The sequence below is a fragment of the Equus caballus genome, chromosome 15, assembly GCF_041296265.1.
Source record: "Equus caballus isolate H_3958 breed thoroughbred chromosome 15, TB-T2T, whole genome shotgun sequence".
NCBI lineage: Eukaryota > Metazoa > Chordata > Mammalia > Perissodactyla > Equidae > Equus > Equus caballus.
This window is the reverse complement of record NC_091698.1, coordinates 47,086,690-47,346,050: the sequence shown is the minus strand read 5'-3', so window position 1 is coordinate 47,346,050 and position 259,361 is coordinate 47,086,690. Positions and strand designations below refer to the sequence as shown.

At 40.8% G+C, this 259,361-nt stretch overlaps 5 protein-coding genes, 2 long non-coding RNA genes and 1 pseudogene across 27 annotated transcripts; 4 read left to right on the top strand and 4 right to left on the bottom strand.

Moving 5' to 3' along the window:
- Window positions 1-10,269: 10,269 nt before the first annotated feature.
- On the top strand, window positions 10,270-17,247 carry ANKRD53 (ankyrin repeat domain 53). The gene is made up of 5 exons (XM_005599907.4): window positions 10,270-11,207; window positions 11,533-11,732; window positions 12,911-13,075; window positions 13,516-13,636; window positions 15,867-17,247. Exons 1-5 carry the CDS (start codon window positions 10,677-10,679, stop codon window positions 16,584-16,586), a joined length of 1,737 nt encoding a protein of 578 aa, XP_005599964.2. The 5' UTR covers window positions 10,270-10,676; the 3' UTR covers window positions 16,587-17,247.
- On the bottom strand, window positions 17,233-25,350 carry TEX261 (testis expressed 261). Its single transcript, XM_001492476.6, has 6 exons — window positions 25,170-25,350; window positions 24,178-24,257; window positions 22,854-23,007; window positions 20,998-21,065; window positions 20,160-20,262; window positions 17,233-19,990 (listed from the first exon to the last, which is right to left on the bottom strand). The coding sequence occupies exons 1-6, from the start codon at window positions 25,237-25,239 to the stop codon at window positions 19,875-19,877; spliced, it is 591 nt and encodes a 196-aa protein (XP_001492526.2). The 5' UTR covers window positions 25,240-25,350; the 3' UTR covers window positions 17,233-19,874.
- Window positions 25,351-44,162: 18,812 nt separating this feature from the next.
- On the top strand, window positions 44,163-55,293 carry NAGK (N-acetylglucosamine kinase). Of its 6 annotated transcripts, XM_070236258.1 has the most exons (11): window positions 44,352-44,795; window positions 45,585-45,738; window positions 47,202-47,286; window positions 47,431-47,529; window positions 48,391-48,532; window positions 49,330-49,440; window positions 50,151-50,263; window positions 52,588-52,675; window positions 53,618-53,715; window positions 54,218-54,296; window positions 54,965-55,293. In XM_070236258.1, the coding sequence occupies exons 4-11, from the start codon at window positions 47,470-47,472 to the stop codon at window positions 55,153-55,155; spliced, it is 882 nt and encodes a 293-aa protein (XP_070092359.1). In that variant the 5' UTR covers window positions 44,352-44,795; window positions 45,585-45,738; window positions 47,202-47,286; window positions 47,431-47,469; the 3' UTR covers window positions 55,156-55,293. The 6 variants fall into 6 exon arrangements, with proteins under 6 accessions (XP_023474701.2, XP_070092359.1, XP_070092360.1 ...); XM_023618933.2 differs by lacking the exon at window positions 45,585-45,738 and having other exon boundaries at window positions 44,163-44,436; XM_070236259.1 differs by lacking the exon at window positions 45,585-45,738 and having other exon boundaries at window positions 44,362-44,795.
- A 3,239-nt stretch (window positions 55,294-58,532) lies between these two features.
- Window positions 58,533-90,594, bottom strand: PAIP2B (poly(A) binding protein interacting protein 2B). Of its 14 annotated transcripts, none has more exons than XR_011426381.1 (8): window positions 90,009-90,247; window positions 67,563-67,711; window positions 65,128-65,304; window positions 64,269-64,476; window positions 63,589-64,182; window positions 62,891-63,041; window positions 60,597-60,783; window positions 58,533-59,345 (listed from the first exon to the last, which is right to left on the bottom strand). XR_011426381.1 is itself a non-coding variant. In XM_070236261.1 (4 exons), the coding sequence occupies exons 2-4, from the start codon at window positions 67,701-67,703 to the stop codon at window positions 64,126-64,128; spliced, it is 375 nt and encodes a 124-aa protein (XP_070092362.1). In that variant the 5' UTR covers window positions 67,704-67,711; window positions 90,009-90,247; the 3' UTR covers window positions 58,533-64,125. The 14 variants fall into 14 exon arrangements, 1 of the variants encoding a protein (XP_070092362.1); XR_011426377.1 differs by having other exon boundaries at window positions 58,533-59,342; XR_011426382.1 differs by having other exon boundaries at window positions 60,723-60,783.
- Window positions 90,595-117,441: 26,847 nt separating this feature from the next.
- On the bottom strand, window positions 117,442-121,696 carry LOC138917839 (uncharacterized). The gene is made up of 3 exons (XR_011426375.1): window positions 121,560-121,696; window positions 119,971-120,069; window positions 117,442-118,290 (listed from the first exon to the last, which is right to left on the bottom strand). It is a non-coding gene; the product is annotated as an uncharacterized lncRNA (long non-coding RNA).
- ZNF638 (zinc finger protein 638) lies at window positions 120,328-259,135 on the top strand. Of its 3 annotated transcripts, none has more exons than XM_070236254.1 (28): window positions 120,328-120,539; window positions 199,020-200,535; window positions 204,912-204,973; window positions 208,770-208,808; window positions 209,752-210,044; window positions 211,137-211,414; window positions 212,906-213,052; window positions 214,234-214,356; window positions 219,405-219,463; window positions 219,685-219,737; window positions 227,817-227,867; window positions 229,758-229,829; window positions 230,909-230,995; window positions 231,513-231,581; window positions 231,970-232,010; window positions 233,408-233,539; window positions 235,439-235,567; window positions 236,868-236,909; window positions 237,390-237,530; window positions 239,136-239,261; window positions 243,809-243,846; window positions 248,122-249,346; window positions 249,938-250,003; window positions 251,674-252,628; window positions 253,446-253,550; window positions 256,276-256,377; window positions 257,137-257,255; window positions 258,816-259,135. In XM_070236254.1, the coding sequence occupies exons 1-28, from the start codon at window positions 120,424-120,426 to the stop codon at window positions 258,879-258,881; spliced, it is 6,252 nt and encodes a 2,083-aa protein (XP_070092355.1). In that variant the 5' UTR covers window positions 120,328-120,423; the 3' UTR covers window positions 258,882-259,135. The 3 variants fall into 3 exon arrangements, with proteins under 3 accessions (XP_070092355.1, XP_070092356.1, XP_023474696.1); XM_070236255.1 differs by lacking the exon at window positions 120,328-120,539 and adding an exon at window positions 180,506-180,670; XM_023618928.2 differs by lacking the exon at window positions 120,328-120,539 and adding an exon at window positions 180,511-180,660.
- On the top strand, window positions 169,104-170,753 carry LOC111768066 (ATP synthase F(0) complex subunit C3, mitochondrial-like; annotated as a pseudogene).
- On the bottom strand, window positions 233,240-238,709 carry LOC138917840 (uncharacterized). Its single transcript, XR_011426376.1, has 2 exons — window positions 238,549-238,709; window positions 233,240-238,465 (listed from the first exon to the last, which is right to left on the bottom strand). It is a non-coding gene; the product is annotated as an uncharacterized lncRNA (long non-coding RNA).
- Window positions 259,136-259,361: the final 226 nt, after the last annotated feature.

Here is a 259,361-nt window from a genome sequence, read left to right as displayed (position 1 = left end):
CATTTTTGTTATGGTATGAAGCGGGGTCCAAATTCATTCTTTTGCATGTGGACATTCAGTTGTCCCAGTACCATTTGTTGAAAAGACTGTTCTCTCCCACACTGAATTATCTTAGTACTGTTGTCAAAAATTCTAATGTGAGGGGCTTTTTTTCTGGATTCCAAATCTATCCCATGGATCTATATGTCTACCCTTATGCCAGTACCACACTTTCTTAATTATTCTAGCTTTGTAGTAACTTTTGAATTTGAGAAGTAGGAGTCCTCCCACATTTTCAAGGTTGTTTTAGTTATTCTAGATCCCTTGAATTTCTATATAAATTTTAGGATCAGTTTGTCAATTTCTGCAAAAACGACAGCTTGAATTATGATGAAGATTGCATTAAATCTGTAGATCAATTTGGGACTTATTAGTATCTTAACAATCTTAAGTCTTTTGATCCATGCACATGGAATATCTTTCTATTTATTTAGGTCCTTAATTTCTTTTCAAGTTTTTTACTTTTCAGAGAATAAGGTTTGCACTTCTTTTGTTAAGTTTATTTCTAGATATTTTATTCTTTTTGATACCATTATAAATGGAATTGTTTTCTTAATTTCATTTTCTGATTATTCTTTGCTAATCTATAGAAATACAATTGACTTTTGTATATTGATCTTGTGTTCTGCAGCCTTGCTGAACTCATTTATTAGTTCTAATAGGTTTTTAGTGGATTCCTTAAGATTTTCAATATACGTGAGCATGTCATCTGTAGAGATAGCTTGACTTCTTTCTGTCAAATCTGGATGCCTTTCATTTCATTTTCTTGCCTCATTTCCCTCGCTAGAGCCTTCAGTACAATGTTGAACAGAAGTGGCAAGAGTGAACATCCTTGTCTGTTCCTGATTTTAAAGGGAAATCACTCAGTCTTTCACCATTAAGTATGATGTTAGCTGTGGATTTTTCATAACTACCTCTTATCAAATTGAGGAAGTTCATTCTCTTCCAAATTTGTTTGCTTTCAAGTTTTGTTTGTTTATTTTTTTCCAAGTTTGACTGCTTATCATAAAGAGGTGCAGGATTTTGTCAAATGCTCTTTCTGTGTCTATTAAGATGATAATGGGTTTTTGTTCTTTAGTCTATTGATATGGTGTTTTATATTAATTGACTTTCAGATGTTAACTCAATCTTGCATTCCTAGGATAAATTCCACTTTGTCATAGTGTACAATCTTTTTATATTGTCAATCGATTATGAAGTAAACTCTGGTAAAACTTAAAACAAAAGGAAGTTTATTCGGGGTTTGTTAGGACTACAGCCTGGGAAGCACAGATTCAAGTAGCCCTTGAATTGTGTTCTGGCCATTGGAGGGGGAAGGAAGGTTTTATAGTCATGGCTAACAAAGGCAAAGAAAATAAAGGAGGAAGGTATGTCTTTTATCAGATTCCAGGCACAAGGTAATCATCAGAGTGAGAGTCAGTGGAAACAAGCCAGTAAACTTAGGAATGTGGGAGGTGACTCTGACAGGAACAGTCTCTGCCCCGATAATCTCATCTTCTTTGAGAAGACTTGCAGACTCATTTCAGGCAGTTAATGAGCTCAAAAGTTCATCCTGAAGGAGAAATTTGTTCCTCTCCTCTTCATGTCTGCTTGGCTCCATTTTGGTGCCTTAACATGAGAGACTCCATCTTTTTTCAATTCCACAATATGTTACTGGATTCTGTTTGGTAGTGTTTTGTCAAAGATTTTTGCCTCTAAATTCACAAGAGATATTGGTCCATAGGATTTTTTTCCCCTTGCAATGTCTCTGTCTGATTTGGGTATCAGGGTAATACTAGCCTCATAAAATAAGTTGGAATCGTTCATTCTTCTATTTTTTTGGGTGGGTGGTGGGAGTAGGGAGAGAAGAGTCTGTATATAATTGGTACTGATTCTTCTTTAAATATTTGATAGAATTCATCAAACATCTAGGCCTGGGCTTTTCTTTGTGAGTAGATTGGGATTTTTATTTCAGTTATTATTACTAATTGAATTTCTTTGTTATAGATCTATCCATATTTTCTATTTACTTCAGAGTCCATTTTAGTAATTTGTTTCCTTCTAAGAATTTGTCTATTTTACCTAAATTATGTAAATTTTTGGAAAAGAATTGATCATAGTATTCCCCTATAATCTTTTTATTTCTGTAAGGTCTGTAGTAATGTCCCCTCTTTAATTAATGTTTTAGTAATTTGAATCTTCTCTCTTTTTTCCTTGGTCAGTCTAGTTAAAGATTTGCCAATTTTGTTGACCTCTTCCAAGAACCAATTTTTACTTTTGTTAATTTTCTCTATTGTTTTTCTATTTTCTATCATTAATTTTCACTCTAATCTTTATTATTTCCTTCCTTCTACTTGCTTTGGGTTTAGTTTGCTCTTCTTTTTCCATTGTGAGGGTAGAATTTTAGGTTATTTATCTGAGACTTTTCTTCTTTTTCAACATGGCATTTATAGCTATAAATAGTCCTCTAGGTACTGCTTTAGCCACCCCCAATAAATTTTGGTATGTTGTGGCTTTGTTTTCATTCATCTCAAAGTATTTTCTAATTGCCCTTGTGATTTCTTCTTTGACTCATTTGTTATTTAGGAGTGTGTTGCTTAATTTCCATATATTTGTGAATTTCCCAAGTTTCTTTCTGTTATTGATTTCTAATTTCACTCCAATGTAATCAGAGAATATACTTTGTGTGATTTCTATTCTTTTAACTTTAGCGAGGCTTCTTTTATGGGCTTTGCTTTTTGTCTATATTGCAGAATGTTCCATGTACACTTGAGAAGAATGTGTATTTGCTGTTGTTGGGTGGAGAGTACTATAGATGTCTGTTAGGTGGAGTTGATTTACAGTGTTGTTCAAATCTTCTTTTTCCTTGATGTACTTCCGCCTAGTTGTTATATCCATTATTGAATGTGGGGTATTGAATTCTCCAATTATTATTGTTGTCTGCTTCTTCTTTCAATTCTGTCAGTTTTTGCTTCCTATATTTTGGGGCTCTGTTGTTAGTACATGTCTGTTTATAATTGCTATATTTTTCTGATGGATTGACCCTGTTGTTATTACAAAATGTCACACTTTACCTCTAGTTACAGTTTTTTGTGTTAAAGTCTATCTGTCTGATGGTATAAGCACTCCAGCCGTCTTACGTTTGCTATTTGCAAAATATAGCTTTTCCCATTCTTTAACTTTCAACCTATTTGTACCTTTGAATCTAAAGTATATCTCCTGTAGATAGCATGTAGTTGGATCTTGATTTGTATCCAGTTTGGCCATCTCTGCCTTTTGATTGGAGTGTTAAATCCATTCACATTGAATGTTATTATTGATATGGTAAGATGCACATCTGCCATTTTCCTTTTCATTTGCTGTATGTGGCATGTCTTCTTTTGTTCCTCTATCCCTCCTTTAAGACTTTCTTTTGCATCAAGTGAATCTTTTGTAGTGTAACATATTAATTCCTTTAACAATGTTTTTCACTCTAGGTTTGAATTATTTTCTTCGTGGGTCCTCTAGGGCTTACCATATACATCTTACCTTAGCAGAATCTATTTCAGATTTATACAAACTTAACTCCAGGGAGATAGATACAGAAACATTACTCCTATATATCTCTATTCTCTCTTCCAGTTTTTTTTTTTTTTTGTGCTAGTGTTATACTACTACATCTGTATATGTAACCTATAAAACAACACTTTGTTATAATTATTGTTTTATGTAATCTTCTATCCTTTAGAGAAGTTGAGAAGGAAAAGAAGTATATGTTTATGGATTTTGTTATACTAATCTTCTGATTTATCATTTCTGGTTCTTTACGTTTGTTCCTGTGGATTCAAGTTACCATCTGGTGTTATTTTCTTACTCCAATACAGCTTTGCTCCCACCCACTTCCTTTGTGTTGTTATTGTCAAATATGTTATATTTCTATATGTTATAGGCCCAATAATACACTTATATGCATTTTGTTTTATATAATTTCTTTTTAAATCAGTTAAGAGAGGAAAAGAGAAGGAATATACATTTGTATTATCTTTTATAATTACACAATTACCTTTACCAGTGCTCTTTGAGATTTTTCTTTCTTTTGTTTCTGTTTTGCAAGGATTCAATTATGGCATAGGGTCACTTGCTTTTAGCCTCAGGATCTCAATTTAGTAATTCTTGTAAGGCAGGGCTGTAAGCAACAAATTCTCTCAGTTTTTGTTTGTCAGGCAATGTCTTTATTTTGTCTTCACTTTTGAAAGATAGTTTTACTGGATACAAGATTCTTGGTTGATTGTTTTTTTCTTTCAGCATTTGGATATGTCATCCCACTGCGTTATAGCCTTATTATTTCTGATGAGAAGTCAGCTGTTAGTCTTATTGGGGTTCCCTGGTATGTGATGAGTCATTTTTCTCTTGCTACTTTCAAAATTTTTTCATAGTCTTCAGCATTTTTAGTATGATTTCTTGGGTGTGGATCTGTTTGTCTTTTCCTACTTTGAGTTTGTTGAGCTTCTTAGACATGTAGATTAATCTTTTTCAGCCATTACTTCAAGTATTTTTTCTGCTCCTTTCTCTTACTTCTCCTTCTGGTACTCCCATTTTGTGTATGTTGGTGTGCCTAATGATGTCCCATATATTTTTTTGAGGCTCTGTTCTTTTTTCTCCATTCTTTTTTACCTCTGTTCTTTGCATTGTAGAATCTCTAGTGACCTATCTTAAAGTTTGCTGATTCTGTCATCTGAAAGTTCAAATCTACTGTTGAGAATTTCTAGTGAATTTTTTCTTTCAGTTATTGTATTTTTCAATTCCAGAATTTTGACTTGGTTCTTTTTAAAAAAATAATTTCTCTTTATTAACATTCTTTATTTCATGAGACATTGTCATACCTTCTTTTACTTCTTTTTAGCATGGTTTCCTTTAGTTCCTTGAACATATTTATAATGGTTGCTTTGAAGTCTTGGTTTGTTAAATCTGATATCCAGGCCCTTTCACAGACAGTTTCTATTGCCTGCTTTTTTTCCTGCTTATGGGTCACACTTTTCTGTTTCTTTGTATGACTCTCAATTTTTTTGTTGTTGAAAACTGGACTTTTTAGGTAATATAGCAACTGTGGATACTGATTTCTTCACCCCTTCTCCAGGGTTTTGTTGTTGTTTGCTTACTTATTTGTTTCGTGATTTGGGTGGACTATTTTAGTGAAGTCTTTTCCTCCCTCAATGTGAAGGCTCTGCCATGATTGCTTAGAGGATGCAGCCCTGGGCATGTGCATGGTCACTCTGGGATGATAGAATTAGCAGGACTCTCTTAGACTGTCTCTTTTCCTGATCTCTCTGTGAAACTGCATACCTCTGCTCGTATCATACCCAACTTTTAGGCTCTACTAATTGAGCTTACTGCTCTATTTTCAACAATGCCCTAGGGCATAAATTGTTCCAGGGTCTGATGCAATTAAATTTGGATCCCTTGTGGAAGTAGTCTTGAAGTCAGTCTTTGAGATTTGTTCTGACCCAAAGAGGGCTCTTCTAAGCTCTTTTTCCCTGTTTCTCTCTGGTAAACTGGCTGGCCTACAGTTTAGCTTGTTGTTTTTAATTTCTTATCACCAAAATTGCCTCTTAAGATTGAATGTCCCCACATTCTGTTCCAAATAAAGTCAGTTCCTCTGGTGCGAGCTTCGGAGCTCTCAGTCTATAGACTGACTGGGAATAATCTCTGAGTATCTATTGTGGAGCTGAGGGCAGGGACTATGGCTCACATCTCTCAGAGTGACATCCTGCTTTATGTGCAGGTGTGGGGCAGGCGTGGTACCCTCTGGTCCACTCAGTTTGCCTCTCCTAACGTGGAACCTGTACCATGAGCAAGTAAGTTGGGACAAGGGTGATCAGACCTCCAATATTCTCAGGCTGCCATGCTTCTACTCTATGAGTGGGGGCAGGGTAGAAGAAGGGAGTCCCCAGACTCTTGGGTGCATTCACCAGGAATTCAGCCTCTACAAGTTGGAGCTGAGGGGGAAGTGATGATTAGAAATGCTGGCAGCCTGCTGCTCCCAGTGAGATACTAGATCTCTTGACCATGAGCTAAGGGGAAAGGGAACACCATTTTCTTGGCCACACCCACCTGGATCAGAACTTCAGTCATTGCTCTGAGATGGGGAGGGAGGCAGTGGGTTGTGGCTTAAGTGCCACAGACTCTCACTCTTCTTACTGAGATTTAGTAGATGTTCTTGAATAAATGTTTCTTCATTTGCTATATGCCCTTAGGAAAATTTCCGGAGATCTGAACAGTTGGTTTGTAAAATAATTTTTACCAGTTATGGCTGTTTCCTGGGGAGCAGGTCTGCAGAGCTCCTCATGCCACCATTCCAGAAGTGGAAGTTGGGCATAGTGATTTGAGACAAACTTATTCCAGGTCTCACAGTCCAAGAGACATTGGAATTTCATTTTAGATCCCTTTTGGGATCACCTGAATTAAGCATGATACTCAGATGCTAGTCTGATTAAATAATCTCCTTGGAACTGAGAGCCTCATGGTAGCTGCCAATCTGTGAGACACTCGGTAGACAGGAGCAGACATCAGCCCAGCTAGCATTCTACTGGTCCTTTGGGATTGCTCTGAGGCTGAAGAAAAGGACCCATCCAGATTTGGCACACTCATTGAGAGTCCTGGGGGGAGCAGAAGGAAATTCCCACATAACTTGGAAGTCTGGTATAAGAGATATGACTTGTTCTCTGCGGTTCCTCTCCTATGCAGACTCCATCTGCACCCCCACAATGTGGTGGAACCCAGAAACTGTCTTTCTCCAAACCTGGTCTCAAGAGGCGGGTATTCTCTCTCCCACCTGTTGGGACCTGCCTTTCAAGCTTCCTTTCTCCTCCAGATGAGAGGGTCTACCCCATCCAGGTAGCATTATTCCTCCCCCTACAACTACAAATGGACACCCCAGGATCCTAACATAAAAGTCAGTCATTCTTATTTCCTACTCCCTTACTACCATGGCCAGAACCCAGACCTGCCACTCAAGGATTTCAGCTGCTTGCAGCTAAGATCCCCTGTCCTGCTACCATCCTCAGGAGACATGCTAGGCCCTGCCAGACCACAGTGTCAGCCTCCCCCGACCCTAGTCCATGTGAGGGTGTGCCCCTAGTCAAACAAACTGGTCCCAGCACTCAAAGCATAATTCTTTAGTTTCACTTACCTGGCCATTTTCCTGGGGGTGCACACCAACCCATGGAAGGACAGCTCAGGAACAGGTTCCAGCATCCCCAGGGGCTTCAGGGTGCCCTGGACCACAAAGTTCCTTTCAGGGACCACCTCACTGGTCCCAATTATTTGTTCCTACAGAGGATTTAACCTCAGGAGCTTTTAACTAGCCAGGTTTTAGTTGAAAGTGATGGAAACTCAATCCAAAAGAGCTTAACTTCAAAAGGATCTTGAGGTGGTTAGAGAACAGGGATGAGGAGCTGGAGTGTGGACACAGGCTCTGAGGTCCTGCCTCCACTGCTCTCTGGGTGTGCCTCCTCTCTTGCCTGGGGGCAGTAGAAACCAATTGCTCAGGAGCCATATCCTTGCCATCCCTTTCCAAAGAGGACATTAACTCTTTCTCTGGGCATTTTCTGCTGTCTGCCCTCCCCATGGTCTCGCTTCCGTTGTTCCACCAGGCACTCTCTGTCTGCTGAGCTGCATGGCTCTGGCTCCGGCCAAGGGGTCTTTAGGGAGAGGCATCCTCTCTTCCCAAGGACTCTGCTCTGTTCCTGTATCCTGCCTCACTCTAGTGACGCCCCTTCCTCAGGATCACCTGCAGCCTCTTGCCTCCCCGGGAAGAGGACTGAGGCAGGAATGACTGCACATGAGAATCACCCAGTGAACTTTACGAAATGCCAATGGCCAGGCTCCAAACCAGATCAGTTCATCTGAATCCGTAGGCATAAGTCCCCTGCATTGGTGTTTTTCCCCCAAGTGATTCTAATATAGTACAGCCAGCGTTGCAGCCACTAGTATAGAGACCTCGAGATAACCCAGGTGAAGATAATGAGGGTGAACTTGAAGAGGTCCTGAGACCCACTCTCCAACCCCAACACACACATAGAGTCTTATCGTTAGGCTTCTAATAATACCCTAGAAGCAACAGCCCACAGAATCCTGCAGCTGCCAGGAAATCCTCAAACTTTGTCCTTGAAAAGCATGATCACTTTATCTTAATTTGAAGCCAGTTGCTAAGGCCACACCTGGGGCACAGAGCCAGTAGGCTTTGCTGGTTTTTAAGGTGCTTGGGAGGGGTGCTGACTTCCACTGGGGGTGGGAGGCAAGTGCGCTGCAGAGGAGGCTCCCTTGGAAATGGGGAGAGGTGCCTCTGGGTGGAGAATCTGCACTTCTGTCCCTCTCTGCAGGTCACAGTGGTCTTAAGAGACCCTCCCCCTCCTTCTTAGATTTTCCCAGGGGAAATGCCTGGAATGTTGGGGCTCAGTGGGGAGAAGGTGGTTAGAAGTAGGCGGTGTGGTCAGTCATGCCTGGGGCCTCAGTAGCCCTCTGATAAGTTGGAGGGCATTCCCCCTGAGAAGGGGTGAGACGTGGATGGTTCAGTAACACTGATTCAAGCAATGTTACCGCTTGGCTACTGTATACTACAAAAGTTAAAAGGCCAACTGAGGAAAATATGGACAACAAATATACATAAAGGTTACTATGTTAATAAGTTTTACAAGTCAATAAGAAACACATTAAGACCCTCAAAGAACAATGAATAAATAGATAATTCCCAGAAAAGAAAAACACTGATAATTGTTTTGCTAGTAATCAAAGAGTCAAATTAGAACACCATTTCTACTACCGAAGTAGCAAATATTTATTTAAAATCATAATATCCAGTGCCGGTGAGGGTTCGAATAGTTCCTCTTTTAATAATTGCAAATTTGTAGATAGCACTTACTCATGTTACTCAGCCCGGTCCCACTGCTCACATCCCTTCCCTCCTTGTGAAATGTGAGAATAAAGGAAAACCTCCTTTAGAATGGAGTCAGGAAGCCCTAAAGGGGGCGCACTCACGCATGTGCCACTCGTTGCAGCCTGCAGAACCCGCAGGAAGAAGGAAGAAACAGGATCTGTTTGTATGGGTTTGTATAAAATTCTCTCCGTCTCCACTTCTTATCCGTGATGATGGGAATGTTACTTTTCTTCTAGTGCAAGGGAGGACCTTTCTCACGTGGGAATTTGATCTGCTTTTAAGAAAAGGAAGGAAGATCCCTCTCTGTCGTAGCAACACTCACTAACCTCCACTCGCAACCAATAAGACGCTGCCACAACCTCGAACTCTTGTTCTTCTCCAGTGAACTTTTATTCAAAACTACCCTCCCCATGGGCGACCCCGGGGCGGAGTGGTTAAGTTGGCGTGCTCTGCTTCGGTGGCCCGGGGTTCCCTGGCTCAGATCCTGGACGCGGACATGGCACCGCTCATCAAGCCATATTGTGGTGGCATCCCACGTAGAAGAACTAGAATGACCTACAACTGGGATATACAACTATGTCTTGGGGCTTTGGGGAGAAAAAGAGAGAGAGTGAGAGGAAGATTGGCAACAGATGTTAGCTCAGGGCCAATCTTCCTCACCAAGAAGAAAGAAAGAAGAGGGGGGGAGAAAGAGAGAGAGAGGGAGAAAGAAAGAGAGAGAGGGGGGGAGAAAGAGAGAGAGAAAGAAAGAAAAAAAGAAAGAAAGAAAAAGAAAAAAGTATACTTAAAAAAAAAAACTACCCTCCCCATTTTGCGCCTAAAACCTAAACCTAAGAAAACCTTCCCTTTGTCTCTTAGGACTTGCACGTGGTTCACCATAGTTTGCTTGTCCTAAATTTCAATTTCTCTGCTGTTCCGGAATAAACGCATTCTTTTTTGGAGCTTGCCTCACTTTACCTAAGTTGACAGAAGTACTATAATCCCCATTTTGCAGATGTTCCTTGACACAGGTCAAGGAACTCGCCCGAGTCGCACGGCTGATGTGCTGTTCCGCGTCGCTGCAGATGGAAGTGTAAGTGGTATAAAACCCCGCTGGAGGGCAGTTTGGAAACATATCTAGAGCTTAAAAATGTTCATTCCCTTTCCCCCGTAATTCTACTCACAAGAATCCATCCCAAGAGAACACCCAGCGATGAGCCATTGTTTTCCGCGGCGCGTGTGGAATGACAGCGCGTCTGGTAGATGTGGGGCTGCGGGTGCGTCACAATGTACCTTTAGAACTTGTGGAATGCGGATGGAAGCTGGCTCATAATACGACGCTAAATGAAAAGAGGTCCAAAATGTATATATGATACGTACATCGTAATAGACCTTGATTTCTGTGGGTGATGGGACTGTGATTTTTAATCTCCTCGTTGTCCTTTTCTCTGTTTTTTTACTATCAGCGCTTATGAATTTTATAATCAGAAACAAAAGCTAGGTGTCTTTCGGCTTGTTGTGTGTGTGTTTGATGCCGAGTTTCCAGGACAGGAGGGCCCAGGAGGTTGGGGTGGCGGTGTTGGCAGCGGCAGGGCCCCTGGAGGCGCCGGCTCTGCCCCTCGAGTGAGGCGGGCGCCCCGCCCCCGGCGGTCTGGAAGCGCGATCAAGCCTCGGCCGGCGGGCCCCTGCGGGCGCGTGGGTGCCTCTCGGTGGGCGGGGAGGGCAGCCGGGGAAGCACAGCCCCGGCCAACAACACGGAGTCCCCATGCAGCCGGCGGAGAAGGTCTCGAAGGTCTCCCGGAGTGACTCGGAATCAAGGCAGCCGAGGTGGGCCGGGATTAGGTGGCCCGGCTGCGGGGCGGGAGAAACCCGCTCAGCGCCTCCCGGGAGCGCAGGGCCTGGAGCGGCCCGAGGAGCCCAGGGATCCCGGCTGGGGCCGGGCTCGCCTCCTGAGAGGTGCCCGGGGCCCTCGACGATGGTCGCCTCCTCGTCGCCCCGCCAACCAGGCGGCCTTGCCTCGGTCTCCACGAACGCCCCGGGGCGCGAGTGCCGCCCTCGCCCACACGGCGCCCCTTCACAGGCCGCCCAGCCGGGACCAGCCTCTTCCTCGTCCAGTTCCCCGCATCCTTCCCCGCTTCCCTCCCCACTACCCCACAGCGACTCTAGTCCCGTCGATGAGCGGGACCAGAGGGCGATTGGGAGAGACTCCGAGCTGTTCGCGGCCGCGCTGGGCAACCTGGAATGGTTGCGGTTCTGTCTGAATCGGGACCGTGGAGAAATCCTGGCCAATGACAAGGTAAGGCCTTGGGGTGCCGGGGCAAGAACTGAAGTCTTCTCCAGCCCACACGTAGTGGTTACCTGGCGCAGATCTGACTATGGAGCATCCAGAGATGTCCTTTCCTGGGTAGATGGTCCTAAAGCACCTTCTGATTGTGGGAGGGCCATTTTAGGGGCACCAGAAAGGGTGAGCACATACTGGAGTGGGAAAAGGGTGTGCGCGACTCCTGAGGCACAGGGAAGAGGGGAAGGGTAACTCCAAGAAATTGCTATCTGGGTTAGGTTGTGCATCCTGGGGCCCCAATCTTGCTCAGCCTCCTCCTGTCCTCCTCTGGCCCCCACAGGGTTTCACTGCCATCCACTTTGCAGCCCAGAGCTGCAAGCTGGCATGCCTGCAGGTCTTGGTAGAGGAGTACAAGTTTCCAGTAAACCTGCCCACCAACAATGGCCAGACCCCTCTGCACCTCGTCATGCACAGGGACAACAAGACCATGGCCCTCCCCTGCATTCACTACCTGCTTAAGCAAGGCGCGGCCCTCAACACGTGAGTCCAGCCTGCCTCAGGAGAGTGGCCTGGAGGCTGGGCAGATAGGAACCGTTCCCCTTTCCAGGCAGCCAGGTCCATGCAGGACAGGTGGAGGGGCTGTGGGGTGACGGGGATTGGGTCCCCACAAAGCAGTCAGGGAGCCCACGTGGTGTAGTAAAGAGATCGGGCTTTGGGAGAGGACAGACCTAGTCCATGTCCCAGCTTTGCCACCTGCTAGCAAACAGTGAAACCTCAGGCAAGTCACTCAGCCCTAAGCCTCAGGTTCCCACACCTGTCAGTACATTGGAATCACCCGGGGAGTTTCAAAAATACCAGTGCCAAAAATACCTTATTCAAAAATAAGACTATTGTGATAATCAAAAAATGCATAGAAAGTACATGGATGGCATATGGGAGGCTGCATTCATTCAAAATATTTATGGAGCATTCACTATGTGCTCAGCACTCTGCCAGAGTTGAGGAATATGGCCATGAACACACAGAAATGGTCCCTGCCATTGTGAAGCTGCTATACTAGTGCAGGAGCAGACAGTGCATCAGCAAACTAATAAATGAACAAAATGACAGAAGGTAGTAAGCGGTTATGAAGGAAATCAAACGGAGTGATGGGGTGGTGAGTAGGTACTCTGGAGAGGAGAGGATCTATTTTGGAAAAGGCAGTCGCCCCTACAGAGTGACGTTTAAATTGGAACCTGCAAAGAGTGAGCTAGCCATGCAAAGAGCCAGGAAGAAGTGTTCCAGCAGAGGGAACAGCATGTGCAAAAGCCATGTGTTGGGAGAGAGTGGGGCAAAGTTGGAAGATGGGGTTGAGGAGGAGGCAGGGCCCAGGTCCTGCAGGCCCTGTGGGCCATGGCCAGCCTCCGGGAAGGGGCAGGAGGGCTGGTTGACTTAAGAGTGGGTGAGGGTAGTGGTCTCTGACCTCCAGCCAACCCAGCTCTCCTTCCAGCAGTTCCTAAGTGTCTTATGTCACCAGAATCAGACTTCTGTTCATTTTGTCCAAACCCCCCTTCTACAGTTGAGGAAATTGAGGTACAGAGAGGAGAAGGGACATGCCAGGATCACTCAGTGGGCTGGTGGCAGAGCAGGGCTGGAAGCTGGTTTGGGCACATATCTGACAGGCAGATGCCCTTTGTCGTTCCTTTCTGCCCTCTTCCACCTGGTGGGGCCCTCCACAGTCGGACGTGCAATGGCTCCACGCCCCTGCACCTGGCAGCCCGTGAAGGCCTGCTGAACTGTGTGGAGGTCCTAGTGCAAAATGGCGCCAATGTCCATGCCCAGGATGCCATGGGCTGCAAGCCCATCGACTATTGCAAAGTATGGAACCACCGCATCTGTGCCCGGTGAGGGTGAGAACCACCCACAGCCTGCCATCCCTTCCCTCCTCCCAGCCCTTCCCCCAGGGCCCTCACCCAGGGCTGAGCCTTTCAGAGAAGGGTCTAGGAAGCCAGACGGCTAGGGGGAGAAGTCTGCTGAGGAGGCCCCTTCCCAGGATATTATTCCCAGGGCTTTCCACAGGGCCCGGCCCCTTCGGATTCAGCATTGCCCTTCTTCCTTGCCCCGAGACCGTGGCTCCTCAGCAGGAGGGTGGTGATCAGACCATCAGACACTTTCCTCTCACCTCAAAAGAAGTACTTAGCCAGAGGGGCCCTGAACAGCAGGAACTGTGACTCTGGCAGCTCCCCACCCCCACCCCCATCCAGGCCCTCAGTGGCAGCCAGTCTTCCCAGCCCAGGTTGAAGCTTGGTCACTGGGAGATGACATGCCCCCACCTTGGCACCAGCTTCTTGAAGGATGCCATGTGGAAATGGGACAAGAAGAACTTTGCTCGTGAGATGGGGAAACTGAAGAGGCTCAAGGACCAGCTGGCCCTCATGGAGCAGGACTACCTGACTGACTATCAAGTAAGGGGTAGGGCGGGCAGGGGCGCCAGGCACCAGCTGCTATCCAGGCACATGAGTAGAGGAGGCAGTGACACCCACGTGGTTAGAAGGGTGGCCAGAAGCAGTCCCAACCAGAAAGAGCCTCCCTCTGCCCCTCCTCTGGCTGAAATCCCACCCATATAAGCCACTCTTTTAGGTCAAAAGTCTCGTCTTGTGTTAGAAAGCAAATACAGCTTAAATTAGCAAATATTTAGAGAGCCCCTCCTAGTGCACTGCCTCCTTCTGGATGAGGAGAATCTCTAATGAGCCCAGGCCCTGCCTATATCAGGACACACACTGGTTAACAGGATCCATCCTTCCAGCAGACACTGAGCTCTCACTCTGCTGGGCACCTGCTAGACCCTGAGGCTCCAAAGACAAATGAGCTGTGGTCCCTTCATTCAAGGAATTTAGAGTCTAGTAGGGGAAATGGGTATATTCCCATAGAGGAGGAAGGGGTTCAGGGTGTGCCAGAGGGATAATGCTTGAGATGAGTCTTTATTTTTTTTTTATTTTAATTTTAATTTTTCTTTTTGAGGAAGATTAGCCCTGAGCTAACTGCTACCAATCTCCCTCTTTTTGCTGAGGAAGGCTGGCCATGAGCTAACATCCATGCCCATCTTCCTCTACCTTATATGTGGGACGCCTGCCACAGCATGGCTTGCCACGTGGTGCCATGTCTGCACCTGGGATCCCAACCGGCAAACCCCGGGCCACCAAAGCAGAATGTGTGCACTTAACCGCTGTGCCACCGGGCCGGCCCCTTAAGATGAGTCTTTAAAGATGGGCAGGAGTGGGCCATATGAAGGAGGAAAGGGCTGACCAGGCATAGAGAGGCATGAGGCACATGGGAGAGTGGTGTATGCTGAGAAGTGCAAATTTCAGTACAGCCAGGGGGTCAGATGTGAGTTGGAGATTGACAAGCTAGAGATTTGGTGGGGGCCCAGATCAATGACAGACCTTGGCTGGGGAAGGAGGAGGGGAGCAACTAAAGGATTTTAAGCAGATATAATTACATAGGATGCAAGAACCAGAAAACCCAGAAAGAAGATGCTAGGAATCCTAAGTGGATCCAGAAGTAGGGAGGGCTTTGGGGCTGGCAAAATCTAGTACTCCAACTCTGTTCCAGCTGCATTTCTTGCCAGTTTTCTCAGCCCTACCCTCCTCTGCTGCTGGTGTCACCCAGTCCTCAAAGTCACACGTGTCCAGAGGAGGCAAAGCCCATCTGTTCCTGTGGCTCTAAACTTTCCCAGAAGCCCCTTGCAGATCTCTCCTCACCTCTCATTGGCCTCAGTTGGATCACATGTGTCGTTCTTGTTCCAAACCCTAGAGCTAAAGGAAAGCCAGCTGAATGTGCTGACTGACCTGGGTCTAAGGTAAGGCTGACGGAATTATTATGATTGGCTTAGCCTAATCAGAGCCTACATCTGGAGCTGGGTCAATCTCTAAACCACTTGAGACTGCTTAGCAACAGCCTGCGAAGCGAGGCACTGAGACAAGGGGGTTAGAATGGGGCCGTTCAGCTCTAGGGGAGGCTCAACTTGAAGTTGAAGGTTGAAGATTCAACTCTAGGGGAGGCAAGAACAGAGAGACAGACCAAGTCATTACCATCCAGCCTGGAGCGCTAGCCATCTGTATCCTCCCTACATGACTGCTCAAGGCTGACCATTTACAGGAAGCCTGCCTGGATTTGCTCCACTCAGTTCCAGGCCTTTCTGGTTTCTCCTTCCAGGGTCCAGGATGCAGTTTGCACTTCTCACTTGCTCCCCCACCACCCATCAAACCAGAGACTCTCTTAGGGCAGGACATGCCTCCACTATCAGACTGGGGACTCCTTTAGTGGGGTGGAGACTTGTTTCCCCCGTAAGCCTCGAGGTTTCTGTAGGGCAGGAACTGTGTCTCTGCCCCAAAGTTGGAGGCCTCACCTGGGAAGGAGGCTGTATCTCCATAAGACTGGAGAAGCCCCCTACAGGAAAGGTTCTGTCTGCCCCTTCAGCCCAGGCTCCCTTCGAGCAGTCCTTATCTATCCATCAGAACATGGGCTGCCATAAGGCAGGAGTTTCCCCCATCAGACTCAGGGCTCCCCTGGGGCATGACTGAATATGGCCAATCAGACCTGAGGTTTCCAAGGGCTCTAGTCTCAGGGCCTCCTTCCACAGAAGCACAGCAGGCGCAGCCCTCCACAACTATCCTGTGCCCTCTGACATTGCAGAAAGAGCACAAAAGTCTGAGAGAGGCTGATTTCAAGAAGTGGCTTCATGGCAAGCGGCTGCCCGGAGGCCAATCCCTGATGGGCAACTCTGAGCAAGAGCCTTGTGCCCCACCCCAGGCCGTTGCCGTCTCCAAGACGCCCAGGCACAGGGGATTGTGGCCTCCCAAAAGCTTCCACCCCTCGCCGGAGGCGCGCCTGCAACAGACTCTGCAGCTCAAGCCGCCGCCCTTGGTGATGCCCAAGCCCATCTACATGCGGCCCATGGTCAGGAGGCCCAAGTTGTGGAACCTTAGCAACAACCCCGCCAGATCCCCCACCATCCAGATCGGCTACCCACAGGGCATCCGCCTGGGAGTGCATCCAGACCCCTGGCCAGAGCACGACTTCAGCAGCTTCCTCAGGGTGAGGTCCAACGGGCACGGTGGTGTGAGCCTATGCACAGTGACCGGCAAGCTGGTGTCGCCTGTGCCCCGGCTGCCTTTTGAGGTGATAGTCCGCGGGCTGTACCCTTCGGTGCAGCCATACAGGATGAAGGTGCCCCAGGACCTTTACTCCGTCAGCATGAGGGACGTGCCCAGGAAGCGGCACTTGGGCGACGACACCTTCTGGACTGATAGTCTGGCCATGAACCTGCGTGAGACGTTTGATGAAGCCTTCCTGGCAGCTGTGCGAGCCCATCAAGGGCTCCTCACTCTGTCCTCCCCTAAAACCCACCCATAAACTTATTTTGGTAGCCTCTCGGCCTGAGGCAGCCCAATGAAGGCTGAGGCATGGCAATTTGTGTTGTGGATGGGGAGGAAATGGGGGGAGTGCCCACTCTCAAGCTCAAGGATTGGAGCCCCCTCCCCCCAACAAAAGCCCAGACTCCAGGTTTCCCTTCTCTCCACAAAGAAATCTCTTGGATCTTCCAAGAGATCCAAGTTAGGGCAATGGCCCAAGGCTCAGTCTCTATCCTGGGCCCCAGCATCATAAGAGTAACACCTTGGTGTCCCCTTTGGCCCCCACCCCAACCCAACAGCCCACCAAGGACAAGGCTTCTAGGATGAGGGACCACTGGGAAATTCGGCCTCTTGTTCAGATTAAGTCTTTCCTGCTGCAGGCTCTAAGCCTCACTCTTCATCTCCAGATCCAGAATGGGAGGGGAAACAGCTAATGTGTCACGCTGCCAAGGGCTTCCCTGCCACTTGGGGCTGCCACCCTTCATTCCTAGCTGCCACTGGGGCTCTGCAGTTCAGGGAGGCAGAGGCGGCATATCTGGGGGAGGGGCCTCCTACGGCTTCAGTTTGAGACTATGACAGCACTTGTACCTCCTCCAGGAAGCTATCCCGGATCCCCTGCTCTCCCCCATACACATCACTATAAACCATTCATTAAACAAACATTTATTTAGTGCTTTCTATGTGCCAGGCACCAAGCCAGGCACAGCTGATACAAAAACTGAAGGACAGTCCCTGCCCTCAAGGAGCTTACAGTCTAGTGGGGAGGTAGACGGGTAAGCCGGCAAGTAAGCCCAGGGTGATCCGTGTGGCGTGCTGGGGGGAGAGGGGACACTCAAAACTCCTGGGAGGAAGTGAAATCTAAGTGGAGAATTGACAGAGAAGGTATCCAGGCACCTTCAGAGCAGAAGAAAGGGGAATCAGAATGGCATCTCTGGATAGAGGAGGCTGGGACCCAGAGTGCAAGGTGGCAAGTGATGAGGTCAGAGAGGCGAGCAGGAACCAGGACACAAGAGTCTCACGAGCCATGCTAAGGGGTCTGGACTTTATTCTGAGGGCAGTGGGGAGCCATGGAAGGTTGTAGGCCAGGGAGTGCCTTGATCAACTATGCATTTTAGAAAAAGACAACTCTGGCGGTGGGTTAGAGAAGCAGGAAGCTGTCACAATAATCCACGTGAAAGTTGATGGCAGTGGGAGTGGTTCAAATTAAGAGATGTTAAGAAGGTAAACTTGACAGTTTTGAGAGATTGGATGTTGCAGGCAAAAAGAGAAAGCAGGGATAGAAAGCAGGTTTCTGATCTGGCTCCTGAGTGATCTTGGGGCCACGTCAGGTACCCAAAAAAGGCAGGTTTGCAGAGGACAGCAACACGTGTCATCTGGACCAGGAGAGTTGTCTGTGCATCCAAAGGCAGCAGAACTGTGGTTCACAAGACCAGGAGAGATGCTGGGGCTGGAGGTCAACTCTCAATTCCTCGGCAGAGTCCTTGAAGCCATCAGCATGGATGAGCTCCTCCAGGGAGCCCACGACAGAACCCTGAGAAACCCCACTGTGCATGGGGTGAGTGGAGAAGCCGGCAGAGGACACTCAAAGGAGCAGCCAGAGAGGTAGGAGGAGAACCAGCTACAGAAGTGCCAGGGACCTGCGATTCAAGAGGCTGGGGGGCATCAGCCCTGTCCGGTGCTGCAGAGATCCAGGAGGAGAGCAAAAGGGCCGGCTGGATTTAGCACAAGGCCACCGGCCACCCCTGGGAGAGCATGGCAGTGGAGTGAAGGGAGGGGGCGAAGCCACATTGTTGGGGCAAGGATCAAAGATGTGGACAGCAAGGTAGAGCAGGGCCAGCTGCTGGCCCCAGTGTCCTCTACCCTGTCCTCCCTTGTCTGCATAGGATAAAAGGGCCTGGCAATCTCATTCCCACCGAGAGAAGGTGAAAATGTGTGGCTCCTCCCAGCGAAAGGGAAGGCTGCTATTTTTAAGAGGATGGGAAATGCTAAAGCCAAGGAAATGAAGGGCTACGGTGGGACCTGAGGCAGGAAGCAAAGATTTTCAAGCATAGGGGTCCTCCCAGTGGCTTAAAGGTACCACATGAGTGCAGTCCATCTCTGCACCTGCCAGCCTCGCTTTGAGGTGTAGGACATGGCCAGTAATGGCTCTCCTGGGGACTGCATTCCAGTCTACACTGTTGAGTACTTGCAAGGCACTGGAGTTGGGGTGCAAGGTCAACCATGCTGGTCTGTGCTGCGACCTGGCCAGGCTTCTTGGAAGACTGAGTCATCTCTCGAGGAGCCAAGAGCACACAGGAGACAGGGCCAGCCCTGTGTGCTCTTCGAGTGACAAACAGCTCCTCCTGCCAGTCCTGTTTCCTACAAAACAGGCTGTAGCCCAGGCTGCCTGGAAGCCATTTTTATTTTGTTTTGTTTCTCCTTGAGCCTGAGATAGAACTCAGCCAGAAACCACTGCTTTTTCCTCAGGGGAAAACTTATAAATAGGATACTGTAGATGTTCTTCTGAAAATCTAACCCAGTCCTAAACTGTCCCCTCTCTGCCCCAAGCTTGACAGTCACAGAGCCTTGGGGAAAGAAGAGATGGAAGAAGAGGGAGAGGCATAAGACAGGCGGCCTCCACCCCCAGCCCCACCCCCGGACCAGACTCAGCTGTTCATCTCTGTCCCTTCGGAAGGGCAGAACCCAAACCCAGAAAAGGAGCCACTGGAGCAGAAAGGCCAGTCCAGGGCAGGAGATGAGCAGGGAGAAAGGAAGATGAACTTTCAGGGCATTAAGGCAAACAGTGCCACCTAGAATCTTTATTCAAATGGGAATCAGCACTTGGACAGAAATCACAGTTCAACAGCAAAAACTATTTCTCTTGGAAGTGCCAAGCCACGGCCCCTCCCCATGGCCATCTGCCCAGAGAACTTATCACTGTCTGCTCTCCAGCTTCACGGCTCCTGCCCTGGCTATCCCGGCTGAGCCAGAACCTCGAGACCCACCATGGAAGTGGGCAAGGAGGGCCATAGGGAGCTCAGCTGTCACACAACCAGGTGGACCACAGCCTCCTGCTAAGCAGGCTCTGCCACCCTCCCTGGTGCCCTCTGAGGTCACAGCCTCTAGCAGCATCAGAACTGAGCCAAGCTGAGCCTCCTGAGGAAGGTGGGGATGGGGGCTTCAGGGAGAGTTGAGGGAAGTAGGGCCAGGGCTGGGGGAAGGTGCCTCCCAGGCTCCCAGCCCTGACCTAGTGCAGAGGCCCAGGGCCCGACTCTCCTGATCTTGCCCCTGCATCCCCTCCCCCAGGGGGTCAGTATATCTTCTGACGACTGGGTAGAATGGCCTCTTTGATGAAAGAGAAGACAACCAGGATCCCTAAGCGTTTGCCCCGCTTGCCTTTGGTGAAGTAATTGGAGACCACGTCATCTGTAGAGACACAGGCAGGGAGATGAGTGTGTGCGTGTCTGAATGTGAACACAGCTCTCCCCACCTGGAGCCCAAGTGTCTCCACCACAAGGCTGGGCTCTGGCTCCCTGAGCCAACTCAGGCCTTGCTGGCATCCTCCCACCAGGACCCCTCACAAACCCCTTCTCACCTCCTGGCTGCATGGTGGAGGGCAGGACGTTCTCCCCAGCCGACAGTGACACAAAGAATGCAAACGGGATTATCCAGAGACAGAAAGTGAAATAGGCCAGGACCTGGCAACGACAGACAGAGAAGAGGGTGCCCCTGGAGGTGCCAAGAGTGGGCTGGGCCTGGTCACTGGGCACCTCAGAGAGGTGGTCAAGGGTGCACAGAAGACCGCACACCTGACCTCTGAAGGGAGCCAGGGCCCAGGAAGCAGAGATAGGACATCCTCAGACATGGAGATAACTCAGTGGGGAAAGGTCATCTCAGTGGCTGAAGATGACCGAGTGTGGCCACAATCCCCAAATCTAGGTCACCAGGACAAGAAACTCCTCTGAAGTGAAGGAGATAGATCGAGGGCAAAACCATGACCGACCCATACTCCCCAAAGAAGTGACCTGTTCTTCCCCAGGGCTTCAAACTGGAGCAGCAGGGTGTGGAGAGGAGAGAACCCTGGTAGGCCACTGGGAAGAGCTGGGGTTCAAGGCTGCAGCTTACCCCAGCCCTCGAGGTCTGCATCAGACAAGACCACCCTGGGGCCATGTCCTGACCTCAGGGTGTTAGGCTGGGACCCGGGGAAACCCAAAGGACTCACTGTGAGGAGCAGTGTCCTCTCCACCTTAGCCAAAGGGATCCCTGCTCCTCGTCCACACTGCTCTCTAAAATCGCCTATACTGCGTGTTTTTGAAACATGTTATCCCTGAAAACACTCAGTTTCAAACCATAGCTGAGTTCACCGAGCAAATCATGCAAGTCCCCTGTGCTCCCCACCCTGTTAAGAGCTTGATGTACTGAGTGCTTCTTACCTCTGAGAAAGGATAATATTCCTCCGCAAAAAACTGAAATGCTAGGTAATGATTCACCACCACTAGCCCTGTCGAGGGAACGAAGAGGACGTCAGTTCGGAGGGAAGAACATCAAGTTCGACTTCAACCCTCAAAAGGCCCCTGGGAGCTGGGAGCTGGGAGCCCTGAGTCTTAGTCTCGACTCTACACCTGACTCAGAGTATGGCTCTGGGCCCACAAACCACTCTCCAGAACTCAGCTTCTCGTCTGTTCAAAGAATGAGCCCCACCTGCCTGCTGCACAGGGCACTTATGAGTAAAACTAGAAGAAAGCTCTTTGAATGTTAGAGAGAGACTTCAGTGTTACAGAATCCAAAGCACCGTGACAAGTGACCCGGTTTTCAGTGGCCATGCGTACTGAAGAGCGCTCCCTCCTGGACGATGTGGGGGCGGGGAGAGGGGTGTGCAGACCCCACACGCCCGGGAGGTTCTACTCCAAACCTGGCAGAGGGAGTGGCTGCCTCGCGGAAGGAGGCTCACCCCCCTCAGGAATGAAAGGGCACAGCCTGTAGACACTTTGGAGTGCAGTCTTAGGGTGCCTCAGAATTCTGGGGGAGGAGTCCTTCCTTGTCCTGCCCCAGGGTAAGGCACACTGGGCAGAACTGGGACGTTCTGGACCCACACCAGCCTCCTCAGTGTGTAGCCGAATTTATGGGAGAGAGCGAGCAAGCAGATCCTGGGAACAGGCTGCTCAGAGACAGGCACCTGCCTGTTCCCATGGTGAGGGGAAGGGCAGCCACCAGAAGAAGGCTGCCCCCAAACTGAACACCCCTCACATATACCTCACAGCCAACTGGCATGTCCATTCCCCTTTCTCGCCTCTCCTTCTAAGGCAGGGACCGCAGCTCTTCCATGCCTACCCACACTCTAGTGCTAGGGGACACTGGAAGATAGGGTGATCTTTCAGAAGAACCCTCTCGGGCAGGTCAGGGGAGCCCACTGCTTTGGGGGGCTCTCCCCGCTGGGAAGATGCAGAAGGGGCCTGGTCTCCAAGGAAGGGCTCCCCACGCCAACCCCAGCTGAAGAAATCCTTTGGTGCACTCACACCAAGGCCCTCAGGGCAGAGCCGAGTCCTAGCTTTAACAGTGCGCCCTCCTTGTGGATAATATTCTCTTTCCAGGTTCTGCCACAGAAATAGAAAAGTAGCTCTTAAAAACCCCAATTCCACCTGATACCCTGACCCAAAGGCTAAGATGACCAGTGATGACTAATGGGAGAAAAGGCAATCCTGGTAACCAGATATTCTCCAGAACCTTCTCCACGAGTATCTATAAATATCTCTAAGCACCTACTATGGGCCAGCTGAGCCTCCCAAACATCATCTCTGAACAGATGGAGAAGCCAAGGCCCAGGGAGGGGAAATGCCTCCCCAGGGTCAGAGTGGTGGCAGGACCATGGCAGGAGGGCCAGAGGCCTCCAGATAGGTTCGTCAACCCCAAGGCAGCAGCTGTCTGCAGCGGGGCCCATGCTTGTCTTGATCATGACATTGGGCCAGAGACTGGATGGGGAGCTGCCCGCTTGCCAGGGAAGGGCTCTTCCTGGCCAAGTGGTTTCTTAGGGGCTACAACTACTCAGCCAACCCACCTCCTCTCCTCCCAAACCCCTCTGCACACTTACCTCCCTGGGAAAGCCCTCTGTGTCTGAGCATCCGCCTGCCCCCACCCCACCCAATTCCAGTCACTAGAGCCAAGGTGGGCTCTCGGCTCCCGATGTGTGAGAACCCCATCTCCCCAGTCAGCCTGGGCTCCTGGAGGACCTAAGTGGTTTGCCTCTTGTCTCTATGCCACCCCAGCTGCCTCCCCAACTCTGCCCGCTCACCGCACGACAGGATGAAGTTCGGCGAGGTCAGCATGATGAAGGGGAAGGTCTGCAGGAGGCCAAAGTAAACGAGGTTGGTGAAGAGGCCCACGCCAATCATGCCGGAGGGGAAGCGCTCAAACACATAGAGGCCAATCAGCACCGCCGTGGAGAACTGAAACAGCCAAAGGCACACAGTGCAGGGAGCCTCTTCCAGGCAGCCTTCCTGGACTCACTAACCCCCAGCCCACTCAGGGCAACACTAGGTTCATGCTTCAATCTCTCCTCGTTGCCCAGTCACAGGTCTGACCTCCTCAACTAGTCTCTTAGCTCCCAAAGGGCAGCATCTTTTAATGCCATGTCTCAAAGCTTTTAGACAGCAACCCATAGTACAAAAAACAGTTTACACTGTAACCCCAACACATACATATATATGATCAAAGTTCAAATTTCAATTCTAGTCTTTTCTATTCCATTTTTTTAAAAAAACACTAATCATGACCTACTGAATCAATTACACAGCCCAATAATGAATTACACCTGCAGTCTGAAAAAATACTGTTCTGAAGGACTTATAGTTGTCACTGCTTAACAAACAGCAGTTGATTGAATGAAGGTCTAATTCCTGTACCAACACCCATGAGCCAGGCCTCTGAACCCAGAGCTGAGAGCTACGGTCTTGTTTCCGCCACTGACTCCCCACCCCAGGCCATGCCCAGCATGGAAGAGGTGGCTGACACCACATGACTTGAGAAGCACTGGGCTCCTCCTGTCCAAATGTGCCCCTACCCCCACCCCCAGCCTTTCCTGCAGCGGGCAGAAACCTATCCACCAGCAGGCACTCCTGTGGCCTTGACATCCGCGGCAAGGATTGTGTCTTCAGGAAGAGAAGCCTTCCATGAGACCTGGGGAGGGTAAGGCTGGGCCAGGGAAGTTGTCTCCCTCTTAAGACAAGTCACATGATCCAATTAGAAAGAGGCCAATGAACAAGTGCTCAGAACTGTCCTAAAGGTTCCTCTCAGTTATAAATGCTGTAAGCAGCACCAGGGCCTAGAGACAATGGAAGACAGCCGAGCAAGGGCCAAGCCATGGTCCTATCAACAGAGAATGTGCACTCAGCTGTCACCTAAGGAACCGAGAACAGGATCTGCAGTGAAGTGATACCACTTGGGGAAAGCGGCCAGGAAAGACCTGCCCCCAGGAGAGCAGACCCAGAAGATAAGGTCCATGGCAGAGCGGTGGGGTGGTACCTCCAGGAAACAGCACGGAGAGAGATGGCTCCTCATTTCCACCTTTGGAGGCAGGGCAAGAGTGAGGCGCAATCCTGGGGAAAGCTGCCACTTACCCAGATCATGTATTTTATGATCCTGCTGGTGGCCACTGTGTATTCTTCTATCAGTTCTGCCAGGTAATACAGTCCGGCCGCTGCGGGGATGGCAAGAGGGACAAGCAGGGAGAACATTAGCCAGGGTCACTCCCACCATCCTGGTCATCCCTCTCTCTGCAGTTGGGTCCCCATCAACCCTTCACAGACTCCAGAAGGTAAGAAACAAACCAAACAACCCATGTGTGGCCCTCCCCAGTCTGCAGAAGTAGAATTTTGTCAGGGCAACTAAGGAGAGATTTCATAAAAGTAAACAGAAACCTGTATTTGACGCCTGGGCACCATGTTAACCTCCGGCCCATAAAGGGGAATTTCATTCACTCATTCAATGAATATCTGTAGGGCGCTTAGTATGGGCCAGTGCCGGGCTGAGGGTTGAGAATACAAGTACCACAAGACAGGCAAGGTCCCTTCCCTGACCCAGCTTGCGGGGTGGCGGGGGAATAGGGAGGGGAGTCAGACGATCCCAGTGTGACAAGTGCGACTTTAGGGAAAGTACAGGGCACTGCTGGACCATCAAACCCCATAAGGAGGGCTTCCCGGAGAAGGTGAGATCTCAGCTGAGATCAAGAGTAGGAGCTAGCCAGAAGCGGGAACCGTGTCAAAGAGAGCAGGAAGTACGAAGGGATGGAGGCGAAAGGGCGGCTGGAGGCGTCGGGTAAAAGGTCGGCGAGGTTGGCCCGCGAGGATGGCCGCGGGCAAGGAGCACCTGAGTCCGCCTCAACCGGGCACCGCTGGGGTGGACTTTGGGACACCTGGAAGGACCCGCGGTCAGGCTAGACTGCTGGGGTCAGCAAGAGGGGCAGGACTGGGCGGGACAGGAGAGGGGATTCGAAGGCCGGGAACACCGGGCAGGGGTCTCCCGGGTCGCTCCGGCGCCCTCGTGATGAGACCCCCGGCGAGCACAGATGCCAGGGCGGGAGCCCGCGTGGGCCGGGGTCGCGCACTCTCACCGACGGCCAGCGTGATGAAGGCCACTTGGATGAAGAGCGACAGCCAGCTCAGCACGTACATGAACCACATGGCGCCCGCGCCCCGCCCGCCCCGCGACCGCCGGGACGGGCCTGCGCGCTCGGGCTCCGGCGACACGGAGCCGCCGCACCGCCGCCGCGTCCCCGCCCCGCGGGCCGCCGTGCGCCGCCGCCGAGAGGAGCCTGGCCCGAGCGCCGCCTCGGGCCGGGTCCGGACTAGCGCCGCCTGCCGGCGCGGAGGGCCAACCGCTGCTGCCGCGGGCGGCGCGCTCGCCGGCCGACCGCCAGGCTCCAGAGGCTGCACGCAGGGGACGGTTGGTGACGCATCCTGGGGGAAGCGGCACGGTCCCGAGGGACGGGGACGCAGCGCCTGTGCAGGGGCTCTGAAGGCAGCCTCCGGCCTCTCCTGTGCGCTCCCGCCCCAGCCTGGAGGGGGGTCCAGGGCAGGGGAGGGCCGCCTGACCCCTCCCCCGCAACTTCCCTCCCGCCAGAAGCCTCTACAGAGCTGTACAGGGCTTTCCCTTGCTACCTCTGGTAACACAGACAAAATTGTTGAGTGCCTGATGTGTGCCAGGCACTGTGCTAAAAGGGTTGGTGGTCTGTTCATGATGGAAATCGACCCGATGATGGAGATCACTTTATGGATGGGGAAGTTGAGGCTAAGAAAGGGTACTTGACTCAGGTTATCCTTCTCGGGAGCGGCACTGGCAGGAGTTGGGACGCCTTTGATCAGTCATCCTCAAGCCTAATTCTCCCTCTGGGCTGAGTTCCTCTGGGGGTATATTCTGCATCTTTGTATCGCCTGCAACTCGCCCAGTGCTGGTACGCAAGGCGCCTACTAGGCGCTGAGTGCATTTGCTCCACCTCTGGGAGAGTGGGCTGAAGGAGCGCAAGAAGCAGGGCAGCTCTTGTCAAGAAGTCTTCCATCTAGTGGCCGAGACAGGCATGCGAAAATAAAGTATGTACGACGGCAGTCGTGTGCTTCTCACTTCAGAATTACTCTTCATGCGTAAAATAAATACACATTCCTCAAAAATTTAAACATAGAATTATCATGTGGTCCAGAAATTCCACTCCTGAGGATATACCGTAACGTATTGAAAGCAGGGACTCGAACAGATATTTGTACATCATAGCAGCACTATTCACAATAGTTAAAAGGTGCAGACAACTCAAATGTCCATCAACAGATGAATGGATAAACAAAATATGGCGTACACATAATGAAACATTATTCAGCCTTAAAAAGCTGTGAAATTCGGACACCTGCTACCACATGGATGAACCCTGAAGACAGTATGCTAAGTGAAATAATCCAGACACAAAAGGACAAATATTGCATGATTCAACTTATCTGAGGTATCTAGAATAGTCAAATTCGTAGAAACAGGAAGTAGAATGGTGGTTGTGGCAGGGGGGCAGAGGGTAATGGAGAGTGACTGTTTAATGGGTACAGAGTTTCGGTTTGGGAAGATGAAAAAGTTCTGGAGACAGATGGTAGTGATGGTTGCACAACACTGTGAATGTACTTAGTGCCACCAAACTGTACACTTAAAATGGTTAAAATGGTAAATTTTATGTTATGTATAATTTACCATGATTAAAAGATGAGATTACAAAGCAATTATATCAAAATATAGATATGAAAATATTTTTTACAAAACTAAATATGTGATATAATATATGTGCTTCTTTCTTATTGCATAACATAACCAGATCTAATGGCATAATAAAAAATATATATATATTTGGTCTCTGCCCCTAGTTCCTGACACAGAGCTCCTAAAACTCTCGTAATTTCCTGAGTGATGGAGGTGATAGGAGTGCCTCCTGCGCCAGTCCTAAATCCCTTGGAATTTCCTGGAGCATCTTTTGTTCTAATGAGGCAACCCTTGGTGGGCACCTGGATAGCTTCAGGATGGGGGCTGGTCACCAGAAGGACCAAGCCCTAATTAGAAGCTTGGAACTTTCATTCCTACCCCACATCCTCCAGGGAGGGGAGAGGGGCTGGAGATTGAGTTAATAATCAACCATGCCTACATAAGGAAGCCTCCATAAAAATCCCTAAACTATGGGGTTCGAAGAGCTTCCAGGTTGATCAATGCATCCACATGCTGGGAGGGTGGTGCACTTCAACCCCAAGCCGAGAGACAGAAGCTCCCCATCTCAGGACCCTTCCCGACCTCACCCTAATTTGCCTCTTCACATGGCTATTCCCATATGTCCTTTATAGTATCTTTTATGATAAATTGGTAAACATAAGTAAGCATTTCTGAGTTTTGTGAGCCATTTTACGAAATTATCAAACCTTACAGGGGGAGTCTTGGAACCCCCAACTTTGTAGCCAAGTTGGACAGAAGCGTGGGTACCCCAGGGACTCATGACTGGGACTGGCATCTGAAGTGAAGGCAGTTTATGGGACTGAGCCCTCAAACTTGTGTGTGAGGCTAACTCCAGGTAGTGTTAGAATTGAATAAAATTATAGGATATCCAGTTTGTGTCCAGAGAGTTGGAAAGTTGGTTGATGTGGGGAAAAAACCCCACACATTTGGTGTCAGAAGTGTTGTGAGTAAAGAAACAGTTTTCCTTTACAACCACAATGACAAAGTAGGGATGAGCGTAAAAATTTCGAAATATCTCCAATCACATAAGATGAGAAAGTCACAGACACTGCTAACCACGGTGGGCTTGTTGCCTGCGTTCATAATGGACGGAAATGTTACATTTCAGATAGAAGTCAGTGCAAATAAAGATGGAAATTTTTTCCCTTCCATCTGTCCTGGGTCCTTGAGTTTGTCTCTCTGAATTCTATATCTGCTGACTTCTAAGGGTCCTCAAACCCGTGGTTAAGAATTCCTTAGAGATATGTATAAGGAGCAGTGGGACCTCAAGTGACTGTGTTTATTTACAAGGCTCTTCACTGCAGCTGTGGGAGAGACTGAAAGCAGCCTAAATGTTCACTGATGGGAAACTGGACCAGTACATTTTGGTACATCACAAAGCTGAGCCATAAAAACAATTGAGGATGTTTTTATGTACCCATGTAGGAGGATTCCCTCTTGCAAAAAGCAAAAGGACGGGGGGTAGGGGTGGCGAAGAATCTACATAGCTATCTCTTTATACAGAATATCTCTGGAAGGATCCGTTAGAAATGGTAACATTGCTTACTTCCCGGGAAGAGAAAGGGTGGGGTTCTAGAGTAGGAGACAGTGTTTCCACTGTATGTCTTTTTATGTCCTTAAAATATTGACCTATATAAATATTTGTAAATGTGTTACCTATTTATAAATTAAGTTTAAAATTAAAATGTTTGTAGTATGCTGGATCTGCTGGGATGCCTCCAATTTCCTGCGGGTCCCCAGCCCCTTTGTGAGAAAAGCCACCGTGTAGTGCCTTCCAGGGAAGTTGGTGACCCTTGGATCACGTGCCCTGGTCGCCCCCATGAGCCCATGAGGGGAGCTTCATGCTCAGGTCTTTTCTGCTGGGGACGTAGTATTTGAGACACAGAAGCCTCAGTGAGCAGAGGCACGATAAAAATCTCAGTGTTTTTCCTAAACAGTGTCCTCCCAGGGAGCGAGGAGATATAAAATCTCCCTCACCCCTCCCCTGAACTGTAGATACGGGAAACTCAAGGCCCAAAGAGGCTAAGAGCATTCACCTATGACTAAGCCAGTATTGTGATTCCAGGGCTGCGCACTTTCACTTCCCCACTGTCTTAGAGCCAAAACTGGCCCCAGGAACCAAGCCTGAGGATTGGCACTTCCTCCGACAGCAGAAAGGGGAAGCCATGGTTTCCTGAGGGCCGGGAGAAGCAAACCGGAGGCGCTGGCTCCCATCTGCCCCGCTGACCCAATAAGGCAGGGCAGGGCTCCGGGGCGGCTCTTTGGGAGCCCTGCTTAGGCAGGAGGTTACAAGGAGGGGCAAACCCAGCCTCCCTTGTAAGAGGGATGGGAGGGAGCAGGAGGGCCCCCACACTCGATTTAAAGGACTTAAGAATAAAAGGGTTTGTAGATTCAAGTTTGTTGATTTACATATCCACAGATCTCAGTAACTACATACACTTATTCCAATGTTACACATACTCCTTTAACTTTTGCTAATTCACACATTCATATGTTACCATTTGATGCCCATGTGTATGGGGACCAATTCCTGTATGTCTCATGAAGATGTTCTAGGGGAAACGAGCCCTTTCGATATCATATGGATCTCTTCCTCAGAAAACAGTAACTGCTAGCGTTTATAGTGCTCTTACTGTGTGCTATACACTGTTCTAAGTTATTTGTATGTATTAACCCATTTAAGCTCACATCTAGAGTAGGAGATAGTGCTATTATTGTCTCTGTTTCACAGATAAGAAATCGAGGCACAGAGAGGTTCAATACCTTGTCTTAGGTCACACAGCTAGTACCTGGAGGAACTTGGGTTTGAGTCTCGGCAGTTTGACTCCAGAGCCACATGGTTTTCTCTGGGCTCTTAAAGTCACCTGCCTTTGCTGAAGTGTGATTCTGCCAGCCTAGTCAGTGCCATTTGGCCAGTGGTCTGGCTCCTGCTTTATCTCCCTGCAGCCTGCCTGGTCCCCTGGCTCTTCCTTTTCCACCTCCGCCCTTATCCTTACGGGAGCTAATGAGTACACCTCAGGGTTCTGGCCTTGGCCAACTGTGGTCACCTCTGGTCCCCTCCAGCATCTTCACTCACTCACCTTCTCACACCCTCTGACTCGTACCTTCACTGTGCCCAAGGCCAGGGACAGGCATTTACTTGGTTCTGTGGTCCCAGTGGTCCATGAGGCTGGGGCCTGTGCATCCCTAGGGGCTGTGCAGGGCAGGGAAGTGTGGAATGAAAGGGCTGGGGGCAGTGGGAGTCTGCAGCAGGAGGTTCCAGAGGCCTGGCTGTGTTGACTGCTGCCCTCTAGCGGCGGCCAGAGAAGCTGGAGGGGACCAAAGCCAGGGGTGGTTCAAGGCCTAGTAACGGAGTTGGGAGAGACAATTGGGGGCCCCACTGCCAGTCTTAGAGTGAGGACCAGGAGGGCAGGCCTGAGAGCGCACGCACACATTACACACAGTTGGAGTCAGGGTCCACATCAGCACCTGGGCCTCTGCTGCCCCTGCCTGGCCTGGCTACTGACAAATTGAAATGGCAAGCAATAAGATATATTGGAGTATGTGAGGAAGCCATTTGGTATAAACCTAATTCGGCCTGACTTTGTTTTTTCCAAAAGGGCCTGACTGTGGCCGTTGAGCACAGCATTGTATATCTGCTTTAAAACATTTACTATGGCAAGAACAAATGGCCTTAAGATAAAGGTGCAGCTTCCCCCCACATTGGCATTTCCTTAGGGATAAGCATCTTTCCTTAGGCTAGGAACTGACTGCTGTGCTCTCCTTTGACCACCCAGCTCACCTGTGACCAGTCAGCTCCAGACAACAGACCTGCCACCCTGCTGTGTCCACCGAGACAGCAGACCTACCAGCTGTTTCCATCAATCGCTGGGCCGACAGAGCAGTCTCGCGACTATTGTAAAAGGGACATTTCAATCCTATGTGAAACATCCTGTTTGGGGGTATATAACCACTCTGTGCACCCCACTTCTTTGGTGCCCTTTCTTCCTTCGGGAAGAAAGGTCCTGGGCCATGGTCCTCAGATTTCAGCTCAGAATAAACTCACCCAAATGTTCATTTATAGATTGATTATGGATTATTTTCGTCGACACTACAAACAGCAGTGGTTGTGTGAGAGACGCCATGAAGGCGGAGACAGGCAGAAAGCCGGGCTCCTCTTCCCTCCTCATCCTCTCCTCCCCCTGCATAGATCTCTTCTCTTTCCCTGCCAGCTCCCCAGCCCCAACAGAAGCACAGTGCCGGGGCAGGAAGATTTAAGGACGTTTTACCCCCCACCCCACTCCACCCCTAACACAGACCCACCGCGTGATGTCCCCTCTGTAAGGCGCCCACACCCGAGGGGGAGTTTTTCCCGCGATGGTCCATGCAGGCAGCAGGTTTATTGTTTGGCATCTCAGGTCTTGGTTCTGCAGCAGGTCAGCCAGAGCAAAATTCTAGTGAGAGACAAACCATAAATGTTGAAAAACAAGGACCACTGCTGTGTCCACACAATGTATCTGTTCTGGTAATCTAGGCCTCCCGACCCTGTTTCTCCCCTCTGCCTCTGCCCCGACCCAAGCAGCTGCCTGGAGCTCCTGGCACCCCTCCCCCATCCTTGTCACATGCCTGGGGCCCCAGCTCAGGTGGCTGAGTTAAAGAGCTTTCTAGTGGCAACTCCTCAGAGGGCTCTGTTAAGTGCCTCAGCATTGTCTTGAGCTAAGCTACTAGGCCTGGCGAGACCGTGGTCAGGGCAAGGGGCTGGGGAATGACAGCAAAGAACAGGGAGGGGGACGGGAAGCAGTCTGGGACCTTGCATACATCACATGAGACCCTTGAAGATCCCTCCCTCCCTCTGTCTCTCTCTCTCTGTCTCTCTCTCTCTTTCACCACCCACCCCCCGACACGCACATGCACAGCATAGCCCCTGAGCAGGGTTGTAGGCAGGCAGCCGGCTGATGGCAGTCCAGCCAAGGCTTGGAGCTCCTCTCCAAGGAGAGGAGGCAGCCCCATTAGCCAGGACAGCAGAGAGCCATCACGTTCGCTTCTGTCTTTGGCATAACTCGGATCAGTGGAGTCACGACTGGAGTATCTCCTGTCTTTATTCAAACAGCCCTGGTGGTCTACCATGATAGGAATCCCGATTAGAAGAAAAGGGACAGCTCTCTCTGTCAAGCTAGCTCTCCTCCTTAGGGAACAAAAGAGGAGGGTAAGATGAATATGTGAGAGGACTAAGAAATGTCAAGGCCCAGAGGAAGCTAATTCTATCTTCCACTTCCCAAAGCAGGCCCAGTGTCATCCTGTATTTGAACACCTTGGCAACTCACTACCCCATGAGCTGTGAGGAAATCTTTCCTTATACTGAGCAGATTGGCCCAGTTTTCCTTCTTGGGACTACTCAGAAAAAGCCTATATATCTGATGTAATATAGTTATTAATGGGTAATATTTGTTGAATGCGTCTTTGCACACTAAGTCCTTTGTACAAACTCTCTCATTTAATCCTCACAAAGATTCTATAAAGTAGGTATTATTTTTATATCCATTATACAGAGGAGGAACCTGAGGCACAGAGAGGTTAGGTAACTTAATCAAGTTCACACAGCTAGTAGGTCCCAGGCTAGGTGACCAACTGTGCTCATATACCCAGGACACAGGACTTCCAGGAAAGTCACAAGCAAACTGAGAGGAGTTGGTCAACCCAGTCCCTGGTCTTTCTGGCACTGGCACCCCCATGCTTAACCACAGAGATACTATCGAGCCACATACCATGCTGCAGGAACCAAGGCCAGGAACGGACTGCAGCTCCATGGAGGAGAGCCAAGGTCATCACAGCACCAGCCACCAAGACTACGAGAGCAAACACTGTGCCCATTGCGTCTTGGTGTTGGAGTCACCAAGAAAGACACAACACAGTCCAGCACCGGATGGAACGACGCTTCGCTCACACAGAGAAGAGACAGAGCAAGACCAGCGTCAGCAGTGGGCGTCGGTCCCTCATGGCCAGTGGGTGCCCGACGGCGGGTGCGGCTGACGCAGGGCTCTTGGTCTGTGCACACACCTCTTGCGCCACAGCAAGGAGGACCCTGACCCCTCCTCTGTGGGGTCTGAAATACAGAAAGCTCAGGGCGTGCCTGAGGGCCATTGAGGTACAGGCTAAGCAGAACAAAGGAGCACACAGTGAACTTGAAACAGGGACAGACATTCCCACGCGGGGTGATAAGGCCAGCACAGGCTGTGTAGGCTCTTAATCTCTCAATGAGGAAGTGTTTCAGGCCCAAGGCCTGTGCTCACATGGCCCAGTGAGGGTAGAAAGACTGTGCGTGTGAGAATGCCTCTCCCAACAGGTACACCGCCTTAGAATATCCTCTCTGCAGATATTTCACACACCCACACACTCCCCCCAAGTCCTCTCCTTCATCATTCCTCACAGGGAACGCTCTCACATCCCTTTGCCAGCCTCCTCCGCTTTTGCACACTTTTCACGGGAGCACACCCCTCTCCTCCCTGTGCTCCCGGGGGGCAGAGTCAGGCGCTCACAGTTGAGGGGAACGAGCAGGTGTAGGCTGAGGGGCTGCCGCTGGATCTCCTCTTTTCCTTTTTCCTTCCTAACAGACACTCTATTTTGTTTAGAGCAGCAATGGACCCCGCTTTTCAAAACAAAACAAAACTCTTTTATCAGCCTCAGCCCACCCACTGGAGGAGCGGGCGGTGGCAGAAGGAGGAGGAAGTAGGTGCATATGAAATTCAAACCACACGTGGGCACGGTGCCCACGGGGGAGCCCTCCTTGCCTGGGCGTTCTCTCTGTCTGTTCACACAGAGGCAAGGAAGCTTGGAAGTTCCTCCTCTTTCTGTGGTGTTCTTGCCTCAGACACAGATTCCTCAGCCTCGCCCATTACACCTTGCCCCATTTTCCACCTGGCAGCCTCCTATTCATTCTTCAAGACCCAGCTCATAGATCTCCTGAGAAGGCTGTGAGAGCATGCTCATTTCTGTATCCCCAGTGCCCAACCCAGGCCCTGGCATGAAGAAGTGCTATGGTTGGCAAGAACCATCCCACCTAGAAAGCTGGCCTCTATGCCAGATTTCTCCCAGGTCACACTCCACCCTTGGAGAGGTAGATCCTTGGCTCAAGCTAGCCAAACAGATTCCCTTTCCCAGAACTGGAAAGTGGGCCTGAGACAGAGTTGGATCAGCCTGTGTATAGTGTGTGCCACTTAGCCATTGAGATGCTAACTTGAAGCCTGCCATGTGGATGACAAAGAAGGAAGCCAGGCTGAGGTGCGAGGGCCTGGGCTGATGTGTGAGTAGGATACAGTCGGGGAGGTGTGGCCTGGGCCTTCCAGATCCCAGTTCTAGGCCCTTCCCATCCCCGCTGCCTTTCCTCCCATGGATTCTATGAGGCACCACTGAGTTTCTGTTTCTTGCAACTCAAGAGTCCTAACTGCCCCCGGGAGGAGGCTCCCAGGGCCCAATAGATACTGACTCAAGGTTTGGGCCCCACCTCTCCTACTGCTGACCGTGTCGACTCTCCCATCATTGTCCAGCCCTGAGTCAGGTGGTTCTCTGTCCTGGCTGCACAACGTAATGACCTCAGACCAATGGAATCAGACTCTCTGGGCTGCCACCCAGGCAGCAGTGGTTTTTCAAGTCCCTCATTTGCACAGGGCTTCCACAGGGCAGCCAGGATAGGAACCATTGCCCTAGGGAGAAGCAGAACATAGGAGGCCATGGGGTCACCAGAGCCCTGGGTACCACACCCACCGCCCCCTCTCAGGTAGAGCTATGGAGACATTGGCAGTGGAGGGGCCTGTGTGTGTGGCCATCCCTGTCAAGCCTGCCTTTCCTCTTCCTCCTCTTCCTTCCAGCCCTTACCCAGCAAAGGGCAGCCCCCTTCCTTCCCAGCCCTACCGGCCATCCCCATGCAAGACACTATGAGTCATGGCTCTGGAACCCTAAAGAATCCTGCTCATCCTGGCCGCTGCTCTGCTCAGACCCTCCTTGACCCCACCCCTGCTTCACTCACCATGCTCTTCCTGCCCCTTTTCTCTGCCTGTCCAGTTCCTGCCAATTTCTCAAGACCCGCTTAACATCCCTCCTCCAGGAAGACTTCCTGAATGCTCCAGCCCATCAAACCCCTTCTTCTCTGGCCTCCTGTTTGCATCCAGAGTCCATGGTCTTCACTGGACTCATTTAATAAGTCCAATAAGCCTTCTTGTGACTTCTGGGCTTATTGGACTCTCTAGGAGTTGACACGTTGTCTCCCCAGCCAGTCTGTGAGACCCATGTCTGCCCACCCCCAGCCTGACCAAACCCCAGGCGAGGCACGTGGAGATGCTCAGAAGCCCGTGCCCAGGTTGCTGCTCCCAGGCCCTCTCCGTCACCTCCCCCCTCCAGAGTTTCAGTGAGGGGCCCTTCCTTAGGAGGGTCCTGAGAGAGTCAGGTTAGATGGGAGCAGGCTTTCTCTCTCATGCAAAGATGCAACTGTGGCCACTGGAATGCATGAGTCGGGGAGGGGGGTCTAGATTACCTCTTAATTTCCTCCCAAACCTGAAATCTCTGAGCCCAGCACACTGGATGAACTGACTGTCCCAGGCCCCTGCCTGCCCTTCCTCACCACCACCCTCCACGCCCCCTCAGGGAGGGCAGCAGCAGTGACGAGAGTCTGAAACCACAGCCAGAAGTCAGGAAGAGGCCAGAATGAGCACGTGACTGGTTTTAGGGCCACTGGTCTGGCTGGCTGTACAGCAGCGGGGGTTGTGGGGGACAAGGGAGGTGGATAGTGATGGCCAAGGCAAAGCTGAGAGCAAATCTGTGCCCACCAACAGCAGCAGAATTGAATCTCCTAGGAGCTGCTTGAGTCTCCTCGCCAACCCCGTCTGCAGCCTTGATGAGAGTTGAACAGGCAGCTTGTCCCCCGACAGCCTCAGGGTCAGGCTAGGGAACAGGGTGTTACAGACCTCAGAGGCTGGCAGGAGACAAACCTTAAGACCCCTGGTGCACTCACACCCAGAAAGGTACGTTCACAGGGAGGCCCCCACACAGCCAGCACGTGCAGGGGCTACAGAGGGGCCTGGAGGCAGACATATAAGTGCAGGGGCCCCTAGGGACTCACTCATAGATACGTAAACAATCAGGAAGGTACCAGACTGACCTAGACACAAAATACACACATGTACAAGCAGACCAACAGACGCAGGCTCTCAGCAAGACACACGGACACAGGCTTCACACCTGATTCATCCTGAGACACCCAAATCAATCTTCCCCCAGTCGGTGGAAGACTGGCTGGTTTGGCGTGGTGACAAGACTTTTTCCCACCCATCTGCTACCCTTTTCTTTCATCCACCAACCTCTCCTGGAGGCCATCTGAGGCAGGGCCAGCCTTCGAGGCTCTCTGCCCAAGGGCCGTGGGGTTTGGGAAATGGAAGACAAAGTCTAAAGCCAGATGTTGGCACCTTTGCTGGGGTCTGGACCCTGTCCCTTCCATGGAGAGGAGGTGGGTGGGGCAGTGAAGGCAGGCGAGGCTTCCAGCTTTCCCAAGGCCCAGCCCTGGTTGCTGCAGCAGGCCAGGCCTCTCAAGGGGAAGTCTGGGAGGAGAGACCATGGTCCAAGGTCTCCAGTGTCCCCCTCCAGCCTCTCAGTAGTCCCATCGCACCATCTGCCAGCAGGTCCCATGCATCAGGGCATTCACAGGTAGTCATGCTTCTGGCCACTAGGACACAGCTTCCCGGCCAGTTTTGGGCTCTGGGCCCATGGTCCAGCCTGGCTGTGAGAGCCCTGTTCTCTCTCCCCGGGCAGTAGCCTCTCTTGTGGCTGGCTGCCATATGGACACGGATTGGCAGAGCTGAGGGGCCCACCTGGGGACGGTCCCCAGCCCAGCACAAGCAGGGAAGGCCTCTGTGTACTGGAAAGTAGGATTGGATTTGGGGAGGGGTCAGAGCTGCCCCTCAGAGCCGAGCTGGGCAAGTAGATTCTTACTGAGGGCCATCCCCCTGTCTGGGCTGTCACATGTCACCCCAATTATGGCATCTCCCTCTTCCTCCTGTCCACACCACACACACTGGCAGCACACAGTTCCAGTTCCTCTCACTCTGGCCCTTTGTCTATAGCCCTCCTCCTCCCCATATTCAACAGCCTGCCTCCTTCTCATTTAGGTCAAGGTCACCTCCTCAGAGGGGCCCTCCCTGATCACACTCTAAAATAGCACCCCTCATCCCATTTCTTGTTTCACCTTTCCTCATAGCACTATCAACTACATGTCAATATAGCAGTTTATTTGGGTTTTTTTGTTTATTTGTTTCTTTTCTGTCTCTCCCACTAGAATGTAAGCCTCATGAGGGACTTTGGTCTGTTTGGTCCTAGAATTCCCAGCTCTTACAAAGTAGGCATGAAGTAGACACAAAGTATGCACTAACCATGCTGAGTGAACATGAGCAGGTGTGCACATGCATATGACACACGAGTCCTAAATGATGGCCTTGAGCATGAGCACATCCACCACACACACGTACACACACACACACACACACACACACACACGAGCTTGCACGCAGAGGCTTGCATGCTCTCGTGTCTTACTTGGCCCAGCTCCCCAGATCCCAGGGGGAAGCATTATCACCCACGTTCCCCCATCCAGGCAGCCTCCAGCCGGACTCCACTCAGCACTCCTGGTGCTAACTCGGCCTGACACACCAATCGCACGAGGGGCTTCCCGTGGAAGCGGCGGCAAAGACACCACAGTTGTGGCGGCTGCTAATTGGCTCTGTGTTGGGCCTTGGGTCACCGCTCGGTCAGCCACGGCTGATACCTTCTTCCCACTTGTCTCAGGAAAGGCTCTGCTGTCCCCTCTGCTTAGGGCTCAGCAGGCCACTGAACCGCACATGCCTGGCCACGTGGGACCGGCTGGGCTAGCAAGACCCTCTGATGGTACCCCCACCCCACTCACTCTCGGGAGAGAGCAGAGATAGCTCAGTAAACAGGACTGGCCTTGGGGTGGGCGTTTGCTCAAAGGGTGTGGTGCGCTAACAAGGGTATGCAGAAGGCCCCAAGCCCAAATAGCTAAGCACAACCTGTTACAGTGCCTGAAATGCCACCATTGGAAGGACAGTCCTCTAGGCCAATCTTTGCTCTCCATTAGGGTTTCTCTTAAAATGCACATCCTGTAACTGTGGGGGGGTGGGGAGGGGGAGGGAATGGGAAGAGGAAACACCACTAATTGGAATATTACAACCAATTGATCCTTGCTCATATCCATCTATCAGGCCTCTAAGCTTGATCTTGTTATGCCTCAGACACCCTGTTTCCAGGGATTTTCCATGGATTGCTTTCAGAGTAGGGACAGATGCCCCAGCTTGTCACCATCACACACCATCTCTGAGTTATTAGGGTTCTGGGGAAGGTGAAGTGGCTTTTCCTCAGCCAAGGCAGGGATCCTCAATGGGCGGCAGTCTATCTGACTTTCCTTTCAGTGGGTCTTAGGGGTGGAGAGTGGGGCAGTGCCCGGGCCACAAGAAAGCTCAAGACCTGGCTTTCTTTTTCCTATATAGGGGTGCCCACCTCACTCCCCATTTTCATGCCTCCAGAGCCCAACTGGTACCCTTTCACAGTTTTGCCAGAGCCCAAGCTTCCTCCCAGTTCGGGACTAGACTAGCTCTCACTCTCCATGCCATCTTCAAATCTTGCCTCCTCCAGGAAGGCTCCCCTACTGCTCCTCTGGCCAGTCTCATCTATAAGGGATATAGAATCTTCAAGCAGTTATACAGGGCTAGTGGGCTACAGAGGAGGGCATCAGGGATGTTGACCCCCAGGTGTTGCAGACTGGGAGTCACCACACTAGACCTTTCAGCTGCCATTGATGATTGATAACAGAATAGACTCTCTGTCCAGGGGTCATTACATTCCTAAGGAACTCAAAAGAACAAAGTTATCACCTTATAGCAGGTGGGAGGTATGTATGCAAGTAGGGGCCATAAAATCTATAGAGCATATATACCTCCTAGAGGGTGCATATCCAGCTGGGTTAGCTAATCAGAAGTGATTCAAAGTTACAATATGGCTTCCTTTCTATAATATGGCTTCCCTTATGTCAACCTTGTGTTGAGCTGGTATCAACTTGAGAGATCCTTGTGCAGATGGAACTGTTCTGTCTCACAACTGAAGTGGTGGATACACGAACCTACACGTGTGATACAACTGTACAGACACAGACACACCAACACACTTGTGAACATGGGTACTGGGGAAATCGGAAAGATTGATGGGTTGTACCTGTCACTCTCTGGATTGTAATATTGTACTATAGTTGTGCAAGATGTTACCATTGGAGGAAAATGGGATCTCTCTGTACTAGTATTTCTTACAACTGCATATGAACCTATAATTGTCTCAGTAAAAACTATGATTTTTTTTTAAAGAAATGTAATGTTATAAAAGGGGACTATGAGTTCCCCACATTTGCCAAGGGGCAAGGCAGGAGGCTGGGAGAGAGGAGGCTCCCCCTTTACCCCCTGCCCACCCCACCCTTGCAGTAGGAACTTCCAGGGACCTCTTCCAGAGGAGGCCTGTTCTGGGAGAATCTGACCTCAGGTCTGGGCTGCATAACCCACCCTACTTCGAGTCCTTTGCCCCTTTCTCCTGGGACATAGAATGTTGGCTGTTCAGAAAGTTCTGTGTCCAGGGCTTCAGCTAGGCACCAAAGAACAAATCCTGATGAAGGAGTGGGACAGGCCACGGGGTGAAAGTCAGTGAAACGTATCCCACTGGCTTTGCATGTCCCAGACTTCCTACAGGAGGTTCAGCCTCACCGCCCTCCCTCCATACTTATCTCTGCATTTCCTGCTGTACCACAGTGTCAGGAGAGCTAACCGGGTGGGGTCAGATGACAGAATTGGAAATTCTATGATTATTTGAGCACCAGTGGCCTAACCCATCATGACCCAAAGCAAGTACCAAGTGCCCCTAATCCACGGAGTAATGGGGCGGTCTGGTAGAGCAGAAAAGGCTTTAGAGTCAGAGAGAACTGGGCTCAAACCCCAGTTTGGCCCTCTTTGAGGCCCCTCACCTCTGAGAACTTCAGCCTCTCTAAAATGGGCATACAGTTTATCTTAAAGGGTGGTGTACAGTTAGGTGACATGAAGCTCCTTCTCTTCTTTCTGATTCCTTGAGACAGCAGGATGAAGGGAGAGCCCTGGAGCCCAGGAGGAAGGAACACAAACCTCCTTGACATCTGCCAAGGGGACAGTTTCCAAAAATAGCTATGTGGGCTGGGCAACTGGAGGCTTCATGGGGCCTGGAATCTCAGGAGATGTCAGAAGACTGGGCGCAAAAGAGCAGAAGCCCTGATGGGAAAACTGCACGTCTCAGCAGACGCCCTGGGCTGCCCCTCCTTACTGCCCCTGCAGCCTTGTTTAACCCGGCCCTCAGATGCAAACGAGAGGAGCTAAGAGGAGGATGACTCTTCAGTCTTAGTTAAAACCTGAAATGACTGAATTCACCTGTAAGTGATTAGATTAAGAGTGGAGAATTGAGACAGAAATCAAATTTGATTGTAAGAAAATCATTGCATTTTTGCACCCCTGAGTTTGTGGTCTATAAAAATCGGACCCGCTACACAGGCGCACATTTTCATATATGTACTTCTAAACTGATATACACAGACCATGGATGTTTCACACACGTACAACATCCATCCACTGTGCTGGTAAATGGTTAACAGTAGCTTTCTGGAAAACAATAACAACCACCTGATTTGTAGCGGTTGCTGATTTCCGTGTTGTAAATACTTACACCATGGCAATTTTGAGCCACCAACATGATATCACCGAATGGAAGTTAGAAAGACATACACAATTAGCTCTTTGAGAGCTAGGCAAGCCAGCTCCAGCACAACGCTGCAAAGTTACCTTTCTACATCTATGCCTCTGCTCAAAGGTGCCTAGATACGCAGGATTGCTTAGGTTCCTTTAAGAATCGAAATTCTAATTCTGTACATATCCTAGTACAGAAAAATGCATAATTTTTATATCTCAAATACATGCAATGTAGACACATTAGTCACTTAGAAACATATACAAAGACAAGTTCACATTGCCCTGGTATGAGTATTCATAACACAGAAACACAAATAAACATGTGTACATTTACAGACAGATTGATACAAGCCAAAACATGCATATAAACGCAGACATAGACACCCACATGCTCAGGAAAAGGGAATAAACCAACCTGATTTTCTGGGTTTGCTGCCCTGGCCTAAGGCCCCACGCTTCTCAGAACCAGATCTGATCAAGGCAGATAACGTGCCTCTTTTCCTTCCCCTCCCTCAGGTGGCTAAGAAGACTAGAAGGGCAGACTGTTTACTGTGATTCTCCTACAACTGCTTCTGCACTCTGGGGCCTCCGTGCTCCCCGCCCGGCCACTCCTGCCCCTTCTGGGTTGTTCCTGGCGGTCCTGCAGGTCTGGAAGAGCCCTTCCCTTGCTTTATAGCTATCAGCGTCTGAGTCCCACCCCCACCCTTAGTAAGGCAGCCCCTCACACTCTCTCTTTCATTGTAGGAAAGCCAACTCCAGTCTCTGTCTCGGCCTTCATCCCACATCAACAGAGGGGAAGGTCAGCATGACCCCCCACTTGGATCCCTCCCCATGACTTCTGCTCTGCCCTGTCTGTTATCACAGACTGGCAAAATTAATTTTAATAATATGTAATTTTAACTATCTCCAAAATATTATCATTTCAATATGTAATTCATATAAAAATTATTGGAGATAGTTTTACATTCTGTTTTGGTATTATATCTTCCTTGTCCATCTCCTGCCTGGGCTATGGCCCCAGCCTTCTGGATGTCTCCCTCCTCCAGGCTCTTCCCTCCCATTTGTTCTGCTATAAGGAACCTGAAAGATTAATCACCCTAAAGCACAAGGCTGAGGTCACACACGTACTGATAACTTCCCAATGCAGGACAGATTAGGGCAAGATCCTTTTGAGGCCCCTTGACCACTTGCGCAACTCCCGCTTCCCCATTTCACAATTTCTCTTCTGTTTTCTCCAAACATCTTTCTCTATCCAATCTTTTCTGCAAATTGTCTCTGCCACAGAATCTGCTTGCTCTCTTCTTTAATTCACAGTGGAGCATTTACTACCTCTCATGTTTGTGATACAGTGCTTTATCATTTATAAGCCCTCTCAAAACTATTTATGGACCTCCTATGATCTGCCTGGGACTGAGGTTAGCCTTGGAAATACAGTGGTGAGTAAAAACAGATGCGGTGTGTTTTCATGAACCAAGTCAACAAAACCTCTTGAGGACCTTAGGCCCCAAAGTCCTCTGCCCAAAATCATAAGTGGATTTGGAAGGGAAGATATTTTTCCACTGTCCTTTTTATCTTCCCTAACCCCTCATGGAAGTACGGCCTCCCTGGAGTCTTGGGGACAAAGTGGAGAAGACAGAGAACAAGAATGCTGCTTGCAGATTCTTAGAGGATTTTACCAACCTCTGAGCATGCAGCTGCTGGGATGTTGCAATTCCAGCACAAAGGCGCAATACACTTTCACAAGACCAGACAGAGGTTAACACTTGTCTGCACTGTAACATCTTTCTTTCTTTCCCATTACAGTAACTGCCCACACCTCTAACAAGCAACATCTATCATTTGTGCGAGCCTAGGCTCATTACTTTGATTTCAGATCCTCAGTTTCCTGACTTATAATATGTGGTTAGAAATCTCTGATATTTTCATGGGGTTGTTAGAATGACCAAACAAGATAAAGATACATAAAAGAGCTTTGTAGAACTATAACATACAACACAAATGTATAGTAGTAGTATTAATCTTTTATTCAATGACGTTTTCTTCTTTAAATCAATCATGTGCCATTATTTATTCATAAACACTTAGTGACTTTGAAATATTCTGGTCTGGATGAATAGGAGACAAGACATAGAACAGTACTGTACAATAGAAATACGTGAGCCACAAATATGAGCCACATGTGTAATTTAAAATTTCCTAGGAGCTACATTAAACAAGATGAAAACAGATTGGCAAAATCAATGTTAATGATATGTAGTTTTAACCCACTATCTCCAAAATATCATCATTTCAATATGTAATTTATATAAAAATTATTGGAGATATTTCTATATTCTGTTTTGGTACTACATCTTTGAAATCCTGGGTGTATTTTACACTTACAGCACATCTCATTTTGGACTAGCCACATTTCAAGCGCTTAGTGGTCACTGTGTTGGACAGCACATGCTAAGAAGTAATGTGAATAAAAATTAGTTATGATCTGTGTAGTACTTTATGGTTTCCCGAACTCTTTTAATATTTAAATCTCGTGTTAGCCTCAGTAGGTGGCTGTTTATCATCTCCATTTTGTGGATCAGCAAAAGCAGTAGCAATTATGTGTAATTCATCCAAAATTATCAGCTAGTAAATGGTGAACTCAATCCTTGTCTTCAAACCCGGGCACTTTCTCTTGTGCTCCCTTTTCTAAACAAGCAATACAAAGGGAAACGTGAATTTTATCTTACATATAAGTTCCAAGGCTCCTTGCACTAGCACATGAAAAGCCACATTCTCAAAAGCTTCCAAAAATCTCCTCTCCTCCAAAAATTCTGCCGAGTTTAATCTCACTAGAATCAGCACCATTATTGTAAAAATATGTGTCTGTTGGATTAAGCATCTTCCAGCTCTGATTGTTATGGATGTAAATGATACAGGTGAATGTGAAAGACGACAGGAGTGGAACCATATTAAAACAGGGCCGGGGCAGCTATTCCAGAGGAATTGCCTTGCACGTCTTCTTTTCTTTAACTTCCAAACTGGACCAAACAACCAACATTCCAAAGAAGCCAGTAAGGACAAAAACATCCTGTTTGTGAAGACTAGTGGAACTGGAATTTATTCACGTCCTGATCGCTAACCAATAAAGGAAGCACAAGTCCAGCTTTTTGCCTGATGATCGAACCTCAAACCAGTCTATGAGGCATAAAACTAGCCTGACCTCATCTAGCACCACTGAACTCTTCTTTAATACAACTCACCTCATCCTTCCTTTTCCCCGTAAAAACCCTAAGCCCCCTCTCCTGTAATCGGGACACTATTTGGGTTTCTACCTGAATCTGTGCTCTTGGAACTGAGATTCTTTGATCCCAAATCAACGCTTTGCCTCTTAAACTGCTTCTGTTTTTGTAGGTTGACGGGAGGATAAAAAAAAGCCTATCCCTCTCTCTGATTCACTATCACGTAGTGATTCACTTTTTAATTACTCTTACAGGTTACATTGTAGTGTTTCAGCGTCCCAAATGGGTAAGAAATAAGGTAAAGACTCCTCTCTTCTAGTTTCAAAAGCACACATACGCCAAATGTTCATACCGAAGCATAACCAGTCAGGGAAAGAAGCTCCTAGCGCAGGATTTCCCTATAAGAAGAAGGCAGGCAAGCAGGGGGCATGGGGATGGGAACGGGGGACAGGCCAGCTTGAGGACTGCCCTGCGAACGACTTGTCCCCAGGCTGATGTTCCCGAAGAGATGCCAAGGGCAGCTGACCGCCTCCTGGCCCGCGAAGCTGCCCCTCGCGGGCCCAGACACGCCCGGAAGAGCCCGCGGACGCCCGCAGGAGCCCCAGCTCGACTCCCAGACCTGGCCAGTGTTTTCCCGCTTCGCGCTCCCTTTCCTTTTTCCGACCCTGTTGTAAGGAAGGGGAGCGGGGTGGTGGCTGGAGGGCAACAACCGGCTTGTAAAACCGTATCTGCTAGTTTGCCGGGTAGTCTATGCCCCGCAAACACCCTGCAACGAGGAGCTGCAACGGGCCGGTGGTACAAGCTGGGCTGCCAGGACAGCCTGGAAGGCTTTCGCCCTTCCCCAGGCAGCCTCTAGTTACTCCCGGGTACACGGTCACACGAGTACAGAGGGAAGCCTGCGTCGGTGTTTGTGTGTGCACGTGCAACTCCCGCCACCGCCGGGCAGGTGTTGGATTGAACATTAGGGTTCACAGCTTAAGGGTAGGCCTAACGACCCCGAGACTTGCTTGCGCCGCTCCCCTGAGCCCACCCCGCCACCCGGTAGGGGGTCTTGCCCTGCGTGCGTCACTGTGTGCGTCACGGACAGCCTACGTGGCTCACAGCAGTGCGCATGCGCCAGGCTGGGCTGCCAGCAACTTCCGGGTGGTGAAGAATGGGCAGGGCGGTGACGTGTCCAGCGGGTCCCACACGGACACCCCTTTCTGGCTCCTCCGTTTGGGCTCTGGTGTCCATCTCCGGAAGTAGGGTCCCGGGGGTGGGGAAGGGCTGGCCGGGTCCGAAGGCGCCGCTGAGGCCCGCACTCGCTCAGCCCGAGGACTTGCCGGGGCGGGGCCAGCCTGTGGTTCGCGGCGCCACGCCCCGCGCACGCGTCCTCGAAGTCAGCTGGACCGCGCTGGCCTTCACGTGACGCGGGGCGGTGCCGAGCGGGCGGGAGGGAGGGAGGGAAGCGCCGGCCGGAGGGAAGCAAACGGCGGGAGCGACGGCGGGAGCGGCGGCGGCGGCTGGAGCGGTAGCATGGCCGCTCTCTACGGGGGTGTGGAGGGGTGAGTGCGGCCGGGCAGAGGGAGTCCGGGTGGGCGGCCTGCAAGCGGCCTGGGCCACAGTAGGTCCGGGGGCGGGACCGAGGGAAGGCTGTGGCCCGGCCCGCAGGCTGGTGGTCCCCCGCATCAGGGTCTGGCCACTTTGTGCTTTTGGGCTGCGTGGCCTTGCGGACGAGGGGTGTGTGCACGCGCGGCGATGCCCTTCAGCGCGCGGGCATGTGCCTTGCAGGGACTGCGTGTACCACGACCACACCCCGGGGGGGTCCTTTGTGTTTCACGGCGGAACCACGCCCCTTTCTCCCACGAAAGACCTGCTTCAACGACCCCCGCTGGAGAAGTTCCTTTTACCCGTTCCCGACCCCGCAGAGAGTTTTGCAGAACAGGTGTCAGGTGTAAAGTTGCTGGTCTGGGGGGTGAGGAGTGGGAGTGTGGTGGCAGCTGTGACAAAGATCTTTGCCGGAGGGTATCTGGGAGCTGGAGCAACTCCGAGCCAGAGTGCTGGCCTATCCTGATGCCTGAAACCTCTCCATTGTTGTCGGCACTCCAGGCTCCTCACGATAGATCCAACCGTCTGTTATTCTTGCGTTTTTCCTGCTCAGAAGCTTCTCTACTGGGCTTTTCGTAATAGCTCTTGCCCCTCGATTTGAATATGGGCAAGACTTTTGCCCTGTCTGGGCTTCAGTTACCCCATATGTATAGGGAGAGTGATGAAGGAGATGATCGCCAGATCCCCTGACGGTGACAACGTTCTGTGAATCGGGGTGTGTCAAATCAGGGCATAACAGGGGGTGGTTGTTGTCTCAGCCAGGGCACTTCCTTTTGAATCTGAGATTGGATCACTTCTTTGGCAGCCACATCTCGCTGTTGACTCAGAGACCCCAAGGTCTTTTTTTCACATGCATCATTAAGGTTAATCTCCCCCATCCTTAATCTATTGCACTTTTTAAAAGAGACTAAGTACAGGAGTTTGCATTGATCCTTGTTATATGCCTTTGTAAGATGTGACCCACTTTTTCAGTTTGTCAAGAGATTCTTTTGGACGTTCAGTCTGCCACCTCGTGCATTAACTGTCCCTTGAAACTTCTTGTCGTCTTTGAGTTCGGTCAGCAGGTCTTCACTGTCCTCTTCCGATAGTCCTAAAAGTACTGATGAATAACGAAACATACATCACTCCCCCGCAGACCTCCCTCCAAACTCCCACTTCCCTCAGTAATAAGCATTTGACCATTTAGTTGCTTAAGTAGGTATAAACTCTCCCTGCCATCTGGTCAGGATTTCTCACAAGGGTGTCTTGAAGACCTTGCAGCTGGTGCTGAGTCTTGAAAGGCAGCCTTTAGCTATTGTGAGAGAAGCAGAGAGATGTGCCATTCTCTTTAGTCACATTTACTGAGTACTGCCTCTGCCAGGCCCTGTGCTAGGCGTGAGACTAGATAAACGATCTAGAGCCTAACCTAATGGAGCTTGTAGTCTAGCAGGAAGCAGGCAAGAAAACTACTAATCACACTGGATACAGAGGAATTTTTGAGAGTTATGGGGACACTGACATGGCTTAACTAATGGAGCCAGGTGGGGAGGGCCACACTTCAGGGGTTTCAAGGATTAGGTGATATATAAGTAGGGTCTTGCAGGATAAGTAGGACATCCCCAAGGGAAGCTGAGCAGGAACTATGTTTCAGTCCAAGAACACAGCAGACACCAAACCACAGAGGTGGATTTGGGAATGGTGATTGGGTTTGCTAAAGCGGTCACCATTGCCCTGGACTCTGTCTGTGACAAGTACTACACAAGCTTAGCTGAACCTGCAGGTTTTTCTGAGCAAGACTGAGTGCCCCCTTGTGTTCTGTAGGGGAGGCACACGGTCCAAGGTCCTTTTACTCTCAGAAGATGGGCAGATCCTGGCAGAAGTGGATGGACTCAGCACAAACCACTGGGTAAAGGCCACACTGAAGGGATGAGCGGGCTTGGTTGTGGTTTTGTTCTCTGTAACTCCTGTTAAGGTGGTGGCTGGGGGCTCGTACAGCAGCCTGTAGGTCATGCAAGCCTTCGTAACTCCTCCTTCCCTTGATTGGGGCCAGCTGATCGGGACAGACAAGTGTGTGGAGAGGATCAACGAGATGGTGAACAGGGCCAAACGGAAAGCAGGGGTGGATCCTCTGGTACCTCTACGAAGCTTGGTGAGTCTGGGGTAGAGCCTGAGAATTAAGTCACAGTGATGCTGAGACAGCGGGTTTGAACTAGATGAGTGAGTGACTTGCAGAGGGAAAGGCTTTGAGGGCTTAGTCTCTGGTCTAGAAACTCACATGATCTTATTCATTCTTGTGGCTTCAGTTGTCGCCTACAAGCCACAAGGATTGGAAGAGCACAGAGTTTTGGAGAGCCACTGAGTGCTTGGTTTGCATCCCAATTTTGTCATTTCAACAGCTGTGTGACCCTAAGCAGGTTACGTACCTTCTCTGAGCCTCAGTTTCTTCATTTGGAAAATGCAGATAACTAGCTATCTCAGAATTGTTGGGAAAGTAAAATGACATGATACATCCCAAGGTGGTTAGCGTAGAGCCTGATCTATAAGCACTTGTTAAAATTTAATTAATTAATTAATCAAAATTAAACGTTAGCCGTTATTCCTAGCTCAGACCTTTCTCCCAAGTTGCTGTAGCTCTGGCTAGTCCCTGGACATACCCTCAGTGAGATGTTCTGCAGGCCCAGTGTGTATTCCATGGAGTTTATCTTGCCTCAACTTATCTTGCTGCAACTTGCTCTCCTGCCTGATTTTGCTGTTAAGGGCACTCCTGTCCTCCCAAGCTCGATACATGGCATTATTGAATCTCCTCTCTCCGTCCATTCCTGGTCCAGGTTCTTGCAGCCACATCCTTCTCATGGGTCACTGTGTGGGGTGGAAGGAGGACTGGGGCTACATGAGCAGGATATGCCCAGATGTAAAGAGCAGGGGGCAGGCATCAGGAGGGGAGGGGGTTGAGAAAGGAGCTGGGTCTGGGGCCCTGCTCGCTCGCTCGCTCACCTCCCGCGTGGCCTAGGGCCTATCCCTGAGCGGTGGGGAGCAGGAGGACGCGGTGAGGATCCTGATCGAGGAGCTGAGGGACCGATTTCCCTACCTGAGTGAAAGCTACTTAATCACCACCGACGCCGCCGGCTCCATCGCCACAGCTACGCCGGATGGTGAGGAGGTGGAGGGATGGGTGAGGTTGAGAAGTGGTGTTACTGGGAAAACCCCTTAGATGTAGCTGGCAGAACTTGCTTTGCAAAGATCTGGAAGGTGGGCTCCATACTCCCCCCAGTTCTTTTCATTAGCTTAAGTCCCTGTCAGAGCAAGGACTGGACAGGAGGGGGCAGGAAGGGTATCTTGATGGGAAGCAAGGAGTGGAGTCAAACACGACTCCGTTCCAGAGCAGGGCGCCCCTGGGGCAGTGCAGTGTTGAGATGCGGCTGGCTGGTGAAAGCAGTAAGTGCTGAGAAGAAAATGGGAGCAGCTCTGTGATGGGAGCGTGAACAGCGTTGGTATCATGGAATGGGCATTTGAATCTCAGCTCCTATTTTGCCAGCTGTCCCATCTCAGAGAAGTTATGGAACTCTGAGTTTGTTTCCTCATCTACAAAATGGGGGCAAGTGTATTCATAAGGTGGCTTAGGGTTATTGAGTGAGTATCACTGTGTGGACGGGGTGGTCCCTGGCACATAGTAGTACCAAATAAAGCAGGTAGTCACTTGAAGGCTGGCTGGGCAAGGAGACAGACTCAGGTTCCTCTTTGTCCCCCAGCGAAGGGCTCTTTGTGATTGGAGTTTCTATGAGACCCAGGCCCTCCACCTTCAGGCAGGAAACTAGTTGGGCTCGGTTTCTACAAAACTGGGTGGAGATCCCTTTGCCTGGGGCTGGTTTCTGTTCCGTCTTTCCTCATTCGGAAGCTGTGCTTTGTGCAAGGCCTTGGCCACACTGAGCCTCCTGTGCCCTTTTTCCAGGTGGGATCGTGCTCATCTCTGGGACAGGCTCCAATTGCAGGCTCATCAACCCTGATGGCTCTGAGAGTGGCTGCGGTGGCTGGGGCCACATGATGGGGGACGAGGGCTCAGGTGAGCTCATGCCAGCAGGGCCTCCCTCAGGGTCCTGGACTCTTCCCTTCCTGCGTCTCCCCATCTTCCTCTCCCCTACCATCGGCCAGTTGACCCCTTGGGACTCTCTGGGGACAGCTTCTGAACTGATGGTTCTGAGTAAAGAATAGTGACTATCATAGAGATGTGAATGCTGAACTAGTGGCTGGTCTTACTCTTCAGCAGTGATTTGTACCCAGGATCCAGATTCATGCCTCAGCATAATAGATATTGCCTACCTGTGTTGACTTTTGGAGTCCTTAGGGAGGAGTTGACACTATGCAGGACAAGGCCTCAGATGCCAGGAGATGCCGTACCAGTCTGCTAGTGAGAAAGGGTATAGAAACTCCACTCACCATCACCTCTTCATCGGAAGCAGGTGTACATTTTCATAGGGGCCCTTGGGGTCCAACTCATGGCAGTGACTCCAGTGGTTTGAGTGACACCAGACTGACCTTGTTTTATTTTTGGGTAGGAACTGGTGTGACACAGCCTCACCTGTTCTGTCTTCCCCCTCCAGCTTTCCCTTCTGCTGATCAATCAGATACAGTTTAATTAGAGCCCCCAGGCTAGGAATTGGGACACCTAATTTGCTGTAATACCCAAGGTGGTCACTAACACTGTCTAGGTCGGGGTTTCCTTCCCTGTGAGCTCGGGGAGTTTGCCCCATCTTAGCCTTCTGCTCTCTGCAGCCTACTGGATTGCACACCAAGCAGTGAAAATTGTGTTTGACTCCATCGACAACCTAGAGGCGGCTCCTCATGACATTGGCTACGTCAAACAGGCCATGTTCAGCTATTTCCAGGTACTCCCTCTGCCCCTGGTAAACACTCACACCTGGGATAGGGCAGTGGGAGCTGAGCAGGAGTGAATGCAGGGGAGGCACTGGGTGAGTGAAAGGGAAGTTGGGGTGAATTGTGGATCTGAGTTGTAGGATGGAGAAGTCGTAGGTGAGGACAGGATTCACAGTGATGTGGGCAGTGCGTTCCAGGAGGGTGTCAGGCATGAGGAAAGGGTAGGCTGGGGATAAGACTTCATTCTTGGGCAGCTAGACGCTGCTGGGAGGTGAAGGCAGATACCGTTTTAGGCTGGAATGAGAGGTGCAGGGTGAAATCATGAGACAGTGCACACAGAGACAGAGACAGCAGGTACAGTCTGAGCACGTGTTGGACAGTAGGCTGCTTCTGGCCTGTATGGGTCAGAGAGGAGAACTCGTTAAAGAGGTGGGCAGGGAGAGTTCTTGGGGAGGGACAGCCTCCTACCCAGGGCATTGGAGATTGACTGTCCTTGCCTGGGCCATGCTCATTTGTAGTGGGTTAGGAAACAGCGGCTGTTAGCTGGACCAGAGGTCAAAGGTGGGAGAGGAGAAGGAAGATAAGTTTATTTGATAGACATCTCTGAGTGACAGCCATGTAGGTGAGCTGGGGCCTGGACCAGGGAAGGAGATTAGAGATGCTGGGAAGTAGGACCTGTGTTCTCATAGCTCAGGGATTGATGATTAAAGAGGAGCTCTGGCCTGGGCCAAGGTGAGGAATAGGGAGGGACCAGGAAGAGAAATCACTTCCTATAGCTGATAGCTTAACTCTATCCTGACTCAGCAGATTGGTTCTAAACCCTACTAATATGTCTACTGCTCCCTCTTTTTATCCTTTAGTTGTTCTTGTAAAGTCATTGCATGGGTTAAATGAGATAGTGTGTATAATATGGTTAATACATTGCTGTAGGGGCTCAAACTTTAGCCCTCCCTTCTCCATTTTAATAGTGTGTGCTGGGCAATCACTGGTTCCTCAGGACCTTCAGAGGCGTTATGGCTGTGTAAGTTTGTTGGAGTGGAAGAAGGACCTTCTTTGGTCAAATAAGTTGGGGAGAAACAAATAGATTTCTTGGGTCAGGACTTCTCAGAGCCTTTAATTTGCTAATGTGCATTGTGACTCTAAGGGAAAAGGTCCTTAGATTCCTTTAACCGAAAAAGTCTTTTCAAGAGCACCTCAAGGAACTATAGAACACACTTTGGTGAGCACAGACCTGTGCTCTGCTGCTCCAGGCTAGTCTGTAAGAAGCAGTGGAGTCCATGTTGGGGAAACAGAACTTTCCTCAAATGAGAAAGCTAAAATCCTTGTACTCTCTAGAGCTTAAAAAAACAAACATGGGCCAGCCCCAGGGGTCTAGTGGTTAAGTTTGGTGCGCTCCACTTGGCGGCCCGGGTTCAATTCCTGGGTGTGGACCTACACCGCTCATCTGTCAGTGGCCATGCTGTGGCAGCGGCTCACATAGAAAATAGAGGAAGATTGGCAACAGATGTTAGCTTAGCTCGGGGCGAATCTTCCTCAGCTAAATAAATAAATAAATAAATAAATAAAATCAACAAACCAATGTTACCGCATTTGACAAAAAAAAGAAAGAAACCCTAAGGAGACAGTATCATTTCTGAACAGAAAGCCATATATGTAGTTATCATCTCTTTTAAGTGATTGCCACTATGCTATCAGTTGTCAGCTGTAACTTCTCTAGGAATCCTATCAAAGACACATGAGCTTCAAAAGAATTAATTTTTATCAGGTAGAGATGGATAATATCTGATTTAATAAAAAAATTAGAACATCTCATTTTTTGTTTTCCCTAATACATAAGTATTATTATTTTTTTTTCTGAGGTAGATTGGCCCTGAGCTAACATCTGCTGCCAATCCTCCTCTTTTTGCTCAGGATGATTGCCCCTGAGCTAACATCTGTGCCCATCTTCCTCTACTTTGTATGTGGGATGCTGCCACATCATGGCTTGATAAGTGGGGCTCGGTCCAGGCCTAGGATCTGAACCAGCCAAATCCCAGGCCGCCAAAGCAGAGCATGTGAACTTAACCGCTATGCCACTGGGCCAGCCCCCATAAGTATTCTTTTATTAATTAATTTTCCTCAAGAAAAGAAGGAATACATTTTTTTATAAGGTCAAGTGATCAATGTATGAAAAATTTATATTAAGCAAACTAAATAAGTATGGCTTTAAAAATAAAACAACATTATTCTAGCTTTTCTAACAGTAGAGACATCAGGAAGACCAACTTGGGTGAGCAGATTGGGAATTTTCCTTCGCTTCTAATGACTTATCTTGTGTCATTTCTCTGTCTCTCAGGTGCCAGATCGGCTAGGAATCCTCACTCACCTGTATAGGGATTTTGATAAATGCAGGTTTGCTGGGTTTTGCCGGAAAATTGCAGAAGGTACTGGAGGCTGGGCAGGGTTTTATTTGGCTTTGTTCCCCAGACTTCCCTAATTAGGGGGTGGAGTAGGGTTCAGATGGGGACTGGCAATTTCCCTTTGACCAAGTGACCTCAGTTCTCTGCCACCATGGGCCTTAGTTGGAGGCTGAAGGACATGTGGGTTATGTTGACAGTTGTTTTATATAACCTATGTTGACAGCTATCATGGCCTGTGCAGGCTGTATGTCTGTTTCTGAGAAATTTATAAAGTAGTTGCCCTTTGGGCAAATCTATAACTTTTTCTTTTTTTTAAACCAATGATATGTAAAGAACTAGGAGATCATGGAGAGGTTAGGCAGATTTGGTTGGGTGTCAGGAGAAGCTGAACCATAGGGCTTGTACATTACTCTTTCTCCACTTTATGGTCCATACTCCCTTAATTTGGATTCTTGCAGCCTCAGGGCATTGTAGGCCCCTCTTAGATCCTGCTGGACTGAGACCCTTTCAGAGCAGAGCTGGGAAGGGGCTGACCAACAGCAGACTGTTGGAAGTGGGTGGGGGCCCCGGCAGGAGCACCAGCCACCTGCTCGAGTGGAGTCCTGGGTGCCCAGAGCTGAGAGACCTTCAGGGACAGACTCAATAACTGAGCGTAAGCTGGAATACAAAGCAGGTGCCAGTGTGCTCTGGTGGGGCTGCCCTTCTCGGGCGCCTGGAATGAGCCACCTCTGTACAGGACACCCCTCCTAGGCTGGAAGTGCCTGGTGAGGGCAGGGGCAGTGAGGACGGAGAGGCAGCTTTGGAGGCTTGCTTACCCACATGCCACGAGGTGGGCATCCATTCCTGACTTAGACGTCTGTTAGTGATAGGTGGTCCCCCCATTGCTGCCCTGCAACAGAGAGAGAGAATAACTCAGGACTGGCGGCTTCCAGGTATTCACCACTCCCTTCCCTTCTCCTCCCACAGGTGCCCAGCAGGGAGATCCCCTTTCCCGTTATATCTTCAGGAAGGCTGGGGAGATGCTGGGCAGGCACGTTGTGGCAGTGTTGCCTGAGATTGACCCGGTGAGTTGAGGTGGGAACTGGAGACTGGGAGCTGCTGGGCCGGATTTGGCCTTTTCTCATTAGGGATGGGACTGTCCCATCAAACTTTGTAAATTGAATATGATTTTAAATGAACTTAGGGTGTGAGAAAAATTCTGTAGAAAGTCTGTAACAAAAAAAGTTCTTTGATCCAGTGCCTCCCCTCTGGTTGGTCTGTAATCTTTATTTATATGTAGTAAATTGGTTTAATGTGGTACATGCACGGTCCCCTTTTCGTCAGTCATGCTTCTGTTTCCCCTGCTTCTTTCCTTCCTCTGTATTGTTGTTTAACCCTTTTCTTTTCCCTTCTCTCCCTTGCCTTTATGAATCTCCCCGTTTTCCTCCCTTTTTTTCTTGAGTCCACTTTCTGGTTCTTGGCTAGAGGGAGAGTAACTGAGATAGGGTGGGCTGACCTTAAGAAACTACCCCCTTTAGCACTGGAGAGGCTTTGTCGCCCCCAATATCCATTTCCGCTCTCCGCCAGGTCTTGTTCCAAGGGGAGATCGGCCTCCCCATCCTGTGTGTGGGCTCTGTGTGGAAGAGTTGGGAGCTGCTGAAGGAAGGTGAGTACGGGGTAGGGGCAGGAGGGAGCAGGCAACGGCAAGGGATGGGGCTGGAAAGGAGGTGGCCCAGGAAAGCTGCTTGCCCCAGGGAGGACCTGGGCCCTGAGGCCTGGACAGGCTGTTGATGCTTCAGGCCAAGGACCTCAACTTTCACTCTGCCAGGGAGCCTTTTACAATGTCCCGTCCAGCTTCCTTGAACTCTTAAAAAGATGTTCTTTTCCAAAGGATTTATTAAATGAGCCCCACTTTAAAGATGAATCTGACTTAAAATCAGAGCTCTGACCAGCATGTGGTGACATCCCCAGTCAGCATGATCCTAGCCAGAGAGAATGAAACGTGCCTTCTTCATTCACCCTTGCAGCCTTGTTTCAGGTGGCTGTGTGATTTCCATTAGACTTTCTGAAGTAGCTTGAGGACCCCTGTTGCTACCTTGGAGTTCCTGGCATCAGCTGCTTGGCAGCTGCTGGCTCCAGTAGCCCACAGCCGTTACTGGGCTCACAGACCCTGGTGCACCATCTGTTAGGGACTCGGCACGTGGGCCCCTCTGGGACTCCACAGGAATGCCTCCGGGCCTGGGCTGCTGCTTTCCCTCCCTCTTTGTCCTCTCCTCCTCCCTGGTCTCCACCAGAAGCTGCTGGTCTCCTCTCACCCCTGTCCTTTTTCTCCAGGTTTCCTTTTGGCGATGACCCAGGGCAGAGAGATCCAGGCCCAGAGCTCCTTCTCTAGCTTCACCCTGATGAAGCTGCGGCACTCCTCCGCCCTGGGCGGGGCCAGCCTAGGGGCCAGGCACATCGGGCACCTCCTTCCCATGGACTACAGCGTCAATGCCGTTGCCTTCTACTCCTACACCTTCTCCTAGGGGGCTGGCCCAGGCTCCACCCCCTCCAAGCCCAGTGGACATTGGGTGCTGGAAGGGAGGAAGCTTTTTCTTCTTTTCCTTTTTTTAAAAAAGAGAAACACCTATAGAAGAAAATAAACGCACTTTACCCACTCCCAATTGGATTGTGTTATCAAGCACACTTGCTGTGTACATCCTCGGTGCACCTGCCAGCCCATATCCCAGAGGGCTCAGGAATGGTTTTAGCCCAAGGTTTAAAGCCCCACCCCTAGGTGCTTGGCCCGTGGTCTGGAATCTGTCCACCATGCAGTTGGGCAGATAATTTATCTGTGTGCCACCCCTGCCCCACATTAGCGTACTTATATGCTATGTGGCTGCCACTTAACCTGTGATCTCAGTTTTCTCCTATCAAAGTGGGTAGTGATCCCTGCCTGACCATTTTCAGTGAAACTAAATGTTCTTCATGCAAAACATCACCGAGAGTAACCTTAGACATACCACAGTCTCCTGATAGTCCCATGAGGATTTAGGGGACAGGGGACAGTTTTAGTCTGGGAGAATTTTTACCTCACTGGATATGGTACTTAGAGGTAAAAAGGCACATTTTGCAGTTTTTCCACTTGAATGAGTTCTCGAGAGGTTATGAAGATGGCCAAGATCTAAGAAGGGCAACCAGACAAGTAGGTGGCCTACCTGTTCCTAGCAACTCCTAGCCTGTCTCTGCTTAGTGTTTGACACTTCATGTTTGTTGTGTGGCACCAGGCATGATGAACATCTGTGAAGAGCAGACATGGTTCCTCTGGATACTGTGGTTTGATGGGTAAAGACAAGTCCAAAGCTTTCTGTTCAGCTGCTCATGCTGCTTGGTGAAGTCTATAAGGCACAATCTTTTTTTTTTTCCCAGGAAGATTAGCCCTGAGCTAACTGCTGCCAATCTCCCTCTTTTTGCTGAGGAATACTGGCCCTGAGCTAACATCCATGCCCATCTTCCTCTACTTTATATGTGGGACACCTACCACGGCATGACTTGCCAAGCGGTGCCATGTCCGCACCCAGGATCCAAACTAGTGAACCCCGGGCCGCTGAAGCGGAATGGGCGCTCTTAACCGCTGCGCCACCGGGCTGGCCCCTAAGGCATAGTCTTGATCCACAGTGGCTGCCTCTACAGTGTTGAGAGTGTGAGCCGTTAGAAGGCGTGGGCCATGTCCTGGACATCAGTTCTCAAACTTACGTGCATCAGTTATTCTAGAGCTGGTTTTAAACTCAGATTTCTGTCTTCTCCCCCTTCCTAAGGTGTCTGATTCAACTGGTCAAGGATGAGATGGGGAATGTTCATTTCTACTAAATACCTTGGGTAATTTCTGCTGCAGAGGTCCAGGATCTGCACTTGAGGGAGCTCTACTTGACAGCTTTTGAGTTCTGAGTAGGCCCCAAAGGGGTCATGGATACTTGTTTCCTAAGTCAGATGACACTGTTATTTCACAGTGTGGAACAGAAAGGCAGCCACTCTCATCTCATCACCTCTAGCCCAACACCGCAAGCTGGAGCTTTCAGCAATAACAACTCAAGCCACGTCCCTTTTGAAGGGACAGCTAGCCATAGTCACATCTAGCTTGGGTCCAAACCACTGGGGCCCAACTCTCAGCAAGTCTCCAACACGTCATCTGGTGAAAAGGTTGTAAAGAGACAAGGACACAGAGGAGGTGCCTTTGCTCTATGTCGTAGTCTTAACACTAATGAGCAGTGAGCTTAGAAGTATTTTTACATGATCTCAGGACCAAGATTTAGCAGAATTTTGGATTTAGAATCTAAAACTCATCTTAGTGAAGAGTTTGTAGATAGAGACCTCCTTATGTTCAGGATACAGCCATCACTCTTCTTTATCACTGTCTAGATTCTACTATTCCAGTTTGGACAATGGAGGTTTTAGAGCAGAGCAAGGAGCACATCTCGATTGATTTTTCAGTCCCAGCACATAAGTGTTGAATAAATGTTAGCCGAGAAAATGAAGCTAATGTTAAAGTCAGATGTCTTCCTAGTTCCTTTAGCCAAAGGGGATGTGATGAGGTAGCTTATTCTCCAGTTAGTAAGACTATCAGAGGTTGCCGTGCAGAAAATCCTAAGTGATTTTTGATGCTTCTCCCCCTTTAAACTCATCTCTGTCCCTAATAAGATATCAGGAGCAATTAATGGGATTCTGTATTCCCAAGACATTGGAGATAGGTATATTCATCTCATCTGTGCCTGTTAACAGCCTTGTGACAAGGCAAGAGAGCTTGGAACAAGAATTGGACTCAAATGAGGCTTGTGTGACCTCATGAACAGCACAGCATCATCTGTACCATTCATTCAGCATACTCACTGCATGTCTTCTAGCTGTGATAGGTGCTCTAAGGATTGAAAATGAGTATACCCTTACACTTTATACCAACTGAAAGTTGGTGAAGATTTATAGAACTGCAGCCTTACAATATCTGAGCTTTTCTGTAACGTACTTCAATTAAGTTTAATGAAATCTATAAAATGAATACAGCATTCACCTCTTCAAGGATGTGAATAGTTCAGGCCCTGTATATACATCACTAGTATCTCAAAAAGCTATAAATAGGCAAGTCAGCTCAGATTTTTTTTTTCTGGTTTTAGGAAGGAGGCAAAGAAATGAGAGCACTCAAAGCAAAACCCATGGGCTATGGTCTGGTCCAACAATCTTTTTACCATATGATAAAGCCCCTCAGAGAATCACTGGGAGGTTCAAGCTAGGTGTAAACTAAGTAAATACGAATTACCAAACTAATCTCCAAACAGCAGGGACGACGTCTGCCTGTTAACCCAGTAGCCCTGGTACCTAGGACACTGCCTGGTACCTAGCAGGCTCTCAAACTTGTGCAGTCGTTGAAGGGTAGATAGAGAAGCCTTTTGTTTTCTAGATAGGAGTCAGTTTTGCCCAGAAACAGGAAAATAACAGCTATCCAATTTCCCCTCAAGCCCAAGGATTTCCTGTTACCACCTCTTTGTTCAAAGCTGTACACATTATTGCCACCATGTATTAAATGCCTATTATGTGCCAGGCAGTATTTTGAAATTAAATTTGGTCTAATTTTCACAAGAGCCCCAGGAGGGAGTTGTCGCACCTTTACAAATAAAGCGACCTTCAGGCCACTGGCACAAAGTGGTGGAGGCGCGATTCACCCAGCTCTGTGACTTCCAAGCCAATGCTTTTATACTATTTTGTAACACTATTTAGAATGGAAAATTATGCAACTAAAACTATAATCCATCTTGAGACGAAAAACCTCTCACAAACATACACATACCACCCTGTATATACACACATTCACCCCCTGTAGTATGGTATATAATGACTCACTCTCAGGAAAAAGGGTACCACTGCCATCAAATGCATTTTATTCTCATTTTATTGAGATTTTTCAACAGCTGCCATTTGGTTTGTATAGCAAATTTTTAAAAAAGTAACTTTTTTCCATTTTTGATATTTTTATGAAAATTTTCTTCAATTTTAAAGCCCTGCCCCTCCCCCAAAGAAGTATTAAATAACTACCATGTAATGTTTATTTAGGGAAAAAAACGTAAGGAACAAAACCAGCTTCTAAACACTTGCAAAATGGATAAAGGTACAAAGTCAAGACCTGGGCTGCCCCAGGACACCATCAGCACTTCACCGTCCACACCAACAGATGGGTGGGCCATGCACAGACCCCCCCTGGGGGCTTCTTGTTCCACAAACTCTACTCCCTTTCTCCTCTTGACCTCCTCTGCTGGCTGTCCTCCTTCCCTTCGAATCAGTCCGACAAAAGCAGCATGATCCTTAATACATGTTCAGCTTTGTAACGAAGACAATACTGTACTTGGAAAGCTCAGAGATCCCCCATCCAGTCGAGGAGGAAACAATATCCAAAATAGTATTGATGGTTTCACTTTCTGGTCAAACACATGCTCGTACTTATTAAATTATCAGATGCTTCAAAAGTCCTGATATGTAGACAGCACAAAAGTTCCTTATAAAAAAGTTGCAAGATTATCATAAAAATTTCTGCAGCAGTTCAATCTCCTCATGTGGAGCTTCTGATGACAAAGCTGGTTCTGATAAGTAGTTCCTTTGACATGCACAGTAGCTTCCCCTGTGAGTTCTATGTTCTGAGGGTTCCTTTCAGACCACAGGAGGTTGAAATCCAAGTTTAAAAGACTCCCTGCTGACAAAATGTATTATCTATCAATGGGATATTATTCGGCAATAAAAAGGAACAAATTACCAACACACCTTATATGTCATGGATGAACCTGAAAAAATATGTTACGTCAAAAAAGCCAGAATCAAGATACCACACTTTATACGATTCCATTGATATGAAAAGGCAAATTTATAGGGACAGAAGATTAGTGGTTGCTTAGAGCTGGGAACAGAGATTATCCTGTAAATGGGCATGAAGGATCTTATTGCAGGGGGATGAAAATGTTCTAAAACTGAGTATGGTTATGGCTGCACTACTCAGGAAAGTTACTAAAATCACTCAATTGTACATTTGAAATGAGTGAATTTTATGATACGTAAAATATGCCTAAATAAAGTTGGTTAAAAAAAAAAAGTCCTTGCCTCCCAAACCACCCATCAAGCATTAAACATTTCTGAAGGTTCACAATCAATGGGGCAGGATTATCACTTAGTGTTGAGTTACAGAGTGAAAACACTGTCCTATTTTACAGCAAATAGCTAGAATGTTTCTTCATTATTTTAAAATAAAAGGTAGCCAGTAAGAAGGTAGGACTGGGAAAGAAATCTCAGAAAATCTCACAAAGGAGACTCCTATTAATGACAAATCTAAGGGGGCTTTTTCTTTTAGAGTAAAGATGGTGCATCTGTCCCTTAGCAGATTTCTCTTCTGTCCCCTAGGGGTAGGGTGGTGAATCTCTTAGCTGACACCCTAGAGATCAGTGTATAGTACTCAGCTGTCCTATTGGTATGACCCCCCCCTCAAAACTAGACTGACTGGGGACAGCAGTAGGAGGTTGGGTGGTAAGGGCTGAAGGCCAAGTAGCAAGAAGGAGACTTGAGTATCTTGTTCGGTCTGCCTCCTACTCCCCTATCCTTTGTCACCAATTGCAGCTTCCAGATGGGAGCAATAAAGACAGAAGATTAAAAACAAAGCGGGGGTGGGAGGGGGACTCTCTCAAAGTTGTAACTAACAAAGTCTGTGGATGAAATTTACAAGGCAGTAGAGCAGTGGCCACAGGAAGTACTCTGCATACTTTACAGGGTGGAGCCAGGAGAACTAATGATCCCTGTGGGCAATGAGGATGGCCATGATTTACACCGGGAACTGTGGGCTGAGGCAAGGCTCCCAAAGCACACCAGACCAGATCAATCCTCCTGTTCTCTCCACCCACTTCCCAAACCAATGAGGTCTGCATTATCCCAGAGAGTGGCTGGGGATATACAGTCTTACCCAATAGGTGCACATCTCCAAATCATGGTCAAATCTGCCAGGTCTCTGCCTGTTCCCATACTGTAACATCACCAAACCAAGAAACATTAGTAACCCGTCATGCTGGGGTCCTTCTAGAATACTTGCCTCTTCCAATCACAGCAGGGTAGATTCCCCATGATGTTTCGACATGGGGTTTTCAGCAGCCCTAATGCAAGAAATTTCAGTCAAACTGTGTCCTTTGACTACTCCTTCACACATCTTTCCTGTCTGACATATATTAATTCCCAGAGTGTTCAAGTGACCTCCTTACTTCCCAGCCTCTCCAAAATCAACACAGAACTTTGACATTATAGTAACACATGATTTTAGAAACACTGCTTGGTGTTTCACTAAGAACATCTTTTAAGCCGTAGTTGGCATTATAGCCTTATCTAAAGAGACCCCAGCTGTTCTGACTTTGGAAACTACAGGTGCTGCAAAGGTCCAGCCTTTTCCTTATGATCTTTTTTGGTTTGGCCTTATATGTTCCCCACAAGTCAAGTGCTGCAGTCAGAAACTGGCCCATGGCCCCAAAGCTGCAGGTGCTCAGGCCTGGGCTAAATCCATCCAGTTCTCTGCAGTTAAAGGCCGGGAGAAACTGAAAAGGCATTGCCTTTATTTCTTTCTTCCCCCTTGAAGTGGAAGAGAGAAAATGGTTTTCATCTTGGAGTTTTAGAGTCCAATAATCACAAAAATCAGAAATCAATCATTAATAAACTAACACTGGGACCAGCCAGAATTGGCAATTATTAAAAATACATATTCTGCTTCTACACAAATTCTCAAATTTCAACTTGCCAATAAAAAAGTTTCAACAGGGTAGTGGCTTAAACTCAACATCAAATGATCACTTACAAATACCAGCCTCACCCTTAAAGGGCAAAGGTGTCCAGCTGGGCTTGCGCCCAGAACCTCTCCTGGGAGAAAAAGTCTGAGACAGAGGCTCCCAGACTTTCCCCAGTGAAAAGTCCAACAAGATCCACATGCATTTTCTGCTAAGGAGTTGGCAAACTCCAACTAAAGCTGAGCCTGTGATCTGGGTGACAACTGGGCTCCCACCTCACAACATAAAATAGATGGAGAAAAGAGTTGGGCTACAAGAGGAACCACTGGAAGCACAAGCCTACGCATTAAAAACGGGGTCACATTGCTAGCTGATTCCTGATCCCAGAGTCAGCACACTGTGTGTCTGAATAGGACTGGAAAGTCCAGCCTCTAGGTTCCACTGCTCGTCTGGCAGGAAGCTTAGTCCTGACCAAACATGCCTGTGAAACAATACTGAAGACTGACATCTAAGACGGAAGCCCTCAGCAGATGGGAAGTCAAACCCTTTGGACTGCACCTGACATCTTAGCCTATCCCGGTGTCAGAAGAGCAAGCCTTCTTCAGATGAAGAAACAGCTCGATCTGGACCCCTGTAGGACTCTCCAGACCAGGAGCCACACAAGACTCCATTGTACTGTTGGTGATGGAGACACCTACGGTCTAGAAAAGGCTTTTTCTGCAATCCCAATGCATTTCTAACAGCCTTTAGAATTCCGAGCTTGGACAAGCTAATGGAGACTGAAGGAGGAAAAGCAGCCCCAGAAGAGCGAGACCTCTATTTCTGCACTTCCAAGGCCCTCTCCTTAGAGGAAACAACCCCATCTGAAAGCTGAAGCTGGAATAAAGTTTCTTTATTCACAGCCCTTCCTGAAAATGAGTTAAAGAGTTCCATTCTCTTGAGGTAGAGGCTTTGGGAACTAATGTGCACATCTGGCAATACCAGCTCCCTAAGCTACTCTCCTATGATATGTGACCTAACAAGGAAGGTCATTTTCCAAACGATGCCATCCTATAAAATGAGGAAAAGATGTGGGTTCATATTTGAAATCAGACATTAGCCTGTGGCTGTTAAAAGGTCAACAAGGGAGCTCATAAGAAAAAGGAGAAATTCTTAAGCTTTCCAGACCCTAGTCCTCTCCTTCCAACCTCTGTCCCACATCCACATACTGAATTTGCACAGACTTTATTTCAAGTTACATGATCTTTTCCTGTTAGGCCTATCACACAACACAGTGGCAGTCACACAGAAGCCACTGTCCTCCTCAGGCCTCTGCAAGTCCTTGTCCTGGGAGAATGCCAGGACTGGACAGACACGCTCTCTTTTAGACCTGACTTTGCCACCTACATCACTGTCACACAAAGGCAGCTCCTGGTGCCCACTTTAGTTCCTCGTGAGTATCAACAAAAACTCATGTGACTTATAGGCAGAAAAGATAAAAGGAACATACCCAGAGAGCCCCACCTAGAAAACTTGCAAAGCTGGGTGTGTGGGAATGGCAAAACTTTGTAATTGCTGAAACCATTCTGGCGGGTTACACAGTCAGCTGGTTCAAGCAGGACTCACTCTCCTGGGCTTATTTTGAGTTGTTCTGCATAATTCTGTAAGGTGGGGAGAAGCATCCACACAGTGACTGTAGCTTCTTGCTAGTGTCCTGAAAAATATATTTACTTGTAAAAGTGTATAAACCTTTCTAAGGGAAGTAAGATACCAAGAGGACAAAGTCTTCATGGGGCTGGGAAAAAACTGTCAAAACAAACTTAAGATATAACTAACAGGATTCAAGGATGACTTCCCCAGCCTGAAGCTGATGGCCAACACAGCTTGCCTCTCATATACCTTTGGTAACAATATCTTTTCTTAAAAAGAGAGTAAGGTTGGAGTGGAAAGGACACAAGGGACCAGACACCACGAGGGGCAAAGTGGCAAATCCACCTTAGTGCTCTTTTACCTTGTAAAGGACGAGTTTGAGGGTAGCTGTAAACAGAGGCTTAAGAGTAGGCCAACAGTAACTGAATGATTCAAGTGACAATCACCACCACAGTCCTCCCCTTCTGATTTACAACTTTCACCAACCACCAAAAGAGCTACTGAGAACCAGTATGTTAAGTCTGTGTTACGGTTCAGGGCAGGGAGACATGGGCTCACAGGCCATTGATAATCCCAGGTCATGGCAGGAAACCCCAAGGGTCTGGGGAGCTGAGCGGTGTACTCTGGTTTGTAACGCCTGCTACTTCCACTTGTCCCTCTTGCCGTGCAGCTTAACAGACTTGATAAGTAGTTCTCCAGGTGTTCACTGCCCTTGGTAAGTATACAGCAGGGTGAGAAGGGCATTCTTAAACACCCAGATTTTCTTGGTCAGCTTATTTTGTTTAAACACACACAGCAGAACATTCCTGATGGAGGGGAAAAAAAAGATTACAATTTCCTTAACTCAAAAATCTAGTAATAATAATAGAAAACTCCTCCAAGTGAAAGTCAGTAGAACAAAAGGGAAACACTCAGAGGCTTGCAGAGAAAGACTGAGCACATTAGTTACTCCAGTCACAGTGTCAAGTTAAACCACTGTTCCCCTCCCCGCTGTGCACCCCGCCCGCCCCACCCCCCTCTTCAGCTCCGCATGTTTGTGCAGCGCTGTCCCCAGATGTGGGGACACACAAGTCCTCCTCAAAGCTTTCTGTCAGCTCAGTACTTCACTCCTGGAATAAATTCCTTGGCATCCGGGTTCAGGTTACTTTTGCTCTGAAATAAGAATCAAGAGATAATAAATCCCAAGGAAACCTGCATTTTAAAACTTATTTTCTCCCTGCTTCCATTATTACCAGTACCTTCCTCTCAGCCTCAAGGAGAGAAAAAAAGAGAATTTCTTGCAACTCAGGCTGTTTTTGCTGGGCTGCTTGCAACGGCTCCTGACATACTAAGCCCCGACCAATCTCATCTTCTCCTTCCTGCTTTAGACTCCTGTTCCCTTCATGACGTTTTCATTAGAGGCTTGTAAGTTTGACTCCAAAGATAATTTTTCAATTCACTGAGTACCTTAAATCAATGAGAATCAAAGTAGTCCATCAAGCCAGTTACTACAGTTGCTATTTTTTCATCTTGCTGTACTCTCTTTGCTTATCTACTCTTGTGAATACGCAAAATCTTGGTAAACTGCAGGGCACAATCATTCAGAACACCAGCTGTGTGAGAATTATCTCACTCACAGAATTCTGACATTAAGTAAACATGGAAGGCAGGGAATTCATTTATCCATTCTTCTAAGTGGAAAATGGCCTCTTAAGAGTATTTTCCTTCTAAAATGAGCAGGAAATTTTTATAACAGCATCATTCAAAACTATAAATACAGATTTGAGGGATAGTAAAAGAAAGGACAGCAGCAAAAGACAATTTGAAACCAAACCTCTTCCATGTTGAATTTTTCATCCTTAATCCCAACTCTACTTTGAAGAGCCCACTGGGGAAAACGAAAGTTGGTAATGCTGCAACAGTGTTTTCACAGTGCTTTATGAGATGCAATGTATCTTCAATGCACCCTCTTATAATGCCCATGTGATGAGTGAAGAAACGGCAGCTCAGAGGGCTCCAGAGACTTGCCCAAGGTTGCAGGGCCAGCAAAAGAGTCTGTGACTCCAAATCCTATATTCTTCTCCCTATGTCACATGTGGAACTACATATGGCTCTTACCAAAATATCTTCAGAATCGTGACCATCGCCAACCGACAGTCCATTTAACTGTTGTTGCAACTGTCCCATGGCCTGAGGCAGATCTCGTGATGGAATAAACCAGTCTTGGTCTTCTTCATCCAGCATCTCCTGGAAGCAACGGTCCAAAAAGTCTTGCTCCTGCAGCTCCTCCTCCACCTAGCAAGCAAAGGTGAGGAGCTCTGACTTACTGTCCCAGTGGGACTCACCCCTTCCAGTTTTTTCTCCATCCCTCTCTTTCAAAGTTTACTATTCTGCAATTAAGAATGACCTTGTATGAGATCTACTAAGAATTAAGAAGCTTCTGATAACTGACTAGAGAAAAATATAATTTTTAATTTTTTCTACCAAATTCCATCAACAATAACACTGAGGAAATAGGTATTCAAAATAGCAGAAATTCCAGGTCTTTACAGATCTTTTAAGATCTCTAACATGTAACACAGAAATTTTCCATTCATGTGGCACTTACAGAAAATCATTTTAAAGCGTGAAATTCTTTTCTCAATCTTGTTAAGAGCAACATTTCTTAAATTTCCCATTTTACAAGTATGGAAAAGGTACAGGAACCATGTAACTAGACCACTACCCAGATAGTGGAGATTAAATCAAAACCAACTCTCAGCTTCTGGCCCACTTTTCTGGTAATGAGGCCTCTAAGGGAGAAAAATACTTCCAGAATCTTAGAAAGATATAAAAAACACTTTTTGGCATGTCAACAAAAAATGATGTCATCAATGCAGTATTCTTTCAAAACAAGCAGAAATAATAGGAATATTTAAACAATTCCCTATTTCATAAAGATTACCCTAAACTAAAGACATATATATATATAGGATATTTTACACCTCTTTGCTGACATTGTCAACTCCAGTAAAGAGCATGGGTCACTCCACAGATTGCGTGTAATTTTAACAGGCCTCCTGCTTCACATTTGACCATCCCTTTCCTGCAGGCTGCCTGGTGACAGATTCGCAGCTCACTAGTGCCACCATGAGAGGGGAGGTCAAGCAGAAATAATCACCCAAACTAGCCAATACAGTTAATCTCATAAACTCAAAGGAAAAGTCACAGGTAGCAAGACTTAAAAACAGCATTTCAATGTTACAATCAGCCACACTGTTTCTGATCTCAAATATATTAGATAGTCATGAAGCTCTTATAATAACCACAAAATATTTCCAAGCCACAAGATTTAACACGAATGCTCACGATCTGCCCTGACTCTCCTCAAGAGCATAACAGTGTGCTCCCCCTTATGAAATCTACCCTTACTCACAGGCACAATCCATGAAAACGTGACCAGGGCACAGGCTTGTGACAGGAAGCAGGGTCTACGTCCTATTCACATAAATCATGACACAGTGTGCCCACTTGGGGTGGAAACTGCTGGCTGCCCCCATTAAACTTGTTCCCTTCTTCCCAGAACACCAGGCTGTTCAGTTAAAAACCACAATTTGGGGGCCAGCCTGGAGGCACAGCAGTTAAGTTCACACATTATGCTTTGGCAGCCCAAGGTTCACCTGTTTGGATCCCGGTACGGACCTACACACCACTTACCAAGCCATGCTGTGGCAGGCATCCCACATACAAAATAGAGGAAGATGGGCTCTGATGTTAGCTCAGGGCCAGTCTTCCTCAGCAAAAAGAGGAGGATTGGTAGCAGATGTTCGCTCAGGGCTAATCTTCCTCAAAAAAAGACAAAAACAAAAAAATACCCCACATTTCGCATCTCCCATGCTGGATATGGCTGTATAACTATTCATCACATAACATCCCCATAAGTGATGTGAGTATTTTGGCATCATTTGGTTAAAAGGAGATCCCTTGCTTTGGCTTTCAGTTCTCTCCCTTTGCCAGTGGCTAGACTTCCAGTTATCCTTCAGCTACTCAGCTGATAAATGCCCTGGGGGTGGCAGAGCAACACTATGGAAGGGATCCTGTGGTCACAGAATCACCTGTCTACCTGGAATGCTTACCTTGGGGCTGTTAACATCGCAGCGATATAAGACAATGAATTACTGCTGAATCTTTGCTGAAGTAGTCTAACCTTCCCACACCTAACACACTTCTCTGTCTCAGACTCACATTCTGCCAGTCCCTGAGTTCCCATTTGGGGCATGCCAGGCTGGCCTGTCTGCTTACAGCTGCTGTTTCCCAGAAGTCTACACCAGATCACATGGTATTAGATCCTCTTTTAATCAATGTGGTAGAAAAATACCAGTATCTTCCTCCCAAGTACTGTCCCTCTGGTCTCTTACCAGCTGAAGATGCTTCTTGGTCGGCCGAGACCAGGCGTCCATGTATTTTTAAGTTATTCTAAAGCCAAAGAACCCATGTCTTTTGTAACAGACTGACAGTAAAATAGGAGAGCTGTTGAGTTACACATATCAGTAGGCTTCCACTTCTTTCTTTACCTGTCTGTTGAAATCCTCTTCATTCTCCATCCACATGTACTCTGCAAATGGGTTTTCCTTCTCATCATGCCCATCCAACCCCTGGTCCTCTTTGGATTTTACACTGGGTGATGTATTTGCCACACTGGATCCATTCATCATGACAGAACCTAAACAGGAGCAAGAGAAAGGAAAAAATGATACAAGGATCAAGGAAGTGAAAACTTATAACATCTATATTCTTCCAGAAGCTTCTGAAGTTTTAAGTTAAAGTTATTAACTATAGATGAACAGAAACTGCTAGTCTGTAACTGTTATATAGCTAACCATATCCTGCAGTTATCAACTATACAGATGTATAATTCTTTAAAAGTTAAAAGAAAAAAATGTCTAGGCTCAGTTAGCCTTTCTAGGCAAGTGGGGGGCAGGGAATCTTTTCAAGCCAAATTTCTGTAGGTTCTAGAACCTAATGGAGCTCACAAGCCTTCCTTAACAGTTAAATGGGTAGAGAAAGTGCATTCTTAATAAACACTCTAAGCAACTGCCCCTTATTCTGATTCTCAAGCTCTGTTTTTGCTTAAAACACATTTCAAAAAATGGTATATGTTCATTGTATTGATAAGCAAAAAGAAAATTAAGGTCACCAGTTGTCCAACCATCCAACATTAAAAACAATTAACAATGTGGTGCATATAACCTTCCTGACTTCCCCCATGTGTATGCAGATACACACACACATTCCCCAAGTATCCACTCTTACAGGAATAGCATGATGCTCCATCATTTGCTTTTTCTCATTTCTAGGTTAATATAGCCATACTGTGTTTTGGGGTGTTTCCAACGTTCCTGTATTATGAAGGTTGGATGAACTTCTTTTGTTCACCTTTCTAATGATTTCCAAATGATAACTCCTAGAAATACAACTGCTATATTGGAAAGTATGTTTGTTTTTTTAAGACTCTTGATTTATTGCCACATTGCCATAAGAATTTAAATTCTTACCAGTAGTAAGCGCTTGTTCCTCTGCATTCATGAGTATTATTATTTTTGAAACCACTACCAATTTCCTAAGAGAAAACTTGCAATTTATTATTTACATTTTCATTTCTTTGCTATTTACTGAGGCTGAATATTTTGAGATATACGTACGGGCCATTTATATTCCTTATTTTGTCACTTTTAGCTAAAGTAATTTTTCTGCTCAAGTACTTTTGCCTACTTTTCTATCAGGGTATATATCTTTTCCTTAAAACAGTTTTTCTATAAAAACTTATTATATTTGTCATAAGTTTTATTTTTCATAAAATAATTTATAAATAAAAAATATTTTGTTTGCTTAACATCTTTGGTGGTAGTTTTTGCTGGCCTTAATTTTTGTCTACAGCTTATGTGTCTGTCTGTCTTTCTATGGCTTTTTAAAGTATGTACATTTTTTTTAATTGTTTATACTTTGGCTTCCAAATCCATTTTGGTGTGTTCACCCACATCTGGAAGGTGTTTTTTTTCTGTTCTTTATTTAAATCTCACCCATTCTTCAAAAACCACTGCAGTCTTTACTCATCTCTTCCTTCCTCTACGATCTTGTCGCTAGTGAGCCTGGGGTTAATAATACTTAATTGTTATGTTTCATATGCATAATTTTCCTCTTTCCAATTAGATTCGCAACTCCTAAACAGTAAAATGGAGGTTTACACCTCAATACTAGGAACTCAATAAATACCTGTGGATCATTGTGCTTAGGCAACTTTCCCTTTCTATCCTGACTCCCTTCAATCTCAACTCCACCCCCTCCCCCATTGTCCTTGGGGTATCTTTAAGTTTTTTTAACAAATAATTTCCTCACTCATTTCTATCTTGGCAACATCCAGGAAAAAGTCTTTCCCTGCTTCTGGATACACTAAAAAATTATTGCTTACTCCCCTTTAAAGTTTTTGCAATTTTCTAACCTGCTATGGACATCAGAAAATCTAATCTTCTTAAAAGACAAGGTGGAATTGTGAAGAGTAAGGAACAGATGGAAAAACAACTCACTGATAGTTCAAAAAGAATTTAAGACAGAATCCATTTAATTCACTGTTGGCTTAAATAGGGCACCTAGTATGAAATATATCAGTTTAACATTTTAGATAGAGACAAAAGAAATCAATGATTATTCCAAATACTGCTCCATAATAATAATTCCATAAGGCTATAGAAGGGAGGGAACCAGTTCTTTATTTTCACCACTTCCATTTGCAGCATTAGCAATGACAGAAGCAAGTCTGCTCTACATGCCAGGGCAACTGCATACCTAAGTAGGGTATTTCTAAGCACAGAGACTCTTAAAGGTCCTGATCCTTGCTGGGTAGTAGGTCATACAGTTTTATATTTCTAAAGACTCATTTGGCAGTTGTTTACAACCAGCACAGTGATTTCACCCCATCAATATGGAAATCATCCACAGAGAATCAGAGTTCAGTTTTCAAAAACATCTGCCTTTGCCCAAAAAATAAACCCTAAGTGCACATGACCATAAGGAAAAAGGGAAGGCAGAGGAAGAAAGAAAATAATTCAAGAGCAAGGCGGAGCACAGAGAAGCAAATTGCAGGATGCAGCCGTTCATGAGAAAGAGAAGAGAAACTTACTATAATCTCAACATGAGGATGTTACCCAATTTAATGCAAACACGTTAGAAGAGTTGAAAACACTGAGATACTAGGAAAGTGGTTCTCTCACAGTAGGCTATACAGTACAGATTTGTATTTTATGCCATTCAGCCTGTGTTTTCCACACAATTGGAAAATTTGGTTTCTCTAAAGAGCAGCAATTGAACAACTTTATTTGTATAGTGCTTAACAATTTGTAAAATACTTTCATACCTATGCTCTGACTTAAGGTACATAAGTCCACCTTCACTCTAAAAAAAAAATATCCAGATAGTGCTATATAGGAAGACCAAAGAAGGTATCAGACTCCGGAGTTAAGCAACCTGAGTTCCTGGGTTAGTTTAAGAACAACGCTAGTCTGCAGGCCTACTGGGTAACAGTGAACTGGTGCTTAATGTTCCCCTCGACGGCAGTGGCAGAGTGGGAATGGGGAGATTTTGCTAGAGACTGGTAACTCCTACGTAAGGCATTTGGGGAATGCCTTCCAACTTGGGGAAGACATCAGGTAAAAATAGGACCATTGCCAGTAACCTCCCTGACTCCCGGTTCCAGAATTTCATGTAACAGTCTCTTTCTGTTCCCAGCTCCTCTCCAGTTCACATCCACCATGGCTGCCCTCTAAGAGCACAGTGTTTCTCTAACCATCCTATTTTGACCTTTCACGTTCATTATTTCACTTGATTCCATCCATATCAAGGGATATCATCAAGAAATTCTAGTGTGTAGGGACAAAGAAAATATCCCCAAAGCTTCCAGAGATGGGGGAAATGCCTGGTTACATAAGAAGGATCATGAATCAGAATGGCTGCCATGCTGTCAGCTACTCTATGGAGAGGCCCAAGTCACAAGGAACTGAATCCTGTTAACAACCAGGTGAGTGGGCTTAGAAGTTCAGCTTCCCCCAATTGAGGCTTCAGACGAGACAGCCATCCCAGCTGACAGCTTGACTAACTTCATGAGAGACTGAGCCAGAGACACCCAGCTAAGCTGCTCCCAGATTCCTGACTCACAGAAACTGTAAGATAATAAATGTTTGTTGTTTTAACCTGCTAAGCTTTGGGTAAGTTGTTACACAGCAATAGATAATACAGGCATTCAATAAACGATGGCAACTAGCTCTGCCATACAAACCACTAGTTGCCATATCTTTCCTGTTATCTATCAAGAGGACAAATGTGCAGCTTGAAGTAGGTCATTGCTGGAGAAGTTCTTCAACAATTTGACCTCAACAGTAGATAAAGGAGTTTATGTCTGGTCTATGTCTATACTGCATTATGAAATCTAAGAACTATTTGAAACTTACTCCCCCTCCACCTCACTTTCCCTCTTATATACAGGCAAACATGCTCAAAATGGAAAATTACAGTAGTCATTTTGGCTGAAGATGGGAGAGCATGTAGGCCTGTTCATAGTCAAAATAGGGGTGCTAAGGCCTGCCAAGCATTTGATTTAGCACTTTACCATGGTCAAGGGCTTGTGTCTAAAATATCTGGCTTGAAATAGAGACCTCCATTCCCAGCCATAACGAACTTCAGGACTTTAAATGTATCTAGGCTATTTCTAGAATACATGCTTCATCAGTTCAACACTTTGAACATCCACAACTCAGATCCAACATGCTCATACCAAAAACTAGCTATTTTTTGAACGTAAATGAGATTTTTCTGAGGCTATAAACCTGGATTGTGCCCATGATAATAGCTTGACTGTGAAGAATACATGGGACTTTAAACTAAATTACCTGGAAAAAAAATCTATTGAGCAGTTGATATAAAAACTAGTCTCTACTATTCTGTTTACTACAGTTTCATTAACTTTGTTTAGTCTGGTTAATACCATTTTAAAATCAAATATTGTGGTAACAGTTTTAAATTTTATTTCAGTTCAAATATGCTGCCACCAGATTCAGGTTTTGTCCATTCTCAGTTGCATCTCAGCAATTCAGGTCATTAGATGCACTTGGTCATTAACATCTGAGTGCTATTTACCCTAGGCACTGTGCTTGACTGGTGCTTTGACAGGGTACAAGTTCCTTGCCCTGGTAGTATTTATATTCTCTCAGGAAAGAGACATGCAAATAATTAAGAATAAGTATGATCCATGTCATAAAAGCAGAAGTAAAAGGGACTATTAAAAAACAACAGAAGGACCCAATCAAGTCCAGAAGTGGAGGATGGTTAGGAAAGGTTTCCCTGAGCAAGCAATATTTTTATCAATTCCTGAAGAATATAAGTTAGCAAGCAATAGGGAGAAGAGGGAAAAGCATGTGCAAAGACTCAGAGGCAGGAAGGAACTTTCAGGAACTAAAAGAAGGTAGGTATGCATACTGTTGGAGGGCAAACGAGAACCACTGTGAGAATGGCAAGGAAGAGGGGTGAGGTTGCTGAGGCAGACGGGGCCAGATCATGTAGGACATTAGAGGCTACATGAAGGCTTCTGGATTTCATCCTAAAACCAAGGAAAGCATTAAAAAGGGTTCTTCGCAGCACAGAGACATAATTCAATTTATATTTTGAAATCATTCAGGCTGCCATATGGAAAATGGATTGGAGAGACAAGAGTGGATAATGGCAGACCAGTAAGACAGTTAATGTGTTAATACAGAAGAAAAAAATGGTGGCTGCCTGGATTCACATAATGGCAGTAAGAAGAGAGTAGGCAGATTCCAAAACTATTTTAGGTTACTCTGGGTGACGAACTGGAAGTGAGGAGACAGAGTGAGGGAAAATATCAAGGATAACTTAGGCACAAGCAACTGGGTGGATGGTAATGTCATTCACTGAGCTAAGGAACTCTGTGGGAAGGGCAAACTTTTCTTAGGTGGTGATGGAGAGTGGGGGTAAAAAGGGTGATGAGTTCTATTTTGGACACTTTTAATTTGGAATGCCTCTGAAACACTCAAATGGTGATGTTAAGTAGGTTGTCTACATGCATCAAGAAAAGGAGAGGTCTGGCTAAATACAGCAATTTTGTGTAGTTGTTTATATAAATAGTAACAGAAGTCATGGGACTAGAAGATGTTGCCTAGGGAGAAAAGGCAAAGTGAGATGAGAAGAAGGTCCAAGACCCAGATGTGATGTATATAAACAATTTAAAAAGTCAGGTAGAGGAGGAGGAGAATACAGGAAAGAAAACTGAGAAGAAGAAGCCAGAGAGTTGAGAAGGAAACCAGAAGAGTGTGGAATCACAGAAACCAAGAGAAGACAGAACCCCAATGTAGTGAGTTGAATGGTAGCCCACAAAAAAGACATGTCCACATCCTAATCCCTATTACCTACGAAGGCTACCTTATCTGGAAGAGGGGTCTTTGCAGAGGTAACCAAATTAAGGACCCTGAGATAAGTAGATCATCCTGGATTATCCCAGTAGGCCCTAAAGCCAATGATAAGTGCCCTTATAAGAGAAAAGCAGAGGGAGATTTGAGACAGAGAGAAGGAGGCAATGTGACCATGGAGGCAGAGGTTAGAGTGGTATGGCCTCAAGTCAAGGAATGCCGACAGCTACCGGCAGTTGAAGAGGCAAAGAACAGATTCTCCCATGGAACCTTCAGAGGGAGTCCAGCCCTGCTGACACCTTGATTTTTGACTTCTGCCTTCCAGAACTGTGAGAGAATAAATTTATGTTGTTTGTAGTAATTTGTTATAGTAGCCACAGGGAACTAATACATCCAGTAAGGTGGGTGTGTTGAGGCTGCTGAAAGGCCAAGAGGAAGGCTGAGAAGCGTCCAAAGAATTTAGAACCTTGGAGGTCTCTGATGACCTTTATTGAGAAAAGTTTCCACAAACAGAACTGAGAGAGAAAGCCAAGTTGAGGAGGTATGAATTACAGGTGACGGGAAGCATTAGACAGTTCTTTCAAGGAGTCCGGCTGCCAAGGAAAGGACAGACACTTGAGGGGTAAGAGGTCCCCGGAAACTATTTTTGAAGACTAGAGAGTCTAAAGCATGTTTAAATGTTCATAGAAAGACTCTAGTGGAGAGGGAGAGGCTACAAATAAAGAAGATAGAAGGAATAACTGATAGTATAGGCCATGGGAAGGCAGGAAGATTTGGCTTTTTTGTTTTGTTTTGTGAGGAAGATTGGCCCTGAGCTAACATCTGTTGCCAACCTTTCTCTTTCTGCTTGAGGAAGATTGTCACTGAGCTAATATCTGTGCCAGTCTTCCTCTGTTTTATGTGGGACACCACCACAGCATGGCTTGAGGAATGCTGGGTAGGTCTGCACCCAAGATCTGAACCTGCAAATCCCGGGCTGCCAAAGCAGAGCACACAAACTTAACCACTACACCATCGGGCCGGCCCCTGTTTTTTAATTTTTTGAATAGCTAATACACTCATGTGATTAAAAATCTAAATGCCTCGATTCTTAATTAGTTAATAGATAGTTGCATGGTGAGCATGAAGTCAGAGCCTAGGGAAGAAGAGCATGGAGAGAGAGGTTTTATCCATTACTAAGGCACAGGAAACATCCTTAGCTAGGGCAGGAGATTTCACTCTCCTAGTAGCAGGAGATTTCACTCTTCCAGTGGCAGGAATGCTTCTGTTGCTGCCTGAGCAGTTGCTGGATAAACCTATCAAACGCCAGCATTGTGACTTTCTGTTTTGTCTTCTAATTTTTTGCAGGGTCATATACATGTGTCTGTGTAGACACACAGACACACACACATATACATACATATACATTTTAAAGCTATATAAGAAATAATTTTATAAAGGCTTTTAAATTCATGTAGAATAGATTTTTAATATGCCATGTTATACTTTATATTAAAATAATTTCTCTGTCTCCTTGCTTTACAAAGTCTTCTACCAAGGAAATAAACCCATCCACTTTTCTCTATCGTTTGGCGGGAAATCAAGGTGGAAAGGAGGCAGGATGAGTAGCTCAGCTTTTTGGGGGGTAGAGTGAGAAGGATACATAGGATGTGCATATAGAGATTTAAAAAATAGGTTCCAGGTCAATCTCTAATTAGAATGATCTTGTCCTCTCTATTTCCACTTCATCTGTTCTCAGAGAAGCTGCATGGACTTTAACAGAAAGAAGGAAGTAATCACCCTGTTAAGCTTTCCTATCTTGACCTCAGTACACAAATGCTCCATTAGTTATCTTCCATTTGATGCAAGAAAAGGGCTTGCAAGTAGAATATCAATGCGCTTGTTAAGCACACAAAAAAGTGAACTTACCTGCAATTAGAAGTTGACAAGAAGCTTTCAAAAGCTTATTAGTTGACAAGAGGAAAATCACTTGGGTTCCCTAACAGTAAAACACATTAAAAACAAAACTAAATTACAAACAGAAGTATCTTCTAAATTCAACTCAAGGCTGCCAGATTAGAAAGACAACATAACCAGAACACAATCTTTCTACTATGGTTTAAAATGTGTCATATACTGACCCATAAATTTGTCCTACTGATGAAAAGGAATCTGAAAATCTGAATACAGACACTTTGGGAAGAATGACAACGCTGAACTTAATTACTCCAATAGTCTACTCCCTGGACCAGAGCCAAGAATACAAAATAGAAGTATACTCAAATAGGACTAAGGACGCATTTAGCAAGTGTTGAGAAGGCATATTCCTATCCAGTGGTTCTCTAGAGTACAAGAGAATCACTTGGAAGCTTTTCCACAATCATACCTTTCAGATATCATGATTTGTTAGGCTTGAGTCAAGGCCCAACATTTGTATTTTTGCTTGTTAACTGCTATAGGTGATTCTGATTATAGAAAGACTAAAGACTAAGAACAATTCCTCCAATACAGGGGCAAACTCTATGTGGAACAGTCCAAATCCCAATTACCCTAAGTTTCACATCAGCAGATCCCACATTGGTGAATGCTCTATGCTTAAAAAAAAGAAAAAAAAAGGGCCAAGTAAATTCATTGCTCTGAGAAGTCTTATTTAACTTTAACTACCAAGCATTTCCCTAATTAATTAATTGCCTTAATTATTTATTTATTATCTATTTATTACATTTTTAATCTAACACCTATTAACACCTCACAAACTTTTAGAAACGATGGCTCAAGGATGTTCTGTGATATTACTATTATCCTATTGGAAATGTACAGAACAGACATAAAATGCACTCCATAAAGCATTCAAAGGCACTTCCAAAGGTAGAATGAACAGACTTGCTGATAGTCAGAGGCAAGCTCTCTGTACCCCGGACCTGTGCTCAAGTTCTACTTCCTCCCAGGATAACATCAAATGATGGCCATCATAGGGACTTTGACTTCTCCATATCCAGGTCCGAAAAGATATTACATGCTATTAACAGGGACATCTTGTGAACTGAAGTCTTAAGCAGACAACATTTCATCAAAACCATTCCTATGGACGAATTACTACATATGAAATACGTCTAACTTTTTTCAATAACAAAATGAAGGCCTCTGTCTTAGACTGATCTGATGACAGTTTAACTTGTTTTTTTTAAATGCATAATACTATCAGAAATGTCACTATGGAAGCCTGAATACCATCTCTGCCTAAGGTCTCCCCCACCTCCATCCCTATTTCACTTTTGATTACATGTATATATTCGAGTGAGAATTATTATTTGTTTTGGAAACAATCTATTTATAACCTTAGAAGTTTCTTGATGGCAAGAATCAAGTCTTTTACAGCTTCTAGCATGCCTCTGTGTACCCACTGGGTCCTTAATAAATAATTTGTTGACTAACTGCCATTTCTAGAATGCTGTATTCTAAATTTCATTGCCTAGGAGGAAGCCCATGCTCTGAGGGGCTAGCATATTCGCTGAGCACTCTTCATTGAGTATTAACAGTTATTCCCCAAAGCCAATGACATCATCACTCAGGAATCTGTTTTTGGCAGGCTAAATTACCCTTGAGGGGAAAGAAATTCCTACTTCTATTCTAGAAAATGTTTTTCTATGTTCTTGTTTACTGTATTAGTGTTTAATAACACCATGTGGCTATAACATTCCTCTCATGAACTATCAGCTAGGCATAAAAGCTTGCCACAGTGGAGTTATCTAAACTAGAAGAAATACATACCGTGGATCCCAACAAAAATCACCAGAAGGGACCACATGCTCACTTTATTTGACATATTTCTACAGAAAAGGATTGTCTACCACGGAAAAGTGGGGAGAAAGGAGCTGAGCAGTTTAAATACATATGTAACCAGGCAGAGAAAACTTTATTCACTAGAAGTCTTTTCAGGAAAAGTACCATTTTGGGTGGGACAAACTCCTTGAAAATTAACTTGGGATAGAAGGAGAGTCCTTGAGGAGCCAGGGTAAGAGCAGAACTGTTCTATGGGAGAAAGGGGAATGTTTCCCTAGCTAATGGAAGCACAGTGCTGGAATAAAGAAGAAGAAAAATGAGTCTAGAGTGGGACATTTCACATAGTGAAAGGCCTCCCATGCGTAATGTGCTCTCTACCCTAAGACTTTTAATTTTCAGTGAAACTAGTAGAGCCAACTAAAGCTTAAGAGCCTATGGATTTTTTGGGTGTGGAAACTATTGAAAAGGCAGGATTTGATGTCTAAATTGTGAGGGCAGAACAGAAGTAGGTCATGAACTGGGGAAGTGTTTGAAGCAAGTTTACCCAGATCCTCAAGGGAAAGAGAGGGCTCCAGAGGACAATCGAGCTACAAACAAGAAACAAGTGATCTACCCAAATACGAGGGAAAAAGATGAGAATAAAATAACAGCTCTTCTAAGTACTTCACTAACATTCTCTCTCATAATCTTCACAACAATCCTATGAGGTATGTGCTGCTATTACCCCAGTTTTTCAGATGAAATCTCTGCCACTTCCTCTGAAATGTTATTAAACACCTTGCCTAAGGTACAATCTAGTAAGTGCCAGAATTGGAGCCTAAGTTTAGGTCTTTCTGTTCCCAAGGCCCATGTCTTAGCCACTACCCTATACTCTCACACCTCCCACTTTAGCCCAGAATGGCTATGAGATAAAACTCTGATTTTTCTCAGATATTGCTAAGGGGAGTGTGGGAACCAGGCTGAAGAAAAATGCTATTCAACAAAAGGACTACGTCTTTGGAAGGAAAATACAAACAAGGTCATACTATATGCTAGTGTGTTTAAATCAAAATAAATTATATTCTCTACCATAAACATACCACAGCTCCATTTAATTTGAAGCTTGCTGGCACTTTTAGGATGAGAAAGCAGACTTCCAAACAGGTCTATAATCCCTTATGCACAATTACAAAATCCAAAAAGCTCTAAAAACTAAAAATCTTCCATATGTTTCATGTCAAAACTCAGCTGACACTAAAACTTGGCCTGAACTGATGTGAAGTTATATATAGCCGTCATTTATCCCACATAGTGTGAATACTCCTGTTTTGCTCAGAAATATTAATGTGTATGACTAACGGTGCTGCATGAGACTACTGGGGCATTACATAACACACACAGAAAGTGCCTCTCTAAAATCTGAAAAATTCTAAATTCCAAAACTCATCTAGCCAAAGGTTTTGGACACTCTATGGACTTGTATTCCAAAGCATTTTAAAAACAATTCCCAAAAATGATTAGATCAGAGGTATTCAATCTTTAGGATTTCACCACCAATAGGTTTTCAAAAATACTTTGACAACGTAGGATTAGAATAATTTTTTTAAACTAAGTAAGGATGGTAAAAATATCCTTATCAACATCATTTTATAAAAGGTATTTTGAGACCAAAAAACACAGGAAGACCTCAATTCAATGCAAAAGACAATTCTTTAAATTAAATGAATTTAACTTTATGAAAAACACTATTTGGTCCTAACTTTTCTTATTTTACCACAGGCTGGTGAAAATTCAGCTGACACCAACACTGGTCTGGTCACAGGCATAGAGCCCAGCTAGCTACATAAAATTACTTCAGGAAGTTAAAAATGCAGACTCCCAGGCTCCATACTAGCAGATAATGATTCACAAGGTCTAGTGGTGGGGCCCCAAATCTATATTGTCTTTTAGAAAGCTGGTGGGTTGTTTCCAATGTGCAGCCAAGCTTCCGAACCACTGGTCTAGTCTGTGGGATCCAGTTCTACTCTCCCTTCCTCACCCAAATTGTTCTCTGAGAGGCTAAGGGGAGCAATATAGGGATGTTTCCAAGTAGGGAGTCTGCCCAACTGACTGTTTCTAATACAAGCTATTTCTCCAACAGTCAACGCTGGACCAGCTGGTCAACTTGAAAAATGAGGCTGTTAGCAGGGGAACAATAGACATTACGTAGTAGACGAGTGAGAAAAACTTGTTGAAGCAAAACTCCTCTATGAAAAGGTGTGGCTTCCAAAGTTTCCTTTCTCTTCAACTCAAAGATTCTATATAAAGCCTAAGTTCAGCATAGGTATATTTGTCTTTAGCTAAAATAATAATAATAATTTAAAAAATATATATGTGTGTGTATGTGTATTATACATATGTGTGTATTATATATGTGCATGTCTATGTCTATCTACTTATCCCTTCATAGCTGTCTCCCGTGTCCAGCTTCTATGCTAGGTCTATGATTTTGGCCTTTTTTTTTCCATCTTCAGAGGGACTACAAGGATTACTAGTATTACTTCAAACAATACGATGACAAATCACTAAAACAATTAAAAATCCATAGCATGCTTGATGTTTTATGTAGCAGACTACATTCTCCAACATTCCAAAAAGATAAAATAATTCTTGTGATTTCTCTATTTTTTGGAAAAAGTTTCTTATTCTCTTAAGTTACCGTTTAAAAGAAATCTTAAGAATAAACATAGCTAATACCTTTAAAAACACAAAACTTTCCATCTAATAAGGACTCAAAGTTCTTTCCCAGTTAAAAAAATTATTGGACCCTTCTAAAGCAAGGCTAAATGGTAAGGGACGGGGGAGACAGAAAGGACATATAAACAACCCCTACTCCCACGGGGTTAATCACTAAATCCTATTTGACCAGAATCCCTTGGTCTTTAACCCTTGCAAACAAAACGGATTTCTTGCACGGTATTTGTCTAGGGCTTCCAACCATAAAACAATAATTGTGTTATGTCACTGTGTACTGCTATTTACCTGAACTCATCACTATGTTGGCAACAGAGGGTTGAATCTTTCATGATTTGCTCCATAACCTGTCCCCTTCTTATACTCCCAGACCAAATTCAACTTTCTTCTGGAACTAGATTACCAGTATTTACAGTTACTGTACAGCAGTGGTTCTCAAAACATAGTCCCCGGCCCATCAGCATCAGTATCACCTGGGAACTTGGTAGAAATGCAAATTCTCAGACCCAGATCTATTGAATCAGAAACCAGGGGTGGGGCCCTGCAATCTGTGTTGTAATAAGCCCTCCAGGTGATTCTGAAGCATGCTTATATTTGAGAACCACTGGTACACAGCAAGTAGAAAAATGTGTTTCCTTCTGTAGATACAAAGCCAGGGGTACTATATATTCTATCTTGATATGATAATTAAGACATCTAATTAGAAGACATAATCTTCTCACAACTCCTACTCTCAATCTAGTGTGTTTTATTTTTATGAGTTAAATAAGAAAAGCCTCAATCAGAGATTTAGTCTGAAATGTATACTTAACAGGCATTAGTTCCCATCCAGCTCTGATTTCATACAATACCATTTACATCCTCTTACATCTAAAGCTTGAAAAAAGAATCTTCATAATATGAACCTCAGACACTTCAGGAATTCTATATAATAAAATATGAACTAGGTATGAATATATCAAACTTACTAGAGAAGAAAAGTTCAATTATTTGCTACATCTTAGAATTGCATTCAACGGAGAATTAAAGTTTAGGATTTTTTTTACCTTCATACCTCCAAGTTAATAGAATTAAACCAGAATATACTATTCTTCAAAAGCTTCTAGCTAGGCAAAGTTTTACTATATTACTTCTTGCTTTCAGTGGGGATAAAGCAGAGCCCTGGCAGGCACATTTCGTCTGTCTGCAAGGCTGCAGAACAACATAGTTACATCTGTCCAACAGTATTAAAACAAAGGTGCCGTAAACCCTGAAGGTGAGTGTCATACATCAGCACTAGCCTACGTAATAAAAAGACACCAAAACCACTATCATCAAACAAAAGTAAGCTCTCACTAGGTAATTACGTTCTGTTCTGCCCCTGTTAATACTAAAATCACTATGCTGAAACTTCACCTCCCCTGAGATTATTGCATTTTAATGGATGGGTGAGACCAGTCTATAGTTCACAAAGAACCTACTTTCAAAAAGCAGGTAATTCCCATGCAACTGTTTCACAGTACAAACAAAAGGAGAGAGCCTTCTAATGATTACTACACAAGTAGCTCAACACATTAAACACAACAAAAATAGCATAAAAGAAAACCACAGACCAACTTCCATGCTACAAACACATACTTTCAAATGAAACATGAGCAAATAAAATCAAGCAATTTATTTAAAAATAAAACAAAACAAAAACATTTTGATCAAATAGGGTTCAGCCTGGAAATGCAAGGATGGTCTAAAATTAAGAAATATAAAAATGTATTTTGTATTAACAGGCAAAGGAAAAAAAAAACCTACATGAGTACCTCAATAGTTGCCAGAAACATATATATATTATGATTCTACTTTTAAAAATGTTTATATGTATAAAAAAGGTCTAAAAAGCAAAAAAATCAGAATGTTTTGGGTAGCAAAATTAAAGATCATTTTATTTATATTTTTTCTGAATTATTATTTAAGAGTATGGTTTCTTCTATAATCAGGGAGAAATGTTATTTTCATTTACATATTTAAGTCTTTTCTTTTTCCTGTTCTTTCTCAAGTACGTGTGTCAAATGTACACTAGAGGGCTTGACTTCCTGCCGCATGAGGCGGTCAGCCCACTTTTGGGATGTGCGCTAGACAAAGCTGCCATACCTTCACTTTTTTAAAGGTCCTTCTGTAGGAACACAGAAAAAATATAATCAAGTAAGTTTAAAAATACGAAAAGTGTGATTACAATTGCAAATAATATGGATGCATATGAAAAAATACCGTAAGAGAATATGAAAAAGAAAGCAGCTATTAAAGCAACAGAGACTGACATCTGGAAATGTTGTTTTAAATTGCTTTATTGTTCTCAAAGTATTTTTAAAATACACAAAACTGAGTAAAAGGAGAAAAAAAAGGCTGCCCACCCCTTCATGGGGCCACTTTTCCAATCTTTGCTACTGTTGCTATGTATTCACCTGATACCAAAAAGATGATAGCCCCTCAGATCCTTTTTTCTTCTCTTTCTCATAATCTCATTTCATTCATTCATTCATTCATTCACTCATTTTTTGAAGAGGTAATACAAACACAATTCAAAAAAATGTTTACATATATAAATATACACAAAGACATATGATGAAATCCCATTCCCACTCCCAGTTCTTTTATTGGTTACTTATACATCATTTCAGAATTTCTTTTTGCAATTACAGCAAATACGAATGTATATTCCTTCTCTCTCTCTCAACACAAACATTAGCAGACTAAACACACTGTTCTATACCTTGTTCCTTTTCTAAAAATCGCAATATATCTTAGAGCTCTTTCATATCAGTACACAGATCTTCAATCTTGTTTTACAACTGTACAATATTCCATGGTTTGGATGTACCAAAGTTTATTTAACCAGTTGCCTGTTAACAAACACTGGAGTCATCCCTATCACGCTATTACAAACAATGCCAAGCATAAACACATACATACATCAAGTTCATTTCTGAATGAGCCTTTCATGAAGCTTCTGAAGTGGTTCAGTATATTAGACTACCACAAGGTCACACGTTCACCAGGCTGAGAAGTTAGCTTCTTTTCTGGTTCTCATATACAGCAATATGTAGCAAAAGACTTAATAATTCCTTGAACCAAGCAATTGTACTCTTAGGGGACTTATGTCACAAAAATAAAGTGACTAAACAAAACACCCAAGATGAAGCCATTTCTATAAAAAAAAAAAGCATACATACACACATGCATATTCATGAATATGCATAGAAAGTATTAAATATATCCATCAAAATGTATGGTGGATCTAAGGAGAACTTTGTAGTTTTTCCCCCCTTTTTGCCTATCAATACTTTTTAATTTTACAGTGGCAAATATGTACTATTTCTGCAATATAAAATTAAAAACAAAATGTTAATTCAAATTAAGCTGGATACATTCCTTCAGTCTGTCTTGTATCTGTACAGTGCTTCAGAGCTCATAAAGTACGTTTATGTGCATCATTTAATTCTTACACTAACCCTATGTATTTTCATTTTATCCAAATGGAAAAGGAGGCAATAGATGGTTAGGCAGTTCTGCCCAAAGTCATTCAAATAGAAAGCTGGCAGAAACAAATTTCAAACCTAGATCTTCTGACTTCAAATCCAGTGTGCTACAAAAACATGATCGCTGCTTCCTTAATTTTAAGAATACCTTGAGAGTTAATCACATAATCAGAATTTGATAAATGAGTTAAAATTACACAGCATAAGGCCTCAGTCCCTAATGCTCCTATGATCAGATCTCACTGAAAGGAGAACATTGACATACAACTCCCAAAACTCCAAAGTCAGAGGAGGCTGTGGGTTTTCAATATCCTCCTCAATAAGACACCTAACTGGCAAACTGTAAGTCTAATATGGGCTAAAAAGCATGCATAAGAAAAGTAGCATCCTCTTAAGCTGGAAGATTCTCACTTTGAAGACAACCTTTGCCTTTGCTACCAGCATAGACTCCTGCTCTGGTTCTGCAGCACCGCGGGGTGTCTCCAATCACCTTATGGAATTTCAAAATATGAATAAGCCATACTTTTCAGGGGAGGGGATGATTAAGAATTTTTTAAAAGTTTGGGACTTACTGACTAGGATGATAATAACTTGGCTATTCTCTCCAAATGTCTCCCCTTCTTTCCTATAAGATTATACAGGTTATTTTACAATGCACATAGAGATCACTGATAAATCTTGGTTTGGTAATTAAAAAAATATATATATATAAATATACATATATATATATATATATTTATTTTTGGTAAGGAAGATTGGCCCTGAGCTAACATCCATGCCAATCTTCCTGTATTTCACATGCAGGATGCCGCCACAGCATGACTTGATGAGCAGTGTGTAGGTCCACACCTGGGATCCCAACCTGTGAACCCCAGGCTGCTGAAGTGGAACATGCGAACTTAACCACTATGACACCAGGCTGGCCCCTGGTAAAAATATATTTTAACTCATCATTCCTCAAACTATGTCTCATATAATTCTGTTCCAAAAGATGTGTAGGTATACTGCAGAGGGGAAAAAGAGAAGTCATGGTCAAATATAATGTACCCCTTTTGGAGATCCACAATTCACAATGGTCATTGACATAATAAAGGCTCTAGAGAGGTCCTGCATTACAGAAACCTTTGTTTAACTCAGTTTATCTTGACAAAAAATTCTACTGTGGCATAATTATTCACACCTTGTGCTCAGGGAAACTGGTTGAATAAACGTAACTATTAATTGAACATCCATAGGATATGGGAAAAATGGATCATTCTTAAATCTTTCCTACCACACAACATTAATTCTTCAAAAAGTCCTTGCTTTCAGTCTAGTGAACTCCTTCCTCTTCACCCACCAAAGCCTAACTCAATTAGCACCTCATTTGAGAACTCATCCTCCTCTGCTCCATATATTACTAAATATTCCTTTCTCCTGGTTTAGCTAGCATTTTATTCACATATTACCTCACTTACCACCAGTTCATCCATCTGTCTCCTCACTAGCTTGTGAGGTCTTTGAGAGTAAGTTTGATGATATTTTCAGTACCTTGAACAGTGTAGAACATATGTGAGCTTCATGATGAAGAAGTAAATAATTTCACTACAGGGTAATAGTTCCCAGAATTCAATACTTGTATTTCTAAACCATTATTGATACCCTATGAACAACTTAAGAATGTTATGCTTTCTCCCTAAAGCTTGCATCCATAACTGAGCAACTGTGGTCACGGTTAACTCAGTTGTGACAGGACCTCTGGCCAAACCGATTCCTAGCTTTTACTTAGGTGATTTTTGTTTCTTTGCTTTTTGTTTGTTTTTTCAATTTACCAGAAGTGTTCAACAAATTTCATTATTTTTTTAGATCTTTGTGCCTTTGCATCTGCTGGTCCCTGCTTGGAACACTGTCTCAAGGTTTTATTCATCCAAAAGGCAAGACTACGCATCCTTTAAGAATCAGCTTAAACAATCTCTTCTCTGGAAAGCCTTCATATCCCCCCATCCTTTCAGAAAGAGTTAGGAATTCCTCAAGTCATATGTTTGTGCATCTGTTACTATATTATCAGGCACTGAACTGAGTGCCAAAGATAGAAGGATGAAGATATGGACCTTGCCCTCATGGAGCTCATGGTCTAGTGAGGAAAACAGCCACATGAACAAATAACCCCACTATAATCATATGAAATGCAACACCAATAGGAAGATTTATGGAATATTATGACTTACCAATTACTTTGTTTGTTGCTTTATTAAACATTATTTATGATCATGTTAGATAGATATTTGAATTGGACAGAAGTCCATGAAACTCTAAGGATTTCCACTGGAGTTGTCTTCTGAAGAAGTCTTCAGTTGTCTTCTGAAGAAACTGTGTCCTGGGGGCTCTTTTTGTACATGCTACAGTCTGTGGGACAGACAATGCATGAAACCAACCCTACTTCTTTGGCAACAAACAACTGGACCAGGACTCAGAGCCCTAACTAAGGACAATCTATAGGTTGAACTTGAGGGAGATCACCTAGGACAGGGCTTGGCTCAAAATTCTGTCCAATAGGGGCCCTCCGTTTTAGAAAGCAACAAACCTATCCAATCAGATACTTTCTCTTGGGTAATACAAATGGTGGTGAACAAAATAAAAGAAGGCAGGTCTCCAGAGTTCAAATTCTATTCTAAATACTGCTAAGTTATCATTCTGTAAGGTTTTGAAAGCACTACAGCCAAGGGACAATATGGCTGCTGAGATGATTTCCCTTCAAGTTTTCATTAAAACCCTCATCATCAAAGGCGATACGTGTGTGCCTCTTCCTTGCAACCTACAATGGCCTAACACAGCATATTACCACTTTTGAAATTAGGAAACAGGCTTAAAGGCTTCAATAGCTTGACCAAAGTCACTCAGTTGGTAGGTGGCAAAGCCAGAAATCAAAGACCAGGTCAGCCTGATTCTTCTAGAATACCCACCAGTTACATGGGTAAATAGCCTCAAAATCGACTAATGGTAAGTAGAGGCTGACAAAGGTCAACGGAAAGAGACTCAAAAGGAAGAGTTTATGCACAGAGAACAGAAATGTTCTGGAAGTCAGTATGGTGGGGGATGTGAAGAGGGGGCACAATGGGTTTCACCTTGGTCAAGTTAATCTATAATTCTAACGTGGACCTCTCCCCTGAGCTCCAGACTGTCTGTCCCTCTTACTTGAACATAACATCTACAAGGGCAGGAGCTCAATCTCTAGTTTGTTCACCACAGTCTAAAACAGAGCCTGGCTTATAGTAAGTGTTTAATAAATATTTGTTGAATAAATGAATAACTGAATGAATTCTAAAAGAAGCTAAAGGAACATTTTACAGTGGATTAGAGGGAGGGTTACCATGAAAGAGACTCCAGGGGTCATTTACAAGTACAGTTAATCCTCATAATTTGTGGATCTCATATTTGCAAATTCACCTACTTGCCAAAATTCATGTAGAACTCCAAAAATTAAGACTCATGGTGCTTTCACAGTCATTCACAGGATTGCACAGAGTGGCAAAAGTTTTGAGTCACCCCTTGGGCATGTTCCCAGCTAAGGTCGAACAAGACAGCATTCTGCCTTCTTGTTTCAGCTCTCACACAGAGATGACTAAAGGACACAGACGGTAGGGGGCAGTGCAGTGTAGTCCAAGAAGCTCTGGCTCTGGGGCCAGTAGGACAGGGTTTGAACCCTAACTCTGGCACCAGTTAGGGGGCAGCCTCAGACAAGTCATTTAACACTTCTGAACCTCATTTTCTCTTTTGTAAATTAAAGGCAATAGAATCTGTCAGGAGTTATATTTAGGATTTAAGATTATACTCGATGTGAGATATTTATATATGTACATATTTTCCCTGCAATGGTTCAGTATTTGCTAATTTGGTGTTCTAGGTGACTTTATAGACCATAATTACACTGACTAATGAGAATCAACTGTAATTATTTATAACAAAATAACAGAAAGATATAGAAAACAATTATTTGGATGGAGTGGAGGCCAGTGGCAGCCTTCAAGAAGACTTTTTCTTTTTTTTTTGGAGGAGGATTAGCCCTGAGCTAACTACTGCCAGTCCTCCTCTTTTTGCGGAGGAAGCCTGCCCCTGAGCTAACATCCGTGCCCATCTTCCTCTACTTTATATGTGAGACGCCTACCACAGCACGGCTTGGTAAGTGGTGCCATGTCCGCACCTGGGATCCCAACCTGTGAACCCCAGGCCGCCGAGAAGCGGAACATGCGAACTTAACTGCTGCGCCACCGGGCCGGCCCCTTCAAGAAGATTTTGAAAGAGGACCTCACCAGGCACATATGACGTGGAAAAGGAGAAAGAGCAGCACCTGAAGAGAGAGGTCCAGGTGTGTGAAATAACAGGCAGGTTCAGGAAATGGCACTTCAGAAAGTCCAGAGCAGTAGGACATGAGAAGGTGTTCTGACATGGGGCCACAGTGCTTCTCTGTGCCCTGTACACACCCTGTACTGCAGAACCTCTCCTGCATTGAATTCTTGGTTTACAGGTCTCTTCCATTAAACCGTGAACTCCTTAAAGGCAAGGTCTTTAGGAAGAAATCATAGCTATAGTCCTTTAAATTCACAAACGAGTAATTACTAAAGACAAATACACCCAAAAAGACCGTACAAAAATAACTTCAGTTTTCAACTGCAGCCTTAGACCAATTCACAATAGTGACTAACTCATAGACTGTCAATTTGTCCAGGACTTTTCTTTGATGATTGCTAATAATTCTGTCATAAATTTTTCTTATTGTTCTAGACACATGGGCATTTGTTAGAACAGCTTTAAGATCTTCCTCTTTTTAGTGTGATTTATTAACAGGGCTCAAACATATGGTCCATTAGACAATGCTGCCTCCTCAGAGTAAAGATTCCTTTTCATTCCCTCTATTAGACTTATTTCTCTATATACAAGTCAGTCTTACCATAGTAAAATACAAGGAAGCATACCGATACATATGTTACAAATAGAATAAGAAAAACAATAAGAATTTTTCACAAAAGTTTGCAAAATTCTGGCCAAAACACAGTGGGCATGGTGTTAAACTCACTGCTTATATTTCACCACTGAGAACTAGGAAATACAATTCCAATTTATGTAAAGTCATGAAACTCAGTACTGTTAGAATCTACTAGGTTTCGTACACGTGTATTTTCTCTCCCAGACGCTCTCTCACACACACACAGCCTAAGGGGCCCATCAGGCTTATCCCAATACTTCAGTTTCCTCCATGGCCCAAAACAAAACCCTCACTGTCCAACATCTAAACTAATACTTTCTAAACTCTAAAGTCTCAATCAAAACTAAGTGTGGTGAGTGAGTTCGTCCCCGTAAAATTCTTGGCATAATTTTATTTAGGCACAACACAGTCTGCACTATTATCTAGAAACATATGGCTACAACCAACACTATTGAAACCAAACTGATACACCACGAAGGTGAATACAAATTCTCTATAGAACAGAGAATGTTTTTGAACTGATTCAATATTATATTATCCATAGGCTGAGTGTTATCAAATTACACTCTGCTGTAGAGCTATGCCATGTCCTATATTTTACGACAAACTAGCCTGGTCAGGTCCTTACTTATACAGCAAACTCTCTGCCACTCCGGTTAAGCTGTTTAAAGTATAATCCAATTCTATCTACTTAAAAAAATAATAATACATTTTAAAATTTCTTCCTGCTAGTAAACCCTTCTCGCCTGCATTTTCAGAAATTATCACCAAAACGACAATACTGGGACAAAGACTCTAGAGAGGAAATAATGATCAAATACCATTTTAAGGAAGACAAGAATGGTTTACCACTGACAAAACAGATTAAAGTTCCCAACCTTGTAAAGCTGCCTGTACAGTGTATTCCGCCTCTCTTGCTCTCACCTTCCAGCTGCCTGGAAGGGGCAAGTGGAAAATGTTAGTTTCCACGAGACAGGAGAATGAAATTTAAGGGGTGGGAGGGGGTAAAAGACTAACTTGCGGAAAGGAAGGCAGAAGAGAAGCAGCCAAGGTCCCTAACTCAAATTAGGCATCAAGAATGAGGGCTGGAGTAAAGGGGGAGATGGAAGAAGTAGAAAAAACTCAGAGAACGCTCGGAGTCCAGAGAATGGGGGAGGGGCGAAAACGCGCAACTCCTCCCACTTCCCGCCTGGAGAAGGGGACCGGGGGATGCAGCACCGGTCTATTTGCCCAGCATTGTTGCACTGGGATGGGAGGGGAACTCGCAAGCCCGAGATTTCAGTCCGAGCATTAGAAGGGGGCGGAGGGGGCTCAGGGAAGTCGGGGGGCGGGGAAGGAACAGCGCGCCTGTGCGGGGAGAAAGGGACTAAGATCCCCCCTAGCGCCCCCGAGGGGCAGAGGGTAACCCCAGCGGACGCCCCTTCTCGCCGATGGCCGCGACGTGGGACCCGCAGGCTCACCCTCCCCACAGGAGCTCGGGCAGGCGCGGGCCGCCCCTCAGCCCCGACGGCGACAGAAAGCGAGGCGCAGGGCGCCCCCAGAGCCGGGAGAGCGAGGCTTCCCGCGGGTCCCCTCCCCACTATCCCGGGCGCCCGAGCCCACCTGGGCTGACCAGAAGCCCCTCCTCCAGACCGCACTCCGCCACTCCTCCGAGAGCCTCAGCCGTCGCCACAGACGTCGCCGTCGCCAGGACAGCCTCGGCCTCCAGTACCAAAGCGTGAGCCACAGCACGGCAGAAGCGCCGCTACCACTCGCCAGGTTACCTCTTACCGCACACTGGCTCCTCACCCCGCCCCCGAACCCAAGCCATTGGTTGCTGGGCACCGCCCCACTCGTCTATTGGACCAAAGAGGATGCCGCTCAGTCGCCTAGACGAGCACGTGTGGTGCTTATTGGTTTAAATGTGAAGCAGTTTCCGCCCACTCCTTCAGAAGTTCCAGCTTCTGATTGGTAATAACATCTGTCTTTTCGCTCCCTTCGTTCTTTCCCTCCCGGTGGAGCGCCTCCTCGCGGGAGACACCGGTTCTGATTGGCTGAAAGAGGGCCACGCTAGTCCTGGATAGGTATTGGGCCAGGGACGCGTCCAGCCCCCACGTGGGGGAGGAGCCCAAGACGCAGCACCTCTGGGTTTGTTTACACAGGCTCTTGCTCCTGCTTCCTTCCATTGGCTGAGACAGCAGCCCCTCCCACTTGGTTGCGCCACTCAGTCTCTCCAGGAGGGGCGTGGGGGCGGACCTCCGTGGGATTTCCCCACCTGTCAATTATAAAGGGAGGAGCTTTGCTCAAGGCTGGCTAGGGGCTGGCGCTCCGTTCCTTTGAGGAAAACTGGGGAGCTGGGCTCCTTGGAAGGGATGGAAGGAAGCAGAGGACTCTTCCACATTTCTAAAAACAAACCTAGCTTCTTGAGTGCTTTAAAAAAAATAAAACCTTATTTTCCCCTTGGATTTAGGGTGTCCAGTCTTTGCTTGCTAAGGACTGTGAATATTATCCCTCAGAAGTGGGGATTTTTTAATGGAAGTCTTACTTTATACATCTTTGTCTCTTCCTACCTCTCATGCTAACGATATACATAACACAAAGTAGCAGCTTAATAAATGATTACACAATGAGTGGATAAATGATAAAAATGAAAAGGGCAGTTAAAGTCAGATTAAATAACAGTGAAATAAATGTTATATACTTAATACAAATAATATAATAAAGACATAACTAAATAAATTCATTCATTCAACAAATATTATTGACCATATGCAATGATGTTCCAGGTTCCGATCTAGGTTCTGGGTATATATTATGAATAAGACAATGAAGATGCACCCATGGTGCTTATTCTCTAGTGGAAGAGACTCACAATGAACAAGTAACCAATAAATAATAAAATCTCATGTTGTGATTAAGCGCTACAAAGAAAAATAAAGCAAGGTTAAGAATGGTTGAGGGAATGGCTATTTTAGGTAGAATGGTTAATTAAGAGCTGGAAGGAGCAGTGAACAGAAATGTGAATAAAGTGAAGTGAAGAGTGGGAAGGAAGCTGGTAAGCAGGGCCACTATATTACACACCACCAGAATCACTAGTCACATTACTTTATGTGTTTCCAACTTGTGTTCTTAGGTATAGATCATTTTAAGATGCCTACTCTGGTTTTAAGCTTTATCTGATTAAATAATTTAAGTGGATCCTACAAGAAATGTTTATCTCTTTCAGAAAAAAAAGCTGTCTCAAAGATAACTTCCCCATACCCTCCACTGCTTATTTTCCTAAGGTGGTTTTCAGGTGTACAATGAGAGAGGGGCTTACATGATCTCATAACTTTGAAAAACAGGATCTTTAGGTCCATACAGTGTCCTTACACCACCACAAATACTTTTCAAGGATGATTTATTACCAGGATGGTAATGGGATGTAGGGAAGGATCGGTGGGCTCCTGTTGTTTCTCTCTCTACCGCTGACACTGTCTTATAACTTCATGACTGGATATCACAAGTGAAAAAGAGAAAATTTTAAAAGCAGACAGAGAAAAAAGGTACATTACATGCAGAGGAGAAAAGAAGAAATGAATTACAGCAGACTTCTTATCAGAAACTATGGAAGCCAAAAGACAATAAAGAAGAGAGGTAGCTACTTGAATATCTGGTGGTGGTATGCAGAATAAATAGGAGTCCACATGGAAAGATAGGAGACAATAACCAGTCATGAAGTTATAGGGGATGATACCAGTTGGAGAGAGAGACACAAGAGGAGTCCATCAATCCTTCCCCATATCTCCCTGTTGTCATGGTGATAAATCTTCATCCTTGAAGAGTATCTCTTTTATTTTTCTTGTGGTAAAATACATATAACAAAAATTTTGCTATTTTTACCATTTTTAAGTATACAGTTCATAAGTACATTCCCATTGTTGTGCAACCATCACCACTATCCATCTCCAGAACGTTTTCATCATCCCAAAATAAAATTCTGTACCCATTAAACAATAATTCCCTATCCTCCCCTCCTCCATCCCCTAGAAATCACCATTCTAATTTCTGTCTCTATGAATTTGACTACTATTGGTATCTCATATAAGTGGAATCATACAATATTTGTCCTTTTGTGTCTGGCTTATTTCCCTAGTCATGATGTCTTTAAGGTTCATCCATATTGTAGCATGTATCATAATTTCATTCTCTTTTAAAGCTGAATAATATTCCATTGTATGTGTAAGCTGCCTTTTGTTTATCCATCCATCTGTTAATGGAGTTTGACTATTGTGAATAATGCTGCTATGAACATTGGTGTACAAATATCTGTTCAAGTTCCTGCTTTCAATTCTTTCGGGTATATACCCATAAGCAGAATTGCTGGATCATATGGTAAATCTATGTTTAATTTTTTGAGGAACCGCCATACTGTTTTGCACAGCAGCTGCACCAATTTACATTCCCACCAACACTATAGAAGGGTTCCAATTTCTCCACATCATCACCAGCACTTGTTATTTTCTGTATTTTTAAAAATAATATCTATTCTAATGGGTATGAAGTGGCATCTCATTGTGGTTTTGGTTTGCACTGGCCTAATTATTAGTGATGCTGAGCATCTTTTCGTGTGCTTATTGGACATTTGTATAGTCCCTTTAAGAAATGTCCATACAGGGGCTGACCCCATGACTGAGTGGTTAAGTTTGCGCACTCCGCTGCAGGCGGCCCAGTGTTTTGTTGGTTCAAATCCTGGGCACGGACATGGCACTGCTCATCAAACCACGCTGAGGCAGCATCCCACATGCCACAACTAGAAGGACCCACAACGAAGAATACACAACTATGTGCTAGGAGGCTTTGGGGAGAAAAAAGAAAAAAATAAAATCTTAAAAAAAAAAGAAATGTCTATACAAGTCCTTTGCACATTTTAAAATCAGGTTATTTTTGAGCTTTAGGATCTGTATTTATTCGGGATATTAATCCTTTATCACATATATGATTTGCACTATTTTCTTCCATTCCGTGGGTTGCCTTTTTTTCTCTGTTGATAGTGTCCTTTGATTGTGCAAGGTCTGGATAACCAAGTGGCAAGTTAAAAAACGGGTAAAAAGTCTAGAGGCCACCTATACTCCTTGGCTTGTGGCCCCTTCCTCCACCTTCAAAGCGAGCAGTGTAGCATCTTCTCTCCCTCTAAATTCCACTTCCCTCCTTACATTTTCTCTCTCTGACTCTAATTCTTCTGCCTTCCTCTTAATAGGATCCTGGTGTTTACATTGGGCCCACTGGTAATCCAGGATAATCTCTCCATCTCAAAATCCTTCACTTAGTCATATCTACAAAATCCCTTTTACCATGTAAGGTAACATATTCATAGGTTCTGGGGATTAGGGCATGGGCATCTTTGAGGAGACATTATTCAGTCTACCACACACAGCAAGGGGTGGAGACAGGATTCAAATCCAGGTAATTTATCTCCAGAGTTCTTACTCTTAATCAGTATGCTCTGCTGCCTCTATGACAATATGTACATAGTCATAATCATTTTAACACTGAATATGGGTTTAACAAAATTTGGGATATAACCATATTGCAAGGATAGGGAGAAGGAAAGTGTGTAGTGAGTAGCATAAGAGAGCTCATTCCCCATATTTTCACAGGAGAAAGGTGATAGCCTACATCGTCTAACACTAAAAAAATGTCAAGAACAAATATATAACCAAGTTATTAATATATGAGGATATACACATATCGAAAGAAATACGTAAAAAAGTTGAAAAGGGTTGCCTCAAGGGCAGAGAAGTGTACTGGTGATTTTTGCTAAAAGCCTGGTTTAAAAAAAAAACACCTGCTAAAACCAATGGATTTTGTAAAACATATAGGCATCACTTTGGTTGAAGACATTTAATTAGAAAACCCTAAGATGTGAATATGGGAGCCTGTTTATGGAGTTTCTATTTGCAGTGTCCTCTCTGCTGGTCTTTAATCTCATGTTCCCCAGCTCCCTGACCTTGTCTCAGGATCTTGTTACTTGCTTCTGGCTCCTTGCATGATGACTAGATTTGGCTGAGCTCCTCAGCCTTGGCACCCTTCCTTGGACACAGCTTTGGTATTTGTCCTCCAGCTGCAAGTCTGGAACTCTGGGCTTCTAAACCTCCCTTGTCAGCAGGGGGCCAGACGAGGACTAATCTGGCTTTGGTGGGTTCCAAGCACATTATGTGGGCAGAGCACCTCTTTCACATGTTTATGTGGCCTGAAGCCAGAAGTCAGAGACCAAAATCAGAGGCAAAAGTAGAGATCATAGGACAGGGAGTTCATCTGAGGCGCAATGCAGACAGCAGGAGCCAGGCTGTAGAGCAAATGTGGGATGAGTGAATATGGGTGGAGGAATGGAAGTTTCTTCCAAGAACAAGGAGTAATAGAGAGGACTGAGGCACTGGGTTGGGCCTGGATTGGGGTGACAAGCAAATGGGCCATAACAAGTGGGCCCTGGATCTGTCATTAAGATCATTAACAAATACCCCAGTATTTTTTCTAGACTCATGAGAAATTGCACTTTTCTTCCTCCTCTAAAGTTAGGCATAGATATGTGATTTGCTTTGGCCAATGAAATGCAAGTGCAAGCAACGTGTGTTATTTCTGGAGGGTACCTTAAGAGCCAGAACAATATATGCCATATCTTCTTCTGACCACAGTGATCACATAGCAGGTGTTGAGATAGAGCCCCCATCAGCTTGGGTCCCTTAAGTAACTACAATGAGCAGAGCCCCCTGCTGACTCATTGGCCATAGAGAATGAGGGACAAACTTTTGTTGTAATAAGACTCTGAGATCTTTGGATTGTTTGTTACCACATCCTGACCTAACCCATCATGACTGATGTACCAGAGCAGTGAATATAAGGCAGGGTCTTTAAGAACTTGATTGGTCACGCCCAGAAAACTAAGTTGATTCTGTGAATCCAAAGGGCAGGAACAAAGCCTCAAATGATGACAAAGTCAAGAGTCAAGAGTTGAGAAGAGCTGGATGGGGATGAGAACAGATTGGAAGTAAAATTCAGAGTTAATTCCTAGGGAAGCAACTGAATTAACATGAGCAATACTTGTCTTGTCTTTATTATTCTCCCATTTCTGATCCACAGGCTGGTCTTGGGGGTTGGAAGGCTCAATGTCAAGTGGACATGAGAGTTGGGGCATCACTACCGTGGAGCTTGTGGAGCTTCAGGTTGGTAGTGCAGGGGGATGTGGGAACATGGTGGGGGTGCTCTGATTAGAGAGAGGGAGCAAACTATTGAACATAAACCCTGAAATGAAGAGGAACTGCAGAAGCACAGCAATGTTGATGACAGGTTCCCTTTGAGCCTTTGGATGAGATGCTCTGTTTGGTCACCACTGTGTGTGATGGGCAGTGTTCAGATGGAGAAGGATGCACCATTCTAAGCGGGGGGCTAGGTCAGAAGTCAAATGACTGTGGAGGAAGATGGTCTCACCGATTAACAGATTGGCTATGGAGGTGCAGATGGGGCTAATATGGAAAGTGTCCACTATTGGAGGCTAGATCAGAAACATGCAAGAAAGCACTGGAGTTGGAGAGGATGTATTAATTCCTCAGGCTTTCCAGGCATTCCTTGACTTCAAGGTGGAAGTCTCACATAGCAGCAATTCACAGGATGTCATTTTTAATTCTGTACTTTGTAGACTATATCTGGGCTAGTTAAAACTAGTCGAGAAGTATGGTGACAGAGCATTAACCTGAGCACATGCTCTCTGAGCTTTAGGGAGACAGTGTCCACCTGGCAGTTTTGGCTGTCTAGAGTGAATGAGATCAAAAACTCAGAACACTAAAAAGAGGCGGCCTGCCTGGTGTGAACAGAACTTCCTTGCATGTGGCAGCTGCTACAGGCTGTGATGAGACGTGTGCCCTAGCTTCCGATGCACAGCCTTTAGGAAACAGTGACTAAAAGCTGACTTTAGGCTGGAATTCTCATTCCCTGGATAATATTTGACCTCCATCAGGGTCACCTTCCATGAGAAATGGGCACAGGATTGAGATTACCAGAACTGATGTCCCTCTGAGATACAGTTGTTCCCATAACTTTGTTATAAGCTCAGAGTCTAGAGACTATAAAATGCCAGGTGGCTCAGATAAGGTCAGAGCAGAGATAAACAAGGCCTGCAGCCTCTGGATTATAGAGCAACTTCCAGGGATCTAATAAATCACATTGCCTTCTGAATGAGTCATTTCTGTTGCTTTCAGAGTAGGAAAGGAGTGAACGAGCATTAGTAATATCCCATGCCTCTGGATATGATGATAGCTGTATTGAGGCCTTGGTGGTCCCGGTAGGAGTTCTTTACAAAGATCACTGTGGGGTAGGGGCCGGCTCTGTGGCCCAATGGTTAAGTTCGTGCACTCTGCTGCGGCAGCCCAGGGTTCGGATCCTGGGCGTGGACATGGCACCACTCATCAGGCCACGTTGAGGTGGCGTCCCACATCCCACAACTAGAAGGACATGCAGCTAAGATATACAACTGTGTACAGGGGGGGTTTGGGGAGATAAAGCAGAAAAAAAAAAAAAAGATTGGCAACAGTTGTTAGCCCAGGTGCCAATCCTTAAAAAAAAAAAATAAATAAATAAATAAAAAGATCACTGGGGGAGCCAGCCCCGTGGCACAGTGGTTAAGCGCGCACATTCCGCTTTGGTGGCCCCGGGGTTCGCTGGTTTGGATCCCTGGTGCGGACATGGCACCACTTGGCAGGCCATGCTTTGGTAGGCGTCCCACATATAAAGTAGAGGAAGATGGGCACAGATGTTAGCTCAGGGCCAGTCTTCCTCAGGAAAAAGAGGAGGATTGGCAGCAGACGTTAGCTCAGGGCTAATCTTCCTCAAAAAAAAAAAAAAAATCGAAGGTCACTTGGGTCTCACTGGGGAATTGGTGTGATGGTTTGTGAGAAGAGCTTCAGCTTCAGGCTAGAAGAGGGATGCAGCTGCTTGGCAAGAACTCAGGCTGGGCATATGTTCAACTGGACACTTGTACTAGGGAGGGGGATGAAAATGGGTTAGCTCCTCAGCCTCCTTGTAGATGGTGTACATCTAGAATCTCTGGCTTTGAAGTGGCAGGGAAACTGAGGCTCCAGGGGGACCAAGCAATGTTGGTGGGTACAGGCAGAGTCCTTCAGAAGATGCTCTGGTTGTTGGCCTTCAATCTGGAAAGGCCAAGGAACTCAGACAGCATGGGAAGCATGAGACTAATAGCAGCCGGCTTTGGGCACATTGCCCCAAGAACAGCTGGAATGAAATGGTTCTCTGGGTTACTGTCCTCTCTCCCTCCCCTCCTTCCATTTCAATCTCAGCAATATTACTTCCTCTTTTCTCCCCAACTATTTTTTAAGAAGAGTGGGTCCAGTTAACTGCAAGCCTTTGTTTTGCTGAGTCAAGTATGTTAGTGGTATGTGACCACCCATAGTTCTTCTCCACACCTCTAAACAAACAGTGGACACATATTCTTTAAGCATTGATTTAATGGAGCATCAAATCATTAGCTTCCCCAGGCACCTGTGTGTCCTGCTCTCGCCCTTCTCTACCTACTCGAAGAAGGAAGAATCTGCCCAAGTACAACTGGAATGCAGAAAAATCCTTCTTGTAGCTGAGGACTGGAGCACAAGTACCAAACATACAGTTCAGTGAAGCATCAATCTGAAGATGCCAGATGGAGAGATGGGAGTAGGAATGAGGCCATAGAAGAGCAGTCAGCCACAGCAAAGACAGGGCAAGACTGGTATGGTTGAACTGTGATAGTCAGATCTTCCACATGTTTGAAATCCGCCTCCACCCCACTCACCATGGGCTAAGTGCAAAAATGTCCCGCACCCCTGTAGACCTCAAAGGCATAGTCTGGCTGATGTGGGCACCAGTTCAGTCAAGTATGGTAGAACAGCTGAGGTAAAGAGATCCAGAAGGAGGGTCCAAAAACTGTCAAGGAGAGAGCCAAGGCCAAGACTGGAGAGGGCAATGGTGTCAAGTCTGAGGGACAACAAAAAGCAGATAAAGCTAGGAAGTCAGGAGCCAGATGAAAGAAAGGTGAACAACAAAGGCAAAAAAGGGGAAAGAGTGTCTAGACAGGACTTTAAAGAGGGCTGAGATACCCAAAGTTCCTTTGTGTTAGGTGTCAACCTAACACAGGATAGGAGTGGATATTATATAATTAAAGATAAGTGATACAAACAGCAGTTATTTAATGTTAATGGTGTTTTCAATGACCATTTAAGTAACAAGCTAAAACAGCTGTAAAATACATTCGGAATAGTTGGGAAAATAGAAATGGGTACTGGATGTTACCATTAGCAAATTATTTTTCATTTTGTTGGTGTAATGGTGGTATTAGGGTTATTAGAGAGAATATTCTTAATTTTTTAGAGCTACAAGATGAAATATTTAAGAATGAACTGTCATGATAACTGAAATTAACTTTGAAATGGTTTAAAAATACAAACATATATGCACATAGATAAAGTCAGTAGGACAAAATGCTAACTAGTTTTGGATTCAAATAATGAGTGTATGGCTGTTCTGTGTATTATTCTTTCTACTTTTCTGTTTGCTTAAATATTTTTCTTAAAACTAAGAAAGCTAAAGCATTAGCTTTTATAAATAGTTCAATCAGAAACTAAAATACAGCTATGTAATAAATGATTACACTAATGAGAAATCAAGACTACATGGGTGAAAATGTTATCAATTATCAGTGTTAACCAGAAACATTTGGCCAAAGGTCCTTTTAATATAAAGAGACTTTGCAGAGTAAATCTGAGATTAGAGATGGCTGATAAAATAGTTCTAGAATTTCTCCAGCAGTTTCTTAGGTCTCTCTCGATCTCAGCAATCTAAATTCCTTTGCAAATTAATCTGTTTTAAGGACACTGGGAGTACTGATTTTTTTATTCTTCTGAGTGCTTGTATCTGTTATGTGATCCTCAACATCTATCTAGCATTTTTAATTATGTCGTCATGACTGCCTGATTTATTCCTCAGTAAAATTGCCACCTCTTTAAAGGTCATATTTTGGCATTCTTGATTTACCTACCCGACATGCACACACCCAACAAATACTTATTTATAGATGGACTTTAAAAATTCATGTCGTGAACACGTTTGCAGAGCCCATAAAGTCTACTACCACTACCCAATTTATCTTTTGCAAACCATTATTTTTATATAGTAGCTTGCATTCTGAAAGCAAAGCTCATCTACATTCCCAATGATCAGAAAGGTCCTACTACACTCTGGGAACCGAAATTCCAAGAATGCCTCCAGGTTCCAAATTTACCCTCCTGTAATGGAAAATCCAGAGCTGACCTCTCTTGCTGAGGTGGTAGTTTCTGATTGCACAATACTGTGTTCCCTTCCCAGGGCTGCGGGAGCCCAAACACTCTTTTGAGAATCTCTCTCCTCACTAGAAACACAGGCTGTTCATTTAGCAATTAGAGCTGTCAGCACAGCAAGCCGGCAAGAGAGGGAACAGCTTCTGTCCCTGGGCAGGCAGCCCTTGGCAGAGCCAGGACTTCAGGGCCTAGGGAAATAGGTAGGACAGTGACTCTAATTTGTTACTTCCCTAGCACTTACTTATTTGTATCTTGGCAAATGAAATACATATTAATCACACCTATATAGTAGAGAGAAAAGTTGGACAGGAAGCCTAGGAAGGAAGGAAGAACAGGAATGGTCTCTAAGGGCTCTGATCTAGGTGATGCTGCCTCATCCATTCACCCCTCCATTCAACACCCACCTACTAACCATCTATTCTATACCAGCTGCTGAGCTTGGTGCTGGGGACTTGCTGGTGAGACGCGACATGGTTCTTTTCTTTGAGGGACACACCGTGAGTGGAAAAGACCAAAACATAAATAAGAGCAATGAGTTTCAGACTTTATGGGGGCATAGAGTAGACATACAAATAGGAATGGAATAAACTGTGGGTCTCCACAGTTTTCACCTGCCCCTTTGCCCTAAGGAGCCAAATTTCCTAACCATTTCAGCACGCTAATACTTTCCAAGCTCCCTCTTTGAGGTTTTTCATCATCTTACCAGGAAAGCCCAAAATTCCTCAAATTTTTATGGTACCTCGTATTTGTGCATTATATTTTGGCCTTTAAAATGTGTTGAGCCTGTGATAGCTATTTAAGTGTTACATGTATATAAATCTTGTCTCCCTGAGATACTTGATGGTGGTGATTATCTTGTACTTTCACATAATGGCAAGCATAGTACTAATTATATAACAGTTACTCAATATACTTTTTTTTTTTTGGAGGAAGATTAGCCCTGAGCTAACATCTGCCACCAATCTTCCTCTTTTTGCTGAGGAAGACTGGCCCTGAGCCAACATCCATGTCCACCTTCCTCCACTTTATATGTGGGATGCCTGTCACAGCATGGCTTGCCAAGCAGTGTGTAGGTCCGCACCCGGGATCTAAACCAGCAAACCCCGGGCCCCTGAGTGGAATGTGCAAACTTAACTGCTGCACCACTGGGCCGACCCCTTAATATACTTTTTGAATGGAATAGTTACTGAATTATTAGAAGGCTCCTCATATCTCTTCTAGACCTCAGATACTCCATATGAAAAATGAAGAGAATTGCCCTGCCCTCCTTACCCCCTCCTAGAATTGATGCTCAAGGGCTCTGAAGAGTAACTATATCTTGTCTGGATAAGGGTAAATAACTAGTGTTCTCCCTTTCACTGAATTCAAGATAGAGACATCAGGGAAGGATCAAGGGTAGTGCCCTTTGCTATTCAAGACTCTTTACATGCAACTGACAGAAATCCAACTCCCAATTCCCTTAAGCAAAAAAGGAATTTGTTGGCTCATTTAACTGAAAAGCCCCAGAATTAGTACTAACTTTAAGCATGGCTGGATCCAGGTGTTCAAACAATGTCATTAGGCCCTCTTTCTCTTTCTCTCTCAGTTCTGCTCTCCTCTGTGATAGTTTCATTGTTAAGCGGGTTCTCTCACTGTGGTAGGAAAGATGGACACGTGCAGCTTTTGACTTTATGATCTCACAAATTTCAATTCCAGAAAAAGATAGAGCCTTGCTCTCCAACAATGATTCCAGCACATCTCATGCAGTGACTCTGATTGGCTATAATTGCGTCACATGCCTACTCATTTGACTGACTACTGGGGACCATAGGAGGAAGCCTCAATTGTCTAGGCCTCGGTCACCTCCCCACCCCTGCACCAGGACGTGGGGAAGGCCCTGTGATTGATAACGCTACCAGAACCACTAAGGATGGGGAAGGGACAGTTCACCAGTAGAAAAGGGATATTGGGCAGACAGAAACCAGATATCCACAGGCTCCTTGATCATTCTCACCTAATCCAGAAGCAGGGAGAATTCAAGCGTGTGTATGGGAGGTAGAACCTACTGAGGGACCATTATTTATCCTTTGTTGGATGACTGCATCCTGACTTCCCTTTCCAAAGGCTGGTGGCATCTAACCAGTAGAAAGTGAGCTGACTGCTCCAATTTGCTCCTTACTAGTTTTCTTCTCCTGTGCACAGTAAGTGATAAGTGGGCTCCAAGCAGGTTGTACTCCTTGTCCGAACTTGTGGGAAGTTATGGTTCATTTATAGGTGGGTCAAGGCATGATACACGGCTAGGTCACCTCAGTGTAAAGAATGGGGGGGCAGGTCTGAAAGATAGCAAGCTTCAGGTCTAGATGGGAGCTGCAGTGCACAGGGCCTGTCTCAAAGCCTGATCATAGACTGGGCCCATCGAGGATACAATTTGATGGGCACGTGGGCTCAATTCAGGGGCTTATGGAAGACCATGTCTAAAAGCAAATAAATTCCCCACTGCAACTGCTGGTAGACTAGAGTTACTAATATTTTCCTGGCCCTCTCAACTCCTCCATCCCCTCCCTAGGAAAGAGAAATTACTGATCTGATTGATCAGATTGTAAAATATTAATTGGGTCCTGTTCATTAGTGATCAAAGTCACCGTGGGTTGGAAGATGGTTCACTCACATGATTGGTAGTTGCTGCAGGCTCAGTTGGGGTTATCAACTGGAGTGTCTTGGCTCTATTCCATATGACTTCTCCCTGTGGCTTAGGTTTCCCCCAGCATAGTAACTGGTTCTAAGAAGTATTCCAAGAATAAGGAAGCAGAAGTTACTAGTTCTCTTAGGCCTGGGTTCAGAAGTCCCAGAACACCATATCCACTTCATTCTATTGGTAAAAGCAGTCACAGGGCCAGCCCAGATTCAATAAAAGGAGAAATAAACTTCACTTTTTTTTTTTTTTATTTTTTTTTTATAAAGATTTTATTTTTTTCCTTTTTCTCCCCAAAGCCCCCCGGTACATAGTTGTGTATTCTTCGTTGTGGGTCCTTCTAGTTGTGGCATGTGGGACGCCGCCTCAGTGTGGTCTGATGAGCAGTGCCATGTCCGCGCCCAGGATTCGAACCAACGAAACACTGGGCCGCCTGCAGCGGAGCGCGCGAACTTAACCACTCGGCCACGGGGCCAGCCCCATAAACTTCACTTTTTGATATGAGGAGCAGCATACACAAAAAGGGAGGAATTTTGTTATTGGTGGAGGCCATCTTTGGAGACTAGCTACCACAGTTTGGGCTTTACCCCAATACAATAACATCACATATTTTTAATCTTTTAAAAATATTTCCAACTTGATAATCAAACAATATTATCTTACTTAAGTTTGCAGGTCCTTAATTACTAGTGAGGTTATGAAATATATATATATATGCCATTTATATTTTTTTCTAGGAGTTGTTATATCTTTGCTCATTTTCTCCTTTATGCTATCTTATTGATTTACAGGAGCTGTTTATATGTTATGGATATTAATCGTTTGATGTTTGTTGCAAATAGTTTCTTCTCACTTGTCTTTTAACTTTATTCATTTTGCTATTTGAAATTTAAAAAATTTTATGTAGTCAAATCTACCAGTGTTTTCCTTTAGGTATTCTGGGTTTCACATACTCCTTGGGAAGGCCTTCTCTATCTTAAGATCATAAAAATACTTTCCTTCATCTTTTTCACTATGTATAGTTTTCAAATATTTATCTATAGAAGTACTGAGGTTTTCATATCAATTGTATGAAGAGGGTATATATTAACTCCTTATTAGTCATATTTGCTGCACATATATTTCAGATATAGAAATTTAGTAATATCATTTTGGATTGAGTGACAAATTTAAATTTTCATAAAGTTGATTTGCTGACTAGATTTATTCTATGGTAACAATGCTTAGAAGGATTTTCTTTCTGGGATCTGATACTAAATTCTGTTTTATTTCATTGCTTTTTAATATATTTTACTACTTTTTTTTTTTTTTAAAGATTTTATTTTTTTCCTTTTTCTCCCCAAAGCCCCCTGGTACATAGTTGTGTATTCTTCGTTGTGGGTTCTTCTAGTTGTGGCATGTGGGACGCCGCCTCAGCGTGGTCTGATGAGCAGTGCCATGTCCGCGCCCAGGATTCGAACCAACGAAACACTGGGCCGCCTGCAGCGGAGCGCGTGAACTTAACCACTCGGCCACGGGGCCAGCCGCTATTTTACTTCTTTTTTATATTTCACTCTTTCAGTCATCTGGAGGTTACTTTGAACAGTAAGTTTTACTGTTACTTTGTGGTAAACCATTTACTACAATCACATTCATTAAGTAATCCTCATTCAGTTATTTTAATAGTGTCTCTTTTTTCATGAACTAAATTTTGACATACTTCTGTTCCATTCCCCATAGTTTATAGAAAGATGCTACATTATTTTGACTATAGCTGCTCTATTGTACATTTTAACATCTAGTGGGGTTAGACTCCCCGCTGTGCTGTTCTTTGTTTCAGAATAGTCTGTTTCTCTCACCCAATTATTCTTACTGATGCAGAAGTTGGGCAGTATGCCAGGAGTCCAGCCAACAAGGGTTTCCAGAATGGCTCTAGTGAAGGGACAAGAGATTATGTAGTTCTATCAAAAGACGTAAGATGCAACTCAGGGGCCCAAACCTATGTGGGGCGGGCAGCATGAGTTCAAGGTGGACTGAGAAGAGGGAAGGGGGTACCACAGTTCTAGGGCTATATGGAAGTCATGGGTCAACAGGGATGGGATATGTTTAATTATTTTTAATTAGTGAAAATATTATTTTAATATTTTTTCAAATTTTAAAAACTATTTTATTGACAAAATGATATGCTATATTAATAAATGTCCAATGATTCAGAAAAATATGAAAAGAAAGGCAAATGTATCCAGAAACACCATTATCCACAGAAAACCCCTGTTAATAGTTCCTCCCACATACCTCTCTGTTTAACCACACACACACGTGCACACATACACACAGATGGGACGACTGTAGACATGGTATTCTCTAATCTTTTTTGCATTTGAAAAATATTGTGGGTATTTTTCATGTTAATATATCTACACTAACATCATTTTAAATACATGTGTAGAATTCCATTGTTTGTGTATATGTCATAATTTATTTAACCAGACCTTTTGTGTTGTTTCCAATATAAAAATACTGGTATTAACACTCTTGCAAATATATCTTTAGAAATTTGTATTATTCATTCCATATAATAATTTATAGAAGTAAAATTGCTGGGTAACTTTCTCCTCAAAAGTAACCATTATATAGAATTTTGTGCTAATCATTCTCTTGTTTTTCTTTATAGTTTACCCCATCTGTATTTATTCCTAACTGCCCACATAGAAGATTTTAAAATTCTTGGTCAAACTTATCTATTCTCCTTTATGATTTATGACTTTTGTTTTATGCTTAGAAATGTCTCTCTCATCTGTATATTCACTACACTTTCTTTTAGTACCAGTTTCAATTTTTTAAGTTTAAGTGAAAAAATCATCTGGAATTTATCCATTTGATTTAGGAATTGAGGTAGGAAATCTAACTAACTTTTTTTCCCAGATGGCTAACTAGTTGTCCCAATAGCATGACTTAGAATAATCTGTTTCTTAGGAAGGATAATACAACCCCTTTTCCTGCTCCCTTGTAGAAACCAAGGAAGATGTGGTTCTGAGCTAAGAATGTAATCCAGTCATTAAGGGCATTACAGTAATCCCCACAGCTTTAGCCAAATCTTTGTGCAACTGAGAAAGGACCATAAAGAGCCACTGGGTTTCTTTTTCTCAGCAAGCCAGAATGGGCACAACCTGTAAGCCAAGGAAGGGGAGCGAAACTAACAGAGATCTGCATAATAATAACGAGGCCCTCACACTGGTGGGAGAGTGCTCTAGATGAAGAAGTTAAGAAAAGTCCTTTTCCCTTTAAGGATTTATACTGAATTAGGAGTCATGTGTATCTGATTTAATAATCCTCCCCTCCTTTTTTTTTGCTGAGCAAGATTGGCTCTGAGTTAACATCTTTTGCCAATCTTCCTCTTTCTGCTTGAGGAAGATTGTCACTGAGCTAACATCTGTGCCAATCTTCCTCTACTTTATGTGGAATGCTGCCACAATGTGGCTTGACGAGCGGTGCTAGGTCCGCGCCCGGGATCTGAACCTGTGAACCCAGGCTGCCGAAGAAGAGCGTGCAAACTTAACCACTATGCAACCGGGCCAGCCTCATAATAGTTCATTCTTTTGTTCATTCATTCATTTATTCAACAAATATTTATTGAGTGCCTACCATGTGTCATGTGCTGAGGTTGGATTTCAGGCCCCATTCGATCTTTGGCCAGGTGCCCAACTATCTGCAGTGGCTCTGGGCAGGGAAGATATCACTTGCACGGTGACACTTGAGCAAATATCTGAAGGAGGTGAAGGATAATTGGGGCAAGAGCATTCTAAGTAGAGAAATCAGCAAGTGCAACAGTCCTGAGATGAAAACACACCTGAATATTTGAGGAAAAGCAGAAAAGGCCCGCACGGCTGGAATGAAGTAAGCAAGAGGGAGAGCAGTAAGGGAGGAGGTAAGAACAGTAAGCGGGAACGTAGACAGCGCAGCATCTTGTAGGCCGTTGCAAGAACTTTGGCTTTTACTCTCAGTGAGATGATCTGACTTCATTTTAAAAGGATTTTTTCAGTTACTGGGTGAGAATAAATTGTAGGAGAAGCAAGAGGCATGCAAGAGAGACCAGTAAGGTAAGGGATGATGGTGGCCTGGACCAAGGTGGTAGCAGTGAAGGTGGTGAGAAGTAACTGGATTCTAGATATATTTTTAAGGCAGAACTGCTAGGATTTACTGCTGGATTAGATGTAAGAGGTGGATGAGAGGGGTCAAAGATGACCCCAATAATTTTGGCCTGGGAGACTGGAAGGATGGAGTTGTCCATTTACTGAGATAGGGGGCGACATCTCAGTGGGAGGAGGAAGTTTGGGAGAAGATCAGGATTTTGGTTTTGGACCTGTTAAGCTTGAGATGTCTGTTAGACATCCAAATGGAGATAGGTAGATAGTTAGATTTACGAGTCTGGATTCCAGGAAAGAGGCCCAGCTGGAGCCATGACTATGGGAGTTGAAAGTATACAGATGGCATTTAAACCCATGGGACTGAATGACAACACCAAAGGAGTCAGTGTAGACGACGAAGAGGAAAGGGCCCCCACTGGCCTTCTTGCTGTACTTCAAACACATGCAGCTCATTCTTGCTTCAGGTACTTTGAGAAGCATGTTCTTCCACTAGACATGTGCAAGGCTGCCTCCCTCACTTCCTTTAAGCCTCTCTTAAATATCACCTCCTCAGAGGCACCTTCCTTGACCACCCTACGTAAATAGTATCCCTTCTCCTTAAGCCCACCAATCACTTTCTCTCTCTCTTACCCTGCTTTATTTTTCTTCATGGCACTTCTCATTTTCTAAAGTCACCTATTCATTTGTTTACTCATTTATTGTTTATCTTCTTCATGAGGTCAGGACTTTGCTTTTTTTAAAGTATTTTTTTAATCATTTACCTTAGTTTGGGTTTCCCAAGAAGCAGACCTGAGTGCAATTGTTTATATGAGATATGATCCCAGGAAATACCAGTAGGAGTGCGGAGAAGTGAGGCAGAGATGAGAAGGCAGTCAATAAAGGATGCATTATCAAGCAAGTTACCACTGTGGGCAACTAGACCTTAACCCTGTAGGGAAACTCTGGGCCTCAAAGAATACACCGTGAGGGGTGTGGTTGCTGAGATATTAATACACCAATTCCTATTAGTCACCAATAAGGGCTATTTCTAAGATGTCTTAATTCTTATGTACTTCTGGCCTAATGGGCCTACTTGCCCATGGCCATACCATGTTCTGGCTGCTGCTGAGAGTCAACAGGCAAAGAGGGGCAGATCCTGATAACTAGAAGTGGGACGGTGTGCACTATAAACCCCGAGGGTATGAGGGTGGGGTCACAACACTACCTGCTACACCATTCTATCCCCAGCACCTAGAACTGTGCCCAATACAGGGTGCATACTCAATAAATACACGTTAAATGAACACTGTTCATATACTAAATAAGCATCATAGGTGTTTTCTGGGGGAAAAATCATATTTTGCACTCAGCTCTTAAGTTCTCCCTTCCCACATTGTAATTTTCTTTAGTTTTCCTAATCCTTCAGTAGAATGGAATACACTTGGGTAGCCTTGTATGGCGGTGGTGTGGACACTGCAGGAGCAGAATCTGTGGGAGGGATGTGTCCAGGAGCACCAGGGAGAGAAGGAGGGAGCAGGCAAGTGTGGACCAGGGAGGAGCACACGCAGAGAAGATAACTCAGGGAAAAAAGAGGGATGTGTGAAAAAACTTCTAGTTTTCCAATGTCTATCTACTAGATGATGCTGACTCCTAGATGGAATATCTTTTCACTCTCTGATTTGAAAAGCCACCATATATCAAATATAAAATTCTATAATTAAATACAAAAACCCTTACGTCTATTTGTGGACTTTATTCTATATGAGTGATCCTTCTCTCTATTCTTTTCCCATTTGCAAAATGTCGCTTAACTCTTTAAAGCCACCTGTTTTGGGTTTTTTTTTTTTCCTGATTGAAAGCTTATAGGATTAGTTCTTTTTCAGTTATGCTTGCCTAAGTATGCCTTCAGTAAGTGGCCCTTGAGCTAACTCTTAGAGGAGGTGTAGGAGTTTGCAGGTAGTGGAAGCAAGAGGTACAGAAGGGAGCAGACAGAACTTTGTGCGACTGGAGCACAGAGGTCAAGAAGAGATGGCAGGTGGGGAGGCTGGGGTCGTAGGCAAGGTTTGGTGAAGTTTGTGAGGCAGTCTGCATTTTCCACGGATGGCCACAAAATCTCCCATCTCACATGCTTATCTACAATGAGACTTGATACTCTTTCAATTGAGAGGTGAAGTCGATAACCCCTCCTCTTGAATTTGTACACATTTGCTTGTAACCAAAAGAATGTGAAAGAAGCAACACTGTGCGAACTCAGAGGCTGTCATAAAAGGTTACGTAGCTTCCACCTTGTTTGCTGGAGCACTGGCACTTGGAACTCTGAAATGTCATGTCAGAAATCTTTCTACCCTGAGGCCACTAAGCTACAAGGAAACCAAGCCACAAGGGGAGGCCGAGGCTACATACAGGTGTCCTCATCAGCAGTCCTCAACTTCTCCACCCAGCCCAGGCAGCTGACGTGTGAGGGAAGGAGCCTTCAGATCAGCCCCGGCACCATCCATGGAGACACCCTCAGGTAAGGCCCCAGAATTAAGAAGCAGAGACAAACCGTTCCTCCTATGTCCTTCCCAAATTTTAGACCCACAGAATCTACAAGTCTAATAAAATGGTTATTATTTTACACTGCTAAGTTTCGAGTGTCTTGTTCCACAGCCATAATAACTGGAACTCCGTGTTGGAGTTTGGGTTTTATCCTGAAGGCAACAGGGAATACTGGAAGTGGTTTCACACTAGGGAGTAACCTGGTCACATGTGGGATTTCGAAGGCAAATTTCAACAGTAGTGCACACAAAGCCTCAGTGCTGAACAACTCCAGGGGAGACCAATAATGTGGGATACAGTGTAAGGATGGCGCCTAGAGCCATGCAAAGGAGCAACTCCAGCTGCTGTGCATGAACTGTCAGCAGTCAGCACTAGAAGAAAGTGAACTGTTCATGAGGCTAGTGTAATAATCCAGGCGGGAGAAGAGGAGGGCCAGAGCTAGAATTCGGGACATTTCAGAGAAGTGTCAGAGTAGATCCAGCCGAACCACGAGGCAGATGCCACGGGTGAAGCAGAAGTCTGGAACGGCTCACGGAGGGTGGTGGTGTAATGCCCCAGGTGCAGGAGGAGTGGCCAGTCTGAAGGGAGAGATGGTGGGTAGGATTTGGACGCACTGAGTTTGAGGTGCCTGAGGAATGTATAGGCATCATGTGGACACATGACAGAGGGCTGGGCTATAAATAATGTCTTTGGGCGTTGACAGTATATATTTAGTAATTAAAGTCATGGAAGCGAGTGATGTGGCAGTTGGAGAAGTTACAGAATGAGAAGAAAGAAGGGCCTAGGGCAGAACACTGAGGAACGAAGATGTTTAAGGGACAGGCCGAGGAAGAGGACCTTGTAAAGGATTTTCTGAAAAGAAATTATTGAATAAGTGGTATAAGAAACAGAAGTGTCTGGTCTCAAAATAACTAAGAGGAGAAAATTTTAATAAAAAAAGAAAATGGTCAATAAATTCCATATCTCAAAGAGCAAGGAGGATGAGGACTGAAAAGTGGCCACTGAAGCTGGTAATTATAAGGTCGTTGGAGACTTTGGAGAGAGCAGTTTCTGTGGAGTGCTGGGAATAATGAACAACGGGCCATGGACAAGGACTTACTGCAGAGTGAAAAGAAACATGAGTTCCCTAAACAGGCAGGGAAAGAGAAAAGAGCATTGAAACCTAAAATGGCAGGGAGAGGAGGGAGAAGGGGTGGGTGAGTGGGACGATTCAGCCCTTTGTCAATTATACTGCAGGGCTTTGTCTGTCAGAGAGGCAGGATGGTGCAGTGGATGGTACAGGCTTCAGAGCCAGGCTGCCAGCGGTTGTATCCCAGCTTCCCCATCGCTTACTAGCTACGTAAGCTTGAGAAAGTTACTTAACTTCTTTGTCCTTAGTTTCCTCATCTAGAAAGTATAATTGTAACCACTTCTTAGGTCTTTGTGAGTGCTTAGAATAGCACATAGTAAGCACCCAATAAATGTTAGCTATCAATATTATTATTATTAATACTATTCTCATCATTACTATATTTGTAAATTTTGGCTTTTTCTCTCAGTAATACATACTGCTCTTGGTCTAGATCAGTGATTTTCAGTGTGGTTCAGGGACCTCTGTGGGTCCCTGAAACTCTTTCAGGGGATCTGGAAGATCAAAACTATTTTCATAATCCAAACCATGATTTGCCTTTTTCACTCTCATTCTCTCACAAGTGTACAGTGCAGTTTTCCTGGGATGCGTGGGCAATGGGATGCGTGATATGCAACAGATTGATGCAGAAACAAATATGAAAGTCCCCGTCTTCTATATTAGCCAGATGTAAAAACGATTTTCAAAAGTGTAAAAGAACGTGACTCTTCTCACTTATTTCTTTTGTGTTTTGGAAAAACGGTTAATTTTCATAAGTAAATACGGTTAATTTTCATAAAAGTATGCTATTTATGTTAGTATGTTTATTATTGCTATTTTAGATGATTTCAAGCTAAATATTCAAAAAAATTATCTGTTTTAATTTCTAATACAGGTAATATTCAAAAGAATTACCCATATAAACAAAAGCTCTTTGAGGCCACCAATAATTCTTAAGAGTGTAAAGGGAAACTGACACCAAAAAGTCTGAGAATCAGTGCTCTAGGGACTAAATCAGAATAGGAAATGTTAATCACTTTGTACTCCTCTCTCTGGTCACAAACACTGCTTGCTTTTCCCTAAGGAAGTGATTTACATTCACAGCTCTGAATCTTTGCTTGTGCTGTGCCCTCAGTTTAGAAAGGCTGTTTACCTTTCTTTGCCTGTCAGAAATCTGCACATCCTTTAAGATACCTATGACCCAAATTTCATTGGCTAATAGGGATGTAGGTCCTCAGCTGTGCTTCTCAGAAGCTGCTCAGAATTAAGTGTGCTTATGCTTCTTCCCCATGTCTCTTTCTTATTGTTCACCAAACAGAAACATGGAAATAGCCATATGCCAATCTCAGCAGAAGTGAGAGGGCCTTGTCACCTCCACTGTGGCCAGTGTCCTCCATGAGAACCCTTCCTCCCTGCCAAGGGTGCTGCTCTTCATGCTCCCAAGGCTGGAATCCTTGAATGCAACAACTGCACTCTCCCTTCAGTCCTCACTTTATAGCTGCAGCCATGCTCCAATCTGAGCAGAAGTGGGGGGAATTACCCTCTCCCACAATTCTTTTCTAAATTTTGTCGCTTGGGCCCCCAATGACCATTTCATGTTCATTTGCTCTCACAAAACTGCTACTTTAGTTTTGCCCACAAGCCCCTTTCTATCAGAGTCAGACATAGTCTGGGCCTGAACGAGAAACACAATACTCTGTTCTCCATGTCTTCGTCTCTCTTACTCCTCAGGGGTTCAAGCACTAAAAATAGCATCTTTATAATAGTAGCATTTCTGTCAGGTTATGAATTTAAGCTTAGCTGGGATCCCCTGTTAGCATCGTCATCATCATCATTATTCTAATTCTCATATACAGCCATGAATCACTTAACGACGGAAATACGTTCTAACAAATGAGTCGTTAGGCGATTTTGTTGTGCGAACATCATAGAGTGTACTTACACAAACCTGGATGGTATAGCCTACTACACACCTAAGCTCTACGGTACTAATCTTATGGGACCGCCGCCATAAATACACTTTGTCACTGACTGAAATGTTATGTGGTGCATGACCGTATATTCTGATCCTCGCGATAATTCTGCAAGGAACATGTTACCCATTGGATTAGTTATCTATTGCTATGTGACAAATTGCCCCCCCAAACTTTTATTATCTCATAGTTTCTGTGGGTCAGGAGTCTGCACTGGCTTAGCTGGGTCTCCTGTTTGATAGGCTGCAATCAAGGCATCATATGGGGCTATGGTCCTTGCAAGCCTCAATTAGGAAAGAATTTTCTTCCAGGCTGACTCACATGGTTGCTGGCAGGATTCAGTTCCTAACTGGCTGTTGGCTAGTGGCCTCCCTCAGTTCTTTGCTATGGTGGGGCTCTCTAACATGGCAGCTTGCTTCATTAAAGCATGTAAGCTAAGACAATAGAGAAAATCCAGTAAGATACAAGTCAGTCTTTTGAATCCTCATCATGGAAGGGACATCCCATGACTTTTGCAGTATTCTATTTGTTAGAAGCAAGTCACTAGGTCCAGCCCATTCAGGGCAAGAGGATTACACAAGGGCATGAGCAACAGAATCATTGGGGGCCATCTTGAAAGATAGCTGCCACATACATCTTCCTAGATGGCGAAACTCAATGAGGTTCAGTAAATTGACCAAGGTCGCTCAATAAGTAACGGAAGAGCTGGAAGTCTTTCTGACCCCAAAGCTTACCTCTAGCACTTATTTCACATATTTTTACATTGTGTTTGTCACTGTGGCTATCTCCCTCATCCAGCCTTATTAAGGGCAAGAGATGCTTCTATCTGCTATAGTGACAAAAATGTTAGTGAACAGTTGGATGGGTGGATACATGAATCAATTAAAATAGTCCATATGTTGGGACTGTGCATACAGAAATCCCTAAACCAGAGTTCAAAATAAAGCAGGAGTGTAAAAGAGAGCATGGATGGGTCAAACTGAGAAGGGAGGAGTGGAAGCAACAGAGGCAACCCACATCCACTGTTGACCTCAAGGAGTTTTTCCAATTTCTTTTTCCTTCTGAGGGAAACAGGCTATCTCTTTTGGTGAGCAGTGACTAATCCTCTGTATTGTCAGAATTTAGACAGTAGAATGGCCAAGAATGCTCAAAAGGCATTCTGAATAATGCTAGTTCCACTTTCCACCCCAAATGTATTTAATTTATGTATTTACATGTATTTAACCCAGAAAGTCATAACCTACGTCACTGTGCTGCTTAAAAGGGGAAAAAAATGGTAGCTGCCAAAACGTTTATGCTAAAAGAGACTGAAGGAGCAAAAAATTTCATGAAAATTTGGATGTTTGGGTTATTCCTTCACCTTACAATATTTGGGTGATTAATATATTAATAAAATATTGCCTGCAAAAGGTAACATTTCTAATAACCCTGATTTTATCAGTGGATACTTTTGATACACATTTTGTCCAGGTAGTTCTGCTGTTCCTGCTTTTTTTTTGAGGAAGATTAGCCCTGAGCTAACATCTGCTGTCAATCCTCCTCTTTTTGCTGAGGAAGACTGGCCCTGAGCTAACATCCATGCCCATCTTCCTCCACTTTATACGTGGGACGCCTACCACAGCGTGGCTTGCCAAGCGGAGCCACGGTCACACCCAGGATCTGAACCCACGAACCCCGGCCGCCGAAGTGGAACGTGCGCACTTAACTGCTGTGCCACCAGGCCGGTCCCTGTTCCTGCTTTTTATGGGGCCTCTGTAAGATGCTTTCAGATGTGACGCTATGCTGTGGAAAGGCTTCCACCACTCTTACCAGTTAAGTGAGAGCTCACTGAGAAACAGTTGCTGGACCCATCACTTCCTTTCTTCTCCTGTACATTTAGATTTTTGTGTTTCTGGTCAGGGCCTTGTAGAAGGCACAACTGAAGAACTGAGCAGAAGCAGTAACACTGCAGCCTCTCATGCGAGGGGAGGAAACTAGTAGTCAAGAGGTCTACGACCTGTGATTGTTCGTGATATTCCCACTTCGAGCTGGACCAAAAGTATTGACCCACTTTACACAGCAATTGTCACAAAGAACCCTTTCTGAAAAGTGGGAATGGGATTAACAACACTCCTGGACACATAAATTTTCAAAGCTTTCTGTTGACTGGATCGGGCAATGTAAGAATCTATCCTAGAGAACAATCACCTAACAATCACCTCCATAACAGTGGTACTAGTTTTTGTTGTTTTCCTAAAAATAGGAGCATAGCAGCTCAGGCATGAGCAAAGCAGCTAGCTGAGTGATGCCTCCACGGCCTGGGTACCTAGAGACCTACCTTTAGTGGCTAAGCCCTGGGCTCTAACTATCTGACTATCCCATTCTACTTTCTAGTTCTGGTAATTCAGTTAGGAAACTTACAGAATGTTATCACTGAGTGCCTAAGTCTCCAGAAAATCCTATACTTATGAAAAACGCTTAAATGCTTCTGCAAGATCCTGTAAGTTTGCTGTCACTATAGTGTAGAGAGTTATTATTTGGAAGTTTAGTCTTTAGAGAGGGAGGGTCAAAGGTGACAATCTCTATAGTTGAAGCATTACACAAGTAGTGGCTTTGAGATAGTGGAGCTGTGCATTTTTAAAATTTTGCAATTGTCAAGGAGGATTTTTTTTTTCTGTAACTTTTGCTTAAGCGCCCAGGATGTTACTGTTTATAGGATTAGGGAAGTCATTTGTTGTTATCAGGTAGCATTTGCAATTGTTGAGTAAGACTCCTTTAGCCGTAAAACTATGCTAACCACTCCAGGACATTCACTCCTCAGCTCTCTGCTGACAGTACACAAGTTATCATATAGCCTGCATGGGAGTGTGAGGTACAGTTCTATTTTCAGCTCACCCTCTGGCTGGCTCTATAACCTTGGGAAAATCACTTCTAGGCCTTGTGCCACAGACCTGCCATCTATAAAGTAGGGCTGGTTAGTAACCCTCCTCTGGCTAAGTCAGTGGAAGTCATGAATTCTGGAATCGGGCAATTAAGAACTTCAACACGCTCACTGAGAGTCATTCACACATTAATTCTTTTGAACTTTCCTCAAAGACCAACCTTCTTGAACATTTGATAATATTTTTGCTCTAACAACACTTCAACATAGAAAATATAGGATGATTTTTCTAAATCTGGACAGATTAACTAAACTCCTTCCACCCCTACTGCTAAGAGAGAGTGCGTATACATTTTTCCATCTCACATATTCATTTCCATTCCCCCCAGCCACTATCCAGGGTGAACGGAACATCACTTCCACTGGATTCTGCTGTGGAGGGGCTTAGCCAGGATCCATTCATTCTGTCTTAGTCAGTGGATGGAGATGCATATTAATTATTAGAACAAATGAGAATTTAAAAAAAAAAGTCCCACATTTAAGCCTCTCATAAACTTAAAACACCTACACATACTTCATATTATCTTCTTATCCTCATGTAAGGCACTATCAACTAGAGTCGCCCTTCCCTTTGTAACCTAAATAAGATCATCCCAAACGTTCACTTCCGGTGTTGAGAGCCCTCCTCAAGCTTACCCATAATTTCTGAGGGGCTTACTTTCTTCTGTCCTCTCTGTCCCTGAGCCCCTGCTTCCATGAGTGCTGGCTTTTCATGTTCCATCTGCCTCAACTTCAGCTTCTCACTCGGTTTCTATAAAACCCCATTCACACCAAGCTTTAGTGAGACTTTAAGATGTGGGAAAACAATTTAAATTTACATATTATTCCATTTTCCCACTCTCTAGACAGAGATTTCCCACCAGCCCATCACTCTATACAGCAACCCAGACTTTTTTTCCTCCTCTTGGCTCCTCTCTCCCACTCTTTCTTGCTTGGCCCATCTCTTCTCACCGCTCCCTCTCCCTCTCTCTCAGGAGCAAAGATAAATTCCTCCCATGTTTTCATGCAGAGCAGCTTTTCTTGTGTTGCTAGGGCTTCTGCTCAGACCCACGTTTTCAGAGTCTCACCTTAGACCTCAAAAAGCTTATCAGGGTATTTTCCCAAACAGGTTTCTTTTCCTAAGAGGAATCCTGGTACCATTTACTGCTAAATTTTGTCCTCTTTATACTCAACAATGTACATTTATATACACACAATCATCAGCATTTAGAAACTAATTTGTATTCTACTTTTCTCATTATTTTGCATGTACTTTCCCATGTTTGCTACTTTAATAAACTCTCCCAAGTATCAGGTATTTATTTCCAATTTTATTTTCTTTTGCACTATGAATAGTGCTGCTATAAACATTTAGTTAAAATTGATTTTTCTCATTTGGATTATTTTGAGGGAATATATTCCCAAATGTGGATTATGGGTCAAATATGAATAATTCTATATTTTGTGTTTTGCCTCAGTACTTTCAAAAGCAGTTGTCCTAATAAATAACTTTATCAACTTAAGAGCTTAGCCATTTTTCTTAGCTCTGCCAATATTCTCCTTCGTAATTTTCAACTATGCTTGCAGCAAGGCTAATCTTTTCCCCAAGATATATTCCTCTGAGTTTCTTCATGTATGAATTATTTGGTCATATACTTTGATCTCTTTTTCAGGCAAGTCTGGGTATTGATTTTGTTTTAACATTTTTATTGAGATATAACTCATATACCATCCAATTCATCCATTGAAAGTGTACAATTCAATGAATTTTAGTATATTCACAGAGCTGTGCAACCATCATCACAATACATTTTAGAACATTTCATTGCCCCAACAGGAAATCCTGTACCCCTAGCCATTACTCCCCAACCCCTCCATCCCAACTCCAGCCTTAGGCAACCACTAATCTTTCTGTTTCTATAGATTTGCCTATCCTGGACATTTCATATCAATGGAATCATACAATAAGTGATTCTTAGTGACTGGCTTCTTTCATTTAGCATAAGGTTTTCAAGGTTCACCCATGTTGTAACATGTATCAGTCCTTCACTTCTTTTTATTGCCAAGTAATATTCCCTTATATGGATATATCACATTCCTTTATCCATTCATCACTTGATGGGCATGTGGGTTGTCTCCACTTTTTGTCTGCTACGAATAACGTTGTTAAAAACATACATGTACGAATTTTCGTCTGGACACGTTTTGGGGTATATATGTAAGATTGCAATTGCTGGGTCATATGGCAATTCTATGTTTAACTGTTTAAGGAACTACCAGACTGTTTCCCAAAGTGGCTGTACCATTTTACATTCCCACCAGCAGTGGATGAGGGTTCCAATTTCTCTACATTCTTGCTGTTTGCTAGGGCTGCCAAAACAAAATACCACAGACTAGGTGGCTTAAACAACAGAAATTTATTTTCTCAAAGTTCTTGAGGTTGTAAGTCCCAGATCAAAATATCAGCAGGTTTAGTTTTTCCTGAGGTTTCTTTCCTTGGCTTGCAGTTGGTCACATTCTCACTGTGTCCTCACACGGCTTTTTGTGGTGTGTGCATATCCGTAGTGTCTCTTCCTCTTTTTATAAGGACACCAGTCATATTGGATTAGGGCCCCATCCTTATGACCTCATTTTACCTTACTCTCCGAAGGCCCTATCTCTAAATATAATACTGGGGATTAAGGCTTCACCATATGAATTTTGGGGGACACAATACAGTCCATAATACTTGCCAACTGCTGAAGACTAAATGTTTATGTCTCCCTAAAATTCATATTTGAAACCTAATCCCCAGCATAATGACATTTTTTTAAAAGATTTTTTGAAAAGTTTTTATTTCTTCTCCCCAAAGCCCCCTGGTACATATTTATGTATTTTCAGTTGTGAGCCCTTCTAGTTGTGGCACGTGGGATGCTACCTCAGCATGGCCTGACGAGTGGTGCCACGTCTGCACCCAGGATCTGGACCAATGAAACCCCGGGCTGCCGAAGCACAGCATGCGAACCTAACCACTAGGCCATGGGGCCGGCCCCAGTGTAATGATATTTGAAAGTGGGATCTTTGGAAGGTGATTAGGTCATAAGGGCAGAGCCCTGATGAATGGGATTAGTGCTCTTTAAAAGAGACCCCAGAGAGCTCCTTCGCCCCTTCTGCCATGTGGCAAAAAGACAGCCATCTATGAACCAGGAGGGAGGTTCTCACCAGACGCTGAAACTGCCCAGCACCTTGATCTTGGACTTGCCAGCCTCCAGAACTGTGAGAAACAAATATTTGTTGTTTAAGCCACACAGGTTATGGTATTTTTGTTATAGCAGCCTGAACGGACTGACATCAACACTTTTTGCTTATAGCCATTCCAGTGAGTGTGACGTGGTATCTCATTGTAGTCTTGATTTTCATTTCCTAGATGGCTACTGACACTGGACATCTTTTCATGTGCTTATTGGCTACTTGTATGTCTTCTTTGGAGAACTGTTTATTCATATCCTTTACCCTGATTTATTTCTCTATTATAACATATATTATTTTTATTGTAGATTATCTGCATTATGGATTAATCATATAGATAGCAAACATACTAGAAGCAAACATGAGAGAATTTTTCTAAATTTTGGGAGTAGTGACAACCTTTCTAAGATTAAAAAAAAACCTAGAAACTTAAATAAAAATCAATTAATGTGAAAATTAAAAACAATTCATTGCAAAAAACAGTAAACAAAGCTAAAAGACAAGGTAGGTAAAAAATGAGCAATTCATTCACAATGGCCTAATTTCACATATATAGATACATATATAAATATATATTTATAAGTATATAAATAATTAAGGAGAAAAAGACCATTGAATACAAAAATGGGCAAAGGATATGAACAGACAGTTCAAACACAGGAAATTTTAAAAAATTAAGTTTTATAACATACTGTATAGACAGATGTGGTGAAACAGGCACCCTCTTAAATTGCTGTAGCAGCATAAACTGAATGAACTGTATGGAGAGGAATTTGACATTTATCAGAATTTTTTAAAGTCCCTACCTTACGATTCAGCATTCAATACCTAGGTATTTAGCCTGTGTTTAGCACATGCCAAGTGGCTGTAAATAAGAATACTAACTGCAGCATTGTTTGTAAAAGAATAGAAAAAAACCGAAAAGCAAAAGAATAGAAAAAACTCGAAACAACAATGTGATGGAATACTATGCAATCATCAAAAAGAATGAAAGTAGGGGCCAGCCTGGTGGCTTAGTGGTTAAGTTCATGGTGCTCCCCTTTGGTAGCCCAGGGTTCGCACGTCTGGATCCTGGGTGGGGACCTAAACACCGTTCATCAAGCCATGTTGTGGAGGTGTCCCACATACAAAATAGAAGAAGATTGGCACAGAAGTTAGCTCAGGGCTAATCTTCCTCACACACACACAAAAAGAATGAAAGTTGTCCAAGATATAGTGGTAAGTGAAGAAAAGCAATGTGGCAAAAATGTGTAGAGTACCGTATGTGTGTGTGTGGGGGGGAGATTGGGGAAGGAGTATATACATCTGTATATATATATTTACACACACACACATATTTTAATGCACAGAATATCTCTGAAAGGATATGCGAGAAATCAGTTAACTGTGGTAGCCTAAAAGGAAAGAAAACTGAGGGCAGGAGATGATGGAAACTTTTTCATTGCATACCATGTATTTTTGACGCTATTGAAAATTTAGCTATGTTACACGCATTACCCAGTTGCCTTTAAGAAAAAAAAAGAAAAAGAAAATGACGTGCGGACTGTGCTCCACTGTGAATCCCGGCCGCTGGAATTGCAGAGTAATAAGCCTTTTCCTTCTCTTCTGGCCGAAATTGCCCCCATCTCCCACCCGCCATCGCCACGCAGGACTTTTGATATTGGGAGGCACCTTACGCGGGCTCCCTAGTTACCCGTTTCCTTACCTGCTCCTCCACCCGACTGACTGGGAGCTCTTCCAAAGTAGGCTCTGCTTCCCATCCCGGTGTGTCCCCAAGCACTGTGGCCGGCCCTAAATAGGTGTTCTGTAAACAGCAGACGAAGAAATACTTATCTAAATAGGAAAAAGAAGAGATCCCGGAAAAATAGAAGCGTGTCCTGAAAGCCTTAGACGTGCAGAATGTGCTTCCCCTCCCCACCTCCTCACTCGCCTGAACCACACGTTTCCGAGGCTGCTGACTCCGAACCTGGACCACTGAGGCGTCGCTGGGCGGCCTGGCCCGCTCTCGCCCCGCCCCCGGCTTCCCGCGCTCCGCGCCCATTGGCCGTCCTCGGCAGTGGGCGGGCCCCGCCGCGCCAAGCCCTGAGCCCCGGGGCCGAAGGGGCTGCGTGCGCGGAGCGCGTGGAGCTGCGCGGGTGTTGCGCGCGCGCCGCCGGCGATGCCCCGCGACCGCGTTCCTGCTGCGGCTGCAACCCGGGCGGCAGCCGGGGCCGCGGCGCCGAGCTCCGTTTCCTCAACTGCCGCGGCGCCGCGGGCTACGGACCCGCTGAAGCGGTGAGCGCCTCCTGGGCTCCCCGCGCTCGCCGGCGGTCAGGGGCAGCTGGCAGTGGGTGGACAGGCAGGGGCGGGCGGGCCGGCAGGGTCCGCGCCGCTGCATCCTCGCGCCATGGGGTCTGGTCCAGATCGTAACCCCTACCCCCCGTGACTGGCACTCGCCAGTCGGTTGGTCTTTAGCGCTAATCAAGTCGTGTGTGCGGAGGTGCCCAGCTGGGCACCGGATAGCCGTGGAACCCCTCACGGGCACTTGTCGCTCGGCTTCGCGGTTGCAGCAGCTCTTCGACACTGGACGGGCTGGGTGGACGCGGCACTGTGCGGCGGGTCTTGGGAGAGCACGATTAAGTAAACGATCGTTTACAGTGCAGGGGTACTGGGTTGGGAATGGGGTGATCAGGGGTCGCCAGATAGCTTCGTGTTCGCTTCTTTGTCGATGAAATAGCTAGGACGAACTCGAGCTCTTTTTGAAGATTGCTCGTTAAAAAAGAAAATTACACTGTAGAATTGCATAATATGCTGTGTTTCATCCAAAAATAGTTTTTGATGTGAAGGGTAGTCATTTGAATGCAACACTGACACTTTTGTTTCCTATATAAGTTTTGAGCGTTCTTATTTTAGAGTAATAGATTTCTTTCATTAAAGGAATTTCTCAAAGTCCAGAAAAATAAAAGAAACAAGCCATACATAGTGCTTTGAGTCATCAGTATTTTTTTTGAGCCATCAGTTTTGAGGGATTCCCGACCGTTTGCTTAGACTTGCTTTCACCCAGAACTGCGTGCCCAGGTTCCAGATTTTGGAATGGTGTAAATAGCGCGTGCGGCCCCTCCCCCATCCCACTTGACAGCAGAGGGAAAGTCGGCCACACCCCGGAGTCCGGCTCGCCTGCGGACTCGGGGCAGTCCCCAGCGCTGGAGAGGCTGTCGCACCACCCACGGCGGGCAGTAAGATGCCCGCCTGCCCGGGCTGTTTATTGCAGCGATTTATATGTTCCAAGAATCTCCAGAAAGCCAAGCTGCATACCTGTTAGGACGCTGCTCACGTTCCAGCCTGGGGGGCACTTCGTAACAGCATCAGTTCTTTTCACGCTTGTGGCCTGAGTCTGCTTCGGATCCTCCCACTGGAGCAGGCTGAACGGACACTCAGCAGCGTAATTAAGTGAATTTCCCTGACAACTCGATACCAGTACTCTCCTGCCCTCTCCCAATCTTTGTGGCGTTTGTGCGAGTTGATGGGAGCCAGGAGTGGAGAGAATGATAGACATTTCTCAGAACGGAATGTCTAGTGTTATGTCATGCTTCTCGGCGGTCGTTTCTAGGTCCAAGTTCTGGTGACATTGTTTCAGCCAGCTTTGCCCTTTCCCAAGCCCTCGTGGGTTAGTCTGAGTTGAAAAGGAGTGTCTATTTCTTGTCCTGTAAGGATTAGGAAAAAGGATTGCTGGCTGGAGGAAAAAGTGCTGGAATTTAGTCTGCCCTCTTCCAAAGATCAGAACATTATGGATTTTTTAAAATGAGGGCATATTGGAGATTGTAGAATACTGTAATTATTGTTCTTATTAGGGGGTTGGAAAATAGAAATGCTACTCTATTTTGTTCAGTAATTAGGAAAAGTCTAAGTACTTTAAATGCACCCTTTAAAATTGTGAATGCTGCTGTGAATTCTTCTGTAAAATCAAAAAGCAAGCTTAATCTTTTCTGTAAATCTTTTTCTGCATGTGCTTTAAGGACTTGGGCAGTCTTTTGCTGTCCCTAGTTGTCAGGATTCTTAGTGACTTCTTATTTGGACTGTAAGTGTATTTTCAGGAGGGGAGGGGAGGGAGCTATAAAATATAGTAACTCTTTACCTTTTGTCTCTAGGGGTGTTTTGTGGTGAGAAAGAAAACTTATTTAGTACCAATCTAAGAGAATAGAATGGTTTAAAGAATTTGTTGGAGATTGCTCTTTTTAAAAGAAGTCACCTTGTGTTCATTATGATTTCTAGAATTATAGTATGCTGTATCTCATCCAAAAATAGTTTTTCATGTCAGGGTAATCGTTTGAATGCAACACTGACACTTTTGTTTCCTACATAATAAGTTTTGAGCTTTCTTATTTTATAGTAATATACTATCTTTCATTAAGTAAGTTTTGCAAAATACAGAAAAATAAAGAAACACGTATAGTGTTTTGAGTCATCAATTTTGGAAGATTACTTTTTCCCAATTTACTTAGGCCTGCTTTCGCCCACAAGTACATACCCAGATTCCAAATTTGAGTTAGTGTTAATAGTGTTGAATATGCAATTTCAGGGAATGGGGGCTTATAGGTTGTATTAAAATTTTTATTTTTCTCCATTGAAATGCAGTCAGCACCAGCAGAGACTGTTACAGTATTTTCTCCTTCAAGAAAGGGAAGTGATGATAAAATGCTTTAATAATTTCGAATAACTGCTAATGTTAAATACTGTGATTTTCTTTTTAATGGCTTTAAGTTGAAAGGCTTTGAGAACTTGAGTCTGTCATCTCTCAGTGACATGTTATTGCTAAGAGAGTTCTTTTTGCCCTGTCTCTGAAGCCTTTACAGCTTCCCTGCAACATTCATGTAAGAGCTGTGGTTTTGATATCAAGGTTCATCAGGCTTTCTTTTGACTTTGTGACATGTTACATGTGCAAAATTTTTTTTTTTTTTTTTTTTTTTTTTTAAAGATTTTATTTTTTCCTTTTTCTCCCCAAATCCCCCCGGTACATAGTTGTGTATTCTTCGTTGTGGGTTCTTCTAGTTGTAGCATGTGGGACGCCGCCTCAGCGTGGTCTGACGAGCAGTGCCATGTCCACGCCCAGGATTCGAACCAACGAAACACTGGGCTGCCTGCAGCGGAGCGCGCGAACTTAACCACTCGGCCACGGGGCCAGCCCCATACATGTGCAAAATTTTGCAGTTTGAGATTTGGCACTTCACTGGGGTACCTGAAGACTCGCAGGTCAAATCAGTAAAGCATCCTCTGAGTCATTTTCCCTAAGTACCTTATGTTTACTTTCCCACTAAGAATTAATTAGGTTTTTAGAGGGCATATGGCACATTGTTATTAAAATTCTTGAGTTTTTAGATAGATTTTGACCTAGCAATTCCACTTCTAGGAATTTATTCAAGGGAAATAATAATGGATATGTACACAGGGTTAGTTAATGGGATGTTTTGTTGCAATGTTGTTTATCATGATGGAACTTTGAAAAAACAAAATGTCCCTAAATAGGGAAATGGTAAAATAATTTAAATCATCAACTATATGTATAATATAATAATTCATATTACATATATACGAATGTAGTGTAAACTTTTGCAGCCGTTACAAATCATGTTGTAGAAGAAATTTGACAAATGACAAGATGGTCATAATATAATATCAGAGTAAAAAAGAATAAATTCTTAAAAAGCGTGAATATTATCCCATTTAGGTTAAAAGAAGTATAAAAAGATTCTGAAGTGTAGTAAAGATTATACTTGATCTAATATTCAGGCTTGCCACTTTGAGAGAAATTCTTCTGCATAGTAAAGTTTAAAAACCCTTGAGCTTGACTGAAAGAAGGAAGAAAGGAAAGGCTGTACTCACATATCTAGGCATTAAAACCATCTTGTCTTTGAAATAAACATCCAATCTGTAGAGATGAACGGGGAGTTTTCAAGTGTCCCTGCCTATCCACAGGGTTTACTCCTTTCTATTTGATTTGAGCCTTTATAATCTTAATGTAGGTTATAGATTTATGATTTCTAAGGAGTAAAGCCTGGCAGTTTTGTTCTGCATGTGAACATAAGTTAGCATGTGAGTGCGCAAGTTCAATATGTGTGATATGATTGCACTGTGTGTACATCAAAATGTTAAAAGTAGTTATCTCTGATAACCAAAACAAAACGTAACAAATGTTGGAGAGGTTGTGGAGAAAAAGGAACCCTCACACACTGTTGGTGGGAATGCAAACTGGTGCAGCTGCTATGGAAAACAGTATGGTGATTTCTCAAAAAATTAAAAATAGAAATACCTTATGACCCAGCCATCCCACTACTGGGTATCTATCCTAAGAACTTGAAATCAGCAATTCCAAAAGTCCCATGCACCCCTATGTTCATTGCAGCATTATTTGCAATAGCCTAGATGTGGAAGCAACCTAAATGCCCATCAACTGATGATTGGATAAAGAACATATGGTATATATATACAATGGAATACTACTCAGCCATAAAAAAGACAAAATCGTCCCATTCACAACAACATGGATGGACCTTGAAGGTATTATGTTAAGTGAAATAAGCCAGACAGAGAAAGACAAACTCTGTATGACTCCACTCATGGGTGGAAGTTAAACATAGAGACAAAGAGAATTGATTGGTGGTTACCAGGGGAAACGGGTGTGGGGAGAGGGCACAAAGGGTGAAGTGGTGCACCTACAACATGACTAACAATAATGTATGACTGAAATTTCACAAGATTGTAAACTATCATAATTTTAATAAAAAGTTAAAAAAAGTAATTATCTCTGGAGAGATGGGACTTGGGGGTATTGCTTTCTTTATTTTCATTATTTTCCCCAAATTTGAAAATAATTATATTTTAATTTTGGACCAAGATAAAGAGGTATGACTTAAAATCTGAAAAAACCTTTCTTTGAGTAGGCAATAATTTCACAGGGTTAAAGATCAAAAAGGTCTACAATGCAAAATCTCCATCTTTCCCCTGTTCTTCACCTCCTCATTTCCCATTCCTCCGATTCACCTACCCTGGGTAATCATTATTACTAGTTTATTGCTTATCCTTCCAGAGATATTTTATGCATATCTGAGCCAAAACAGATTTACGTTTTTCCCTTGGATGTGTTTGCAGTTTTCTTCCATTGCTTTTTCCACTTGACAGTGTATCATAGAAATCTTTTCACATCAGTAGTACATAGAGAGCATCCTCAATAAAAGGTTTTTTCTAAAAAGTGACTAGCACGGAAAGAGAGAATAAAGACAGAAGATAGACTTTGATGCAAACATTGAAGAGACAATTAAAGGAAGTTTTCTTTGTGGTTGGGGTGTTGAGTACAAGACTGTCTTGCCTAGTGAAGAGGAAATCACTTGGAGTACTTGAACGTGACTTAAGGAATTGTAAAACCTTCCAGTTTAATTAATCATTAAGTTATTTTTTAAGAATTTATTTTCAAATCAAAGTAATACATATACATCACTGAAAAAATAAAGCAGTTCTTAAAATTTTACCAGAAAAGTATGAGACACGTGTTCATTCCTCCTTAGTCCTTGCTTCTCTCCTTGGAAGCAACTACTCTCAACTCTTTTAGTTTTTTCTTCTAGTATTTACCTCTGTCTTTCTAAAAAGTATACTTTATAACTGCTTCCTGATTTCAATGATTTAAGTATTATTTATTGACTTCTTTGATAAATTGAGAATTGATAAATTAAGCTGAGGCTTGAACTCCTTTACTCTCTCCATTCTACTTGTACTTCTTCCATCCTTTCAGCTGAGACTTTATCCCAATATTTAATTAATTCAGTAGTTAGCTTTTATATAATTATGACTAGGTAAAGGTGATTAGCTTTTGAGCCAAAAGATAGACTAAGATTGTTTCTTTAATTTACCTGATTTTCTATCAACATATGTTTTTTTCCAAATGCTCAAATGCTGTCAGATGCTCAAACAAATGCAAGAATCTGTCAATTTTATCTTTTCTTTATGGCTTTTTTCCTGTAGACCTCATTCTTCATGCTCTAACTGCTCTGCTTCTGGGTTTGCACCAACCTAAAGATGAGTGTCTTTAAAGAGAGAAAGAAAAGAGATTGCATCCGCAAAATAAGAATTGGATGCTATGGAAATAAACAGAAAACAAGAACGGGCTCTATGAAATTTAAAATATGATTGTCAAAATTGAATCCTGAATAGAAGGACTGGAAGATAAAGGTCTCTAGGTGTGGGGCATAGTAGAGTCCTGGGACTTCCCTTCACCCCTCTCCTGGTTTGGATCCTTTGTTATTAGATCCTGTTTTGATTTACTCACTCATTTTGGTAAGCACTTCATCCAGTTACCTTCTAAGAAAAGATAATTTTTCTAAGTCCTTGCATGTCTCAGCAATGTCTTTATTCTACCCTTATGCTTGAATTGAGTTTAGCTGAGTATGGAAGTCTAGGTTTTTCTCCAGAATTTTTAAGATGTAATTTTAGTGTGTCTGCTGTCAGTATTACTGTTAAGAAATTTGATATCGTTAAGTTTTGTATGCCTTTATTGATGGGTCGTTTTTCCTTCCTGAAAGCTTTTTAGAATCTTCTCTCTGGTATTCTGAAATTTGATGGTTATATGACTGTGATGTGATTCTTTTTTTCATTCATTGTGCTCTGCACTTGGCGAGCCCTTCCAGCCTGAGTCTTTTTTTTTTTTCCTAGTCTGGTGAAATTTACTTTCATGGTGTCTTCCTTTTCATTTATTCTGTTCTCTCATTTTCTTTAGTTGGATTTTAGGCCTCTTGGATTGATTCTTTATTTTTCTTGTCCTCTCTCTTCTGTTTTTTATCTCTTTCTCTCTCTTTTTTTTTCCAACTTCTCTGGGCAAGTTTTTCAACTCTATATTCTAGCCCTTCTATTCAGAATTTCATTCTGAATTTCGTAATGAATTTCGTTATGATATTTTTAGTTTTATAGAGCTCTTTCCTGTTCTCTGATTGCTTCTTTTCATAGCATCCTACTCTTATTTTGTGAATGTAATGTATTTTCTTTCCTTTTTTTTTGGTGAGGAAGATTGTCCCTGAGCTAACATCTGTGCCAGTCGTCCCCTACTTTGTATGTGTGATGCCCCCACAGCATGGCTGATGAGTGGAGTAAGTCCACACCCGGGATCCAAATGCACGAACCCCGGGCCACCAAAGTGGAGCATGCAGAATTTTAACCACTCGGCCAGGGGGCCAGCCCCAGCAATATATTTTCTTATCTTTTTTTGTTAGTATTGTAGTGAACATTTTTTTATTGAGGTTGTAATAGTTTATAACATTGTGAAATTTCAGTTGTACGTTATTGTTTGTCAGTCACCATATGTATGTGACCCTTTACCCCTTATGCCCACCCCACAACTCTCTTCACCTCTGGTAACCACTGATCTGTTCTCTTTGCCCACATGTTTGTTTATCTTCCACATAGGAGTGAAATCATGCAGTGTTTGTCTTTCTCTTTCTGGCTTATTTCGCTTAACATAATACCCCCAAGGTCCATCCGTGTTGTTGCAAGTGGGACGATTTTGTCTTTTTGTGTGGCTGAGTGGTATGCCATTGTATATATGTACTGCATATTCTTTATCCATTCATCAGGCAGTGGGCACTTGGGTTGCTCCCACATCTTGCTATTTTGAAAAATGCTGCAATGAGCATAGGGGTGCATAAGTCTCTTTGAGTTATTGATTTCACGTTCCTTGGATAAATACCCAGTAGTGGGATAGCTGGGGCGTATGGTATTTATATTTTTTAATTTTTGAGAAATCTCCATACTATTTTCCACAGTGGCTGCACCCGTTTGCATTCCCACCAGCAGTGTATGAGGGTTCCCTTTTCTCTACATCCTCTCCAACATTTGTTATTTTTTGTCTTGGTAATTATAGCCACTGACGGGTGTGAGGTGATATCTCATTGTAGTTTTGATTTGCATTTCCCTAATGATTGGTGATGTTGAACATCTTTTCATGTGCCTGTTGGCCATCTGTATATCTTTTTGGAAAAATGTCTGTTCATATCCTTTGCCCATTTTTTGATCAGGTTGTTCTTTTTGTTGTTGTTGAGTTGTATGAGTTCTTTATATATTTTGGAGATTAACGCCTTGTCGGATATATGATTTGCAAATATTTTCTCCCAGTTCGTGGGTTGTCTTTTCATTTTGTTCCTGGTTTCATTTGTCTTGCAGAAATTCTTTAGTCTGATGAAGTCCCATTTGTTTATTTTTTCTTTTGTTTCCCTTGCCCGAGTAGACATGGTATTTGAAAAGATGTTTCTAAAGCTGATGTCAGAGTATACTGCCTATATTTTCTTCTAGGAGTTTTATGGTTTCATGTCTTACCTTCAAGTCTTTTTTTTTTTTTATAGGAGGATTAGCCCTGAGCTAACATCTACTGCCAATCCTCCTGTTTTTGCTGAGGAAGACTGGCCCTGAGCTAACATCCGTGCCCATCTTCCTCTGCTTTATATGTGGGACGCCTGTCACAGCATGGCTTGACAAGCAGTGCATAGATCTGCATGTGGGATCCAAACTGGCAAAGCCTGGGCCGTGGAAGTGAAACATGTGAATTTAACCTCTGCACCACCAGGCTGGCCCCTTACCTTAAAGGCTTTGATCCACTTTGAGTTAATTTTTGCGTATGGTGAAAGATAATAGTCTACCTTCATTCTTTTGCATGTGGCTGTCCAGTTTTCCCAACACCATTTATTGAAAAGACTTTCCTTTCTCCATTGTATGTTCTTGGCTTCTTTGTTGAAGATTAGCTGTCTGTAGATGTGTGGTTTTATTTCTGGGCTTTCAGTTCTCTTCCATTGGTCTGTGTGTCTCCTTTTGAACCAGTACTATGCTGTTTTGATTACTATAGCTTTGTAGTATATTTTGAAGTCAGAGATTGTGATGCCTCTAGCTTTGTTCTCTTTTCTCAGGATTGTTTTAGCTATTCGGGGTCTTTTCTTGCTCCATATGAATTTTAGGATTCTTTGTTCTATTTCCATGAAGAATGTCATTGGGATTCTGATTGGGATTGTGTTGAATCTGTAGATAGCTTTAGGTAGTATGGACATTTTAACTATGTTTATTCTTCCAATCCATGTGCATGGAATATCATTCCATTTCTTTATGTCTTCATCAATTTCTTTCAGTGATGTCTTATAGTTTTCATTGTATAGGTCTTTCACCTCCTTGGTTAAATTTATTCCTAGATATTTTATTCTTTTTGTTGTGATTGTAGATGGGATTGTATTCTTGACTTCTCTTTCTGTTAGTTTGTTATTAGAGTATAGAAATAGAACTGATCTTTGTAAGTTGACTTTGTACCCTGCAACTTTGCTGTAGTTGTTGATTATTTCTAGTAGTCTTCTGATGTATTCTTTAGGGTTTTCTATGTAGAGAATCATGTCCTTTGCAACCAGGGAGAGTTTTGCTTCTTCCTTGCCAATTTGGCTACCTTTATTTCTTTTTCTTGCCTAATTGCTCTGGCCAAAATCTCCAGTACTATGTTGAATTAGAGTGATGAGAGTGAGCACCCTTGTCTTGTTCCTGTTCTCAGAGGGCTGACTTTCAGTTTTTCCCTGTTGAGTATGATGTTGGCTGTGATTTTGTCATATATGGCCTTTATTATGTTGAGGTACTTTCCTTCTATACTCATTTTATTGAGAGTTTTTATTATAAATGAATGTTGGATCTTGTCAAATGCTTTCTCTGCATCTATTGACATGATCATGTGGTTTTTATTCCTCATTTTGTTAACGTCATGTGTTCACATTGATTGACTTGCAGTTGTTGAACCATCCCTCCGTCCCTGGTATAAATTCCACTTGATCATGGTGTATGATCCTTTTAATATATTGCTGTATTCGGTTTGCCAATATTTTGTTGAAGATTTTTGCATCTTTGAATGTTTGGTAGAATTCTCTAGAGAAACCATCTGATCCTGGACTTTTGTTTTTTGGGAGGTTTTTGATTACTGTTTCAATCTCTTTACTTGTGATTGATCTATTTAGATTCTCTATTTCTTCTTGATTCAATTTTGGGAGGTTGTGTGAGTCTAAGGATTTATCCATTTCTTCTAGATTGTCTAATTTGTTGGCATATAGTTTTTCATAGTATTCTCTTATAATCCTTTGTATTTCAGTGGTATCTGTTGTAATTTCTTCTCTTTCATTTCTAATTTTATTTATTTGAGCCTTCTCACTTTTTTTCTTGGTGAGTCCGGCTAAGGGTTTGTCAATTTTGTTTATTTTCTCAAAAGAACCAGCTCTTAGTTTCATCAATCCTTCCTTCTGTTTTTTTGTTTTCTATTTCATTTATTCCTGCTCTAATTTTTATTATTTCGCTCCTTCTGCTGACCTTGGGCTTTGTTTGTTTTTCTTTTTCTAATTCTGTTAGGTGTAGTTTAAAATTACTTATTTGAGATTTTTCTTTTTGTTAAGCTAGGCCTGTATTGCTATGAATTTGCCTCTTAGGACTGCTTTTGCTGCATCCCATATGAGTTGGTACAGTACATTTCCATTTTCATTTGTCTCCACATATTTTTTTATTTCTTCTTCAAGTTCTTCATCGATCCACTTGTTGTTCAGTAGCATGTTGTTTAGTCTCCACGTATTTGTGACTTTCCCAGCTTTTTCTTGTAGTTGATTTCTAGCTTCACGGCATTATGTTTGGAAAAAATGTTGGATATGATTTCAATCTTCTGAAATTTATTGAGGCTTGCCTTGTTTCCCAACGTATGATCTGTCTTTGAGAATGCTACATGTGCACTTGAGAAGAATGTGTATTCTACTGATTTTGGATGGAGTGTTCCAAATATATCTATTAAGCCTGTCTGGTCTAGTTTTTCATTTAATTCCACTATTTTCTTGGTGACTTTCTGTCTGAATGATCTATACATTGATGTAGGTGGGGTGTTGAGGTCCCCTACTATTATTGTGTTGCTATTAATTTCTCCTTTTAGGTCTGTTAATAGTTTCTTTATACACTTTGGTGCTTCTGTGTTAGGTGCGTATATATTTATAGGTGTTATCTCCTCTTGGTGGAGTGTCCCTTTTATCATTATCTACTGTCCTTGTTTGTCTCTCATTGCCTTTTTTTTTTTTGGTGAGGAAGATTTGCCCTGAGCTAACATCCGTTGCCAATCTTCCTGTTTTTTTTTTTTTTTTTTTTGCTTGAGAAGATTAGCCTTGAGCTAACATTTATGCCAGTCTTCCTCTATTTTGTATTTGGGAGACCTCCACAGGGTGGCTGACAAGTGGAGTAGGTCCGCACCCAGGATCTGAACCCACAAATCCAGGCCACTGAAGCGGAGCATGCAGAACTTTAACCACTCGACCACAGAGCCAACCCCTCAGCTCTATTTTTTAAGGATTCCAGATTTTCCTTTACCTCATTCATTGTGTTTTTCATCTCCAACATTTCTGATTTTTTTTATAGTTTCAATCTCATTTGTAAAGAATTCCCTCTCTTCATTAATTTTATTCCTGAAATCATTAAACTGTCTTTCTGAGTTTTCTTGTAACTTGTTGGGTTTCTTTATGATAGCTATTTTGAATTCTCTGTCACTTAGATAGTAAATTTCTGTGACTTCAGGATTGATTTATGGGTACTTGTCATTTTCCTTCTGGTCTGGAGTGTTAACATACCTCCTCATGCTATTTGATGGGGTGGACTTTTGCCATCACGTAATGGTTGTATCTGGTTGCAGATTACACCTGCCACCTCTGGGGGCAGGGGCAGGAGCTGTGTCTCCTGAGCTGTCTGTGACCCCTGGCAGATATGCCTGTCCATTGGAAGCTGTGCTGACAGGGCCTGTCTGCATTTGCTTGCCGGCTGCTGCTGCTCTCTACACCTGTATGTGTGGGCGCTCTGGCGGGGATCACTTGCTCTGGCCGACTGGCTGAACTGATGCACCAGGTGGAGGATAGGGGTGCTTTCTTTCGCGTGCATGATCCCCCAAACCCCCACTCTGCACTCACTGTCTGCCAGCTTGGGCTGCTCAGCTTGGTATGGATGCCCCTGTAATTGCTTAGCTGCCTTGCTGTGGAGCATTCCCACAGGCTGAGAGGCAACTCCAAGAGTGCAAGTGTTCCCACAGAGGACTACCCATTCCCCCTTTCCCTCTCAGAGTTGTGCTTCAGCTGCCACGAGAGGTCCCACCCCTTAGATCACTGCTGCTCAGGGAGGGAGGAGATCTCTTTACCTCCTTCCACTGCCTCCCTGGGAGTGTCCAGCACTCCTACCTTCAGGCATATGGCTGTGTGGATCTCTCAGATGTCTGTTGTGTTGTGTGAATGTCCTCTGTTGGTTTATAAATGTCCTTTTCATTGTATCTTAGGTGGGGGAGACTAAGGGAAGAACTCACTCTGCCATGATGCTGACCTATTTTATCTTTTCTGGTTTTTTTTTTTTTTTTGGTGAAGAAGATTGTCCCTGAGCTAACATCTGTGCCAATCTTCCTCTGTTTTGTGTGTGGGACACCACCACAGCATGGCTTGCTGAGCAATGTGTAGGTCCGTGCCTGGGATCCAAACCTGCAAACGCTGGGCCACCAAAGTGGAGCAGGTGAACTTAACCACTGTGCCACTGGGCCAGGCCCTTTCTTATCTTTTTAAAGATATTGATTATAGTTTTATTTTTTGGCTTTCCTTTTGCTTTTTTCGTTGTTTCTTCTGTTGTTCTTTGAGGTCCTTTTTTCTCTTTGTTTGGCTTTTCGCTTTCTTCAGGGGGAAGCCTCCCGTCCTTTGCTGTGTGGCATATAATCCTGAGTGTCAATATTCTGGGAGCAGGGCCAATGAAGGGAATATGTGGGGAGTCCTCAAGACCACCCCAGGTTCACTGATTCTCTGGGAGGACTCACAGGACTCAGCATATGGTTGTGCTCGTGGATACAGTTTATTACAGTGAAAGGGTACAAAGCAAAATCAGCAAAGGGAAAGGTACAGAGGGCTAAGTCCAGAGGAAACCAGGTGCAGGCTTCCAAGAGTCCTCTCCAGTGGAGTCACGCAGGATGTGCTTAATTCCTCCAGCACACATGTGACAACATGTGTGAAGTGTTGTCTACCAAGGCAGATCATTAGAGACTCAGTGTCCAAGGTTTTTCTTGGGGACTGCTCACATTGGCACCCTCTGCCTAGATTTCCAGATTTCCAGAAGAAAAGCAGGTGTTCAACACAAACCATAGTTTTTGTGCCAGCTATGTTTAGGCACCTTAAACCACTCTTATCAGTTAGGAAATGGTGGGAACCTTCCTAATATCAAAGTTCACAGACAACAGCCAAGATCTAACCTTGCAGGTGGGCTTTTCAAAGGATAGCAGTCTCATGCCTTCCATATGAATTCTTTTCTGCACAGTGACTGAGGGTCCCACAGTTTAATATATGGGTTTTCTCTTAACCTCCTTAGCGTCTGCCTTGTGCCTTATCCTTGCCCTCTACTGGTAGCCTGGAGGCCAGAGCCTCTCACCTGCTGTGGAGCTGACAATATCACCCGTCTGCAACAGAGTGGGAGAGCGGCCCTGGGAAAGGGGTATCCAGACATTTTGTATCAGTAAACCATTGTTGTTTCCTTGTCCTATAACTAAATGAGTGGTTCTCAAAGTGTGGTCTCAGGGAATTCCTGAGACCCTTTGCATAATAATACTGATATGATATTTGCCTTTTTATTGTGAGCATACAGTGGAGTTTTCCAGAAGCTATATGATATTGTGATAGACTGAATGCAGAAATATAAAGCAATGCCACTCTTCTCTTCTCACTAATGTATTTATTTATTTGTTTATTTATTTATTTTGAGGAAGATTAGCCCTGAGCTAACATCTTCTGCCAATCCTCCTCTTTTTGCTGAGGAAGACTGGCCCTGAGCTAACATCCATGCCCGTCTTCCTCTATTTTATGCGAGACGCCTACCACAGCATGGTTTGACAAGCGGTTCATAGATCCACACTCAAGATCCGAACTGGTGAACCCCAGGCCGTCAAAGTGGAACGTGTGAACTTAACTGCTGCACCACAGGCCTGGCCCCTCACTAATTTATTTTTTATTTTGGAAAATACACTTTTTTTTCCATAAAGATCATGGGTTTATTATTATTTTTAAATGGACTAATAAATATTTTTAAATTTCTCAGTTTTTCTTAAGACAATAAATATTGATAGATACAACCCTCATAAGCAAATGTCCTTTGGAGTCACAATGCCTTTTAAATATGTAGGTCCTTGGACCAAAAAGCTTGAGAAACCTATATCTCCCATTTTTCTAAGTCTAGCAATTTGTTCTTGTACAAGTTATTTATCTACACCTGTGTTGTCCAAAACTGTAGCCACTAGCCACATGTAGCTGTTTAAATATTTTAGTTAATTAAAATGGAATAAAATGAAAAATTCAGTTCCTCGGTCATACTAATGACATTTCAAGTACTCAGTAACCACATGTAGGTAGTGGCTACTGTATTGGACGGCACAGATCTAGATCATTCTCATCATTGCAAAAAGTTCTGTTGGGGAGGGGCCGGCCCGGTGGCGCAGCGGTTAAGTTTGCACGTTCCACTTCTTGGCGGCCCGGGGTTCGCTGGTTCGGATCCCGGGTGCGGACATGGCACTGCTTGGCAGCCATGCTGTGGTAGGCGTCCCACGTATAAAGTAGAGGAAGATGGGCATGGATGTTAGCTCAGAGCCAGGCTTCGTCAGCAAAAAGAGGAGGACTGGCAGTAGTTAGCTGAGGGCTAATCTTCCTCCAAAAAAAAAAAAAAAAAAGTTCTGTTGGGGCCGTCCTGATGGCACAGTGGTTAAGTTCGCTTGCTCCTCTTCGGTGGCCCAGGGTTCACAGGTTTGGATCCTGGGCGCAGACCTACACACTGCTCATCAAGCCATGCTCTGGCAGCATCCCATATACAAAGTAGAGGAAGATTGGGATGAATGTTAGCTCAGAGACCATCTTCCTCAAGCAAGAAGATTGGCAACAGATGTTAGCTCAGGGCCAATCTTCCTCATCAAAAAAAAAAAAAAAAGTTCTGTTGCACAGTGCTGGTCAAAGGCATCAGCATTTAGAAGCCGTTCTTATCTCTTTCCCTTATTCGTTTCTACCCCCATGATCTGTGCTTACATTATGATAGCTAAGGACATATACATGTATTATTGGTTCATAAAACATCTTGTCATCACCAAGGCAAAGGGATGGGACAGGCTCTTTTCTAGTACACAGACCCGTGTACACTTGGATTACTCTTGAAGTGGAGGTGTGCTGTTCATACAGTGCGACCTGTGCAAAGCGCTATGCAGGGAAGCACCATTCACAACGACTGCAATGTGAATGGCACCCTTTGGAAGTGTGCAGTGCGGTGGCCCTGAGGGCTTCAGAGGGCCAGGATTTGAATCCAGGTTTGTGTAGTTCTATGATCTGTGCTTTTTTACTTTGGTTAAGATCACCCAGTCAATCCCTTTTGTCCTATATATATGTGCTGTTGAAGGACAATTTTCAAAAAGAGGTAAAATCGTGATCCTCATACAAATATAAATGAACAAGTGTTAAAGATTTTATTTAATTAAATAAGGGAACTGGTAAGATGGTACAACCAGTTCAAAGGGAGATTCCAAAGAATAGACACTTTGGGGCCAGCCCCATGGCCTAGAGGTTAAGTTCAGTGTGCTCCCCTTCAGTGGCCCGGGTTTGCAGATTTAGATCCCAGGTGTGGACCTACACCACTCATCATCCATGCTGTGGCTGCAACCCACATACGAAATAGAGGAAGATTGGCACAGATGTTAGCTCAGGGCTAATCTTCCTCAAGCAAAGAAAAGAGGAAGATTGGCAACGGATGTTAACTCAGGGCCAATCTTGCTCAGAGAAAAAAAACAACAACAAAGAGCAGACACATTTATAGATCAGGAATATTGAAAGAATGTGCAAATGAAAGAAGAACTGGCCTCTTCTACAGTAGAGGTGAGTCAGTTGACCTCCACCAGATAGAATTTACGTGCCTAGAGGCAAGAGTTATTTTGCACTGCTATCAGTTTTCTTCAGTAGAAACTATAGTCATGCACTGCATAACGATTTTTCAGATGGACTGCATACACAACGGTGGTCCCATAAGATTAGTACCATATAGCCTAGGAGTGTAGTAGACTGTGCCCTCTGGGTTTGGGTAAGTACACTCTATGATGTTTGCATGTGAAGAAATCTCCCAACGACGCATTTTCCAGAACGAATTTCTATTGTTAAGTAATGCATGACTGTAATAAAATGAAATAGCTCAATAGCAGTGAGAGGCTAGAATCGGATAATCTGGAAGTGTGTGATCTAAACAATCGTAGTTTTCCACTGAGGCACACATTTTCTCCTACAAAACTCTTCTAGCAAAGTTTAGATTTTAATTTGCCTTCCCATGTAAAATTATCTATACAAAAATTTTGGTAGAGAAGTTGTATCTATCATTGAGATGAAAAAATTTGTATTCTGGGTTGGTTTTGTTTGCTAGGTTTCTTGCTTGTTTTAAGCAAGTTGTTTAGTTTTATAAGGCAAATCAGTGATGAGCTAACTAGGTAATTTGGAAGGCTTCTGGGGGCCGGCACCAGGGCCCAGTGGTTAAGTTCATGTGCTCCGCTTTGGTGGCCTAGGGTTTTGCCAGTTCAGATCCTGGGCGCAGACCTGGGCCAGTCACTGTCAGTTATTGGTAGGGAAACCAGTCCAAGACGAAAGTGAGAAGCTGCCTTTTTTTTTTTAAACCTATTTTCTTTTGCTTTTTTTTAAGATTGGCGCCTGAGCTAACATCTGTTGCCAATCTTTTTTTTCCCTTCTTCTCCCCAAAGCCCCCCAGTACATAGTTATATATTCTACTTGTAGGTCCTTCTAGTTGTGCTATGTTGGACACCACCTCAACATGCTCCTCAGGTGATTCTCATGTGTGTTTGAGTTTGAGGATGTCGACGAAAATAATCCATAACCAATCTATAAATGAAAATTTGTGTGAGTTTATTCTGAGCTGAAATCTGAGGACCATGGCCCGGGGCCTTTCTTCCCAAAGGAAGAAAGGGCACCAAGGAAGTGAGGTATACAGAGTGGTTATATACCCCCCGTACAAGACAATTCACATATGATTGAAATGTCCCTCCCATAATAGTCACAAGATTGCCCTGTCGGCACAGCGCTTGATGGACACAGCAGGTTGTGGGTCTGCTATCTCAGAGGGCATAGCAGGAGGCAAGCCTATTGTCTTGAGCTGGGTGGTCACAGGTGAGAGCAGCAATCAGTTCCTAGCCTAAGGAAAGATGCTTAATCCTTAAAGGAATGCCAACGTTGGGAGGGGGAGGGAAGTTGCACCTTTCTCTCAAGGGCCTTTGTTCTTACCATAGGGAATATCTAAAGCAGATATACAATGCATGCTCAACAGCCACGGTCAGGCCCTTTTGGAAAGACAAGGTCAGGCCGAATTAGGTGTATACCAAGTGGCTTCCTCATATTCTCCAATATATCCTATTGCTTGCCATTTTTATTTGTCAAGGAGTGCTTCCTTAAAAGAATGAGGATTCCCTTGAAAAGTAAGCCAGTTCCCCAGTACTGTCCTCCCCTCACCCTCCGTGCTCAGAATTTACTGGCACCAGGTGCCAAGGTAGGTAGGGGTAAGATGTGTGTCTGAAAGAAGGGGTGACCCTTCATCTTGGGGTAAGCACCACTAGCATCTGGTTATCTCTGTTTCATGCATCTCTTTATGTATATACACCTGTGTTTAATTTTACACATGAGATCACATTGACACTTTTTTTTTTCCTGAGGAAGATTCGCCCTGAGCTAACATCCGTTGCCAATCTTCCTCTTTTTGCTTGAGGAAGATTTGCCTTGAGCTAACATCTGTGCTAATCTTCCACTATTTTGTATGTGGGTCACCACCACAGCATGGCTGCTGATGAGTGGTGTAGGTCCACACCTGGGAACCAGACCTGGGCCACGGAAGCAGAGTGTGTCAAACTTAACCACTAGGCCATGGGGCTGGCCCTGACACTTTTTAATAGTCACTTTTTGGTTAATCTTTCCCTTCTTATGTTCTACATCTTAGCGATGGAATCTTATATTAGCAATGAAATATATACATCTTAGGAATGTGTGTGTGTATATGTATAGAAATATATATTGCTATACTTTTCTTCATGCTCCTATATATGTATCATATATAGATACAACCCATATGACTTTTTCTCTTTTATAGTAAATCAACTAATCAAATTTTCTATTACTTCTCTGATCAGTTATTATAGTTTATGTTTTGCTAAGAAGTCATTCATTTTCTTTTGGTTTTTAAATTTGTTGCCATGGGGTTGCATATGATAGTCTCTTGCAGCTCTTTGATATCTCCTTTCTTTCTTTTCTTTTTTTTTTTTTTTTGAAGAAGATTAGCCCTGAGCTAACATCTGCTGCCAATCCTCCTCTGTTTGCTGAGGAAGCCTGGCCCTGAGCTAACCTCTGTGCCCATCTTCCTCTACTTTATATGTGGGACGCCTACCACAGCATGGCTTGCCAAGTGGTGCTATGTCCACACCCAGGATCGGAACTGGCGAACTCTGGGCCACTGAAGTGAAACATGCGAACTTAACCGCTGTGCCACCGGGCCAGCCCCAAGATATCTCCTTTCTTATTTCTGATCGTATGCATGCTTGTTCAGTCCTCTCCCTCCTTCCCCACTCTGCCAAAATCAGGGTTTTGTTTCATTGTTCTTTCAAGGAACAAGCTTTTGGATTTCTATATTCTTGCTATTATTTTAAACACTTACTCTTAGTTTTATCTTTATTAATTTCTGCTTCCTATTTTATTTTACTTTTTATCCTTTTTCCTTACTTTGAACAATAATTCCTTTACATTTTTTTAAACTCTGTTTAATGATAAAGGCATTTAAGGCTCTAAAGTTTCCTCTGAGGACTATTTTAGTTCCTAGTGTGGTATCTCATTGGTCTAAAATTTTCTCCTTTTCATCACCTTCTAAATGGTTTGTAATTTCAGTTCTGGTTTCTTTGATCTAAAGATTATTTAGTAGTATGCTTGTTAATTTTCCAAGTACTTATGATTTTTTAAAATCTTTTTGTTTTTTGGAATTTTATTGAATGATTAGAGATTATGACATGTAAAATCTCTACCTCTTTAAAATTTTTTTCATCCATTGTTGATTTTAAGTGACATAGTTGCTTGAGCATTTTGAGATTTTGTTTTTTCACACTTCATAGAGGAGGATGGAATTACTGATTGCTTCCTCTCAGGCAGACAGATACAATATGTGCTGTGTATTTAAGAGTTTTGACACGAATGGGCTACAGAAACAGAACAAGAATTTCTCATCCCAGGAGTTTTCTTATTTGTTTATTTATTTTTCTCTCGACTTAGTTTAGAAGCGCTAACAGCTCCATTTTGAGCTTAGTTTTCTTAGAACAAGGGCAGTTTGGATGACAAAAAGTTAGGAGATGAGGCGATTAAATAAGCAAAAAGGAAAAAACTTAGGCTTTTTGGATGCAACTGGGTGTTCTGGGCTGTTAACCAAGGTTTAGTAGAAGACTGTTAAGCTCCAGCCAAACGGGGAAGGCCTTTTTGTGTGAAAAGACTGCTGGTGGTTTTATTAGTTTTCCTAAGAATATGGATTGATGCTGGTAGGACTTAAAGTTCATGGTGGGTTTGGGGAGGGTGTGTGGAGGGGAGGATGTCCCACATGGCTGTGGACCATTTATTGGGCCCTCACAGTGTCTTATGTTTTTTAATTAGTTGCCAACACTTTAAAATAAAGCAGCTTCTCACACACACACACACACACAGAGACAAATCTGCATTTCTAGTGTTTAAAGACTTGGAAGTTCTGAGAAGGCTGGTGTTACGTTAGCGCATGGCTACAATAGGCTGGTGCTGGGGAGCACCTGTGCCTTTTAAAGAGGCATATGTCCTCCACCTAGACTGTCCCCTCCATTTCCCCTTGCCCCCAATATCTAGGCTAAGTGCCAATAATCATTTATCCTTTGTACTTGTGCTGTGGATTTTCCACTATAGCTTTAAGAAAGAAGGGCAGTATATTTTGAGTCCACTTTACTCTCAAAAGTGGGGAAAGAAAAAGCCTTTTCCATTATTTAAAAAAAAAAGATTTTTGTGTGTATGGGTATAAGGAATATTCCTATGTTTTAATATGCAAACAGTATATCAAAAGAACACAAACTAAGATGGCATTTTGAAAGCAACCATACATAGTAAGCACCATAACTAGTACATAGAAGATACAATTGGGTTTGTTTTTGAATGTGAATTAAATAAGGGAGGCCACTATGATATGTAGTTATGTATTTGGTAAAAAAAACTTTCTGGGCATCAATACCTTAAATAGATAGTAAGTTCCTAAAGCAGTGTCTTTTGAGTAGAGCAGAAGTTATGTATCTGAAATAGGAAAAAAATGTAAATATAATTGGAAATACTATTTCATAGCACATTGAAGATACCACTCAAAACTTAAAAGGCAGGTTACATTACAAATTTAAATTATTTATGGAATTTTCAATTTAAGCTCATGAAAACACATATAGCAATATTTATGGTGTCTGAAAATTTTAATGGGTTGGAGAACTTTCGGATTTGTTGTCTATGAAAGGGCCAGTATCAAATGACTCATTTTTGTGTGTTAGAAAAATCTGTCAGAAGTTAATGAAAATGGGTAAATATTTATTAGCTTAATTATAGATAGTGTTCCTGGAATAGTAAATAGTTGAGGTCAACACTGGACATGTTGGTGACAACATGTGGGAAGGATAAGACATGGATTTAATCATTTGTTTATTGCAGATTTTACCAGGAATAATTTTAGGTCAAAAGCTACAAAATGCAACCAATATAGTACTCATCACCCTAAACTGGGTACTGATTCTTGAACTTGAGATGATTCAAGGCTTTGCAGGATTAATGGTATACGCAACACACCAGTTTCTAGTCTCCTATATGTAATTTAGGGCTGAAAATGCTTTTTTAACTGTTAAGAAATCAGTCTGTACTTGTCGTTCAAGGGAAAATGTTTGTCTCAGTTTACCAGTGAAGAATGGCTCGAAGATTTGGCTTTCTTCCTTGGCATTGCAGCTTATCTAAATACTGCAAATATTTCTTTACAGGAGCATTTATAAGGAGTGCCATGTTTATATGATTCAATTCTCCTGTTTCTAGTAAATATATGTTTTTGGCAAACATTTTTTTTGATAAGGAATGATCTGGATCACATTCATATGCTGAAGTTGGTTTCCAGAAATGAAAATTATGGCCTTCACATCATTCCACAAATTATGAAATTTAAGGCTGAGTTCCAAGGCAGGCTCTTTGATTTTACACTTTATGAAAATGAACTAACATTTCTCAAGGAATAACAATAATGTGAATGGATAGCTACAAATTAAAGTGCTGAAAACTAAATATTATAACATCAGAGCACCAGAATTCTGCAAATACCCTTGAATTATGCTATTACCCTAAATTCAAAACTTACTATGCAAAAATTTCATCTTTGAAAGTGCCTGTGTTTAAGTAGAGTTGTTTTCTCTTATGAACTCAATTAAAAAATTACTGCTCTTAGTTCAAGGATTCAGGGCTGAATTCTGTGTTACACATTGCGTGCAACTTTACATTGACATCTTGGTATAGGGGGAAGGCTGTCGTGTTTTTGGCTTTAGATTAAATGTGGCATGAGCTACAAGAAAAATTTAATAATTAAGTGTTCCTATTTTTTAATTTGTATTTTTTCAGTTTCAAATTTATAACTTCTAGTATTGTAAATGCTTGTATTATGTTGTGTGCCTAAATCATAGTTCATTAAAAATAACGATTCTATTTCTGGCATTTGAATTTTCATTTATCTTGATCACTTCAACATTTATGTTACTGGCTTGTCCTCTATGGGTATATAAGTTTGTGACCCTTGTCATAGGTGAAAGGTAAAATTTTAGCTATATCCTTAGGGAAGATGTCTACGAAAATATGATGATCACATCATTCTAATTAATTTTACACTGTTGCCACTTTTTCTTTTTTAAAAAAATTTTTTATTGAGTTAATTATAAGTTACAATCTTGTGAAATTTCAGTTGTACATTATTGTTTGTCAGTCATGTTGTAGGTGCACCCCTTCACCCTTTGTGCCCACCCCCCACCCCACCTTTCCCCTGTAGCCACTAATCTGTTCTCTTTGTCTACGTTTTTAAATTCCTCATATGAGTGGAGTCACACAGAGATTGTCCTTCTCTATCTTGTTGCCACTTTTTCTTAATTTAGGCACTAACCATATTTTCATGGTAGCTTGTTTCATGGTGGCAGTTTCGGGAAATGAAAATTGAAAATTCCTGCCTATTTATTGCAACATTGTAAGTACATGTTAGACAGCCCAGGATCACCTAACAAGATTTTTTTCCCTTCACCCTTCTCTCACTCACTGCCTAATCTTCAACGAGAATTCCCTGTGAAAGCTTCAGGGCAAAGCATTAAAAAAAAGACAACGAAACAAGCCCATAAGCTTTGATAGCATCAGAGGGTCCACCCAGACTCTGTTTAGACATGCAGTTCAGTTCAGGTGAGGATTCCTAGGCTGTGCTGTGTTTTGTAGTAACTCCTGAGTTTCTGTTGTTGCCTCATTGAAATTCTTTGGTTTGGGGACAGATGTCTGTCGTCTGTGAGAAGCTGCCTGGTACTCCCTCTCCCCGGCACTGCTGTCCTCACCCTGGCTCGGGTGCAGCTATCACTCTGCCTTCTCAATCGCTTGCTCTGTGGGCCTTTTCATGGATTTATAGATCTTGAAGACTCTCTAGTAAAGCTTTTGACTACAGAAAAAAATTTTTTTCTATAGTTCTTAAACTAGCCCGAGAAAAAGAGGACAATGGAAAATGTTTTCCTAAATAGTAAATAATTTGTAGCTACTGAATTGTCACTCTTAATATATCCTTTGTTCCTCCCTAAAGTTCAGTGTCTATTTGGATGTTTAAATTATAATTCTGCTGAATGTTTAGAAACAATATATTTATTTAAAGAAACAACAACATCAAGGTGTAAAAGGGCAATACTCCACTCTTCGCATTTCTCCTTGCTCCCTTTTGATCCTTCTTTGGGGTCAGATAGATATAATGGGAGTTGTGTTTCTGAATATGCTCTTCAGTGCTTCTCACGTGTGATCCCTGTGCCAGCAGTTCCCAGCATTGCCTGGGAACTTGTTGGAAATGCCAAATCTTGGGTCCCATCCCAGATCTACAGAATGAGAAACGCTTGGGGAGTAGGATGGGCAGCAACCTGTGTTTTAACAAATGCCTCAGGTGATTGCTATGTACACTAAAGTTTGAGAACCACTGCTCTATGTTACTTGACTTATACTTCCGTTAGATTTATACATGGAAACCTATGAAAGTTCTCAAACTCCTTTCGTGTCTTCCTGCTTTCCTTTCATTGCTTTGGGAGTCTGGGACACACTGTATCTTGTGATGAACTGTAAACCTTTATCTCAGGTGGTTGGGACTTTTCGGTAGTTACGGTCAGTTAACTGCCGTATATGGCAACTACTAACTATTGAGCTAATGAGTGAGACAGAGATGCCTTGGGCACTTCCGGAAGTCAGTTAGATCTGGAATCCCAGGAACTATTGATCAGAGGGAACCTAGTTGTGAAATGTGGCCAAGAGCAATTATTCTCATCTTAGTTACTTAATGTAAGTCATCCACTGGAGGAAAAAAAAAGTCTGAGTATATGACTTTGTATGTGAAATTGTATGTTCAGTTTTTTTATTGTTGTAAAATGTACATAACATGGAATTTACCATTTTAAAAGTTTTTTTGGGGGGCGGGGTGAGGAAGATTGGCCCTTGAGCTAACATCTGTTGCCAATCTTCCTCTTTTTTTTTTGGCTTGAGGAAGATTGTTCCTGAGCTAACATCTGTGCCAATCTTCCTCTATTTTGTATGTGGGTCACTGTTACAGCATGGCTTGATGAGTGGTATATAGGTTTGCACCCAGGATCCAAACTCATAAACCTCAGGCTGCCAAAGCAGAGCCCATGAAATTAACCAGTACATCACCAGGCCAGCCCCCCGTTTCAACCATTTTTAAGTGTACAGTTCAGTGGCATTTAGCACATTCACATTGTTGTGCAACCATCACTACTATTCTTCTCCAGGACTTTTCCATAATTCCAAATTGAAATTCAGTATCTGCTAAGCAATAACTTAATAGCCTCCCTCCTCATAGCCCCAAATAACCACTATTCTGCTTTTTTTCTCTATGAATTTGACTATTCTAGGTTCCTCATATAAGTGGAATCATACAATTTTTGTCCTTTTGTGTCTGGCTTATTTCACTTAGCATAATGTCTTCAAAGTTCATCCATGTTGTAGCGTGTATCAGAATTTCATAATTTTAAAGGCTGAATAAAATTCCATTGTAAGTATATACCACATTTTGTTTATCCATTCACCTATGGATAAACATTTGGGTTGTTTCTACCTTTCGGCTATTGTGAATAATGCTGCTGTTACCACACAAAATTGGGGTTCACTTGCCCGAGGCACATAAACAAGCCAATTAATTACAGCATCAGCCTTTGGGAAAAGAGATCAGCTTTATTCTATGAGATTGACCTGCAGGGAGATGGGGTGTGTGTCCTCAGGTCTGTCTCCCTGATTCAGGATTTGGGGCGAAATTTAAGAGGTTAGGGAGGACAGGCTGGCACGCAGAAATGCTGGTGGGGCAGGTTTTGATTGGTGGGCTTCAAGCATTTGTAGTCAGGTTTTAAACATTTATGACGGGGTTCTAAACATTTTTGATGAGGTGGGGAAGGAATTTTAACAGCGGATCTTCTTGAACGAGGGACCCCTTGCTTCTCATAAGAGTCCTACTTTCGAGTTCTGGCCATGTCCTGGTCCTTGGGTTCTGCGGGAAGGAGGATCTTTGCTTCTGTGTCATTTCAGGTCATGATTTCCTCTTTTGCACATGCTCTGGCTATGTGACTTTGCAGATTTTCTGAAAGGCAATGCTTTTAATCTTTTTTTTTTCTTTTCAAAGATTAATACCTGAGCTAACATCTGTTGCCAATCTTTTTTTTTTCTTCTTCTTCTTACCAAAGCCCCCCAGTACATAGTTGTATATTCTGGTTGTAGGTCCTTCTGGTTGTGCTATGTGGGACACCGCCTCAACGTGGCTTGATGAGCGGTGCCATGTCCACACCCAGGATCCCAACTGGTGGAACCCTGGGCCACTGAAGCAGAGTGCGCAAACTTAACCACTCCACCTCAGGCGGACCCTGAAAGGCAATTCTTAATCACTGTGTTGATAAGAGATGGGGTCAGTTGAGCTGGTCCTGGAGGAGCCACCGTTACACTGCTATGAACATCGGTGTACAAATGTCCGTTCAAGTCCCTGCTTTCAGTTCTTTGGGGTGTATAGCTAGAAATGGAATTGCTAGATTGTACGGCAAGTCTATGTTTAGTTTTTTGAGGAACTGCCGTATTGTTTTCCACAGTAAGTGCACCATTTTATATTTTCACCAGCAGTACACAAAGATTCCAATTTTTCTACATCCTCACCAACACTTCGTATTTTCTGTTTTTTTTTATAATGGCCATCCTAATGTGTGTGAAGCAGTATGTTATTGTGGTGTTGGCTTGTATTTCCTTAATGCTTAGTGATGTTGAAGACTTGTGCTTATTGGTCAACTATATATCTTCTTTGGAGAAATGTCTGTTAAAGTCCTTTGCCCCTTATTTTAATTGGGTTGTTAACTTTTTTGTTTTTGAGTTGTAGGAGTTCTTTATATGTTCTGGATAGTAATACCTAATCAGATATGCAATTTGCAAATATTTTCTCCCATTCTGTGGGTGGCCTTTTTACTTTTATTGATACTATCCTTTGATGTACAAAAGTTTTTAATTTTGATGAAGTCCAATTTATATGTTTTTCTTTTGTTACCTATGCATTGAATGTGTAGATAACTTTGGGTATTATTGACATTTTAGCAATGTTAAGTCTTCTGATCCATTTATTTGTTGAATGTTTTTATCATGAAAGGATGTTGAATTTTGTCGAGTAATTTCTCTGTGTCAATTGAGATGATCATGTGGTTTTTCTTCCCTCTAATTCATTTTATGAAGGTAGTATTATGTTGATACCAAAACTAGACAAAGAATTCAAAAAAGAAAAGTACAGACCAATATCTGTCGTGAATATAGATACAAAATTCTTAACAAAATATTAGCAAATAGAATTCAACAAGATATAAAAAGAATTATATACCATGACCAAGTGGGGTTTATTCTAGGGGTATAAGTCTGGTTTAAAATCTGAAAATTAATCAACATAATCCACCATATTAACAGGATAAAGAAGAAAAATCACATGGTCATATTAATCTATGTAGAAAAAAATTTGACAACATTTGATATCCATTCATGACAAAAACTCTCAAAACATAGGAAGAAAAGAGAACTTTCTCAACTTGGTAAAGAGCATCTACAAAAAACCTATAGCTAAAATACTTATTGGCGAAAGACTGAGTGTTTTCTCTTTCATATTGGGAACAAAAACAGTGCTGGAAGTTATAGCAGAGAAAAAAAGGCATACATATCAGAGAGGAAGAAATAAAACTGTCCCTATTTGCAAATTACAGAATTGTTTCCATAAAAAGTCCCAAGGAATCAATAGAAAAACTCTTAGAACTAATGCATGAGTTCAGCAAGGTTACAAGATACAAGAAAAACATACAAAAATCCATCGTATTTCTAAATGCTAGCACTAAACACATGGACACCAAAATTAAAAATACAGTACCATTTGCAGTCACTCCAAAAAAATGAAATGCTTAGGTGTAAATCTAACAAAAAATGTACAGGACTTGAATGTTGAAAACTCTAGAACATTGATGAAAGAAATCAAAGATGATCTAAGTACTTCTTTGCAGAGAAATCATGTGAATTGGAAGACTCTACATGAAGATATTGATTCTCCCCAAATTGATAGACAGGTTTAATGCACTTCCTATCAAAATCTCAGCAATTTTTTGTAGATATAGATAAGATTATTCTGAAATGAATTCAGCAAAGTAGCAGGATACAAAGTCAACACATAAAATCAGTTGCATTTATATATATGAACAATGAACAATCTGAAAAGGAAATTACAAAAACAATTACATTTACAATCGTATCAAAAAAAAATACAATACTTAGGAATTAACTTAACCAAGGAGATCAAAGCCTCGTACAATGGAAACTACAAACATTACTGAAAGAAATTAAAGAAGATAGGGGCTGGCCCAGTGGCGAAGTGGTTAAGTTCGCACGTTCCGCTTCTCGGCAGCCGGGGGTTCGCTGGTTCGGATCCTGGGTGCGGACATGGCACCGCTTGGCAAAAAGCCATCTGTGGTAGGCGTCCCGTGTATAAAGTAGAGGAAGATGGGCATGGATGTTAGCTCAGGGCCAGTCTTCCTCAGCAAAAAGAGGAGGATGGGCAGCAGTTAGTTCAGGGCTAATCTTCCTCAAAAAAAAAAAAAGAAAGAAAGAAATTAAAGAAGATATAAGTAAACAAAAATACATCCCATGTTCATGGATTGGAAGACTTAATATTGTTAAAATGTCGATATTACCCAAAATGACATACATATTTAATGCAATCCCTAACAAAATACCAATAGTGTTTTTTGCAGAAATAGAAAAACCCATCCTAAAATTCATATGGAATTTCAAGGGGCTCTGCATAGTCAAAATAATCTTGAAAACGAAGAATAAAACTGAAGGATTCACACTTCCTGACTTCAAAATTTACTACAAAGCTACAGTAATTGAAACAGTATTGTGCTGACATAAAGGCAGACATATAGACCAATGGAATAGAATAGAGAACCCAGAAATAAACTCTATTTGACCATATATGGTCATTTGAATGGCTAAGACCATTCAATAGGGAAAGGACAATCTTTTCAACAGATGGTGCAGGGAAAACTGGATATCCACATGCAAAAGAATGATGTTGGACCCTTACCTCACACCATATACAAAAATTAACTCAAAATGGATCAAAGACCTAAACATAAGACCTAAAACAATAAAACTCTTTGAAGAAAACATATGGCAAAAGCTTTATGACATCGGATTTGGCAATGATTTCTTGGACATGACACCAAAAGTACAGGTAAGAAAAGAAAAAATAGACAAATTGGTCTTCATTAGAATTTTTTAAATTTGTGCATCACCAGAAGGCCTTTCTCCACTGGTACACAGGTGAGCGCGTGGACGAGATGGAGTTCACCGAGGCTGAGAGCAACACGAATGACCTCATCTCTGAGTACCAGCACTACCAGCATGCCACTGCAGAAGAGGAGGAGGATTTCCATGAGGAGGCCGAGGAGGCCTAAGGCAGAGCCGCATCGCCTCAGGCTTCTCAGTTCCCTCAGCCTTCTTCCTCAACTGTTCCTTTCCTGTCCCTCAGAATTTGTGTATTTTTCTGCCTCTATCTTGTTTTTCCTTTGTGGAGGGAAGAGATTCTAGAACAGTGCCTGGCACATAATAGGCACTCAATAAATATTTGTTGTTTGTAGAAAAAAAATTAAAAAGTAAAATAAAATTTGTACATCAAAAGACACTATCAAGGGGCCAGCCCAGTGGCGTAGTGGTTAAGTTCACGCACTGCACTTTGGCGGCCCGGGGTTCATAGGTTTGGATCCCGGGTGTGGACATAGCACCGCTTGTCAAGCCATGCTGTGGTAGTGTCGCACATAAAACAGGGAAAGATTGGCACAGAGGTTGTTAGCTCATTGACAATCTTCCTCAAGCAAAAAGAGGAAGATTGGCAACAGATGTTAGCTCAAGGCCAATCTTCCTCACACACACAGAAAAAGACACTATCAATAGAGTAAAAAAGCAACCCACAGAATGGGAGAAAATATCTGCAAATCATATATTTAATAAGGGATTAATATTCAGAATCTACAGTGAACTGATACTCAACAACAAAAAAGCAAACAACCTGTTTCAAAAGTGGGCAAAGGACTTAAATAGATATTTCTCCAAAGAAGATACATGAATAGCCAATGAGTATATGAAAACATCCTCAACATCACTAATCATTAGGGATAGGCAAATCAAAACTACAATGAGAGATCACTCCAACCCGTTAGGTTACTATAAAAAAATAGAAAACAAGGCTTGGTGAGGATGTGGAAAAATTGTAACTCTTGTGCACTGTTGGTGGGAATGTAAAGTGCTACAGCCACTGCGGTAAACAGTATGGTGGTTCCTCAAAAACATTGTTTTAATTACCATATGATCCAGCAATTCCACTTCTCAGTATATACACAAAAGAATTGAAAGCAAGGTCTTGAAGAGATATTTGTACACCCATGTTCAAAGCAGCATTATTTGCAATAGCTAAAATGTGGAAGCAACCCAAGTGTCCATCGACAGATGAAGGGATAAGCAAAATGTTATATATACATACAATGGAATATTATGCATCCTTAAAAAGGAAGGAAATTCTGTAATATGCTACAACATGGATGAACCTTGAGAACATTTTGCTAAGTGAAATAAGCCAGTCCCCAAACAGCAAATACAGTATGATTCCATTTATATGAGGTATTTAGAATAGTTAAAATCGTAAAGACAGAGAGTAGAATTGTGGGTGCCAGGCGCCGGGGGGGAGAATAAGGAGTTATTGTTTGATAGGAATAGAGTTTCAGTTCTACAAAATGAAAAGAGTTAGGGGGATGGATGGTGGTGACGGTTGCACCACAATGTGAATGTATTTAATACCACTGACTGAACTGTACACTTAAAAGTGGTTAAGATGGTAAAGTTTATGTCGCGTGTATTTTACCACAATAAAAAGAGAAAAAAATTTCCATAAAGAAAGCTTTAGCCCCAGAGGGCTTCAGTGAGGAATTCTTCCAAGCATTTAAGGAAAGAATAACACCAGTCTTTCACAGACTTTTCCAAAAAATAGAAAAAAATGCGAATACTCCCCATTCCATTTGATGAGGCCAGCATGACCTTGATACCAAAACGTGTCAAAGATATTTTGAGAAGGGAAGATTATATACATGCAAAGTGTAGGAACATAGATGGAAACTTTGCAACATAGATGCAAAATCCCAAATAAAATATTATTAAACCAGATCTAGGAATATATAAAATAGAAAATAAACCACAAATTGGTGTTCCAATTAACACCAAGGAATGCTAAGTTGATTTAACATTAGTAAATCAATTAGTGTAATGTTCTACATTGACTAGAGGAAAGGAGAAAAATCATACGACTATCTTGATAGTCAGAAAGTGCATTTGATGAAATTGAATATCCATTGATGAAAAAGTTCATAGCAACTAAGAAATAGAACTTCTTTGATCCAAACAAAGGGATACACAAAAAAACCCTACAACAAACATCATACTTAATGGTGAAATATTGAAAGCTTTCCTATTGAGATTGTGGATGAGACAATAATGCTACCTATCACCCACATGTTCAGCATTGTACTAGAGATCCTGACCTGTGCAATAAACAAGAAAACAAAAAACCCTAAACTATACTAAGAATTGGGAAGGAAGAAATAAAACTATAATTACCATAGATCAAATGATCATGTATGTAGAAAATACAAAAGCCGGCCGGCCTGGTGGAGCAGCAGTTAAGTGCACACACATTCCGCTTTGGCAGCCCGGGGTTCACAGGTTCGGATCCCAGGTGCGGACGTGGCACCGCTTGGCAAGCCATGTTGTGGCAGGCGTCCCACATATAAAGCAGAGGAAGATGGGCGTGGATGTTAGCTCAGGGCCAATCTTCCTCAGCAAAAAGAAGAGGATTGGCAGTAGATGTTAGTTCAGGGCTAATCTTCCTCAAAAAAACAAACAAAAAAAAATACAAAAGCATCTAGAGATAAATTTTTGGAATTACTAAGTAAGTTTAGCAAGGTTGCTAGATGCAAGGCCAGTATACAAAAATCAATTGCTTTTTTTTATTGCAGCAACAAGCAAATAAATTTTGAAAAAAGATAATATTTTCAAAGGCATCAGAAATATTAAATACCTAGGAATACATCTACCATAATATATGCACTATATATGCAGAAAACTACAAAATGTTATTGTGAGAAATTAAAGACTGATAAAATGGAGGGGTATACCATGTTTATGGATTGGAAGTCTCAATACTGTAAAGATTTCCCTTACCAAGCTGATCTGTTGAGTCAATGCAATCACACCCAAAGTCCAATCAGTTTTTTGAGAACTTGACAAGCTGATTCTGAAATGTATATGGAAATGCAAAGGGCTTAGAATATCCCAGACCATTTCGAACATGGGAGGACTAGCTATATTGGATATTAAGACAATTATAAAGTTTCAGTTATTAAGAAAGTGGAATGTTAGTGGAAGGATAGAAAAATTGACCAACAGAATAGAATTGAGAGCCCAGAAAAAGACTCAGATATATCTGGATACCTGATATATGACAAAAGTGACCTTAAAGAGAAGAGGGGAAAGGACTAATTTTTTTTCAGTAAATGGTGCTGAGACAATCAGATATTATTTTAAAAAGAGAGAAAGATATGAAGTAAACCAACCAAAACTTGACCCAAGCACACACAATTGAGAAAAATTAGTTCCAGGTGGATTATAGTTTTGAATGTGAACAGCAAAACAACAAAGTTCCTATGTGATAATATAGAAGATATCGTCATACCTTTTTTGCAGTAAAAGACTTTTTAATAGGATGCAAATAACACTAATTGTAAAGAGAAAGACAGATTAATTGGACTACACTAAAATCAAAATATCCTGTTCATCAAAAGGCACCATTAAGACGTTGTAAAAAGACGAGCCACAGTGAGGGAACAGATGTTAATATTTGAAAAACTCTAACAGATAATATTAAGCAGTAAGCATACAGAATATAGAAAGAATTTCTACAAGTCAATAAGAAAAAGGTAGACAATCCAAAAGAAAATCGGGCAAGAGACTTAAACAGGACTTCACAAAAGAAGCTATCCAATAAACCTACAAAAAAAGTGCTTTTCTTTGTTAATAAGTAGGGAAATGCAAATTAAACCCTTAGTGAGAAATCAATGCCCATTCACCAGAGTGGCTACAATGAAAAAGACAGATCTCCAATTGTTGATAAGGGTGTGGGGAGACAAACTCTCAGAAACTACTGGTAGAGTGTAAATTGGTAGAAAGTACTTTGGAAAGATGATTTGGCATTGTCTACTAAAGTTGAACATTTGCATACTCTTTGGCCCAGAATTTTTACTCCTTTGGTTTATATGAGGGTAATCAACCATCCCAGTTTGCCTGGGACTGAGGGGATTTCCCTAGACATGAGACTTTCAGTGCTAAAGCTGGGGGAGTCCCAGGCCAACTGGGGGGACATTTAGTCATCTACTGTATACTCAACAGAAACAGATGTACATGTGCACCAGGAAACATGCACAAGAATAAGTAGAGTATCATTATTTGTAATAGTTCCAAATTGGAAACAACCCAAATGTCCTCCAACAATAGAACAGATAAATTACAGTCTGTTCAAACAATCGAATATTATACAGCAATAAAGACGAACAATGGAAATGTAACTATATAGATGAATTTCACAAACTAATATTGAGTGAAAGAACCTATATACAAGAGAATAGATCCTGTATGATTCTATTTATATAAAGTTCAAAAAATAGAGAAAGTAAACTAAAATGTTTAGGAATGTAAGCTTAGGAGGTAAAACTAAAATGAAAAGCAAGGAAGTGATTATCGTAACAGTTAGGCTAGTGGGCCTTTGAAGGGGAGGAGAGAATGTTACTGAGAAAGGGCATAAGAGGGTCTTTGCAATGTTTAATTTCTTGACCTGGGTAAGTTATACAGATACTTGGTTTGTCATGAATTATTGTTATACATTTTTGTTTTGTGCTTTTTTTCTGTATGTCATATTTCTCAGAGTCCCTCTTCCTTCCTTCCATCCTTCCTTATTGTCTTCCATCAGAATTATTAAAGAGCAACAATAAAAAGAAATTATTTCTCACCAGGAGTACTGGGGTAATATCCTCTCACTGGTTTCCTCATATAAACTATTGTGAGCCTTCAAGCCGTTCTCTACAATATACCTAGAATGATCTCCTCAAAATATACCTGTGATTATGGTACTCTTTGGCTTAAAATCTTTCCACAAAGACTGGTTAAATACATTCTAGGGTATCTCCATAAGTGAAATATTCTGTAGTCATTAAAAAGAATGAGGTAGGGGGCTCGCCCTGTGGCCGAGTGGTTAGGTTCATGCCCTGTGCTTCGGTGGCCCAGGGTTTCACCGGTTCAAATCCTGGGGGCGGACATGGCACTGCTCATCAAGCCATGCTGAGGCAGCGTCCCACATGCCACAACTAGAAGGACCCACAACTAAAAATACACGACTTTGTACCCTGGGGCTTTGGGGAGAAAAAGGAAAAATAAAAAATAAATTAAAAAAAAAAGGAGGTAGAGCTCTTTGTACTAATATAGAACAATCTCAAAGAATTATTAAGTCAGAAACAAGGTGCAGAACAGTGTGTTTTAAAAAGGGTAGAGGAATAGATACAGTGGAATTTCATCATATATTCAAGTTACTCAAAATCAACAAATTCATGTAGGTCAAAAGAAGAAAAATATATATTATTAAATAGGGGCAGGGGACTGCCATTGCCTTTTTCCCCACTTTGTGAGTATGTAGTCCATCCCATAACACATAATAGTGTGCCAACAATTTTAAGGGCTTTACTGACCATTTATAGAGAAGAGTTAAGCATAATTCAGAAGACCAGACAAGTGAACAATAGTGGGTTTCTTAGCTATTGTGCAGGGCAATTTGTTTAAGAGAGTGTCTCAGACATTGCAGGATTTTTAGCATATCTGGCACTCAACCATTAAATGCCAGTCATGATTTCTGAGTTACTGGGTCAAACGAAGAACTGCCCCTACAGATCTTCAAGCTTCAGTGGCGGGGTAAGAGGTTAGGAGTGTACCGCCTCAGGTTGAGACTACTAGAGGAAGAAAGAGGAAATAATGGAGGGCCAGAGAGAAAGCTGAGTGAAGAATTAAGAGGAACCGACAACGTGGTCTTTAGGATTGGTTGCACAGAACTGTGTATGCTGTATTTGAAAAGAATTTAAGGGCTTTTCAAAGATTATTTTGACCATAAGCAAGGCAGGAAAGCAGGTAAGGTGGATGCACTCAAGTCCTGTCTGGGGTTTAATTTGGGCTCTCAGTTGCCAGTGGAAGGGAGCTGCCAGGAAGTGGACATGTGTCTGAAGGACTTCTCAGTCTTCCCCTCTGATCCTCGCCCTGAAGCGTTCCCCCGGGACCTGCACTTGCCTTATTTCCCTGGTGCCAGACTATCCCTCCTCCCTCCCAGAGGAGGGGAAGGGGAAATACCCTTGAGAGGGGAGAGCAGCCCTCAGGTGAGGAAATAGGATGGTGACTAATTTAGGAATTCTGATGTGATGCAATGTATTATTAGATTAGACTAAGGAAACCCAGAATGAATGTAGCATAAAGAACTGTCCTAAAACTGTAGTAACTGTGCAAAGTTACACAGGCTTCCTCCCAGCAGGGGCTTGGCTGGACAGCTTTCCTTAGAAAGCTTTCGGGCATGGCCAGCCTTGGTCTAGCACGTCAGTAATAGACTGGATTGTGCCCAGTTTTGGTCACCACACTTTAAAAAAGATGTAGATAAGTTCAGGAGCCCATAGAAGGTGACCAAAATGGTCAAAAGCAGACATAATATCAGCCCTAAAATTGTCGGTGCAATTCTTTCTGGAGCCCAGCCCACAGGCATTGCAAGTTTTCAGTAGCAATACTGTAAAAGACCACAAGATGGCAAAAGAACTCCAAAATGCCTTTTTTTTTTTTTTTAAAGCTAGATTTGGGAGAGGCAATTATCAGATAAGATGTTCCCTGATGAAAACAAGGAAAAGAAAGTTTAAGAATGCCTATACTTCAAAACTTATAGAATGATCAAAATACCTGCTCTGGCCAAGTTTTGCAGTGCTTGCTTATTGTTTAGGCGAAGAATTTCACACATGTTAAAGAGCAATACTGTGGCATCTCTTATATGGAGAATCTTAAAAAACCCCCAAACTCATAGAAATAGTAGAAAAGTGGTTGCCAGCGGCTGGAGGGTGGGGGAAACAGAGAGAGGTTGGTACAAGGGTACAAACTTTCAGCTCTAAGATCAATAAGGTCTGAGGATCTAATGTAAAACCTGGTGACTATAGTTGATAACACTGTGTTGTATAATGGAAAATTGCTGAGAGAGTAGAACTTAGATGTTCTCACCAAAAAAAGGTATTTATCTGTGTCTGTGTGTGTATTATATATATATATATACATAGTTAACACATCCATATATATATATATACACACACACACACACAGTCACATGGTGGGATGATGGCAGTGTTGCAAGAAGACAGAGCCACTCTCAGCCAGGGACACTGTGTGACTACTTGGGACAGAACCCCTTTATCAAACTGCATTGGACATGTAGCACAAGCAAAAGATGAACCTTTGTTGTGTTAATCTAAAATGTATATATGTATACACATATATCTCTAGTTAATTAACTAGGTGGGAGGACTCCTTTCACAATTTATACATATATCAAATCATCACAATGTACACTTTAAAGATCTTACAATTTTATTTGTCAGTTATACCTCAATAAAGCTGACAAAGAAAGAGCAATTATTGGTAAATGAGTGAGAAATTTGTCTCTCAGACATCAATATCACCTCCTTAGCTTTCTGCCCTCTTTTGCTCTTTTCCGACCTCTGTCCCTCTGTCTCCTTCCACCAAGACGTTACAATATGGGGAAAGCAATACAGTGCAGTGGTTAGGGGCGTGGGGCGTGGAGCCCTGCTGCTTGAGCTCAGACGGAGACCGCCAGTTATTAACTGTGTGAAGTTCAGCAAATTACTCAACTCCGTGTGCCTTGGTTCCTTTTCCTGTAAAATGGGGATGACAGTCATGCCCACTTCATTGGATTCTTAGGATTAAATGAATCAGTATGTGTAACAGCACTTAATACCTGGCATGTAAAAATGTTCAATTTCTATGGAATTAAAGTTTCAAATATTTCTACCCATTTATGGAGTTACGGTGTTTTAATTTGTTAAGCAGATGAGTGAACTATTTGAGGACTTTCTGTTGTTAAAAACCAAAAACTTCCAAATCAAATTTAGTTGCTTTTGGTGTAAGTGATATTTAATAGCTTTGTTTTTTCTTTCAGTCATGTTTCCCTACTTCCCACTCTTAGATTAATCATTGAAGAGAAGACAGGGATCTTGTTTATTTACTTGGAGGATTTTTATTAAAGGGTATACAATTGTTAAGTATACCCTTCCTTGTTATGAGACAAGAAAAAAAAGAAGGTTTAAAGCAGGATATATTTTTATTTTATAGATGTTTGCTGTCGGTATAGAAGAAAGACCTTTCACTAATCAAGAAGATTTTTTAAAGGATACGATGCTTTACTTATTTAACCATTTTAGGATCATATTAAAACTATCCACTGGGCCAGCCCTGTGGCCGAGTGGTTAAGTTCTTGTGCTCTGCTTCAGTGGCCCAAGGTTTTGCTGGTTGGAATCCTGGGTGGGGACATGGCACCGCTCATCAAGCAATGCTGAGGTGGCATCCCACATGCCACAGCTAGAAAGACCCACAACTAAAAAAATACACAACTATGTACTGGGGGGCCTTTGGAAGAAAAAGGAAAAATAAATGAAAAAAAAAAAAAAACAAAATAAAACTATCTGCTAATGAAATTGAAACTTGTACATTCCCTGTTTAGAAAACAAAACTTTTAAAATAAAATACTTCAGGTATCCAAAAGATATAGTATGTTTTTGTATGATAACTATATATTTGTATGATAAAGTCATAAATATAAAATTAATGTACTTACCACTCAGTTGAAGAAATAAAATATTAATAATATAATACTTAAAAAAATTTTTTTTAACACAACCCCTTTTTTATTTTCTTTTCTGGTTAAGATTTGCCCTGAACTAACATCTGTTGCCCATCTTCCTCTCTCTCTTTTTTTTCTCCCCAAAGCCCCAGGACATAATTGTGTTTTCTAGTTGTAAGTCCTTCTAGTTCTTCTATGTGAACCACTGCCACAGCATGGCTACTGACAGACGAGTGGTGTAGTTCTGTGCTGGGAACTGAACCTGGGCTGCCAAAGCAGAGCTTGCTGAACTTTAACCAGTAGGCTGTCAGGGCTGCCTTGAACATTAATGTATTTTGAAGCCTCATCTACCCCTACTGAGCCCATGCCCTGCCCTGAACTTTCCCCATTCTGATTTTTTGATTTATCACTTACATTAAAAAATATTTTACCATTTATGGACATATTCATAAACAATGTATTGCTTGGATTTGCATGTTTGAAAACTTTACATGAACAGAATCATGTTATAGATATTCTTCTGCAACTTGCTTTTTTTTAGTTAATGTTAAATTCCTGACACTCATCCACGTAGATACATTTAGCTGGAATTCATTCATTTTAACTACTGTATGGAATTCTATCATGTGACTATACCATTTATTTTATCATTCTTCTGTCAATGAAAAATGGTATTAAAATCAAGAAGACTTTTAATTTTGCTATTAAAAATCAGCACTGGTATGAACATTTTGTACCCGTTTCCTGGTACATGTTCAAGACTTTTCTAGGCTACATACTTAGGAGTGTGGTGCTGGAAAGCTACAAATAGTTTTACAAGGTGATTGTTATCCATGTACCTTGCCATCAGCAGTGTGCAAGAGTTAATGTTACTCATAGCCCCACCAAAGTTTGGCCTTTTAGGTTTAGCCTGGTGTCTACAAAGTGGCCTCTGCTACAGTCACCCTGGCTTCCTTTGTGTTCTTCATGACTTTCCCGCTAAATCTTTCCTCTGCCTGAAATGTTTTCCCACCTGATATCCCCATGGTGTGCTCTTTCACCTCCTTCAGGCCTTTACTCCATTGTCAAGTTCTCTGTGACGCTTTTCCTGTCAGTCTATCCCTTAAAAAAATTTAGCACATCTCAGGGGTTGGCCCAGTGGTGTAGCAGTTAAGTTCGTGTGCTCCACTTCAGCAGCCTGGGGTTCACTGGTTTGGATCCCAGGCATGGACCTACACACTACTCATCAAGCCATGCTGTGGTGGTGACCCAGATATAAAGTAGAGGAAGATGGGCATGGATGTTAGCTCAGGGTCAATCTTCCTCAGCAAAAAGAGGAGGTTGGTGGCGGATGTTAGCTCAGGGCTAATCTTCCTCAAGAGAAAAAAAATTCGGCATGCCTCATTTCCACTCCCCCATCTCCCTTCACTGCTTTGTTTTTCTCCATAGCACTTATTATGACTGTCTTTCCTCACTGGAACCTAAACTCCACAAGGAGAGGGATTTTGCATTTCCTTTTCACAGTTGCATCCCTACAGCTTAGAACACTACCTTGCACATAGTTGACTTTAGTAAATGTTTGTTGACTGAGTGGAATGAATCTCACTGAGGTTACATTTTCATTTTCTTGATTATTAATGAGATTAAGCAGATTTCTGTTGACTATTTATATTTCCCCAACTGTGAAATGCCTTGTCAAGTCTTTTGATTCTTTTTCTATCAGGTTGCTTAACACTTTCTTTATTGATTTTCAGGAGTTCTTTGTAAATTCATATTGTAAACTTTTGTTAATTACTAGTATGATAAATATTCTTCCACTTTGTGACTTAATTTTTTTTTTTTTTTTAAGATTTTATTTTTTCCTTTTTCTCCCCAAAGCCCCCCGGTACATAGTTGTGTATTCTTCGTTGTGGGTTCTTCTAGTTGTGGCATGTGGGACGCTGCCTCAGCGTGGTCTGATGAGCAGTGCCATGTCCGCGCCCAGGATTCGAACCAACGAAACACTGGGCCGCCTGCAGCGGAGCGCGCGAACTTAACCACTCAGCCACGGGGCCAGCCCCTGTGACTTAATTTTTAACTTTCTTTTTTTTTTTTTTTTTTTTTTTTTTTTTTGAGGTGGATTAGCCCTGAGCTAACATCTGCCACTCATCCTCCTCTTTTGCTGCTGAGGAAGACTGGCCCTGAGCTAACATCCATGCCCATCTTCCTCTACTTTAAATGTGGGACACTTACCACAGCATGGCTTGACAAGTGGTGCCATGTCCGCACCCAGGATCCAAACTGGCAAACCCCGGGCTGCCAAAGCGGAATGTGCGCACTTAACCACTGCGCCACTGGGCCGGCCCCTATTTTTTTAAATATTAGTATCTTTTGATAAACAGTTTTAATTCTAAGTGGAGTTCACTAATATTTCCCTTTATGGTTTGTGTTTTTTGATTGTTGTGTAAGCAATTCTTTCCTATCCTGAGGTCATAAAGGTATTTTCCTATATCTTTCTGTAAAAGTTGTAAAGCTTTTTCTTTCACTTTCAAGTATCTAATCGACCTGGAATGGATTTTGGGGTGTGCTGTGAGATGGGACTCCCTTTTTTATTTTTCATATGGAGAGCCATCCTTTCCCTGACTGATCTGCAATGCCACCTCTGAGAGAGAGATATATATCTAGTTTCCATAAATGCTTAGGTCTTTTTCTGAGCTGTCTTTTTTGTTCCATTACTTTTGTCTCTTTCTGCAGAATGCCACACTTTCTTATATATTTTAACTTTTAATACCTCTTGATAGCTGGTGGGGTAATTCTCCTTTTCTTATTCTTCTTCCACAGGAGAGTCTTGGGTATTCTTGACCCATCACTCTTCCATATAGATTTTAGAATTAGCTTATCAAATTCCAAAAAATATGCAGTTGAGATTTTGATTGAAGTTCAACTGAATTTATATATGCGTTTGGGGGAGATTTTATGTATATATATATATATATATATATATACGTATATATATCATATTAAGTGTTACTATCTACAAACATAGTATATAGCTCACATTTATTTAGATCTTCTTTAATATCTTTCAATAAAGTTTTTAAATTTTCTCCACATAGAATTTTGCATATCATCTTAAAGATTTATTCTTGGTACCCTTCATTTTTACCATAAATAGTTTTATTTTTTAAATTACGTTTTCTGACTTTTTTGTTGATAGATAGACATGCAGTTTATTTTGTAATGTGGTCTTATACTCTGTTACTTTGTTAAACTATCCTCTTAGATTCTTTGGAGTTTTCTGTATACACAGTTATATCATCCTCAAAGAGCGATCATTCTTTTCCTTTTTAATCTTTATGCTGTTTTTTTCCCCTTGTCTTACCTCATTAGCTAGAACCTCCTATGTAAGCCCAAAAAAAGCAGGGATGATGGGCATAGTGGGTTGAATAGTGTTCCCCAAAATTCATGTCCATCCAGAACCTCAGAATGTCACCTTATTTGGAAATTGGGTCTTTGCAGATGTAACTAAGGATCAAGATGAGATCATACTGGATAAAGGTGGGCCCGAAATCTAATAAAAAGAGTCCCGATATGAGGCAGAAAAGGACACACACGGACACAGAGAGAAGAAAGTGGTGTGAAGATGGAGGCAGAGGTTGTAGTGATGTATCTACAAGCCAAGGATTGCCAGCAACCACTGGGAGCTGGGAGAGAGGCACTTAACGGTTTCTCCTTCGGAGCTTTCCCAAGGAACCAACTCTGCTAACAGCTTGCTTTTAGACCTCCAGCCTCCTGAGATGTGAGAATAAATTTCTGTTGTTTTAAGCTATTCAGTTTGTGGTTTGTTATTGCAGCTCTAGGAAACTAATGCAATGGGCATCTGTGTCTTTTTTCTGACATTTGTGCCTTATTTATTTATTTAAATCTCTGTCTCTCTCTCTCTCTGTGTTAGCTTCAAATTTGAGAGCACCTTATTTTTTTTATTACATTCCTCTAAAAAATTATTTTGGGGGCGGGCCTGGTGGCGTAGTAGTTAAGTTTGCACACTCCACTTTGGCAGCCTGGGGTTCGCAGGTTTGGATCCCAGCTATGGACCTACACACTGGTCATCAAGCCATACTGTGGTGACATCCCATACACAAAACAGAAGAAGATTGGCACAGATGTTAGCTCACAGACAATCTTCCTCAAGCAAAAAGAGAAAGATTGGCAACAGATGTTAGCTCAAGGCCAATCTTCCTCACCAAAAAAAAAGTTATTTTGAATAAGTAGTGTATTCATATGATTCAAATTTAAAAGGTATAAAACAGTATACTCTAGCTACCCTCTGGACACACTGTTCCGCCTCTTATTTTTTTTGTTTTCACTAAATATAGCTCAATGATCATTCCTGATCATTATACAAACAAATTCCTTACTCATTTCTACAACTTCAGAGTATTTTTATTGATTGGATGTACCATAGTTTAACTAATTCCTTATTGGTAGATATTTAGAATTTTCTCAATTTTTTGCAATTACAAATAGTGCTCAGTGAATAATCTTGTAAGTTTGTACAGTTTTGAGTACATCTGCAGGATAAATTCCTAGTAGTGGAATGGCTGTTTCAAAGAGCATATGCTTTTGTCGTAGTGATAGACATTGTCAAATTGCCTTCCACGGAGATCACAATTTACACTTCAAATAGGAATATTCACGTTTCTCCTGCTATCCGAAAGTAGAGCATTCCTATGAAACATTTTGGAAGCGGAAATGGAGAAAAGTGAAGAAGTAATTACCATTAATTTATGTAGGAAATTTTTTTGAGCGTTCCCAGACCCAAAAATATCCTACCGAAATAAAGGGAGATAAAGCCAGATGCTCCCAGACAGAGTTCAAAGCTATGGCGGCTTGACGCTGAGATGCTGAATGTAGTTCCCAGGGAGAGAGCCTGGTGGCGCCACTCTCGCTGCTCAGGGTGCACGCTGCCTCTATAAGGGCTCCCTGCAAAACTGATGCTGAATGCTGTTTTCGATTTTCGCCTTTTTGTCTTGAGAGCCAAAATCCTCTTGAGATTTCTTTTGGTTAGTGAAAACAGGTTCTAGTGTAGGTCTTTTGTAACAGCAAAGTGGCATAAAGCGAACTTTCCGATAGTGGGGGAAACATGCATGGGGCTCCTGATCATCCACACTCCGACCAACATAATCGTGCTTTTTGACCTATGTTCATCTGCTAGGAGACATATGGTATCTCCGTGTAGTTTTATCTTACATTTTCTTAGGAGTGAAGTTGAGCATCTTTTCAAATGCTTAATAGCCTTTTGTACTTCTTTTTTTTGTCACATCCTTTGCCCATTTCACTAATTTTTTTTTCTTGGTTAATTTATAGGTGCTGTATAGGGGAATTAGTCCTTTGTAATATGAGTTAGAAACGTTTTCCTAGATACAGTTACTCTTTAATAATGTTTTTCACACTATCTGAATTTTTGAATTTTTTATAAATTGTTTCTTTCCTTGGAGCTAGTAGGTAGTTTTGATAAGTGCCAGGTCAGAAAAAAATACGAATTTAGCATGCCGGGGAGGTTTATTTTCAAAGAATCCTTATGTTACTTTGGCAATCTTTAGTCAAAAGTTGAGGGCTGGGCCGGCCTGGTGGCGCAGCAGTTAGATGTGCACGTTCTGCTTTGGTGGCGGGGCGTTTGCTGGCCCGGATCCTGGGCGCAGATGGCACCTGCGTGGCAAGCCATGCTGTGGTGGGCGTCCCACATATAAAGTAGAGGAAGATGGGCACGGATGTTAGCTCAGGGCCAGCCTTCCTCAGCAAAAAGAGGAGGATTGGCAGCAGTTAGCTCAGGGCTAATCTTCCTCAAAATAAAAAAGTAAAAAAATAAAAAATTAAAAGTTGTGGGCTCTTATTCAATATATGTTCTGTGTTTCAGGTAAAATTTTAAATCTGAGAACTGTATCCTGACATGTGCATAAATTTTTTAAAGTTTGCTTTGGCACAAGGAAAACACCGCGGTCGTTGTAAAAAATATAAGAAAGTAGAAATAAAAATAAGCAGGGGGACCATCCCTCAATCTCTCCCACTGTTAGCACCAGGCTCTTTATGACATATACTTTTTGATATATGATTACCTACATGTATATTTTTCTTATTAAAAATGGGAACATACTATAGATACTTTAAACTTTCTCAAACTTACAAATCTAAAAAAATTTAATTTTTGAATAGTATTCTATTATATAGATATGAAACAATTGGGTGGTTTGTTCTCACTATTTCTGCAAGCTCACCCTTTTCTTCATGGTCATTGAATATTACCTATTCTCAACACTTGGCCTTGAGCATCTTCTCTTCTCGTTCAGTGTTATCTCCCCAGGTAATCTCATGTGTGGCTCACAGCTTCAATTATTAGATATATGCCAGTGACTTCCAAATGTACATCTCATAAGGCTTTTCTGAGCCCCAGTCTAGGTATCTAACTGCCTATTTAGCATTTCTTCTTGAGTCAAAGACACCTCAAAGTTTACATATCCAAGCTAGACAGAACTAATGAAACCCCCCTCCCCCAAACCTGGCAGTCTTCCAGTGTTCCCTGTGTAAATGAATGGTAAGATCATCTGTTCCACTGAATAAGCCATGAACTTAAGAATCACCTTGATACGTCCTTCACCTGTCCCGCATATCTACTGTATTACCAAATCATACCAATTTTTCCTCCTAAATATCTCATCTTTCTTTTTTTTTTTTAAAGATTTTATTTTTCCTTTTTCTCCCCAAAGCCCCCTGGCACATGGCTGTGCATTCTTAGCTGAGGGTCCTTCTAGCCGTGGCATGTGGGAAGCTGCCCCAGCATGGCCCCACAAGTGGTGCCATGTCTGTGGACAGGACCCGAACCAGGAAACCCTGGGCCACCGAAGCGGAGCTCGAGAACCCAACCATTCGGCCATGGAGCTGGCCCCCATCTCAAGTTTTTCTATTTCTCAGTGTCTTCACTGCCAACATCTTAGTCTATGCTGTGGTCTTTGGCCAGACCAACTGGTTTCCTGCACCCAGTCAGGCTCCCATCTTATAAATTCTCTACACCAGGGCTTCTCAAAGTATCTGTGGTGAAGGACCAATTTTTAAAATTTCCAATCTGTCACAGGCCAATATTTTTGTAAAATACAATAAAAATAAATTGTTAGAAAAAGTGAAATAAAAAACAAAGATATACAAAATACAAGGCTTACATTTTTACTAGATTTAACAGACAAAACTGTTCTGTCAAATTGGTATAAAAGGTTCTGAACACTCTCGATTTTTGCACTTAACTTGATGTGTACTGTTGTATCCCCAGTGCTTAGCACAATGCCTGGCTTAGAGAAGACACTTAATAAATATCTGTAAAAAGAAAGGCATAACTTTGGCAATTTGGAGAGGTTCAAGTTGTTTCCAGTGATGGGCCATTTTAAATACCACATGAACATATCCGTAGTTAAGTCTTCATTCCTTTAGGATCAATTCCTAAATATAGAATTGCTATAGCCACAGTAGGGGCATTTTTTAAGAAGGATTTTGTTAAGCCAAATTGCCTTCCAGAAATATTGCATCCCCATCAATATTGAATGTGAAGGCTCATTTCTGTTCCTTAGGAATAGGCCTCTTTCTGTGTAGAGCTCCTTCACTCAAGTTAACTGCTTCAGTCTTGGCGGATGTCTTTGAGGTGGAGAGGCACAGCTTATCTTCCCTTTGTCCCGGGTCTGCATCCCAGCGACTGGTTCATTACCATGTGGCATTTACCTTTGTCCTACGTAGAATGGTTGGGCAGAGAGGCAGGAGGGACCTTGGCCCTTCAGGTTCTCCTGGTTCTTTGGGTCGTCCTGGATTTCCATGGGATCTCCCCTTGTGTCTCCTTTAATTTGGCTTTGCGGCAGAAATTTTGGCTTTTGCAACTTAGTAAGGTTAGTGATTATCTTATTTACACCCATTTTGGGATTACTGTCTGTAGGCGATAAAGGTACCTCTTTGCAAGGCTCTATGATATTTCATATTTGCTTTCACATGGACCCATTTGACTGAAGCTTGTTCTTTCTTGCAAGAATTTGATGTCAGAAGTAGCTAATTATATGATGTAGGATACTTTTTTTTTTACTTTGAGATACAGAAAACACCAATTTGAACAAATAAATTTATTGTCTTATGTAACTGAAGTCCAGTGGTACAGTGGGCTACAAACTGGTGAAGGTCATCAATGGCTCACTTGTGTCATTATAGACCCAGGTTTATTCCTCTCTTCATTCTTCTATTCTCAATGGAGGCTTTGTCTCAGGGCTGGCTTCTTGTGGTGGCAAGGGAGCCGCTAGTAACTGCGGGGGACAGAGACTTCCTTGGTGATGTCTCGGAGTAGAGGCAGAGAGGCACTCTCCAGTAAAATGAAATAAATCTTTTCCCTTAGTCTGATGGAACCTACTTAGGTCATGTGTTCACATCTAAGATGTTTGTAAAAGCTCTAAAGCTTTAGGTTTGATAGGCCAAAAGTCAGTGTTCCAAGTAACAGCAGTTTAAGCAGCTCCTTTGTAATCAAGAATTGCTTCTTCCAATCTGGGGATAGAGGGATAATCACGGCATTCTGTATTTTAAGGTCTCTCATTGACACCCCTCTTCTTTTCTGTTATCAATTTATATATTAGTGAGGACTCTGGTTTGCAAGTGACAAATATCCACCTCTAATTCGCTTAAGGAAAATGGGAATTTATTGACACACGGGACTAAAAAGGCTATAGAATAGTCTGGCTTTGGGCATGGCTGTATATAAGGGTTCAAGCGATGTCATCCATGTCCTCCTTTTCTCTCCAACAGGTTTTCTCTGTTTAGTAGTCATGAGGGCCACCAGAAGCCCAGAACTCACGTATTATCAGACTAGCAACCTTGGCAGAAAGACAGAGTTATCTTCTGGGATAACTCTGGCAGAAAAATCCTAGGGAAGATTCGAATTGGCTACATTCTCATTCCTGAACCTATTACTGGACCATGGGAATGGAATATTCTGATTGGTTAGGTCTGGGTCATGTGTCTACTATGGTCAGAGGAGGCAGATCAGCCACACCTAAACTACTTAGAAGTGGTTCCCCTTGGGAAAAGGGTTTGTTTACTGGAAGAAGGGAGGACAAATGCTGGGAAGGCGAAAATAACAGTTGGTCACTATAATGGTATTTTAACAATTCAGGGGAGGCTGTAGAGCAGTAGCCAAATTGTGGTCCCCAGACCTACTGAATCAGAAACTCGGGATGGGGCCAGTAATCTATATTTTAATAAAATCAAGTGATTCTGATGCAGGATGAATTTTGAGAACCAGTGATAAAGAGATTTCAGGTGCTATGGAAATGCAGTGGAGCTAGCAATTAATTCTGGGTATAGGGGAGATGGAATCTAATTTGGGCCCTAAAGGAGGAAGTTGACCTCACTTTGTGAAGAAGTTTCTGTTTCCTACTTTCCAACTTCCTACTCTTCCCTTTGATTGAAGCCTGGCTAATGCCAATTTACCATATTTATTCTGCCTCTTGAGCCACTGTGTCTCAGCTTTTCTTTCTCCTGGAATATCCTTTTTTTCCTTTTCTTTTCACTGATCAAAACCTAGCCATCCTTGAAGGTTCAGCTCAAACTTTCCTCCCTTCTAAGAAATCTTATCTGATAATCTCAATGTTCGTGCACATTAACTTCTTATATGCTAGGTACTATGATAAGGACTGGAATTGCGTAAATGAATTATATTATCTGGTTTAAAGGATATTGCATATTCTTTAAGATGCCATCAGAATGCCCTCTAAAAAAAGGCTCTACCAGTTTATATATTCACCACCATGTGAGGCTGCTAAGTTCCCTCATCCTCATCACCACTAGATACTATCAGTCTTTCTCATTTTTGCCAATCTGATAAGTGAACAATATCTTATTGCTGTTTTAATGTGCATTCCTTTTTTCTTTTTAAAGATTAGCACCTGAGCTGACAACTGTTGCCAATCTTCTTTTTTTCTTTCTTTCTGCTTTTTCTCCCCAAATCCCCCCAGTACAGAGTTGTATATTTTAGTTGTGGGTCCCTCTAGTTGTGGCATGTGGGACACTGCCCCAGCATGGCCTGACGAGCGGTGCCATGTCTGTGCCTAGGATCTGAACCGGCGAAACCCTGGGCCGCCGAAGTGGAGTGTACGAACTTAACCACTCGGCCACGGGGCCAGTCCCCTAATGTGCATTCCTTTGATTACTAATAAATTTGAACATCTTTTTTTATTGGCTATTTGAATTTCTTTTTCTATAACTTGCTTCTTTATACCTGTCTTAGTTTGGGCTGCTATAACAGAATATCATAGAATGAGTGACTTATAAACAACAAAAATTTATTTCTCACAGTTCTGGATGCTGGAAGTCTGAGATCAGGGTGCTAACATGGTCAAGTCTGGGGAGAACCCTCTTCTGAGTTACAGACTACCATCTTCTTGTTGTGTCCTCACATGGTAGAAAGAGAGCTAGAGGGCTCTCTGGGGTCTCTTTGGTAAGGGCATTAATCCCAATCATGAGGTCTCCACTCTCATGACCTAATCACCTCCCAAAGGTCCCACCTCCTAATACTATCACATTAGGGGTTAGGATTTCAACTTCTGAATTTTCAGGGGAAGGGGACATAAATATTTAGCCCATAACAATATTCTAAGCCCATTAACTTTTATTTTTTAGATTATCATACAGAAAAATGGATTTTTCTTTTGGTGTACAGTTCTTTGCATTTTCACACATATATAGGTTTTTGTAACCACCACCATAATCAGAATAAAGAACAGTTTCATCATTCAGAAAACTCCCTCATGCTAACCTTTTGTAGTCACACTTCCCCTTTACCCATAGCTCCTGGCTACTACTGATCTACTCTCCATCACTATAGTTTTATGGTTTTGACAATGTCATATAAATGGAATCATATAGTATGTAACTTGTTGAGACTGGATTTTTTCACCCGGCATAATGTCTTGAGATTCATCCAAGTTGTTGCATGTATCAGTAATTTATTCCTTGTAATTGCTGAGTAGTGTTCCATTGTATGGGTATACCAAGTTTGTTTATCCATTCACCCTTTGAAGGACATTTGGGTTGTTTCCAGTTTGGGGCTATTACAAATAAACCTGCTATGGACAGTTGTGTACAGGTTTTTGTGTGAACATAAGTTTTTGTTTCTCTAGGGTAGATACTCAAGAGTGGGATTGTTGAGTTTTACAGTAAATGCATGTTTAACTTTATAAGAAAATGCCAAACCATTTTCTATAGGGTCTATATCATTTTGCATCCCCACCAGCAATGTATCATATTACCCTACTGCCTTTGCCACAGCTAATTAAATTAGGGGTAAATGCCTTAGCTAAAAGGTACATTATGATAGCCAGACCAGTGACTTACGAGTGGAATGAGAATTCTGCCACAAAGGTGACAAGGGGACCCAAACATATTGGAATTTGAGACTTCCAAAAAGAAGAGAAACAGAAGCCAAAATTAGAGGTGAAGCAGAAAGCTAGAACTACTGAGTCACCTGTATGGTAGACTTATTACAGTAGAGAAAACAATTGTCTGTTTCAGAGAGAATGAGGAGATGACTCAATCAGTGGAGCTTCTGCTGGGTCATGAATGATGAAAAGTTCATATTCCATTGCTCTTTGAAAACTGGCCTTCCAGCAGCTGGGCTGGAGACTTGTACTTTTTTCTTTTCTGTGCAGCCTTAAAATAAACTCTCATTAATTATGGAATGAACCTTTAATATAAAAACTTTATTGAGGGGCTGGCCCCCGTGGCCGAGTGGTTAAGTTTGTGTGCTCCACTTCGGCAGCCCAGGGTTTCACCGGTTTGGACCCTGGGTGGGGATATGGCACCACTCATCAAGCCACGTTGAAGCAGCATCCCACATGCCACAACTAAGATACACAACTATGTACTGGGGGGATTCAGGGAGAAAAAGAACAAAAAATCCAACGACTTTATTGAGATATAATTCATATACCATACAATTCATTCATTGAAAGTGTACCATTCAGTGGTTTTTAGTGTATTCACAGAGTGGTACAGCTATCAGCATTGCACCGCAATCAATATTAGAAACATTTTCATCACTCCAAAAAGAAACTCCATATCCTAGCCAAACAACCTTTCTTATCATGGGGACCAGGTGCAGTTCCTGCTTATCTCTGCATAACTGGTTTCCATTCCCTGCAAGTCCACGGAAGTATTCAAACAGGACAAGCACTACTTACTCCAGGAGCCAGGTATCAAGCCACTTTCTTGAAATTACAAAGCCTTCCTCCCACATGTGACTGTCCACTCTGTTCCTGAGTACAACTCCCATGAGGCCATGTAGTGTGTGATTTCTCCTCCCCCAGGCTGTAAGTGTATGTAACAAAAACTGCTGTCAAACTTATTTTTCCAGTGTTGGGTGTCATGTGTTCAGCCATGCCCATACTCCTAGAGTGGGAGTCCCACCCTCACTAATGGGATGAATAGGAGGAAATTAAGACAAGATGTCCAATAGCAGATTTGAGCAGGAAGAAGAAAGAATCAACACACTGAAAATAGTTAATTGAGATTATCCTGTCTGAGGAACAGGAAGAAAGAAGAGTGAAGAAAAATGAACAAAGCCTAAGAGATATGTGGGACACCATCACACATACCAACATTTGTATAATGTGAGTCTCAGAGGGAGAAGAGAGTGAAAAAAGGGCAGAAAGACTTTTTGAAGAAATAATATACAAAGATTTCCCAAATTTGGTGCAAGATATGAAACTACACATCCAAAAACTTTAATGAACAAGAGCAGGATAAGTTCAAAGAGACCTACATGCAGACACAATATAGTCAAATTATTGGAAGACAAAGAAAGAATCTTGAAAGCACCAGTAGAGAAGGGACTTCTCTTGTACAAGGGAGCCTCAGTAACACTGATGGCCAATTTCTCTTCAGAAACCATATTGGCCAGAAGGCAAGAGGATGACATATTCAAAGTGCTAAAAGAAAAAACTGTCAACCAAGAATTCTATATCTGGTAAAACTATCCTTCAAAAATGAAAGAAAGCCCCACTCCTTCGATCTCTGTCACCACAGTCACCACCCCTGCTGCCACCTCCCCAGAAGAGAGGAAGTGGAAGAGGAGCTCACATCACCTGTCATCGGAGTCCCCCAACTGCACTGTCCCAAAGAGTGTAAGATGTTTGCCTGCACCAAGCTTGCCTGCACCTCCTCTCTGATCCAAGTTGGATCCAGAACTGCATCCAGACCAATTTCTGCACCAGTGTTATCTGGACTGGAGAGGGTGCTACAGTGTTTAATGGAGCCCACATGGTGTGTCTCAGCTAATCCAATGGGAGTTTCAGACCAGGGCAATCAGCAGAGGCATTGATACTGCTGCCAAATTTATTGGCACAGGTGCAGCAACAGCAGGAGTGGCTGGTTCTCGTGCTAGTATTGGAGCAGTCTTTGGCTGTGTTATCATTGGTTATGCCAGAAACCCTTCACTGAAGCAGCAGCTGCTTTCATATGCTATCCTTGGATTTTCCAAAGCTATGGGTCTCTTGTTTAATGGTTGCTTTCTTGATTTTCTTTGCCATATAGCAGAAACTACTGCTTAAAATGTTGTCATTCATATTAATTAAGGATGTAATTCCATGTATCTTACTGTGACTCTGCAAACTGTAGTGTTGGCATCTTGGAAATGTATGTTATTTCCAGTCATTTCATTAAAATGAAAACTTTGAAAAACAAATGAAGGAGAAATTCATATATTCCAAGATAAACAAAAACTGGGGGAATTTGTTATTACTAGACCTGCCACATAAGATGTGCTAATGGAAATTCTTCAGGGTGAAATGAAAGTGCAGTGACAATAACTCAAAGCGAGATGAAGAAATAAAGAACAATGGTAAAGTTACCTAAATATGTAAATATAAAAGCCAGTAATATTGCAAATTTGGTTTATAACACTTTTTTTCTTATATGATTTAAAAAATAAATTCATAAAGCAATAATTATAAATTTATATTAACAGGCACACATTGTATAAAGACGTAGTTTGTGATAATACCAGTGTAAGAAAGGTGGAGTTGTAAAGAAGCAGAGATTTTGTATATTATTAACACTGAGTTGGGATAAAATCCATTCTATCTAATATTAGTATTGCCAGTCCTGTTTTTTGTTTGTTTCTGGTGGAATGGTATATTTACTTCGGGTTTGTTAAGAAAGTCAAAGTGTGTGTTTGGAGATATGTTTGGATGAGTAGGTGGAAAGACATGGCTGTTGCTTGTAGAGGCGTAGTTTGGAAAGAATTGGAAGAAAAAGAAGAGGAATTTTCTGGTCCAGACTATTGCTTAATGATTTTAAAGAGATTTTCTCCTAAGAAAAAGTATGTAAGGAAATAGGTCTAAGAAAGACCAAATCTTCTCTATAAAAGTATGAATTTAACACCTCTCACAGAAAGAAATTCATAACAAAGGGTAAAATAAAATGTTTCATCCAGCTTTTTTTTTTTTGAGGAAGATTAGCCCTGCGCTAACATCTGCTGCCAATCCTCCTCTTTGTGCTGAGGAAGACATGGCCCTGAGCTAACATCCGTGCCCATCTTCCTCTACTTTATAAGTGGGATGCCTACCACATCATGGCTTGCCAAGGGGTGCCATGTTGGCACCCAGGATCCGAACTGGCGAACCCTGGTCCACTGAAGCAGAATGTGCGAACTTAACCGCTGTGCCACGGGGCCGGCCCCTCATTCAGCTTTTTATTATTGTTATTCATTTGATATGTTTTCCCATTCTTTTACTTTCAACCTATTTTTATCTGAGTCTAAAATGCGTGTCCTGTAGACAATATATAGTTGGACCTGTGTTTTTACCAAGTCTGACAATCTCTGCTTTTTGACTGGATTCTTCAATCCATTCACATTTAATGTGGTTACTGATATGGTTGGATTTGTGTCTGCCATTTTATTTTTCATTTTCTGTTCATTTCATGACTTTTCTCCTCTCTTCCTCCTTTATTGCTTTCTTTTGCGTTGTGAATATCTTTCTAGTGTCACATCTTAGTTCTTTTAATGATTTTTTCATTTATAGAAATTTTTTGAATTATTTTCTTAGTTGTTGCTCTAAGGTTTACCATATACATCTTAACTCTTCAGAATCCATTTCAGATTTATACTAACTTAATTATAGTGATCTTTAAAAGCATTATTATGGTATAGATCTACTGTCTCTTCCCCTTTTTGGTGCTATTGTTTTTTAACATATGTTACTTTATATATTTACAGACCCAGAAATATGTTGTTATAAATATTACTTTATATAATTTTATGTCTTCTAAAGAAGCTGAGAGAAGAAGAACGAGTATACGTTTATAGAGTTTGTTATAGTAACCTTATTTACCCATTTTTGGTTCTCTTCATTTGTTCATGTGTTTTCAAGTTACCACCTGGTGTCCTTACCTGACTGCAATACAGATTTTCTCCCACTCACCTCCTTTGTGTTATTATTGTCAAATGGATTACATTTCTGTGTGTTACATGCCAACAATATAATTATATACCTGTTGTTTTATAAGTTCCTTTTTAAAATCACTTAAGAGAAGAAAGGAGAAGAAATATGCACTCATATTGTCTTTCATAATTACCTTTGGTTATTTACTTATTTTTTTGCTGAGGAAGATTAGCCCTGAGCTAACACCTGTTGCCAATCTTCCTGTTTTTTTGCTTGAGGAAGATTAACCCTGAGCTAACATCTGTGCCAATCTTCCTCTATTTTTTTTTTTTTTTGAGTGGAAGATTTGCCCTGAGTAACATCTGTTGCTAAGCTTCCTCTTTTTTTGCTTGAGAAAGATTGTTGCTGACTTACCATCTATGCCAATCTTCCTCTCTTTTATGTGGGATGCTGCCACAACATGGCCTGATGAGCGGTGCTAGGTCCACACCTTGGATCTGAACCTGTGAACCCTGGACTGCCGAAGCAGAGCATGTGAACTTAACCACTACACCACTGGGCCAGCTCCCTTCCTTTATTTTATATGTGGGTCACAGCCACAGCATGGCTGATGAGTAGTGTAGGTCTGTGCCCAAGATCCGAACCTGTGAACCCCGGGCTGCCAAAGCAGAGCATGCCGAATTTAACCACTAGGCCACAGGGCCAGGCCCAAGGTGTCTTTATTTTTTATGAGGATTTGAGTTACTGTCTGCAGTTTCTCATTTTCTACTTTAATAAATTTCTTTGGTGTTTATTATAAGATAGATCTTGCAACAAATTCTCTCAGTTTTTGTTTATCTGGAATGTCTATTGCACTTTCATTTTTGAAAAATAGATTTGCTGGATATAAGATTCTTGGTTGACAACTTCTTTCTTTCAGGACTCTGAATACATCATTCCACTGCCTTCTGGCCCCCATTGTTTCTGATGAGAAATCAGTATGTATGAGTCATTTTTTTGTGCTGCTTTCAAAATTCTCCTTGTCTTTGTCTTTCAGTGTTTTTACTATGATATGTTTGTGTATGGATCTCTTCGTGTTTATATTACTTGGTTGAGCTTCTTGGATGTTTAAATTAATGGTTTTCATCAAATTGGGAAGTATTTGGCCCTTACTTCAAATTTTTTTCTGGAGCCAGCCCTGATGGTCTAGTGGTTAAAGTTCAGTATACTCCACTTCAGCAGCCCAGGTTCAGTTCCCAGCTGTGGAACCACACCACTCATCTGTCAGTAGCCATGCTGTGGCAGCAGCTCACACAGAAGAACTAGGAGAATTTACAACTAGAATAGACAACTATGTACTGCGGCTTTGGGGAGGGAAATAAAAAGAGTAAGATTGGCAACAAATGTTAATTTAGGGCAAATATTTCCCAGCAAAAAAACAGTTTGTTTTCTGCTCTTTTTCTCTCTCTTCTCTCTCCTCTCCTTCTGGGACTTCCATTCTGCATATGTAGATGCACTTAATGGTATACTCCATTTCTCTGAGGCTCTGTTAACATTTCTCCATTGTTTTTCTTTCTGTTCTTTGGGTTGCATAATCTGCATTGGTCTGTCTTCAGGAGAGCTGATTCTTTCTTCTGCCAGTTCAAATCAATTGTTGAACCCCTCTAGTAAACTTGTCATTTTAGGTATTGTACTTTTTACTGCCACAATGTCTATATGGTTGTTTTTAAAAATTATTTCTCTCTCTTTATTGACATTCTCTATTTGTTGCAACATTGTCATACCTTCATTTATTTCTTTTAGTATGGTTTTCTTTAGTTCTTTCAATATATTTTTAATGGTTATTACGAAGTTTTTGTCTGTTAAATCTAATATCTGTTGCCTTTCATAGGCAGTTTCTGTTGCCGATCTTTTTCCTGTGTATGAGTCACACATTCCTGTTTCTTTGTATGTCTTGTAATTTTTTTTGTTGAAAGCTGGACATTTTAGGTAATATATTGTAGCAAATCTGGATATTGATTATCTCCTCCCCCTGGGGCTTGTTTTTATTGTTGTTTGCTTGTTTGTTTGTTTAGTTGCTTGACTGAACTATTTTAGTGAAGTCTATTGCCCCTGCAATGTGCAGCCTCTGTTCTTGCTCCTCACAGGTTGTAGTCTTGGATGTGCACAAGTCACTCTGGGATGACAGTGTTTTAGCAGGGCTCTTTTACACTGTGTCTTTCCCTGATCTCTCTGTTAAGCTGTCTGCCTCTGTTTGTATTGCACCCAGCTTTTAGGCTATATTAATTGCATGCTGATTGCTCTGTTGCTTCTGAGCATGCCCTGAGGCATAAATTTCTCCACAGTCTGATCCAATTAAATTTGGACTCCTTTGCTTGAGTAGCTTTTAAGACCAGTCTCTGACATTTGTTCTGTCCTCAGGAGGCTCTTTTACCTTTTTCTTCCCCTGAATCTCTCTGTAAACCTTGCAGGCCTGCAATTTAGCTTGTTGATATCATGAAGCTATCAGCTTCCTCTTAATTTCTTATCCAATTTTTCCATTGTTTCTGAGATCACCCTTAGGCTTGAACTTCCCTATAGTCTGTTTTAAATAAAGTTATTTTCTCTGAGGAGAGCTTAAGAGCTCTCTATTGTTATGGCCTGCCTCTTCCCCTGGGCCAAATCTCTGAGCCACTGCTCCAGATCTGGTGTTGGGGACAGTGGCCGACTTCTTTTGGAATGACAACCCTGGTGTTTTGGGGTTTTTTTGGAGGAAGATTAGCCGTGAGCTAACTGCTGCCAATCCTCCTGTTTTTGCTGAGGAAGACTGGCCCTGAGCTAACATCCATGCCCATCTTCCTCTACTTTATATGTAGGATGCCACCACAGCATGGTGTGCCAAGTGGTGCCATGTCTGCACCTGGGATCCGAACCGGTGAACCCTGGGCTGCCAAAGCAGAACCTGCGCACTTAACTGCTGCACCACCAGGCCAGCCCCACAACCCTGGTTTTTGAGCAGGACTCTGGGTGGGGGTAGTAGCCTCTGGTCTCCTCGACTTGCCTCTCCTGGAGTTGACCTTCCGCCCTACCAATGTGTTGGGACAAGGCCAATCAGGGTCACAGTAGTGATGGCCTGCTTCATCTGAGATTCAGCCTCTACCTTATGAGCGTGGGCTGAGTATAAGAAGGGAGCCCTTAACCTCTCTGCTGCACTTGCCTGAAATTTAGCCTCTATAACCTAGAGTTGGGAGGGAAAAGAACTGTTGGTGGCCTGTCCTTCTGGAGGGATACAGTATTCCTTGGGAGCTAGGGCAGCTAGGGGAAGAGGGAGCCCCGTATTCTTACTAGTAACAAATGAGTAGAGCTTCCATCACACTGAACTTGGTGGGAGTGGTGAGCAAGCAGGTTGTGGCTCACGTGCCACAGACTCTCACTCTTCTTACTGAGATTTAGTAGATTTTCTTGAGTAAATGTTTCTTCATTTGCTGTATGCCCTTAGGACAATTACAGAGACTTTAAATGGTGTTTTTAAAAAGTAATTGTCACCAGTATGGTTGATTCCCTAGGGAGTGTGTCTATAGAACTCTTCATATTTCTATTCTCAGTGTGAATCTTTTTCTTCAATTGCTTTTGTAGCTAGTATGTAGATTGTATACATAGTGCTATAGGGGTACATGAAAATCCTGAAGGTATAGGATTATTCTCATTTTATGCTTACGGAAACTATTAACGTTGCTTAAATTAGAATTCAAGTCAAAATTCTATTGTTTCTAAATCCCAGGTTATTGTTCACTGATTAATATATCATGCTTTTGATTTGTATTTTTAATGAATCGAGACTCTAATCTTCAGATAAGAAGTGCATTCGTTATGCAATGCTGCATAAAAAATTGCCTCAATTGGGGCCGGCCCGGTGGCGCAGCAGTTAAGTTCTCATGTTCCGTTTTGGTGGCCTGGGGTTCACTGGTTCGGATCTTGGGTGCAGACCTATGCACTGCTTGGCAAGCCATGCTGTGGCAGGTGTCCCACATATAAAGTAGAGGAAGATGGGCACGGATGTTAGCTCAGGACCAGTCTTCCTCAGCAAAAGGAGGAGGATTGGCAGCAGATGTTAGCTCAGAGCTAATCTTCCTCAATAAAAAAAAAAAAAGCCTCAAAACTTAATGGTTTAAAACAACAATATGTATTTTTATCCTTACCATTACTATGGCTCAGGAGTTCAGCACTGACTTAGCTAAGCAGTCCTTGCTCAGGGGCCCTCATGAGATTGGTTTTAGGATATTGACTTAAGCTGCAGTCATTTGAAGGCTTAGCTGAGGCTGGAGGTTCTGTCTCCAAAGTGCCCACTGCAGTGGCTGGTAGTTGGCTCTTTGGTGGTAGTTGTTAGCAGTGCAGCCAGGTACCTGAAGGTTACTGTAAATATTCGGTAAGATTACCTTTCGACCTTGTTCCTAGCACAGACAAAAATGAAAAGAAGTTGATCTTGTCAATTGGCTATTTTTTTTTTTTACCTGAGGGGTGACTCAAGGGTCACAAGGATTTATGAGCTTGTTTTACAGAAGAAAAAGAATGCCTTAAAAGATCACCAGATAACCAGCCCCCAGCTGCTGCTGCTGCCCAGAAGTCAGATTGTCCAGGGGTTTATTGGGAGTGAAAGAAACACGGATTACCCCTTTGTTTCTAGGAACCCCTCTTGCCAACCCCCTTAGCTCTATAAACTCCCTGCTCTCTTATCTTGTTATGGCGGATTTGAAAGAACCTATTCTCCTGCCTTCTCCTTTTGGCCAATTTGAATAAACTTTTCCCCATCTCCAAGCGCCATGTCTCAGTGACTGGCCTTCTGTGCATCGCACTTGAGATTAAGAGGTTTATTATCAGGAGACTTTAATTCCTCCCCTTATGGGCTTCTCAACAGGCTGTTTGGATGTCCTCACGTATGGCAGCTGGCTTTCCCTAGTGTGAGGAAACCAAGAGAGAGAAAGGAGAGTGAGGCAGAATCTATCATTTTTGTGACCTAGACTTGGAAGTCGCACAGCATCACTCTCACCACATTCTGTTCACTAGAAACGGTTTGCTAAGTCTGTCCTACATTCAAGGGGAGTGGAATTAGGCTCCACCTCATGAAGTGAAAGGTATCAAAGAATTTGTGGACATATTCAGAAACCACCTTCACTAGAAGAGGCAAACTGATTTCTGGTCACTACTGCACTACCATTGATAAAAACTCAGAAGAATAACTGCTTGTTCTTGAGTTACTTTCTGGACTTATATATATTACACCTGGGTGCCCCTTATAGTCTGGCATAAATGCTGCAAAATTCAAGTACAGTGAGAATCAGGTTTTCTTGATGTTTATGTTCTTTTGCAGAACGTGAAATGGCTCTGGGATTTCTCAAACTTTCATCGTGGCCCTGTGTCTATCCCAATGATTAGATTTGTATTCTAACGACAGAAGGAGGGCAATAGTTGTCCCCAAATCCTATTTATTGGGACACTTGCACTTGAGATAAAATGATGATGAGATTCTTTATGTCATTGAGACAAAGCTTCATTTATGTTAACAAATCATAGGAAAAAGTTTGTGATGACTTTTCTCTTTCTAATACTTTCAGGTATGAAGCCTTGACTGTGCTGAGCAGGCAGAAGCTGAGCTCTAGATAGAGCTGCTTGGTACTTTTTATTTGGCTAATCAGAAAACAGAGTGGATAAAAGAAGAGGATGGGGAATTGTGCAATAGAGTGATGGTAAGAAGAGGATGTGGGTAGGATAGCTTTTCTTCTGTCAAGAATATTGACATTTTTAGATAGGAATGAAAATTTCTGTAAGTGGTCTTTGGAGACTAGAAGACATGAAAGCTTGGAGTAGCATGGATATAGTAGACTCTAAGATAAAAAATATTTTTCCTAGGAATGCCATAAGTATTGATGAGCATCTTTCAGTTTATAGATTTCTAGACTCACATCTTGTGGGAAAGCTAATCTAGTTTCCTCCCATCCCTTTTACTTGTAAGAAACTGAAATCCAGTGAGGTTCGTATCAGAGCAGGGGCTAGAAAGCCAACTCTTCTGATCCTAATCCAGCATTTTATTCAGTGTTGTACATTGCCTCAAGTGGTTTACAAAGCTTTGCATGCTCTGGTCCCTTGCTATTTTGCCATCCTCATCTTGTCCTTCCTATTTCACTCCACCTCGACTGAGCTGGCTTTCTTGTTATTCCTCCAACACACCCAACATGCTCCTTTTCTAGTGCCTTTGCACTTGATTTGGCCTCTATTGGAAAGCTCTTCTTCCAGATATCTGTATGACTTTCCCTTGTCTTCCTTTATATTTCTGCTCAGATGTCATCAGAGAGGATTTCTTTGACTATCTAAAGCAGTACTGAGCCCTTTCTTCATCATTTTCATCTTATTTGCTTTATTTTGTTACTACATTATATATTTATTTGTTCATTGCTTTTTCCCCACTAAAATGTAAATTGTATGAAAGTAGGTACTTGATTTTTGTTGACTGCTGCTATCTTCCAGCACTTAGAATAGTGGCACAGAGTAAGTATTCAATGTAATGTAAGTCAAATTATTTCACTCCTTTGCTCAAAACTTTCCCATCTCATAGCCTTTCCATCTCATTCACAGTAAAAAACAAAGCCCTGAAAATGTCCTATGTTATGGACTGAATTGTGTCCCGCCCCTTCCCAATTCATAGGCTGAAGTCTTAACCCCCAGTATGTCTCAGAGTGCATTTGGAGATAAGGCCTTTACAGGAGTTATTATGGTTAAATGAGGTCATAAGGGTGGAGCCTTAATCCAACATGACTAGTGTCCTTAGAAGAGAGAGAGACACCAGGGATGTGTGCGCTTAGAGAAAAGCCCACGAGGACACAGCAAGAAGGTGGCCAGGGGCCCGCCCAATGGCATAGTGGTTGGGTCCCCGTGGTCTGCTTTGGTGTCTGGGTTCACTGGTTGGGATCCTGGGCACAGACCTACACCCTGCTCATCAAGCCATGCTGTGGTGGCATCCCACATACAAAATGGACGAAGATATGAATCTCAGGAAATGTATGGAAGGAAACACATTAAACTTCAATGTTGGTTATTTGGAGTTTTGGCAGAGCTTGTTGGCTTTTTCTTGGTTGTTTTTGGCTTGTCGCCTTTAGCAGGACTTTTAGTTTGAAATGAAAATCTGATAAGATATTTTATAAAAGACTTCTTGGAGCCTTTTCTATGGTTATTTTAATGCGAATAAGAGAAAAACATCTGTTTGGGTGCTATGTAAAACTGATGCATGAGACTCAGGGTAGGTGGTGTGATTTATGTGGTATTGGTAAGGCAGGACTTGTGAATTTTATCAGATTCTGCCCAATGATTGAGTTTTTATGTTGATAGAGTAGAGTAACCTTGCAAAGTCACTCAAGTTCTCTCAATCTAAGGTTTTTCATCAGTAAAATGAGGGGTAAAAATATTTACCCCACAGGTAGATATTTTTATTGTGAAATGACACATGAAATGATTTTCAGTGTTGTTTTTAGCTCAATAGGCTTTAACTGAATTCTAATTTCCTGACATCTTGAGTGTCTATGACATACATCACATGATTGCTACAGGGATGCAAAAACAAAAAGAAACCAAAAAAACGAAGCGAGAGGATAAAGACAGGCAAAATCTTAACCATACAAAGTATTATGATCATATCAAGTGCGAGATGAATATTACCTATGTCAATGTATTACTGAAGGCAAAAATGGTCAGGGAAGACTTCACGGAGGAGGTGAGACAATGCAGGTCTTACGGACGTGCACGACTTCAACAGGACCGGCGCAGAACAGGCAGAGGCACTGATGCGGGCACCTCGTTTTGCGGTCCCGCCTGGAACGCCACACGCGAGAGCGCCCTCTTCCGGAACCAAGCTCCTCTGCCCCTGTCTCGCGCCTCCGGGCGAGCGCGGCGCCCGCGGTACGCAGGCGCCAGGAGCAGCTGAGGGCTCGCAAAGGCTCGACAGGCGCGCATGCGTGCAGCCCGCTGGAGGCGGTAGCTTCTTCGGCGTCGAGACTGGAGGCTGAGTGCTAAACTGTGTGGGGCGCGAATGGGATCCGGCTGTTAGTCGGGTAGGCATAGGTAGGACCGCTGCCTGGTGGGGAGCAGGGGGCTGGAAGGCGGGGGCCCGTAGCGTGGGGGTCCTGAGCCTTTCCTCAGAGATCTGGGCCGACTATTGTATCTGTGTCGCAGCGGCTGCGCACAAAATGGCGGCGGGCAGACGGCGGGGGCGGGAGGAGGTTGGGGGACCCCCGGGGACGGGAAGGGACGCTTGGGTGCCCCGCCACCGCGTCGGTTCACCTCACTGCCCCGGAGGGCCGGGTCGGGCACCGGAATGGGACCCCGCTCCAGGAAGAGCCGCTGACGCCGTGGCACAGGGCCGAGGACCGAGAGCAGCCCTTTGGCAAGGCCGTGGCTGCCCCTTCCCCATCGCGCAGGGATGCCGAGGCCGCCAGGCCTGCCGGAGGAAGCGGTGGTGAGGGAGCGCCGCGGAGGGAGTCCCCGTCCCCGTCGGGCCTGGAAGAGAGGCGCTGGAGCTTGAGCCGAGCCCTCTGGCAAGCGACGTTGTGCAAGAAGCGTGGAGAGAAGAGCGTGTTTGTGTTTGGGGCTGGGGAAGGGGAGCTGGGTGAAGGGGCTGTGTTGGGATCCAGCGGCTTCTGCGGGGCTGCGTGTCCGGTGCCTGCCTGGGGCGGGTATGAAAGCAAAGAAAATGTCACTTCTGTGCGGGATACCGAGGGCTCATCGATGGTACTTAGTTGCAAATTCCTCCGAGGAATCGCGAATACGGATCATTAGTGATTTATTTTTGTGTGATACCTAGCTCGGGCCCCGTTATGTTAAAGGTAGGGGGAGAATGTATCCCACATACGTGAATCCTTGAGGACGTTTGAAACGGATCTTTTGTTGCTCGAGCTAATTGCGAATGAGGGAGACTCAGATTATTCCAAAATCTTTAATTGAACCAGACAATGAAGGCTGCTTCCAAGTTAATCTTTCCTAATCTTAAAATTTGTTTTTAGGCAATTTGGGGGAAAACATACTGTTTTTAATCTGAAGGCATTCTGAAGGAAAACCTGTTACCAGGATCCGGCGATTTATGTTGGTTTGAATTCTTTTTCTAACTAGTTTTGGGATTGTGCACAAAATCATTTCTTCAGGTTGTTTCCTCATTTGTTGTAAAGGGTTAACTTAAAATTTTTCAGGGATGATTGATTGCTGGTTCAGATTTGCAATTAAAATTGATAGACTGGAAAAAGAAATTTACAAAAAGGTGATGAGTTTAATGAAGTTTATACAGAAAAGTAAACAGGTAATTTACATTATTTCAACGTAGCTTTAAATTTTGTTGATTATTAAGCATTCTAAACTTGATGGGTCTTATGTTGCATTCTTTTTAAAAATTTGACAGCGTTTCATATACACTTTATTTTCTATCCCCATACTCTGTAATATGGACTTTTAAATAATTATGTGGACTGCAACATGTTAATACACTAAAATATGCTGGGCCATTCTCTCCTTGGTTGTTTGTGTTGGAACCAAGTTAGGGTGAAGATAAAACAGTTGGAAAAAATCACAAAATCTCATTCGTTTTTATTAACTAGTTTATTAACCAGTTCTAGTAACTATTAACTAGTAGAGTATTTATTCATGTCATACATCTCTATTATCTTGAATATTGGTTATGTTTAGTTTTGTAATCTCGTATTATGGAGGTTGTATACAGCAGATACTCTGGTTTAAAAAACACTTCTTACATCAGTGATCACTTTATATTTCATGGCTGTCTCAAAGATTTTCTCTTGGGTGCTCTTAAGAAGGTGATCTCTGGAAATTTTGTTTTTATGTAGTGAAAGAAAATGAGAGACAAATAGTTTAGTGGAAAGAGAATAGGCTTTGAAATCAGAAGATCTGGATTCAAATCCCTGTTTTCCTCTTACTGTATGTGTGAGATTTGGGGTAAGTTAGTTTTTCTGAACGTTTGTTTTCTCATCTGTAAAATGGTGATATTACTACTTCCTACTTGAGATTGTTCTGAGGACTAAGTGAGACTATGTATGGATAGCTCCTATCCTTTGGCACATACGGGGTGTTTAATAAATGTTAGCTGTTATTTTTATTACAAATTTTTAAGTGCGTAGGCAGCCATCTTTTGATAGAAAATTGTAACCTGTGGATACGCCCTTAGAGGAGTTAGCCTTAAAAGAGGTTTAAAGGAATTTAGATTAAATTGATAGAATTTTGGAGCTGAAAGATCATCTAATCTTTCATTAAAATACTGTGTGCATCTGTAAACTTAACATATGCCTCTCTTGCAGCACTTATCGAAATATATTGTAACCATTTATTTATATGATTGTTGTTTGTCTTTGTATCTGTCCCAGTGCCTGATATGTATGAGATGTGCATGTTGAGTGAATGAACTCAGCTGGTAGTTGCCAGAGCCTGGATAAGAACACAGGCCCTTGGAGTCCAAATCGTGCTCTTTTTACTGTGACTTAATGTGTACTTGTCAAGGTTTGAATGAATCTGTGTAAGTTCTTAATAAAATGCTTTACATACTAAGAAACAGTGCTTCCAGTATGGGTACCCAGTAACATAATTTGGGCTGTTTTGTGAGGAAACAGGAGCTACTGAATGTTGAAATGTGGTGGTTTAGAGATCCTCTAAACTGAAAGTAATTATGTTTGTGGCTAAAGCCAATAAGCCCCTGTTTGTACCCAACTTTACTTGCTCTTTCATTGCTTTAACTTTATTTACTGTAGTCTGAATTTGTGGTTGAAAATGGAAGAGACATAGGTATATGGAAGATAAGAGAATAATGGAAAGGAAGGAGGGTGAGGAAAAGGTGAGGTGTAGAAATAAAACACATAGCTATAATGATGATCAGCGAGGGTCAGGAATAACAAAGGATTTGTATTGAAAGAAAAATGTTCAGGGAGTATAGGAAAAAAGGTACACATGTTTTGATATTTTTTTAGTGATTACCTTGGGATACATATATTTTGGATTATTTTTCAGCTCTTTTGAACCCCCTAAATACCAAAATATATTTGTTTCAGTCTTAAGTTCCTATACTATTTTCCTGCCTTATTTCTACAGTCTTCATTTTATTCAACTTTCAGCTAATTTCCCTGTTGATGAGTGAATGTTGCCAACTTCCTTTTCTTTGGAATTTCTTCACTGCTTTAAAAAAATTTTTTTTTATTATGGAAAATTTTAAACATATAAAAGCAGGGTATTGTATCATGATTCACCCATGTACCTATCACCCACCTTCAACAATTACAACCAATGGTCAATCTAGTCTCTACTGTCCACCCTATTATTTTTAAGCAAATCCCATATATCATTCATTAATTTATAGTTCAAAATTTTTCTCTAAGGTATTTAGAGAAGAACATGTTTATCGCACCCAAAATAATAATTCCTTAATATCAGATAGTACTCACATTTCCCCACTTGTCTCATACACCACATGCATACATGTCTATATACCTATATTAATTTAATTTCGATTTCTACTGCAATAATGAAATTTTCAGAAATTACCCAAATCCTAATAAAGGAACAAACACCTACTTGCTTCTTAAGCGTTTTGTTTATTATCTAATGTTTTTTGAGCATCTTTTTCAAGTTAGGAGGTATAATTTTAATCTTTACATCAACGTTCTGAAGTGGGTACTGTTTTTATTTCCATTTTTCACATAAGGGAACTGAGGCTTAGATTAACCAGCTTGTTCAGGGTCGCATTTTTACCAAGCAGCAGGACCAGAATTAAAACATTGAATATAGGGTCCAAGTTCTTGAAGAACACTATGTTACATTAGTGTTAAATTTCACTTATGGGAGTTAACCAGTTTTGCATGAAGTCATTCACTGGCACATCTAGCAGGGTGGGTATCTTCAGATCAGTGGAAATTTCCCCAAAGATCAGATTATTATGGATTGCATAATGGGCTGACTAAGTCAATAGTTAGGGAGTGAACATGATGCAGAAAAAGAAGAGCCAAATCCAAAAATGTGTTTAAGACTCATGCTCTTTAGCATATTGCAAGTTTTCTGCCTGTTGCCATGCTCATAGTCCTTTTTTGACTTAGTATATAACTAAGAAGTTAGATAGTCTGGTGTTGGACTTAAAGGATTGGGTCATTAACTATTTTTTAATGAATTAAAGCTCTGCCTGACAGGAGAATTCCTTGTCTCTCGTTTTTCCCTTCCCTCTCTCCTACACAAACACACACCCCTGTTTTTTTCCTGAACTATTTGAGAATAAGTTGCTCCTTTACCCTAGTTTATTTCCTAAAGATAGGATATTTTCCTTTGTAGTCATAGTACAGTTATCAATGTCAGTAAATTTAACATTGATAAAATTCTTTAGTCTACCATATTCTGATTTTGGTGGTTCACCCAGTAGTTGTTTTCCCCCCCAGTGCAGTCAGTCTAGGATCAGACAGTTGCATTTAGTTGTCATGTCTCTAGTCTTTACTCTGGAATGTTTCTCTAACTTTTATCTTTTGTGAAGTTGACATTTTTGAAGAATACAATCTGCTTTCTTTTTTTTTTTTATTGAAGATTTCTCATTTGGGATTTATCTGATGTTTTCTTTTGATTAGATTCAAATTAGGTATGTCCCTGGCCAGAAAAATCACGTAAGTGATGCTCTTGCCCCGTGGTATCAGATCTGGAGGTGCATGATGTCCATCTGCCCCTTATGGATGATATTATGTTTGAGAACATTCGGTCAAAATGTTTGGGGTTTTCCACTCCCCCTTGAACTAACTGATCCGTGGAGAGACATTTTAAGACTGTGCAAATGTCCTACTCGTCAAAACCTCTCTAGATTAAACATGCACAGATAATTCTTGCCTGAACCAATCTTTATTATGATGGTTACAAAATGATGATTTTCCAACTCAGCATTCCCTCTACATTTACCTTGATTGATTGGTATGGAGTTATGGACTCCTGGTTTTTTCAGTGGTTTATAATTTATTACTGTCCAATTCTTTCTTGCTTTCTCACATTTCATATTTATGTATCTTCCACAGCAAGAGCCCTGATTCCCAGCATTACCAAAACATTTATGTATTTGCTCAACCTATCATATGTATATCTAAAGCAATTTAAGAATTGCTTCATAGCATTACAAAAAAACAACTAACTAAAAATTTGTTTGTAGTTCTCCCTTTTCTCCTAGCTCCACCCAAACTGAGGATATATAAATCAAATAGTGAGTTCATAATTTGGTTGCATTAGTTGTCTTTTTCCTTTTCAGTGGATTATGGTATTCATTAGAAAAATGATTGAATTAGTTTGTTTTCAATTTCAGATTTTTTTCCTTTCTTCCCATCCTTGTTTTAATTTTTTTAAAAATGTAGATTGTTAACATGCTTCTGAAGGTCAGAACTGTGTAGTAAAATGTACTTGATGAAATATTTCCATTTCCTTTCAGTACATTGCCCTCTAGAGATAACCAACTTCATTGTTTTCTGTTATCCTCCCTGTTTCTTTTTGTAACCATAAGCAGATTTATGTGTTTTCTTATTTCCACTTTTTATACAAAAAGGAACATTCTATTTATGCTCTTTTATACTTTGTAAAGGCTTTAAGGCATTTGCCATTTTAAGGCATTTGGCCAGATAATTTAGGTATGCTTAATTGAAGATTTTGGCAACCTATTTTAGGCAGATAGGAACATTTTTTGGCTCATGCACTGCATGAAAGAAGTGGACAACCAAATGACAGGGAGGGCAGGGAGGCAATTAGCCCTTGGGCACAGCTGGAACTGGGTAATGAATGTCTTAAACCGTGGATTTACCTCTTGGTCCTGTTTACCTCTGTTATATTGGCTTTGTTTTGTTCCAGTGTGCTTTCTCACTAAGGCAGTAAATACACTGTCAACAGCATTTAAGTTTTACCAACATCCACCACTTTTTTCCTTTCTAGTTTTAAAAAAAATTCCAGGAAAGATTTATTTCAACTTGGATCAGGTGATTTCTTTTGGACTAGTTCATTATATTGAGGATAGCAAGGTAGGCAGGACCACCAGTGGACATCTCAGAGGGGCATCATTTACTATGAATACCGTGTTGTCTTCTAGAGACCCTTTTATGTATGTACACATGATCCTTAAAAAAAAGTACATCTGATTGCGCTCGTATCCCATTTGTCAGAAAGTTGTTTTCCTGGAAATAATAACTTAAATCATTGCTATATGGGGTTGTTAATGCATGTTTCTCTTGGTGATTCCTCCTTGGTATTGTGCATTGGCGAGTTGATCTTCCATTTTTTTTCATATCTGAGATCATAATGTTTACCAATCCTTTCAGGTAGCAGTGAAGTTTGTGCTACCCTTGATGATACCAGATAATTGCTTATTTTTCCTTTCTATTTGACAATTTCCTTGAGGTCCTATATTTTGACATTTTTATATCCACTGATGCTCTCTATCCACACTTGCCGCACCTTCAGAATTATGACTTTCGTGAGACATGAGGGGACAAAACTAATAGTAGGAAGAAGCTGGCTGAGTGGATCTATCTATATACTAGAAGAGGTTAGCAGATAGAGTGCCACTTAAACTGAGGAAAGCACAGAATGACATGTACTCACTCTTGTATTAACTGGCCAGTGTCATACCTGCATTCTTAGGTGCGAAAGTGGATTTATATTTTCTGAGGCAAACAGTTGCTCTAATAAAGCAGTACCAAATGAGGTATGTGGTTATATACCTAGAAAAATAATGTTAATGATAGTTTTTCCTTTGTGGTAAGATTATAGAAAACTTTTTTTTTTTTTGAGGGAGGTTAGCCCTGAGCTAACTACTGCCAATCGTCCTCTTTTTGCTAAGGAAGACTGGCCCTGAGCTAACATCCATGCCTATCTTCCTCTACTTTATATGTGGGACGCCTGCCACAGCATGGCTTTTGCTGAGTGGTACCGTGTCTGCACCTGGGATCTGAACCGGTGAACCCCGGGCTGCGAAGAAGCTGAACGTGCGAACTTAACCGTTGCGCCGTCGGGCCAGCCCCAGAAAACTGTTTTTATTCTTTTTGGCATGTCATAAGGGTGATTTTTCTTTCTTTTTGGGGAGTGGTAATGAACATGTATTACTCCTTTTAATGTCAGAAAAAACAAAGCTATAAAGTAAACATTTAGTATATCTAGAATACAGCGTGGAAGGGACACCTAGAAGAGATAAATAGGTTCTAGTTGTGATCTTACCACTTAGTTCTAAGGCTTTACTTAATCTATAAACTGGGATTTCCTTCCACACAGGGTTGTTGTGAGGCTCAAATGAGATAATGAATATTAAAGTGCTTTGTAAACCATGAAGTGCTGTATTCACGTGTGGGGTTTGATACAAATCTTTTCATTATAAATCTAATGAAGCCATTATGATCTGATTGACTTAGTTTCGATGGTGCTTTTAGATTTCAGATTTCTTTACCAATTCTATAAAGAAAATTGAGAGACTGCATCAAAATAACAGGCAGTTCTTGATTTGTCCATGGTAGTGGACATCTCAGAAGTACCTCGTGGGATTGAATGGTAGTATCTTTGTAATCCACCAAGCCATTTCTTCATGTTTGCCTCAAGAAATCAGTTTCTAGGTGCTTCTAAAAGAATTTTTATGCTTGACATTTTATTGAATATTTCTGGTTTCAGAGTGGAATGTTTTAGTTCTTAAAAGGACATAGGAAAGAGTTTTTAACTGCTACTTGTCAAAATAATAAAAATTTCCTCAGGAGTTCAGAATGTTTTGTGGCCATTAAACATTCTGTTCTTGAAAAGTATTAAATATAAGAAAATAAAATATTAATTGAAAATAGTATAGTTCTAATTTCATAGGGTAGACTTTAGTGTACCCTCCTCCCTTTCTCATCCATGTGTGCATGCACATACACAAAACTAGAAGAAATTATGTCAAAATATTCATGCTAAGTGATAGTTTTATTGATAAGGATTTAATGTATTACTTTTATTTTCTATATCAAGCATATAGTACTTATATAATCAGGAATAAAATTTATTTTAAAGGGTTAATATTATTTAATTGCCATTGTTTTCAAAGGAGTTAATAATTAAGAACTCAGATCTCAACTCAAGATTTTTCCAAGTTTAATGATTTCATAAGTTGGCTATCCTTAAATTCCTCTAGGTGCATGAACCTCTTTATGGCCAAAGCTCCTGGAGTTAAATGAAAAAGGCTTTATAATGGCTGTCTTTGTTTGATTGTTTTCCAGGTGTTAGTGCCAAATTTACCCTTGTTTTGCTGGTTCCTGTTTCTTATCACATTGTTTTCAGGTTATATCAGTATCATTCTCAAAAGGCAGAGAGTTTATTTTCTTCTGTGTGACCTAACCTAATTCTTAATCACAGATTTCTTATCAAGAAATCAAGAACACTTTGCTTGTTTTGCTTAATTTTACTTTCTTCATTTCACAAATTAGTTTTTTCCAACAAAAGGTATAATGAAACAGAGTGAAATATAAACTATTTATTAACAGATAAGTCAGTTAAGTCAGATGGGAAGGAACAGTGTAGGGAATAATGAACTAAAATGAGATTTTACACTGAAATCTGCATTTGTTATTTACACATCGCCTGTTAATCATAGCAAATTACCTGATTTTGGTTTTTGTTAGACCTTGGTATGATAATGTTAGATTTATTGAGAAGGTTTTTTGTAATACTCTTCCTCCCCCATCTTATTTTCTGTTAAAAATGCCATACTTAATATTTAGCACTTCAACTTTTTGTTTTGGAAATGTTCAGACATGTTAAAAGAAGTAGAGACAAAAGGTAATAAATCCTAATGGACCCGTCACTCAGCTTCCATAACAAATATTCTTGCCAGTCCTGCTTCGTCGAACTTCCCTCACCCACCACTCATCCCTGCCCACCCAGACATGCATCCTTTTTTTCTAGATTACTTTAAAGAAAATCCCAAATTCATCATTTCACTTAGTAAGTACTTCAGTCTGTAACATTTGACTCTTTATGCCAGCGCATCAGTGAATTTGTGTGCATAACTGTAGGTTTTCATTTTGTTAGCCAAAGAAAAACTGTAACTTTACTAAAGCATACTGTTATGCAGTTGGAGAGCTTACTTTTTTCTGGACTCTGCATTTTGAGTTTTCTTTTTTTTTTTTTAAGACTTTTACATTATTAGGAATTATTACTTCAAAACATTATTTTATTTTTTGATTTTTTTGCTGAGGAAGATTCTCCCTGAGCTAACATCTGCTGCCAATCTTCCTCTTTTTGTATGTGAACTGCTGCCATAGCATGGCCACTAACAGACAAGTGGTATAGGTCCACGCCGGGTAACTGAACCTGGGCCATTGAAGCAGAGCATGCCAAACTTAACCACTAGGCCACTGAGTCTGGCCCTCAAGACACTATTTTATGAAGAACATCTGATGTGGGTTTCTTTTACCTCTGGGGTTCTAGAGCACCTATTACATTGTAGTTCCTCCAGGATAGGTTTTTGTTTTCTAGAGATTTAACTGTATTCTTGTGAATCTGTTAAGATAGAAAGAGGTTGTGTGTGAATTGGAATCGGAATTATTTTTGTAATTTCTATTTTTGCTCGTCTCTTACCCTTTTTTTCCTCCCTAAATTTAACTACCTTCTGCAGAAGCAGAGATTTAAAAAATATTGGTGATCAGGAGTGTGATTGTCTGCCTGAAAACCCCTTACTCGATGAAGAAGTGAGGAGAGGGAGAGTAGAACTAACCTTTATTGGGCTGCCCCTTTGTCAGACATACATATTTATAGTTTATCTAACTCTGTTCTTAACAGTTATCCAGGGAGGAAGATAGTTTTCCCATTTTATAGATGAGGAAACTGGTGCTCAGAAGATTTAGTAGCTTGTCTAAGATCTCAGTTGTAAATGGTGGATCTGGTAGCTTCCAAACCCTGCTTATCTGGTGTATAGAGATAACACTACTAGCTTAGAAATAAGTTTGAAACATTGCGTATATTATTTACTGCATTTATTGAGTTGTGTTAGATTAATAACTTAATGTGTGCCATAGGAGATGATCAAAGAGATTCTTGTCGGGTGGGACTTGGAAAAAATCTTGAGGAATGGGTTTGACTGAGAGAGAGAGGAGTATTTTAGGTAGTGGAATGAGAAGAAAGTATGGAAGCAAGAATGCATTGAAAGCGGTAAGGAGATAGCAGATAGACCAATTTTGCTGTAACGGAAGGTTTTCGTTAAGTATTATTAGCTAGTAAGATGTGAAAGGTAGATTAGGATCAGGTTATATATTAAATGCTAGGTTCACGAATTTGGACAGTGTGTTAGAGGCAGCAGTAAAGTGGTGAAGATTTTTATGTAGAGGAGTGATACTAAAAAGTGTTTGAAGGATATTTATCAGTTAGTGGTAGAGTGAATTGGGATGGAGGCCAGCTATGCTGTGGAGTGATGAGGCCTAGTAATAGGGTGGTGATGGTGGTGAGAGAAAAAGAAAAGTACATATTAGAGATATTGACAGGACTGTATAGACTTTTATGATTAGTTAGAAATGGTGAATAAAATATTTTTGAACCTTGTTGACTGAAGGAATTGCTGTAGAGAGCAGAGGATTGAAAATGAGTAATTTTTGGAAAAAGTTCAAAAGTCAATAAAAACAGTAGCTAATAGTTGGCATAAGGTTCCTAGCAAATATTTTTTTCTGTCCTCACAGGTGATTTTATCAAATAGTCCTGAGGTTACCAAAGATTCAAATGTTTTAACTGAAGCTATGTTTTGTCTTGATCCAGAATTTTATAACTTTGTCAGAAATAAGCAGTCACTAGGTTTGTTTATTTATGATTTTTAAAATCATTCCAGCACAAAGGACAGCCAGTGGTGTAGTGGTTGAGTTCATGTGCTCTGTTTCAGTGGTGTAGGGTTTGTGGGTCCAGATCCCAGGCTCAGACCTGCACTTTGCTCATCAAGCCATGTTGAGGCAGCATCCCCCATACAAAAAATAGAGGAAGATTGGCACAGATGTTAGCTCAGGGCCAGTCTTCCTCACCAAAAAAAAATAATTCCAGCACAGCTGTCTTATTATAGTATTTTATTCAGAAACTTTAATCCAGGGTATTCTAAATTCTCTAAAATTTGATAAAAACACGTTCAGTAAGGCCTTGTTATCTGAAATCTCACTTCTCCCAGTTCCCTCAAAACTCTAGAAGATACTCATCCTACAGAATTCAACTCAGACATTACCTCTTCCAGAAATAAATCTTTTTCTGATATGTTAGCATTGTCATAATACTGACAAACTGTACTGCAGTTGCTTTACTTTTTCATGCTGGATTGTTTGCACTTGGCTTTAGGAATCATGTTTTATTTGATTTTACAACTCCAGGGACTAGCATATTGATTGTCGTGTTAGAATCTCAAAAAATGTTTAATGAATGAATGATTTTGAACTTAATCCTTTCCACTAAAATCAAAAAGAAGGGGGAAAAAAGAGATCTCTGGTGATAAAGAAACAATCTCTCAGAATTTATTGACCACAGCAACTGAATACCTTCTCACCCTGTCTCCCAATGTCATGCAGGATTTGGACGCCCTTTTCTAAGAAGTTTTCCAGTGTTTTCTAACCTACTGACATTGCCTTTTAAGTGCTCCTCTCTGCCATAAAACCAAAACAACTAAAAAAGATGAGATGTACAGAAGTGGTGATAGCAGCAAAAAGTGTTAGGCATGTGGCAGTGTAGGAGAGCTAGTAGCTGAAAATTGGATGGGGGCGAAAAGTGCATAGGGAGTTTTCACAGCCACCTAAATTCAGGCCTTGGAGGCCTAGGTTCTGAAACCCCTAAATAGGGTTTGTTAACCTTTTTGAGTCATAGGCCTTTTAAAAAAATTGAATGATAGATTCTCTCAGTTTGAATTTACTATTCCCTGCCTCCCCGCCCCCCAAACAAAACAAAACAACGCTTGTCTGGAGTATTGTTTCATCTCTTGGTTTCAACATTAACAATTTACTTTTTGTCTCCAAATTCGGTAGGTCCTCTCCAACCCAGAAAGAGCTTTCTTATCTTTTCTGTTTAGTTCCCAATCCTAGCCACTAAAAACCTTTTGGTAATGTTCTGTCTGAAAAAAATTCATTTAGGATCTTTTTTTTTTTTTTTTTAAGCTTTCTTCCTAAGGCTGTGGATGTCATATATTCCATGGCTGGGAGGATAAGAAAAATGAAAAACTCAAAATTTTTTGCCGAGTCACATAATAGGGAGTATTTGTTTTAAAAACATTTAGTTGCATTGTAAAGGATTAGCTTTTCAGCTATTAGGGAACTCAGTTGTCCAGAAAATGGCATTTTCTTTAATGTTTGTGTATAATAAAGATTGTATTTACTGTATCAGGCGTTTTTTCTGAGTATAAATTTCCCCCACTGTCCAAAAGTAGAGCATTGCTATGAAACATTTTGTAAGCCGAAATGGCATAAAGCCAAGAAGCAGTTACCATCAATTTATATGGGAAAAGTTTTTGAGCATTCCCAGACCCCAAAAATAACCTCCTGGCATAAGTTGAGATAAAGCCAAACGCTCACGGACCCAGTTCAAAGCTATGGCGCCTTGATGCTGAGATGCTGAGTATAGGCCATTTCTGCTGCTTGGGGTGCACACTGCCTCTGAAGGTCTTGCTGCAAAACGAATGCTGAATGCTGTTTTCTCTTCTCTCGCATTTTTTCATAAAAGCAAAAATCCTCTTCGAATTTCTTTTGGTTGGTGAAAACATACTAATTTTAATGAAGGTCTTTTGTAGAAGTAAAGTGAGCTTTTGGATAGCGGTGGAAACCTGTATCTGGTTATCATTTGTTAACCTTGATTGTATAAATTCTGTGATATTAACAGTATTTAAAAATTATTGTCAAACCAGTGAATGCCATTGTTGGTGAAACCCCTGGGGCTTCATTATTTCTAATAGCAGATTTGGAGTACCTAAGACTCTGTTAGATTGGGACTCTTACATTTCCTATTTTGGGGTTTGAAACCAGCTTGACTTTAGACTTAGGTGATGGTAATACTGTTTATATATTTACATATGTAATACTATTGTATGGGCATTTCATCTTTAATCAGCATTTTATTTTTTGTCCATATGCTAACTTAAAAAATGAAGGTAACTTAAAGGTTTTTTTAATCCACTAGTTCTTATCCTTCCAGTATATTCTACAAGGGATGTATAATATCATTCCTTTTTACAGCTGCAAAATATGGATATACCATAGCTTATTCAACCAGTTTCCTGTCTCTGCAAACCCTCTTAATTGCAGAGCCCTGAAAAGGGAAACTTCCAAGAGATTTCCAACTATATTTTATCATTTTGGTTTCTCTAGTTCTTATGCGATACTACCTCCATCTTAAAAACTGGAATGTTACCTCTGTGAAGGGAGGGATCTGTTCTGGCTTAATAACTTTCTTACTTCCCCACCTAGAGCAGCAATTCAGTTATTTGTAAATGGATGAATAACATCTGGATTTGAAGTTACTCTCTGATGTATTTATTGCTAAGAAGGCTGTTTCTCTAAGTTTTTTATGAGTACCTAGCATTTTTTTAGGATACCCTGAATGACCTAGTATTTGATTTTGGAATTTTATTCCCATGAATTGGTTGAGAAGGCTATAAATTCCTAGCTTCTATTAGGTATTAGCATTTGCATTAAGTGTTTTTACCCTGGGGCATAATGGGTAGGGCTGAAGTTTAAACAAGAGAAAGTGGAGAAAAGTTAAGGGACAGAGAGAAAAGGATGCTGATGGTGGGGCTTGCCTGCCCTTAAGTTAGAAAGCTTGAAGTATAAATACAAGCATCGTTTTAGTCAAAACATTTTATTTGGACTGAATGTGAATGACAGTTCTAAGAGAGGGGATTAAATAGTAACTTTCCTAAATGATTAAAAATGTGCTTACACTTTTAAAATAAAAAATGAGGGCCAGCCTGGTGGCGCAGTGGTTAAAACATTCGCACGTTCTGCTTTGACAGCCCAGGGTTCACGGGTTCGGATCCCGGGTTCGGACCTATGCACTGCTTATCAAGCCATGCTGTGGCAGGTGTCTCACATATAAAGTAGAGGAAGATGGACACAGATGTTAGCTCAGGGCCAGTCTTCCTCATCAGAAAAGAGGAGGATTGGTGGAGCTGTTAGCTCAGGGGTAATCTCCCTCAAAAAATAAGCAAATAAAATAAAAAACGAAAATTGTGCAAATAAAATATGAATAGACTTCTTAAATTTCATTCACAAAGAAAATATAGGATTACTTAAACTTTTTAACCACTGAAGATAATTATTTGGCATGTGTATTGTAGGCAGACTTTTTATTTTAAAAAGTGTATTTGTCAGTTCTTACCAATGCCAAATATTGTGTTTCATGCTTCTGATTTAAAATTCACATCATTGTAGTGAGAATAGAACTGGAGATAGTTGAACACATATATAGTAAAGTTATTTATCATAATTCTTTTAATGATAATACTTTGATGAACTACGTTGTCAGAAACTTCTCTACCAGGACTAGAAATGACATGGTAGCATAAGAAGGTGTTTGAGGATTTTGTATTAGTGGATTACTGTCTGAAAATATTACTAAATACAAACTAAATGAAATAAAATATACTGGACTTTAAAGTCTGAAATTCAGAAGGACTCTTGGGATAAAAGTTAGGAGAAATTGTTGGCTTAAAGTTCAGGAGGATTAAAGACGCTTGTTCTCAGAAAGGAGGTTGGTAAAAGAGACCTATTGAAAGAGTGACATTTGCTTATAATGATGGATTTTCCAGGATAGGCGTGCCAAGAGAGAAACTTTCTTGCGTCTAGCTAGCAGGTCCTGGCATTAGAATACTTAATAAATAACCATGGCTGAACAGGCCTCTGGCTTATCTTATTGAGAGAGAAGGGAGAGATCTCTTTGGGAGAGCCAGGACTGTTTAACTTATTACTCTGTCCTCGTTGTATTAGATTTCACAATGGGACTAACCATATAGGAGATCTAGGGTGATTTCTTTTTTTAAGATTGGCACCTGAGCTAACATCTGTTGCCAGTCTTTTTTTTTTCTTCTCCTGAAAGCCACCCAGTACATAGTTGTATATTCTTGTGGATCTTTCTGGTTGTGCTATGTGGGACGCCATCTCAGCATGGCTTGATGAGCAGTGCCATGTCTGCACCCAGGATCCGAACCAGCCAAACGCTGGGCCGCCAAAGCAGAGTGCGTGAACCCAACCACTCAGCTATGGGACCGGCCCCTGATTTTTTTTTAAGGCTCCTAAAAAAAAATGCAAACAGGCCTCTGCTTATGGATAGTTGAAATTCCTTCATTAAGAAAAGGCCTTTTCATTCTTGTCTGCATGTATATTTTAGACTTTCTCTGAAAAACTGGTGTCTTTTCAGGACTGATATTCAGTGACTGCACACTGATACAGATCTGCCAGTTGTTAAAATGTGGAACTAATTCTGCCTTGATTAGTAATTAGCTGCTGCCCTAAGAGTGCACCTCCACTTTCCCCATTCTTCTAGTCCCTCCCTGAGCACTGCCCCACCACCATCTTGTGCTGTAGCAGCTAAAAATGTAAGGGGGTGGAGGAAGGAGGGGCTCAGGACCCTACTTGCACACAATAAAGCACATGGTACTGTTCTAATTGTTAATGGCTTGTGCTTTACCAATTACTAAATATTTCAGATATCACCCCGTTTTCTTCATATGCATGAAGAAAAACTCAAGTTTGTGAAGTACGAAATGAAAAAAAGTTTTTCGATAAACAGTAGGACATCTCAGAGCCTTTGTTATGCAGTAGGCATTGTGCCCCTCTAAAAAGGGTAACAAGTGCATCCATTTCAAGCTTTCTTGACCAGGAAACTGTTTTGTAGAAGACCTACAATCTTCCAGGACACTAGTTTCTGCAGAATGCAGTTTGTGAAGGGCTGCTGTCTTGCATTCTCTAAACGTATACTTATATCCGTATAAGGCAGTTCTAGACACATAAGGAAATACACTGATAGATTTTTGCCTTTAAAGAACTTAAAATGTAGATGCCTCCAATTGATAATTGTTCCCAATTCCATGTGGTAATTAGATGACTGATTGAAATCTGTTCTTTTTTGGTTTTATTATGAGAGAGAAAGAATATTTGGAAGGGTTTGTGTTCCTGAAGTTGTGGGAGAAGTCTGCACCAATTAAGAAAAATGATGCAGAAAGTTTGAGTAACTAGATGACAGACTGCTTACATCAGCAATGGTTATTTTTAAGGACTGGGTAAAGACAGAATTGTTCTTGGAAATATTTTTATTTTGTAGAGGTAGACACAGTTTCATATGACTTATGATCATTTAAAAAGACCTAGAGTTTGTTATAAATGAGCGTTATTTACAGAGAATTTGATTATCATTGTTCAGTGAACTTGTGTGTGCTGCTTGTATCTGGTGAATCAGAAGCCTATGTAATTTTTGTTGTATTTTTATGTCTCATTCTAATTTGAAAATTAATAATCCGTGTATGTTAATAATGAGGACTTTGGATGTGATCATTCAAATAGCTTAGCAAATATTTGAGGGTATTTTGAGTAGAAGTAGAGTTATATGCTTGGGATAAGACAGCAGTGAACACATGCATTTAATTGATGCTAGATTGTTGAAAAAGACCACACATGAATACAAAAATATGACAGTGAAAGATATGAGTCCCCGGATGGTACAAGCAATAATTAAGAAAGTTTGTTGGAAGACTCACTCTGGGCCTTGGTAGTCAAGAAGGCTTAATGGAGGCTGACCTTGAAGGATGAGTAAAATCAAATAAGTCAGGTCCAGGGCAAGGTGGTTTCATTTATTTGTTTTGATTGGAAGAGATGAAGGGAGGTGGGAAGAGAAGAACAGGAGCAAAACCTAGCTGGAATAAGTGCTTGGTTAAATTAGAAAGGTAGAGATTAGCTAGATGGTTGGATCTTAAACAAAGCTAAGAAGTAAAGGGAATGAGATACTCTTGGATTTTTGAACAGAGGAGTGATGTGGTAAAAATGTCCTTTGCAGAGATTAAATGTGGTGGCAGCATGTAAGATAGTTGGAAGGGAGAGTGTTAAGCAGATAAAGCCCACTTCTCAGCCAAATTAGCATTTCACTAACATTACGTATAAATAAAGAAAAAAATATATAGTAGAGTTATGGGTGAAATTGTAGCTTGAACCAGAAAGAAAGTAATGATCATCCAATAGAATGCATAGTGTGGGTTTTCATAGTATGCATAGATGCCTCAGGGCCTCATGTTTCCCACCCTGCATTTCTATCAGGTATAAAAGTAGAGACCTGATAGAAAGCATAGGGGTAGTCTGTGTTTTGTTTCTTTTTTTTTAAACTGGATGAAGGAAGATGAGTTTTGCAGCTGCTGACCTTGGTCCTGAATGACAACTAAAGTAATATTTCTCTGAGAAGTGGTTTGGAATGAGTTATATTGCACTGATGGGCTGGGCAGCAGCCAATTTTAACTAGTACAATGCCTGAAAACTGCAAGATAATCTTTCTCACATCTATTAGTGGTTAAGAGCATGGATTGTGGGGCCAAATTACCTTAGGTGCAAACCTTGGCCCAGCCACTTATTATCTGTGTAAGTTATTTAACTTCTCTTTGCCTTAGTTTCCTCCTTTGTAAAACTGCACAAAGCTCAGGGGATTGTTGTGAGAATTAAATGAATCAATCCATGTAAATCACTTAGAATAGTCACTGGCACATGGACAATACTCTATAAAAGTTAATCATTGTTATTATCCATGTATGTTTGTCTGTACTCTCTCTGTAGAGGGAATCCAGGAGAAAGATGACTGATTTTGTTATATATTATTACATTGTGTGTTATGGTCAATTCCATGCTACTGCACACTCTTTTGTCAGGCTCTGTAGTCAAGTTATTGGTGACAAATTTTCATCTTAAATAACTTTGTAACAACGGAAACCTAAGCATAGTCTGATTGTCATATGGAATTTATTAGATGTGATTCCAAGGAAAATGTCTTGGAGAAATGTCTTGTAAAATTTTAGTCTTACAGTTCTTGTTTTCATTCTGTGTACATCTGATAACATACATAACATTTCTAAGTATTTTGATGCCTTCTATCTTTTTTCCAGTATTAAAACATGAATCCCCACTGTTTTTCAAGATTATATAAAAGGAGTTTAATTACTGCTCAGCACCTAGGACAGCACCCAGTGCGACACAGTATACCTGAACTCTGGCTTGGGTTTGGGGTTTGTGTTCTGGATTCGAGAAAGAAGAGAAAGTTTTTGGGAAAGTTTAAAATCCTCGTAAACATTTACTCTAAAAGTATATGAAATGCAGAATGGTTTCATGGCTTTTTTCAAAATGTTTTACACTGGCTGTAGAACCCACTTCATGAAGTAGTTTGAGTTAAAATGATCTAATATTTGTGTTTTAACTTTCAGCTTTGTGTTATTCTTGGAAAATTTCGCACCACTTGTGAATTCCTTGAACCTGGGCATTGCAAACCCACTTCTGTTGGGCCCATCTCCTTTGCACTTTGCTCAGATTAAGACTCAGTTGGCGCTTCAGCAGCTGAATGCCGTTGCCTCACATAGTTCAACAACACCTTATACTTTATTAAATCAGGCTTTCTTGAAAATAGCCATGTCGAGACCCAGGTTTAATCCACGAGGAAACTTTCCACTTCAGAGACCACGAGCACCTAACCCTTCTGGGATGAGGCCTCCAGGACCATTTATGAGGCCTGGATCTATGGGTCTTCCAAGATTTTACCCAGCAGGGAGAGCCCGTGGAATTCCACACAGATTTGCTGGCCATGAATCTTATCAGAACATGGGACCACAGAGAATGAATGTTCAGGTAACTCAACACCGAACTGATCCAAGATTGACCAAAGAAAAACTGGATTTTCATGAAGCACAACAAAAGAAGGGGAAGCCTCATGGTAGCCGGTGGGATGATGAGCCTCATATATCTGCATCAGTGGGAGTGAAACAGAGTTCTGTAACACAGGTTACAGACCAGAGTCCTAAAGTGCAGAGCCGCTATACAAAAGAGAGTGCCTCAAGTATCTTAGCAAGTTTTGGATTATCTAATGAAGACTTAGAAGAACTCAGTCGCTATCCTGATGAACAGCTAACTCCTGAAAATATGCCATTAATTTTGAGGGATATAAGAATGCGAAAAATGGGGCGTCGATTACCTAATTTACCTTCTCAGAGCAGAAATAAAGAAACGCTTGATAGTGAGGCAGTTTCGAGTAATGTGATTGATTATGGGCATGCAAGCAAATATGGCTACACAGAAGATCCCCTTGAAGTACGTATTTATGATCCTGAAATTCCAACTGATGAAGTCAAGAATGAATTTCGGTCACAGCAGAACATTTCTGCATCTGTTCCCACTCCAAATGTGATATGTAATTCTATGTTTCCTATTGAAGATGTGTTTCGACAGATGGACTTCCCCAATGAGTCCTCCAATAATCAGTCCTTTTTCCCAGTTGAGAGTGGAACCAAGATGTCAGGCTTACACATTTCAGGAGGACAGTCTGTCCTTGAACCTGTAAAATCTGCCAGCCAATCCATTAGCCAAACAGTTAACCAGACAATGAGTCAGTCTCTCATTCCTCCTTCTATGAACCAGCAACCTTTTTCATCAGAATTAATTTCAGCTGTAAACCAGCAAGAGCGGATCCCACGTGAGCCTGTGATTAATTCATCTAATGTACACAGATCAGGAGGAAATAAAAAGAATTACCAGTCAGAGGCTGACATGCCTATTCAGTCTCCTTTTGGGATTGTGAAAGCATCTTGGCTACCAAAGTTCTCACATGCTGATGCCCAGAAGATGAAGAGACTTCCAACTCCTTCTATGATGAATGATTATTATGCAGCATCTCCAAGAATATTTCCACATTTGTGTTCTCTGTGTAACGTAGAATGTAGTCATTTGAAGGTGAGTGTTTTTAAAGATCACTGTATAATGGTACTCAGCGCCCAAGTTTCCTCTAAATTCTCACATGTATGCTGGTGTTAACCAGGCATTCAGGAAATGGCAGAAATTAATTTCGATTGCAACATCAATGCTTAGTTGTAATCTCAGCAGCCCTGACCTAAGTACTGAATTGAGTGTTAGGTTTTCTGTATTCCTGTAACTAGGCACACCACATGGTTTGTCCATTTAGTTTAAACTTTTGATTTATTATGCCAGAAAATTTATGCAACATAAAATTTATATAACATGAACTATGTACTTATAAAACAGTGTCACATGAGTCACCTTTACTAAGTAAGAGAATCTGTTAGTATGAAAATATAAAAAGTTGGAATAAAACGTTTGTACTGCATACTTTTAATAAGAGACAGTATATTGTAGCCTTGAACATCTTATCTTGGGCTAAAAGACAGTTAATGTCAATTTAAATATTTTCTAACTCTATCTGGACTAGAATTTCTAGTGTTTCATTAGAAGGAGCTTCTTAAAATAACTTAATCCATAGCAAAATTATTTTGGGACCGGCCGTGAGCTCAGAATGAAGTGTCAAATGATAAAAAATTTAGAGAAAGAAATCTCTTAAAAGTAAAGAAGTGCTGGGTACCTTCACGGTTATTATGGTTAGAAGGAAATATTTTACAGAGGTGCCAGAGAGTAATGTAGAATATACTGTTTGATAGTAATCATTGGTGGATTTGAGTAGGACTTTCCGAGTATGTTTTATTTACTTATATGTTTGTAAACCACTGTTTCTTCTATTTCCTAGTGTGATTTGTAGATTTATATTATAAATGGTCAGGAAGGAATGGACTTCCCATGGGAATAAACTTTGATTCAAGGCCTTAGCATTGGTTGTATACTTTGAATAGGCTTAAAAATCTATAGATGTTAATTTTCTTGTTTTTTCTCCTTCCAGTGCTGCCCTTGTATTGTTGTTCTATTATCTACTCACCAGGTTTCAGCCAACAAGAGTCTGATACCTAGACCTGATGCTTTTTCTTAAGGTTAACTCCAGCAAAGAAAAGCAGCAGTCTACCTCATTTTAGCCAGACTTGCTAAGTTCTAATAAAATAATAATTGCCTTACCATATCAAAGGGGATAGGAAAGTCTTGAAAAATCTCAGAATTTATAGCACTTAATCTGTAAGTATCCCTGGCCTAGGTACTGAGTTGATTGTTAGGCTCTGTGTGTTCCATTTATTTTGAACTTTCAATTAGTCATGATAAGTCCAGGAAAAATACCTTAAAATAAAGAACTTAAGTTTTAATTTTTATTCTGTAGAATAGAAAAGGTATACATTTATTCAGTAGGTATTTACTGATTACCAGTTTTGTATGTGACTGTATTAGGTGCTATGGCAGAAATGAAGAACTATATAAAATGTAAACATTATTCTTAAGTTTATACAGTCTCACTGAGGAGAAAAATTACACACCTAAGGGATTAAAAAAAATTAGAGGGCAACAGATGGTTTGGTGATTATATTTAACTTGCTTGGGTCTGCTCTGGGGGAGAAATATTTAATATTTCTTAATTTCAGGCTTATATCAGTTTAGGCCAGCATTATCAATTTACCAACACCTGTTGTGTATGTAGCAGTATGTAATTAAAAATAAGTATAAATGTACTTTCTGACATGAAAAGACTTCTGTAGCCTAGTTAGGTAAGACTAATTGAGTGACACTGACTGACTTCACTAAGTCTGTCTGGACTAGAATGATCTGGGAGGGAAGACTTCGTAGAGTAGGTTGAAGATGGGTCTTGAATGAGGAGTCGACTTTAGATATTCCTGGGGAGGAGAGATGACGTTTCAGATGGGAACAGCAACAATAAGGACGAAGGGCTTTGAAAATCTAGCCTGGGGAGTTTAGACTTGAGGCGAGAGGCCTTGGGAAGCTAATTCAGGTTCTTGATATGTGAAGTGACATGTATTTATGAAGAAAATCTATTTTAGGGAGATACATCTGGCTGGCATGTGCAGGGTGAATCAGAAGAGATAGGGTAGGGGACCTAATATGAGGGAGGCTTCCCTATTTATTCAGGTGTAAGATGGTGAAAGTTAATATAATATAAAAGTAAGAATTAGGAAAAGAAGTCATTTAGAGATCTTTAGATTTCGCAGAGATTGACTGCCATTTAAAACACACACACCTTTTAACAAACAGCACAATGGACCTAACTGATGAATTCTTCACTACTGGATGACCAAATGATAGGGATTCATGAACATGGACTTAGATGGTACAACCTACCTCTCTTGTTTCTGTGATTTATCTTGCTGCCTTGTAAGTGTGCGTATATATGACATTTTTAATATGTAGCCAACACGTGTAAATTACGAATTGCAAACATTTTCTTGCTAAGTAACATCTGACAGCGTGTTCCCCACCTCCCAGTCTTTAAAATTATAGCCTGAAGAAAGGCAACAATAGAATGTGAAATGTATTTATTTTCTAAATTGGTCTTCAAAGTTAGAAGGGGAGCTGTCCTTGGTTTGGAAGCTATGTCTTTCTGACTGAAATAATTCAGTTCAAGAAAGTACTGACTGACGTAAAAGATTTTTGAGGTAGTTGGAGGATACAGAGTGAGCTCTGATATGGGTAGGTATTTTCACAGTTTGACCATGGGCCCACTTAAATCCACACTCCTTGCAACATCTTCTGCTTAGTAAGTAATTATCACTTTTTCTTTGGAGAGATAGTACTGCTTTTGGACCCTTATCTAATGTGGCTACCACTACTAGAGAGCCTAGAAATCGACATAGATGTATTTACTGAGCTTAAAGCAAGTAATCTCACTGAGTGACGTGGGCTTGTTAAAAGACAGGAGAGAGAGTGAGTGTGTGTGTGTGTGTCTGTAGAACTGAAGAGAATATGCCTAAAGTAGGGAAGGCGTCAGCATTACCTGATAGTTGCTATATAGAATACATATTCAGTATTACCATATCTTCTTATTTTTTGAAGAAAAGCTGGAAATCTGGATTTGGGGTAACATTTCTGGATTTTTAAATGTTGGCAACTTATTCAAATAAAATACCTTACAGTCCAAATAAATCATACCCAACCCACCACCTGCCGATGTGTCTCTTTGATGTGAACAATGTCCAGTTAGTCTCAAAGACATGGGTTTATTAGTACTAGAGACTCTTTAACTGCCAGTCTCTGCTAGCTTTCCATTTCTCTCACTGAGCAGGATATGCAAACATTTCTTTTTTGCAATCCACGGTCGGTTCCATGGCTTAATGAAATAGGTTAGGGTTTGTCATAACTTGTTGCTGAGTATTGCAAGTAGTATGCACTTATTTCCAGATAGTTCTTGACAAGGCAGATTCCAAAATTAGTGTCAACTATGGTTTTAACTGTGGAAATTTCTGATTCGTCTTTAGCAATGGCAGTCTAAAATGTTTTTGAAATGGAAATGAATAATGTTTTCCTCAAGGAAAGGTTTAAAATATGGAACTGTTTATTAAGTTTTCTGCCTATCCAAATGCTGGAGAAACAATAAAACATTGGGTAATATACGTGTTGCTTTTAACTAATTATTTTACTTGGGGGACTGCATCTTTGAAACCTGTATTGCCGGGTTTTGTTTTTTAAATCAGATGTATCTTCCAGGAGCCATTTATGAGTACAGAATGTAATTTTAGGACAGATTTGTAAATGAAGTAATGTATAAGCAAGCATTTTGTTCATTGTAAAGCTCTATATGTAAGGGATATTGTGTCTTTGAAATGGTGTTACTTACCCTTAAATCCTGAAAATAAATTAGATTTGATCAGCAACAGTTTTTCATATTTTTACTAATTTTATCCTTTGCCAGTATAGTGAGTACCTTGTTTGGAATGGTACTGGCTTAAGAGGTAGGATTTTTTGTTGTTAATGTTGTTAGCTTGAATTTTAGAGGTATAAGTCATTCAGACTCTATATTTGGAAGATTCCATTTCAGATATGATTTTATTTATAGAGTTTGGTGTTCTCTAGAGTGTTGTTTTTATATTTGAAATGAGTTCTTTCTGATCTGTGCTTTTATTTTCTTCCAAGTTTACATATATATTTGATTTCAAAATGAGTATCTGTCTGTATGATTTTTAAAATGTTTTCTATGCTGAAATGTTTTAAAATGGCATCACTGAGGTATGGTATTAATTGCCTTTTTTGGAGGCCTTTTATTTTGGTTTGTAAAAATTCTATTGAGCAGACAAGTGCTATTTATAACTAGATTTGTTTAATTTTTTTGAAAAAACAGTGTATGCTGTGTCACTTTAAAAAGTCTAGTTAATTTCACTAGTCAACGTGAGGAATATTCTAATTTCAGCACTTTTTTCCTTTTACAATAGGATTGGATTCAGCATCAAAATACATCTACTCATATTGAGAGCTGCCGACAGTTACGTCAACAGTAAGAATAATTTTTTCTTTTTATAGGTAGCAGATTTACAAAATAGTTAATGTTTAGGTATGACCGTTTAATACCTTTAGTGTGGTACTTTGGAGAAAAATGTTTTTAGAAAGGTATTGCCTATTTGAAATATTAATTTTATAGAAGTGTGTTTAATCGTTTTCCAAAAGCAGAGAATTAAATAGAATCCTTTCTTCTGACTCCTTTGTAATTTTAATCCCACTGGGTAAACTTTTAATATCATTGGTTCATTCCTTGCTGGCTTGCCTTCTTTGGTATGGTTTATCTATTTCAAAGCAGATAGTCTTCCCTTCTTTTATCTCCCCCCTTTCTCAAAGGGTAAATAACTAAAAACCACCCAAACCAAGCACCTCTGTTTAACTTCAGGTGTAAAGCTCTCCTCTGGCTTATATATCCTACTACATTCTTTGTTTTTTTAAGCTGCATTGTGTTTCTATACCTTAATCTGTTTTATTCCTCCTCTACTGATGTATATTTTGGTTCTTATTCCTTTTCTTAAAGCTTATTATCTCTTCCCTCTTTTTGTCTTTGTTGGATCTTTCTGGATTATGACACAATAATAGGTGGTTAATTTGAGAAGAGATACAATGCATCAGAGTTTTAGTATTAAAAATAATAATAGCAATATGTTATTGTGTGCTGGGCATTATTCTAAGTGCTTTACATAATTTCTTTGCTCTTCAAAGCAACACTGAGATATACATATAATGATTATTCGTGACTTTACCGGTGAGGAAACAGGCATAGAGGCAATTTCCCTACTACCACACAGCAAGCAGTTGGCACAACTACTCTGTCTAGCTCATGGATCTTTGCTCCTTTTTCCCCTTTGTCCCCTCAACATTTTATTCTGAAAAATTTCTAAGCTGCAAAAAAGTTGAAAGAACAGTAAACATTCACATATTCTTCATCTTTATTCACCAGTTACTAACATTTGCCACATATATTTTATTATATCTTTATATATACATTTTTTGAACTATTTGAAAATAAATTGCAGACATTATGACACTTCACTCCTCAATTCAACATTTATCTCCTAAGAATAAGGAAATCTTTCTACCTCGGTTATCTGTTAATAACCGCAATATAACGCATTTAAGAAGATTAACAATAATTTCATAATGCCTTCTAATATATAGGCCAAATATTCTCACTTGTTTCCAAAATACCTTTTATAAATATCCCTGCCTACCCCCTACCCACACCCCCAATCCAAGATTCAATCAAGATTCATGCATTGCAGGCTCTTTTAATGTAGAATAGCCCACTTTGTGCTTTTCTTTTTGAAGAGGATGTTTTCATGATGCTGACTTCTTTTGAAATATCTGGGAAGATTGTCTTGTAGAGTGTCCTACATTCTGTACTTTTCTGCTTGTTTCCTTATTAAATTCAGGTCAAACATTTTGTGACAGAATCTTTATAGATGATTGTATACTTATTGTATCACGTTGAAACACAGATAATGTGACTTGCTTAGGTTCTTGTTCTTAGCTGTTATGTTAGATTGCCTGGCTAAGAGGTATTAGGCTTCTGAAACACATTTTAAACTAGTTAGGCAATATACTGGCAGTCCAGACTCTACTTTCAGAATAGTGTACATGCTTTATCTGCCCTGGGCAGCAGAGACAAAAACATGTTTTCTAGCAGTCAATGTAGTGAAGATCTAAAACGTTATTACCAACTCTTGAATAATAGTTCACAAGCGCTTATGAATCCGTAGGCTGGAGAGCTCTGGAAACTTAAGAACTTCTATGTGTTGACAACTAGCTATATTTCCAGCATTGTACATATGAGAAAGCTAAGGCTTACTCAAGTAACTAGCTTTCAGATACATGGTCATTAAGTGGCAGCATCTACACTTTGACCCATCTTGCTTTGATCCCAAAGGTCTTGCTTTTAAACACTATATCATAAGACCAGAAATTTATCTTCTTAGATGGTACAGAGTAACGAAAGTTTTACAAAATGTAGGAGCAGATGAAACAGAATTATTCATGTTTGACAACTGTTGATGTTAGGTGATGGATGCATTGGATTAAGTTAACTTCTTTTGTCTTCGTAGTTTGTCACCTTATAGTTAGAAGATGCTCCAGGCATCATGATTGTTCTCAAAGCAAGAAGAAGGGGGCAAGAAGCAGGAAGAAATCTGCCAGTGGTTTTGCACCTATTTCTCATTGGTCAGAACCTGTCATAGCCTAGCTATCTTCTAAGGAGGCTGGGAAAGAAATATTTAGTTTTTTTAGCCTTTGTAGTAGAGGCAGGTAAGGGAAAAGGGGGTTGAGAATTGCTGTTGAGTTAACCTGCTAACAATATCTGAGATATATAGCAACAAATAAAAACTAGTTTACCTTTACAGTCATGTGTTGATTAACGATGGGGATGTGTTCTGAGAAAAGCATTGTTAGGAAATTTTGTCATTGTGCATCATTGAGTGTACTTACGCAAACCTAGATGGTTTAGCCTACTATACACGTAGGCTATATTGTACTAATCTTATGGGACCACCATTGTATGTGGTGTCCATTGTTGACTAGAACATCATTAATGTAGTGCATGACTTGCAAAGGTTTTAACTTGACTTTATTTGCCTGCCAGGTGACTTGTTGAAAGAGTCTGCTTCCATTTTCTTACTTGGCTCTCCTCTTGGTTACTGAAATTGTATTCTTGAATATTGGTGATTTATTGATTTAATCACCATTTCCAGTTAACCTTTAGAGCCCAGATTCTCTAGAAAAGTTGAAGATGAAGATGTCTTTTTCTTAGGCTTCTATGATGTTACTGTTCCTCCTACTTTTTCTTGGTTTCGTTGGTTTGTTTTTGTCTGCTTTGCTCTTAAGTGTTGATGTGCATAAGGTTCTGCCCTCAGCCCTCTTTTTTCTACAAACTCTGTTCTGCATAAGTCTTACTTTCACTACTATAGCTGTGGCTTCTGCATGCCTGATTTCTAAATATCTCAGTTCTCGTCTTTCTTTAATTCCAGATATTTATTTCCAATTGTTTTGAAAACATTCCTGTGTTCTCTCCACTTAGAAATGTTTATTGATTCCCCATTGCCTTTTACTTATGTGCAGCCTCCTTACCTGATTTCAAGGACCTTCGTAATTTGTCTCTGAGCTCCCCTTAAAGGTTTTCCCCCTCATAATTCCTTTTCGTTATTTGCATGCTGCAGACCAGTTCTTGAAATTGAACACAGGTTTTTCCTCCGATCCTTCTTTTATGTATTGCCACTGCATGAAACCTAACCTGATCTATGCTTATTGATAGACCTTTTCAAGGGCTACTTGAAAAGCTACCTGTTCTGTGAATTCTCCCCTGATTCCTCCAGCTAGATGTGTCTCTCTGAGGACCTCTTTGTACAATGTAAAGGGCACCATTCATGTAGTATTCTGTAGAATGGTTTCCCCTGGAGTTCTCCAAAGTGGGTGAACTCTCTTCCCTCTTTTAATACCTACCTAAGCTTGTGTCTTGTATCTCTCTGTACCTCTTAACACTTTTACATGTACTACCTGTTTTATTTAAATACATTTTGAAGTCTTTAAGGTATGGAGAATGTGTTTTTTTCCCTGAATTGCTTTACTTGCATAATAGCTTGATTATTTATTAATTAGACCCTCAAAATATTTTACTTCCAATAAAATTTTCATATTTTAATGTACTAATAAATCAATATGGAAACTTAGATTTTGAACAGTCCTCGTGATACTGGGAAAGATTCATCGAGCCTTATAGTCCTATTTTAACTGTTCATTAATATTGTTTATTCTCAAAATAGGTATCCTGATTGGAATCCTGAGATCCTCCCATCAAGAAGGTAATTTTTTTTAGCAGTGATATTATTGGAACTTGGTTTTCTTTTAGAAGTAAACAAGTACTACTTTTTTTGAAGGTATTATTTTAAATTGAGTCCTGTTTTGACCATTTTTACCTTTAAACAGCAGGCAAATCCAACAGTCTCTTTGAGTCTTTTCTTTAATTACCCTGGCTTTAAATGTGATAGCTCCTCTCTGTGAACTTCGATATTTTTTAGTCTTTTCTAAAAATGCTTTATGCTTTTATCATTATTCTATGTTTGTGGGATCTTAAATTGTAAATGCCTTGAAAGCTGGGAATGGTTTCATTAAGCTTTGTAACCCTTAGGGAGTCCCCGTTCAATGTCTATGTGCACAAGTACAGCACTCATCTTTTAGAAAAAAATTGTTGAAAAAGTTGTTTATGGGGGCTGGCCTGGTGGTGTAGTGGTTAAGGTCATGTGCTCTGCTTCAGCAGCCTGGAGTTCATGGGTTTGGATCCTGGGTGCGGACCTAACATACTGCTTATCAAGCCACGCTGTGCCAGTGTCCGCTGTACAAAGTGGAGGAAGATGGGCACAGATGTTAGCTCAGGGCCAATCTTCCTCACCAAAACAGAAAAAAGATGTTTATGTAAATCATGTCCTAAATTCTTTCTATAATTTAGTACTTTCAAAACTTAATTGGATATAATAGTGGTACAGGAAAAGCACAAGAAATTGATGATGACATTCTTCTATAAATTAGCAAAATAGAGGGATTAAAGCACATAGAGGGCTGATCATCTGTTCCAATTGTTTCTTATTTATCTACTGAATTGCATTATAACAAACAGGTTTTTGTTTTAAATAAATATATGGTGTCAGAGTTTGTTAGCCTGTTTTTAAGAAGGTACTTTTGTCATTTAATATACTGTAAATTTACATTAAATTGCCGAATCTTGTGGGGTTTTTTGCGTATTTGTAGAAATGAAGGCAATAGAAAAGAAAATGAAACTCCAAGAAGACGCTCTCATTCCCCCAGCCCTAGACGTTCTAGGAGATCAAGCTCAAGTCACAGATTCCGTCGCTCTCGAAGCCCAATTCGTTACATATATAGACCAAGAAGTCGAAGTCCGAGAATTTGCCATCGTTTCGTTTCTAGATACAGATCCAGATCCCGTTCACCATATCGAGTGAGAAATCCATTTAGAGGTAGTCCAAAGTACTATCGATCCGTCAGCCCTGAGAGGACATCAAGGAGATCAGTGAGATCATCAGGTACACTTATGGTTGTGGATAATAAAATCTACTTATTTTGGCCAAGTTTTTTTAGTTTGAATTTTTTTATTTCAATATTTCTAGAAAATTAACTTATATACTACTGTCAAGATTTAACATAAGTTGACATTTTGAGCTATTTGCCTCAGCTCTTTTTAAACCTTTAAGGTTCTTAAGAAATGAAATATTTTATTAAATTTTAGAGTTGCTGTATGAAATCTAACCCACATCTCAGCCTAGTCTATTCTTCTTCCGTTTATTAACTAGCAGAAGAAATGTGGGAGGATAGATCTGTCCACCCCAAATTTAAAAACCAGGGATATACAAACATCTTAATTTGCCTTAATAATTGATTATAGACTTTTCTTCCATGAGTTAATTTAAAACTTTTTGGAAACTATTCATATTTTCAACCTATGTCTTAATATTGGTTTAGTGACCCAAGAATAGTTTGCATACATAATATATATATTTTGTCTGAGATCTTTTCAGAGGTCTGCAAGGTCTTCTGTTTTCCAGCCACATGTCTGTGTGAAGCCTAATTTTATTTATCTATTTCAACCAAAATAATGTGTCCAGCAGATTGGATGCAGAAGCAGATATGAGAATTCATGTGTCTTTTATGCCCAACATTAAAGTGTTTGGGAAAATGTATAATGGTGCTACTCATCTAACTAATTTTTTTTGTTTTGAAAATAATACATTATTTATGTTAACAAAGTATATTATTTAAATGTATTAAATATTTTTAAATTTTTATTTTAATTTCTTGTATAGTAAACATTGGTAAATTTGACAAAAGCTCTTTGGAGTCCTTAATTTTTAAGAGTGTAAAGAGATACTGAACCAAGAGTTTGAGGACCACTGGTATAATAGAAGCTCACTAAATAAGGGAACTTCATCTAGAAGCCTTTTGAGGGAAGAATTAAAGACTAAGCACTTTTTTGTTTGTATTTGCTCCCTATTTGGCCTAACAGTGGCTCTGTGTGATAAATATTTGGGCAGTTAAGAGATTTTTTATATAATGTGATGAGATGATTCTTACCTTAAGTTCTTTTCAGTTGAAGTTGTATTTATGTCCTTTTTTCCTAGATAGAAAAAAAGCATTAGAAGATGTAGTACAGCGATCTGGCCTTGCATCAGAATTCAATAAGCAGAAACATCTTGAAGCAGTTGATAAAGGACACTCACCAGCACAAAAGCTTAAAACTGGCAGTGGATCAAAGCCATCAGTTAAACCTACAAGCTCTACAAAGAGTGATTCAAACTTAGGAGGACATTCTACTCGTTACAAATCAAAGAATCCTGAAGATGACACCTTACCAGAATGTAAACAAGTGTCTGATAAAGCTGTTTCTCTCCAGCGTAAGGTCAGTAGTTCTTTAATTTGTTAGTGCAAATGTGTACATCCATTTGTTGTGATGACAAAGAAAAAACAAAGTTGTCTAAATTTTTTATTTTCATATTTCTAAAAGTTTGAAATCGTGACTTGTTAAATTATGTTGATATATGGAATATTGTATTGTTTTTTCTTATGAATATAATGAAAGTCTAATAATTCGAAATCTTGTAGCTTACAGATCCTAGAGGTTTGGTATTTGATGTATCAAAAGTGAGAACATTTTGATGGTTTGCTGTTTTTGTCTGGCCTCACAAGCAGATTGTTGTGATTAGTCTTGCTATCTGATTGGGGAAGTGAATGTAATCACCAGCAGCATTAATGAGCTTTTATAATCTTTGTTAAATAAGCTATAAAAGTAGTGAGTCTCTACTGAGAATTGATCATTTTTAATCTGTTGTATACTTTTTGCAGTACAGTTCAGAAGTGAGATTCTCTGTTGCTGAGTGCAGAATAGTCTGTTTTCTGGGTACTGATTTATCAGTGTTTTGACTGTAACCTTTTAGTTACAGTGCTAAGCTATTATTTTATTGTATTTGTTAAACTACTGTTATAATAAATAATGTATGAGGCATCCTGAGAATATCAGAGTAACTCCTAATAGGCCCAGATTATTAAATGTTTAATGTATTAACTGACATTTACTAATATACTATGTAACTAATGTAATAATATATACTATACTATATACTATATACTAATATAACTGTAGTATATTAACAAGTCTTCAGGTATTTAGGTGCACATTGGTCTTTAACATTGTGTAAATACTTTCGACAACTAATTCCCTGCTCCAAAGAGCTTATATTTAGAAGGATAAACTTAAAATAATCAACCTGTAGTTACAGAATTTTCAAGAGCATTTGAAAGAAATGTTGAGTACAGGGAAGATTTTGAAGAGGCTGAATTAGTCTGTAACATTGTTTTCATTTTGTTTCAAGACTTCTAGATGGTAGCAGTGGAACTTTTCAAAAGTTTTTTTTAACATAGGTGGTAAATTTGGTATTATAGTGTATTCAAATTGTATATATTATATATGAATCTTTTAAGGTATTACACCTATTTAGGTATTTTCACTTATAAGAATGAGGAGTAAACAAAGCTGTAATTGCTGCTTCACTAGTGCTGGGCCATGCAAATTCATATAGAAAAATATTCCTTAATAGTTTTGGACCATTCCATAGGTCTTATTTGTTACAAAAAACTTCTAAACAGAAAAGAGCATTTGTGATTGGTTACCTGTAAACTCTGACCACTGATGAGTTTGAGTGGTAAAATATAAAACACATTTCTTACCACCTTTCTTTAGTATTTAAAAAAATCTTTTTTTAAATTGTGGTAAAATATTTAGAAGATTTTTGAAGGATTACAATTAATAGTAGAAGAAATCATACTAGGAATTATTACTATACTTCATGGCTTAATTTGGTTTAGTTTCAATTTCCTTTCATCCCAAAAATAGCTTCGGAAAGACCAGTCTTCACATTATGATTCAGTTCTTCTTATATCTGAGTTACCAGAGGATGGCTGTACTGAAGAAGATATTAGAAAAATATTTCAGCCGTTTGGAAAAGTTAATGATGTCCTGATAGTTCCATATAGAAAGGAGGTGAGTCGTTCAATCTGTTAAAAAAATGCATACAAAGGCATTACTTTATAAAGACTTGTTGGATCTTTTAGCTACTTTTACTACATGTATAATTGTTAATTGAGAGTTATGTGAATGTTTGGATTTACGTGAACAAGGTCCCCAAGTACTGTTTCATATCCTTTAGAACAGAGGTTGACATACTTTTTTGGTAAAGGGCCAGATAGTAAATATTTTAGGCTTTGCATACCATAGGATTGTAAGTAGTCAACTCTGCCATTGTTGTACCAGAGCAGTCCTAGATATTATATAAATAAATGAGCATGACTGTGTTCAAAAAGACTGTTTATGAAAACAAGTGGAAGGCTGTGGTTTGCCATGCATTGCTTTAGCACATCAGTAAGGTTATACTAAAAAGATGATTTCATTTGTACAGTGCGTTTTGTTTTGTTTTGTTTTTTGCTGAGGAAAGTTCACCCTGAGCTAACATCCATTGGCAATCCTCCTCTTTATTTGCTTGAGGAAGATTAGTCCTGAGCTAATATCTGTGCCAGTCCTTCTCTATTTGTGTGTGTGTGTGTGTGTGTGTGTGTGTGTGTGGGACACCACCACAGCATGTCTGGTGAGTGGAGTAGGTCTGTGCCCAGGATCTGAACCTGTGAACCCAGGCTGCCAAAGCAGAGTGCATGGAACTTTAACCACTCAGCCGTGGGGCCGGGTCCTCCAGTACATGTTTTTTACATGTCGGTTGTATTCCTGTACCTCACATAATAAAGTTCACCAAAATTATGTATAACCCTAGACTAAACAAAACATAAAGTTGTGAGATAAGACAAGAAAACATAGTTGGTAGTGTTTTCTTTGTTGCAAGAAGCCTTAAAAATATCAGACTTAACAACTGCTAGACCAAATCCTGCTTTCTGTCTGATTGTTCATTGAGCCCCACCTTCCCATTTCTTATTGTTCCATGAGCCTGCCATCGACCCTTGTTGTCCTCTTTTTATCTTGGTAATAATATAGAAATTCTGTAAGGTTAAATGTCCATTTCAAATTACACGTTAGCAAAACAAAAAGAGAAGTAAAAACAACCAAGACTTGAGTTAATGTCGTAGTTTTATGTTCCACAAAGAAGTATTAAGTTATACAGAGAATTTTTAAGATAGATTTTTGACCAGAAATGGAATATAATCTGTTTCATTTAGGCTTACTTGGAAATGAAATTTAAAGAGGCAATTACCGCAGTCATGAAGTACATTGAAACAACGCCTCTTCTGATAAAAGGGAAAAATGTGAAAGTATCTGTTCCAGGAAAAAAAAAATCACAGGTAAAGTGGATTTAGATTTTACTTGTTTCATCATTGTTATTGATTAGTTTAACTTTTTGTTTTAACTGTGGCACATGCAGAAAAATGCATAAAGCATAAGTGTTCACTCAACAGGTTATATATGTATAACTTCAGATATACTGAAATTAACAGCTTCTTTATATATATGTATATATAGCACTATAAACAGTATTAAATGGCAAACAATAGAATAGGAGAAAATACTTAAAATTAGCAAACATGTGAAATGTCTACCTAGGTCACAAACTAAATTGACAACGGGCTTTGTATGTTTTTTCCAAATCCTTACACCCTCCCTTCTGCCCAAAAGTAACCCCTGACTTGATTTCTAATACCATAATTGAGTTGTACTGTTTGGAACTCTATAAACAGAATCATAGAACTTCTTTTGGACCTTTTGCTATCTTCTAAGTATCAATGTTTATGAATTTAGTCTTTCCATATTATTTTTTGTGCTTTAGTTTATGTATCCGTAGGTAATGTCTATGGAAGTACATAAAGATATCTAATAGGTTTTGCTTTGTGTATGTGTGTTATTTTCATTTTTTTTTTTATTTGCTGAAAAATGCCTACTTTATAGGGGCTTTATATAAAGCACATATTTTTCAATCAGTAATTTGATTTGGCGATCTAACCATCTTAGTACATATAGAGTTTCCTCATTCTTTGTAACTTCTTTGTGGTATTGGTCTTTGTATGAAAATACCACAGTTATTTTACCAGTTCCTTATGGATTGATACTTAGGTTATTTCTCATTTTTTGTTACTATAAACAGGACTTTACTTAACTTTCTTATATGTGGCTTTCACAGGATCTTTATTTTTTATTTCTCTTTTGTTTTCTGATTAGTTACTACTAGAGTTACCCATCATCCTAGTTTACACCTGCTACATGCCATCCATTTATTCCCATTGTCCTGATTTGGATAATGAATCATATGATGTTCCTACTTACTGCGATTTTATTGTTTAGGATTTCTTTTGTTTTCAACTAACAGAAAAATTAGCATGGTTTATTAAACAAGTAAGAGGTTTATTTATCATAACAGGAAATCTGCAGGTAGGTGGGCCATGACTGGTGCCCAGCTCCATGGTATCTTCATGGTATCTAACCCCGCCTTTTTGTTTTTCTGCTTCACCATCTTTAGTATGTACTTTGCATCCTCAGTTGTAAGTTGGTTGCTGTACCTTCTGGCATCATTTTAATCTTTGAAGCAGAAATGAAGGAATAAAAATCAAGGGCAAAATGGGTTTTGATTTTTTTTTTTCCACCCTGAGAAGATGAATGAGTTACCCAGAGACTTTTCCCTACATTTGTTTTACCAGAACTGTGACACAGCCATCTCTAGTTGCATTGGAGGTTAAGGGGAAGCAAGAATTGAATGCGTAATTTAAAGAATTTTAAACTTTATCCTGTAGACAGTTAAATGTTATTCAAGGTTTTGAGCAGGGCTGTGACATAATGAAATAGATTGATTAGAAAGATTCATCTGGAAGTGATCTACAGAGTGAATTAGTTGAGCAAATGACTCTAAAGGCAAAGAAAGCTTAGCAGATTGATTAAAAGGGAGAAGAGAAAAGGTCTCTGAAGTCCGGTTAGAAGACTCATCTAGTCAACCAATTATCATTACAGTTATTGTTGTAATAATAGTAATGGTTTGGGGTTAATTAGTAACCTTGAGAATACAAAGGAGAAATTTCTTATACCAGTAACTCTCAAGTAAGACTTCGCTGATCATTACATTTGGAGAACTGGAGAGAAGGTCAGTCTTCCTTAATTCTGAAAAGTTTAATCTGGGAAAATAGGTGAATAGATATATTTAAGGTATTAGTGTATTTTAAATAGATTAAAATAATTCTCTTGGACAACTTTTTGATAAGATTAGTAAGGTGGCAGCATAAATCCAAGAGCCCAACTGTATTTACTATCTTGACTTTTATGGTAATGAATCATTGTCATTACTGTAAAAAAGTATCAGCACTGGAAACTAGAAAACATGCCATCTACCTGTCAAAAATACTAATATTCTTCAACTAAGTATGGTTTGGACGGTGCTGAATTGAAGGAGCCTTAAAAGGCTAACTCATGACTCCTCTGTTGTGATAGAGTGGCCTTCCTAGGATTGACTGGAGGGGACCCCCACCAGGACTCTGGTATGGCTTCTTCAGATAGGAAATACGTGGACAGTCTTTTTGGCCTGTTACCACAGGGCATGACATCAAGTTTTCCTGCCAGAGCAAGCCCAAAATAGTCAGGAAGCCCGAACTAGTAAGAAGGGCACTGCTGTAACTTTCTTGGTCCAGATCTTAATTTTGCCATGAATAGTCAAAACCAAGACAAGACTTTTCTGCCCACATTTGATGTTTTATGTTAGGACTGCCTTTGACTCTTTCTGTGATTCTCAGAACATTCTCACCATTTTGCTGCTTCTTGGACTCGATAAAGAAATGTTATAGAAAAGGTAAAAATATCCCATGTCCTTGTATTTAAACCTGAAGGATTAAAATATGGGTCTGCACAACTCTGACAAACTCAATTACCTTGTTTTTGATTATAAGCCATCATAGACCTCAAACCTCAAAAATGATTTTTAACTTTTTTCAGCTACCCTCTCCATTATCACTACCAATAATCTGATGAAAGAAAGCAATTTTTTTCCCAGAGAAATGGACACGTCCATATTCACAAAGTTTTCCTTAAAGGAGCAGGAGCCCTTGATCTAGAAAAAAGTATGATCAGATTTTCTGACAAACAAAACCCTTGCAACTGTGAAATAGTGCTGCAACTCAGCACTCTGCAAAAACAAAACAAAACATAAAACAAAATCAAGACTTTTAGTTGAGTGTTTTCAGCAAGATTCATAGGGACATTATATCTCAAACCTAGAGCAAGCAGTCAGCAAGGATCCAAGAAGACTGCGTGGAAATGAAAAACAGTGCTGGGAAGCATTGAACAGTGGTTTGTGCATTATGGAAAATCTAATGAATAACAAGAAGATAAAACTGAAGAGATACAACCAGAATTCAGAGGAGAATTTGATTTCATTTTAATTCAGAAACTACTACTTAAACCTCTGTCTTGTGCTATCTGCAGAAGATGCAGTGGTGAACAAGACAGATGTGCTTCCACCTTTCTTGGAGCTTATAGTCCATTAAGTGAAGGTTAAAGTGCCTAAGGTATTGAAAAGGAAAAGCGTGGTGGATGTATCTAGGAGACCTAGTCTGCACATAACTGGAATTCCAGAAGGAGAACACCATTAAATACTGGTGAAGAGTTTAAATTTTGTAGTTATGGAAGGGGACCCTATAGTGATCCAGGCAGAAACAGTGTAAGAGTAAAAAAGAAATAATCTACCCTTAGATAACGTAGCAACACATTCTTAAGGTTGAATGGAAAAAAGGTCAATTCATTATAATTCAGTACATCCATTTCAAGTCAGATCCTGAAATTTGCGCTAGGACAATATTCTCAGACATGCGCGTTCTCAGAAAGTGTTTCATCTATATATATCTCTCTCTCTATATATAGAGTAAAAATATAAACAAATATGTTATATATATAAATATATATATTATAGAGATATATAGAGGTATTACTATCAGAATGAAGAACTTAAGAAATGGAGAAGTTATGATATAAAATGATTGGTGATGAGCAATGAAATCATTTAAACATAGAGTAAAATCTTAATCATATTTTTATAGAACAAAATTGCAAAAGATGTGGCTTAAAACTACAAAACAGTAATTTTGGTCTAAAAATCTGTCATCAAGAATTGGTATGTAGCCCAAGGGGTAAAGGCTAAACTTTTAAACTTACACAGAGGAAATCAGTAGTTTAGCTTTCTTTTAAAATTGAAGATAACTGCTAGCAGAATAAAAGTAGGAGGATGCTTATCTTCTAAATCGTTGGGGCGAGGGAAGTGTTCGGTATAAAATCCCATATAGCACAAAAGGAAATGGCAGGGATACTTAAAAAGAACTGAAAACATAAAATAACATGACAACAGTTGTTATGAAGTTCAGATCTGTTTAATGTATTTTTACTGAATGTTCACTAACTGCCAAGCATGATTTTAGGCACTGGAGATAGAGTAGTGAATAAAACAAAGTCCCTCCTCTCACCAAGTTTAACCTCAAGGGGTAGGGGAAGAAATTAAAAGAAATTAAGTATATATACATATTGGGTCTATTAGCAGCAAGTGCTGTGGAGAAAAATAACAGAAAAGGGAAATAGAAGTGCTCTTGTTAGAGAATGAGGAGCTGTGCAGCTTTCAATAAGGTTATGGAAAGTTTCATCGAAAAGGTGAAATTTGAGCAAACACCTGAACAAGGTGAGGGCGCACACCATTCCCTGGGTTGAGAGCATTCCAGACAGAAGGGACAGCAAGTGCAAAAGGCTTTTGAGATCCATGCCTATGTAGCTTGTTTGAGGAATATGAAGGATGTTTGGGGTTGGAAGTAGGGAAGGATAGGAAGAGGTATGTGGTGGTTTGTGGGGGTAGAGAGTGGAGGGAATGTGTGGCTTAAACTCTTATAGACCATTCTGAGTGTTGGCTTTTTCTCTGAGCGTAATAAAAGATTTTGAGTCTAGGAATGGCAAGATCAATCTGGTTCTATGTCGAGAATAGACTAGGGGTGGGCGAACAGGCAAAGACAAGCGGAGACACCCTCATGAGGCTATTGGAGTAATCAAAGCAAAAGATGGTGGCAGATTGGATCAGGGTGATGGCAGTTAGATATCTGAACTATCATAGTGCTATTTGAAATAATATTTTTGAAAGATAGTGCTAAGAAAATGTAGATGAGTGCTAAAAGGTAGGATATAAAATTAACGCCGTATGATGACAAATTGAAGAAAATCTTTTTATTCTGTCTATAAATAGTAAAAGGTGATAAGCTTTTATACTCTAGGAAGATTTTAGATGGTTTGTCTTGTATTTCTTATGCTTTTGTGATTTTTCTAAATTATGTTTTGTATTTAGGGAAGAAACTAAATTTTTCTTCTTAAATATTTTCCTGCATAGAACAAAGAGGTGAAGAAAAAGACAACAGATTCAAAGAAAACATCTGCATCTACTTTAAAGTAAGTAATTCCATGATTTCATATGTGAGAATGAATGTGTGAATTAAAAATTTTTAATTTTTACAACTATTTTTAATGTATTTTATCACCCTGACTCCAGTTTAAATGGGACATCATTCAAATTGAATGATTTTAAACTCTTTTAGATTTAAGCTTTGCATCTTTAGAAGTTTTAGATCTTAGAATTTCAGTCTTTGCTAAATTTTTTTTCTTTTATATAGAAAAGATACAGATATTTGCAAAACTGTTGAAACTGTGACTTCAGCTTCTGCTAGTAAGTTATTTTTAATATTTCTTCTCAAGATGAGTATATTTTGTCAATTTACTGGAAACTTTTTGCAGGATGATGCTAGGACAACAATATTTTATTGTACTTTAGTACAAGAGACCCACATTGGCCCCTGTATTAAGCTAGGGGTTAATACTTAGTACTGTGTAATTATAGAATCTTTTCTGAAATAAATATAAGGCCTTGGTGAGATAATGTATGTAAAATGCCTATCATAGTTTCATAGTTAATAGCTGTTTAGGTTAATTTTGCAATATCTCTCTCCATTCCCTCTCAAAAAACCCACCAGACAAAACATAAAAAAGGTATGTTACAATACTTGCCTGGTCCCCTTTGATTCTGAAAGTCTGCTGAGAGCCAAAAAGTAAACAAACAAGACTAAAAAGAAATAAACATTGTTACACTCATGTACTAAAAGTTGTTTCTTTGTACTCAGGAAAACACTTCAGGTCTTTATTATGAATCTAGCTAAATGAATTTTGCATACAATTTTAATCAACTGGGTTATCTTTCTTTCTCAGTTCATTTAAGATTGGGAAGGTAGAGAGAAAGAAGTTATGGCCAAAACATACACTCTTGAAAAATAGTAAGAATAAACAGCTTGATGGTGAAGGACAAGGCAGAAAAGCTAAAATGAAGTAGACAGAAAATATATTCAGAAAGTTAAGTTGTGTTTTCTATGTTCTCTTTTGGAAAGGCATGTATATAATGTGTTCCAGATTTCTGTTCAGGATAGATTAAGAGTTTTTGGTACTAAAACTAATATTCACTGGGAAATTGGATTGTATAGAAGATCTCAGTTTTCCATAATGTTTAGCTGAATAATGTACTGAAGTTACAGTGGAGAGGACTATGGGCAGCTTCTAGAAGGCAGTAAATTTTGACTGAAGTTTAAATGTGAGCATATAAACACATAGTATATAGTTAGGGCTGTGACTTAACGAAAGCAACGAAATTGAGGAATCACTGTATAGAAGGCCTTGAGGAGTCGTGCTGGGAAGGTTAAATTTGACCCCTTCAACAGCGTTTCTCAGTGCCATGTGTGAGAGATGATTCCTGGAGGGTGTTTTGGATCAGATAAACTTTGGGATATGTATTACAGCTTTGTTTTTTTCCTTAAAAAAACTTTCACAATGCTGTTCCTATACTGGCACATACGGTAGCCACTCACCACGTGTGGCTACCCAGCGCTTGAAATGTGGCTAGTCCAAATTGAGATGTGTTGTACTTATCAAATACGCATCAGATTTCAAAGACTTACGAGGGAAAAGAAAGCATGTAAAATATCTCATCAGTGACTTTTTAAAATTAGTCACATGTTGAAATTATATTTTGGATATATTGAGCTAAATGTATTATTAAAAATAAATTCCCTTGTAGCTTTTTACTTTTTAAAAAAAAAAACAAAACTTTGACAAAACACATTCGCTTTATGAAAGCCTGCAGGAAAGAAACTTATTTAGCTTTGTTTACCCCCTTCTTTCCAAAGGTTGGCTAAACTGTGCCCCATTTTTTCTTTGTAAGACCTAGTAATAATTAGTACAGACTCTGGGAAATTGCGATAGGGAATAAAGAACCACTAGTTTAGGATGCTCATATGTATTCGATAAATTAGGAGAGACTGAAAAATCTATTGAGAAAACACAGTTGGCATTCACTTTAAGATAATTAGTACCTGATATAAAAAGTTTAATTAAAATGGTATGGGATGGTATAATCTGAATTTTTATTTCATAGACTTTTTTAGTGAATAAAATATAAAAATTAAAATAATTTAAAAATTTTAAGGTTTCATGCTAGAGTTTACCCGAAGAGTGTAGTAATAATTGATTATAATAGCAAAACTTAGATGCAGTGATTTCTTTCAATTTGGGGAAAACCGTGAACTTAGATTTCAACATTGCTGAATTTCAGCTATCATAGGATTTCTATTGGAGATATCCTTTAGTCAGCAAATCACATGGCATTGAAAGTGGGATACATAGGAAACTTTTTGTTTAAGGTCTAAATTTTGGGAATGGTCCTAACATCACAAAAGTAATGAGGGAGAAGTACTTCAAGCTAAGTACTTCCTCCCTTCCAATATAATTGAAGAAAGGAAAAAGAAAGAGAGGAGTCTGTAAATAAGACTGAGAAAGTGTCAGGTGAGAAAGATGAGGGTGACGATGCCTTTTGAATTCAGTGATGTCAGATTAAAGAGTGATAGGAAGTTAATTAGGATAGTTTTAAAGATAACTTTGGTTATAAGCACAAATCAAAAAGGACGAAGAAAAGTACAGGGAGGAAGCAAAAACTTAATTTTATCAGAAAGGAAAACTTAAGAACTCTTACCCAGTACTAATTAAAAAGAAATAAAAATATTTAGTGAGCACCTACTATATGCCCATAATTGGAGACACTCTTTAAACTGTTGGGGCACATCAGTGAACCAACTAGGCAAGAGCTCTATTTCCAAGTAGCTTACATTTTAACTTGAGGTAACAGATAATAAACATTAAATAATATGTTTTGTAGAAAGTGAGAAGTGTTATAACAGGATAAAGGTGATCTAGGTTAGTTTGATTTAGAGGTAGAATTTAGTGTGTAGAGTAAGGTAATGATTTGTTAAGTAGAAGGGTCTACTAAGGGGCATAATCTGTGCCAGAAGACAGAAAACAAGAGAAAGCAATCTGCCATGGGTTACACTATTTATTTATACTAGGCAATTTATGTTATCCAACTTAATCTTTCAAACCACGCTGTGACTATAGTTAATTCTGTTTTCATTTTATAGATGAGGAAACAGATTCAGAGAGGTTAAATGACCTACTCAGGGTCACATGAAAGAGAGAGGATTCAAACCCAAGACTGTAATTCCAAAGCTTTCCCTTAAACTACGGTCTCTGAGACTGAAACTTGTTCTTCATCTCCTTTGATTAAGCTCTTCTTTTATCTTCCCCTAATGGTTTCCTTAAAAGTCTGTTCCTCTTCTGTTTCATACTTTTCTTCCTGGTTGATTTCTTTCCTTCCCACATCTTTAAGGACCAGTGACATCTCCCATACGTACGTAAACCTCCTACCCATCAAGTTTACTCCTCTCATTTTTTAATATCATCTAACAGTCACCACTAGGCATCCAATGTAGAAATCCATTAGTAATCCTTTACCCTGTCTTGTCTTCTCTTCTGTCACACCCAGTTGAAATTTAAATAACATCCTTCCTCTTTTCACCTAATCAGTGGCTGATTCAAGTTAGTTCTCTCTTGAATCTACCTCAACTATCTCTTTCTCCTTTGCTCCATCATATCTGTAACTGTTTTATTTCAGACTTACATTTGAACTTTTGAAGCTAGCCTCCTGACTGATTGTTTTTTCTTCTACTCTCTGCTCTGTTATTCACACCCTGAGGTCTTTTTAAAGCAGATCTGATCATTCCATTCTTAGTAACCCACAAGAGAAAGCCCAGATTGTTCAGCATTGCATAAATGATCCTTTACTCTTTGGTTCCAGGTTACGTTTTCAATCTCTTGTTACTCAACTGTATATTATGTTCCAGCCACTCAGAACAGTTTATTTTCCAGCTATACTATACTATTTCATTTCTCAGTTCTTTATTTATGCTATCTATTTGTGTGGAATCATTGCCTGAATTCAGTTAATTTTACTTGGTAAGCACTTGCTAAGGACCTACTTAGTAGATGCCAGGCCTCGTGCAAGGTACTGAAGATAAAAAATCGACTAAGATGTCCTTTTTGGAGGTGTAGGTGGGGCAAATTGTAGTTTATCCTTTAAGGCCCATATCAGATGAAACTTCTTTGTGATACCTTCCCTGACTCTCCTAGGCAGTTAGAAGCTCCCAACTCCCTGTGGTAATACTGTGTACATTGTAAGTCTCTCTCTTTCACTTGGCTAGGTGAGGGAATATTTGTAGTTTTATTTTTCCATCCCTTAATATCTCATGTAGTGTAAGAGTTAATGAATAAACATTTGCAGGAGGAAGAGTACAGGCATACTCCAACCAAGTTTGTATTAATGTTATAACTGAACCCATGGAAAAATTCGTAGTGAATTTTCTGGTTTGTCATCCTTGATTTAATGGTTTTTTTCTTTAAGATTTTATTGGGTTCCTGTTCTTTTTTTTTTTTTGTAAATGTATCTTTTTCTTTTTACCTTTTCACTTCCCAGATGAAAACAACTCTTTGTTTTAAGTCAGTTATTTCCCCAATAAAAGCACTCTGCCCAAGTAGTTTCCACATGTGAGTTCCTTTAAACCTTTAAGGAAGTGATAACTGTAGTTCTATTTCAACTATTCCATAACGTTCGGAGGAAAGGAAAACTTTCTTTAAAAAGGGGGGTGGAAAGAGGGGAATCAAGAAGGAAAAAACAGGCTCATACTGACATTAAATACTGAAAAAGATATCAGAATGGCTAAGAGAAGAAAATAGTAAAATGCTGTTGAGGATGTGGAGAAACTCCTGCATTGCTGGTGGGAATGTAAAATGGTATACCCATTCTCGAAAAGAGTATTGCGGTTTTTTAACTAAATGGACATGTGCTTAGCATAGGACCCAGCAACTACACTCTTGGGCATTTATTCCAAATGAATTATGTTCGCCCACAACCTGTTTGCACAAAAACCTACCCATGAATATTTATAGCCTCTTTATTCATAATAGCCAAAATGTCCTTCAGTGGGTGAATGGTTAAACAAACTATGATGGGGTCTGTAGCATGGAATACAATTCATCCATTAAATGGAATGAATTATTAATACATAGAGCAACTTCGATGGATTGCAGAGGAGTTAGGCTGAGTGAAAAAAATCAATCTCAAAAAATTATCTATTGCAAGCTTTCCTTTATATAACATTCTTGAAATGATGAAATTCTAGAGATAGAGAACAGATTAGTGGTTGGCAGAGGTTTAGAGGGAGGAAGTAAGGTGGCTGTTGGCTGTAAATGGGTAGCAGGTGGGCTGGCCCCATGACATAGTGATTAGTTCAGCACACTCCACTTTGGCAGACCAGGTTCGCAGGTTCAGATCCCAGGCATGGACCTATATCACTCATCAGCCATGCTGTGGCAGCAACCCACATACAAAATAGAGAAAGATTGGTACAGATGTTAGAGCAGATCTTCCTCAGGCAAAAAAAAGAGTAGTAGGAAAGATGCTTGTGATAGGACTGTTCTGTGTTTTGACTGGTGGTCACAGTAATCTACATTTATGTGATTAGATTTCATAGAACTAAATACACAGTAATGAGTGTGTGTAACCTGGGAAAATTTAAATGTTGGTAGATTATATCAGTGTCAATTTCCTGTTTATGATATAGTATGTAATTACAAAAAAATGTTACCATTGGGGAAGCTGGGTGAAGTATATATGAGATCTCTCCCTATTATTTCGTACAACTCCATGTGAATTTACAATTATCTCAAAATTGAGTTAAATGCTTTAATATGCTAATAAAGCTATCATTATAATTAAAACTACAGAATAGTTTCACTTATGAGTCTTGATATTCAAAATTTTTAAGTAAAATTTTAGCATATGGTGTCTGAGAACACGTTAAATGAATTATGTAGCATACCCAAGAGGGGATCATATCAGGAGTATAAAGATGGTTCAAAATTATGAAATCTGTTAATTCAGTTCACCATATTAAATAGAGAAAGATAAATGCTGAAGGATATTTAATAAAGTTCAACATCCATTCCTAGCATTCAAAAAAAAATAAACTTCTTAAAGTAAATGACTGCTTCCTTAATATGATAGTGTGTTTCTGTATGCATAACTTTTATTTATATACATACAAACATACACAATATATCAAGTCAAAAGTCAGCATATGCTTGGGGCCAGCCCAGTGGCACGGTGGTTAAGGTCACACACTCTACATTGGCAGCCCAGGGTTTGCAGGTTTGGATCCCGGTTATAGACCTACACACTGCTCATCAAGCCATGCTGTGGCACCTTCCCACATACAAAATAGAAGATTGGCATGGATGTTAGCTCAGCAACAATCTTCCTCATTAAAAAAAAAAAGTCAGCATGTGTTTAATAGTGAAACAGAGGAGTCATTCCTATTAAGATTGAGAACAAAACAAAGGATATTCGTCATCACTTCTGAGTTAACATGAATATTGTGCTAAAATTAGCCAGGGCACTACAAGTCAAGAGGCGTAAAATTTGACAAATCCGATACAACATTATTATTGGCAGATATGTATGTGTCATGAAAAACCCAAGTATGTGTGAAAAACCCAAGAGAATGGATTGAAATGCTATTAAATATAATTAGCCATCTTACTTAATGCTCTTAAATTAGTATAAGACTTCAATTGCTTTATTATATAAAAAGTAACCACTTATATGTAATCTAATAAAATTTCCCATTTACAATAATAAAAAAGGTAAAAGCTATGAAAAGAAAACTTTAAATACTAAGAGGCATAAAATAGGGCTTAACCGAGTAAACAGTTCATCCTTGGGTAGAAAGCTTCACTGCTGTAATATGCCTTATAAAACGTAAATATTATGAACCTAGTAAAAATACCAATGGGATTCTTTTTTCCCTGCTTTTTCTCCCCAAATCCCCCCAGTACATAGTTGTATATTCTAGTTGTGGGTCCTTGTAGTTGTGGCATGTGGGACGCCACCTCAGCGTGGCCTAACGAGTGATGCCATGTCCACACCCAAACCGCTGAAACCCTGGGCTGCCGCAGCAGAGCACGCGAACTTAATCACTCGGCCATTGGGCCAGCCCCACCAAGAAGACTTTTTAAACCATATAAGCTGATTATAAAGTTTATATACAAAAAATTAGCATAGAATAAACATGAAAATTCTGCAAAGAAAGAGTAATTAGGATAGACTAGGACTAACAGATGTTAAAATATATTCCAAAGGTAAAAATTCATAAAAGTTTCATATAGTTGCATAAATAGAGAAAAGATCAATAGGCCAGAAGAGATTCCAGAGATATTCCCCAAAACATATGGAACATCATAAATCATTATGGTAATTCAGATTAGCAGGGAAAAGATCAATTATTCATTAAATTGATTAACCAGTTTGTAAAAGTAAAGCGGTTGTAGTATCAAAATAAATTACAGATGGATCTGCAGCCGGCCTGGTGGCACTGTGGTTAAATGCACACATTCCACTTCGGGGGTTTGCCGGTTCAGATCCTGGGTGCAGACATGGCACCGCTTGGCAAGCCATGCTATGGTAGGGGTCCCACATATAAGGTGGAGGAAGATGGGCACAGATGTTAGCTCAGGGCCAGTCTTCCTCAGCAAAAGGAGGAGGATTAGCAGCCGATGTTAGCTCAGGGCTAATCTTCCTAAAAAAAAAAAAAAAATTACAGATAGATCAAAGATTTAAAGTGATTTAAAGTGGTAATTAAAAGTATTGAAAGAAAATATTAAAGATTTGTTGTTTCTAATTTCAAAGTGGGGAAGTCTTTCCCTATCAGGAAGACATTTGACTACGTAAGAAGTATTTTTGCGTAGTATTTTGCGTAACTTCTTTAAGAATTATTACCTGTGTGATATAGACTGATTTTCCTAATATATAAAGAGCTCTAATAAATAACAAGAAACACCTCAGCAACGCAAAAGATAAATTGTCAAATGCTAAGAATAGGCAGTCACAGAGAAGGAAATAGAGATGAATTAAACATATGAAAATTGATAGAACTTTACTCTTAAGTAAAGAAACAAAAAAGTCATACTAGTTTCCATCTCAGATTGGAGTGATTTAATAACATCTCTTACATACTGTATTTGTGTGACACTGGGGAAGCCCCACTCTCATGTACTATTGATGAGAATATTAATTATTACAACTTTTCTGGAGGACAATTTAATGTTAATTGTTAAAATTTAAATATATGCCTTTTGTCTCAACAAGTCCATGTTGAAGAATTTACCTATGGTTAATAGTTCTATGGGCATACAAAGATGAATATAGAAATGTTTCTTACAGTGTTTTTCAAAATCCTTGCAGGTTAGCTCTTTCCTAAATCTAAATGACGGACGTTATTTGTAATGTTTTTTTGATATATTTTTCTTGTTATTTTAGCCAAAACTGGACAAGCCAAGACATCTACAGCCAAAGTGAATAAATCTTCAGGTATGTTTTTTATTAGAATTCTAGACATATTAGTTACCTTTAAATTATTTAAGAAGTATATAGCAGTAGTCTTGGATTTCATGTGATATAGTACTTGCCGAGTATATACTAATCTTTGAAATTTACAGTCACTAGAAATTTTGAGAAAGATTTAGTAGATCATGTTCTTGTAATTTAAGATTATTTTCAGATAATTTAACTGGGAAACTATTTCTCATGATAAGTATCAGAGATATTTCCCTCTTTCTGTTTTATTAAGGTCTTCTCTCTATATGCTTTCTTTTATAAAATAGTCCAGATAACAGACTTACAGCAAATTATGTTCCCTTTGTAGTTTTTGTGGACTATAGTGAGTTTTAAAGTAATTATTAATTTTTTTTGTCTTTTCCCTAACCTTATCCTCCTTTTTACTTTCCCGCCTGTTTCTGCTAAGTGCTGGTTAATTCAGGGTCATCTTTCTAAGTGGATAGAGATCGGTGTCTCTATAATGGTAGAAAGGAAAGGAAGCAACCTTGAACTAGCAAATACCATTGTTGGTGGCAGATCTAAAATTTTCGTATAGTAGTTTCTTAGAAGCAGTAATCTGGAGGGGTCAGGAGTGGCTAGAAAACTTGTTTGGTATATGCATTTATTTAGCATTTTGATATTACTTTTATAGTAAGTTTATGAGATTCACTGGTGGAGATTTAGGGGAGTGGGTACTAAAGCCACTAGCCACCCCTTAACTGTTGGAAATTAATTCTAGATATTTTTTTCTTAAGTTTTGGTACCAAGCTAGAAGTAGTAAAGTAGATTGACTTGTGGTAATAACATAGGGATAGTGAAAGAAATACCTTAAGGGCCCACTGGGGCTCGGATTACTGCAGTGTGACAAAACTTGGAATTGACTAAGAAATAAGTGGTTAAGTGACAGTCTACATAAGAATCGGTATTGCTCCTTTTTCAGTGAAGACTAGGGTCCGTCTTTGGATATAAAGGGTGGATTTGTAAACTATTTTGACTGATTTTTGTAGTTATCAATAATTCTTTTTATTTGTATGATAACTTTTCAAAAGCATGATCATATTTTCATAAGTGTCTGGTTAGGTAATTATAGCAATCATCGCCCTTGTTTATAATTGGGGAAATGTGCGCAGAAATAAGTTAATACCCCAAGACTTGACAATTTAATTTGGAATTCAACTTGGATCTACTGACTTCTGATCCTGGACTTTTTCCTCATACTACCTTGCTAGTTGTTATGAATCCTAATTTTCAGAGTTAAATCTCCTGTTGCTCTCTGAATAGAGAGAGTTTTGGCTCTCTGGTGATCTTTTCAGTGACACTTTGATGATGATACATATCATCTTGAAAAATAAGCAACAGTAAATAATAGATGTGTGTGTACAAAAAAGAGTCACAGCAGTTTAAATAGTTCACATAGGGCCCACTAGGGATGGGTCAGAGCAATATTTATGTGGCCTGACCATGATGTAGGTGTTCTTACACGTTTTTCAATCAACTGGGAGCCAGGGGAGCGTGGGCTGGGAGGCCCTTAAGTATAACTGCTTTTGGAATCATCAGAAGCATCATGAGATTGTTTTTATATTCTCACAGTTAGTGATTTTGCTTCTATGTTGATCCACACATTAAGAGATTTATTAAACTTGCCTGAATGCTATTTTTAAGTACCCTAGTGGTGAGGTGAATTCTTATTTCAGTGATGTTTTCCTTCCTGAAGAAATTATCATGATTGGTAGATTTAGAAAATGACCTGTGCACCCAAAGATGATAGCATTTTATGTTTTGAATAAAATATAGTCCGTCACTCTTATGTTCTTTGTGAGATTATTTAGGGATTGTTGATACTAGATAAATAAACCAGTTTTGACTACGGCTTTTGTGATTTAGGGAAATCAGCGGGTTCTGTAAAATCTGTGGTAACAGTAGCTGCTAAAGGTAATAAAGCTTCAATCAAGACAGGTAAGACTATTGGGAAGGAGAGGTTTTATTAAGCTTATTCTTAATTCTGCCTTAAAGAATATAATAAATATTATGTCAAAAGCAAGTTTTGAATTCATGTAACTTGTATTATCTAAAAACATCTTGAAAAGTTTAGTAGATACTTTTTTTTTTTTTTGAGGAAAATGAGTTCTGAGCTAACATCTGCTGCCAGTCCTCCTCTTTTTGCTGAGGAAGATTGGCCCTGAGCTAACATCTGTGCCTATGTTCCTCAATTTTGGGGGTCACCTGCCACAGCATGGCTTGATAAGCGGTGTGCGTAGGTCTGCGCCAGGGATCCAGACTGGTGAACTCTGGGCCACTGAAGCAGAGTGCACAAACTTAACTGCTATGCCACCGGGCCAGCCCCAGTAGATACTTCTTTGATGTTTAAAACCTGACAGTAGGAAACTTTTAATTTTTGATACTTTGACAGTATCTGCTATTGAAGATAAATTTTTGTGTAGGAAACATTTTTGACAGCTTATATAATCACGGGCTGCTCTGCCACTTCCCCCGTATAAATTGTTTAATCTTTGTTTTCCTCATTTTTTTAGAGCTGTCACTTCATATTACCTTCCCCAGCTTGCACAATTCCTCTGATATTTGTTACTTTAAAGAAGACTTTTTCTTGCCATGTTATAAGAATGTATTTCCTCCATAAAGAAATGGAACACTATTTTAAATAAATAAAACATGTTAAAACTAACATGCTTTGTTAATTATTTACAAATTAAGTATAAACTAATATATTTTTCCAATAAACTAATGTAATTTTAAAGAACCCTTGTAAAATTATAAAATATGAATTTTTTGTATGCTTATGGTGTGCCTCTGCCACGTTAGAGTTAAACTTATTGCTCATTAATGGCCATTAACAAAAATTGTATGTGCTTTTAATCTTATTAGTAAACAGATACTGAAAATAAATGGAAATAATAAATATATGGAAAAGAACTGCTTTTACAGTAAAGTCAAACTACTTATTTGCTAATTTATTAGTGTGAAACATGCTAAATGATCAGACTCTTAGAATAATGGTTCAATTCTACTTTTAAAAGCAAAATCTAGTGGAAAGAAGTCTCTAGAAGTCAAAAAGGCTGGCATTGTCAAAAACAAAGACACCAGTAAACCTGTGATTGTATCAGGTAAGCTTGAAATGCTGTCATTCAATGCTTTCTTTTAGTTAGATCATCTTGGTATACATTTGAAGTATATTTTGAAATCATTGCTTAAAATTTTTTTTTTTTTAAAGATTTTATTTTTTTCCTTTTTCTCCCCAAAGTCCCCCGGTACATAGTTGTATATTCTTCGTTGTGGGTCTTTCTAGTTGTGGCATGTGGGACGCTGCCTCAGCGTGGTTTAATGAGCAGTGCCATGTCCGCGCCCAGGATTCCAACCAACGAAACACTGGGCCGGCTGCAGTGGAGCGTGCGAACTTAACCACTCGGCCACGGGGCCAGCCCCAAAATCATAGCTTAAAAATTTTAAAGGGATTGTTTTGTTTTTCTAAGAGAAATTTGTATTACCTTTGACTTAAATCGGGTCAGCCTGAAGAGACTTGAAGTGGCAAAATATAAACTAATTTAAGTTCCTGTTTAGATTCATTAGTTTAAATATATTAGCGTGTTTTTCTAGACTATTAAAGCAGACTATTTCATGCAGAAAACTCTGAAATAAAGACCAGTGTGGAAGTCAAAACCACTGAAAATAGTGCTAAAGAAACTATTCCAGGTGGGTCAATAGAAATTTTATTTTCTTCTCTTATGTTTAAAGATAGAAAATTAAATTTTAAGAAAATAAGGCATTTAATTTTGTGTCCCATATGTATATATTTTTTTTAACACCAGGGTCATACCTAAGTGAAGTTAAGAATATTACAGTTCAGATCTTCACTGTGTCTCTTGATTAATCTTAAATTTTGCTCTCAGAAGGACTGAAACTAAACATATTATTTAAAAGCCAGTGTTACTTCTGTAGCTGTTTCCTACTTAAATTCTCTAGTCTTTTGTCAATTGTATACATTTTTATGTAGCTACTATTTAATCCATTGTGGAATAAAGTGGGATCTTGATAAATGAAATAGACCTGTATGAATTCTTATTTTATTTTGTGTCTAAAGAAGCTGCTTTGGAGGCCACAGAAGATGAATCAGTTAACAAGGTCAGCTTTTATTTTTTACTTATTTTGTAAAAGCCTAAGAAATTTTAACACAACATATTTTTTTTGCTAAAAACTTAGGTAAAAAATGTACAGGATTTGGTATGGTGAAAAATTCCAGTCATTTGTGACTTTTTAAATATGGTTTGAGTTAAAAAATCTTGAGTTACAAAGTAAGTCAAAAAAGTTTAGGTGCAGATTATCATTAAATGTGCATGTTTTTGAGATTTACTTTTCACCAAGAACAAAATGTTAGGCCAAAATGGGTTTTTGAGTAGACAATAGATTGTCATTAGAACCAACAGAATTTTGTGAAATGTTTTCTTCTTCTTTGTTAGAGACAAATGGAGATAATGTCTCTGTTTAGAATATCAGTTGTTCTTTGCATTTTTAGAGGAGCAAGTGGAGTTTGCAGTTTTCTTTGAAGGACATAAAGCTCACTTTATTGTTCTCCTTGGGTTACATCTGTTATTATAAGTATAATAAAATCTCATTAATTTAGATTTTACTGGTTAAGATCTTGAGATCGTTTGGGATCTAAGCATAAGTTTATTTTTGACTGGTAGATCCATTCTTCAAGTAGTAACTAAGTAGTGTGTCTTACTATTTTGTTTTAGGAAGGATATTTTAAAGCACCAATAGGGTATTTTAGGTTTACTTAAAGCATTTTAGAAGAAACCATTTATGAATACAATTGACATGCTAGTTAAAAATCATTCTCAACTGGTTTATGAAAATTATAACTTCCTACCTCTCTTCTTTTAAAAAGATAAGTCGCAAGTTGCCAAATTTATTATAGTACACCTTTAAGGATTTCTCTGATGTCCACTAAAGGAAAAATTGGCATTGATATGAGAGAGTCATCTTGAAGAATAAAATAGGTCTGAGAGAAGGGAAGGCAGAAATGAAAGTGTTTACTTTGTAGTGGGGATTGGGTTTTTGGGTAAGGATCCTAAGAGACTAGTTAAGCTTTATATTCCCTGAAGTGATTATTTTATGCAGAGAGATAAAAGGATAGGCACTGATTTAGAGCTTGAGGATATTAGCATCACAAGGCACAGGAATGGCAACAGTGTATGAAAGGAAGGAGTTGTAGTCAGAGACAAGCAAACTTATGTTTTTGAACTTGTATTTTTAAACAACATTTGAGAAAAAGAGCACTAAAGATCTTGACTAGATGACACATGGTATGTTTGAAATTATTCTATGTACTTGAAGAGAGGAAATTTGCATTTTGTTTTGTTTTTAGTTTGAGATTCACACCAGTCTTCTGAATTGATCAGATTTATTATTAAATGGAGTTTAATTACTAACATAACATATGATCTGTAGTATAAACTTAAGTAAATGTAAAAGTAGTTAAAGAAATTTTAATGTCAATTCTTAAATTTATTTTGAAGGAAACAGAGGAAATGTGTGTGGTACTTATTTCTAATTTGCCTAATAAAGGATATTCTATAGAAGAAGTTTACAACCTAGTAAAACCATTTGGTGGTTTAAAGGATATTTTGATTTTATCATCTCATAATAAGGTAAGATGATAATAGCTGTTCGTGTTGTCTGCAAGCACATTTTGAAAACATTTAAGTTTACAAAACTAGAAAGAAAGGATTTAAAATCATTGCCTCAAAGTAATTAAGCTATCTCAAGCTAAGGGAGTTTTAAAATATAAAACACAGATATCCCTTATAGTATTATTCTAATCAGACATAGTTTTAATATTGGAAAGAATGGCTTACTAATGTGTCAAAGCTTTGCTCAAAATTTTAGTTTACTAGAAAATGTTTTACATCTTTAGTATGTTCATATAGAGTTTTTAAAACGACTTATAAAATTTTGTAGAGCACTCTTTTACTAATATTTCTTTTATTAATTATACTTAAATGTGAAGTAAACATTTTAAGACTCAGACTAAGGATGTCATCAGTACTTAGAACAACCTAAGTTTATTTGTATGTTTTAAGTCTACTTTAATAATTATGTATTCCTTTTGTAATTTTAAAACAAAACAAAATATATTGTTAATAATGAACAACTTGTGGAAGGTACTTTATCGGAGGTGAGATTTCAGGAAAGTTTAAATAATGGAAATGACGTCAATTAGAGTGGTGGTTAGTAGTGTTCTTACAGTAGAAAGGAGTTCGTGGTCACTAGAGACCTTTGAGAGTAGAGTAGGATATATATGTTTGGTGGTAATTAGAGCCACTGTGCCTAAGAAAACAGAGTAGGAGAGGAGAGTGAGTATAAGTGAGTTATATGCAATTTCACATCATCTTGAAAGTAGGCTGTCTGAATGGTTGCACAACTCTGTAAATATACTAAAAACCATTGAATTGTACACTCAAACAGATGAACTTTATGATACGTGTTATATTTCAGTAAGACCGTTTTTTAAAAAGCAGATTATTTGTGATTAGAGATAGACAAGAATAAAAAGGAATGCATTTTTTAATATAAGAATTTTTTTATGTGACAATACATTGAAATGGGAAATTTTGGGAATCTAGGAACAAATAATTCAAATTCATACTTTACATCATATACCAAAGTAGATATGTAAGTAGATAAATTACGTATAAAATCCACATGCAGAAACTCTAGATTATTATCTGTCTAGGTTTGATTAGAGTTGAGTAGAATTATAATACTTTTCTAGATATTATATGGAAAAATATCAGATTCAGTCATATAAACATTTTAAACATTTGTAAAATTAAAATTAACATAAAGCAAAATGGATATAAAACATTAAAAATATTTGTGTAAAATGGGAAACAAAGGATTCATATCCACATATGCTATAAAATATTAAAAGTTCAATAAATAAATTGACAGATGACAAAAAGATAATTCGTTTTTAAAAGGTTACAGCTATAAACAAATATATGGAAGGTTTCTACTTCATTAACTATCAAACATGAAAGAATGTACAACCTCTTTACTTACCCAGGTATGAAAATTAAAACCAAAATGTCTGGAGCTACAATTTTACACTTATGAAAACAATAAAATAAAAACTTGGCAATCATTACACATTTCTTTGGTTCTTCTTTCTCTTTATTAATCAATCATTAAACTTATTTGTTCACTTAACGAATGTTCATTAAATGTCTGTTACATGCTAGATACTGCTTTGGGTACTAAGGGTACAGTGCTGAATAAGATAAATAAGACTTTCCTTAATATCATTTACTAGTATGTCCACTCGTATTTCCCTTTTTAGTATTGCCTTTTATGGGTTCAGCCATTCATTATTTCTTGTTTATGGTTGTAATATTCTGAGTCTGTTTGCCTTACCTTTCTGAAGAATGCATTTTTTACCTTAAAAATAGTTACTAAGTTATTCATTTGCTCTTAAGTATTAAATCTTTTCAAGAAAAAGTAACTTAAATAAGACATTTATTTTTTTCTTGTGATTTCTGTTTTAAAAGGCATTTATAGAAATAAATAGAAAATCTGCAGATTCTATGGTGAAATTTTATACCTGCTTCCCAATATCAATGGATGGAAATCAACTTTCAATAAGTATGGCTCCTGAAAACATGAATATAAAAGATGAGGTGAATAAGAAACTTGCCATAATTTTTACTAGAATATTATTAAATTTTTTAATAGATTTATTGTAGTCTGTTTTCTGGTTTTCTTCTTTGGGTCACATGTTTTCTTTCAGACACTGAGAAAGCCTTCTATCCTCCCAGTCTCCCATGCTACTGTTAGAGAGTTGCTTCCATATTGAGGGAATCCAATCCCTCATGTATGTTGGAATGGAAAACAGTTGAAAACTGCTGTCTGTAGAGACCTCTATTCTTATCTAACTGCCATTATCTGTCATTGAAACTGAAATCCCAGAGATTATCTTTAATTTTTTCCTCTCATTTCTTAACAACCAGTCTGTCACTAGGTCTTGTCTGTTTTAACTCCCAAGTATTTCTGGAGTTTGTTCCCTCTTCATCCCATCCACCATTGCTTCACCTCTTAAAAACTCCTGCTGACGTAGTTGTTCTTTATGTCTTCTACCTTCAGTTTTGTCTCCCTTAAAACTTCTCCACAAAGTTTTGAGACTGACGTAAAATTCAAATCTATTCAAATTCACCTGATTTAGAGACCCTTCATTGTTTCTGTGTGGGCTACAAACATTTACTATCAACTGCTAAGAGACATAAAACAGAGATATTAGAATCTCTAGAGGAAGGTGGAAATGCACATAACTTGAAATAGCCTTCCATTGAGAATCACTCTAATGTAATGTAATTGCTGAGATTTGTTTGTCAGTAGTGTCAAAAGAGAGAAAAAAAGTTCTTTTAAGAGCCATAGTCTCATAAGGTAAAGTTCCTTTCCTATACATGTAACCCTTCCATTAGCTAGTCTTTCCCAGCTTTGACATCCTTGTCTCATGCCACTCTTGGCTTTTTTATAATTCAACAGCACTAAATCGCTGTCCACTTAATACCCAGTTCTGGTTTTTTTACTACTCTACATCTCTGTTCTTCCTCATTCCCTACTTTGCTTAATTAACTTTTTGTTTCATAATTTGAATTCTCTTACTGTCTGCTAAATTAAATCTCTTATTCTTTATATGTGACTTTGAGTATCTTCCCCAGAATGGTACCACTTTATTAATCTTTAATGCACTTAGGGGAATAGGCAGGATTAAGGTGTATGGGTAGGGTGGGACTTGGGTAACTTGTTTAGGAAGAGAGAAAGAGTTTTGGAAGGAACAGAACTTTTGCTGACTCTTCATTTTATGAAATATGCTTAATGCTTATTCATATAGGGTATTTTATCATAAATATTTACTAATTAAATATGTGAAGGAGGAAGAGCTTACACCTTCAACCTTCATCTATTTTGCCTTTCTAGGAAGCTATATTTACAACCTTGACTAAAGAAAATGACCCAGAGGTAAGGTTTGCATTTAAATGCTTTTTGTACACTTGATTAGTTGATAGAAACATTGGTTGTTTTATTTGTTCACCTGTTAGGAATTAAAGAAAACCTTAGCACTAATTTTTAAATATTGAGGTGATGGAGGTGTCAGATGGGTCTTCTTTTGGTAAAATTAAGAAATAAAAGGTCATGGTCATCCCTGATGTGAAATATTTTCCAGATGCTGGAGCGATAAGTAGCTTGGGTATATTAAGTGTTTTGAGTAAATATGTTGATAGAAGAAAGATTATACTTCCTGTTTTAGTATATTGTTTTCCCTGATTACTCAAATCTAAAAAACTAAGACCTCTCTATCTTCACCCACATAGTCATTTTCTTACTCTTGGGAGAGGATATCATCTGACCTCTGAAAAATTAAATTGCTGTTAATCCATGTTTTACAGTCTGATACTTCAGTTGTGTTTCTCTTTTTCTGTGCTGTCTCTCAAAAAAAAGCTACAGGCAGATATAGATAAAATTTACAATCGATTTGTACATCTTGATAATTTACCGGAAGATGGACTTCAATGTGTACTTTGTATTGGACTTCAGTTTGGAAAAGTGGATCACCACATATTCATAAGTAATAAAAACAAGGTAACAAGGTCCCTCCTATTTTAGCTGTATGTTCTGTCAAGAATATATAACTGAACTCCATATTCTTGTGGTCTGCAACTTTTAATTCAGCTTCTGAACTGAAGCACCTATAAACATCATTCAGGGTCTCTTAGCGGAATTATGATAGACCAGCATATTTTCTCCTGGGCTGTGACAAAAAGGAAGAGGTAGTCTCTCTCTCCTCAGAACTCCTAGTTTTAAGGGGAAATAAATCTTGCACAAGGGAGAAAGGTAATTTGTGTGAAGAGCATTATGTTACAGGGAAGTTTAGACTTGTATTCATCGTCTTAAGTACCTATGTGACCTTGGCTAAGTTGGTTTACACTTTTAGTCCTTAATTGTACAATGTGAAAGGAGCTACAATGCAAGGTTACCAGGTATTTTCTAAAGTCCCTTGAAGCCATAAAACACACAGTTAAGTCTCTTTGTTTAGTTTATATGGAAAGAAGTATAAAATGATTATTTCTTACTTACGTGATTTGGCTTCTTAAAAGAAATTGTTAACCTCTACATTTTCTGTGTCCTCCATGTTTAATATTTAATTTAGGTATATATTGGTTATGAAATTAGATTTTGATCAGCCATATATTAGCTAGAAAGATAGGGTTTTATATCAAAGTTGACAATGTTTGCTCATAAAAAGTACCTAATTGACGAACAAGTAGACATTAATTTCTTTGACATGCTTCTAACTGGTATATAGAGCAATTTGGTACTTTAGAAATAGTGTGGAAGGGAGATGACAGATGGCATAAGGAATTCTGAACCTTTACTTAGACATTTTTAATCCTGTTTTTGAAAATACCCAACATCCTTTCAATTTTACCTTGACTTTGCAACGTTTGAAAGGTTGTTTTCTCTTGTTTACTTTGAAACGAAAGTTCACCTTACTTGTGTAATCATGTATTTGAAGTCTAGAAGAAAAATATATTCATACTTTTAGAAATCATTAAAGAAATTTTTTTTATTGTGGTAAAATATTCATAACAAAACTTACCATTTTAGCCAGGTTTAAGTGTCGGTTGAGTGGCATTAAGTATATTCACATTCTTGTGCAAGCATCACCAATATCCATCTCCAGAACTTTTCCCTTCTTCCCAAACTGAAACTCCATGTCCATTCAACAATGACTCTCCATTGCCCCTCTTCCTACTCCCTGGAAACCACCATTCTAACATTCTACCTTCTGTCTATGAATTTGACTACTCTAAGTACCTCATATAAGTGGAATCGTACAATATTTGTCCTTTTGTGATTGGCTTATTCCACTTAGCATGATGTCTTTCAGCATGTGTTGTAGTATATGTCAGAATTTCCTTCCTTTTTAAGGCTGAGTAATATTCCATTGTGTGTATATACCCTTTTGTTTATCCACCAATCTGTTGATCAATGCTTGAGTTGCTTTTCCTTTTTAGCTATTGTGAATAAAATACTAGTATGAACATGGGTATACAAATATCTGTTTGACCTCTGCCTTCAGTTTTTGGGGGTATATACCAAAAAGTGGGATTGCTGGATCATATGGTAACTCTACTTTTAATTTTTTATAGGAACTATTCATACTTTTTTTTATCTTCTCCAAAGGCAATTCTTCAGTTAGATAGTCCCGAATCTGCTCAGTCAATGTACAGCTTTCTGAAACAAAATCCACAGAACATAGGTGACCATGTATTGACCTGCACATTATCTCCAAAGATGGACTCATCAGAGGTAAGATTATTTTGTATCAATTTTTGTGCTTTTAGAAAATGAAGAAAGGTGTAAAAATCATTGTCCCAAAGCTAGAAGATGCACTCTGAGGGTAATTTTAAGAATTATTCTTGGGCTGTAGCCAACCTGGTTCTGAGTTTAGATATTGTTTGTTTTAAAATTTTGTTTTGCAATCACTTTTCCAATTTTCTTGTTTTATGGAAGAGTATAAATTTGTCTAAATGAGAATAAATTGAGTTAATTTTGAAAAATGTGACATATTCATTCTGATACTAATGGACATGTGTAGAGTGAGTCCATATATGTGACATGATTATCTCCAGAATGCAGAGCCTACTGTGAGGCCATTTTGACTTCCTCTTGATAGAAAGAAGTTTGTTCATTCTTTTAGTTGTTTAAATTATGTTTATTATAAACTCTCTTCTTGTATAAGAAAGATGATTTTACAGATTCTTGGCTTATGCAGTAATAATACACATGTGAAAGCTATGAATAGTCCACCTCTGAAAGAATTAAATTCAAACTCACGTTTTCTCTTAGTTTCATTGCATCTCAGTAGCAGGAGGTAACTAATAGGGCCTTATATTTGGTGTCTGCATGTTTTTGTTTATTAATGTTTGTCTGCCAAAAATCTTGTGTTTGCTCAAGAAAAAGGAAAAAAAAAATGCCATCATCTAAAAACAAATTAAATAGAGCTCTTGTAAGTGAATGCATCATAATAGGTTTAAGCACAAATGTGAGTGGCTTATTTAACCTGATAATTTTGGAAAAAATTTTTAAAATTTTTTAGCATGTTTTTTTCAATAGAGCATTGTATTTTCTAAAATTTGTGTTTTTGATAGTTTTCAAGTTATTACTTTGTTCAACTGTGTTAAGAATTACAGTAAACACTGACTGTACAGAAATTTTTCTTTGAGAAATATAGTCCTGAATTCCTAGACTTAAAAAAAATGAAACAAGTAAAAATTATGTAAAACCTCTGCCTAAATTGATACTTAACTTCCCAAGCCCTTACTCAGAACCTTGTTCTTACAGCTCGTTTAATTCAACAGCACATTAGGCTTATTGTGAAAGACTTAGCTTTCGTGGATAAGCTAACCTCGTAATCTTAAGCATGTCACATAGTGTCCATTATAGCCACTCAACAAATGGTAAATTGGATAGTAGAGACAAATAGACTAATTTCAAGGTATTGTAATGGTCTATCTGAGGAGTAATGAAAGCCTGAGCTAGGCTATAAAATGAAAATAAATCCTGCCCCCAGATTTTTTTATTAACAGTTTTTAATTTACTGTGTTTATAGTGAGTTAATTAATGTCCTTATATTACCCTCTCTTTGACACTACCCCCACCATTTTTGTTACCTGTAATTTTGTTACTTCCACATGTAGTACATTACAACATTTTAGCTCTATAACTAAAGGTTCTATAGTTACCCTGCATATGGAGTGTGAAGGCTTGATTCGAAGTACTGAAAATCAATATCTGCATTTTTGCTATCTTGGTTATGAAGATATTTACTGCAAGTTTAAGTTGTAACAAGAGCAGGTCTATAAAGAAGGAAATACAATTTGTGTCTATAACTTGTACACTTGGAGGTGACTTTCTAATATTCCCACTCATTTCTGAAAATGATGCTATGTTTTTGTTTTCTTCAGTATTTGGATAATGGCTTTCCTGTACAGTTTTAGGAGTTGTTTTTTCTTGTTGAGAGGAGAAAAGAAGACTGTCTTCATGTTACTCAGTTTATAACTTAATTACTATTTGTTGAATAGAATTTGCTCTCTTCTTAGAGCTATTCGTCTGACTCCTTGTTCTAAATTTATGGCCATTAGCTTTGTAAAGCAACTACACATGGTCCCCGACTTAATGATGGTTCAACTTATGATATTTCAACTTTACAGTGGTGCAAATTGGTAGACATTCAGTAGAAACCGTACTTCGAATTTTGAATTTTGATCTTTTCCCAGGCTAGTGATTTGATTACTCTTGTGTGATGCTGGGCAGTGGCAGTGAGCTGCAGCTCCCAGTCAGCCAGGTGATCGAGAGGGTAAACAACCCATACACTTAAACCATTCTGTACCCATACAGTCTGTCTTACACTTTCACTAGTGTATTCAATACATTGCACGAGATATTCAAAACTTTGTTATAAAAGAGGCTTTGTGTTAGATGATTGTGCCCAACTGCAGGCTAATATAAATATTCTGAGCCTGTTTAGGGTAGGCTAGGCTAAGCTATGATGTTTAGTAGGTTAGGTGTATTAAATGCAGTTTTGACTTAACAATATTTTCAATTTATGATGAGTTTATTGGGACAAAACCCCATTGTTAAGTCAAGGATGATCTGTATACCCTTTGATTTTCTTTTTATTGCTCTTCTATGTTAACTTCGGTTGTTTCTTGATTCTGTGTGTCCCAGTCTTTTTGATTACTTTTCTGTTTGCTAGAGTACATCGTCAAATAATTTTCCCCAGAAAGTATGTGTGAGTAGTGAACTTCCTGAACCTCTGCATATTTGAAAATGGCTTTGTTTTGCTCTAACATTTTATTGATAGTTTATCTGGGTGGAGATTTCTGTGCTCGAATTATTTTTCCTTTCATCATTTTTCTTAACTGGGATTGTTAAGGAGAAGGCTGATTCCAGTCATACCTGTATGTATTGTTTTTCTCTCTGAAAGCTTTTAGCATTTGTTCATTAATTCATTAAACAAATATTTATCTAATTCCTTCTCTATGCCAGCACTGTTTTAGAGATTGGACTACATTGATAAACGGAGGAGTCAATGTTCCCATCCTCGAGGAGCTTATATTTTACTGAAAGAGACAGACTATAAAAAGATGGGAAATATATATATATATATATATTTATTTACAATCCTTTTATATGTATATATGTATGTAATGTCAAATGGTGAAAAGTGCTTTGTAAAGTGATATGGAGACAAATAAATCAAGATAAAAGGATAGATAGAGACTGATGGATGAGGGGATGTGTATTTTGGAGTGGTCAGAGATAGCCCCTCTGAGGAAGAGTTACTTGAGAGACCTGAAGGAAGTCAGAGAGCAAACTCTATGAGTATATCACAGTGAAGAGGTTTTTAGAAAAGCAAGAGCTAAGGCCTTAAGGATATATTTGGTGATTCAAGAACTCTAAGGAGGATCGGTATGGCTAGTGCGTTGAGCAAGGTTTTATCTTGGTTTGGGAATTATTTTTTCCCATTCCTGCGTAGAACACTCAGTTAATTTATAAAATCTAAAGATTAATGTGTTTCTTCACCTGAGGAAAAGTTTTCCTCCTCTTATTTCTTTGATTATTTCTTTCAAATTTTAATGTTTTATCTTTCTGGAAATAACACCTTTACTGATTTTGTGGATGCTATATCTTATTCAATTTTCCTGTATAAAAAGTCTTCAGAGTATTCTTTAGAGTTGTTTTTAAAGTTCTTCACTTCTCTGAAATATCTTCAGCCAGTTTTGTATGCTTGTTTTGTTCTCTCTTGTGCATTTGTTTTTCTCTTTTATTCATTTATGACTAAAGAAGCAGGTTAGCTAATACACATATGTGGTATAGATTTTCTCTGCTACCGTTCAGGGTTTTTTCCTCTCTCTCTAACAAGTCTCCCCTGTGAATGGGAAGACTACGTGTGAACACTGCATGGGGCATATCACCTGCCATCTTAATTTTGGTTATCTACCATTATAATATAGACCTGATACCCCGCCAGATAACCCAGTAAAAGCAGGCCTTTACTCTGGCACTTCCAACACCCACCTCAGGAATCCTTTATAGGATTCCTCTACAGGCACATTCTTCAGTTTCTTTAAAGTACAGTTCTTGGTTTTTAATCTTAGAAAATCTAGGAAAGACAGTTCTCAACTCAGAGTGCACGTGATTCCTATGGAAAAAGTCTTCACCTAGTATATGTAAGCTCTAGATGGCAGACGTTTTTGCTGTTTTGTTCACTGATGTGTTCTGAATGCCTGAACCAGTGCTTCATTTATAGGCACTGAATTTTAATTCCTACTTCTATTTTGGGCTCTAAGACATTGCTTTTCTTGGTGGTTCAGATATGTATTTAAAAGGATTATTGTTAAATTTTGTTCAGTACTTCTCCGTGTCTTGAGTAGAAGGCTTTTTAAGTCAGCTGGTCTACCTTATAAAAAAAATCTTTTTAAATAATAATTACACAACAAAGATGTTGATTTTTCAGATTCTTTTTATTCTTAGCTAAAGGTGGTGTTTCTAGGCTTTTAAAGTTCAAAAAAATTCTTATTTATATCAACATTAAGGAAACTTATTTTTCTCCTTAATTGCTGTGTCAGTTATTCAGTATAACCTAATTTAGAGCTCTTTATCGAAGGAGAAAAAAATTCTAGAACCTGATAGTTATGTGGACACTGAAAACTAACTCTTTTCATTTATTTTTAAGGTGTGGTGTCTTGATTTTTAGCTTAGATTTTAAGAACTGAGAACATTGCGTGGATGGGTTAAACATTTAAAATCCAGTAGAATAGCCTCTAATAAAATGTGGAATTATGTTACAGGCTCAAGCTGAGACAGACCCAGGACGAGGAAACGAAAGGTATGTTGCTTTGTTTGCTAAAATTTTCATATACTATTTAGTTAATTACTGAAGTTTATTCCTATATTTTATAGTAATTCTTCACTTGTAGCAAAAGTTCATGTCTTTCATGTTCATTTTGTGTATATATGAGTGTTCTGGGGGTTTTTGGCTTTGTTTGACCTAGGAGTTTTTGTTTTTTGGTCTCTTTCAGGTGTTTACTGATTATTTTATTTTTGAAAACTGTATAAACACATTCTGAATTAAATATTTAAATATGACTTCTTTATGCATTATTTTGCTAAGACTCTTGAACAACTCGACTCCGTTATCAGTATTATACTCTTCTTGTTACATTTTTTTAATTCGAAAATAGTTAGACACAGTATAGTAAAATTTTAGTCTTTTTGTATAATCTTTTAAAATTTTGTTGGGTTAAAACCAAAAAGATAATACTCAGTGTGTATTTTGATATTTTTTGAAAACAACTGGGATGAGGGAAGGGATATTTATAAAACAAAATAATATATACATTGCTTTATATTTTTAGAGGATGAAAGCTTGTTCTTCAGAGTCTTCACAACTAGTGACACAACCTTGTTTTGACCACATATAGTACACTCTTAGTAACATTCTCATCCTCATGAATACTACCCTTATCACCATCTTTGGCCCAATTAATAACTTCTCTTTTACTGCTCTTTGTTGGGAATCAGTGATTTAGAATTCTTTCCCCTCTTTTATGCTAAGTAATTTACCCTTAGGTGTTAGAGTCAGTGTAGTAAGAGCTTATCAGTTTGAAAGAACAATTTGAAAGTATGTGAATATGGGAAGTTTATTTTATTTGATGCACCATCTAATTTTAAGATGCATGAAAAACAGGATGTCTTAATGGATTTTTCTTCTCAGTAATTAATTCTTATAAAATGAGACTTATAAATGGTAAAGATGATTATGAGTACATTAAAAAGTATTGGTAACTTAAACAATAGGTTTGCTGTTTGTGTCATCACAGACTTTTTTAAGTTGCATATCATCATACCAATATATTTGCATGCCTGAGAAGTAATACCAACAGCGATGTGACATAAAAACCCACAGAGGGCATTAATAAGTAACAATGCCACATGTTATAGACAGACCTACAGTTTGGCCACAGTAACTCCGACTGCTAAGTAAATCGTCTCTTCCAAAAATCATTTTATGTATTTCATTTGACAGAGTTTCTTTCATGTCTGCAAGAATAGCTATTGTCTGTGTTTTGGTCATTTTCTTCCTCTCTTTGTTTTGACTTCTTAATGAATTTACACTGATAGTTATATAATCTTACAGATTTAATTTTAAAAATTCTGGTATTAATAACTTCTTAATTCCCATTTCACAGTCATTTTTTTCTGACTTATGTGACATTAAGGTGTGAAGTGTGGCCCGAATACTTCACATTTCTTTATTGGAGTAAACTGATCCTGAGAAAGTATTGGTGTTTGTGTGTGTGTGTGTGTTTTTTAAAGCACTTGTGGGTGCTAATTCATCATGAATATGATCCTTTTGTTTATAATTAGTGTAAAGGAATTAAATATATTTCCAATTTAAAGGCAATCTTGTGTGAAGATGTTAATTTAATAATACCCTACATTTTACCTGTTCTCATCCCTCTCCATGTAAACATGTTTTATATATCATGTGATTAAGGCTCCAAATAAGGATGCTAGATGAAATTTTCACCAACTCATTAGTAATGTTGGGAAGTACCCAGTGGCCCTCTGAAATAAATACTAATCTTCAGTATTGTTAGATCTCAGTCTAAAGTTTCTCAGAAAGCGTATGGTATAGTGTTAACTTTTGTTCTCATGCCCAGCTTTCATTGTCTGCCTTTTCTGAAGATTTTGAAACCCTGGAATTATGGGGGGTATGAGAGTGAAACCAAGGCTGGGAAATTAGATACCTATATCCTGAATGCTTTCCTGAAATCCTTTTTTGTGCCGTTTCCCAGAATATGATGTGTTTTCCTTCTATCTGTTAAAAGATTGGTTTTTTTACTTTAATGTTAATATTTCATTTATTTGACATCTCAGACTGACTTTCTGAGCTAACTTGATGAACACTGATGGTTTTTCTCATATTAGTGAGAAGTATTAATCTTTGGTCAATGAACTCTATGATTAAAGCACTGTAATATTAAAAGACCTGCACACAAGAACAAATAGGGAATTAAGCCATGTTTCCAAATAGGTCCATGGTCTCTCCTTGAAGTGTGGATCTACATACTGATTCATTTTGTATAAAAGATAATAGCTTTCTTTTTTAATTGAAAAACTTTAAATATGCTAAGCGGAAGGACTTGCTATATCCTGGAGCCAGGAATCAAAATCTCTGTTGTTACCCGTCTAGCCTGATAGATTGATGTTTTTGTATAGCCCTAATTTGTAAATAGGGTTAATGTGCAGTTCTGTAATGAGGTGGGAATTTGAATTTACTCTTCATTATTGGAAATGAGGTTTGTAATTTAAAAATGAAAACATATTTTGAGAAATACTTACATAACTGCTGTAACTGAATGTCACAACTTTTTCTTATCTTTGTCGTATTTGTGCTTGACTACAAGTTTTATTTTGACTAGTCCAAAGAATTTGGAACACTTAAAATCAGCCATTGGTATTTTTTAATATAAGGGATGTGAATTATTTCAAATAAAAACCCTTAAACCCTTTCAGCATACAAAGGGTAGCTTATTCAAATGAATAGAATATGTATTGATTAAGGTCTTCAGTTATTAGCTGTTTAACTTAAATAAATTCCTCAAACTGTTCCTTTACAACTCTTCATCAAGAGGTGTTTCTTTGATCTTTTACAAGTTTTCTCCTTTGCAAGTTTAAACTTAACATCTTTGGGAGGAGAACCAGTTTATTGGCTCAAGTGATTAGACCCTGATGTGGTAGCACTTAACTTTTTCCAAATTTCTGAAATATTAATGTCTCAGGACACAGCTACTCATCATCTTACGTTAACTAAAGGATATATGGCTACCCTTTGAGAAGCATATCAAGGGGAATGCGTTATTCCCCCCTCTTGAAAAGCAGGAGGAAAAGGGTCAGTACTCTTTAGTATGAGATATTGTTATGGCATGATCACTTTCTGGTGTCTGTCCCCATCCTGCTGCTTCTAATGTAATTTAAGTGAGTGTATTTGTTAAACTTTGTGTTGATAGCACGCTGAACGTTGTCTTCGGAAGCTAGGATTTTCCTTGTTACTTTTCAAGATAACCTCTGATCTATGGAGCGTTCATATAAAAATAGTTTATTCTGTCTCTGCCACAGTGAAAGTGGTTGAATTAGAGAATCACACAGTTTTGTTTACTTTGGATTTGAGAAGACCGTGATGAATAAGATCAATTGTATATACTTGTCATGTATTTCCTCTGTTTCTTCTGAATAATTTCACTTAAAATTTTGTTATGTGTTAGAATTTTAAATTATTCTCTGTAACTAGAAAGACTTCTTTTAACATATTCCTTCTCATAGTGTAGCCAAAGGCACATATTATAAAAGGAAGACTGTATTATAGAAGACTACATGTTGATGTTAAGGGGATTCTATCAGTTTCACCTCTAACTTTAAATCTTCAAACAGAGTACTTAAAAGATACTTCCAAAGAAAGGTTTCTTTTAAGTATTATTAATAAATACAGTTCTTGGGAAATTAAAAACAAATCTCTCTCACATCCAGAAAAAGAGATGACATGGTTAAGAGTATGGGCTTTTCTCCATAGTTTCTGTTTATGGTCCTTTTAGGTGAGATTCACTTATAAAATTTTATGTTTCAGTGCATGGATCATTAGTTTCATTATAGAATTATGCACATATTTTATTATTTCAGTTACCCATGTGGAAAGATAGGACCTAATAATAATTTGAGATGTCTCAAATTTACGTTCAGCCTTCTGATGTCAGTTGCAAACTTGACACAGAAGGAAAAAAACTGGTTATAATGTACATGAGTAAAAGGATCATATCAATGGTCATAATTTTGCCATTATTTCCTTTGAACTAAAAAGAAATCTTCAGTGCAATGGAGAATCTCTTTAAGTTTTATATTGTTCACGTATTTGCGTCAAAACATCTTAACCATTTTAATGCTGATTGGCTGGATTTCCCAATGTTTATCACTTATGCATCAGGAAGTCTTAACAATTGGCATCAACAGGATTATTTATAATGGTTGAATTCTCATCATAGTTTGATTTTTGTTTGTGTTTTTGTTTGTGTTCTTTTTTTTGTTTGTTTTTAAATACTTTTAGCCCTGACTTGAAAAACAGTCCAGTTGATGAAAGTGAGGTGCAAACAGCAGCTGGTAGCCCCTCTGTTAAACCTAGTGACATTGAAGAAGAATTTATTCCCAGCATTCAAACAGAAACTTCTGTACTGCAGGAAGAGCCTTGTGAGGAAGAACCTGAAAAAGTACCATGTGACTCTGACTTTGCTATGGAAACTTTGGAAGTTGAAACTCAAGGAGAGGAGGTCAAAGTGGAAATTCCTCTTGTAGCATCCACTCCAACCAGTATTGAATTATTCACTGAAAATTTAGAGGAGTCTGTTTTAAATCAGCAGATGTATACCAGTGACTTTGAGAAGGAAGAGGCAGAAATTATTAACCCTGAAACAGAATTATCAACATCTGATAGTACATTTATAGAAGAAAGGAACATCAAAGGAATTCTAGAAGAATCTCCATCTGAAACAGAAGATTTCTTTTCTGGGATTACAGAGTCTTTGATAGAAGCTGTAGCTGAAGAAGACAAACATGAAAGTGTTTCAGAAATAGTACCATCTGCTTGTATTGTGGCCTTAGTACCAGGAATTTCCACTGGGGATGAGAAGGCAGTGAGTAAAAAGGGAATTTCTGAAAAAAGTAACATGGATGAAAAGGAGGAGAATGAATTTAATACTAAGGAATCCAAAATGGATCTGCAAATAGGCACAGAGAAGGCTGAAAAAAATGATGCTAGAATGGTTGCAGAGAAGTTGGAAAAGATTGTAGCAGCAATGAAAGAAAAGCCTGCAGAAAATGCTGTGACCAAGGTGTATCCAAATAAAGGAGTGAGTCAGGCCAATAAGCCTGATGAAACTAGTAAAACTAGTGTGCTGGTTGCATCGAATGCACCTAGCAGTAAATCAAGCATCAAGGCTGGTATCGTTTCTTCTCCAAAGGCAAAAGCTACAGCTTCAAAATCTGAAAACCAGAAAAGTTTTCTGAAATCTGTACTCAGAGATCAAATAAATGCTGAAAAGAAACTTTCAGCCAAGGAATTGGGTCTACTTAAACCTACAAGTGCCAGGCCAGGCTTGGCTGAAAGCAGCAGTAAATTCAAACCCACTCAGAGCGGTATTCCCAGAGGAGGCAGTGGGAGGATCTCAGCCCTGCAAGGCAAGGATTCTAAACTGGATTACAGGGATATAACAAAACAGTCTCAGGAAGCAGAGGCTAGACCTTCCTTCATGAAACGGGATGACAGCAACAACAAGGTGAGGAGGGTAGGAAGAATGGCTCAGTGTATCTTTGAAGTGATTGGTTCTCCTGTTGTAGTTTTGGAGTAGGAGGTGTAATCTCCTCACTCTACCCGAAAGCTCCCATTTCCCTTTCTTAAACAATTCCATTGACTTAAGCTAATAGACATTTAGAATCATAAGCTCAAGCTCATAATTTATTAACAGGTTTGAAAAACATTATTTGAATGAAATGTGGTCGGAAATATAACTTTGTGGTTTAAGAAAAGTCATAAGTGAATCTTCTGAGATGATGTAGCACTCTGCTTCTGAATGGGAAACCATTTTCTCTCATAAATTGAAGCTTCTTTATCAGCTTACTGATTGCCCAACTTAGACATTGTGGATACAGGGAAGAAAAGATCAGTAAAATTGAATTTAACTATAACTTATAGAGATGATGCCTGTGCTGTTAAATGATTGTTAACTTAGTTTGGTATACCTGTTAAATATTTGCATAGTTGAATGTGTTTGGATAATGTTTGCCGTTTGAATTCTTTTTTTTTTTTAAGAACATTAATAACCTAGTTGTAAATTTTGTTTTTCTGTATTTCTTACTTAATATTTCAGACTTTCGCTGGGCAAAACACAAAGAATCCTAAAAGCACCACTGGTAGAAGTTCGAAATCTAAAGAGGTGAGAAACAGTGTGCTTAATAACACTAACCCTTCTGTTCCATCCCTCCATAGAAGAGTTCATCTCCCTTATAGCTTATGTCTCTCCTATAATAATTAGTATGATACAGAGCAAGGAAGAGGAATGAGATGTTTTCTTTTTGACCCTACCACCAGTTTTTTGTTTTTTGTTTTTTTGAGGAAGATCAGTCCTGAGCTAACATCTGCTGCCAATCCTACTCTTTTTGCTGAGGAAGCCTGACCCTGAGCTAACATCCGTGCCCATCTTCCTCTACTTTATACATGGAACACCTACCACAGTGTGGCTTGCCAAGCGGTGCCGTGCCCGCACCCGGGATCCGAACCGGCGAACCCCGGGCCGCTGAAGCGGAACGTGCGCACTTAACCACTGCGCCACCGGGCCAGCCCCCAGTTTGTTTTTTGACTTTGAACCTGGCTAAATAGTTTGTGTGCTTGGTGCAGGGCAAAAAGTTACACAGGAATGGAAAGAGAATTAGAGTTGGAAAATACCTTCAATCTCATCTTGACAGAAATAGGTTATAAACACAGAATAAAATCAGATGTTGAAAGGACACTAGCGTTTGACGCGAGTCCTCCCCATTTTGTGGAACTTCCAAAGAAGTGGTCCTTCAGGTATGGCTCAGTTTAAACTACCTGGATGAGCTATAAAATTTACTTTCCTAGTACTGAGTTCTACTGCCAAATAAATGTCTTACATTTTATATTTAGTTGTTTAGTATTTTAGATTTCCACTGTTTATAGAATATTTTTTCAGTCGTTTTACTTTTTTCTACCATTAGGGGATGAATTTGGGCCTATTTTATTGGGGCGAGGAGAAGTGTTAGTTTAACAGCGTAAATGAGATTATGGTTAGTTCCGTTGGCTTAATAAGTTGGTAGTACAATTGCTTACAGATTTTTCCTCCCAAAATTACTGGGTATATATTCTACTGTGGTCATTATATGTACTGGTAATGGATCATTGATAGCATACTAAATGTGTAGGCTGCCTGCTGGGAATTTATTTTCTTTAGTGTTGGCATCATTTTTCAAATTACAGGTACTATTTATTTCAAGTGCAGTTGTATTTGACATTCAGTCTGAGTAATTTTTCATATAACTTTCTCAAAATATAAACTTTCTATCTGAATGTTGCATGTCTTAAAAAAAAGTGTGTGTGTGTGTGTATATATATATATATAAATTCAGTGGAACGATCTAGTTAACTCTTTACTCTCTAGCTATATTTGAGGTGCTTTTAGTGGTCCATTAAGTCTCTTAGAACACTTAGATATGGTTAACATATGGAATAGTAAATTCTTTGTATTATATTGTTTGATAAATGCTTTGAATATAGTATTTTTGTGCATCATATTTCAAAACTCATGATCATTTAGGAAATAATTATAATCTTACTGAATTAAGTAAAGGTGGAATTAGATTGATTTTGTTAGCATTTTACCTTTGGCATTGCGTACTTTGTGAATTCTAGCTAATTCTTTTGTGGACTTTTTAAAATAATACTAATTTCAGTCTTTAGGAAACTTCCCTACACTGAAATTCTCACAAAGGATACTTCAGGCACATTTACTGGGACTATTTGGAACCTAGCTAGTTATTGGTAGTTGTTCACAATGCTGTGATTGTTTTTTTTTTTTTACCTTTCCAACAGGAACCATTATTTCCGTTTAATTTGGATGAATTTGTTACTGTAGATGAGGTTATAGAAGAAGTGAATCCTTTTCAAGCCAAGCAGGCTCCACCAAAGGGGAAAAGGAAAGAAGCTCTCAAAAACACCCCTTCCTCTGAACTGAACTTAAAGAAGAAGAGGGGGAAAACTTCCGCCCCTCGTGTCGTTGAGGGAGAATTATCTTTTGTAACATTGGATGAGATTGGGGAAGAGGAAGATGCAGCTACACATTTAGCACAAGCTCTGGTCACTGTAGATGAAGTAATTGATGAAGAAGAAATAAATATGGAAGAAATGGTAAAAAATTCAAATTCACTTCTTACGTTAGATGAGTTAATTGATCAAGATGATTGCATTTCTCACAGTGAACCTAAAGATGTTACTGTACTGTCAGTGGCTGAAGAACAAGATCTTCTCAAACAAGAACGCTTGGTAACTGTGGATGAAATTGGAGAAGTAGAAGAGCTACCTTTAAATGAGTCGACAGACATAAGTTTTGCCACTTTAAATACTAAAGGAGATGAGGGAAACACTGGAAGGGATTCCATTGGATTCATTTCTTCTCAGATGCCTGAAGACCCTTCTACTTTAGTTACTGTAGATGAAATACAGGATGACAGCAGTGATCTGCATTTAGTGACTTTGGATGAAGTAACTGAAGAGGATGAAGACTCTCTGGCAGACTTTAACAACCTTAAAGAAGAGCTTAATTTTGTTACTGTTGATGAAGTTGGAGAGGAAGAAGATGGAGACAATGATTTAAAAGTTGAATTAGCACAAAGCAAAAATGACCATCCCACAGATAAAAGAGGGGATAGAAAAAAGAGAGCTGTGGACACAAAGAAGACGAAACTTGAAGCCTTGTCCCAAGTGGGTCTAGTAAATGAGACTGTTTTGGAAGAAGATCTGAAAACCATGATTGAAAGACACTTGGCAGGTAGATACTTGAAAGTGGTATTCTTTCTGTTTTACGGGGGGATTACATTTAAAATTTCAAAAATATGTGTTGTGGCATTATTAGTAATTTCACCCTATGTTGATATAAGAAGCCAACAAATAGTTATGGTCAGTGATAATTTCCAAAGAAATATGTACAAGTTGGACAGGTTTCTCTTAGTTACAGAGCAGGCCTTGCCCCAAGTTGTTATACCTCAAGAAAAGATGACAAAATCAGAAATTAGAGTGCCCAAATAAGAATTGGAATGAAAATGTTATCTTTGTATTATTAGGAAAACACACCTTTTCATAAGTAGAAGGATGTTTATACTAAACTGCCTCCCAGTTCTTACTTAGCCTTAAGATGTAGAAAAATTAGTGAAGGTACCATTTTGCTTTTCAGTAAATATTTTAATAGTATAGAATGGTAGATCAGCTTACTTTCGGTACTGGAGGGAGATCAAAATGATTTTCACTAAGAAAATCTTGGAAGATTTAACTAAACTAAGAATAAAAAATACTAAGATGGTCCCGCAGTCTTAAGGAATAAAATAGAAAAAGATGTATAGACTTCTTGGGAAAAAGCAGGTGGGAAGGTAAAGTTTGGAACAAGGTAAATGGGAAAATAAAAGGAGAATGTTTAAAACTAATGTTAAGTATTTTTTTAATAGAATTCTCATATTTTATATTAGAACTAGGTTTCCTTCCCAAATTTGAGTATTATTTTGTTTGCAGAAAAGGTGTTAAAATTGTTAATCAGAATTAAAAGCAATTTAAATGCTGTTACTATAGCAGTAAATTAGGCTTTCTCTTTGAAGCTAAAGTGCCAACCAAGAGAGTTAGAATTGGGAAAACACCACCATCGGAAAAAGCTGTTGTGACAGAACCAGTGAAAGGTGAAGAGGCCTTCCAAATTAATGAAGGTAAAGCAGGATTGGTGAAAGGGGGGAGGAGAGTAATACAACATGAGGTGGTGGTTGAAGTTCCAAAGATCTACCATCTAAGAAGAAAAGTAGAAAAACAGTGAACTAGAGTAATGGGTGGGGAGAAAGGTAGCCTTATAATAATTAGATCGGCATAAAGGTTTTTATCTTTGTAATGTAGAGAGATAATGAAACATAATGGAATGGGATAATAGAATGACAGATGATCCTCTTATAATAGAATGTGACAATTTATGGAAATGATCCATGAAAGGTTATTCCTACCATCTTGCAGCCTGAAGTAGAAATCATTTATTAACCAGCTCTTATTCGTTCGCCAGATCCCTTGTTTTGTGGATGTTGCCAAGCAGCCAGCCAGTGAATTAAATAAGATGTCTTAATAACATTAATAAAATTTATGTTGAAACAAATAGGGAATAGTGTCTACTGAGGAAGAGTACTCTAGTCATTCAATAAATGTTTGTCATTGTGTCCATTATATTCATAGCAAAATGCTAAAAAGGGTAGAAAAGAAGAAAAGCACACAGTTCCAGATCTCAGGTTTACTGATTCAGAGAGGTAAAGCAAAAAATCAACTATTGATATGACTTAACAGTACTGTACCATTCTCTTTGCAAGCACCCTCCTTGCCCTCTTGCTTTTCCTTTCTGTCTTCTCTAAGGAAAAATAACGGACTGTGATTCAGTTCCAGTTCATTGAATCTGATCTTAGTTGGGCCCTCAGTGCTGCTCCACAGCCTATTACAGGCCTTCTTCCTTTCCTCATGTCCTAACCAAGTGTAACGTAAGTCTTCCCTTTCTGCGTCACCTAGCCCATTCCTCACTGGATAACCTTACTTTCATTTCTATTTACCACAGCAAATATAGGATCTCCCCTGTCTGCCAGCTTACATTTACCTACTTTGGCTCTGCACACGTAAAGCATAGCCAAGTCTTTCCCTTTTGCAAAACCATGCCCTTAACTTTGGAATCCTTCTAGCTCCCATCTTTTCTTCTTCCTTTCAGAGAGCAAAGCACCTAGAAAGAACCACCTGTTTTCATTTCTTCATCTCCCATTGAACTGGATGTATTTTGGTTTCTTTCTAAACCACCTTCTTGAAATTGATGTTGATAAAGAACCTTCATTGGGTTGTTGTCCACCTTGATTTAAAATCATTACTTTTTTTCTTGTTAAGATAGTCTTATTCGACTTCTCTGCATCATTTGTTACTATTGCTCATGCCCTCTTTCTTGAAACTCTCCCATGGCCAAGTGGGTACTCCTCCTCCTTTGTCTATTCTTCTCCATAATCTCTCCTTGATACTAAGCCATGGTTAGTGATTTAGTAATCTGACAAATAACTCCTAGCATGATTTCATGAAGTTTATCCCCCCAGGATTTCTGTTGGAGTAGGGCAGCTTCAGGTGTACCAGCTTGTGTAGAACTGCCTCGACATGTGAGCTGAAGAATAGAGAACTGTTTATGTAACAATTCCTGTTAATGGACAGTATTTTTGACAAAAAAATCTAACTTAAGAAAAGGTCACTTTTTAACAATTTTAAACTTAAAATATTTGTTTTAATCTATTTAAAGTGTTATATAATTATTATATATAATTTATTATTATTACATAAGTGTGCCTTTGGAGTGGCAGGAGCAAATGTGTTTGAGAAAGTTTATTACTCTGGTGAGGGAATAAACTTTTGGAGGAAGAGACTGGAGGCTGTTTTAACCATTGGGTCAAGAAAAGGGAGATAGCCTTTTTTTTTTTTTTTTTTTTTACCAATTCTTTAGGACTTGATGACCAGTTAAAATGCAAGGAATAAGAGGAGAGTAAATATGATTTCATAGTTCCTAGCCATCCCCTCAGATTTCGTAAAGAGTAGTCCAGTTGCATGGAGAGAGCACTGAACTTGAAGTCACAAGTCTTGGTTCTAGCCTCTGTCACTTACTAGCTGTGCAACCTTGGGCATATCAGTTTCTTACCTCTCTTGGTTTTGCTTTCTCCACGTGTAAAGAAATAGAAAGGTCAAATCATTATTATCCCTGTCTCACGTGAGGTAAAAGCTAAATGAATGTTATATATGTGAAAGGGATTTGTCAAGTACTACACAACAGTAAGGTATTTCACCTGCTGGGGATAACCAGAATTGCTTGGAATCAGTTCCCATTTTTGTCATCCCCCAAGATCATTTTATGCAGAGTCTGCTAGTATTGAGCGCTTGTTACATGTTACTCACTTTGCTGGGCTTTAATGTTTGTAATTTCACTTGGATTCTGTCTAACAAGGGTCTTAGTCCATAATTTTAGGCTCAGTTTTTCTTGGTTGGAAGGGCCTCAGTACAGAGCATCAGAATTTTCTGCTTATGTCCTTTTACCCTTAATTCACACTCTTCCCCCAACCCCGCACTTTGCATACACAAGTTAACTCTTACCGCTAATTCTAGAACTTGAACTTTTTCCGTTACCCTTTAAATTCTTTCTGGAACAATAGAAGTAAAATATACCCTTAAATCCATTTAATGTGGTTGAATAGACTTACCCATTTATTGCTTACGTCAAAGAACCTTGGAAGAATGGTCAGGTGGGATTAACCAAGGAGGGTTTACTTAAAGAGATGAACCATAAATTAATCTTTGAGAGCAGGGATTAGCTCATGTTAGCTTCACAAAGTCCATGAATCTATTTTTAATAACTTTTTTTCCTTAAAAAATTTGATGACTTAGTTGATGAGGAGTCTGGATTAAAGGATTCAGAACCAGAACGAAAACGCAAGAAGACGGAGGACTCTTCTTTAGGGAAATCAGTGGCACCTGATGTCCCTGAAGGTAAAGTAAAAATGACACTCTTTTCCTTATCCATACGAAATAAAAATTCAGTACCATCGTAAGTGTTCTGTTGTTTAGATAGTAGGATAACCTTGCTTAGATGATTATTTTAGAGCATAAATTAGCAAGTTTTGCACATTGGCATTTCTGAAAGCAGTTTATTAGGCTGTGTTTTTACCTGGCAAGGATATTTTTATTGCACTCTTGAAATCTGGGATATGTCTCTTCTTTTTTTCTTGGCTGCTCTGGTAAGAATTGAGGTATACTTGCCCAGGCAGAAATTCTAGTTAAGTAGAGCATGCTGAAAAGCTTAGCTAGCAAACTTTGTTCATGGCCACCAGCTAAGATGAGCTGGGGGCATCTCATTTGTTTGTTCAGCATATTCCTCAAGCAGGCGGCTGCTTATTGTTCTGCCTCTTCTTCCTGGTTTATTTTAATAGGGGATTCCTAAGAGGTTTATTTCAAAGGCTATCAGGATCTTTTCCAATAAATTGCTATTCTGAAAGAATTCACTGGCGTTCCTGGAGGCTCTGGAATATTACAGAATTTGTTAAAAAATAAAATAAAGATCTTGGTTTTGTGATTAAAGGCTTAATTGCTCTTGATCCCTGGATATATAGCAGTATATATTATGTTTATGTGTAAGTGTATACTGTGCTTAGTAGGTTTGTCATGTTTAGATCAATTAATCAACACAGCTATAGATAAATTATCATTAATTTTCTTTCTTTCTCTTCTCCCTCTCTTCTTGTCCTCTAGATTTAGACTTTCTTGTACCGAAGGCTGGATTCTTCTGTCCAATTTGTTCCCTTTTCTACTCAGGTGAAAAAGCAATGACAAATCACTGCAAGAGTACACGTCATAAGCAAAATACAGAGGTACTTTGTTTTATTCTTAACTCCTCCTAAAATCTTTAGGTGGTGGTATTATAATCAAACTACTTAAATGTCCACCCAGAATGTACATTCTTTGCTCTCTGGGAGAACTTTTGAAGGTTTGTGCCATTTTGTTCCTCTTGGGTCCAAAATCCTATTCCTCTCCTTCACTTGCCCATAACTTCCAGTCTTTATTCGTTTTCCTCTGGCAGCGTTTGCCAGAGTAAATTGTGCAGATCACGAGTCCCAAGTGACACTCTAATAAAGTGTGGGTAACTGTATATTCTGGTGCCTTCTTTCAGAGTCATGGACACATAGAATATTAAACTTTCTGAATTGTCTAGTCAGAAAGAATCCTCTTAACTTCATTTAATCCATTTCCTAAACTGATTGAATCCCCACCCCACCCCGACAATCTCACCCCGTCTTTTTTTAGTTGTGCACATCTTTGAGAAGTCCTACTCTGGAGAATCATCATTAGCTCTAGTTGAAGCAATAGTTCTGATTCCTCATGGATATTTGAAAGTTGTCTTACACATCCTCTATTGAATTTCTGGCACAGATACTCATTTAACATTTACTGAGCTGTTATTTGCTGGACGCTATTTAATCCCCTCATCAACTTTATGAGGTAGATGCTATCATTTCAATTTTAAAGATGAGGAAATAGGCTTAAAGAGTAGCTAAACCCAAGTATCATATCCCAAGGTCACATAGCTAGTTAGTGGCAGACCTAGGATTTGAACCTAACTCTGTTTTATTCTAGGCTCAAGCCCTTAATCATTGTGCTATGGTACCTGTGCTCTTAAGTTTTTCATGTCGTTTTTCCATTTAAAATCTTCCACTGGCTTCTTATTACACTTTGAATAATATCCAAACTACTTGTGGGTCTGTAAGGCCCTAGATGATCTGAGTCCTTTCTGCTTCTCTGACCTCACTGTTTTTTATTTCTCCCTGTGTTTCAGCTTTTCTGGCTTTCTTTGCTTTAAATATTTTTCATACGTGACAGGCCCATTTGCTGCCTTTGCACCTTTATAGTGTTGTTTTTTTGCCCTCTCCCAATCCCAACCCCACTTGTATAGTTGGTTCTTCCTTTTAGATCTCATCTCAAATAATCAGCTTCCCAAAAAGGCCTTTGCCTAAGAAAGACTTAGCTAAAGTAGAACACTCCCTCCCCCCCAAAAAAGTGTCAGCCTCAGTCACTTACCTTATTATATTTCTTTCCTTCGTAGTGCTTACCACCAACCAGAATTATGTTCTTTATTTGTTCTCTTACTGTTTCTCTTCCCCTACTAGAATGTAGCTCCATGAGGTAAAGGGCCTTACCTGTCTTGTTGACCACTGAATCCCCAAGCACCAAGCATAATGTCTGGTATATCATAAATATCAGGTGACTGATGAGTGAGAGGAAGGAATGTGAATGTAAGACACTGTGTTTCTAATCTTTATTTTGTAGGATTGGGCTCTTTTAAATTGTAAATACTGTGAACTATATTAGATATGTTTGTACATACAACAAACCACATCTAATAAATATTTTATATTGTATGTTGCTTTTAACAGAAGTTCATGGCCAAGCAAAGAAAGGAAAAGGAGCAGAATGAGGCTGAAGAAAGAAGCTCTAGGTGATTGGGGCAAAGGGGAAAGAATTCATTAGAAATTCGTTTAGGGTCCAGTTGATTTGTGTATTTTTGTTATCATTTAATTTGTAATTTTTGTTTCAGAAGCAAATATTCATGTTGTACAAATTTCTGATTGCCCTTGATGTAGAGACTGATGGGGAAAGTATGATGGGTTTGATTTTTATATCAAATCATCAGGCATGGAGAAATATCTTTTAGAAGTGTTAAAATAAATGTTCCTACTGTATATTTAAAATACCATCTTGTGTTTGTGGCTGATTTATTAAAGACGTGCTTGCCTCTGGTTGCAGACAGGCTTCTATATAACTGCTGTGATTTGGGATATTTGGAGAGTCTTTATATATTCCTGAAAGTCATAGCATGCCAGTGTTTCAGTTTGCTTCAACCATCCATGTACAGGTCAAAGCTTTTTTTAAACTCTCTATTTTTCTGGATAAAACTAGATTATAGCATGTTTGCCCAGGTA

Excerpts from the sequence above, each read along its gene's own strand:
- ANKRD53 (XM_005599907.4), top strand. The coding sequence starts at position 10,677 with ATGCAGCCGGCGGAGAAGGTCTCGAAGGTCTCCCGGAGTGACTCGGAA. Across the intron at positions 11,733-12,910 it reads CAAGGCGCGGCCCTCAACAC|TCGGACGTGCAATGGCTCCA; the intron begins GTGAGTCCAGCC and ends GGCCCTCCACAG. Across the intron at positions 13,637-15,866 it reads ACTACCTGACTGACTATCAA|AAAGAGCACAAAAGTCTGAG; the intron begins GTAAGGGGTAGG and ends CTGACATTGCAG.
- TEX261 (XM_001492476.6), bottom strand. The coding sequence starts at position 25,239 with ATGTGGTTCATGTACGTGCTGAGCTGGCTGTCGCTCTTCATCCAAGTG. Across the intron at positions 23,008-24,177 it reads TCATAAAATACATGATCTGG|TTCTCCACGGCGGTGCTGAT; the intron begins GTAAGTGGCAGC and ends TGGCTGTTTCAG. Across the intron at positions 21,066-22,853 it reads GAACTTCATCCTGTCGTGCG|GGCTAGTGGTGGTGAATCAT; the intron begins GTGAGCGGGCAG and ends TTCCCTCGACAG.
- NAGK (XM_023618933.2), top strand. The coding sequence starts at position 44,309 with ATGTTCCCGAAGAGATGCCAAGGGCAGCTGACCGCCTCCTGGCCCGCG. Across the intron at positions 52,676-53,617 it reads TTGCCGGAAAATTGCAGAAG|GTGCCCAGCAGGGAGATCCC; the intron begins GTACTGGAGGCT and ends CTCCTCCCACAG. Across the intron at positions 54,297-54,964 it reads TTGGGAGCTGCTGAAGGAAG|GTTTCCTTTTGGCGATGACC; the intron begins GTGAGTACGGGG and ends CTTTTTCTCCAG.
- PAIP2B (XM_070236261.1), bottom strand. The coding sequence starts at position 67,703 with ATGATGAATGGATCCAGTGTGGCAAATACATCACCCAGTGTAAAATCC. Across the intron at positions 65,305-67,562 it reads AAGAGGATTTCAACAGACAG|GTGGAGGAGGAGCTGCAGGA; the intron begins GTAAAGAAAGAA and ends TTTGCTTGCTAG. Across the intron at positions 64,183-65,127 it reads ACGATTCTGAAGATATTTTG|AGCAAAAGTAACCTGAACCC; the intron begins GTAAGAGCCATA and ends TTCTTATTTCAG.
- ZNF638 (XM_070236254.1), top strand. The coding sequence starts at position 120,424 with ATGCCCCGCGACCGCGTTCCTGCTGCGGCTGCAACCCGGGCGGCAGCC. Across the intron at positions 243,847-248,121 it reads CCAGGACGAGGAAACGAAAG|CCCTGACTTGAAAAACAGTC; the intron begins GTATGTTGCTTT and ends AAATACTTTTAG. Across the intron at positions 250,004-251,673 it reads GAAGTTCGAAATCTAAAGAG|GAACCATTATTTCCGTTTAA; the intron begins GTGAGAAACAGT and ends CCTTTCCAACAG.